The 288358-nt window shown below is 38.2% G+C and overlaps 4 protein-coding genes across 11 annotated transcripts; 1 reads left to right on the top strand and 3 right to left on the bottom strand.

Annotated features, from left to right (window-relative positions):
* Positions 1 to 17316: 17316 nt before the first annotated feature.
* Positions 17317 to 197924, bottom strand: LOC127432445 (PH and SEC7 domain-containing protein 3-like). Of its 8 annotated transcripts, XM_051683530.1 has the most exons (16): positions 197406 to 197924; positions 171813 to 171924; positions 165390 to 166155; positions 161243 to 161683; positions 120867 to 121055; positions 111708 to 111788; positions 111126 to 111238; positions 108513 to 108571; positions 100370 to 100459; positions 70636 to 70679; positions 58113 to 58303; positions 46545 to 46615; positions 31941 to 32098; positions 31031 to 31175; positions 23936 to 24079; positions 17317 to 20037 (listed from the first exon to the last, which is right to left on the bottom strand). In XM_051683530.1, exons 1-16 carry the CDS (start codon positions 197907 to 197909, stop codon positions 19837 to 19839), a joined length of 3309 nt encoding a protein of 1102 aa, XP_051539490.1. In that variant the 5' UTR covers positions 197910 to 197924; the 3' UTR covers positions 17317 to 19836. The 8 variants fall into 8 exon arrangements, with proteins under 8 accessions (XP_051539490.1, XP_051539489.1, XP_051539491.1 ...); XM_051683529.1 differs by lacking the exon at positions 197406 to 197924 and having other exon boundaries at positions 120867 to 121058; XM_051683531.1 differs by lacking the exons at positions 161243 to 161683; positions 165390 to 166155; positions 171813 to 171924; positions 197406 to 197924 and adding an exon at positions 157470 to 157691 and having other exon boundaries at positions 120867 to 121058.
* Positions 197925 to 211662: 13738 nt separating this feature from the next.
* LOC127432460 (SH2 domain-containing protein 4A-like) lies at positions 211663 to 225678 on the top strand. Its single transcript, XM_051683570.1, has 9 exons — positions 211663 to 211852; positions 213575 to 213847; positions 214559 to 214718; positions 217498 to 217630; positions 217771 to 217921; positions 219504 to 219702; positions 221181 to 221311; positions 223890 to 224107; positions 225429 to 225678. The coding sequence occupies exons 2-9, from the start codon at positions 213673 to 213675 to the stop codon at positions 225519 to 225521; spliced, it is 1260 nt and encodes a 419-aa protein (XP_051539530.1). The 5' UTR covers positions 211663 to 211852; positions 213575 to 213672; the 3' UTR covers positions 225522 to 225678.
* Positions 225679 to 228137: 2459 nt separating this feature from the next.
* LOC127432453 (sodium-coupled neutral amino acid transporter 9) lies at positions 228138 to 252461 on the bottom strand. Its single transcript, XM_051683555.1, has 15 exons — positions 252397 to 252461; positions 250956 to 251068; positions 247273 to 247402; positions 245985 to 246103; positions 245050 to 245113; positions 244873 to 244966; positions 243692 to 243862; positions 243526 to 243579; positions 242993 to 243190; positions 241670 to 241777; positions 234527 to 234633; positions 230561 to 230674; positions 230324 to 230472; positions 229472 to 229561; positions 228138 to 229322 (listed from the first exon to the last, which is right to left on the bottom strand). The coding sequence occupies exons 2-15, from the start codon at positions 251036 to 251038 to the stop codon at positions 229157 to 229159; spliced, it is 1647 nt and encodes a 548-aa protein (XP_051539515.1). The 5' UTR covers positions 251039 to 251068; positions 252397 to 252461; the 3' UTR covers positions 228138 to 229156.
* Positions 252462 to 278068: 25607 nt separating this feature from the next.
* Positions 278069 to 284118, bottom strand: LOC127432698 (uncharacterized). The gene is made up of 5 exons (XM_051684048.1): positions 283880 to 284118; positions 283211 to 283352; positions 282913 to 283019; positions 282615 to 282771; positions 278069 to 279400 (listed from the first exon to the last, which is right to left on the bottom strand). Exons 1-5 carry the CDS (start codon positions 284116 to 284118, stop codon positions 279395 to 279397), a joined length of 651 nt encoding a protein of 216 aa, XP_051540008.1. The 3' UTR covers positions 278069 to 279394.
* Between the last annotated feature and the right edge of the window lie 4240 nt (positions 284119 to 288358).

The following is a 288358-nucleotide window of genomic DNA, read 5'->3' on the forward strand; positions in this document are numbered from 1 at the left end:
TCACTGTCTCAGCAGATGTAATCGAAACCCCCTCGCAGCTATAGGGCTTTACTGGTTGTTTAGATCAGAGTTACTATCAGAAATAATTAATAATTATTTCTGTAGTTATTAATTAATATTTAAATTAATCAATTGAATCTAACTCATTAAAACCTCATATGGGGCTCCAGTAAATGTAGTGTGCTACGTTTAGCAGCAAGTTTGGTTATTAGCAATAATTAATAATTATCAAAGATAATTATTAATTATTAAAATCAATAGAACATTGATGAGAATCAATGTTAGCTTTTTAATCCTTTAAAATCAACAATTATCAAAGATAATCATTAATTGTTAACATCGATGAAACATTAATTATAATTAACACTAGCTTATTGATCATTCAAATTCAACAACCATCAAAGATAATTATCAATTATCAAAAATCAATAGAATATTAATAAGGATTAACATTGATGGGGCACCACCCTGGAATCAGGGACTAATAACCAAATAGTAAAACAGTCTCAATATTAGATTGTTTTCTTAGGAAAATCGACAACCGAAGAATATCGATTTTCGGGAAAAAAACAATGAATGAAGGTTTGAATCTGAGCACTGACATCCCGTCAGCATGACACAGGCGTATGCAAAACAAACCAAAACACTTCTCTTTGTAATATAAACAAAGTTTATTTATGCAGTAATATCAATTAATAATTAATACAATGCAGTCAATAAACTTCCGACTTACATCTACAAACTAAACAGTGATATGATTAGATATGGAAATAAAATAATCCTATAACACATAAGGTGTGTGTGTGACAGTGTGTGTGTGTGTGTGTGTGTAAGGAGGGACGCGCACAAAATGGCGGATGTGACTCTCGTGGAGAGTATTTCACGCGAGACTTCCGGCCAGGGAATATGACCGCGAATGGGGGTGGAGAGAAACCAGTCAATGGCGTCTACCAAAGCTGGGCTTTTGCATTTAAGCTATCTACGAGCCAAAAATGTGTGCCAGAATGTTTGTGAGGAGTCACGTGCGTGTGTGTGTGGTTAGTACGAGAGAGAGAGAGAAGTGACAGCCCTAAAGCCGATTTCGCGATCGTGAGAGAGAAAGCAACTTTTAGTTCATCGCTCAGAGACGCGGTGGACGGCTCGTAAACAGTCCCGCGTACTTTGACTCTTTAATGGATGAACTCAATTTACCTGTTTCACCCGCGATGGTGAAATTGCACAACAGTCCAATTTGGTTGGACCACCATACAGCAAAACAAATTCGTGATAATTAATACCCTGAGTATTAATAATGAGCGGACATGGAGGTCCGTAAACTGTACAAGCAAAAACCTTGAAACACAAGAATAACACACTATAATATTCTATCTCTGCCCAGACGTAAACCTCTTACTTGAATCGCATGAGGACACAGGTAGAATGTGTTGTCCTCCGTCCTTTAACTCTGACCCGGTTCCTTGAGGCTCGGGTGATGACGGGAGGCCGTTTCCTCGCTCTGTCGGCGGGTGGTACGGCTGTTGATTCTCGGCGGGCTGGCGGAGAACTCAGAAATGTCGACTTGATTGAAGATGGAAGAGAAATCTTTAATCTCTTCACTTCTGTAGGCCAACGGATGAAGATGCGAATTGCTCGGCGGTCTCCTTCGGATCCGTTAGAGTGTTCGATTGAACACAGAGTAATCTCAACTCGTCCAGCGAGATGGAGATTGTATGGCCACAGTTTCAAGTCGGACATTACTTCCTTGTGCCACGAGGTTGCACCTGAGAGCAGCGAATAAACTACGTCTATACTCGGTGAACAAAGTCGCTGGAAGCAAATCCCGAAAGCATTTCAGCGGTATTTCAACTCCTGATGATGTCATGGTTTGAGGTGCGTTCTGTTGTGTGCCTCATCCAATAGGAGTTGAGAGTTCGATCCTTTAGTGAGCAAGGCTTCATGGGATTTGTAGTCTGTTTTGGACTCCCTTTGTTTGATTTTGGCGCGATTTTTATCAGTATAATTTACGACTTGGAATGTGGGGGCTTGAGTTAGGTTTTTACGACTGTGGTAGGCCTGCCTTTGTCTTCTATCTGAATACATGAGGCCCAACACAGCTGTGGTAATTAGCTAATTCCAGGGTAATATAACAATAACAATAATGTTATAAATTTACAATCAATATTTAAAAAATGTATAATATAAAAAAAAATTGCGAGATTTACGCTGATAAATAAGGTGGAAACACGTCATCACAGTCTGTGAAAAAAGGTCTATTGTGCAGATGTGGTATTTTGGGAATCATTCACCAGTGGAGCTTGGCTGTCTTCTATTGGACATTTCTGGTACTGCGTCAGAAATTTGCCACCGAAAGGTCATTTTTTTTATATATCGACCTAAACTTTGGATCAGATCTGGGTTAGACATGTGGCTTTGATTTTATTAGATTTTTACATTTCAGTTGATTTTTTTGGTATGTTTTATTTATAAAAAAATATAAAAAGTTTGTGCAGTACATTTTCATTACTATAAACTTAAACTTCTATAACTTTTCACTTGCACAATAAACTGCCAAGTGTCTTCTTTAAAAAGAGACAAGCTTACACTACCATTCAAAAGTTTGGGGTCACTTGCCTGAAATGTTTCTCATGATCTTAAAAACCTTTTGATCTGAAGGCGTATGCTTAAATGTTTGAAATTAGTTTTGTAGACAAAAATATAATTGTGCCACCATATTAATTTATTTCATTACAAAACTAAAATTTTATTAAAATTATTTTTTTTTTTAAATGGATGACTTGGATGAATGAATAATTAAGAAAAGCAGCCACTAGGTGCCCAGCATATAGATGGGAACTCCTTCAATACTGTTTAAACATTTGGTACCAGTAACATGAAATCCCTAGGAGGAGTATTTCAAATTTCCGAGCATGCATTTTCCAAACAATCCAAAATGGCAGACTTCCAGCTGGGCGGAGCTTATGACTGTCAGCACGAAAGTTGTCCGGCTTGATGAGATCTATATGTGTACAAAGTTTGGTGATGGTAGCTCAAAAGAGATGTGCTACAGAGCCCCAAACCCCCCCACCCCGCAACTTTGCCCAGCCCTAATGGCCAACGACTCACCCATATTCATGAATTTTCATGAGTTTTCATGCATGTTAAGTACCCCAAAAGTACCGAAAACCTTGAAAAGAAGAAGATTCCTTAGAAGAACAATAGGGTATCTGCACTTTCAGTGCTTGGGCCCTAATAATAATCCTTAGAAGAAAAATAGGGCCTCCATACTTTCAGTGCTTGGGCCCTAACAATAATAATATTAATAATTATGGTAACTATTAAAACAATGGTTAATTTGCAAATTGAACATATTTTTTTTTCTTAATATGCACCAATAAACTAGAAAACACCCTATTTTATATTTACCTGAATCTAAATTTAGTGATAAACGGCAGCAATACACTAAATATTTCACTTCAAAAAAGAAGACAAAGGCCCATTTAAGGCTGTATGGGGCTCAAGTGAATCAGTGAATCATTAATGGGATCTACATGAACCGTAGGACAGAATCAATTCACTTTAATGATTTGGTTTTTCCAGTGTTACAGGAGAGAGAGAGAGGACGGTTTAGATGAGTGTGTTTTGTGACACTACAGCACTACTCACTGGAAAATGTCCACTGTGAAATTATCTGAACTACTGTCACACTACTGAAAAATTTAATTAATTTAGTAATGTTGCTACTTTAAGTTAACTAATACTCCCCAACACTTGTCTACATGCCATTTAGGGGTGGGGTTATGTGAGATATGATTTACCACAATAAAAGACTGGATTGGAATTTTTTTTTTAAATTAAATAATGGTGTGACAGTATTTTTGAATGACTGTACAGAAAACCAAACTCAAAAAACCAAAATGATCACACAGAAAATTGGTGTGTTAGTTTCTAATGTTTTGACAGCCTCATTCAAACCCAATATGCCAAATTCCAGTCAAGCTCTGATTTTCGCACAATGTTCAAAAATTACTTGCGCTGTGCTTTTGACATCACATCCCAGACACTACAAAGTGAAAGAAGGTTTGTGTTGGGGTTAGGAGTACATTAATGTAATTACTACTCAAATGGTTACGCACCACACCTTTCACAACTCATCCATTTAGAGAAGTAAATGAAGGAACACGGTTTTGATTTCAGTATTGTTATGGTTAGGTTTAAGGTTTGTGTCTGGGGTTAGGAGGATATTATTGTGACAGCACATCACAATTGTAGTTCCAGCAGTTTGGACAAAAGCACACTGATTTTAGCACACAAAACATTCGTCCTCTTGTCAACAATTTTTCTTGCGATCAGTATGCAAAAAACATACAGTGCAGAAAATAAGTGCAAACTATTTCAGAGATAAAACTAAGAAAACAAATCAGAATATACATTTTGTTCATAGTTTACTTGCTATTAAAGGAATGTTCCGGATTCAATACAAGTTAACCTCAACAGCATTTGTGGCATAATATTGATTACCAGAAAAATTATTTAAACTCATTCCTCCTTTTCTTAAAAAAAGAAGCAAAATTCGAGGTTCCAGTGAGGCAGTTACAATGGAAGTGAATGGGGTCAATCCGTAAACATTAAAATACTCACTGTTTCAAAAGCATAGAAACAAGACATAAACAATATGCATGATGACATGATTTTAGTGTGATAAAATCACTTACTAACCTTTTCTATGTAAAGTTATAGCCAATTTTACAACTTTGCTGCCATACGCTGTAAACCCAATTGTAAAATCAATGATTTAAACAACTTTACAGCACAAATAATACATGAGTTTTAACAGAAGAATTACTGTAGATGCTTTTATAAAATTATAAGCTTCGCATTACTGCCTTTATGCCCTCCAAAAATTGGCCACATTCACTTCCATTGTAAGTGCCTCACTGTAACCTCAATTTTAGCTTTTCTAAAAGACGAGACAAAATAATTTTTTATGATAATCAACATTAAGTCCTGGAAAAGGCAAACTTTGGTAATTCCAGTTATTATTTCATGCTCAAAAGAGCTTCATGTTTCATGAACTCTGTATTTTGTAAACGAGAACAAACATCCTGGTTACTTGCGTAACCTCCATTCCCTGATGGAGGGAACAAGACATTGTGTCGATGTAGTGACACCAGGTGTCACTCTTGGGAGCCCGAAACACCTCTGGTCTTTGAAAAAAGGCCAATGAAAATTGGTGAGTGGTATTTGCATACCACTCCCCCGAACATACGGGTATAAAAGGAGCTGGTATGCAACCACTCATTCAGGTTTTGTGCTGAGGAGCCAAGACAAGGTCCCGGCCATTTCAGGGGGTGGTGTCCCTCCCAAGGGGAAGACACTGCGGAGACGAGGGGGTGGGGGTATTTTGAGTGGAAATACATCACATGGTCTTGCCGAGCTTTGTCGGAAGTATGTCATGTGGAGAAGTCCCATGGTAGGTCCTACCCTACGGGGGAGGAGATTCTACAAACATGTGTTGCCCAGCCCGCTGCTCTGCAAATGTCTGTGGAGAGGCGCCACTGGTCAAGGCCCAGGAGGCCGCCACACTGCTGGTAGAATGTGCTCATATCCCTGCCGGCGGCGTGATATGCCATTGTTATGGCGTCAATGAGCCAGTGGGTGATCCTCTGCTTGGAGACAGGGCTTCCTTTCCGCTGTCCATCAAAGCAGACAAAGAGCTGCTCAGACTCTAAAGCTCTGCGTGCAATTCAAATAGATGCGTAAAGTACGCACCAGACACAGCAACGTCAGGGCTGGGTCTGCCTCCTCCTGGGGCAGCGCTTGCAGGTTCACCACCTGATCCCTAAAAGGGGTCGTGGGAACCTTGGGCACATAGCCCGGTCGGGGTCTTAGGATCATGTGAGAGTAGCCCGGGTCCAGGTACGTTTTGCTGACAGAGAACGCTTGCAGGTCTCCTACCCTCTTGATGGAAGTGAGCACAGTCAGGAGGGCAGTCTTCAAAGAGAGTGCCTTAAGCTCAGCTGACTGTAGGGGCTCAAAGTGGGCTCCCTGTAGACCCCGAAGAACTACAGAGAGGTCCCATGAGGGAATGAGGCACGGTCTGAAGGGATTCAACCTCCTGGCACCTCTCAGAAACCTGATGATCAGGTCGTGCTTCCCTAAGGACTTACCGTCCACTGTGTCAATGGTGTGCCGCTATAGCGGCTACATACACCTTCAAGGTGGAGGGGGACAGCTGCCCTTTCAACCTCTCCTGCAGGAAGGAAAGCACCGATCCTACTGCACATCTCTGGGTGTCTTCGCATCAGGAAGAACACCACTTAGCGAACAGACGCCACTTCAAGGCATACAGACGCCTCGTAGTGGGGGCCCTAGCCTGAGTGATCGTGTCTATCACCACGGGTGGTAGGCCATGCCAGTCTTCCGCGTCCCGCCCAGGGGCCAGACATGGAGATTCCAGAGGTCTAGTCACGGGTGTCAGATGGTGCCCCATGTCCTTCATGCCATGTCATGGCCGTGCTGACTTCAGGGACATCGAAGCACTTACCTGGCTCCTTGTGACCACCCCCGGAACAGCCTGGGACAGGGGAGGAAGAGGCCTGTCCTCATGACCCGTGGAGACTGTCACATCGGGGGTGGAGTTGTGCCACAGCTGGGCGCGCAGGGTGGGGAGACCACCACTGGAGCGCCAAACCTGACAAGATGGAATAGTGGATGGTGGTCATGATGACGGCGCACCGGGTATTTGACCCAGGGAACAAGGAAACTGCTCTTTTGCTAAACTCTTGGGTACCGCAGCCACTTGGGCATGCGGTGAAATTAAATGAAAAGGTAACAAATGATTCTCCTCCTGGCCCTCCACCGGGGGATGGAGTGGTCTGCTTACCAGCTCCAGAGCAGTGGGTTTCCTCATCTCTGGGTTGCCCATCCAAGGGGCGCTTTGAAGCCTTTCGCGAGTTCTTGGCGGCCGGCCATGTGACGGGTGGCGTCTGCTTCCTGCGATGGGATCCATGCCGGGACCGGGCTGCAGGGGAGCGCTGCGGCAGTGCCGGTGCAGTCACCGCAGGGGGACACCCTTGGTGATGAACAGACGGGGTGTGGGATCTTGAGCCGTGCCGTGGCAGGATGCGCCGGATAGCCTCCGTCTGCTGCTTCACCACGAGAACTAATGGGCAAAGTCCTCTACGGTGTTGCCGAACAGGCCAACCTGGGATATGGGGGCGCCAAGGAACTGTGCCTTGTCGGCCTCTCCCATCTCTACCGGGTTGAGCCAAAGGTGGCACTCCTGGACCACCAAGGTGGACATCGTCCGCCCGAGAGACTGCACCGGGACCTTCGTCACCCGGAGAGCGAGGTTGGTCGCTGAGCGCAGCTCCTGCATCAATCCCGGGGCGGAACTACCCTCGTGCAGTTCCTTTAGCACCTTGGCTTGGTGGACTTGCAGGAGAGCCATGGCGTGCAGGGCGGAGGCGGCTTGTCCAGCAGCACTGTAGGCTTTGGCCGTCAGGGACGACGTAAACCTACAGACCTTGGACGGGAGCTTTGTGCGCCCGTGCCAGGTGGCAGCGCTCTGCGGGCATAGGTGCACCGCGAGTGCCTTATCCACCGGGGGATCGCTGAATAGCCCTTGGCCGCCCCACCATCAAGGGTAGTGAGGGTGGGGGAGCTGAAAGATTGGGACTCCCACAACCTTGTCAGCTCCTCGTGCACTTCCGGGAAGAAAGGAACTGGGGCAGGGCATGGCTGTGAGCGGCGCCGCAAGCCCACAAACCAATCATCGAGCCACGAGGTTTCAGGGGAGAGCAGAGGGTTCCACTCTAGCCCGATGCTCGCGGGAAAGCATGTCCATCATCTCTGCGTCAGCCTGTGACTGGGCAACCGTACCCAAGGGGGGGAGCCCAGCTGAGGCTTCCGCGTCCGACTGGATGAGCCCGCTCTATGATGCTGTGCTCGAGAGCTCATCACCTTCGCGGGCTCTGAACAAGAGGTCAAACTCGCTGTGAGACTCATCCGGAAGCCCGATCGGGGCAGACAAGCGTTCTGGGGAATGGGAGGTCCGTGGGGGGATACCTGGCGGAGATGGTCACATTGGGGTCCCCAAATCGCCCCCAGTGCTAGCCGCGCTGGCCTCATACCCGTAGGTAGAAGGACCGAGCCGGGGAGCCACTGGGGTGGCTTGCTTTCTTACGAAGGCAAGCCGTGACTGCAACGTTGGCATGGTCATGTTCTCGCAATGAGAACATGATCCATCCATGAACGCTGTCTCCGCGTGGGTAGCACCCAGACACGAAAGACAGCGATTGTGACCGTCAGAAGGCGAGAGATAACGACCGCAACCAGGAATAACACACAAACGGAAAGGCATCTTTAAAAAGACGCGTCTTTAAAAAGACGTTCCGTGTGTGCTGCTCTTTTAGAGAAATATACTATTTTTTAGAATATACTCCTTTATTTCTGCCAAAGCACCCAGGGGCATTCTCTGCAGTGCATTCAGCCCCCCCCCCCCCCCCCAAAAACATTTGTACAGTATATTGTCATCTGCTGAATATGATAAACAATTACCTACATTGACAGTGACACTGTAATGTCATTACAAAAACTGTATAAGAGGATTGTGCAGCATGTACAGTTGACTGGCAAACACAAGACTTGCATTGTGATTAACCACAGATAGGCTGAAGCTCTCTCAAGCAGAAAGCAAGCACAGGGTAAAATCTCCTTCTCTGCAAAGAATATCTGTAAGATTATGGCTGCTGCTAATTATAACTATAGCAAATGCATGGTTTGGATTTGGTTGCTAGTGGCAACATGTGTAGGTGGCCACAAATGTGTACACTGAAGAAAGACACAAGAGTGTAATTATTAGAAGCACAATTGGGCACTTGCATGAAGACCAGTGGGCTGCTTGACACTGATAGGATGTCTGCTGTTGATATGGATTAATCACACATTAAAACCATGATAGATATTATTACTTCACGTACAATACTGGTATTATTTATCCATTATTGCACATTTCTGAATGTTATTTGAACAGTCATCTACAGTATGTTCATTCACATACTGCTCTCAGTTGTGCATAATTTGCACTCTTAGCATTACATCAAATATTACAACCATGACATATTTTCATGCACTTAATAGTATTACAGCTGTCCTGTAGAAAGCTGAAATATTGTTCTTTTTTATAGCAATTTGATCTGAGGTAAATTTATGCATAGACTTTCCAATCCATAAATGTCAGTGCTTGTGGAGTGCAGTAAACCCACACACACAGTACTTCCTGTCCATTAGCTCCTTGTCCCTCCTCAACTCAACTCCATCATCTGAAGAACGTCTCAGTAATTTTGTTTCCAAGCAACTGTTTCCATCATCAGAAATTTCCATCAGAGTGAAGCTGTTCTTACCACAGATAGAAAGCTTAATGGACTATTCATTTGAGTCTTTGGTTTACTTAATTCTTGTTTTTAACAAAGTTTATGATGATCCATTCACACATGCTTCTAGGAAATTCATTTGTTTAAGTTGATCTCTTTAACTTCGAAGTGGATGAGATACCATTTGGTCAGCCATTCTTTTCTCTGTTACTGTCTTCTTTGCCTGATGTTTTAAAAATACAGTTAGGAAAAGGGTATTTTCACCCCAAAATAATCTCACTATGTCTAAAAATTAACACATACAGTCAGCGTGCACTCTTAAAGATTTTCCCGTCAAAAAACAGTAAAGAACTGGCAGCAGGGTTGCCAGCATGTTACTGTAAAATTAACGGTGTCTTGCTGTTGCTTAAATGAACAGCTAGATACTGTTTTTACAGCTACAGTATAGAACTGTAATTTAGCAGCATATAGCTGTCAAATTACATACTATCTACTGTTGTTGAAATTTACAGCTATGTTCCCAGCATGCACTGCAGCACGAAGAAATTACTTCAATTTTTTTACCATGTATTGGTTTATTTTGATGTTGTTTTTGTTGTAGTTTAAGTTACTTGGATTTTAATGTTCAGCTCTTATTTACATAAAAGTATGTTTGTTAATTGTCACCACTGTTGCGTTTTGTATGCTGAGAGTTGATATCTGTGTGTCTTGATAACAACTTGAGTTATGCTGTAAGTTCATCAAATTCGAGTTATGCTGTAAGTTCATCAAAAACATCAAACACTCAATTTGCTGATATCATTTTGCTGAAATATCCTTTATTGTTTTTGCTTTTATGTTTTTATGTGTAATGCATCACTATTGCCACATATAGTACCATTTGCAAGGTAGGATCAGATATTCAGGCTGACCTTGGGTTTTGTCTTCCAAGTAGTACAGTGCAACAGCTTGTCTTTAACTTAAACATAAATTGACTGGCTAGAAGAACATAATATAATAATAAAGAAGGTCCAAGGTGCCAACTCAAGAGATCACTAATCACCATAATGGTGAGTTCAATCAAAACACAACTATTGATAACAAAACAACAACACTAATTAAACTAAGACTTCTATTAAGTCTGAATAAATAATTGTGTACGTGCTTTTCTTTTTTCTTTTTTTTTTTTTTTTTACAATTTTTGTAGCTCCAGTGCATTTGCCAAAGCATACATGCTTATTCAAGCACAAAGGCTTATGGGTATTTCACCATTATAACCCACAATGCAGTGCTATACTGTTATTTTACTGTGTACAGATTGTTGTTGTTTTGTTTTTTTCATAAAAAATACACTGTTCAATCCTGGCAAAATTGTACATTTAATATGTACATTGCTTCTAAGGTTGATTTTTTAATTTGACTTCTCATTAGACAGAGAAGTGAAGGCTGATGTGAGATGATAAAGTACAGAGGTGTTGGTCAGAAACATCATAAACACTAACCATGTGCCACAAACTAAAATTTTCATGGGGGGGTTAAAATATACATTTCAAAATGTCACTATAGCTTTCACCAAGATGATATGATTTTAAATGTTAATTTTCCCCTAATGCCTTGCACAGAACAGCTATTTACCGTAAAACTAGTCACTTCACAGTGAGCCTGCTCTTGATCTCCCAGAATGCAACATTTTTAACAGCAAACTACTGTATTTAAGAATCACAGTAGATTGCTGTAGGAATTTGCCCTTTTGCAACTTTTTACAGTGATGGGTTTACAATTAATATTACACTACATACTTCAGTAACAGCTAGGCTGCCACAGTTACTTAACTCTCCATAAAAACGTAATATTTAATGTTCAAAACTAAAACTGTAAAATATACTGGACTATGTTATTGGACTGATTATATTTTTTAATAAGTGTATACACTTACTTAAAGTGATAGATGTTCTTTTGGACCAAGCCTGGAGGACATCATTCCCAACAACTGGTTGTGTTTTACATATTGGCCTAATTGTTTGTTACTGATGGTCAGTCTGACTCTTGCCAGACCAGTGAGAAGTAGAACATCAGATCATCAGATACTTGTTTTATTGGATGGTGAGAGTGACATCATTGACAGAAAATTATTTCCCTGAAGTGGACCTTGCAGATTTTAGTTCTTGTTTTAAGAAAAATGTAATACCTGTCCATTGCTTTTGCCTGGATAGGAGGAAAACCTGGTTTTGACAATATGTGATTTTTTTTGGACAATATACAGGTGCATCTCAATAAATTAGAATGTCATGGAAAAGTTCATTTATTTCAGTAATTCAACTCAAATTGTGAAACTTGTGTATTAAATAAATTCAATGCACACAGACTGAAGTAGTTTAAGTCTTTGGTTCTTTTAATTGTGATGATTTTGGCTCACATTTAACAAAAACCCACCAATTCACTATCTCAAAAAATTAGAATATGGTGACATGCCAATCAGCTAATCAACTCAAAACACCTGCAAAGGTTTCCTGAGCCTTCAAAATGGTCTCTCAGTTTGGTTCACTAGGCTACACAATCATGGGGAAGACTGCTGATCTGACAGTTGTCCAGAAGACAATCACTGACACCCTTCACAAGGAGGGTAACCACAAACATTAATTGCCAAAGAAGCTGGCTGTTCACAGAGTGCTGTATCCAAGCATGTAACAGAAAGTTGAGTGGAAGGAAAAAGTGTGGAAGAAAAAGATGCACAACCAACCGAGAGAACCGCAGCCTTATGAGGATTGTCAAGCAAAATCGATTCAAGAATTTGGGTGAACTTCACAAGGAATGGACTGAGGTTGGGGTCAAGGCATCAAGAGCCACCACACACAGACGTGTCAAGGAATTTGGCTACAGTTGTCATATTCCTCTTGTTAAGCCACTCCTGAACCACAGACAACGTCAGAGGCGTCTTACCTGGGCTAAGGAGAAGAAGAACTGGACTGTTGCCCAGTGGTCCAAAGTCCTCTTTTCAGATGAGAGCAAGTTTTGTATTTCATTTGGAAACCAAGGTCCTAGAGTCTGGAGGAAGGGTGGAGAAGCTCATAGCCCAAGTTGCTTGAAGTCCAGTGTTAAGTTTCCACAGTCTGTGATGATTTGGGGTGCAATGTCATCTGCTGGTGTTGGTCCATTGTGTTTTTTGAAAACCAAAGTCACTGCACCCGTTTACCAAGAAATTTTGGAGCACTTCATGCTTCCTTCTGCAGACCAGCTTTTTAAAGATGCTGATTTCATTATCCAGCAGGATTTGGCACTTGCCCACACTGCCAAAAGCACCAAAAGTTGGTTAAATGACCATGGTGTAGGTGTGCTTGACTGGCCAGCAAACTCACCAGACCTGAACCCCACAGAGAATCTATGGGGTATTGTCAAGAGGAAAATGAGAAACAAGAGACCAAAAAATGCAGATGAGCTGAAGGCCACTGTCAAAGAAACCTGGGCTTCCATACCACCTCAGCAGTGCCACAAACTGATCACCTCCATGCCACGCCGAATTGAGGCAGTAATTAAAGCAAAAGGAGCCCCTACCAAGTATTGAGTACATATACAGTAAATGAACATGCTTTCCAGAAGGCCAACAATTCACTAAAAATGTTTTTTTATTGGTCTTATGATGTATTCTAATTTTTTGAGATAGTGAATTGGAGGGTTTTTGTTAAATGTGAGCCAAAATCATCACAATTAAAAGAACCAAAGACTTGAACTACTTCAGTCTGTGTGCATTGAATTTATTTAATACACGAGTTTCACAATTTGAATTGAATTACTGAAATAAATGAACTTTTCCTCGACATTCTAATTTATTGAGATGCACCTGTATATATATATATATATATATATTTTTTTTTTTTTTGGACTGATTTTAATAAATCTTCACCTCACTGCCACCAATCTGCTCCTGAGTCCTTATCCTAACCCCAACCCTGTTACTATGCACTGGCTATGTTGCATTCAGTCGCTGCAGCATCTCCAGTCTCGGAGCTCTCTGTCACTACTGCTTCCCCAGAAGCGCCCCTCACTGCAGCATGGCCAGAGGCGCCAATTATTGCAGCATCCCCAGAGTTGTCCATCACTGCAGCATTCTTAGAGGCGCCCATCACTACAGAATCCACAGAGGCACTCATCACTGCAGCATCCCCAGAGGAGCCCGTCATTGCAGGTTCCTCAGAAGTGCCAATCATTGCAGCATCCCCAGAGATGCCCATCACTGCAGCATTCTTAGAGGCGCCCATCACTACAGAATCCACAGAGGCACTCATCACTGCAGCATCCACAGAGGAGCCCATCATTGCAGGTTCCTCAGAAGTGCCAATCATTGCAGCATCCCCAGAGATGCCCATCACTGCAGTTTCCTCAGAGGCGCCCATCACTGCAGCATCCCCAAAGGCGCCCATCACTGCAGCATCCCCAGGGGTGCTCATCACTACAACATCACCAGAGTAGTTGAATGAACAGAGTAGGAAAAGGTGAATGGAGAATGGAAAAGAATGGCATCTGCTCCATAATCTTGCTGCCAACATCACCAGCACCATCCTCCTACACAATGAAAGCAAATTATACCCCTCACCTAGCCCATCTTTGATATATTGCCAGTTAACCAGCCAAGGTTCTGAAACCATCATGGCTGCACCAAACAAGTCATGGCACTCATCACTCAGGCACAGTAAAATCAACCTAGCAATCTGTGCTCCCAGTTCTTGCCAACATTGATCCATTTTGATTGAGATGTGAACCTGCCGCCAAATGCTATATGGTCAAAAGTTTTTGGACACCTGAACACAAACATTCATTTGTACTTGTTGAAAATTTAATTTCAGAACCATATGACTTAATCCCACTCTTTGGTGCTATAACATCTTCCACTCTTCTGAAAAGGATTTCCATTTGATGTTGGAATATAGCTGCATGGATTTGCTCCCATTCAGACACAAGAGCATCAGTGAGGTCAGACACTGATGTTGCGTGATGGGGTCTGGCTCACAGTCAAGGTCCAGTTCACCCCAAAGATGTTCAGTGGGGCTTAGGTCCAGGCTTTGTGCAGGCCAGTCAAGATCTTCTATACCAGACTCAGGAAACCATGTCTTATGGACCTCGCTGTGTGCTAGTGGTTGACCGATATGTGTTTTTTAATGGCTGATGCTTATACACAGAGAGCAGGGTGGCTGATAGGCCGATATAATGCCAATATATGACACAATTGAATATAGTAAATAACAAAAACATAACACTGCTAAAAATAATAATAATAATAATAAACTTTTATTTATTACTATATTTACTCAATTTCACACAAAATTTTAACTTTGTAAAAAAGAATCTAAAAAAATAATATTGTATTTTAAATGGTAGATAGCAGTTTCTTCTGATTTGTGTTTAGTCATCAAATTTAGTAATTTATTTGCACATGCAGAAACTGTTAGTATATTAGGAAGAAAGAAATAACAATACACACAGTAGTCCAGCAACCATGGATGGCATGTCCACGTTAGCAGTCGCATTTACTCCAAAAATACCTAATCAAACCAATTGTACATACATTGCATAGTGAATAAGACATTTACTTATAGCACACGTGAAGCACTTTTACTTTGAAGTTGCACTCACATGATTGTGCAGATCCAGCGTGAACAGAAATCTCCTGAGAGTTTAAACGATCTGGATCACCTGCTTGGATTGGCATGGAGTGACCGTCATGATTTGTGAAACAGAGGAACTTTTGATCCTGATCCTGAAGTTTTGATTCTGGCTGATAGAATACACGCTTCAGAGGAAGATATTAGATGAGCGTTTGACAGGAAGAAAACGCTGGATTTTCATGAGGTTCGTGATTTATATCTGTTTAAACGAGGTATCTGCATATTTGTATACTATTACAGTATATAATAGAAGTTTTATTGATATTTGCCTTTTATCATTAGAAAAGTTAAAAGTTACAGGGAACTGCTGAGGAGAGGCTTATAGAATACATGATACATGAGGTAAATAAATGAGTGCTCCACGGGATGCTGATTTGCTCAAGTTTTGTTAGGTTTGTTGTTTGCATATGGTATATGATATTAGTTTTATTGATATTTGCTTTTTTATCATTAGACAAGACAATTAAATGTTACAAGGGACTGTTGAGGAGAGAGAGGGAGAATGAAACAGGTGAGCACTTTATCATTATGAGCTCAAACGCATCTGCCGTGGCTCATATATGCGGACCGTTTAAATGAGACTTTGTTGCACACCGGTCTATTATTGTAGTAACACAATGGCACGTAACCATTAAACGATCCATGACTGGTCGTTTACATGTCTCAGTCGCTTCAAATGCAAGCAGGCGATTTTCAGCGCCCTCAAGAAACAAATCGGCCAAACGGGAAAATTGATCGGCTGATGCTGATAATTGAAAAGGTCAGAAAACCGGCCGATTTATCGGCCTCTGCGATATATCAGTCGAGCACTAGGGTCACCACTGACAGGGTCACTGTCAACCTGGAATAGAAAAGGGATCTCCCCAAACTGTTGACATAAATTTGGAAGCACACAATTCTTTAGAAACCCACTGTATGCTGTAGCATTAAGATCTGTCTTCACTGGAATTAATGGAATAAATGTTAATACATGTTAATTAATAAGGGGTCTCCACAATCTTTTGGCCACATAACCTACATTAACTTCAGAGTTGTCAGTAATACAGGAGCACTCTTTTTCTAGACATTAGCCTCCATTCACTGAGAACTTAGTTCTGGACCCAATCAGTGGTGGAGAAGAAATTTGACTACAACCCTCTGTTGTACAGTAAAGAAGAGAGAACTGTGGCTAGCTGGTTTATGGCCACCTTGTTGTTGACCCTGTCTCCAGATTGCCTAGCTCTAAGCTGAAGAGCAACAAGTGGGTCATGCTGAACAGGTTTTGAATCACACAAATTCTGCAGTATGCGTCTGTTTCAGAGACTTGAAATGTCTCTGAAATGGTCATCAGTAAATCCTGATGCATTGACTGCTCAAGATAGACATGATTGGCCAGTCTTTTTAACCTTTGACAGTTTTCTGTTAAATGCTAGTTGTGTTTATTTATGTTTTATGTCATAACATGGTCAAAAGCTGTAAAATTTGGCACACTGATTGGGTTGGATCTCAATAGTCCTGCCACCAGCTGCTTAATTGTCCTCATTGAACCCTTCATTTTTTTTTATATTTATATATATAACTTTTCACAAAACACATTTTAAAGCAGCTTTCCAGTAAATCATACTGTTTGTCTGTAATACCTTAAAGACATGATTTATAGTCAACAATGAGTTATTTTGATCTGTTCTCACCAATTACTGTATATCACTTCAGAAGACATGAATAAAATCACATGAGTGTTATAATTACCTTATGTCCTTTTGTGATATAACTATTTTGGTATGCAATTTTTAGAACTTGAGTGATTGACAAGTGATTGAACTGTCTTGTAGCAAACCTTTTTGATTTGAACCTTTTCAAACTATATTAGCTGCCATCTCAGATTTTGCAGCAAGTAGGTTTTCCTTTAAAAAAATGATCAATAAATGAAACAAAATGATCATAAAAACCTTTACCTTTGGAAATCCTTGGACTCACTCAAGTCATTACTCTACTCTCTATAGTAGAATGATGTTTTCATCTAAGGTCAGCCATACAGTGCATGCTGTCATTTAGGCTAATTGTATCATGCTTAACGCAATGCTGTTGATGTCTGATAATAGCTGCTTCCAGCATCCTCATAATATGGGTATAATGTTTGTTAAATATGATTGTAGATGAATAGACTGGTGCAATATTATACTGCTGGTAAGTGGACTGACAAATGTAGGCACAACTCTAGGACAAAATCTACTAAGTCTACAAGGAAAAAAGTTTTAAAAGAAGCTTTTTGATCAATTCTTTCTTGCTGATTTTTGAGGTACTTTCCGAAGATGTGTGGCTTGAAAATGAGTGCAGATGCAGTACACGGTTAAATACAGTATTTTATTCACTGAAGCCAACATTATGTCCCTGGTCTTAGTGGGCAGGCGTAAGACACGCTAGTGCCAAGAGATCACCTCACCAGCAAATCCAATTTTCTGAACACAGGGCAACAGGTATATTTAACAACATTTACAGATTTAAAGGAACAGTACAGGATCACAGAAAAAAAAAAACCTAAAAACTAATTCACTATGTTTGAGTTTGGACATCAGATGGCCCAAGTGATGGCTAAGGCGCATTACAAACCAGCTGCTCTCCTTCATTTGAGAGGAGATCAGAAAATACAGGGTTTGATGAGAGTAAACACACAAAAATGACATCGCTGGAGTCAGCATGGATAAGTCGTAACGTGCAAATCATGTTCAGTTCAAGGAAAATAAAATGTTGTATGTCATTGTAAACACGGAGATGTGACAAAATATGGCAAAATGAGTGTGCCATTCAAAATAGTGAGACTATCATAAAATATTACTTTTATGTTAATCTCACTTTTAGATCTATTTTTCTTTTAGGCAGTTTGTTTCAGAAACCCTAAAGTGCACTTGCATGCCACCATCTTTGTTACAACATGCTTTCTCATTTTCTTTTGCTGTTTTCTACATCCTACTTAAAGTAATGAGATGACTTTTGAAAAATACTAAAAGTCTCTGTACGCCATGCACAGTTAAAGGGTTAGTGCTAGAGTTAAGTGTCACAGGAAACTATTTGGTCTGGAGAAGTGATGAACACCAAACAACAGAAAACACATCTGCACATTAAAAGAAGAGTAGATCTCTTCATATCACCTTACATACTGATTACAGTTTTGTAGTATTAATTACTATGGTTGTAATCTGCTTATATAATGCTCGAAATAATGCGATTAGTTCTAAAAGTAGCAAAAAAAAAAAAAAAAAAAAGATTAAGTGCTTTTGTGTTCAGAACTGGACAAGAGAAATAACAGTTATGACGTCTGTTGTGTTTGCAAATTCAAGGCAAGAAAAACAAGATGCAATGTCTGTTATAAGAGCCTGAAATGACTGATATGATTGAATCCTCTCCATTTATCAAATAGCTAAAAGTCCTCAAATTCAGAGTAAAAACAACAAAAAGCTAACAAAAATAAAGTGTCCATAAAAATATTTCAAGTAAACAAATGTCATTTTAGATGGGAGGGATTGCTATAATAATAAACCGATATTTATAAATGTTAGCCGCTTTCAAAAAAGTCAATAGGTTTGGTATGGAAAATATTAGTTGGTGTGCAATAAACAATGTAGAACGTTCATATAGTGTTCACGTCGGTTCTTTCCATAATGCAAATGTATAAATGACATTTTAAATTCAATATCAGCGTCACGAAAAGCAATAGTTCCAAAGTGTAATGTCCTACAACAATGCAGATAGTCTTTTAAAAATCATGTCCTGGAACAAACCAAACACAACAGCAAAAACACAAAACCACAGACAAACTAACACGGCTGTACCTTCGGCTGTGTACCTTCAACTAAATCAACACAATTTGGTTATTTTCGAACAACCTGTGATATAATAAAGTAACTTATCACTACCTTTTATAAAGCTCTCTAAAATACTCAAAAGAACTCATTTATAAAGTGCACTATAAATACTACCGTTATCTTTACAACGTTTGGAACTGAGAATTAAAAAGTCAAATATATAAGATTATAAAATACACAAAAAGAGCATTGGCATTTACACTACTCAAAAAAGCAGAAGTATACTCTTTACTTCAACAGATAAAAAAATAAATGGCACAAACTGCGCAATTGATGATGTTCACGGTAACATCACTTTGCAGTCTGAAATGCCAGAACTCAGCAAGTACCTCTAAAACATCATTATAAAATTATCTATTTAGAGTTTGTCCGTCGCTGCAACATGCTGGTATGATACATTAACTGTGAGAATATATATTGAGAATTTGGTGGTTTGTTAGTAAATTGATAGCGGAATATATCATTAACCTCAATGAAAGGCTTTCATAACAAATTCAGGATCGTATCCATGCACTGAAATCCTGATGGATCCTCAAAATGTATAAAACAAAGACCATTTAAACCTTTGCTGCAGGCTGTAGTCAGTTCGATGTGTGGTTATGTTTGCATTTATATTTCAACATTTACTGAATTTATATATTAAAATCACAGGGAACCTTCAAAGTGAGCCTACTACTCTACTGCCTAGTATATCTACGGTAAAATCAATGTGGAAATTTCCACTAAATTGAAGAAAATACTTCTCTTGAAGGAAAAGCAAATAAGGGGACAGCACACACTAAGAGAAAGAAATCTTTGCACATTCACAAATAAAAAATAAAACACATGTATATCACGTTTCTGCACAATTTGCTCCACAAGCACCCATTGATCAAGGGAGATCAAGAGATTTACATTTCACACAAATGTTTTCTGATACAACTGTCGGCAGATAAATAAATTACATCCAAATACAGTCACACATGATATACAGTGGCTCTCTGACACGAGGCAGAAGGCTGTCTATGTAACCTTGGGTGTATCGGGCCGGTGATCTTTCCGCTCGGATGTGTTACGTTTGACTTTGGCGGCGGCCGGCTGGGACTCTTGGTTCAGGGATGGGCTGGACTGAGATTTCTTCAGCGCTGCGTCTCCATCTCTGGGCATCAGCACCTCTTTCACTCCCTCTTTCAGAAGCTTCACATACATCTCGTAACGGCTCTCCTGCAAAGAGGAATTCACAAAATCCATTACACTTCTTATCTTTTCATTAGCAGCAACTATTTTACTGCCGTATAGCCAAAAAAGGAGAAAGAGTTCTAACAATAGTTCTGCTCCAAACCCTAGTGCGCTGCCTCACTGTCTACTGCCTAAGGTAGCATCCAAACTGAAATGGAATCTTACAAGTTACTGATTTGAAACATTTAACTGTAGCTTATTCTGGCCAAGAACCGCTCACTTAGACAGGAAGAGCCACCTGACGCGTAAAGTGACCAATCACAGTTTGTTTTGTTTTTGCATGTTGTTTAAGGGTGGTTAAATCTGAGATACATTATACCTCAACAGAATACCGGCATGGAAAAAATAAATGTATCTAATGGCACGGCAATCTCCGTAAACAGTTTTACAGAAAACACATAGAGAAACAGCAGAAAAAGCGTAAAGACGCCAAGTACAGAACAGTACAGAAAATAAGTACAAATTTTACACTATTTCACATGTAGAGCCGAGGAGGGCGGGGCCGGGCTGGAATGATGCACGCCCGGTCCCCAATCAGCCTGATGGGGCGTGCGAGAGATAAAGGCAGCAGGGGACGACAGTTCGAGAGAGAGAGAATTACAGGCAGCTGTACTGTGTGTTTATGGTTGTGTGTTTTTGGTTAAGTTGTTTATTAAATTATTATTTAAGTTCTCAAGCCGGTTCTCGCCTCCTCCTTTCCACTGAACCCCCTTACACTGGTGCCGAAACCCGGGAAGGAGGAGGGATTCCCGTCGCAGAGTCCTCGACACTGCCGTCCACCCAGGGGAGCGCCGCTGCCATCCAACGGGGGAACGGAGTAGCCCGACCACCCGGACGCGGGGAACGGCCGCCTACCGCAAGGCGAGTGGGGATGGGACTCCCCGACTGCCTGGAGCGAGGGAGCCGCTGCCAGGGGCGGAGGAGTGCCCTGCCGTCCCCCGGGAACGCGGAGGGGTCGAGAGAAGACCACCGTCCGCGGGGGGAGGAGGGAAGCGACTCCCCGACTGCCTGGAGTGGTAGGGCCGCTGCCTTACATCACATTACTAAGAAAACTCGTTGACATCTAGTTAACTTGCTACTAAGTGTATCAAACAAAACTCTTAATATCTTTCTATTTGGTGTCACTAACCTGACAAACTTAGGCAAATCCACAAATTATTTCATCCTCAAAAGTGCTTTTTGTATCAACCCAGTACCTTGTAAACACAACTTTGTTTACAGGCGGATTGATTAAAACACCTGTGTGTTCTTACATGCGATACTCAGATCAGATGCCAACCAAGGCATAAGCGCAAAAGAAAGGACCCCCTTCCAGCTCACCCCTACTGTTGGTCTTAGATGGTTTCATCTGGTCTAGCTGGTCTACCAGCTTGAACAGCTGAAAAGCACCCAAATTCCCTTTAAAACCACCAAAACAGACCAGCTTATACAACTTGGCCTGGCTGTGAGACCAGCCAACCACCTCAAGCTGGTTTAAGCTGATCTATTTTAGAAGGGATGTGTGATTCCAATATAGTTTGTTGTTAGCATGTTGGTAAGCTAACGGTATTCGAGTAAGCATAAAAATACAAAAGATGGGTCTGGGTGCATTATCACCTTCTCTCTATTCAAGCAGTGCATGTTCTGGGTTGCTTGAACTGTGTGGCTGATGTTGTCATGCCAGGGAATTGTACCCATCGACTGAACTGTACCCAGTGTATGCATCCTCAGGTGGTGATGAGGATTTTAGAAATATTTGGGGATGCGGAAGTGGATCTATTTGCTATGGGACACAAGTGGCCTTCGAGCAACTATTATGCATTCCCTCCCATAAGGTTCCTGTTCTAAGTGCTGTGCAAGATGAGGAAGGACAAGGAGACCATTCTATTGGTGGCACCTCTGTGGCCCAACCAAATGTAATTTCTGGACCTGTTTGCATTGATGCACTTCCTTGGGAGACTTCCACAGGAGGGACCTAGTCCATCAAGTTTAATAGACAATCTGGCACCCGCAGACAGAGAAGTGGAGGCTCCATGTTTGGACCCTGAACAGGTTCTTATAGTAAGCCAAGGATTGACACCTGTTTTTGACACTATTTTGCATTCTCGCACACCCTCGATGAGGTGTCTCTATGCATTTAAATGGTGTTTGTTCATAACAAGGTGCTCTTATAATAAAGACCCGGTTGGCTGCCCAGTGCAGGTTTTCCTGCAATTCCTTCATGGGTCAAGCTGCAGTGGATGGTCTGTCTGGGAAGACATCCCTTGATGAGCAGATATATGAAGGGGGCTCATAGACAGGTGCTGTCTTGCCAGGTGCATGTCCCTGTGTAGGACCTGTCTGTGGTGCCAGAGGCGCTTATGGCCCCTCCGTTTTAACCACTGGAGGCAGCATGTTTGAGCACACTCTCTCATAAGACAGTGTTACTGTTCGCGCTAGCTTGGGTGAAGCACATTGGTGACTTACAGGCCTTGTCTTGTTTGATAAAAAGGATTCATTGGCTCTGCCCTGTTAGAGCATTGAATGTTTAGGTTGATCACACGCATGAATGATGTAAGACCCATCAACTGTTTATTTCTTTTGGTGACCACGCAAAAGCTCTGGCCATCTCCAAACAGAGGCTGCCCACTGCGTCGAGGTGAACACGCAGGCTACTGAGGTACATTGGTTGCCTTACCTGATAAAAGCACAATCTAACAGAATTGTGAATACTTCTTGGGCTTGATCTAAGGGTGTCTCTTTGGAGGACATTAGTGTGGCCGCTGGGTGGGCGTCTTCCCACACCTTTGCCAGATTTTACAGTTTGGATGTTTCTTTCCTAGCTTCCCAGGTGTTAACTGTGAAAGGGTTTGATATTCAGTTTGTTGTGGTGCATTCACTATGCTAATTGGCTAGTTGTCTGTCTATGTAGTGGCAGCAAGCAGTAGTCTGGCATTGTGGCATTATGTTCCCATAGCATCAGCTATTGATGCAGCGTTGAAGTGACCAATATGAAAGGAAATGTCTGGGTTATGTGTATAAACCCAGTTCCCTGAATAAGGGAACAAGACTCTGCAAAGCACTGCCACACTACTATTTGTTTTCCTGCCAGGGATGTATATTCGCCCTTTAGAAGAAAAGAGTAAAATTGCGCTGGGCTCCGGTTATGACCTAATTTATGCGCACTTAGAGATACGTGCCTATGGGGTGGAGCTTAATCACCATCTGGCAATAAATTGTGAAACTTCTATATGGGCTTGAGTAATCTCCACTCCTAGTGGAGTTCAAATAGTGTCAGCTACTGACGCAGTGTTCTGATCCCTTATTTAGGGACAAAGGGTTATATCCATACACTATATTGCTTTTGGTAATGGGACACAAAAGTGTAGCCTAATTGTGGAAAGTGCCAGATGTTTGCTGAGTTTATACATTTATTATGATTTATATATTAAGGCTGCTTACAGAAAAATAATGGCTAGATTAAAATAACTCAAATGCATTCAAAAAATCACTGAGATGAGCACAACATGACGTCTGCATTCATAAACTCGAACATTCAGTAAATCATTCCTACATAAACCAGAAATAATTCTTATAAAAAGAATAAGGTTATTTCAATCTTTTATACAATATATTGTTTTAGGTTGTCAAAGAAATGCAGGACACAGTATGTAATATAGCATACTGTATAATTCTCTTCCTGTGACCTCAACTATCAATCAAGCCGAAAAATGAACCAGGCTTCAGCAAACTCATTTCCATAAATTCTCTAAGTTCATCACTGACAGTGCAGATGAGGAAATGTCAAGTACTATGAATGTGAGTCCCTGTGTGTGTCAGTATACGCTGATGTGAGAGGAAAATAAGACTCTGTTTAAAGCAGCTGTATTGTGTCTCTGGCCTCATAAAAAGCAATAGCTCCTACCTCAAATTCCAGGTAGTGCTCTTTCAAGCGGTACTCATCTATCTCTTTGGCTTTGACCTTCTTATCTGGAGGGTAGGATCTGTGCTCAGCAAGCTCTGTGGAGACATGCTTCAGCTTGGTCTCATGGGATTTCAGCTGCTCTTCCTGCAGTAAAACAAAAACACTGAATTAACACCACAAAACATTCAGCTGCTTTTCCAGTAATACAACAAATACTAGGGCTGGGTATTGATACAGATTTAACAATTCGATTCAATTCTGATTCACAAGCTCTCGATTCAGTTGCTTACAATTTAAAGAAATTCTCTCCCAGCTAATGCTGTTCACTATACAGGGGACCTTCTAACTGTCACTGAGTGATGACTACTAACTGCAGGCTGTGTCAGCCATACATCACTTCAGTCCACAATGATGGACTTCACAGAGGATAAACTGCTGCCAACTCAATCGTAAAACATGGGATACTTCACTGGCCATTGCCTGAATCTTGGACTCAGGCTGGACTTTACTGGAAATGAACTGCTACAAGCTTCCGGCCGCACTGCGATGCCCCTCACTGACCTTTGCCTTCATCATCTTGGTCAAAGGATGGACTACACTGTCTTAAAATGGAATACATATACAATAAATTAACTGCCAACTAAAGCCTTCTTCAGCCAAATAAGAAAGGCCAAAGAATCTACATGCACTTCCTGCAGTCAATTAGGGATGGACTTCCAAGACACTGTCATTAATCTTACAATTCATACAAAATCCTTTTGTTTAAACATTGGCCACAAACATCTCAATTTACTAATTTTAAACCATGACTTGTATTACACAGATAACTAATTATATTCTTGCTTTTTAGCCAGAGGGGATCTCTGGGGGAAGTGTCTGTAAATGAGCACATAGAGTGAAAAATCAATCTCGGCATTTAAGAATCAATATCGAGATTGTTCAAATGAAGATTGCGATGCACTGGAAAAATCACAATTTTTACCCAGTCCTAGCAAATACACAGAATTAACAGCAGAAAAACTTTCAGATGGACACAAAGCATTTAACTACTCCTGTAAAAATCTTAAAATGAATAGTTCCACAAAAACTTTAATGCTGTCATCATTTACTCACCATCATGTTATTTACAAACCCGCATGACTTTCTGCCGTGAAACCCATAATAATTTAACAGAATGTTGTCAATGCTCTTTTCCAGTCAATTATTCAAACTTGGCCCTTTGTAATAAGTTATGACTAAAGTGAGCCACGCAAGAACCAATGGCGCTTGGCAACACTTACATCAAACCTAAAGCCAAAAGTGAAACATCTTGACATGCCATTTAAGCAACATCACACATGCAAGGCTGATATTAAGGCCACGTCCACACTAATCCAAAAGTCTAAAAAAACTAAATTGTCATTTTTTTTAATGCCATCGTTTTACAAAGTATATTGTAATGGAGAGTGTTTTTGAAATGCTCAGTTTTTCGTGGAGGGAAAGGCTTCTCCAGTGTGGATGAGAGGCTTAAACAAAGTGAAATCAGTTGTTTTCAACAGAAAATAGATTAATGTGGAAATATCAGCACTCCTGGAAACAAATTCAAGGACCGGAACAAAACTGTTGTCTAAATTTGACTGAAGACAAACACACATACAACTTGATGATGGAAAAGAAGATTATCAGAGAATAACAACTTAACCTCTTAAACCCGGAGCGACCCGGTAGGATCTCTAGGGGGTGCTGATAAAAAAAAAAAAAAAAAAAAAAATTATGGTATTACTCAAAAACCACTAGCTTGATCTGCACAAAATAGGTGTTATTTTAAAGCTTAGGCTCGTTACAATGAATGTAGCTGTTCTGACCAATTCTAAAATACTGCTTTTAAATTTGCTGATAAAGACTGTTATACTCTGCAGGATTTTAGGGCTGCCACCTGAAAATTTTCACACTTAAATTTAAAAGCTCCCTATTCACACATACAAATTTCATAAAAATAGTCTAATTTTACAGATAACCCCCTATATATTAAGAACTGGTTGCAATAATTAATAAATAACATTGTATATTTTTGCAATTTTATGATAAACATAATTTTTTTTTTTTTAAACTGAATTATTCATCCAAACAAGCTAACAAAGAAGTAAACAGTAAACAAGTAATTTCTTTAACTCATTTTTAACAACCCAAGGTAAGATTTTATATAAAGTTTGAGCCTGTTTGGGGCTTACAGATAAGTGGTCGGCACAGAAAAGAGACTTTTGCATTTTATGCCTTACCGAAATAAAATTTCACTTTGTGATATTTTTGAAAATAATTCAAACTGTGGTATTATGGCAACAAAATAAACTGTACAGTAGCCTTCCTGAGTAAGTGCTATGTGAAGGACTTTTATATTCATTTTAAAATTTCTCAAATGTAACCTCTAGGTGGGGCTAATTTGCGACACAAATGTTTAAGGCCTTATTTTGTTATTTTATGTAATTAAATGCAAAAGTGATGGGGTTCTCTGAAAAGGTCAAATAAGCTTTCAAATGATACCACATATGCCTAACTTAAACATCTAAGGACTTCAGTGTTTTTAGTGTTAAAACGGCTTGCCATATAGCACCTCCTCATGGAGGTTAGAACTGTTCCATTAAATTTGCGATCACAATCATATATATATATATATATATATATATATATATATATATATATATATATAAAAACAAAAAACAGTAAAAAAAAAAAAAAAGATCAAACAGATCACACAGCCATGTATTATATATCTTTGGAAAGGTCTTGATTAGTAGAATATAAGGAGCAAATATGTTTCATTCATAGACCAAACTACAGTGAGTATTAGCGTGTGAAATCCTTATGTATCTTTAAAAAAACAAACAAAAGATAAACACAATTTCTGTCACGTTTTGGTTTATTGCTTCATGACAAATACACAATTGAAAGAAAATGAGATATCGCAACTTACAGCAGGCGATCCTGACTCAAAAAGCCCTCACTCGACGCCATACGATTTGTAAATCCAGAGAAATTCCTCAAAGAGTGTCCTGACAACTACTGTGGTTAGTGCTAACTATAGCAACGCTGTTCTCTGGGATCGACTTACTGAAACACAAACCTTCACGTCATAGATGTGTCAGATCGTTCTCATTGGATCCCTAGAGAGTGTCAGATTCCATATTTGGGCAGTCCACTAGTCACGTGTTCAGTGTGGGGTCAATAATATAACCAGAGCGCACATACAGTGGGTAAGCATCCAGACTGAGCCTTACTACCGCGGGGAGTACTGCCGCGTGAAAACTTTAAATTCTCACACGAGACACATTCGCAAAATCACCGCCAGGAGGTGTAAAGGGACACTTTTGTCACCATAGTTTAGTGTGAAGAAAGTGAGAGTTATTGTGATTAAATTGTTATGATTATTATTTGTACTGTATTTTTTACATTTTGATGCACAGAAGGTGATTTAACAATGCAAAATTAATGGCGGCATTAAAGTTATAACTTAGTTAGCTCATGAACTGATATACAAAAAAATGCTCGAATGTCAGCCTTTTTCAATAAATTAAAACTGTTGCTTCATAGATATTAGCTATTTAATTATCTTCCTGATAATCAAAATGAAAATACATAGTGAACATTCATAATTTCATTTGTTAGCCCTAATGAAAAAAACAACAACAATGCATTTAATTAATGGCGTTAACCCATGTTATAATTGACCCTGCTAGTTGGCAGTGTATTCATATTATATATATATATATATATATATATATATATATATATATATATATATATGTGTATGTGTGTGTGTGTGCTTATTTATTTGTTTTTAAATAATATTATTTAAAGTTACAGCAGTTGGTGTGGAGTAGTTAAAAACTTTGTAGTTCTCTGTAAGTCACTTGTGCGCTCGTGTCATCTGATACTGTCTTTTCCTGCAAATCGCGGGTTTGTAACCAGCTTACTTATCTTATTGTCTGTCTGGATTCATGTAGAAAGTAAACTACATCCAGCAAATTCACAAAAAGCAATTTTGCGCTGTGGCTGCTACTGACACTGTGTCCTGTAAGATCATTGTTGGTAAATTGTTCATATTATACTGTGTATATTTTCACATGGTATTTAACTTATATTTGTCACCACGATTTTGTTTGTTTTGGTTTAGTGTTTCAAAGGTAAAATCATTGGTGATACAGTTGCATAGGGCGGCAGCATTCATGATTACATGATTAAGTTTATTATTCAGCTTAATTACATTATACAGTAGCCTGCAATAGCATGAGTGTAGTTCACTATAGTGTGGAACATTATTGCTTTTTGTCACATTGGACTGCACACGCTGCAGCCAAGCGAACCAAGACAATGAACCCCACGATGCATGTAAATAACAAACATGACATCTGAGCAAGATTTGTTCTACTTGCTCCACTCTATTTCCAAATTCTCTACAGTTGCTGGTGTGTTTTTTGTTTTATTTTCATCACGCCTGCCACCACACTGTGATAGTGGGGGTTCCCTCTACGTCATTCTCCGGTGTTACGGTTTAACTGGGGCTGAGTTCTGAATAAACTTACTACATAATGTTGGCATCCTTGCCTGGCAACATGTGAGTCCCCACTGCACCTTTTTCAGCTCAAAAAAAAGAAAAAAAAAAGAAAGAAAGATTTAAACACCTCCTCCACCGTCTAGTTAAGGTGTGAATCGCTGAAGCTCAGGGTGTTTAAAAACTTCTGTCTGTTAAGAAAGTTTCTAGAAAAAAGTCTAGATAAAAAGTGTTAAAATGGTTCTAAAGTCCTAAATAAAGCACTAAACCGAAACAAGAATCAGTCCTGACGTCCTCTACAGATAAAATAACCATAGACTCATCATAGTATTTTGTAGTTAAATAATTGTAACCACAAAATTAAACATGGTTACTATATTAATACCATATTACTGTAGTAACACCATTGTTAATATCTTGAAATCTGTTTTCCACCAAAAAAATCACGGTTACTACAATATTATACTATAGTAAAACTACCTTTATATTATTTTTTATTATAAATAGTAATAAAGAAAATATTAAGAGTGGAATCAAGAAACAGAATGGGAAAAATAATACGCCACATGCAGATCCGAACCCTGGTGGTCCAGACACCAGCACACCGACGTTACATTCCACACCACTGAAGCGACACTCTCAATGCACTTTGTTGTGTATTTCTATGTTGCCAATAGTCTATTGGGGTTAGGTCTGAAAGCAAATAGTCACTCTGAAAAATAATCAATATTATCAAGCTTTGGGGCAACATTGGTTAATAGTAAATATTAACTACTAATAAAATACTATGGCAGATAATGAATAACAAAGCTTGTAACCTACAGGTTTGAACATGTGTAGCGTAAAACTCTTGATGCATGTATTGACACAAATAATATACAAATAATATGGTCACAGTACTAACTTCAACCCTAATTCATGTCATGGAAAATTGCGATTCTTTTTCATACATTTTATTATATTTCATCTGATCAGTATTCTGCTCCCATAAATAATGATTCTGTTCACTTTTTACTTCATTTTTATTGCCAGGAGAATATAACATAATATGACACAATGGTGTACATATAAGTTAATTAATTCACATTTGATAATTCTGTTTAAAAATAGAAAATTTGGGCAAGCATATTGGCACATTAATAGAAAGCACAGAATTAGTCTTTAACAGTTTTTGGATGTCACAATTGTTTGAATATGCTTCATAATGATGCTCACTCATAACGTCTGTGCATTTGTATAAAAATACTCACAAATGATAATTCTCTCTAATGAAATGTGAATGAATAAATGCAAACAAATAACTCTCCAATGCGTAGACGTCCTCGTGAACGCTGAATGCTGCAGGAAATTCTTTATCATACGTCTCCATTGCAAAGTTTAGCTAGAAAATAAATGTTGTGATGTTTAAGTTCTAACTTAAACTTAACTTGCCCTTATGGCCTCCAACTGAATAGTTGTTACGTTGGGAGAAAGAGCTCTGAGGCATTCAGCTCTGGCCTGTTGAAATTCTTTGAAATTCTTTATAGTGCCCCTTTGCGGGTTAGAGCTGCTAATGACCCATTCACGCGGTGATTGCGGCGGTAGAAAGCCTATTCTGAATGGATACCCACTGTACATAGACACCACTAAAGAGGGTGCTCAACGCACATTTTTGGAGTGATGAAATAAGGTGGCAAAGTCAGTTGAAATGTATCATATGGGAGGTAGTTGATTTAATTTGAAGTCTTTTTAGATTTTTATTTTTTATTTTTGCATTAATAGTTTTCAATTATTCTGTTTTAGTGTTCAATAAAACACATGAATTATGGTTTGGAGAGGTTTTTTGGGCACTTTTACAAATAAAAGTCCACCTTGGGAACCATGTTTCCATATGCCCTCGGAGAGGAAGGGTGGGGGATGTACGTCAGCCAGGGGCTCCCCGGCCTGAGGCAACGCTGGGAGGAGTGTAGAGACGAGGAGGGCGGGGCCGGGCTGGAATGAGACACACCCAGTCCCCAATCAGCCTGATGGGGCGCACGAGGGTTAAAGGCGGCCGGGGACGACAGTTCGAGAGAGAGAGAATTGCAGGCAGCTGTACTGTGTGTTTTTGGTTGTGTGTTTTGTTTAAATTGTTTATTAAATTATTATTTATATTATTAAGCCGGTTCTCGCCTCCTCCTTTCCACTGAACCCCTTTACAGAAAGGTTTTCAAAAATTTGATACCATGCAATTGACATTCTTTGCTAATATTTTTTCATCTGAAATCTGTCAAAATGCCTTTAGGATTTAAGGGGTTAAATATAAATCTGTTCTTCACGCTATCATATGACTCCAGAAGACTTCAAACACTACAGCACACGAGTTGTATGGAGTACTTTTATGATAATGTTATTATGCTTTTTGTAATTATTGGAGCTTGACAGCCACAGCTCCCATTCACTTTTTTATATGGAAAAGTGCAGCACGAACATTCTACCAAACATCTCTTTTTGTGTTCTACAGAAGAAGAAAAAGTAATTGGGTTTAAAACAACATGACGATGAGTAAACGATGACAGAATTTTATGTAAACTATTCTTTAAACCCACCTGAGACATTCGGGTGGTGGTTGCCGGCAGCAGTGGGCGGCTGAATTTTTTCTGTGAGCCAATGGCTGCAGGGAATGATGGTGCGGAAAACATGGCCGCCACTGAGTTGATGATCCTGATCCAGGACTCCATCTCATCAGGACTCCTACAAAGAGACATTTTACATGTTCAGATGAGGAAACTGGAAAACACTTTCTCAATCTAATAGCTGGTTTAAGGAAACCTTCGAGGGTTAAAGCACATGGGTTTGTCATATCAATCCGCCTGTAAACAAGAAACTTGGTTGAAACAAATAACGCTTTTGGGTATGAAATGATCATTGTATCTCTTTAAAAGCTATTCAGTTTTGTTGGAGGTTAACTAGATATCCAAGAGCAGAACGACAGATTTACATCTGTAAAATAATAAATTCTGATCACAAAATCTCTACATTTCCAAAAATCTTCTGCCGTTTTCTGCACAACTACTCGTAGAGACAGTTGCGTTATTATTTATATATACGTGTATATATTTTTTATGCCAGCCTAATATTATGGTATAATCCATTTGAGATAAACCCACCCAAAGGGACACATAAAAAAAAAAGAACTGTGGTTGATCACTTTACATGTCGATGAGACGTTCTCTTCCTGTCTAATAAACTGCGATACGCACCAGACTTTATGCTGTTGAGTCAAAGGTCTGACTGCGTAAGACTACACTCACTACAGGACGGAACCAAACACTCTTAATTACAAGAACATCTCTCAGCATACTGGATGAAGAAGAAATAAAGGTCTGCAGCCAGGCGAATCAGAGAGATAAGAGTGTTTTAATTGAGCTTGAACTCAGGCATGAAATTAGATTTGGAGTTGTGGGCAGGTCTGGTGTGTGTGACATCAAGCATGTGATGACTGCATAGGGCTCTTACTGGGCCTGGAAGAGGAACACTCTCCAGTCAGCAGTCTTGAGCTTCAGAACGTTGGGTTTCTTCTCATAGTCCATGGCTTTGATGGCTAGAGCATGATGCACGCTGATGGCGTTCTTTAGATCGTCCTCTGATAGAGCTTTTTCTGGCTTATACTCATCCTGCAGGGCACACACACACACACACACACACACACGATGAACAACATATGAGCTGTTAGAATCAACTAACAGACAATCACAATACAGCACTGTACAGGGCATTAAACGGTGCTGTGTTCAAAATGAAATACTAGCTAACTACTAACAGTGGTATGCTACATACTGTTTAATGTGGTGTCCAGTTATCTAAATCAGTGTTTCCCAAACTTTTTAAAACTATGGCACCATTTATTTTTATACTAGTTAACTAGTCTACTGGATAATGCAGCAGCAAAATTAACAGTAATTCCAGTCAAAGTCTTCAGTGGAAAAGAAGCCAGTTCTCTTTGCAAATTTTTTTCAACATGTATCTGGACTTTAAAGGATTCAGATCTCTTTTTTGTTAACTTCAGTTGTAAGATATCAGTCCACTTTTCATTCACAATTATTTTTTGGAACCCACTCAACTTAAATATTGTTGTAATTTATAAACAAATAATAATGGTGATAATAAATTATTATTATTATTACTGACTTTTAAAATTAAAAAAATACAACAGTAATATATTTCAGTCAAGCACCTTTAACTTTAAAACCCTCTGGCTTTTATTTAGATGGTCAGAACACTCCAGGAAGTCCTGTAAGTGTGTCTGTATGTAGGCGAGTTCAAAGTAATTTAAATCGCTTCTTATTCAAAATCTGGTGAAATGCACCTCCGCTGCCTTTCTAAATGCATGTTATAAGTGAACCGAACTATTGAGCATCTACAGTACATTACATTATTGTATGTTACTGTACATTACGGTTTTTGAATATTCAGACGTTTTGCTGGACATTTTAGTTGGAGGTGTGGCTGTGTTGTTCACAGCGCTGCCGAGTATTCAATAGGGCTGCACCTAACGATAATTTTTTTTATCAATTAATCTAACGATTCTTTTTCCGATTAGTCGATTAATCTAACGACTAAATTGCAGATTATTCTAAAGATTTTTTATAATTATAACTTGATTAATATAACAATTAATTAACCCAAAATAAATATACAAAACTTGTCTCATTAATATTTCAATATTTTATTAAATCATCTTCTCTTAAACACAAACAAATGTACAAGAAACAAAGTGTGCACTGCAGGGCATTATTCTGCAACAAAAAACAGTGTTACTATGAATGAAAACTTTAATACAGTGAAAAAGACACTGTATTAGCATAACATAAATATATATAAATAAATACAAATTTCCAACATTCTTTTGAATGTCCATGTACTAAAATAAAATATTTGATGCCATGAATGTACCTTCATTAACTATTAGTATTATTTTGAATGGCCATGGAAAATTAAACAATGTGATGATAATTTTACCTGGTCGCAAAAAGTAGTCTGTTAATTTACCTGATGAACTTTCACCTTTTGCTGACCCTTTATGCTTCACAGAGCTAATGTGTGCTTCTAAATCATTTGCACCTTTATTAGCAACTGACACATAAGTTCCAGCTTTACATGTCATACATTCTGCTTCCCACGGATCTCGACCTGGACGAAAGCATGGGAATTTTTTGTGCAAATCTTCTGTAAATTTGCACTTTCGTTTGGGCATTGTTTCCACTCAGCTGTCATTTGCTGCTGCTGTCAAGCAACTGTTTGATGCTGAACACAACAGTGCTTTGCGCATTCGCGGAGAGATTGACAAGCAGGAATTTGGCCAATAGTTGCTGCAAGCCTCTTATAATCGACCAATTGTTGTGCAAGAAGGCGGGACTTACAAAGAGGGGTTAAAGCAATGCAAATATGCGCGAACACACAATGAAGTATTAGACCAGATGCACATCATAATGCAACTAAAGCTGAATCCCGGACATTTTTGCAAATTTAGAAATCCCAGCCAGACACTTTTTTAAGGCCCGAAAAAGAGTAGACGTGTGGTCACCCTACGTTAGCAGCGGTGCAGAAATTACTTTTAACATGGGGGCGATGAGGAAACATTTAGAAAATCAATTTAAAGTGACTACTACTAACAGAAACACATGTTGTAATACTAATATGTCATGCTTGGGTGGGGACAAAAAGTAAACAGGACTTATGGTCAGCTGCCTTGCTGCCGTCTTGACAAAGCGCTCTGGGATGCTTTCGCTTCAAGTGTTCGTTCATGGCGGTTGTACTGCTGTGATAAGCCATTTCCAATTTGCATAGCTTACACAGCACCACATTGTTGGGTCTCTGGCTAAAATACTCCCACACTTTAGATGACCGTAGGAAAGTATTTTTTAGCTGCAGCTTGTTCTTCGGGGGGATCCATACTTAAACTGGGCGCTGTCATTTTAATTACTCCATTGCAACGCGCCGACACGTTATGCAAATCGACGTATTTCTGTAATCGATGACGTCGATTACGTCAATGAATCGTCCCAGCCCTAGTATTCATCTTGCAAATCTCCGCTCTCTTCCTAACAAAACGGACAAACTACATCTCCTCACCCGCACAAACAAGGACTTTTCAACCTCTGCTGCCTTGTGCTTCACAGAAACCTGGCTGAGTGAAGCCATTCTGGACAGTGCATTACATCTGCCGGGCTTTCAGCTGTTCAGAGTGGATCGCACTTGGTGTTAACGGGGAAAACGAGAGGCGGTGGAACATGCTTTTATATCAATGAAAGTTGGTGTACAGATGTAACAACGTTAAAGATGATGTGCTGTCCTAATTTGGAAGCACTCTTTATTAACTGTAATAGTGAGTGTTTACATCGCGCCAGATGCGTGTTTGAATGCCACGCTGCAACAGCTGGCTGATCAAATCACAGACACGGAACAACAATACCCGGACTCAGTTATTTTTATTCTTGGGGATTTTAACAAGCAAACCTCACATGTGAACTGCCCAAATACAGACAGCATATTACATGCCCCACCAGAGACAGAAATATACTGGATCACTGCTACACAACAATAAAGGATGCATATCGCACTGTCCCTAGAGCAGCTTTGGGACTATCTGATCACTGTCTGGTTCATCTTCTTCCAAACTACAGACAGAAAATAAAATCTGCTAAGCCTATAGTAAGGACTGTAAAGAGCTGGAACTACAAGCCGGCTTTGACTGCACTGACTGGATTGTTTTTGAGGCTGCAGACACCAATCTTGATGAGCTCACAGATACTGTTACATCATATATCAGTTTCTGTGAGGATATGTGCATCCCTACTAGGACTTATTTAACAATGACAAACCATGGTTTACAGCAGAACTCAGGCAGCTTCGTTAGGCCAAAGAGGATGCTTACAGAGGTGGGGATAAAGTATTGTACAATCAGGCCAGGAACACACTGAATAAAGAAATCAGAGTAGCTAAAAGAAGTTACTCTGAGAAGCAGAAAAACTAACAAATTACAGGACTTCTACCCCCAACCCTGTGGTGGACCAACAACTGGCTGATGACCTGAATGTGTTCTACTGTAGATTTGAAAGGCCCAATCTCACACCCCACACCCGCTCTGACCTTCACTTCACACAAACACCAACACCTCCTGCAACACCCCCTCCTCTCCCCTCCTGCTACTCAACCTGCACTTAAGATCTGTGAACTGATTTTCAATAGATCACTGGAGCAGTGTGAAGTTCCCTGCTGCTTCAAACGCTCAATCATCATTCCTGTCCCAAAGAAACAAAAAATCACAGGACTTAATGACTACAGACTTGTCAACCTGATGTCTGTGGTCATGAAGTCATTTGAGAGACTGGTGTTGGCCCACCTGAAGGACATCACTGGACCCTTTCTAGATCCCCTTCAATTGGCTTATCAAGCAAACAGGTCTGTGGATGATGCAGTCAACATAGGATTGCATCATATCCTGCAACATCTGGACAGACCCGGGACATATGCAAGGATCCTTTTTGTGGACTTCAGTTTGGCTTTTTGTGGACTTCAGTTCGGCTTTCAACACCATCATCCCAGCTATACTCCAGAATAAATTACACCAACTCTCTGTTCCCACGTCTATCTGTCAGTGGATTACCAGCTTTCTGATGGACAGGCAGCAGCTTGTGAGACAGGGTAAATTCACTTCCAGCACCTGTACAATCAGCACTGGTGCCCCCCAGGGATGTGAGCTCTCCCCACTACTCTTCTCCCTCTACACCAATGACTGCATCACCTCTGTCAAGCTCCTGAAGTTTGCAGACGACACCACTGTCATCGGCCTCATCCGAGATGAAGATGAGTCTGCATACAGAAGGGAGGTTAACCAGCTGGTTGTCTGGTGCAGTCAAAACAACCTTGAGCTGAACACGCTCAAAACGGTGGAGATGATTGTGGACTTTAGGAGGAACACTCCAACACTGTCCCCCCTCACCATTCTAAACAGCACTGTGGCAGCAGTGGAGTCATTCAGGTTCCTGGGCACTACCATCTCACAGGACTTGAAGTGGGAGAGCCACATTGACTCCATTACGAAAAAGGCCCAGCAGAGGTTGTACTTCCTTCGCCAGTTGAGGAAGTTCAACCTGCCACAGGCGCTGCTGATACAGTTCTACTCAGCAGTCATTGAGTCTGTCCTCTGCACTTCTATATCTGTCTGGTTTGGTTCAGCTACGAAATCAGATATCAGAAGACTACAAAGGACAGTTCGGAATGCTGAGAGGATTATTGGTTGCCCCCTGCCCTCCCTTCAAGGTCTATACACTTCCAGAGAGAGGAAAAAGGCTGGAAAAAACTCACCCTGCCCACTACCTTTTTGAACTCTTGCCTTTTGGCCGACGCTTCAGAGCTTTGAGCACCAGAACCGTCAGGCACAGGAACAGTGTTTTCCCCCAGGCTATCCATCTCATGAACAGTTAAAACTGCCCCATTGAGCAATAATTAATGTGCAATACACAGCTTAATCTTTTTATATTATCCAACACATCCAACCTCTTCTGCCATTACATTCCCTTGCACTGCATATAACCGATTTGTATTTAGATTTGCACTTCATATGTGTATGTGTGTATGTATGGATGTATGTGTGTGTATGTATGCATGTATATGTATGTATGTATGTATGTATGTATATATATTATATATATATATATGTATTATGTGTATGTATATATGTGTATGTGTGTATATGTATGTATGTATGTATATGTGTGTGTGTGTGTGTGTGTGTGTGTGTGTGTATATATATATATATATATATATATATATATATATATATATATATATATATATATATATATATATATACTTTTTCCTTTCAATATTTATTTATTTTTTATTCAATTTTCAATTATATTATAAAAGTCTTGTTGCTGTTTTGTATTGTTGTGTACTGGAAGCTCCTGTCACCAAGACAAATTCCTTGTATGTGTAAGCATACTTGGCAATAAAGCTCATTCTAATTCTGATTCTGAGTGCTCAAATAGCAGCAAGTGCCTCACCAGCCTGCGTGTGCTTATGTGTGTGGGTCAACAGAGTCACGTCATTCACTAACGGATCGGTGCATCCCTAGAACAGGCAGTTCTGGTAATGGAAACTGCAGGAATACTGCATCCCAATTACCACACTTGTACTACAGTACTGAAAACTGCAGGAATACTGCTTCTGAATTACCACACTTGTAAAGCAGTACTGAAAACTGCAGGACTAGTCCATTCAAATTACCACACTTGAACTGCAGTACTGGAAACTGCAGGAATACTTCGTCCACATTTCCACACTTGAACTTCAATATTGAAAAATGCAAGAATACTGCATTCAAATTACCACACTTGAACTGCAGTTCTTAAAAACTGCAGGAATACTGCATTCAAATTACCACACTTGAACTGCAGTTCTTAAAAACTGCAGGAATACTGTATCCAAATTACCACACTTGTACTGCAGTACTGGAAACTGCAGGAATACTGTATCCAAATTACCACACTTGTACTGCAGTACTGGAAACTGCAGGAATACTCCGTCCACATTACACACTTGTACTGCAGTACTGAAAACTGCGTCCAAATTACCAAACTTGTACTGCAGTACAGAAAAATGCTGGAATACTGCGTCCAAATTACCACACTTGTACTACAGTACTGAAAACTGCAGGAATAATGTGTCCAAACTACCACACTTGTACTGCAGTACCGGAAACTGCAGGAATACTGTGTCCAAACTACCACATTTGTACTGCAGTACTGAAAACTATAGGAATACTGCATCCAAATTACCACACTTGTACTGCAGGAACTGCAGGAATACTGTGTCCAAACTACCACACTTGTACTGCAGTACCGGAAACTGCAGGAATACTGTGTCCAAACTACCACATTTGTACTGCAGTACTGAAAACTGCAGGAATACTGCATCCACATTACCACATTTGTACTGCAGTCCTGGAAACTGCTGGAATACTGTGCACAAATGATCACACTTGTACTGCAGTACTGAAAACGGCTGGAATTCTGCGTCCAAATTACCACACTTGTACTGCAGTACTGAAAATGGCTGGAATTCTGTGTCCAAATTACCACACTTATACTACAGTACTGAAAACTGCAGGAATACTGCATCTACATTACAACACTTGTACTGCAGTTCTACTGTTGTTCTCTTGAACTGCACTCCTAAACTTAATAAATTTGCTGTACTTCCCTTCCCTGCAAAACTTGACCAATTACTGGAAACACAATATAGGTTATTAGCAATCAGCAATTTATTGACATTCAACTGTTTTAAAAGGTTTAAAAGCTTTTAAAGACGTGTCTGGCCATTAAGACACCTGAGAATCAGCAACTCATTATTTCAAATTAAACATTCACTAGCAAATTTAAAAGTATAAAATAAAAAAATAAAAACTGGCAATGTATAAATATTAGCACTGTCAATATGTCTCTATATATACACATATTTTCCTGTCAAAATGCATTTAGTTCCTACTTAAAAAAAGAAAAGAAAAAACAGTGTGCGACAATGTTTTACTAATATTTTCCAAACAAAGCCATTCACAGAATAAAAATAGAAATGCATTAAAATAGCACCAAGTAACATTAAACGTTTCCCAAAATCTAAGTGGGAGATACACAAATTTAAAGAACTTGTCCCTATAGATTGCGTATTCTTTGCAGTGCACATTAAATCTCTTAAACCCTCATTCTTCACAATACTAATGGTCTAACAGGCTGTGGCTGTTCACTTTTTCTACAGCAAAGTCGCATTCACATGATTTGTGCCACTTTGAATTACACACGAAAATCACTGCGTCTTGAACCCTATTTAGATGCTAATTGTCTTACATGGGGATGTAATGTAATTCCAGCATTTACCGGGTCTAGACAGTGATTTTATTGCCGTCCGAATCCAAAACGTCGGTGTTTTTCTCCCACCACCAGCAAGAAAATTCCCAGCCGAATTACCCACTGTTTTTTGACAAACTCCAAGGTTGTGTGGTGATTTAATTTCCAACCAAATCTATATCTCTGAATTTAAAAGCACAAATCAATCCAAAAGCCGTTTTGGAAAACCTTTTTAACCTCTGCCAAGTGCCGTTCGGTTACGAATTGTCAAGATGTATGGTAATATGCATGTGTAGAAATGTTGGAAATTATTCACATTAATAAAGCTACATCCCCGCTCCACCACACTGAGTGGGAGATCTTATGTAGAGGAAAACTAGAAAAAAAGAGGTTGTGCTAACCTACATTTTCCCGAAATTTTCTATACCATACGTGGTATATATGTGGCTTTTTCCTCTCTCCCTACGCACTTGTGTGTGTGTGTTTGATTGCGTGCATGAGAGTGAGAGAGATCACGCGAGCAACTGTTGATACGCTCTCATCTCAGTTTGTGAGAAACGAAAGCACGAGCAAAGTGCATCGTGTTCACCCTATTTACACTTTAGCATAATTCCAAATATATTTGCATAGCTATGGCGAGCAGGGCGGGGGCCGAGCAGCATCTGGGCACAGCGAGGCCAGGAAGACAAGTGGTGAATGAGGTCCACCTGTGTGCCACACCGGTCCCGCGTTCCAGTGAGGGGCGGCGGAGTATTTGAGGAGAGGAGACAGCAGCAGATGAGAGAGACGCACGGAGCTGACTGTGTGTGTGTGTGTGCTGACGTGTCAGTGTGAAGCGACTGCTGAAAAGCAAGCCTTCTGTGTATATGGTTTCGTATTGCTGAAAAGCAGTGTGTTATGTGTGACACTGAAAAGTGTAGTACCGTTGTGTGTAATTAAAGTCTTACTTGTATTGTCAAGCCGGTCCCAGCTTCCTCCTTTGCCATCATTGAACTGTTACAATAGCCTATATTTGAAAATGTATTTTCACAAAATATATAGAACGCAGTGTGTAGACAGGAATTGTCCTCTTGCTGTCACCATATGGACAAGTGCAACTGCATTCATGTGATCCACGACTAGTAGGCACGAACCCAACACGTTGACAAGTGGCAGAACTAACCAACTAGTCGACTAAACTGTACACACCCAAATACAAATATTACATGTGACTAACCACGTGAGAAGCAAATTTCTGGGTTCGTATGATGACCGAACTCACTATTCCACCATGAATTAATTGTCATCCGATGTGCGTTTGTTTTTACAGACGTCATCCTGAGAAACAATGACTGTCTGAATACGGCTTTGTTTTGCTTTTAGCGCTAATTCTGCCCTCATAATGATAATTTACCCAAATAATCATGTAAGATGGAAGCGCAAAGAGGTGTCAAGGAAATGCTGGCTGCTTCACTCCGACGAGTCGTGTGAATGTGGCTTTAGTTTGCTGCTTTTTTGTTTGTTTTGTACAAAAAACACAGTTAATAGGTCCTTTCTCCATCACTTTGATCACCAACTCAGAATTGCTGCTGTGTGTTTGTTTGTGCTGTGTGCGTCTGTGTAAGATCCCCCTGGTTACATCGCAAAGGTTCCGTCCTATTGCAACCAGCATTTAGATCTCACACAGAGCTGAATACGATGGCAAAACTGAATGTCAATTGGTAATTATGTTAATCGCATAAAAAAAAAATAAATGCAAACATCGTAAACGAATCACATGCTTTAATTTCGACAGCCCTAGTTCAGGCACTTTTGAACTGTAGTTTTGTTTAATGTGAAAACTGCACTTACAGTTGCAGTTCAATTTATACTGCAGTGCAGCTATTTGTGCAGCTATGTGTAGTTCACAGCTATTTGTGAACTACACAAACTACAGCTGTACTGCATTGATTTGAAATTGTACTACACTGAACTGCTATTATTTTGCAATGTACTGCAGTTATACCAGTGTTGAATGCAGATATACTTCACTGAACTGTAGTTATACTACACTGACCTGCAATTGTACTGCAGTGCACTATATCAGTACTGCAGTTAAAATGCATTGTAAGTACAGTACATTTTGTCATTATCGTACTACACAAAACTGCACTTTTTACTACATACACTGTAGTAATTCTGCAATTAGACTGCAGGGAGGTTTTTCAGCAAAAGCAGCAATCAAACATAAAAAAATTGCAATTTAAAAACATTAAAGTAATCTAAAGTAAAATAAAACTACTTAAATTACTGACATAATCTATACTGTGTGATTATTAGATTTACATTAATACCGATTCAATGCAGTCAGAGTTTGTCTGATAAGCAGACCAGTCATTGAAATGTACTGGGCTTACAGTTACTGAAGTTATCTAGCCAAGTACGTTGAGTGCTTTTCTCTTTTTCTTCTTAATATTGTTGTTTGATTAATATTAATGATTGGCCTAAAACAGTTGCAGCCGTTCTATTAGGCTTCATTTCAACATCACACAGATCCAATATTTCGAGATATAAGATTTCTGTTTTGTCTGCTTATTACACCCACGTGAGACATTAACATTAACGGCTGTGCTTTATAATATCGCATCAAGATGTCATAGCTTTTTGTCCTGTCTGTTTACACTCGTAAAACAGCAGTTTACATTAATATCGCATCAAGAGGGGCATTTTTACCAAGATGCATTTGACCTCTCTCATGCGCAGCTGCATTCACTATGAGACACGAGCACTCTATAGAGCACACACTGATGTACACATGTGAACTTTTGTAGTCAAACAGATTGTGTCCCTAATTGAGTCAGATCTTGGTATTGCTGGTACTTTTAACATCGGTGCCTATTAAAATATTGAACTGAGCAGAGACTGATCTAAATGCAGGTATTTTGCATTCTGATTCCAATTTTGTGTAAAATGTCTTGACTTTCATCACTCTGATCAAATAATGAGTCTTAAAAGATAAAATATGATTAAAAAAATGATATGTTAAAATCAAAGTTGACATTACTGTACTTCTAGTTCATTCATCACACTGGAAATGGAAGGTTAAGTTGAGAGCATTGCATTGTGGGATAAAGTATTCCATGCACTGTGCTCTTTTGTATACTGCACATTTTGACACATGGTCATCTGGGTATTCCATACAGAAAATGTGCATATAGTGCACAGTATAAATACTAATATATATTAGTGGCAAAATCTCAGGGCCAGCAAAGCCTTCTCTGCTGATCTAACAAGAAATATTTTTTCATCCTTTCATTCTCATTCACCTTTTTGCCTATGCATTTTTAATCGCTTTCCACTCCTAATTCATCTACAAACGAATAGGGGAAAATGGAGTTTTTTCAATTAAAATGTATTGCTCGATGCTTACAAGTGAAGCGTGATGGCTGTTTCAAATTGCATGCCAAAGCAGCACGTGAGCCTGAGCTCCACCCCGTTTATCAATATTTCTACAGAATCCCTCAACAGTGCAAGTGAATAGGCATATAAAGTAAGATTCATCAGCAAATCAGATTGATTTACTTGTTCTTGGTGGGTGTGGTCTTTAGGATATGTCCCAGTCGAGGCCTTCTAGCTGGCCTTGAGTGACGCAACCATGCTTTAAATGATGTACGTAATTCGAAAATGAAGAGTGCAAGATCTACAGTAGCTGACGAGTTGGCTCACATCACTGCTGCTATTGCCATTGAGAAAGAGATCCTTATGGATTTAAAAACCTGAGATGTAAACAGGAAAGGAGGGCTGATTTTCACTTCAAGTAAATTGTTAAGTTCTTTTTACATTGTTATAGAAACATCAGGAGTTTTCTAAGTGTAAATTAGTCTGATGGAGCATTCAGTGTCGGTTCAGGTTTTGAAAAGTAACCATGTATCCTTACGAAACAAAATTTATTGCAAGCAACATTTAAATCACAAATATTATTAGATAGCTTTTTCCTGGTATTAGACCTCCTTGGTTTTGGCTTTTGAACGTGGACGTGTTTTTAAAATGTCAATTGTTATTATTAGTTGACTGCCACGTAATGTACGATGTCCATAGGCATAGGCTATGTAGTCTTATTAATCATGAAACTGTGTTTTCTTATTGGCATGAATTGCACTGAAGGCATAGGACTTAAAATGCACAGCCCGCCATCTGATTATATATATATATATATATATATATATATACACACACACATATACACAGTGCATCCAGAAAGTATTCACAGTGCTTCACTTTTTCCACATTTTGTAATGTTACATCCTTATTACAAAATGGATTAAATTCATTATTTTCCTCAAAATTCTACAAACAATACCCCATAATGACAACGTGAAAGAAGTTTGTTTGAAATCTTTGCAAATTTATTAAAAAAAAAAAACGACAAAAAAAAAAAAAAAATCACATGTACATAAGTATTCACAGCCTTTGCCATGACACTCAAAATTGAGCTCAGGTGCATCCTGTTTCCACTGATCATCCTTGAGATGTTTCTACAACTTGATTGGAGTCCACCTGTGGTAAATTCAGTTGATTGGACATGATTTGGAAAGGCACACACCTGTCTATATAAGGTCCCACAGTTAACAGTGCATGTTAGAGCACAAACCAAGCCATGAAGTCCAAGGAATTGTCTGTAGACCTCAGAGACAGGATTGTATCGAGGCACAGATCTGGGGAAAGGTACAGAAAAATTTCTGCAGCATTGAAGGTCCCAATGAGCACAATGGCCTCCATCATCCGTAAATGGAATAAGTTTGGAACCACCAGGACTCTTCCTAGAGCTGGCCGCCCGGCAAAACTGAGCGATCGGTGGAGAAGGGCCTTAGTCAGGGAGGTGACCAAGAACCCGATGGTCACTCTGACAGAGCTCCAGCGTTTCTTTGTGGAGAGAGGAGAACCTTCCAGAAGAACAACCATCTCTGCAGCACTCCACCAATCAGGCCTGTATTGTAGAGTGGCCAGACGGAAGCCACTCCTCAGTAAAAGGCACATGACAGCCCGCCTGGAGTTTGCCAAAAGGCACCTGAAGGACTCTCAGACCATGAGAAACAAAGATTGAACTCTTTGGCCTGAATGGCAAGCGTCATGTCTGAAGGAAACCAGGCACCGCTCATCACCTGGCCAATACCATCCCTACAGTGAAGCATGGTGGTGGCAGCATCATGCTGTAGGGATGTTTTTCAGTGGCAGGAACTGGGAAACTAGTCAGGATCGAGGGAACGATGGAATGATGAATGCAGCAATGTACAGAGACATCCTTGATGAAAACCTGCTCCAGAGCGCTCTAGACCTCAGACTGGGGTGAAGGTTCATCTTCCAACAGGACAACGACCCTAAGCACACAGTCAAGATAACAAAGGAGTGGCTCCGGGACAACTCTGTGAATGTCCTTGAGTACCCCAGCCAGAGCCCAGACTTGAACCCAATTGAACATCTCTGGATAGATCTGAAAATGACTGTGCACCGACGCTCCCCATCCAACCTGATGGAGCTTGAGAGGTCCTGCAAAGAAGAATGGGAGAAACTGCCCAAAAATAGGTGTGCCAAGCTTGTAGCATCATACTCAAAAAGACTTGAGGCTGTAATTGGTGCCAAAGGTGCTTCAACATAGTATTGAGCAAAGGCTGTGAATACTTATGTACATGTGATTTTTTTTTTTCCATTTTTTATTTTTAATAAATTTGCAAAGATTTCAAACAAACTTCTTTCATGTTGTCATTATGGGGTATTGTTTGTAGAATTTTGAGGAAAATAATGAATTTAATCCATTTTGGAATAAGGCTGTAACATAACAAAATGCGGAAAAAGTGAAGCGCTGTGAATACTTTCCGGATGCACTGTATATACACATTTATACATACACTGTATATATGTACTGTATATACAGGGTGCCCCCAAAAAACAGGGCCACAATGGTTGATTGCTCATATCTTAAAAATGCATAAAGGCGTTGGCACGATTTTTGGTGTACTTCTACAACATTTTGTAAACAACAAAATAATGTCACAGTGACGTCATTATGAGCAACAACTTGCTACATATAATTTAGCTACGTTTTCAATGGCATAAAAAACATAGGTACTTCCCTTTCACCATATGGCCCTATTTGTTTTTGGGCCCAAACGATTTCCTTATTTATTTATTTGTTATTTGTAGTTGATCTCATCAACTAAATGTAAGAGTTATGTTTTGATTCCGTTAACAAACACAAAAATACAGATCATGAGGATAATTAAACAATTTCAATTAATATGATGAAAATATGACAAGAAATAAATAACATCGCAAGATATTACTAACACACTAAGAATGTTAGAAGAAGCTGAAAGAGCTGAACACCGTAAACTAAAGCCCTTTACAAGCTCATATATTTAAACGTATCTTAAATATATGAGATTAATCAGCTAAATAAACAACATAAATGGAATATTACAATGTACAGAAGCAAATGCACAGCTGAAATTGAACAAGTTACTAAATGAACAACTTGCATTGTGAATGGGCCGTTGCTGTAAAAATGCGCTCTGTACTGCAAAAAGTCTCCAGAATCCACAACACAATAACTAAGAATCTAATACTGTTAATGCTATTATTTCAGACATTTACAGTATTTCAGGTTTTCTCATTTATTTCAGGTCTCATTGACTGCTGCATGACTCATGCAAGCTCAAAAATAAACACATAAATAAACTATATTACTGGACAATGAGCGGGCACTGGGATGCTTTTCTGGACACTTTTGTCAGACCTGAAATAAATGTGTGAATGTGATGCATAAGAGCGCTAATCTCGTCAAGAAAATCAATGCCGAAAACATTCATCAACAAAGGTATATTTTATTTCATCAACTATAACGAATACGAGATGAAAAAGCTGCATCATGACGATAATTAAACGATTTTATTGAAGCGTACTGTTGACAAAAATATGTTGAGAAAAGATTATACTGAAAGATATTAACAGAAGAAGAAACATCTAGAGAAACATATATTTATAGAAGAATATCTTATATATGGATTCATCAAATCCAATAATCCAGTGTGTTCCGCTTGCACTGCGCGAGGGAAATGTGCCGAACACAGACAAAATGAACCGCTTTAAAACGGGTTAATTACCTCACTATGACTAAAACAAAAAAAACTGTTAACTTAATTAACATTGTGCAGAAGAATGTGAATGATTATTGATCATGTTTGAATAATCGTCATACCTTCTGCAAATACAGGATCATGCCTTTGAGAACAGCATCGAAGGTTTTCCATCCTCTCTTTCCTCTGGGCGCTAAAGAATACATAAAAACACATGTAAAACTTATGATAATAATGTCACATCATTCACCCAAAAGTTCTGTTCTCATTTGCATATTCAAACTTGAAGCATCATAATCCATAATAAGACATACGAGAACCAGAGGTGTTAAACCTGACATGACATGTCCTAACGTGGCATACACAGGCGGACCGTTTGTGAGTAGTGGAAACCTTTAAATTTGCGTCTCAAGATAACTGTTTTCAGTTGTTCTTCCTCCTCAGTGAGCGGTTTTCATTCTGTTTCAGCTGCTTGTGAGGTTTATTGAGGCGTGCTGCCACCTATTTACGTGACTCATAAAAACGAAGTGTATCTAAATTAAGTAATAAAAGTACGGAATGTTAAACGGCAGCCCTAATTTTAAGTATTTGAAAATATTTTAATATTGAAAATATACATATTTTTTTATTTTCCTCTATGCCTGTGCAATATTTTTCAAGTTTTTAAAGCCTGAAAGGAAATCATACGTATATCCCTATTTCATTATATGATTTCAGAATCAGAATCAGAATGAGCTTTATAGCCAAGTATGCTTACACATACAAGGAATTTGTCTTGATGACAGAAGCTTCCAGTGCACAAACAATACAACAACAAGACAGAAATAATAATAATAATACAAAATAGAATAAAAATAAAAAGTGAATAGAAAATATACAGTTGAAGTCAGAAGTTTACATACACTTAGGTTGAAGTCATTAAAACTAATTTTTTAACCACTCCACAGATTTCATATTAGCAAACTATAGTTTTGGCAAGTCATTTAGGACATCTACTTTGTGCATGACACAAGTAAATTTTCCAACACTTGTTTACAGACAGATTGTTTCACTTTTGATTGACTATATCACAATTCCAGTGGGTCAGAAGTTTACATACACTTTCAACTGTGCCTTTAAGCAGCTTGGAAAATTCCAGAAAATTATGTCAAGCTTTTAGGCAATTAGCTTCTGATAGGCTAATTGGAGTAAATTGGAGGTGTACCTGTGGATGAATTTTAAGGCCTACCTTCAAACTCAGTGCCTCTTTGATTAACATCATGGGAAAATCAAAAGAAATCAGCCAAGACCTCAGAAAAACAAATGTGGACCTCCACAAGTCTGGTTCATCCTTGGGAGCAATTTTCAAATGCCACGTTCAAATCTGTACAAACAATAGTACGCAGGTATAAACACCATGGTACAACACAACCATCATACTGCTCAGGAAGGAGACGCATTCTGTCTCCTAGAGATGAACATAGTCTGGTGCGAAAAGAGCAAATCAATCCCAAAACAACAGCAAAGGACCTTGTGAAGATGCTGGAAGAAACAGGTAGACAAGTATTTATAACCACAGTAAAACGAGTCCTATATCGACATAACCTGAAAGTCTGCTCAGCAAGGAAGAAACCACTGCTCCAAAACTGCCTTAAAAAATTAAGACTACAGTTTGAAAGTGCACGTGGAGATGAAGATCGTACTTTTTGGAGTAAGTGTCCTCTGGTCCGATGAAAGAAAAATGTAACTGTTTGGCCATAATGACCATCATTATGTTCGGAGGAAAAAGGGTGAGGCTTGCAAGCAGAAGAACACCATCCCAACCGTGAAGCATGGGGGTTGCAGGATCATGTTGTGGGGGTGCTTTGCTGCAGGAGGGATTGGTGCACTTCAAAAAATAGATGGCCTTCCAATTGGACAATGATCCCAAGCATACCTCCAAAGTTGTGGCAAAAAGGTTTAAGGACAACAAAGTCAAGGTATTAGAGTGGCCATCACAAAGCCCTGACCTCAATCCGATAGAAAATTTGTGGACAGAACTGAAAAAGCATGTGCGAGCAAGGAGGCCTACAAACCTCACCCAGTTACATCAGTTCTGTCTGGAGGAATGGGACACAATTCCAGCAACTTATTGTCAGAAGCTTGTGGAAAGCTACCCAAAATGTTTGACTCAAGTTAAACAATTTAAAGGCAATGCTACCAAATACTAACAAAGTGTATGTAAACTTCTGACCCGCTGGGAATGTGATGAAAGAAATAAAAGCTGAAATAAATAACTCTCTCTACTATTATTCTGACAGTTCACATTCTTAAAATAAAGTAGTAATCCTAACTGACCTAAGACAGGGAATGTTTTCTATGGTTAAATGTCAGGAATTGTGAAAAACTGAGTATAAATGTATTTGGCTAAGGTGTGTGTAAACTTCTGACTTCAACTGTAAGTATATATAGAAGTACACGATAAGACAAAAAGAATATATACATATGTACAAATACAAATCTTTTATATACAGATAGGGTATATATGGCAGAAGAGATAGGGTATGCTGGATAAATATATATAGACTAAGCTGTGTATTGCACATAATTATTGCTCAGTGGGGCAGTTTTAACTGTTCATGAGATGGATAGCCTGAGGGAAAAAAACTGTTCCTGTGCCTGATGGTTCTGGTGCTCAGTGCTCTGTAGAGTCGTCCAGAACGCAACAGTTCAAAAAGGTAGTGGGCTGGATGAGTGGGGTCCAGAGTGATTTTTCCAGCCCTTTTCCTCACTCTGGAAGTGTTCAGTTCTTGAAGGGAGGGCAGGGGGCAACCAATAATCCAACCAGCACTCCGAACTGTCCTTTGTAGTCTTCTGATGTCCGATTTTGTAGCTGAACAAAACCAGACAGTTACTGAAGTGAAGAGGACAGACTCAATGACTGCTGAGTAGAACTGTATCAGCAGCGCCTGTGGCAGGTTGAACTTCCTCAGCTGGCGAAGGAAGTACAACCTCTGCTGGGCCTTTTTCGTAATGGAGTCAATGTGGGTCTCCCACTTCAGGTCCTGTGAGATGGTAGAGCCCAGGAACCTGAATGACTCCACTGCTGCCACAGTGCTGTTTAGAATGGTGAGCAGGGCCGATGCTGCGGTGTTCCTCCAAAAGTCCACTATCATCTCCACTGTTCTGAGCGTGTTCAGCTCCAGGTTGTTTTGACTGCACCAGTGTGCCAGCCGTTCAACCTCCCTTCTGTATGCAGACTCATCGTCATCTTGGATGAGGTCGATGACAGTAGTGTCATCTGCAAACTTCAGGAGCTTGACAGAGGGGTCCTTGGCAGTGCAGTCGTTGGTATACAGGGAGAAGAGTAGTGAGGACAGCACACATCCCTGTGGGGCACCAGTGCTGATCGTACAGCTGAATTCCGCCAGTCTCACTAGCTACTGCCTGTCCGTCTGAAAGCTGGTGATCCAATGACAGACAGATGTGGGAACAGAGAGTTGATGTAATTTAGTCCAGAGAATAGCTGGGATGATGGTGTTGAAAGCCAAACTGAAGTCCACAAAAAGGATCCTTGCATATGTCCCTTGTCTGTCCAGATGTTGCAGGATATGATGCAATCCCATATTGACTGCATCATCCACAGACCTGTTTGCTCAATAAGCAAATTGAAGGGGATCTAGAAAGGGTCCAGTGATGTCCTTCAGGTGGGCCAACACCAGTCTCTCAAATGACTTCATAACCACAGACATCAGGGCGACAGGTCTGTAGTCATTAAGTCCTGTGATTTTGGGTTTCTTTGGGACAGGAATGATGGTGGAGTGTTTGAAGCAGCAGGGAACTTCACACTGCTCCAGTGATCTGTTGAAGATCTGTGTGAAAAGGGGGACCAGCTGGTCAGCATAGGATTTTAGACAAGTGGGTGAAACACCATCTGGGTCCTGTGCTTTCCTTGTCTTTTGTTTCCGGAAGACACGGCATACCTCCTCTTCACAGATCTTAAGTGCAGACTGAGTAGCAGGAGGAGGGGGGTTGCAGGAGGTGTTGATGTTTGTGTGAAGTGAAGGTCAGAGCGGGTGTGGGGTGTGAGACTGGGCCTTTCAAATCTACAGTAAAACACATTCAAGTCATCAGCCAGTTGTTGGTTCCCTACAGTGTTGGGGGATGGTGTCTTGTAGTTGGTAATGTCTTTCAGGCCTCTCCACACTGATGCAGGGGCCTCAAAGGCCCCTTGAAATATTTCAAGTTAAATATGAATAAATGACTTCTTAAGGTGTATGAATTACACACACTCCTTGAGAAGTATAACAATTTCTATGACAATTAATCATCAGCCAAATTTCAGAATTGTGACACAACTCTACTGCAACACAAATCAAAGCCTAAATTACAAATGAGAAGGAAAAAGCTGACTTTGTGTTAATACTGTGTAAATAACAACAGCTTAGTAAAAAAAAAATATTCATCTGGAGGGTTTTGCACAGTGTGAACACTGTACAATTGTTAGTATCTGTTATTTAAAGATATTTTGTAAGGAATTTGTGCCTCGAAATTACAGGAAATCCATTTTAATGTGTTCTTTAAAGAAAAAGAAAATACATTCTTAAGGGTGGATGATATACTATTTATATACTTGCAGTTGGTTCAACCAAAAATTCATGACATTTGTAAAAAATGTGTTTGGATTTTTTATTTTTTATTATTAATTAATGATTAAATTCTGAAAAACTCATGTATTCAAGGTGCATGAAAAATATTTTAATATCTTTTACTTAATGGTAACACTGCATGACATTTACCAGTTGCATGACTACCGGTCAAAAGTTTTCAAAAGTTTCAACACTTGACTGAAATGTTTCTCATGATCTTAAAAATCTTTTGATCCAAAGGCGTATGCTTAAATGTTTGAAATTAGTTTTGCAGACAAAAATATAACTGTGCCACCATATTAATTTATTTCATTATAAAACTAAAATTTTATAAAATAAAGAAAAAGTTTTTGAAATTGATGACTTGGAACAAATAATAAAGAAAAGCAGCCAATAAGTGCCCAACATAAATGGGAACTCCTTCAATACTGTTTAAAAATCATCCCAGGGTGATACCTCAAGAAGTTGGTTGAGAAAATGTCAAGAGTACATGTCTGCAAATTCTAGGCAAAGGGTGACTACTTTGAAGATGCTAAAATGTAACACAGTTTCAAAACTTTTGACCGGTAGTGTGTGTATGTGTGTGTAATATATACACACACACACACACACACACACACACACACATTTTATATATATATATATATATATATATATATACACACACACACATACATACACACACACACACACACATATATATATATATATATATATATATATATATATATATATACACTCTATTGCCAAAAGTATTCGCTCATCTACCTTTAGACGCATATGAACTTAAGTGACATCCCATTCTTAATCCATAGGGTTTAATATGATGTCGCCCCACCCTTTGCAGCTATAACAGCTTCAACTCTTCTGGGAAGGCTTTCCACAAGGTTTAGGAGTGTATTTATGGGAATTTTTGACCATTCTTCCAGAAGCGCATTTGTGAGGTCAGACACTGATGTTGGATGAGAAGGCCTGGCTCGCAGTCTTCGCTCTAATTCATCCCAAAGGTGCTCTATCGGGTTGAGGTCAGGACTCTATGCAGGCCAGTCAAGTTCTTCCACACCAAACTCGCTCATCCATGTCTTTATGGATCTTGCTTTGTGCACTGGTGCGCAGTCATGTTGGAACAGAAAGGGGCCATCCCCAAACTGTTCCCACAAAGTTGGGAGCATGGAATTGTCCAAAATCTCTTGGTATGCTGAAGCATTCAGAGTTCCTTTCACTGGAACTAAGGGGCCAAGCCCAGCTCCTGAAAAACAACCCCACACCATAATCCCCCCTCCACCAAACTTCACAGTTGGCACAATGCAGTCAGACAAGTACCATTCTCCTGGCAACCGCCAAACCCAGACTCGTCCATCAGATTGCCAGATGGAGAAGCGTGATTCGTCACTCCAGAGAACGCGTCTCCACTACTCTAGAGTCTAGACTCTAGAGTCCAGTGGCGGCATGCTTTACACCACTGCATCCGACGCTTTGCATTGCACTTGGTGATGTATGGCTTGGATGCAGCTGCTCGGCCATGGAAACCCATTCCATGAAGCTCTCTACACACTGTTCTTGAGCTAATCTGAAGGCCACATGAACTTTGGAGGTCTGTAGCGATTGACTCTGCAGAAAGTTGGCGACCTCTGCGCACTATGCGCCTCAGCATCCGCTGACCCCGCTCTGTCATTTTACATGGCCTACCACTTCGTGGCCGAGTTGCTGTCATTCCCAATCACTTCCACTTTGTTATAATACCACTGACAGTTGACTGTGGAATATTTAGTAGCGAGGAAATTTCACGACTGGACTTGTTGCACAGGTGGCATCCTATCACAGTACCATGCTGGAATTCACTGAGCTCCTGAGAGTGCCCATTCTTTCACAAATGTTTGTAGAAGCAGTCTGCATGCCTAGGTGCTTCATTTTATACACCTGTGGCCATGGAAGTGATTGGAACACCTGAATTCAATTATTTGGATGGGTGAGCGAATACTTTTGGCAATATAGTGTGTATATATATATATATATATATATATATATATATATATATATATATATATAGACACACACTACCGGTCAAAAGTTTTGTGTGTATATATATATATATATATATATATATATATATATATATATATATATATATATATATATATGTGTGTGTGTGCGCGCAAGGAATAATTGACTCCGTCAAGTTGAATTATTGAAAAATAATGCACACCTGAGGTGGTAATTGCACCTCGGGTGTGCATTATTTTTCAATAATTCAACTTGACGGAGTCAATTATTCTGCTAATACCACAGTTACCACACCTTAAGACATCGTTCAGGTTTTTATCTCAAGACATTTTCTGGTTTTCTCCCCTAAAACGCTCTTGTGAGTGGAACTACTTTCTTCTTCCACGGATTCAGCGTCTTGCTCAGATACAGCTCAACACTTCATTGCTAGTTCGAAAACATCACTTTAGAACTTGCAACAGAGGATTGCGAGGCTTGCGCTGCTTTATTGTAAACTTACTGGAGTAACAAGTTAGTGTGTTTGTGCGTGTGTGTGAGAGTTTGTGTGTGAGTTGTTTTTGAGAGATCGAAAGGGAGAAGCTCAGAAACTGAGAGAGTTTCTGTGGGATTACCTGTGGGATTACTTTTATTTGTTGCAGCTCTCGTCAGAAGTAACATCGCTCACATCAAACAGTAACATCAAAAAGTAACATCAAAATCACCAAGATATAAGTTTAAGCACTTCTCAGCAGCAGCGAGTGTCGCCATATTTCTGATGTAAACCTTAACAACTGTTTTCAACCCTATTGAGATGCAGGAGTGTGCTGACATGACGGCTCTGTTTTTTGCTCGTGAGTGTGTGCATAATTCATATAATGTCTGTGTCCACAAGTGTGGGAGTGTGTAAAGAGAGAAGGAGGGAGGGGGGGTGAGAGTGTTTCCCACAGAGTTTTTAGATAATATAGAAACTGTTGTATTGATCAAATGTATCTAGCTCTGATACAGCAGAGCCTTCGTTGCTAGTTCGAAAAAATCACTTTAGAACTAGCAACGGAGGATGCGCTGCTTTTCGGCATGTCTGTGTGTGCGTGAGACAGCGTGAGCAAGAGAGAGGGGGAGGGTTAAAGCGGTGCTTTCCATTATAGCTATGTGAGGCTGATTTTGGCAAAATACATTGAAACATAAAAAGTTTCACATATTAAAAGTTATTTTGGATAATAGAAACTGTTGTATTGATCAAGTCGTGGGGGGTGCGGCTCTATTTGTTGGTTGCAGCATGAGTCTCAGTGTGTGTGTGTGTGTGTGTGTGTGTGTGTGTGTGTGTATGTGTGTGAGCGTGTGTAAGTGCGGGGGAGATGAGGGAGCTTTTCAACTGAAATTGAAATAAATGTAGGATATTATAGACATTGATTGACGTTCTTGACCGATTTTAACCAATGCCTTTGTTTGTATGTTTATTTTGCTGTGGTAGCATGTACGGTGTGTGTGTGTGGGTGAGAGAGAGAGAGAGAGAGAGAGAGAGAGAGAACAAGAGAGGGAGCCCAAGGACGAAATTGAAATTGAAATAAATGTAGGATATTATAGACATTGTTTGTCATTCTTATCCTATGTACTTAACCAATGTCTTTGTTTTAATTTGTTATTTTGCTGTGGTAGCCTGTACGGCTCTTTGAAATAACTGAAATAATTTTGCAAAGTGATATGGAACCGTTATGCAGTCAAGACCTGGAACTACTCGTGTTTACTTGAAAAATAATTGCACACCTTAGAACGTCCGTCAACCAATCAGAATCAAGCATTCAACAGACCCGTGGTACAGATATATATATATTGTAGAAGATGCTATAAATGTTTTTCAAAAATGTGTAAAACCAACATTTCTACAAACTTAATACGTGTGTTTTAAACTACTTTTTTTTTTTTTTTTATCACCTTGAACCACCTTATTTGTCAATGACTCTAAGATTGTTATTAAAGAAAGTCAAATGGGTTTGGAAAGACATGAGGGTGACTAAAACATGACAACATTTTCAATGTAATGTGAAGTAACACTTTAAACTTGTCAAACAATGTACCACTCTGCTTAGACTCTCAAGGCCATTACTAACATTTAAACTAAGAAATGTTTCCCTTGATAGCCATTGCTGAGCAGCAGCTTTATTTACAGCACTGGGAAGCATCCAAATACTTTATCTCACACACACACACACACACACACACACACACACACACACACACACACACACACACATTGGTGTGGCTATCCTTATGAGGATCTCTCCATAGACATAATCATTTTCATACTGTACAAACTATACATTCTATCCCCTAACCCTACCCCTAAACCTAACCCTCACAGAAAACTTTCTGCATTTTTACATTTCCCAAAAAACATAGTTTAGTATGTTTTTTTTAAGCGATTTGAATTATGGGGACACTAGAAATGTCCTCATAAACCACATTTATAGCATAATACCCTTGTAATTACCAGTTTGTAACCGAAAAACCACCCAAACCCACCCCACCCACACACACCCACAGTTTCTGTGGGATCATATTACTAAAGCCCTTTTTTATCTCACTGTAATACAGCCCCACGGACACTCATCAAACCTCACTGGCATGACACGTATTGAACACTCCAGGTGGCATGTCCACTAAACTCGTACTGGCACCTCTTCTGCCACAATGGGACAGTAAATAAAGCACTGGAGGGCAGAGGGTAATTTGCTCCCTTTACCCTCTTACATACAACAACCCCAAAAGCAATTTAGGCTCTTAAAGGAACAGTTCACCCAAAAATGAAAATTCTCTCATCATTTTCTTTACCCTCATGATATCCCAGATGTGTATGTCTTTCTTTCTTCTGCAGAACACAATTGAAGATTTTTAGAATAATATTTCAGGTCCTTATAATGCAAGTGGATGGTGATCCGATTTTTAAAGCTCCAAAAATACAGACAGTCAGCATAAACGTCATCCATACGACACCAGCGGTTACATTAATGTCTTCTAAAGCTTCTGGTGTGAAAAAAGATCAATATTTAAGTGCTTTTAAACTGTAAAGCACCGTTTCCGGTGAGCAGCGGTATGCGTGTGTGACTTAATCGTGTTAGCATGTTCACGCTAGAACTGAGGCACGTGCGTCACACCCGAATGAGCAGCACAGTTTAAAAGTGAGAAGGAGAAATGCCGTACAGAAGCTTCCTTGGTTTTGGTTTAGATCTCACACAAGCGACCACGTGAACTCAGCGCTCTCGTGAAGCTTACCGGAAGTGATGATTTAGAGTTAAAAAGTACTTAAATATTGATCTTTTTCACACCAAAAGCGATCATGTTGCTTTAGAAGACATTAATTTAACCGCTGGAGTTGTATGGATGACATTTATGCTGACTGTCTGTGATTTTTGGAGCTTCAAAAGTCAGATCAACATTCACTTGCATTTTAAGGACCTACTGATCTGAGATATTTTTTTTTTTTCCAAATGTGTTCTGCAGAAGAAAGAAAGTCATTCACACCTGGGTTATCATGAGGGTAAGTAAATAATGAGAGAATTTTCATTTTTGGGTGAACTATCCCTTTAAGCCACACTTAAACTAGGGCTGGGCGGTATGGCGATCTACTGTATATATTGTGGTGACGGTAGATAGTGTCAGCCAGTGGAGATTTTTCTATTCCGTGTATATTGTGGTATGTAAATATCTGTTTAAATGACGCTCCACCTGGCAGCACGTGAGACAGAGAGAGAGGAACATACAAGGAGAAAAATGAACACACAGAACGCAAGACGACTCCGAAACATGTCTAACGCAGGAGGCTAATTTTTTTTGATCATATCAGCTGTGAGGATTTAAGATATTGTCATCCTTAATGAACCCAAATGCAAGAAAACATACTGCAACGCATGCATCTCTTCAGTAGACACGCACAGCTCAGCAGGTTTCTTAGTTCTAGTGACTTCAGAAACTCATTAGACAGGAGAAAGAATTGGACATGACATACAAACGAGTCGACTACGGCCAAAATCCCCATTCCTCACAGCTGCTTTACCTCCATTCACATTACACAGCATTTATTTTAATGACTTCTCCCATCACTTCCTCAATACACATATCTGTGACCGGCAGTTTGCCACTTTATTTAGAAAGGGCCATAAATAAACTCTGATTATGAATAAATTATTCTAAATCATAGATTAATGAATAAAATTCAACAAAATATCTACAGTACATTATAAATAAAACTAAATTATTATAACTATATAAAATGTATTTCAGCAATTGTTAAAAAATGTCCCTGTGCAGCATTTTAGATCTTTTGTAGCAAGAGAAATATTGAAAGTAAAAGCTATTTATCATGATGTTTTCTATTCAGTTGTATAAATAAGAGTGTTGTGTTTTATTAGTTGTCTTCTTTAGTGTAGATCTATGTGCTCAGGATTGATTCTGTCACACACTGCAAAAAAGGACTTTCAAGATAAGTATTTTTGTCTTGTTTTCCAGTAAAATATTTCTAAACATTCTTAAAATGTGATTTATTTACTGACAAGCAAACTGGCATAAGATTTTAAGTCTTGTTTTAAAGAAATCTAACTGAATTTTATGAGATTTATACTTAAAACATGAAAAAACTGTTTGCCAATGGGGTAAGAAAAATAAACTTCATTCACAGGGAATTCAGGTTTATTTAGCTTACCCCACTGACAGATTTGTTTTCTTGTTTTAAGTCTAAAGACTTAATATCTTATGCAATTTTGCTTGAAAAGTAAATAAATCACATTTTAAGAATGTTTAGAAAATTTTACAGGAAAACTGGACAAAAATATTTGTCTTGAAATTCATTTTTTTGCAGTATATTAAGATATTCAATGTTTTTGTGCCTGATATTATATTAGATATACAAGATAATAATAGGTTCAAAGTAGTTATCCCCTCTTTGTTAGTAACTTGTATATCTGAAACTTGTGTAATTTGTGTAGCTAAAAGAAATGAGCACTTAATAATAAATAAAAATACAGAGAGAACTTAGCAGTACCTCTGACACAGAAAAACTGACACTCAATGTCTCTTGAATAATTCTCCAGCAAATGTTCCTCTTACTTTTCTTCCCATCCATGTCGGCGTGGATTTTGCGGGCGAGGAAGCCGGTTTTGTAGACGGCGGCATTTGGGTCGTGTGTGATGTCCAGGAAGGGATTACTGCCACTGCTGATGCGACTGATGCTCTTCATGTGAGCGTGATTGTTCTTATCTGCCAACTCAGACAGAGACTTCTTCAGCTCGTCTCCATCCCTACAACACACACACACACACACACACACACACACACTTTAGATCTTTCAGGGTATATTAGTGAGCACAATGACATTCATGTTAAGACAATCACAGCTATACTCTAAACCTTAACACTAAAAGTGTTAAGTTTTGTTTTTAAACAACAACAAAACAAGAGTAATTTACTTTATGTATGTATCCATTTTCCATTGGAGGATGTCCCAATACATACACACACACAAACCGAAAAAATGTCACTTCTGTTTTGTTTTGTTTTTCAGTTAATTTCTTGATGTATATGATTTAGACTAAATCAAACTAAATCAAACACAAAATTCAGATTTGTACAACTCTTGTTGCTGAAAGTTTCTACACTGTGCAGTCTCCACATATATCAATTAGTGTGATATTGGTGATGAAATACAGCATGTGGACTTGATGAGCACATGACCTCTAAAGAAAATCACAAAAATGAGACAAAACAAAAGAGTCAGCATGAAGTTACATGGCACTTTGCACACTACAATGTGGTGTTCTATGAAATTTTTAAAGCATTACAGGCATAAATAATTTTTTCTTTTTCTTTCTGTCATAAGAACTATTAGATATGATAAACTGTTGTCTAACATAAACTGAACCTAGTAAAAATTTTGATTTTGGCCATGTCGCACATGAACGTCTTCACATTCTTGACTGTATCCAACAATTAGCATCATCCAAGTGCTGTAATTTTAAAATTGTTTTTTAATGAGTTATTCAATTAACTGTACTGAAAATATTTTTATTAACCAAATGTACACAAACATCTTTTTTTTTTTTTCTTTATTTTTTACTGCTTAATTTTGAAGTCATTTTTCACATTTGCCTTTTCATTTTAATTATGGTAGTCTTGCCTTAAGATTGCACTGAATATGCAAAGTCAACTCATCAATTGCATTTTTGTCTTTAATTTGACACTTTAAATATTAAGATACAACTTGAATCCTTTAATTTTTCATTTGAAAAGATACTTTGCAGACACTTTTCTAAAATGAAATGGTTACTGGGGTTTTCTTTTTTGTTTCTATCATTTATTTATTTAAATCTGTCAGAATTAAGCTCCATACAGCATGATGGGAAGAAAAGTAAATGATCTCATTTCATTTTCTCGATTTTTACACCAATTATAGAGTTGATTGCATTTGTCAAGTTCAGAAGTCAACCCTGCTGTTACCAAAGTTATTGCAAGAAAAAAAAAGATCAAACAAATATTTTGAAGTTTATCAATAACTAAAAAACAATATTTACTGTAAAACCAGTTAACCCCTAGTGATAGCTTCATTCAGACTAAAATTGCAAAATTTTTATTATTTGTACATTTTGTCTATTTCATTTCCACGTTTGTTTATGTTGTAAACAATGTTTATGGCTAGAAAATCACAAAATCACAGAAATCAGAGTTTTAAACTGTCCCATTTTTTATTTGTATTTTTTTGTTAACAGGATTGCAAAAGATGCAAACCAAAAATAAAATGAATAAAAAATAATGCAGCTCATTTAATATTTAGTTTGACCTCCTGAGCTTGACGATCGACATTTTGTGAAAGTTAAGCACCTCCAATAATAAAATAATGAGAGTCTTTTTAAGAGTTTCAACCAGAGTCAGAAATGAACCAGGGCTTGGGAAAATGCCCCATCAATGAATTCATCTAACAAACAGCTAAACTAGCTAATTATTTCAAATGCTTGTAGCACTACCTTTATTGTGTTATAATATTTTGAAAAATAAAAATAAAAGCCCTAATTAAAGTAAAACATTTCCTGAAAAATCATAAATGCCATCTGTAGCACACTACTGGTGGAAAATGCCTCACATGCAGAAAAACAGTGAGAACAGTGAGGTCTCAGGTGTGTATCAGGATGGAGGGTTTGATTATCGACTGAACACCTGGCACTAAACAAACTCCACATGAGCAAGATCTCACATTAGCTGCTTTGTGGAGCCTGAAGTGCTGTTGATGCTGCTGCATGCATTTAATGTAAAGACTGCGCTGGACTCTGTCCTGGAGGCTGCAGCTTCTGTCAGTCATGGTGAAGGACGTTGCTAGGAAACTAACAGAGTCCCACCAGTGGCCGTTTACCTCGTCCTGCAGTAATACAGCACTACTGCCTGTGTGACTTCAGTCGAGTGTCGCGAGGTGTTCGCAACACTCACAAATTCACATTACGTGAAAGAGACTTTAGTTCCACAGGAGCCGAGATGAGAAACACTAATAAATGAAGAACTAGACAATGATTCATGAATCTAGTGACCGCTGGCAAACCGGATCACAGCGGCGTGTCCTCTTTTACAATAATAAAGAGTGTTTTAGAAGTTCTCTTCTATTTACAGGACTCAAATGGATCACAGCGGTGTTTCCTGCTGCAATATTCTGAATCTACAATAATGGAAATACAGCCACAGCAATAGAAATTATATTTCACACAAGTCATGAGTTTGCAGTCTAATTTGAATGTCAGGACATGTATGAGCAGATTTATCCATTATCACACGGCTCTCAAGAATCCTGATTGATCAGTTACTATCAGTGGTCAAATATTTCTGAATAATGACTGCTGTCCATAAAAACGGGGTCCTGATCACCCCTTGTGGTAATGACTGGCTGGTTGTACGCTATATCTTATTTGTTGACCACCAGGGGGCGCAATGCCCATATTTCACAGGCACCCTCATGACAAGTTCACCGTCCTACATAATGTTTGAAGTTTTCACAGTCAAATGAATTAGTATATTAAAGGAAAACTCTTTGCAATGTCAAAAATCCAATGCTATCCAAGCTTTGTCAGGCTTCGTCTAAAGATAATCTGACTCACATTTGGTGAAGATTAGACAAAAGTTGTGTCCCAAACCACACACTTCTGTACTATTCTACACCATTTTGTAGTGTAAGTAGTGCAAGTAGTATGTTTACAGTGAAAATGCTACAAAAAAGAACTGTACTATAAGTATCCAGATGATGCACTTTCTCAACCGTCAAAACGGAGTGTGGTATGTTGGACAATTCATGCACTCAGCGCACACGGCTTGCCGTACATAGCAGAAGGGGCGGAGTTACCTGGCCTTGATGCTGCTCTGACAAATCAATTGTAAATAATGGAGAATGTTGCAACTAGCAAAACTTCAGTAAAGACAGCACCTTACAAATGTGAGCTGAATGCTTCACCATCACACCCCGGTGTGTGAATATTGATGTTATTTGAGATACAAGTGTTGAACTGAGGTTGGCTATTGCGCTAAAGCTAGTGGCAACACATCGCATGCATTTGAAACCTAACTTCCGTCAGCTGTTAAACGCGAATGCTTCCTTGTAGTAAAAAAAGTGTTCCATTTGGGACGATACTACGTGGCTGAGGGCATAGTGTATATTGTAAGTGCATAGTGTATAGTGTGTCATATGGTACACAGCTAAACTTTGTAGGAGTCAATTTTCAATTAAATTCAAAATGGTGGATGGAGATGGCTGACAGGTGTCATTGTCCAAATGATTCTAGTATTCTAAAGAAAGCAAAGTCATGTTGATTTTGTGCTGTCCCAAAACTGCGGACCTCTGGGAAAGGTTTTCAATACACCCAGCTAATGCAAAGATTTAAATTAATTTCCTCTTTGACGTTTACATCGTCATTTTTGTGAGGCAGGGCTGTAATGTACTGTCCCGACAGTATTGTTTGCATTTGCAACAAAACATTACAATATGCAATGACAAATTTTAACCCGTTCACAGTGTAATTTTATGTCTACGAGGAGTGTTGCAACAAAAAACATGTACAATGGCCAAATAGTTGTTTTTTTTAAAAGTCAAATTTAGCATGTTGCCGTGGATTTGTTGTGAGAGTCTCAGTAATGTTCCTTCTATGCTGCATGTTTACTGGAAGAAACTGATGAGATCAATAAAAATGCTATAAATAAAGTTACTATTCACAAACAAACACTCGGCTGAGGCATTTCTGGGGTCTTCTGGTACTGCAGAAAATGTGCACTATGTTCAATGTTCAAATTTAAATTGAGCTGAAAAAGTCTAAACAATGCTATTTGTGGGGTAGAAACACCACTTGTTCTTCCAGATTATTGCAGATTTGGGCTTCTTTAAATGTTCATCAGGACAAACTCAGGATTTGACATCATTTATTATATTTCATGGTTTGTCATTATTGTCATTGCGTCTGCTCTAGTAAGACCCTTTTGACCCGCATCTGCTGTTGGTATCATAGATTTAAGCTTTTCACGAAAGAATCACACAAACTCTGATCACAAACAGCTGTTTTCATTTCCAAAGTGCAATCGCTGTGACAGATATAAGGCCAAATATGATCTAACAATGATCTTATACTACCATTTAACAGGAGGAATGGGACTCCGTTTCTACCATCGCAGCCCATACTGTTTGAGAGAGGATATGCGGATAAAAATAATACTTCTAATAATACTTCTAAAATCTTTGCATTTATTTTGACTGCAGTAAGTAACTTGTTCAATCGAAATCAGCTGTTATTAAGTTTTAATATTGAATATGATGATACTGAAGTCAAATATTATTATTTACTGTATTAAGACCAATAATTTGAGCAGTAAAAATGCATACTGCATGCATGCCTCATGGTAGTTTTAATTTTCATATGCCACATTTCTCTGGCTTTAGAAGTGTGTTAAACGTGTGAGGATGTATATTCATCAACCTGTTAAATGACCAACATAAACATTATTGTGTGCATACTGAATTAAGTTCAAACTTGTTTTGTTGATAGTTCAGAAAGAACCTATATATATTATTTCACTGTAGTCCATGGGATCCATTTATAATAACTTTTAATAATTTTAACAAACATTATTACATTATATAAAGTTTAAAAGATTACTGAACGGTTACACTGCTCATATCGACCACTGAAATTTGCTGCTCAAAAGAACCCATTAAATTACGGGTTAAAAATCTAAATATTATTGTTTTTATAGCAGGAAATTAGAAAACACATGTTCTGTAATGGTGAAAAATGGCCAGTCAAGGAAATTACGAAAGTGTCACAGCATGTGTTATCTTGTGATGAATTTATAGCTTTAATAGTAATAAAAGTAATTTATAGTAATACAAATACATAAAATACAATGTTTGCAAAGTTCATGGCACTGAATCTTTAAAAGATATTAAAAAAATATTGTTTGGAGCAGATTATTAAGGGAGTTATTTGAATGAGTTACCACTTTGTTTCAGCTCAAACCACAGTAATAGTAGTAGTAAATTACAGTAACAGTAAATTGTAGTAGTAAATAATGAAAATGTTAATGAATAATTTACCCCCCACCCCAAAAAAAAAAAACATTAATCTGTTCTCTAATAAATTTTAATTTGTGCCAGTTGATTTATTAATTCACAAGCACCAATGGTAACACCTAAAAAGACGAAAAACAATTATGTTTCTAGACCATTTTATTCAAAACTTACAAGCAGAAACATAAGTGCAACATTGGGCTATTGGTGGCACTAGAGGGTTTGAGAGACTAACACCAAAACTGGCACCAGGAATCTCCAGATCGACACTAATCAGTGTGTCAAAACAGAGCTCCACCCATAAATATGAGCAGAGGAAAGTGAGGCATTAAGATATTCCCTCCCACCCTTTGATTCCTCTTATAAGTAATGTGACCACATCCATGATAAGACAATCAATGTTAACTTTTTCAGCGTTTGTTTTTGTTTTAGTCTTTTCAGCAACCACAGGTGGCTTCTGATCGTTTCCGATTGAGTGAACCCTGGGGTGTATTTGCTTATGCTGCTCTCTGGCGTCTCTGTCCTGTAGGCATGTGACGGTATTCAGTTATACGGTAAATCACAATATTGTTATCGTGGGCACTTCAAAATACCGTAAATAATCGCAGATATACTTTTGGCCAAATTGTTCAGATTTTTCTGATCGCACAGTAGTTTTTATCCATGAACGAATCGAGATTTACAACACAGCGTGTACACAGCACAAATGACACATGCACACTCTGATGTAAACAAACCAGGCATGGAAGAGAAACATGGCTAAAGGAAGAACACAGTCGACCCTTTATCCACATTCTAGTAGAGTTAAGTCGCAAGTGTGGAAGTATTATGGGTTCCATAAAAATGCAGAGGGATTGTTGGTTGGAGACCAAGAGTTGGTTTCCCTTTGTGTAAAACGTGGCAGAAAAGTGGCAGTGATCCAACATGTTCGCTCATCTGCGGGACAATCATCCCGTGTAATTCAGCGAGATAAAGGTAAGTTGTGACAGTTCTGCTCGTTTTTCCGAACTGTTTTTGAAAACTGAGAGACAACACTCTAAGAGACAACTAGCGAAGTGACAATTAAGGCGACAAAGTGAACTCTTGCTCCCTGTCTGTCACTCACTCAACATTGTGTCGATGTAGTGACACTAGGGGTTTGATCTTGAGAGCCCCAATCACCTTTGCTTAAAATAGAAAAGGCCTATGAAAATTGCCGAGTGGAATTTGCATGCCACTCTCCGCCCCGGACATACAGGTATAAAAGGAGATGGCATGCATCACTCATTCAGATTTTTTCTTCGGAGCCGAATGCTTGTGTGTTCGACCTCTCACCTCTTGCTACACTGCTGGATTTTTTATGGCGCATAACAGCAGTCACCCTTGCACGGTCGAGTGTGGTGCTTCCCCTGGGCGCTTCGGCAGCCTGAGTCTGCGGGTGCTAAAAGAGTATATTCAAGAGAGTATATTTTCTCTAAAAGAGCTCGCGCAAACGCTTGCCGTCTTTTTAAAGATACCCTTCCGCATTTGCGCTACTGGATGTAGCCGTTATCTCTCCCCTCCGGATACCCATGAAATCTGCCTCGAGTGTCTGGGGCACCAGCACGCCGAGGTCGCGGCTCACTTCCTTCTTCATGAAGCAAGGAGCCACCGTGGCTGCTCCCCAACTCAGTCCATTCTGGGCTGACACTCAGCCGGCCGGGTCGGCAAGCACCACGGGCGATCTGGATGTGGACATGGGAGCGTTTCCACCGGCTCAGCGCCCGCGGACCTCCCATCCCCCATCACGCTCGTTCTGTCCGAACGAGCTGTCGAGCGATGCAGGCGGTCTGCCTCAGGGCGGGTTTCGGTCACGGCATTGGAGGGTGGGCTTATGCTCTCGGAAGCAGATGAATCTTCTGAGCTCCCGCCCACGGGCGTTAGAGCACAGGATGAGGTGGACGCTGAGATGGCAACCGTGCTTGCCCAGGCGGCTATGAACATCGGGCTGAAGTGGAACCCTCCACCCTGCCCTGAGCATTTGTGGCTGGATGGTTGGTTTCTGGGCTCCACCATTGAGGATTTTGCCCATCAGTTCTCGACGGTGAAGAAGCAGACCGAGGTGATTAAACACATCCTGCCACGAAGCGACCCGGCCACATTCACGCCACCGAGGTCCCGCATCCCATCTGCTTCTCACCAGAGCCGTTCCCCTGCGGTGCCGGCCCCGGCTCCTGTACCATCGGAGCCCGCACGCCGGCCTCAGAGAAAAAGATCCTCCTGCGGGAAGTTGGCTCCACCTGCCAGTCAGCCAGCCCCCAAGAACCCCAGACAGGCTTTGAGGCGGTCCTGACATGGGCCGCCCAGGGATGAGGCAACTTCTCCTGACCGGTCTGGCCTGAGGCATCTCTCCAGCCCCACCATCGCCCCGGGGCCAGCGCGTGGTGAGTATTACATCGCCGAGTGCCCTCTGGGTCTTGGCACCCACATGGTCAATAAAAGAGCAGTTTCCTCATTCCCTGGGCCAGCGCACTCACAACAGCCAGGCGCTGGAAGTCTTTCCGGTCAATCAGGCAAACGCGAGTACCCCCCATTCCCTCGTTCTCCATCGAGAGATTTTATAACCTACGCATAGACCCGGTTTCGACCCAAGTGTTACGCGGTAACAGCAGGTAGACCGGGCAGCCGGTTGGGTGTACTGCTTGCATTGCGCCTTTCCCCTTTTTTAAAGGTGATAATGTGTGCTTTTTTGTCCACAACAGTTGCCCGTACCGATGAACTCCGGAGCCCTCTATAATTATTTAGCACTGTTCGGTGACGAACTTGGGAGAGGAGTCCCAGGCTCAGGCCCAGTACTCGTGGTATTCCCCTTTTCAGGTGAACCCGTGTGCTCGGGCTCAGTGCTCCATGCATGGTGATTCCCCCTTGGTAATCCCGTATGATGAGTTTCCACTGTTCGGTTTCCCCCTTAGGTGAAACCCGTGTTTCCCCTCATCAGAGCTTTCTCTGTCTCTGCCACTGTGCTGCGTACCCTCTCTGTAGATAGGGTCCTCCTCTGGTAAGTCCATGTGAGGTATGCTCCACATGTTAACCTCCCTCCGGCAGGATGTGGTCTCCGTACTGCTCTCCTTCTTGGAGAGGGAAGAGCACTTCCCAGCACTATTCTAGAAAGTGCTCAGCAGGTGATTGCTTAACAGCAAATTAAGAAAGGCACTGCCAGTAGCCTACTTGGGTAAGTGCCTCCTCCCCCCTTAACGGGACTAGGGAGACACCTTACCTAACTCGCTGCAAGGTCACAACGTGGTTGAGCGCTCGCTGCGAGGCACGCAGCAGCTTGCCCGTGTCCACTCTTCCGTGCCTCGTGACACGGTTCAGCGCCTGTGGCATTTCCTATAGGAACCCCTAGTGTCACTACATCGACACAACCTCGAGTGAGTGACAGACAAGGAACGTCTTGGTTACTGGTGTAACCTCTGTTCCCTGATGGAGGGAACGAGACGTGTCCCTCCTGCCGTGGTTTTAGAGCATTGCATAGTACCGAGTCTGCTTTGCTGAGAGTCACAAATTACATTCTGCTATCCATTGGTCATGTGCTATCTTGGTCTTGTTAGATCTAAGTGCAGCATTCGACACGATTGTTCGTGATATTCTTTTAAAACATCTTGAGTTTGTGGTTGGCATCCACGGCTTGGCACAACAGTGGTTTGCTTTGTATCTGAAGGGCAGGACTTTTTCTGTCAACACTGGAACCAATTCCTCGTCATCTGCACCCATATCATGTGGTGTCCCCCAGGGATCTGTTTTGGGGCTGCTTTTGTTTTCCATTTATATGCTACCTTTGAGTTCCACTTTTCATAAATTCAACATTTTATATCACTGCTATGCTGACAATATCTCAACTATACCTCCCTATTAGACTGGATGATACTCATTCACTTAATAATCTTTTAGTGTGCCTAGCTGAAATTAAGAGTTGGATGGCTAATAACTTTCCAAAACTGAGATTATTTTTTCTTAGGCCCTCATGCATTTACTTTTTTCAGTAACCAGTTAGGCTCCCTAAGTCATAACTTGCATAATCATCTTAAAACCTTTGGTATCCTTTTTGACCCCCTGATGCATTTTGACAAGCAAATCAGTGCTGTCATTAAGAGTAGTTTTTTCCAACCTAGATCCATTGCAAAATTAAAATCACGTCTGGACTACTGTAACTCTCTGTATATCTGCCTGCCTCAATCCACTTTATCTTGTTTGCAGATGGTCAAAAATGCAGCAGCCAGATTGTTAACGGGAACAAAGAAAAGGGATATTTTTCTCCAGTATTAGCCTCCTTGCATTGTCTCCCAATTAAATTTAGAGTTGATTTCAATATATGCTCTTTGTTTACAAGGCACTGCACAAACTGGCACCTGATAATATTTGTGACCTACTTCAGCCTTACTCTGCCTCCAGGATGCTCAGATCATGTAATAAACTTTGCTTTCTGTCCCCTGCTCAAGGTGCAAGTCTAAAGGCGATCGGACGTTTTCTATTGCTGCTCCTTAGCTCTGGAACAGTTTACCTGATATTGCCCTTTTCTAATTATTTTCATCTATTTAATAATGTACTTTGTTTAACTTTTTATATTCTTATTATCATTTTAATTATTTTATTTATAAAGTTTGACTTGACTTTTGACAAAAATGTCCTTTAAAATAAGTCAATATTTTGTCATGTCATATTCATTAATAACTCTGACTAAAATGGCATAGAATTTTAGTCAACGAAAATAAAACGCAATTTTATTTGATGATAATGTCCAAAAAGACAAAAACATGTCAAAATGTAACAGACAAAATATTCTAATTCTACATCAATGAAGGCCTTTAAACATATATTTACTTTAACATGTATCAAACATATAATGATGCATACAAAATACAAATAAGTCTCCTGAAATAATATAATTATATAAGTATTAGCTACTTTGAGTAACTGTATCCTGAACTCTTCATGCTTTAGAGACTGCTATTATTTTTACGTTTTTAGCCAGTTGAGGATATTGCATTGCGTGCGGCGTTGTTGTTTTTTTTTTTTTTTGCGGAAACGGTGTATTCACAACGCTTACAGTTAGACAATATGACTAGCAAGTAACTTAGTTAAGTTAACCAGTTCTTTTGCTTCTTTGTCTGTGCAGATATAAATTTTAATATTATATAAGTTGTGGATACAGTTATCAATCTCATGAACATATAGGATGCATTTGAGTGAGGTAATTAACTTGTTTGTAAAACAGTTGTAAAGTGACGAGATTAACACTGGAGACAATTTGCATTCTGAAGTTCAATTACTAAAAATGTGTATCTTAAACATCTCAACAACTGTTTCAAATGTTTATTTTTATAATAAACAACAGACCTAAAAAAATCTTTATATACAGTATGTAGTGCAATATTATCGGCCGATATTAGCCTTTCACCGATATATCGGTATCGGCGTATATATTTACCGATATACGCAGATATGAAAACTTTTTTTCAGAACATATAATGCAGAAAACAATGCTTTAGAATTGGTGTTATTACGTAGTTTGTCCAGCAGAGTGCGCTCCGACTGCTGAGCTGACGGTGGCTCTGCAGACAGGGCGGAGTTAAGCGGTGCGGTGTTAAGCGGTGTCTTCACAGTAAGTTGCTAACTAGTTTGTGAAATACATACTGGAAAGTTAATAAACAATGACCCCATCATTTTCCCTTTTCAATATAACTAATATAACGTTAACCCTGTCCCTGACAACCATGTCACACATATCTGTGTGCTGTTAGCCAGTGCAGTAAGTAATGAGGCAGACTGAAAGGTAAACATCAGAGCATCTTTTTGCAGCTCAACAGACAACAGTGCGGTGGTGGAATGTGTCTGTTGAGTGTTGATTTCACGCTACGCTTTTATACGAACTTATAGCTAACCACGTAGCTACTTTCATACCTTGTCAGCTGAGTGGAAGTTAATGTGTAAACATGTATTCACCAAACTGTTTTGTTTAGGATTCACAGTTTGGTACCCCCTTCAACCAAACAATTCCAGTCATTGCATTTATAAAATTTAATATTTAAAAGCCTGGTTTTCCACTGTTGAAAGTTTCCCCTGAACATGTATAGCAGAATGCGGTGTAACACCGCTGCCGCTGTTTATCTCTTGTCTCGGCAGATGTAAATGCTTCTTGTTTTACAACCTGCCAATAACTGGTCAGCATTTGACTGATTCTAAACAGTACTGATGTTTATTTAGCTATTTATTTTATTTTTACTTATTCTTTATTTTAATGGTCAACATTTGACTGATACTAAACAGTACTGATGTTTATTTAGCTATTTATTTTATTTTTATTATTCTTTATTTTAATGGTCAACATTTGACTGATACTAAACAGTACTGATGTTTATTTAGCTATTTATTTTATTTTTATATATACATTACTGGGCTGAAGAAGAGAGAACAAGGTCTGAACATGAAGAAGAATCTTTACAATCCACCTACTGTAAAAGAACATTTCTTTTTGACTAGATTTGGCTGGAAAAATCTTTGTTGAATTTTCCATCTTTTAATCAGTACTATTTATGTAGTCTTTTTTGTCACATTTAATAATGTAATTGTGGACAGAATATATTCAAACATGACATCCGTGTACTACTTAATCTGCAAATAACCACACAACATGTTCCAGTACAAGATTCAGGTTTACAAGTGTTGGAATCAGATGTGGTTAGCGGGTTGGTTCAGAGAGTTGGCGAGGTCTTGCTGTAATTTGGCACACTGTTTCTCTCTCTATAACTGTTATCAATGAGACACACTGTCAGTCTAATGTCCTGTTGTCAGCATCAGAATTACAGCTCATGTCTCAAATGCCACCAATCTAATCACTGGCATTATTTGATTCAAAGTCAAGCTATCACATGCACTGTTTGGACATAAGTTGATCATTTGAAATATGAATGCTGTGTATTTACTGTGTATTTGTGTTGTAGCCAAAGCTAATGATGATGAAACTACTTATTTTTTCACACCTTGTAAAGATGACACAAAATTTAATGTAAATACTATGTAAATACTCACACGGCCCATTCCAGCTTCTCATTCTTGATGGAGTTATACAATGACTGCAAGGTGAAAAAAGTACAAAGACATAAAGAATTAGTACAGTATACATTTTCAATTTGATATGTATTCATATTCACCAGGAGAGAAAAACAACATTAATTTAACTATTCTAAAAACGAGAGATTTGTCTCATGGTAAATGTTATCTGTGTAACTGCAATATTGCATCCTTGTGTAAAACTGATCAGATACTGTATGAGCTTGTCATCTTCCATTTAAAATTTATATTATTAAGTCACAATCAATATCACATCAAGTCATTTATCTTTAAAGCATGTGTTGTAATGAAAAACTGTCTCCTCTAGACACTAACAGATCTTTCTCGTTCAGTGCAATCAGTCAAGATTCATTGTGAAAATGTCACACTATTTATTTGCACGTTTTATGCAAATGCATGCACAGATTTTCCTAATGAGCACTAAGTGTAGAGTAAAAAGGTCACACGGAGAATCAAAATGCTGCAGAAAAACAACAAATCGATTTGTTAGCTTGAATTTCAGAATGCATACTCCATTCAGCTTCAAACTGCAGAACAGATGGCAAACATGCAAACTGCATTTGAATTGCAAAATGCCCTAAATAATTCATCCTGTGCATCCATGCAGGACTCAAATGACAGCAGTAAACGAGTGAATACAGAAAACGTGGGACATTTAAATTTAATCATCTATCAATATTCTTCCATTCCTAAAAACGTCCCCCACGTCCACATGTGTGGACATTGTATTTTTGACAAAACCTCTAAGTTTTTTGATTGAAACCTGTTTGGTTTATAAAAAGTATCGTCTCTAGTTTCGTTTGATATGCTGCTTTAAAAAATCCATTCATTTTTCACGCATCAGCACGCTGATAAACATTTTTCAAAAGTTGAAAAAACATTTTGAATAATTTTCAACTATAACACATCTGTGGGTCATTTCACTTCATTTGAATCTAAATGTTGTTATATTTAATTTATATTTATTTTGTTATCGCTGTACAATACGGTTCTATTCATTAACATTAGTAAATGCATTCCTGTATATTTACTGTGCATTTTCACACTGAGAATAAATAAATTCATGCAGAAGTTGAATAATGTTGCTTTCAGAGGTTTCATATGGAGTTAGGATGAAAATAAGGTGCATTTCTAACTGTTCTGAGACCAGTGCAGACAGACAGCACACTGGAGGTTAAGTCATTCACTAAATAGGGAGCAAGGGTGCATCCTATATCTTTCTGTGCAGCTAAGTGCATTCAGTCTGATCAAAAGTTCAGTTTCAGGCTGCAGATGATGTTTGGACCGCTCCACATGTTTGACAGACATGGGGCGATGATAATAATCAGTACATAGATTCAGAATATATAATACTTTACTACTTTATTTGAACATGGTTGGCAGTGAATAGAAGATGCTGGCTATTATTTTGAATAAAAATTATTAATTCAGCTTTATATGTCTGTAATGTCTCAAAAACATGAATAACCAACACTCCTGGAAACATAATAAACAATTTGATGAATTGTTTTTTTATAGCTTAGTATTATTTAAAATTTCACAACTTAGTCCCACTGTCCACATATGTGCACAAAAAATTTTAGGGAAACTATTTTCTCTAGAAAAGTGTTTATTTATTTTATTTTTACTTGTTTATTAGGTGCTACTAGTTACAAATCAAAAAGGGAAATGGAAAATGCACACAGCAGTCACGCTCAGGTCTCAGGAGGTTCAAACAAGTGCCATGTCAAAACAGAAAGTGTCCCACTTTACCTGTTTTCATACTGAGATATATATTTTATATGATGTAATCTGGCCGTAACACTGACGTGAACCTCAGCAGGCAGTCAGGCAGCTTTTTTCTCTTCACACTATCTCATGGCACTAAAAACACAACAACTGATGTTACATGAAGCTGTTAGATGACACATGATGGGTCACAGCCTGTACATTTGCTTTCTGCAACACAATTATGTGTTTTCTGATTTCTGTCATTGAATCCAGAGGTTGCGTTAACCAAACATTTTAAAAATGAATCTATTGCTTTTCTCTACTTTAGAACCATTCTCACTGAATCTGATGCTAATAGGGTGTGAAAAGTAAAGAAATTTGAGATTTAAAAAAAACTAACCCAGGAGAGACACACGAGTGAGGATTTAAGGAGAAACGTGAGAGATTGTAAGTACAGGCCAGTAGAATAATTCTTTAAATACTGCTCACTAAATTAGTTGATCAGATCTGGTCATTCTTGGATTGTGAGAGCAGAATAAAAAGAAGCCAATAACCCACAACACAGCGTTTGATGAGACTAAAAGAGAAATTCTTGTGATATCTGTGTCATGTTAAAATACCAAGTGTTACCTAATTTTGCTGACAGACAAACATGGAGCATGACTGAAAATGTACAACAAAGTTTATTAAAATGACAGATAATGATTATTTGATATGATTATTCATATGAAAGGTTAAAGGGTCAGGGTACTGTTAGGCACTTTGGACAAGAAAGCATCCAAGTTTCATTTGGTCAAATGTGTAGTGTTTTAGATGTTAAAATAATTTCTCCTATTCCAGTTTAATATTCAGGGACAATTATAGTGGGGGGGGGGGGTTATGTCCCTGTTACTCGGCTTAAATTCTTCAGTATAACAGTGGCCTCTAGAGGTAAAATAAAAACAATCATGTGGAGGTTTGTTGTATCTTAACCTTTTTATTATTGACAAATAATTGATTAGATAATAATTTATTAGATAATCAAGCATTCTAAATCGAAGCAAGGGTATGCAAAGAAACAAAACGGCTATATGGAAATGTGCCCTGTCAGCACATACATTGTGTCTCCAACTTCATATCTTGTTAATAATAATAGGCTAAACCTTTTTTCTCATTTAACTTAATCTTGTGAAATGCACATATACAAAACATTTCATCTGATGAACACGTAAGATATAACAAGCTTAATCTGGTAAATAATTATTTATATGTCATTGTGACTAAGCCAAGATCTGTCATTTCTAAATTAGTCTCTTGTATATATGGACTTGTTTATAGTTAAAAGACCTGTACTATGCACCAATTATAATTTTTTTTTTTCTGGTTATTATTGGGATTTTGGTTCAATAAACTGCACCTGGGATTGTATTCATTTTGCATTCTTGTAGCCTCAATGTCTGTGCCTGTCATAGTAAGAAAAGACTATGAAAATTATTTAACATTCTATAAATCGATTAAAAAACAAAACAATCAGATGATTAATCAGTTATCTGCCTTTTCCACTACCTTAGTTATCAATATCTAAAATCCAGCAAAATCCACTATCGGACGACCTCTAATAGGTTTAAGGCCAATTTACGCTTCTGTGTCGAACTTACGCCGTAGCCTGACATGCACCTCTGTAACTGTAACCATGCACCTTTGTAACCAGAGACGGTCCCCTAGGATGATGAAAAGAGGTTGCATAAAACTTTTTCTAAGATTAAGGTCAATGCATCATATCACATTGTATTTGGGCTAATTTTAATCGGGAGCATGTGCTATTTTTATATTCTGCTTATGTTTCATTAGGTTACATTTGAAATGCGACAAAAAGGCACATCAGTTTACAACTTAGAAACTCTGTGCTTTTCTCTTGGGGCTTTTACTCAATAATAGGGATGTTAATAAATAATCGATAATCGGTAATGCGTCGTTAATAATTTGATCAATTAAATTTATCGAATCAATTTCAGCATAAATATGTTCAGAGATCATGCCAGCGGATAGACAAAACACTGTCATCCGCTGCTAGAGGGCACACTGCCGCTTGCATGTTGCATGTCACATCATGCCAGCAACACAGAATAAAAAACACACTTGCATCTTTCACTTCCTTGCTAATCATGGAGCGTTTCTCTGTAGATCAACATTATATTTACTGCATAAACCACGATATTGATGTGTTAAAGGACAACAAGCAGACCTGTGTCATCCTCAGCGTCAATCACGTCAGTTCTCACCTGAAATCTCACCAGTGTAGAGGCATGTATTTACTGTACTCACATATCCCACAATCTACAACGTGAAGTTTTAACAAACTCAAACCTTTGTCTTTTATACAACTTATTATTAATAGTAATACATTAAAAGTAAATTCTTGTAAATTAATTTAAACAGCCTGAATGTATAAAAAAAATACACTGAACTACAAATATGTTAAGAGGAAAATACTTGCATTTCTGAAGTGTATCTATTTAAATTATATTTTAAACAGAAGGCTGCATCCACATACTTACTTTGGTGGCAGTTTCATGTTTTCACGTTTTCTAAAGGAATTTTTTTCTGATGTTGACGTTTTCAAGTGAATTAGCACGAATAACTCTTTGTATAAATAAAGCTTTGATAGAAGAAAAATATGCGTCTTGTATTTTCTGAGTTTCATGCTGTTAACCACTAATATTTTATTACTGTAACTGTTAATGATTCATCGATTTTCATTTATAATTGTTAACGATTTTCGATTGAGAAAATCTCTTAAAATTTGCAACTCTACTTAATATATTTTTGGTCTGTGAGTGAAACAATGTTTGTTGTACTGCATTTGAGACCTTTCCAATCTATATGATGTTTTGGCTGTATGTTTGACGCTATGGTGTACAGTCAATAATCATATTTCATCCTTTATAAAACTTCTAATCAATCAGCAAAAAAAAACCTGTTAACAGTTGGTAATTTTACCTATATGCATTTTCTCTGTAAAGTCTAAGTAAAACATTTGATTAGCTTAATCAAAAGTGAAGTGCAAACGTTAATAGGTGTAGAAACACATAAAAGGCATGTTCACCACCGGCAGCACCCACACATTACACTGACTCTGTTAACAGCAAACACATGGTGTGAATGTGAGAGAGACTGAGTTACACTGGATAGGACAAAACTGCCATAAACGCTGTCTGTGAATTATAAATCAACCACAGAGACGCTGCTAACTCGGGTCAAGGTGACACATTAATACCATCACAATAACTGATATTAACAACACCATGCATCTCATTCAATTACTGGTACAAATTACAAAAAAGGCGTCTTGAAAGCATCCATCACTTTAAAAGGCAAACGGCTGCCCGTCAGCTTCAGCTCCACACATAAATCCAGTGTAAAGACACAGCAATCCGGTGGGAAATGCAGCATTTGGTGAGTGCCATTATTGCGCCCACTGCTGCAGGCACAAACGCATTATACAAGCTGCACTAGTTATTTACTCTTGTGCTTTAGATAACATGCTGAAATAACAGCCGTATGACATCGTCAATAAACAGTGTTACAGCTTAAAATCCACTAGTCCAGTCCACTAATCCCTGCTGAAAAGACTAGTGTTGGTCACCAGTCTATGTTGTGTTTTGGATGCTGATTTGCTCCCTTTGTAAACCAGCTTTATCAGAAAAATCTGCATTTTTTCAGCTGCTGAATAACATGGCAAAGCTTGTCTAGCAAAACCAACTTGGACCATCACGGAAATTCATGCTGGTCTAAGCTGGTCTTTTCAGCACCGATGCCAGGAATTATTGTAAAGAAGCAAAAAACAAACAAACAATAAAACACAAAAATAATGTCCATTCCTGGCACACAAACACAGATTTTACCTTGTCCTTTTTGGGTGGTCCCGTGTTGAATTCAGCAGAATTGGACACTTTGAGGGACTTGGAGCGATGCTGCGGCTGACGCCTGAGCGACTCCTCGCGGCCGTACTTGACGGAGCCGCTGGCCCGCATGCGGACCTTACCGGTCCCCTGAACGCTGTTTACCCCAATCATAATGACCAATTAAAGCCTGTTCACATGCACACGGCACGAGAGAGGAGAACGAGCGTGGCAGTGAGCCCACGGATTTCTCTGCCCGACAGGAGGGACGCGTAGAGATGAGGCAGCAGGCCAGAAGACAGGAAACGAGTGAAAGTGAATAAGTAAGCGAACAGAGCTCTGCAGAAATATCTGCCTGCCTTCAAGACATGAGTGGTACGGGTCTCTCACACATCCCTCGATGAGTGTTTGGATACAGAGAGAGAGTTTCCCTGGAAGCAACACGTCACTGACTGGAGGAGTCAGAGGGAGAGAGAGAGAGACAGAGAGAGAGAGAGAGAGAGAGAGAAAACAAGCTCCTCCCCTTCTGAAGTGAGCCAATGTTGAGATGGATTCATTTATATTTCAAACAGCTGATGTGAGCTGCCCAGCACCTCAAGGCTGTGGTCTGGTCATTAACATCAGAGGATGTTAACCAGGAGATAACCAGCACTAGCCAAAGCAAGCAACATCCAAAACAAAATATTTTCAAAATCAACTAGTTACCTAAGCGACTAATCGGTTGCTGTATAACCAGCCCTGTAAAATATAAGGCTGGTTTCAGGTTCACCTGACCCCTACTAAAAAGGTTTCTTGGTGAGAGCTTATATAAAACATGTTCTTGTGTTCAAAAACAGTTAGAGCGAGCACAACGGAACGAAACAAAACGCACAAGTCGCATTTAAAAAAAAAAAAGTTGTACTAACTTTGAACTTTTAACACAATGCTCATGCAGGACGCTTAAAGGGGTCATGTCATGCTTTTTTTTCCTCTTCTTCTTAAAGTTCACTTATAATGTTTTTTTGCACAAAAATTGTCATAATATAGTATTAAATGACCTTTTCCACCCTGTCTCTGGCACTCTGTTTCTGTGTACTACCCCTTTAAGACTTCAATATTAGGGATGGGTTTTGATACAGATTTCCCGATTTGATTTAGATTTTTGTTACACATTTATTGTTTAATTACATGATTTGTACTATTTACAAGTATTTACGTTGATTTGTAGAACGTGTGCTAAAACACTGTAAAGTGTAAAGAGCGTCTGTAAATGAGCGAATGTTAACGAGAGAGATTTGAATGGCTATATCTCATCTGTGCTATGCATGATTAGATTTGAATGTTTCTTTTTTGTTGTTTTTGATCAACAACTGATGAAATTAAGGTCGTGATGCATCGAAAAAAACAATCTTTTTACAGTACATGCCCACTGTGCTATGATTGGCTAACATATAAAAATAAACGCCCCCACCATAACAATTGTAGAACAGTTTTTTTTTTCCAAGAATGAAAGAAAATATGCAAGCTATTTACAAAATCCCTTGAAAGCATGCAGTCTAGGCAATCATTGATAGCTATATCAATGTGAAGCTCGCAATCACACTACTAGAATTGTTTGACTGAATAACAATAGACAACTGAAAAAAGTCGGCACACTGTTGCTCCCCAATACTTATATTATTAGGCATACAACTTTTTTTATAAAATAATGCTATTTATAACACAGGTCTCAGGAATACTTCACTCTGATTGGTCAATGGCGCCATCTAGCGGGGATTAAGACGTATCAGACCGCTCATTTGTGTATTGCGAGTTATCTTTCCTGCTTTTTGGATCACTGTGAAATAAAATAAAAATAAAATAAAAAAGCGTTTGAGTCATGATCATGGTTTATTTGCCATAAAAACAGCTGACTACACAATTCCTCACATCGAAAAAATACAGACAGAAACAGCAGCATTAAATTTGTCACTCACCAGCATTACTGTCCTATATAAATTACACGGCTCCAACGCATCCATCCTTTCAATTTAAGTTTCATTGCAAAGCCTGAATCATACTGTTTCTCAATAGAATCCATAGAGAAATGTACAGAGCAAATGTATAGTCCCAGAAACTTTGTTGAAATAAATTTAAGCCACATTCCTAATGCTGGGATCCTTTAAAAGTCTATGCAGAGATGCATTTTGTCCACAACCACAACGTCTGGGTACCTTCCTCAACATCCTAATGTTTTAGTTGGTTAAAAGCAAACTACAGTTACAATATTATCACTTTCAGTGTTGGAGTATCTCAATCACTCTCTCTTTCACCGCAACGATTACATGTGTTGTGAAGGTGGGGATATTCAAATAAACACCACATCCAGACGTTACGATGTTGCTGATTTAAAAAAAAAAAACATTTCGTTGCACAGAGTAAACATTAAATGCTCTTTTTGGACTGGCAAACAAGTTTTGAGTTCTGAAACTTTCACAGTATGTTGAATCATACAGCATGTCATAAGGAATCAGGAAAATCTGAACGTGTTTGGCTGCAGACACGACTTCTCTGAAAGAGTTTTACTGTGCAAACTGTTTAAAGCCATCTTTACATTGCATCTGACAAACGATAGACCAGAAGTCTGTCATTTACAACGTAGAGTCACACGGGGGCTGCGTAGAGTTCAGACCATCTGAGGATGCAGAATTTCCAGATCTGGTTTGAGCTTTAGAATGCATTGAAATATTTCAACTCGTGCGACTAGATAATATGTGACCACCAACCAGATATTACATATTCATTCAAAGCACGAAGTGTGAAATATGAATGGCTCGTGTCCTTAACTTTATTCTGAATGCCTGCTACATTAACAGATCGGATGGTTATGAGTCAGAAATGATCATTTACTGCAACTATATCACAAAAGGCATTTGTAACTGAATGTGAGATTAAATTAAAAGAAGAAGAAATACTGAGTGAATATTGATTATGAATTTAACTGAATTCATCCATCTACTCAAATAGCACATATAATAATGTCATTCTAAGGTTTGGTAGAAAACCACAAAAACAAACTCACAAAGCCAACAACCTTTCTAACTTTCTTCAAAGCTTCATACCTTCTCCCTTGCAATGAATACAATTCATAGCAGGCAAATTGAAAGTTCATCATAACTGCCACTAGGAGGGCGAAATCTGACAATGTGCCAATATTGGAGACAGTAAAAGGCTAACAGCTAAAGCACAGCATGCTGTCAGCACATTAAAGCAAAAAAAAAAAAAAAAAAAAAAAAAGTACACTTGTATATGAATATGCAATGCAGCATTACCAAACAACTTCTGCTTGGATCCACAGATCATTCATGAAGCATGAAGTCAAATACAGAGCAGTTTCACAGAGCCAGACTTTTGACTATTAGAACAAAGTCTGGTTCACAATGCAGTTTATTTTGGCCAAGAACTGCCCACTTAGACAGGAAGAGACTGTCTGACCGACATGTAAAACAACCAACAATAATTTGCTTTAAGGGGAAGATCAATCTGAAATCGATGGCACAACAATAACCAAAACCAAACACCGCCACTGCACAGCACTCGAAGCATGCGTCTGTATGATAATAGTTTGTTGGTGAAACAACTGTATAAGATTCCACTTTTGAATGCAATAAGACTTTTCCCTCATAATCTTGAGGTGGTTTATGATAATAACATCTCTGGAATAATGAGAGAGATTGTAGTTCTTCAAACGTTTCTTGCTTCAGGCAGCAATTCAAAGATCACTGATGAGAAATCCAACACCTCTGTATGATTTCAGCTGAAATCAATAATTCGGAGCGCATACTAATGCTCAACAAACATCAGGACTGGCTGAAATAATGCAAATGATGGCGATTTGGCTCGAGCGGACAGGTTTAATTATTTCAACACACCAGTTGTGGCACTCTAGTGATACAAACAAAAGATTCAATGGGGCATGTTCACAAATCATTTTATCCATACTGCACACAAAAATGCCGGGAACTTTGTCAAAATGGCAAGCTCCAATCTGATTGGCTGGCTTAACACAATTTACAGGAGTCAGTACAAACACTTTTGTATGGAATCAGTTCACTAGGAGTCAAATGCACATTCTGAGGAAGAACTAGTCACACTGGGACATAAAATAATTGATTCCTCATTACTTTTGAATGGACAGAAATTCTGAAAAGTCAAAACTCATTTTCAGTTGTGCAATCTTTCAGAGAGGCAGCTGTGCTATTATTTACATAAATAATTTCCACAAGTCTTTTCCGATGAGATATTTCCATGCCAGTCCATTATTGAGGTATTTACCCGCCGAAGTCATGTAGACAAAAACTGTGGTTCATTCTATTTACATGTCGGTCTGTCAGTCTGGTAAATTGGACCAGACTTTATTCCAATAGTCTAAGGCCTGTCACTGTAAGTCTACTTCACATGTGACTTGTTTCATGTGCTGAGCTGTAAGTACAGTATCATATCAAGGGTGAAGAATATATCTCATGCAACTGAAAAAACTAGGGATGTTTTTCAAAATAAACTTCAGCCGCTTGTTCGTAACATTGGGATTATTCAGAAGGATCTGCAGAGCGGTGGGTGCTTAGTATCTATCCTACTTCCTCATTTACGAGTTTCTGAAAACCCAATAGGCATCAGTGATGTGTACTGTACATGTGGGCGTGTTCATGTACTCGTGGTTGTGCCATCACAAGCATTAAGATTTCTGAATGAGTAATTTTTGCTGTTTCAATAAGTGTTCAAGGGAGGAAGCTTTGAGTTCTGAAAGTTTTAATATTTACATAGTACATTATACATAAATCATGTTTCCTATGATATTGATCCTTATAATGAGCAGGGTTTGACCAGGACTATTTAAACAGCAGCAAAGAACTGATCAATTATCTAATTAATCGCAACTTCATTTGAACATCGATTCTTAAAATTACAAGATGCATCTTTTACTCAGTGCCTGAGGTGCTCATTACATCAATCACAAGACAACCACTGCTTGATCTCGTTAACAGGCCAAAAGGAAAAGACAGGGAGAGACTACACAAACAATGACAATGTTAAAGATCCATTTTTGTTCCATTCTCCCGCACTGTTTGACTGAATGACAGGTGGTATATGTGCGCATGTGATCAGAGGGCGCTAGTGGAGTTACGCACGTAAACTGAAAAATACACTTCTGTGAAAATATGTCTTGAAGTATTAATCACATCACACACTGTCATTTATGTCTAAAATTAACATAAGCAGCAGGACAAAAAAAGCATATTTGTATCAGAATATGGGACTTGAAGTGTAAATGCAGCCTAGGGCGAATTAGTGAATATTAACAATATAATCGAGATCATTTTGCTGATGATGTAAAACTGACGAATATCGTGAATATCGCGATGATTTTAATGTGCTTTTATTTGGCCATTAAGTTTCATAAAGAGCGCATCAGTAAACTAATTTCACGATCCTTCAGGGTTGCACAGTTAGTAAAAATAACATCAAAATGGCATTTGTGATTATTATTCCAAAAAAGGATGTGATTTAAAGACAGATAAACATGGTCTGTGTGTGATTCAGAACAAACCAGTGACACGCTGATCTGTGTGCACATGCAGGGCAGTGCTCTCAGATCAGTTCATGTGCATTGTAAAATCAAAATACTGCAGGTTCAAGCATTCGCGCAGAAATTCAATAACAGAATAACAGAAAAGGAGGAAATTACAGCATTTCAGGAAATGCGGAACATTGTAAGCTGTCTAATAAACATAGTCTTTTCGGTGTAAAAATAAAAGCTTCTTATGAAGTTGAAGTAAATACAACAGCACTTTCGATGTCAAAATAAAAGCCCCAGATGGAGGTGAAGTAAACAGGACAGAAATACATTACTTTTGTATAATGCAAATCTAATAATCAGAACAATAATGATAATTCAGCATTATATAATAATAATAAACCTGACATGCCCCACAGTAATAATTAAGCATTATGCAATTTTCAACTGAGGTTTCAAAAATAAGTCCATAAAGTAGCTTTGCACACCTTGTTCATTCACAAAAAGTATTAGTAAAAACATTTGAAGGTAAATAATGCTTTTTATTAAGCTAATATGTATCATTGTATACATGGGCACCTGCAGGATTTACTCTGAGGGTACACACAGAAATCTGCCTAATAAATCTTATATCTGGGGGATCTGGGGGCATGCTCCACCGGGAGATTTTTTTTGTTGTTGTTGCAAAAAACAACACCAAAGCATTCAATTCTGGTGACTTTGAGATAAGCATTTACAGTTGAAGTCAAAAGTTTACATACACCTTAGCCAAATACATTTAAACTCAGATTTTCACAATTCCTGACATTTAATCATAGAAAACATTCCCTGTCTTAGGTCAGTTAGGATCACTACTTTATTTTAAGAATGTGAAATGTCAGAATAATAGTAGAGAGAATTATTTATTTCAGCTTTTATTTCTTTCATCACATTCATAAGTTTACATATACTTTGTTAGTATTTGGTAACATTACCTTTAAATTGTTTAACTTGGGTCAAACGTTTTGGGTAGTCTTCCACAAATTGGGAATTTTGGCCCAATCCTCCAGACAGAACTGGTATAACTGAGTCAGGTTTGTAAGCCTCCTTGTTCGCACATGCTTTTTCAGTTCTGCCCACAATCAGATTGAGGTCAGGGCTTTGTGATGGCCACTCCGATACCTTGACGTTGTTGTCCTTAATCCACTTTGCCACAACTTTGGAGATATGCTTGGGGTCATTGTCCATTTGGAAGACCCACTTGCGACCAAGCTTTAACTTCCTGGCTGATGTCTTGAGATGTTTCTTTAATATATCCACTTCATTTTCCTTCCTCATGACGCCATCTATTTTGTGAAGTGCACCAGTCCCTCCTGCATCAAAGCACCCCCACAACATGATGCTGCAACCCCCATGCTTCCAGTTGGGATGGTGTTCTTCGGCTTGCAAGCCTCACCCTTTTTCCTCCAAACAAAACAATGGTCATTATGGCCAAACAGTTCAATTTTTGTTTAATTAGACCAGAGGACATTTCTCCAAAAAGTAAGATCTTTGTCCCCATGTGCAAACTGTAGTCTGGCTTTTTTTATGGCGGTTTTGGAGCAGTGGCTTCTTCCTGGCTGAACAGCCTTTCAGGTTTTGTTAATATAGGACTCGTTTTACTGTGGATATAGATACTTGTCTATCCGTTTCCTCCAGCATTTTCACAAGGTCCCTCGCTGTTGTTCTGGGATTGATTTACACTTTTCGTACCAAATTACGTTCATCTCTAGGAGACAGAATGCATTTCCTTCCTGAGCGGTGTGATGGCTGCGTGGTCCATTGGTGTTTATACTTGCGTACTATTGTTTGTACAGATGAACGTGGTATCTTCAGGCATTTGGAAATTGCTCCCATGGATGAACCAGTCTTGTGGAGTTCCAGATTTCTTTTGATTTTCCCAAGATGCCAAGCAAAGAAGCACTGAGTTTGAAGGTAGGCCTTAAAATACATTCACAGGTACACCTCCAATTCAGTACACCTCCTATCAGAAGCTCATTGTCTAAAGGCTTGACATCATTTTCTGGAATTTCCCAAGCTGGCACAGTTAACTTAGTGTATGTAAACTTCTGACCCACTGGAATTGTGATATAGTCAATTAAAAGTGAGACAATCTGTCTGTAACCAATTGTTGGAAAAGTTACTTGTGTCATGCACAAAGTAGATATCCTAAACAACTTGCCAAAACTATAGTTTGCTAATATTATATCTGTGGAGTGGTTAAAAAATTAGTTTTAATTACTTCAACCTAAGTGTATGTAAACTTCTGACTTCAACTGAATTTATTTTCTTGAGTATGAGCAGCATTCATGTAACTACTGGCTAAACCATTTCTTCCAGTAACCGTTCAGACAGATGTATTTTCGTGCTAAAAAAGCAAAACGCACCGAATACAGCTGAACGCTGGGGACTCCAGACACATTTTATCAGTTGAAGAAGTTCTTTTTAACTTGACACAGTGTCTAAAAATGCAGCGCTGCTGTGAGAGATGCTAAAAACACAGTGAGACATGACGCAGCTGTCAAAAGACATCTATCTAGAGAATATTTATACGGAAAACGATTGAAAAACAGCATTTTTGCAAAAACACGTTCAGTTTGAACAGACCCTTGTTCACATGACAGCACTAGCTCAAGTTTCACTAGATTTTTATTGAAAGTCTTTAAAATATTGAATCTACTTGACTACAATGGCTGTTTTTATTAAATGATGGTTCCTCTGATAAAAACACAACACTTTTGAGCCATTTTAGAGCAAATACATAATTATTGAGATATATTTGGAATATCGTCAATACACTGAAAAATATCGAGATATAATTTAAGACAAATTGCCCAGCCCTAAGCCTAATTAGACCTGCCTCTCTTCTAGTAAGCCGTTAATATTAATCAAACTACAATAACTAGAAAACGATAAAACCATTCACTGCTTTTGGCTGGATAACTTTAGTAATTTTAAAAAGTATTAATGTATTATAATCATACAGTGAAGACCAGGGGAAGTATTACAGAAATATCCTAATTTTAGAAACCTATCTTATCTGCTTGGTAACCATGACAATTTCAGTTAGAATCTCATTTAGGACAAAAGCAATTACAGAATGACATTTCCTAAATGCATTATCTTATCTTAACTGTAGTTAGGATTTTCTTTTGTAATATGAATTTGTGAAAAATCCTAACTCAACTGATCAGATCTTAACTTTAGACTTAAGATAAGAAGTTTTCTGTAAAACACCCCCAGTAATTTAAGTAGTTTATAGAACATTTCAAGACTTTCCAATTTTTGAATGTTTACTTTTTATTTTATTTTTATTTATTTATTGGTTTATTTTTTATAGGGACAGTACAAAAACATAAATTCAGCACAAAAACTAAAAAAGATGCATTGTACTTAAGATTATAGCACATGCTAATTTGCATCTCAGGTCCCTAGATAGGCTTTTTTCATTAAAAACGACATAAATCAAGCAATATAACCTAATCATAGAAATATTAATAAATGGCTTAATAAATACTAAGGTTGCTCCCAACCCTGGTGACATACAGTATTAAAAAATGAGACCAAAAATTCATTAAGAATGAGTACAGCTCTAGTTTCTTTTAAACCAGCGCTTAACCAATATTATGAAAGATTTTATGTCTGTAACTGATTTTTTTTCAGATGGTAGCATGTTCCAGAGTTAGGAACCCTTCACAGAAAAGGCCCTTTGCCCCTGAGTTGTTCTGCGATAGTCAACCCTACAGTTACCATTCGGTGTGCTCCTTGTTGTTCTACTACCATCCTGTCCATTTAGCAATTTACATAATACCCGTGGGGCTTTATTGTGGATACATTTATACATCAATTTTATGTAGGACAAATTTATAAAAATGTTAAAACTACGATTTTATTTTTTTAAATTTTTTTTAATATTGCAATGATGCACATGATTTGGTTTATTGTCCATAATTTTTAAAGCCTGATTGTAAAGTGACATTATACGATCCACTGTGGATTCACTTGTTTGAGTCCAAACTGTAATGCAATATGTAATATGAGACAAAATCATTTCATGCATAAAGAGCTGAGCCGCCTGCTTAGAAATGCACTGTCTAAAATATTTAAAACAATTCAAGTTAATCTTTATCTTTTTTTAAAGTTTCTTTACATGTCTATCAAATGTGAGTTTAGAATCTTAAATAATACCTAAGAACTTGAACTCTTTTACCTCTTCAATTTCTTTATTTAGTATCTTAATTTTCAATGTTCCTTTTTGTTTTCAATTAGAGAAACACATAGAAACTGTTTTTTCTGACGTTCAAAGTGAGGTGGTTATTTTGGAGCCACTGTGATACCCCACCAGGTTGGCATTTAAAATCTAAGCTGCTTTTGCTGGTCTCTTAGCTGATGCATAAAAAATGGTGTCATCAGCATAAAGCTGACACTTAATATCTGGGCAGCAAATTGGCAAATCATTTATAAATAAACTAAAAAGCATTGGACCTAAAATTTAACCTTGGTGTATTCCTAGTTTATTGTTAATAAAAGATGATTTTTCCTGCTCAATTATTGCTAGGTAAGAGGCAAACCACTCAAATGTTTGATTACTAAAATTAAAAGCAGTTAATTAGACAAAAGAATAGCATGGTTAACAGTGTCGAATGCCTTTTTTTCAGGTCAATAAAAACTTCTCCCCCAACATGCCCCTGATCTAAAGAACATCTTACATTTTCTAAAAAAATAACAGTTTGCAGTTTCTGTAGAGTGCTGGGGCCTAAAACCAAACTGCTGCGGGTGGAGGAAATGATTACTCTCTAAGTGATTTATTAATTGTTCTGCCACTACCTTCTCTAAGACCTTAGACGTGACAGGTAAAATTGGATGATAATTTGAGACCAAATTGGAATCTCCAGACTTAAAAATTGGAGTAATAATAGCTTTTTACCAATTTAAGTGAGATTATGGAACTGTCAATAAGGAGCTATATTTCTTAAAAACAAATTACTATCAAAGTTGTAAATATATTTTGCTGTAGATTTTGATTTAGTTTCTTAATATAATTCTCAGCAGGTTTGTCATCAGGTTGTTTAAGATTATGGTCACATGCCAGACAATATGCCTTAATGTGTGAGTGAGCCAATGGACTGAAGCATCATCACATCCATCTGTTCCCTGCAGCGCTGCACAGTACATGCCTACCCAAGCAACCTGCAGCCAAACGCATCTATCACACTCACTCTGAGACGTACCTGTCCAACTTGTGTCGTTGGAGCACATCTGAATAATAATAACCTTGTAGAATGGTTTCAGAAACTGTTTGAAATGATCAACAGAATATTCAAAATAATTTGCCATTCAAATCAATAGAAAAGTCTTTTATATATTCTAGTATGTTAAAATAATATAAATAAGCTCAGACAGCTGCTGTTGAAAAACTTAATTAGGGTCTAGAATTAACTTTTAGTTTTTTGCTGTCAGAAACAGGTGTGATATTTCACAACACCTAATTCAGTGCTGGGTAGTTCGGCCCAGAGAGAAATCTCATTGGTCTAAAATTCCACTTCCCATGACTGTATATTAAACGTAAAGCATGTTCAGACTAGGTGTGATTTTTTTCGCTCTTCAGAGAATTCCACATCAGGGAGCAACTTGCTGCTGCACCTAGACATGGTGAATGCTTATAACTGCTTGTCTGTAGGTCCTTTTCAACATGCAGTTAACAGATTGTGATTTATTGAATCAAAGCACTTTAAATGCTACTGGCAGCGACTCTAATTGAATGAAATCCTAACTGGGTCAGACTGCTGAACATTAAACTCACCTCATTTTATACCCTCATTGAAGCAGTGCAGCCCAGTGTAACCTACAGATGAATGCACATGGCCAAAATATAATAATCTCAATGGAAATCTGTGCAATCAGAAATTTCACCTGATGGACTTTGTTGGCAAAGACATTTTTGTACACAAATTTTGAGTTGGGTTTAAATTTTTCTGAACTTTGAATTTGCAGTGTTGACCAATAGCAAGTTGCTTGGTCTGGAAGTGACCAGTTTGGGCAGTCTTTCATACTTTTCGCACATGACATTTCACCATGCAAGGGTGTAAGTGACTGAGTCTTTAGGTGTGCTGTCTGTTTTTTATATTTAGAAATACTGTATGCAATTTAAGATGACAGGTTGAAAATCTCCCACTGTTTTACAGTGCATCCGGAAAGTATTCACAGCACTTCACTTTTTCCACATTTTGTTATGTTACAGCCTTATTCCAAAATGGATTAAATTCATTATTTTCCTCAAAATTCTACAAACAATACCCCATAATGACAACGTGAAAGAAGTTTGTTTGAAATCTTTGAAAATGTATTAAAAAAAAAAATCACATGTACATAAGTATTCACAGCCTTTGCTCAATACTTTGTTGAAGCACCTTTGGCACCAATTACAGCCTCAAGTCTTTTTGAGCATGATACTACAAGCTTGGCACACCTATTTTTGGGCAGTTTCTCCCATTCTTCTTTGCAGGACCTCTCAAGCTCCATCAGGTTGGATGGGGAGCGTCGGTGCACAGTCATTTTCAGATCTCTCCAGAGATGTTCAATTGGGTTCAAGTCTGGGCTCTGGCTGGGCCACTCAAGGACATTCACAGAGTTGTCCTGTAGCCACTCCTTTGTTATCTTGGCTGTGTGCTTAGGGTCGTTGTCCTGTTGGAAGATGAACCTTCACCCCAGTCTGAGGTCTAGAGCGCTCTGGAGCAGGTTTTCATCAAGGATGTCTCTGTACATTGCTGCATTCATCTTTCCCTCGATCCTGACTAGTTTCCCAGTTCCTGCCGCTGAAAAACATCTCCACAGCATGATGCTGCCACCACCATGCTTCACTGTAGGGATGGTATTGGCCAGGTGATGAGCAGTGCCTGGTTTCCTCCAGACATGACGCTTGCCATTCAGGCCAAAGAGTTCAATCTTTGTTTCATCAGACCAGAGAATTTTGTTTCTGTCCTTCAGGTGCCTTTTGGCAAACTCCAGGCGGGCTGTCATGTGCCTTTTACTGAGGAGTGGCTTCTGTCTGGCCACTCTACCATACAGGCCTGATTGGTGGAGTGCTGCAGAGATGGTTGTTCTTCTGGAAGGTTTTCCTCTCTCCACAGAGAAACGCTAGAGCTCTGTCAGAGTGACCATCGGGTTCTTGGTCACCTCCCTGACTAAGGCCCTTCTCCCCCGATCGCTCAGTTTGGCTGGGCGGCCAGCTCTAGGAAGAGTCCTGGCGGTTCCAAACTTCTTCCATTTACGGATGATGGAGGCCACTGTGCTCATTGGGACCTTCAATGCTGCAGAAATTTTTCTGTACCCTTCCCCAGATCTGTGTCTCGATACAATCCTGTCTCGGAGGTCTACAGACAATTCCTTGGACTTCATGGCTTGGTTTGTGCTCTGACATGCACTGTTAACTGTGGGACCTTATATAGACAGGTGTGTGCCTTACCAAATCATGTCCAATCAACTGAATTTATCACAGGTGGACTCCAATCAAGTTGTAGAAACATCTCAAGGATGATCAGTGGAAACAGGATGCACCTGAGCTCAATTTTGAGTGTCATGGCAAAGGCTGTGAATACTTATGTACATGCAATTTTTTTCGTTTTTTATTTTTAATAAATTTGCAAAGATTTCATACAAACTTCTTTCACGTTGTCATTATGGGGGTATTGTTTGTAGAATTTTGAGGAAAATAATGAATTTAATCCATTTTGGAATAAGCTGTAACATAACAAAATGTGGAAAAATTGAAGCGCTGTGAATACTTTCCGGATGCACTGTACATTGATGGAATGTTCACTGTTCAAAATTTAAGAAAGAGATGGCATTGTTGTAATTTTTGCATATTAAATTGTGATTGGTCTTGGCTTGCTGGCAAATATTTAGCCAGTTATGATTAATCAGATGTTACATGCATATGTAAAACACAATGCTTCATATAAATGTAGGGAAGACTGCTTAAGTGTCTGCATAATGTATAAAAATAAAGCATGCCATTTCCATGTGCAACCTTGAAATGGTGCTGTGTAAATGCATGTGTAGGATGAAACGCTGGCAGCAGTGGAGCAGCATACAACGTAAAGAACACACAAACAGGTCAATTCTCTGCTGCTGCTTAAAATAAACCAACATATACAATGTTTATGTGCATTATAGTGCTGTATGCTTTCATATCATATCACACACCGCACCGGACTAACACAATAATCGAGTGCAGTCTGAATGTCACGTCTAAAGCAAGCTGATCCATGGAGTCATATTTATATCCCACCATGAGCAAGAGCATGACAAATGCCAGAAAATCTTTTTAGTGCTAAACATATGAATAAATCAATCATAAAGTGACAGCTGTCTTTTTGACAAGGAATATCATCAAGAAACAACACACTGGACACTATAGCATGATTTTTAACTAAGCTCAACAGTAAAGATTTTTTCAGTTGGTCTGGTCGGGTCACATTTGTACTTACCCCACTTTAAATATACTGTGTGTGTGTGTGTGTATATATATATATATATATATATATATATATATATATATATATATACACACATATATATATATATATATATATATATATATATATATATATATATATATATATATACACACATACACACACACACACACACACACACACACAGTATATATACAGTATAATAAAAAAATAATAATAATTGCTTATGCACATTATGCTGCGAGACGCTGATAACACAATGCCCAAAGTGCTTTACCTCATCATTAGTGCTTGGCTTAAATTTTATCTTAAATTCAACAAATATTTAAATCCTGAATTTTTATTTGACAGTGGCACCAAAAGGACTTGCGGGTTTCCCAGACCCTGCAATCTGCTATTGGTCAGACAAACCTGCCCTAAATTGACATGACTGTATGCTCAGACTAACAGATCAATATTTTGAAAGCACCACATTGTCAGTAATTCACTTTTAAGGAAGTCAACCAACTAATGGCTTAAATATAAACTGGCTCTGCACTTTCAATTGGATTACACAAAAGTATTTCAACTAGGGCTGGGTATTGATACAGATTTCCCAATCCGATAAAATTCTGATTCACATGCTCTTGATTTATTTGGGTATTTTTCAGTTATTATGTCCATTTTGCTGAAATTTTCTCTCAGCTAATACTGTTAATTACACAGAGGACATTTTAACTTAGTAATTCAAGAATACATTTGTGCTCAAAAGTTTGCATACCCTGGCAGAAATTGTGAAATTTTGGCATTGATTTTGAAAATATGACTGATCATGTCTTTTATTTAAGGATAGTGATCATATGAAGCCATTTATTATCACATAGTTGTTTGGCTCCTTTTTAAATCATAATGATAACAGAAATCACCCAAATGGCTCTGATCAAAAGTTTACATACCCTTGAATGTTTGGCCTTGTTACAGACACACAAGATTACACACACAGGTTTAAATGGTAATTAAAGGTTAATTTCCCACACCTGTGGCTTTTTAAATTGCAATTAGTGCCTGTGTATAAATAGTCAATGAGTTTGTTAGCTCTCACGTGGATGCACTGAGCAGGCTAGATACTGAGCCATGGGGAGCAGAAAAAAAACTGTCAGAAGACCTGTGTAACAAGGTAATGGAACTTTATAAAGATGGAAAAGGATATAAAATATCCAAAGCCTTGAAAATGCCAGTCAGTACTGTTCAATCACTTATTAAGAAGTGGAAAATTCGGGGATCTCTTGATACCAAGCCAAGGTCTGGTAGACCAAGAAAGATTTCAGCCACAACTGCCAGAAGAATTGTTCGGGATACAAAGAAAAACCCACAGGTAACCTCAGGAGAAATACAGGCTGCTCTGGAAAAAGACGGTGTGGTTGTTTCAAGGAGCACAATACGACGATACTTACATAAAAATTAGCTGCATGGTCCAGTTGGCAGAAAGAAGCCTTTACTGCGCCAATGCCACAAAAAAGCCTGGTTAAAATATGCCCGACAACACCTTGACATGCCTCACAGTAGTGACGAGACCAAAATAGAGCTTTATGGTCACAACCATAAGCGCTATGTTTGGAGAGGGGTCAACAAGAAGTATAGTGAAAAGAATACCATCCCTACCGTGAAGCATGGTGGTGGCTCACTGATGTTTTGGGGGTGTGTGAGCTCTAAAGGCATGGGGAATCTTGTGAAAATTGATGGCAAGAAGAATGCAGCATGTTATCAGAAAAAACTGGCAGACAATTTGCATTCTTCTGCACGGAAGCTGCGCATGAGACACTCTTGGACATTCCAGCATGACAATGACCCTAAGCACAAGGCCAAGTTGACCCTCCAGTGGTTACAGCAGAAAAAGGTGAATGTTCTAGAGTGGCCATCACAGTCTCCTGACCTTAAGATCATCAAGCCAGTCTGGGGAGATCTCAAACGTGCAGTTCATGCAAGACAACCAAAGACTTTGCATGACCTGGAGGCATTTTGCCAAGACGAATGGGCAACTATACCACCTGCAAGAATTTGGGGCCTCATAGACAACTATTACAAAAGACTGCATGCTGTAATTGATGCTAAAGGGGGCAATACACAGTATTAAGAACTAAGGGTATGCAGACTTTTGAAAAGGGGTCATTACATTTTTTTCATTGTTGCCATGTTTTGTTTTATGATTGTGCCATTCTGTTATAACCTACAGTTGAATATGAATCCCATAAGAAATAAAAGAAATGTATTTTACCTGCTCACTCGTTTTCTTTAAAAATGGTACATATATTACCAATTCTCCAAGGGTATGCAAACTTTTGAGCACAACTGTATATACATTTTACAAATTGTATTTAATCTTTAGTTTTTCATCACTTTTGGTCACATATACTGTGCAGTATATACATTAAAAAAACAATTAGCTTATTCATGCGATTATCTAATCAGCCAATCGTGTGGCAGCAATGTAATACATAAAATCATGCAGATACGGGTCAGGAGCTTCAGTTAATGTTCACATCAACCATCAGAATGGGGAAAAATGTGATCTCAGTGACTGACCGTGGCATGATTGTTGGTGCCAGATGGGCTGGTTTGAGTATTTCTTTAACTGCTGATCTCCTGGGATTTTTGGAAATGATTCTCTGATTGGATCTTTCTCTTCGGGATCATGCATAGTGTAGTTCTTCTTAAATGAAGCTGAAATAACACAGACCGATGGCTTCAACAGAAGCATATACCACTGAATAACAACCTCAAAGTTCACAGTAGTTCATTATTTTTGAGAATGAATTCGCATCTGGAAAAAATTAATGGGAATTTTACTTAAAGAACTGGACTGTTGCACTCTATTGTCGTCTATGTACACGTGTCAGATTAAGGTTTTTGGCCATTGCTTCTTGCTCTCTGACCATGAGTGAGCAGTGTGTTTTAAAATGATGTGTCATGTTTAAAGGAGCTCAATTTGGAAAAGCACATCTCTTTTTTTCTTTTTTCTTTTGATCCATTCTGTTGCTCTTCACCGAGCATCCTGTTTGAACAGCCCCTCTTGCAGCACTGGGATGCAAAACAAATGCAGCTACAAAACAAAGTTCAACAGATTGCCACTACTATCAGGGAATATTTCTACCATACATACTGTACAAGAATAGTGATGGTATTACCAAAAATAAAATACTACCATTTGGAAAACACTGTGGTACTGCAGTAGTACTGTGGAGCCGGTATACCATGCACCACTACATCTGAACACCCGTGGTTGATAGAGAGTGACTAAACAGCACCATGAGATGCTTGTAAACTCTGAAAGACACACTTGAGGAATGTGTACAGCATAAATGCCTGTGAACATTCATGTTGTGTATGACAACAGATATGATAAAACACTTTGTGTGTGACATTGTGTCTGAACTCATATTTTCTGAGGTGTTTGTTGAGGATCGGTCAGAAATGTTCAGTTTTTTAGAATAATCTGAATTATAAATTGTGCACAACAAGTCCAGGAATGTTAAGAAGGTAAAAGGGGGGGCCTGGGTAGCTCAGTGGTAAAAGACGCTGGCTACCACCCCTGGAGTTCGCTAGTTCGAATCTCAGGGTGTGCTGAGTGACTCCAGCCAGGTCTCCTAAGCAGCCAAATTGGCCTGGTTGCAAGGGAGGATAGAGTCACATGGGGTAACTTCCTCGTGGTCGCTATAATGTGGTTCGTTCTCGGTGGGGCACGTGGCGAGTTGAGTGTGGATGCCACGGTGGTTGGCGTGAAGCCTCCACACGCGCTATGTCTCCGTGGCAACGCGCTCAACAAGCCACGTGATAAGATGCGTGGGTTGGCGGTCTCAGACACAGAGGCAGCTGGGATTCGTCCTCCGCCACCGAGATTGAGGCAAATCACTACGCGACCACGAGGACTTAAAAGTGCATTGGGAATTGGGCACTCCAAATTGGGTGAAAAGGGGAAAAAATCCCACAAAAAAAAAAAAACAGTAACATTATTCCAGAATTAGTTTTGTGGAGGAACAATCACAATCCATTTATGACGCATGCACCGTTATGTAATGAATCTTATCGTGATGTTGATAGCATCACCCAGCTCTTACTCTGACACAAGAAAGGACATTTTCAGTTTCCTAACAGTAGCTGCAATGAGTTCAAATTACAGAATTTCTTCAGCTAATAATATAACAATAAAGTTCTGTTTTCACTGGTGCTATATGGATTTGCCAATTTAGCAGAGTTCTTGCAGATGCCAACCACGAAACATGAAAGGACAAAATGATCCATTAATAAATGTTGAGTTTTCTGGACATAAGCAGAGGCAATATTTCCATATTTCATCCTCTCTCTCAAAACTGACAGCTACTCTCACATGTACCAGATGTAGATACACTGAATACTGACTACACCGCAGGGTTGGACAAAATTAAGAATTTAGGAATTGGCTCTCTAAATTCTTGAGTTGGAATTAAATTGGCCACGCCCAACAGGATGTTCAACAAAGCATTAATAATTACAATTTTGACTAATTATACTGCTATATTTCTGTAAAACAAGTTCAATACTGTCAAAACATTTACACTTATTCATTTAGCAGATGCTTTTTTCCAAAGCGGATTACAAATGAGGAATACAGCGAATGTGATTTGTCCGAATGAGGCAATGACATTTTAGGTTGAGGTTTTAGGAGCACCCCCGAGGTTAATAAATCACTTAACACAAACACCAAAATAAATAAAAAAATTTCCATACAGCACCACAAACTGTTTAACACTGTTTTCAGATCCCTTTATTACAATACATACTGACATCAAAATGTTGGGTAAATCAGAGCATTCTGGGAAACAAAGTGTTCTTCCACCATTGTACTGTACATTAAAGGAAAGTCCTTTATTAAATTGAATGAAATGTACAGTATATATACATTAAATACAAACTTCCATTGGCAGCATTCCAAAGACTGACAATATAATCTACTCTTACTACAGTTATAGTAATGTCTTTGAATTTCTTTTCATTTTAATTATATTTCCTTCAATTAAAATTTTAATTCTGTTTGCTATGCCAATTCAAATTCTTGAATTAAACTGGAATGGAAGGCATTCTCATTTCAGTTCTGAATGGCACATAAGCCTGCTCACTGTCTGACCATACGGATCAGATTTTATCCCTATAGCCAAATGATGCAGATTGTATTTAAAAACCAAATCGTATTTCAGCGAGTATATGCTAACTACCACCCCTGGAGTCGCAAGTTCGAATCCAGGGCGTGCTGAGTGACTCCAGCCAAGTCTCCTAAGCAACCAAATTGGCCCGGTTGCTAGGGAGCGTAGAGTCACATGTGGTAACCTCCTCGTGGTCGCCATAATGTGTGGTTCTCACTCTCGGTGAAGCGTGTGGTGAGTTGTGCGTGGTTGTGCGCTACGTCTCCGCAGTAACACGCTCAACAAGCCACGTGATAAGATGCGCGGATTGATGGTCTCAGACACGGAGGCAACTGAGATTCGTCCTCCACCACCCGGACTGAGGTGAGTCACTACGCCACCACGAGGACTTAGAGCGCATTGGGAATTGGGCATTCCAAATTGGGGAGAAAAGAAAAAAAACACACAAAAAAAAGCAGATTTGAATGCAGTGTGACCAAAGAGATTGCAGTGCGCCACTCTCGTCACATTAAGGCAAACAGTGTGTGAGTGTTTCAGTCCTGTGCTACCTGCGATCAGGCCATAAAGAGATGATAAAGCAGCCGCTCATGTTGGTAGCAGACAGATACTACACAAGGGTATTCAGATTGCTGCAGCTTTATATCACGCCATATAAAGTGCTAACTAAACTTACTGCCAAGTTCTTCAGCATACATAACATATCCTGTTAGTGCACGATGTACTCACTTTATTAAAGCAGGAAGAGTACTGTCTGGCAGGGATGGGATGGGCTGGGCTGGGGGTATTTAATTATTTATGTCCGCTGGTCTTGGCAGATTAAACTCTGAGCCATACGGGACTGTTTTGGTCCATCACTGATGAAGTTTTGCTGTAGTGATTATGCCAACACCGGACATATCACAGGCATCATGGGAAGGATTGTCTAGCAGGCGGCCACAGATCTGATGCAGAATCAATGCCAAACCTCAAGTCATTTTTGATCTAGCTTTTTACAAGACTTGCATGAAATAAACCATTTTCACAGAATTTTGCTAATTTAGAGGTCAATTAACAACTGGAAAAAATAATAATTTTGTAGATACAAGACTGCAACTGAGAAAAAGGAAAAAGTAATTGATCTTAAAGTAATATTCCACATTCAGTGCAAGTTCAACTCGATCGACAGCATTGTTTAATGCGGATTACCACAAATACTAATTTCGACTATACTTTTGAAACAGTGCGTATTTACTTTTTTTTAATACAATTATTTTCTGTGGTAATCAACATTATTCCACAAATGCTGTTGATTGAGCCCCTTTAATTCCCTTTAAAAAGGGAATACGGAACATTCCTTTTCGCATGTACGATCAAACTGGTGCAATCTGCATTCGTGCTGCTGTTTACCAGCAGAGAGGGACTGAAGCGGCTGTCATAATGAATTAGCTGCTCAAATAGTCTTTTCAACATCACAATATCTTTATTTTTTTATGATACAAACATTTAAATAATCACAAAATAAAAGTGTAAAGCTGTTACTGTCGGAGCGTGCTGTTTTGATGCAGCATGTGGCGATTGTTTACTGATGTTAAACAAAGAATGTGTAAATTAGTCAGTCCACTTGAGCCTTCTCCCATTCCTTCCGTCACTCATTCGCACCACTTCCAGGGCCAGAAAAGTGGAAGGGCTAGTTTTTTAGAACCTTCTATGCTTCTATGCTACGAAGAACTCAGAATCCCATGCTACATTGCAATGTAAACAATATGGCGGCACACATGTCCGGCAATTGCGTTGGCAGTCACATCTTTTCTATCATAATCAATCATTATAAACATCTAAAAATCACATTATATGTTTGATGATATTTAATCTGACCTGGATCTACTGTAAAGTGTACGGTCACACTTTTTAAAATTACAGCACGCATTAAAGAACTTGCGCTTATAAGTTGAAGTTCCAATTCACAACCACTATATGCCTCATTCTACAAAAAAAGTTGATTTTGCTTTTCAAAAGGCTTGAAAATGTTCTTTTAGACTGGAAATGTGTTTAATTGTTCATAAATGCATTGTGCCATCTCAAGCTAAATTGACAAATATTATTATATATTGGAAAATAATTTTGCATTCAGAAATATAACAAGGTCTAAATTTTTATTTTAAAGATATAAGATCATTATAGTGTTAATGTAGGGTTATTGCATAACATAAGGAAATTTAAAGGAAACTTCAGATTTTAGCTGACTAAAGGTATTATTAAAATCACACACACACTCACATATATATATATATACACACACACACACACACACAAACACACACATATATATATATATATGCACCAAAAAATGCACCAAATGAAGAAAAAATTAAATTTAAAAATAGCATGATTTACATGATTTAGAAAAATCCCTTTAATAACACATAGTAAAATCTGGTGTCAGCTATTCATTCTTAAAATCATTATTTACACATATAATAATGGATGCAAAAATTCAACATTTTGTAGAATGACACATATGATATCACAACATTAGTACTACTTCTTTTGGTACACTTTATATGTGGCACACTATAGTTATCCTGAGCCTCTGCTGAGATTTGCTGTGCTGGATTAGTTCAGGTCCCCCAGAAGTTCCTCTGTGTCTCCAATAACAGCATGTATTAATCATGAATGCAGGAAAAGAGTGCTTTTGTCCTGAGCGTGTATCAGATGTACAAACATGAAATAGCTGAATGATGAAACACGGGTCAGTAGACACCATTATGTTATGTCTTTATTGCTTTGTTTCAAACCCTAGTGAGCTGCAGATATTAAAGCATCATAGGTGTGCTGCTGAATTGAAGGCTGCTCTAAAAGGTAGCAACTTAAAAATGCTACCTACTAAGATACCTTATTTTGGCCAAATTCTACGGTAACATCACATGTACTGGAAAGTACAGATAAAAAATAGCTTGGTGTAATTAAAAACAAATTATTTTACCAAATATTTGTGAGTGCTATGTATTTTTATGTTTGTTTCCAAATCATGTCGTTAGCTTAGCAACATGCTACCAACAAACTCCACTGAAATCAGGTAAGTCGCAGCAACAACATAACCTAATCTCATTCATTTTCAATGAGAGCTGTGACTTCTGTTGGCCAAAGAATGTGGGTGTGTCCAGCAATACAACAAAGTGAGAAAAGTTTTACTTTATGCTAATGAGGAGCGACAGAGTGCTTCATTCAGAGTGTCTGCTCTTTTTCATTTCCGTAACATTGCTAAGCTGTGTCTCATCCTTAACACCAAAGATGCAGAGACTCCTGTCCATGCCTTCATCACTTTCTGATTGGATCACTACAATGCCCTCTTTACTGGTCTCCCCGCCAAAACCAGCTATAAACTACCATGTATCTAGAATTCAGCAACAGTCCTCACATATTCCAGAAAATCATCACTTATTACTCCCACTGTCCATAAAGTTCACAAATAAAAAATGCATTTTTCTTCTGCATATATTTTGAACCATTTGGTCTGGAATCACCCATACTGTTTCTCTGTCATTTTGAACATTAATATGAAGTCATATCGTTTGAACACTTCGAACGCTTTGTTTAAAACAAAACTGGTGTGCGTCTTTAACATCAGCCACTTTTCCATCATCAGGCCAAACGGTTCTGAGCACGGTATGGAGGGGTTACAGTAGCATTTCCAATTAAGCACGGTTCAGCATCACACGATTATAAATCGCTCTCTGCCCGGAATTATTGGCATGGTTGGCTAACCGTACTCAACAGTGCAAGTTTACGATTTAACGAGTCCTCTCCTCCGAGTCAGAATGCAGTCATTAGTGTTCAAGTCCAAGACGAATCACGAGTCTTGAATATCGTGACTCGGGTCAGACTCGAGTACAACAACACTGCTCTGGAGTATGGTTCCAGAGATTGGGTGTTCGAGTATTAGATACCTTGGTTTTAAAAATTGTCCTTGACCTTTGAGTCTACACATTGTGCTTACCACAACGAGGGCCATCCTTTACTGTGTAATTTCTGCTACAATTCAAAACATCTTAACTGTAGCAATATTTTCCCCCACAATTGTTTTGTACTCTAACTTGGAATGTCTCTTTGGCATCATCTAGATGAGTCAATTGAGTGGCACAGTGGTTAAAGCTCTGGACTATGGTTTAAAAGATTGGGTGTTCAAACCCACCTCAACTAGTCTTACCGCTGTGTGTCTATTGTACTGGAGCTCTTTGCATTGTGCTCAGTGAATGCCAGTGGGGCTTGGCCTCCATCACTGCTGATCACTGGTATATTTTTTTATAATTATTGTGATCATTATTCTTATTATAATTACTATTTTGATTATTAGATTTATTTTATACAGTCAATAATTTCCTCTGAAGCACACCATGTTGGACCATGACCATGCTGGTCTGTGTCTTTAGCACTGACTTCAGCCTTTTGCGGTTTAATAATCACATATGACCATATTTAGATTTTTATGTTATTCTGATCAATTTTGCAGCCCTGAAGGAAGTGAAATCAGTCTAATGATGCGCTCTTTGGGAAACGTAGTGGCCAAATAAATTTTAATCACTGTGATATTCCCGATATTGCTTAATTTTATATCACCAGTAAAATCATCGCGATTATATTGTGAATATTCAATATATCGCCCAACTCGTACACTCAGGTCAACTGACTCTTATTTACTGGTTGCTGACATCTTTGGCTGGCATTTAGTGTCACTTCTCCCAAACTATGAAATTCACTCCAACAATCCCTCTGTGACCTCTCCACCCAATCTGAATACAAATCTCAATTGAAAACATATTACTTCACATAGTCTAGTTGTTTGTCTTGTGTTTATTTTCTGTTAAGTGATTTGTGTCTGCAGTGTCTCTTCACATATGATCTCACAGTGGACTGCTGGGAGATTAGTTTGCATCTTACCTTTAGCAGCTCTCGGGGGAAATCTTGTCCTGCATTGAGTCCATCCAGGTTATTAATGAATTCCTGGCACGTCATCTTCTTCCCAATATTCTGCAGGGCATGAGAAACATTTATTAGGCCGTTAATGGGGCGGGACAGCACTGCTTCAATCTGATTTAACCTGCGAGCTAGACAGGGCAGAGGAACAGATTGCTAATGAACTCCAGCATGCACTGCTACAGCAGTTGTATATCACTCATCACATTTACACACTCAATGGAAACTGACACTAAACTTAAGGAAGCATACGCACTGGGCGCTATGACCAATTGTACATCAGTAACTGTATCGGTGTATATCACAATATAGTATTTATACAGTTTTTTTAAAATGACAGTACTCTACACTAAGGGTTGAGTGAAATACCAATTGCAGTGTTGCCAGATCTCACAAGAGAAACAAACAACCTGGTCTGGAAAAACAAGCCCAAAATAAGCCACTTACCTCACCAAAATAAGTGAAAATAAGCAATTAATTTGCGTGTGGTGGATTTATCAGTGAAGAAATCATAAGTTTACAGTTAATTAACAGTTAAGCATAATTTTAATTACAGATCTGCTTCTGAGTCAAAACCCGGCAGCATCAAATCTGTATGAATGCATCATATCGAACAATAATTCAGTGAAGACTTGGAAACAACTGAGAAATGTCATTTTTACCTCTAATAATGTTTTCTTTGTACCTGGATTAGCTGTGCACGTACAGTATATGTAATAATTGTACATCTTTATTCAGAAAATGTGACAACCACAACAGGGAATTAGGCAAAGAAATGTGTGAAGCAGCAGTTTGCGTGAAGTGGTGTAGCTCCAAAAATATACTGTGATTAAACCTTTGGTTTCCTAAAAAAATTATCGGGACAAAATTAACCGGTTATAACCGGTAACCAGCCTTTATAAATAGCGTTTTCACTCCAGAACAATTAAAAATCACTTTGTTCCCGTTTTCAGTTTCCATTTCTTGAACCATTTTTAGTCCCTGTCACAAACATCACAAAATAAAGGAAAACATACATAAAACAGAAGATTTACACACATAAAATAAGTCAAATTCACACTGCCTACTTCTGGTGTCCCCTCATTACATACTACATGAATACATGTTAGAGAGAGAACATAACAATAAACACTTCACTGTGTGGGGAAAAAATGTCAAAATCCAATGATTTATGAGTTTTTTTGACCCAAAAATACCTTCACATTATGTAACACGTGAGTTAAAAACAAAAGACTCAAAACAGTAAATCATAAAACTATTATCTCAAACTCTAAATTCAGATTGGATGAGACACATTCATAGCTGCTGTAAAATAGCTGATTTACGCACCCCTGTGATAGCACATCATGTAAATAACATAAAGCAGTCCTGTCCACTGATAACCGCACAAATGTATCTACCATGGTCTATCTACAAACATACACAGTATACGGTATATAGCCCTGCTCCCTTGGAAGCATCAGACAAACACAGTACTGTGATAATAATGATGCTCATGATGCACTTGATTAAATACTGCTGGAACAAGTTCAGCTCTAAATGTAAAGGATTAAGAATATCTATTACAATCAGGAACTAATCAATTCTAATATGATGAGATTATTTTAATGTAGTGTGTAATCAGTAACTAATTACCCTGATTATCATTACTCATGTCCCTATTAGCAGCCTGAACATTTGCTCTCTGCCAGCAATCTTATCCATACTAGACAGGAACAGACATTCAGAAATTTGGAGAGGTGGGAATGTTGGAATTTTTAATTGTATCCCAGTTTAAAATGCATGGTCAACCTCTTTTAAAACAGTCATTATATTTGCAATTCTGTTTGTTGATGCTAATGCAAGGCTGTGTGCTTACTTGCACTGATGCTAGTGAACTAAAAACTTTATTCGCACAAATTAAAATGTAACAGCATGCAGAAGAGAATGGTTGAAATTGTTTTAAAAATTATTACAACTTTTATTATTTACTACTACAATACACTACTGCAAGAATTTTGACGCAATGTCATATATTTAATGACTAGGGCTGTCAATTTAACACGTTAATTTTGTGCGATTAATTAAATGAAAAATAACACGTTACAAGAAATTAACCCAATCAATCGTGCACGACTTGTAGGTAAATTCTGTATTAAATAATGTTCCTACAGTTCCATCGGAGCAATTCAAGGTCGATGTGCCACCTTGATGTGGCAGTAGAGGGCAGTCAACACTCCAGCTGTACAGACAACACGCCTGGTCAAATGAACCAGCCCACCCCCCCACCTCCCCCCAAATTCTTTATTTGTTAATTTTAAATAAAAATATTTAATTCATTCAGTTCATTTATTTTTATAAAACACCACGTATTACAAGTACAATGAGCATCTTTAACTACATATTCTCACAGTAACAATTCTTAGTTCATTCATGATGAAATTGATGTGCAATTGTAGTGTGCTCCCTTAAAACGCACTTCGCTTTCCAACAAAAGTGAATAACTGGGTTCGTAAACAGTAGTCCATATGACTCATGTGCTGTGTTTCATGTTTTCTAAAGTCACACAACAGATTTATGTGAGGAACTGACCCAAACTGCAAATGGATCATTCTCAATTTTGACTTTCCAACTTACAAAATATTGACATTTTCCATTTAGTTCAGTTTTTGCCTATAAACGCTGAGGGTAAACATTTTAACATGTTGACATTGATTTTTATTCATAAATTGTTTTCTCTTTTATTATTTAATTTTGTTTCATGAATGAAGCAAGTTAACACTAAGTTAACACTAACGAGGCTTAAATGGGCTACAACACCACATTTTAAGGGTTCAATGAGGTACAACACCACATTTTAAGGGTTCAGTGGGCTACAACACCACATATTAAGGGTTCAATGGGCTACATCATCACATTTTGAGGGTTCAATGGGCTACGACACCACATATTAAGGGTTCAGTGGGCTACAACACCACATATTAAGGGTTCAATGGGCTACAACACCACATTTTAAGGGTTCAGTGGGGTACAACACCACATATTAAGGGTTCAGTGGGGTACAACACCACATTTTAAGGGTTCAGTGGGGTACAACACCACATATTAAAGGTTCAATGGGGTACAACACCACATATTAAGGGTTCAATGGGCTACAACACCACATTTTAAGGGTTCAGTGGGGTACAACACCACATTTTAAGGGTTCAATGGGGTACAATACCACATTTTAAGGGTTCAATGGGGTACAATACCACATTTTAAGGGTTCAATGGGGTACAACACCACAATCTAAGGGTTCAATGGGGTACAATACCACATTTTAAGGATTTAATGGGGTACAACACCACATTTTAAGGGTTCAATGGGGTACAACACCACATATTAAAGGTTCAATGGGCTACAACACCACATATTAAAGGTTCAATGGGCTACAACACCACATTTTGAGGGTTCAATGGGGTACAACACCACATTTTGAGGGTTCAATGGGGTACAACACCACATTTTGAGGGTTCAGTGGGCTACAACACCACATTTTAAGGGTTTAATGGGCTACAACACCACATTTTGAGGGTTCAATGGGGTACAACACCACATATTAAAGGTTCAATGGGCTACAACACCACATTTTGAGGGTTCAATGGGGTACAACACCACATTTTGAGGGTTCAGTGGGCTACAACACCACATTTTGAGGGTTCAATGGGCTACAACACCACATTTTGAGGGTTCAATGGGGTACAACACCACATTTTGAGGGTTCAATGGGGTACAACACCACATTTTGAGGGTTCAGTGGGCTACAACACCACATTTTAAGGGTTTAATGGGCTACAACACCACATTTTGAGGGTTCAATGGGGTACAACACCAAATATTTTTGTGTGAAAATACTAAAGTTAAAATGTGAATTAATAACTTTTAACATGCTGGGAAAAATCACTATATGCATATTTAAGCAGCCTCTGAACTTTGACCTTAAAAAACTTTAAACTTAACTTTTAGTATTTAAAAAAAAAAATTTAAAACATAAAAAAAGGTTTTAACATTGATAACAGCAATGCCATGAAATCAAGGGACAAATATTCTTTTTAAATTATTATTAATAAAAAACATTTTTTGCTTTTTTGCACACTTGTTCGGCCTTGCGCTAATGCTTTTATTAAAAATAAGTGCAAAATAAATACACACATAACTTTACATGTCATAGAAGTGGTGTACCAGATGAAGGGAACAAGGATTTTTTTCAGGAAATTAACAATTTCAAATATATTTTCTAAACTATTGGCAAAACAGAATCAAGCCATTTCATATCATTAAAAGTTAGGTTCTAGAATTATATATATATTATTTTTTTCATGACTAAAAAAGTCAAGGGACATGTTTGTCAACATATTTTGATATTGACCCAAATGTTGTCAGAAATAACCTATTTTTGTGAGACAAATCTTTCTTTACACAAGATGGCGCTAGACTGCTCACAAAACTGAATCCTCCATTGAGCTGCATTCAAATCTCAGAACGTTTTACATCATCGAATTTTTTAATTAAAACTGATAGTTGCAAGGATTCATACTTGTTAAATCCACCACAGCAGTATCTATAAATATATATATTTAACACTTGATTGTGATTGGCCCATTCTGAACAGCACTGCCAAAGTAACGCCACGTGACAGCCGTCTATGCGCTGCCTGCTTCAGCAGTGGTCTAGTGGTCTGTCGTCGCGTTTTTCCAAAAATAAATACATTTCATTTATTAAATGATTTAAGCAACATATTTTACGATTTTCTATAATTTAAGAACTTTTTAAGCACCTCTTGGTAAAATTTGCTATTTTCAAGGGTTTTCCAGACTTACATTTAAAAAAGCCAAATTCAAGTACTTCAAGCACCTTGTACGAACCCTGTAGTAAACAGCATTAAAATTGTATATGATATTATCTGTGTATCATTAATTGTATATTACTGTAATATATAATATATATATATATATATATATATATATATATATATATATATATATATATATATATATATATACAGAAGTTTCTCAGCTTTTTTGACAATATTTGATATATATCTTGATATTTATGAATTTGGAGCTGTTTGGTTTGAAACGTCATTAGAGTGAATATGTGACATAACTTTTGGCTGAACTATTCCTTTAAGCACATGCTTTCAGAATGAAGCATTTCATATGTACTCAACAATACAGTAAGCACATAAAGTACATACTGATGGCTATTATTTTACTTTCTCAACAGTTACTCTGTCTAACTCTTGATTTCTGCTTCTGCTTTTCCAGGCTGCTGATAGATAATGTTCTAGACGCAAACTGAAGGCTGAAGCCATGGCTCTGCTGACATCACGAGCAGCCGGTGTTTGTTTCACTCACTGTACTGGTCGTACCATCACCAGCTGAGATTGTAGGTGGACGCCACTGACAAATGTTCAGACTGGCATGAGATATCAAACGCACACACAGGCAGATCTTCCACTGCAGTTTCATCTATGAAATGATGCTATAGCTGCGTGTCATCCATCATTTGAACAGCACAAATCAAGTGATTTTTTATCATTTGACACGGGTTTGCAGTATGAGCAGATCACAGCATCAGCAAAGACTGTGAGAGTCAGACATTACTCTGCAAGCACAGTTCAACGTAATTCAGACATTTTCTGAACAAAATATAAGTGGTGTTGGCCTCTGCAAAACTCACTGCTGCAATGCAAGGGTGCTGTGGTGGGTTGCCATGGCATTGCTATTCCATTCATAAGGAGCTCTGAACTATTTTTAGCATGCTGTAATGCAATTACTAGGTTGGCGAGTATTTTATCTACACTATAAAAAAAATCCTGTAAAATGTATGGTTAAAAACTTCACTGATAAATTTGCCCGTCACATTGTGTCTCGCCACAAGCGCTGCATTTTAATATGGTGTGTGAAGTGCAAAAGAGTCAAGACTCTTTCGTTCTGTTTCATTCCGCTGCGCACCATTTAGTTATTTTTGAACTATGAAACACATCTGATCAGGATCATGTGAAACCAAAACCAGTCTAATTTTACAGAGCTTCCTTAAGACTTATTAGCTGACTAGTCATTCAGGCAACCCACTGATCTAAATCGAAGTAACAAATTTAACTTATGCAAGATTTTGGGCTAATTCAACAATAATTCACGTATTAAGAAGCATTTCTATCCCATGTGTTCAAGAGAACAAAATGGTCACCACTTCCGGGAAAAGTGCCACAAAATGAAAAAGCCACTGTCATTTTTTTTGTTCAATGTAATAAAATACTTGCGGTTAGAGTGCGCAGACATAACGCTTTCATGACCCTCATGTTTGCTTGCAATTGGCAGCAGATGCATTATGTCTATGAATGCGTTTCAGAAGCACTAGAGCAACTTTTGAGATGCTATGCGATGACATCAGTCCACTGGTTAGTCCAGTTAGGAGGGAATTATTTAGTCACATGACTTGTTGAGTCCTGACTTTTTTGATGCACATCTAGGAATTTATTCTGTAAATACATTTCCATCGTAGTGTATGTGCAAATCATCGTATCTAATAAAACTTTTATCTGCCTCCAATGAAGCTATGTTTTTTAATGCACATATTCAAGATTTTATTTGTGTTTCCATCCAGCATTTTTTTATACGATGTCCTAAAAATGTGAAAAAAAATATGTGGATGGAAACCCAGCTACTGACTAGTCGATAAGGAAAATAAGTATTTTTCTTTAGTAACTAAATATTAAACCCATAAATAAAATATAAACACAAGTGTTCACGCATAGTCTTTAGATAGCTACACCTGCTCTGCGTGTCTATAACCAGTGCATAATGTTCCCTCTCAAACGCAGTCATTTATTTGCGTGTGGGCGTCTGGCATATATTTGTGCAACTTTGAGCTGCATTCACCCACATCACGGCGAGAGCTGCTGAACACTGTTTGAAATGAAAGTACTGTGGCGTGGGCATGAAATATCCACGTCTCCATTGAACATGTCCAACTCAAAACACGCCACGCTGTGAGATCCAAGACACATGATCAAACTCCATGGAGACCAAACAAGATGAGCTATTCTTAGAGGACCCTCAAGGGTGCAAAACTTTTTCTCTTTCTTCACTTGTGACAACAGGAATCCGAGCAATCAAGATGCATGAAGTATATAAGTGGTAAAATCATAGGTCATATTTAGGTGCATACTAATGTGTGCTACAGTGATTTTATTATGAGTGATGGGTGTTAGCCATGATGTAAATCACCTAAAACACCCTTACCCATGGTAAAATCACTGTAATGCAAGGACTTGAGTAGTTTATTGCTTTTATAAAATGGCAGCAACTGCATTATGATACAAGACACCAGTGTTCATCAAAAACAATAAATTTATAATTATTAATTATTGGAATAATCAATTATTTCACCAAATAATATAGTTCATTAGTCCAACTGTATGTTGTTTGCGGTCACCAAGCAATGCATTATGGACTTAAAAAAGAAATGGAAATTAAATCAATTATCATTTTTTTTATTTTTTTTTTTAAACATGAACATGTAAATAAATAAAGCACTTTTCAAATGGACAAAATGTTTTAAAATGTTGTAAAATATTACAATAAACCAAATCATTTATGTCACATTTAAATGCAAAATTTTAATTGCATTTCAAAAAATCATTTGCCAATTGCTTTTCCAAAATGTGCAATCACAGGTGTGCATTTAAAGTCATTTTACAATGGCTTTGAACAAAGCTCATCAAATCTGTTTTATATGAAAATATGTTTGGTAGATTTACAGGTGAACATTTGTTTATACTATCAACAAACATTTATTAAATAAAGAACTGTAAGATTAAGTTAATTTATACAAATATGGAATTATGTTTCAATTGTATTAATTTAAGACTAAATCAAGTCCATACTGTTGTGTACTATAGTATATTGAATCCTCCTGAACTGGGATCTTTAAATCAGTCAATAACTCACTCTGATAAGGTCAAACGTTGACTGGGTTTGTGTGCTCGAGGCAATTATATAAGAAACTGTCATGTTTCACTGAGAATGTTCTTTTAACATTTACAATGTGCATTTCTAGTTTGAGGTCAGAGGTCACTTACAGGGCCATGAAGGTCAGTGTTGAGCAGCATTAGTGCACAGGTGAGGCAATGAACTCCATCTGCAAACATCAGACAAAATGAACAATATTCTCCTCATATCAAACATTCATCTTTGCATCGGACCAAACGTTTAACATCACTTCCATGGCAACAGTATTAGCAACAGATTTATACCCATATACTAGTCATTGCTGTTACCAAGATGGTTGCTATGGAGGAAACATGACACTCTGATTCTAGACACAATCATGTTTCATGCAGAATTACTAAAGGCAGGTAAACTCTCCAAAATGGTTTGATTTGTCTTATGGGTGAATCTAAGAGAAATAAAACCAGCTCAACAGAAAACAATAAATAAAAAAATATTTTTGCATGAAGAAAATAAAGCTTATTTTTAGGACCATTCAGATTTTTTCCTTTGTGACATTATTTTCATGATAATTATGTTTATTAAAGGAATATTCCAGGTTCAATACAAGAGCAGCTTAATCGACAGCATTTATGGCATAATATTGATAACCACAAAAAATACAGTCACAAAACAAACAATATACAACTTAACATGATTTTAGTGTGATCAAATCTATTACTAAACTTTGCTGTGTAAAGTTATATCCAATTTTACAACTTCGTTGCCATAACGCCAAAATGCTGTAAACCCTAAAATGACTAAAAATGATGATTTATACAGCTTTACAGCTGAAATAATACACAAGTTTTAACAGAAGAATTAATGTAAGTGCTTTTATCAAATTAACATTTCTGCTTTTAAACCCTCCAAAAACTGACCACATTCACAATTATTATTATTATAAATATTTTGATATCACCTATGTATATAGTATACTGTATATATAATCTAATTTAGGCTACATTTATTTAAAATCTAATATTATTTTTACATTTTAATGCAACTTGTTTCGCACACGTGCTCTCACTCACAGACACCCGCAAACAGACAAGTTAGGAGCTATTTACGTTGATCATGCTTTTGTGCGGGTAAATTGTTTTCTATGTAAATGTGCTGGACGGACGTTTTTGACTGTTGTGCTGTCTTGCTGTTTTTTCAAAAAGAAAAAAATGGGACAGTTGAGTATTTCCCACTGTGAAACATCACCATTTCTTTTAGTAACACTTATTAAGTGTTTGAGCACTGAAGACACAAGTTTAAGTTTAGCAAGCTGAATTTTCTCCCATTCATCCATTATGCAGGTCTTCAGCTGCGCAACTGTACGGGGTTTTTGTTGCCGTATGGTGTGCTTCATAATGTGCCACATATTCTCAATTGGAGATGGTCAGGACTGCAGGCAGGCCAATCTAGCACCCACACTCTGTTTACACAGACTTACACTCGTAATAATGGCAGCATGTGGTTTGGTGTTGTCCTGCTGGAAAACCACTTCTGAATGCGCGTGATCTTCGATCCCTCAGATGTCACCATCTTAAAAACCATCATTCACCTATGATGAATATCATGACATGGGCTCGGGAATACTTTGTTAAACTTTTGTCAGTCAACACCATTCGCTGCTGCATCCAAAGATGTAAGTTAAAGCTTTACTATGCAAAGGAGAAGCCATACATCAACACTGTCCAGAAGCGGCACCGACTTCTCTGGGCTCGGTCTCATCTGGGATGGAAAGTAGAACAGTGAAAACATGTTTTGTGGTCCCACGAGTCTTAAATATTGTTTTGTTTTTTTGTTGTTGGAAAAAACAGCTGTCGTGTTCTCTGGGCCAAAGTTGAAAAAGGACCATCCAAGCTGTTATCAGCATCAGGTCCAAAAGCCAGTGTCTGTCATGTATGGGGCTGTCAGTGCCCATGACATGGGCAACTTGCACATCTGTGAGGGCACTATTAATGCAGAAATATATGTAAAATTTTTGGAGCAACATATGCTGCCATCCAATGCCAAACCACAGACTGCCCGGATTACAAGTGCATGTGTGCGTAAACAGAGAGTGCGGGTGCTAGATTGGCCTTTTTTATAATTTTTTTTTGCTCAGGTGTCACAACAATTTGATGTTCTGAAGAAGTTTTAGTTGCAAAGTGAACTTCATGTGACTTACAGTGTTGCACATGATTCCAGATTGTTCTTCACAGAAAAAAGTTTCAGTGCTTGATAAACGGTAGGCCAGTGTTTATTTCCCTTCTGCTCTGGGGCTGCAGTGCAGTTCAGGTCACAGGGTCTCAGGTACTGGCCAGGATCGGGCTTCAACTTAATGCCCATGCAGACCTCTAGCCCTTACTGATGTTATTATTAATGATAACACAGTTCAATTCACAGCATGCACTTCATAATTTACTTACAGATTTAGAATAGTGGAAAAAACAAGTTTCCTCTTCACCTTGTGTCACTATTATAAGTGCCATGGCAACATATACTGTATGTATATATATATATATATATATATATAGTATATACATTTTTTTCAAACTATCCAAACCCACAGGACTTTCATAGATATTATGAGTAAAAGCTTGTCTGATAATATGACCGATGGCAACAGCTGCTAACGTTGGGATTGTCAGTACAGTTTTAAAGGTGGTGCTTAGCAAAGGGTTTATTGGTCTAAAAAACATTTTGTGGTTACTAAAGTTGACGTGCAGTACCTTGTGCAGTGATGATGGTGGGGTTACACTGATAGTACCGGTTCGAAAAATGAATTAACACTCGCTCTCTCTCCTGAGTCTCACCCATCAGTGAGAATGCTTTCAGAAACGATCTGCAGGAGAGACACCAAAACATATCAACCATGAACAAGACAAATGCATATAAAGATGATATTATTTGTCTGAAGATCGGGGGTCTTTACAGATATCCAGACACAAGACGAAAGACAAAAAGAATCAACACAACACAGGAAGAAAGAACCACAAAGAGATGAATGAAAAAGTTTGTGAACTTTGGCCAATTATCTGAGCTGCAACTGCATGAATGACCCCATAAATATGATCAGACATTAAAATAACAATATAATGACAATACTTTAATTAACATACTAATAAATCATTATTTTGTCGCATCAATTAAACATTAATTAATTTAGCATATGGTAATATACCATTTGGGCATGAATAATTAACATAAACGTAGATGGTCATGTGTTGATGTATTCATCAGAGAGCACTCAGAGCTCCACCCACATGATAAGAACAAACACTCAATGAAATGCCATCAGACTGAATCTGTACCTGAGTGATTGGTCCAATGTCAAGTCTGTAAACTCAAAGAATGTGAGGTATTCTTCTGCTACCATCTTACTGAAGTCATTACTGTCAACACAAACACAAGATTCATATCAGAACATAGATAAAACATGATTTCACACAGTTTACAGGTTTAATAATAATAATCTAATAATAATATTTGACGAAAGCCTTAACATACTGTATTTCACAGTGACACATGACACCATTATATGTTCAGTATGACTGCGATATCTTTAAACATTAGGGCTGCGTATTGATACAGATTTGACCATCGGTTCGATTCCAATTACAATTCATCTGCGTTTATTTCAGTAGTAATATCCATTTTGTTTACATATATTGGTCCCAAATTTAGGTCATAACACTTGGTACATTATGAAAATATTAATTTTACAATTTTACTTTAATCATTAGTTCCATCATTTTGGTAACATTTGAGCTTAAGTCTGCTTAAGTCCATGTATTCCATCAATAAATATAATGTCTCGAAATTGTATGTATTATATTGCATATTTATATACATTTATATTATATATACTGTATATATATATATATATATATATACATATACATACACTACCGGTCAAAAGTTTTGAAACACTTACTCATTCTTTATTATAATTTTTTTTTTTTTTTTTCACATTTTAGAATAATAGTAAAGTCATTAAAACTATGGAATAACATAAATGGAACTATGGGAATTATGTTGTAACTAAACAAAATCTAAAATAAATCAAAACTGTTTTATATTTTAGCATCTTCAAAGTAGTCACCCTTTGCCTAGAATTTGCAGACATGTACTCTTGACATTTTCTCAACCAACTTCTTGAGGTATCACCCTGGGATGATTTTTAAACAGTATTAAACTAACCATCTATGTTGGGCACTTATTGGCTGCTTTTCTTTATTATTTGGTCCAAGTCATCAATTTCAAAAACTTTTTTTATTTATTTATTTATTTTTAAATAAAATTTTAGTTTTATAATGAAATAAATTAATATGGTGGCACAATTATATTTTTGTCTTCAAAACTAATTTCAAACATTTAAGCAAACGCCTTCAGATCAAAAGATTTTTAAGATCATAAGAAACATTTCAGTCAAGTGTTTCAAAACTTTTGACCAGTAGTGTGTATGTATTTATATATATATATATATATATATATATATATATAAATACCTACTGTATGTTTACTAGTGTTGTCACAATACCAACATTTCAGAAGTCGGTACGAATACTAGTGAAATTTCACAGTTCTCGATACCAATTTCGATACCACAGCAAAAATGTGCTAATATGTGCTATTGAACACACCCGTTTAGTCTATTTAAATAGTTCAATTTCAATGTAAATAATGAATAAAAAGAAATGCATGTTTCATTCAAGTGTTTCTCAATTAAGTATGCATTGCATTTGAGCAAATGTTTTTAAGCAGGGCCCTGCCGAAATCTGTTTTCTTTTTTCCCCAAATCCTTTTTTGCTTTTTTTTTTTTATTATTATTCCAGAATTCCATGTTTTAAAGTTGGAATTTAATTTCATCATTAAAATGGTGCCTAATCAAATTAACTCTAAAAACTTCTAAAAACTTTTAACAAGTAAAAAATAGAACAATTACTTCTCAACATACCATTGCATTTTTAACAAACTTTCATTCAGTACAACAGCACTCTTGCTTGTGCCATATTGCTTAATTTTTATAATTATTTATTAATCATTATTTAATATTTATTAATATCACTACAGTTAATATAAAATTTGACTATGCAGTTGTATTATATTTCTATTGCAGTTTCTTTTTTTTCTCGCCTTTTCTCCCCAATTTGGAATGCCCAATTCCCAATGCGCTCTAATTCCTCATGGTGGCGTAGTGACTCGCCTCAATCCGGGTGTCGGAGGATGAATCTCAGTTGCCTGTGCGTCTGAGACGTCAATCCACGTATCTTAGCACGTGGCTTGTAGAGCGCATTACCGAGGAGACGTAGCGGTTTTGGAGGCCCACGCTATTCTCCGTGGCATCCACGCAAAACTCACCACGCGCCCCACCGTGAGCGAGAACCACACATTATAGCGACCACAAGGAGGTTACCCCATGTGACTCTACCCTCCCTAGCAACCGGGACAATTTGGTTGCTTAGGAGACCTGGCTGGAGTCACTCAGCATGCCCTGGATTCAAACTCGCGACTCCAGGGGTGGTAGTCAGCGTCAATACTCGCTGAGCTACCCAGGCCCCCCTCTATTGCAGTTTCTTAAATTTCAGGTGTCTAGCTTTTATTTTGACGTGAGCTTTTATTTTGACGCGTGTTTTTTTACGGAAGCTTCACTCCTTGTGATGGATAAACAGTTCACAACATGTCCCAGTGCGATCGTTAAAGCGCAAATATAGTATAGTCTACATGTAATACACACTTTACAGTGAATCATAGCTCTGCTCTTTCATCTTATACAACACAAATGATTTTCAATGTTTTACACTGATTTGTAGAACAAGTGCTAAAACGGTTCTGTCTCTTTAAGAATAGCATCAGTTCAGCGAGTGTCTCACAGAAGTGTTTTTGCTGAGTGCACATTAACAAGGAGTCAAATGGCTTCTTTATGTAGCAAATTAGCTTAAAAAGGGAATTATTTATAATTAATTATAACTGGTTATAATTAATAATAAATATTTAGATTAGATCTTAGAATTAACTGTAGCAGAATCGACATTACAATTATTTGATCTGTCCATCCACCGAGCAGACAATATAATTATTTATCAATTCTAGGAAGATTACTTTCCTGGCCAAGGAACAATAGCCTTCCTACTTATACAGTGCTAGCAGTAGTTTAGCATGTAGCAAGGAGCAACATTCAGTGACTTTGAATTGTGAGCGGAACACAGAGACAATCAATTGTGAATATAAGGGATTTAATAAATGAAACTATAACTAACATACAGACAAACTAAGCAAAACATACATATATAGAATGAAGGAAAGTAAGGAAAGGAGAGAGAAGAGCAAAGAATGGCAGTATTTCACATCAATTACCCACAACCTAAATGAGAATCATCAGAGGCACAACTCACCTTAAAAGGGGTTCAAACTTAAACGCGCATCTAATCAGTTGTAAATGGTTACTTGCATTGGTTTGTTGCTGAATAAGAGTCTTGATGCGGTAGACGAGGTTCTCGACGATTTCTTTAGGAGTGAGTTGAAGAAGTCCACAGCAAATCCACAAAGTTACTTGAAGGTAAACACTGCCAGAAGGTTAAACTCAAGAGAGAGTTTTGGAGTGTGTTGGTCTCAAGAAGAAGAGTTTTGAGCCATGATTAGTCTGCGTTCTGGAGTTTTAATAGTTCATTGCCGCACCCATTTTGTGGGTGGAGTGGCCAATCAGAGGCATGCATTTTGAGTGGGAGAGACATCCTTTGTCTCCGTTTATGGCCCATTCGCATTTTATTGCTGATCTGGACCGCTAGTGCAGCTTTTAATTCAAAACATAGTAAGAATTGTTCGATGCATTTCACGATCACATGGTGTACATTATTGTGTGAGAAATAAAGAGAAGATCATTTTGATACCAAGAAGGTAACCTCCAGACGATATTAAAGCAGAGATACACTCATACACTTGAATATAGGCATTTAACATCTAACTAATACAAGTAAAGGGTTTTAACTAAGTTAATATAATAGGGGAATATACATACAACACATGCATATAGCAGATACATTCATAACTGCTTACTATGGCCTAAATAGAGAAGATGTCTTTAGGTGTGTGTGTGACGTGTATTGGAATTGGTGGAGACAGACAACTGCTCTGGTGCCTGGCACGGGGGGGGTCACCCCCCTTTCTGTGGAATGTGTTTGAAGCTTGATGGAGACACTCCAGAGGCGACCTGTTTTAGCATCCTTTTGATAGTGATAAAGACCATCTGCAATTTAGCACCCATATAAATGTAAACGCAGAGGCCAGGTCAGTAATTTATATGCAAATGTCAAAAGGCTAAAAGGGTTTTTTTTTTTTTTTTTAAACAAAGTGTAATTAGCCATCACTGATCTTACACAGACGTTACATTTACCACATCCGTGCTTTATGTGATTAGAATCAAATGTTTATTTTTGGTTGTTTTTGATCAACAACTGACTGTAAAGAACAGAAAGGATATTAAAAGAGACATTATTTAATGGCAAATGGATTGTGTGGATCTCGTCTTTGGACAAACATTACACAGAACGAGTCAAACCAAACTCTTCCTCTCAACAGGCAATGAAAGGATCTCACTGGTAAACTTCTTCACCACTATACTACTCAATCGCTGCTGAGAGAAATATGAACATTTACCAGCCAGTGGTGAAACACAGATACTGTTAGTCGCCTTGCGCCAAATTTGGTCTCATTCGTGATTTACTCACATTGTTGAGGGTTGTGCTTGGAGTAAAGATTGATCTTGTGATTTAAGAATCGATACTGGGATTGTTCAAACTAAGATTATGATTAATCAAAGAATCAATATTTTTACCCATCCATAGTCAACATCCTCTTATGGACTTTAGTCATGGTAGACAACTTATTTAATTTGATGTGAATGAAGACAAGGCCGTGAGGGACAGCATACACTCTGTTCAATATGTTGTTCTTTCTTAAAGCTGAGGTTTGTCATTTCTGCACCACTAGCATTATCAAATGGAACTGCAAAAAGAAAGGCAAAAACTCCCCCTGTCTGCCAGATACTGTAGTCCATCAGACAGTGCTGGTGTTCAGACTGCAGTAGAGTGAGACAGGCGAGCACTGGGCTGTGGAGGTGGGACAGTATGAGTACTGATGCAGTGATGATGCTCTCCTCTGGAGTACTCTGTCTGCTACTGAGAGTGCTTATCAATATGGATGAGCATCTGTATCTTCATACCTTTATTATAAAACTGATAGTTCTGCTCCTGGATGTTGATTGGTCAAATACAGTGTTCTGCTGAGCTAAAATACACTATACTGTACAGTACCAGCTGTGAAACTCCTGTTCACCAGCTACTGTGTATATCACTTCACAGCACCCATAGAGACCAATTTTAACCGCAGTTTAGTGTCAGGAAACATTCTTCACCAATACTTGATGAATATTTGCTTACTAAACTGTTAATGGAAATGTTTTCGCCTTATTTAACAGCATAAATCCAGCAAAATGTTATATTTGCAATTCTTTATTTTAAAAAGATTTTATATTTTAAATTTATAACATTATACTTTGTATTATATTACCCTGGATTTAGTTTTAAAAAACAAGTTACCGCAGATGCATTAAGGTTTCTACTACATCTGCTGAGAGACTGACAGTAAATTTGGCTTATTTTTCAGATTGTTGAAATCCATCACTACTTTTTTTTTTTTCTTCATTTGTAAATTTGTGAAAATGTAATTTTCATTTTTTTTTTTTTTTTTGTGGAACACATAAGGTATTTTTTTGAAGAACATTCTATCTACTCTTTAATTTAGGTGAATGAGGACTGGGGCTCTCAAGCACCAAAAGTGACAAAAATTCATCATGAAAGCATCATAAAGTGGTCCAAATGACTGGTGCGCTAAACCTTCCAGAGACATCCGATAGCTTAGTGTGATGAATAGTCAGGAATTTAATTCCTATGGACCCGCCGGTGAAAAATATGTATCACAAATTAGCGCCCCCTAGAGGTAATGGGGTAGAAATATTAATATGAATTTAAAAGTCATAGAAGTAACTAGATCATTGCTGAGTAAGCCCAAAATAGCTAAAAACAAATATCTGCTTTTACCTTCTAAAAAACAAAAATAGCCATTTTTACTTGTCTGTGAGCTTGCTTGTGTGAAAAATCCAGTGTTATATCATAGATGTCCAGAACAAAATATGCCATCCAGTCTACTCAGAGGCTGAGATATTCAATGAAACAATGAGTGTGGTGCATAAACTGAAAATTAGACTGAATGTCTATGGACGAGCACAAAGCTAAAATGCCACCTACATTTCAGATCTGTATATTGTGATGAATGTGATAGAGTATAAATAATTTTTTCTAGTACTTGCTGTCATCTAGTGGAACAAAATAAGGCTTTTCAAAGTGAGACAGAGTGAACAGAATCAGAATTACATGCTTACAAAGTTGGGACAACAACAAAAAAATGTGCAATTAGTCCACAGTGTGTGTGAATGGTGAGCTTTTAATTTTAAGTGTGAAAAATTGCAGGCGGCAGCGCAAAAATGCATCAGAGTTTAACGAGTTAAGAGTAAGTCACTATTCACAAAAAATCTTGACATCCGTCAAGATTTGATGCGTTCATGAGAGTTCACAAGAGAAGTAGTGATGTTCGATTCAAAAACAAATCTTTTTGAGATGGATATGATCCATGAATCGTTTCATCCAGTTCACAAAACTGGTCTGAGTGATTTGTACATGACTGATCCAATTCTCAAGTTCAACTCACTGAATCAATGATCCGGTCCCATTCGTTAACAGCTCACTGGAGGGAAAGATCATCAGTGAACAATGACTTAAAATTGGGTCTGTTCCTTACTCAAAGCTATCGGATGACTTCAGAAGTCTTGGTATGTAGCGCACGTGTCATATGGACCAATTTTATGTTCATTTTATGATGTGTTTTTGTCATTGTGGACCTTGACAGACCCAGTCCTCATTCACTTTCATTATTTGAAAAAGAGTAGAAAGGTAATACATGGGGTAACGTGAATTACATTTGGAAGAACAATTCCTCCAAAATTTATATTATGAATTAACCATTCTATAAAAGCAATCAAGCACTTCAGGCCATGACAACGCACTTTAGCAGTGACTATATTCACAATATAACACAGCCTCTTGCATCATATTGCTGAACTGTGATTGTGAGGGATGAATGTGAAGAGGGCCGAGGCACCAGAGCTTCGATCTATAACAGCAATAAAAAAAAACACAAAATTATCAGACATCAAAAGCACTCAGGTAACATGATGAAACAAGTGCTCTACTTGCAATATGGTATTTACGAAGATCCGAGATAAACTAGAGAGATCGCAAAGGGAAAAAAATACTCTACGAGAATGAAGATACAGCATGAATTGATGCACGCCACCTTCAATCGGACAACTGACCAAATCATTAACAAACTGAAAAACACTTAAGGGAGTACAGGGACCATAAGAAGGACATAAGCAAAAGCAACAGTGGAAGAAGCAACAATGTTTTGGACTCGGACACCGACCAGCCTGCTAACTAAAGGGGCATTGAATTCAGCCAGTAATGCTCGTGATAAACAGTGAATCTCCGGTGTCCTCTGCAGATGATCTCAGTAAGGTGTTATATTTGCCAACTTTGTTAGCTTTTCTTACACTGTTGTCATCTTATTTTGTGCATTTTGTTCTGTAAGGGGATTTCTGACCAGCTACTCACTAAGTTTGGAAGTAAAACTGTGGGATTCTCAATCAATGACATTATATGCTATGGCAAAAATCAAAATACAACCATCTGCTACACCAATGTTAATACTGATTCCACTGTAACAGTTTATAGAACTTAGCAAGTTAAGCCATAGTTCACACAATATATTGTAATTACATTACCTGTCGTCTTTAGCGTAGATGTCGTCTCTGACACTCTTGTTGAGTAATGTAATAACGATGGATTGCATTAAACCGTATGTTTAAATATGTCCTCAAAAACAAGAGTAAAAGCTGTATACAAACACAACTGTGATGTGCCAAGTTTTTTTTTATGTTTAAGGTAGTCACGTGAAACTTACCACGTAGATAGTAACCCATTACGTCTCCATTCGGCTCTCAGGTCAGTGGAAAAGTTTGGCCGGTTTACGATAGGCTCTAGATTGCCCTGGCCATGAACCAGCGGAGCACAGGCTCGGCACATGAACCATCGCAATTTCGGTGGAAAAGGGCAGAGTATCAAAGTACCACAGTTTACCACAGTAAAGCACAACATGCCTTGAAGTGATCTGTTGATTTAGATGCTCATATTAAGGTTGTACAATGTCTGCAGCTACTCAATTTAATAATTAAATAATAAATAATTTTCATACCAGTCTATTATTGTGGTTTCCACAATTGTAGATTTGCCTGCCCCTAAACAGCACATGAAAACATATGAAGAGGGGCTAAGAACAAACAAATCCTCTCTTGAATAGGGGTGCATGGTAATAAGGAGCCATCTATGGCCTTACCTGCGTGTGCTATTATAGCATTGCACTATAAATAAACAGGTACATAAAGGGGTTTTAAGTCTGGACCTCTTTTGACAAATTATGGACAAAGTTTTCCTCTTGTTCAATAAATGTTCTGTTTGAATGATGTTTGATATTGGGAAATAACTGGCCTTGTCTGCCTTCAGATATTCCTAAAGATTACTTAAATTATTAGGAGCCTGATGAAAGGAAAACAATGTCTGTTCTGGAGTAGAAAGCAACATTTTGTCACAAGCACAGTCCCAACTCAGTACAGTGGTCTACTCATGGGTACAGTCAGAATATTATAACTAGCCTATAGAGATAAGGTGTTAATTAAACTAAGTTTAGTTCATTTTCACATAGTCCCGAACTGTCGAATTCATGCATGATGTAAAATAACTCACATCCAATGTAAACATGAAATGAAATTAAGTAAATATGTCATATGTTAATTAATTGCAATTATGTACTGTAATAAACCAACTTCGAGCATGTGGATGACCGTATACTTCAGTCACCACCAAAGGCCATTTTGATTGGCTTGCGACAGAGAATCTCTGACAGCGTGCACACAAACGGCATGTGTGACCAGAAAATATAGTGTTTAAAGCCTAGTTAGCATGTCACGTTGCTTCGTGAGGATTAATTCTACATCTATGCACAATGTTGTGCTGTTTTAAGGCTTGCTTAAATCTGGATCATCTGCTGCAAGTAACAATGTGCTGTTTTCCATATTTTGTTTATGTTTATTGAGGCCGGTATCGTACAGAAGGCAAAATTTTAGTACCAAGCTGACCCCGTTCTTTAGATATCAGTGACCGAGTAAATCTGGTTTAATCTCTCTTGAAGTTCAGACACAAAGTTAAAGGCAAGAGTCTTCAGATTCCTCTCTTGTTGGTGTGTGTAACAGGTATCAAACAGAGCCTCACAGAAGTGAATTTATGGCTGAATGAACTCACTTCTTGCCCAGATGTTTGGCGACGTCCGAGCGCCGGAAGCCCTCCAGGTGGTAGAGGCGTCTGGCCAGGCGCCGTGCGGCTTCCTGGTCGCTGCGACTGCCATTGTGAAGAACATCTATGTCTTTAAGACATTCCACAGAGTCCATGTCTGAGTCCCAGTCTGACAGCATGTCCTTCAACCCCGCATCGCTGCTGCACAACAAGAGAAAACACACAACTCAACTCAACATTGACACTATTTAATTTCTTAAAGCATGTGCCTACTCTTATTGGGAACAATCCATCGGTGCATTTTATTCCAAAGAAAAAATATTCTGTCTTTGTAATCTTTCATCAAAATATTATGACTTGATGAAATGACTTTTCTTTTCATCTGAAATCACAAACCACTCGCCCATAGATAAAATCAAGTCATGCCCAATATTTGTTTTTCCTCATTGGGGCGCATGTTCAGGAAACCTGTTTGAAAACAGTCATTATTTCTGGTGGACTTGTCAACTAGTTGGCCAACAAGTTTATCTACATTTTCATGTTTTTAGAGCTTGTCTTTTAATTGGTGTGCCGACAGCGTGCTGTGCTGAATCCATTAGTGAGTTTGCACAGTAAAACCCTCTCAGAAAAGATGCATTTAAATTCATCCTCATTAAAACACTGCTGCTTCAGCCATGTACACATTCACATTCACACAGACGGCTTTGACCACTGCGTTCCTTTTTAAGAGATGCCTACTGTAGATTAATACCCAAAACTACACAAAAAACAGCTCCGAAAAATCAAAAGATCTCCTGTTGTTACAGCAATGACATCATCTGAGAACTGTGAGTCAAATCTGTTTAATTTCAGAGCCAACAGTCACTGCAGTATAATACAGACAAACCCTCACCATTGCATCAAGGACACAGTGTGCGGAAGAGAATGATCTTTCAAACATTAAAATCATCAAGAGACTGATGGAGTGAGTCTGATCAAAGAACTCTTCTCTATACATCAAGAGCATTTATTCAGAGTGTTGTAGACCGGTGCAGATGTATGACCATGAAAACTTGATTTATTACTGAGGCTCAAAGAGGCAGTTTTCTAAAGGTGAAGAGTCTGTCCTTATCACTTACTGTATATTCCCCATATTCAGAGCATTAATCAAAGTATTAACTTTCATGAAATCATGACATGTATGGCAGCACAGCGTAACACTGCCATCTGTTGAGTGTCAGGGCAAGCAAAAGCAACAACAAAAAAACCTTTTTAAAAAATTCATGATTTCCTAGAAAAAAAAAACAGGGTTGATCATGAGCAGGTGCAGATGGAATCTGGAGACTCTCCACTGATTTTAATGGGAATCAGTGAAATTCTTTACAAGAGCTACAAACAGGCTATGAAACTCTTACTGACAGATAAAAGCAAATTAACTAAAATATTTAATAAATATGCAAAGGATAGTATAATCATAGAGACTTTTTGATTTGCGGGTTCCAAAATTAGTTTTTTGGGCGCAGATCAGCCACTTTTCCACTATCGGGCCGAACAGTTCTCGTCACAAAACCATGCCATTACGGTTTCTTTTTCCACTGTGGTGCCGTGAAATCAGTAGGGTGTATGTAACAGATCTGACTTGGTGACAGCGTGTGAGATAAACATTGGAGCGAGTGCACATATACCAGTTTTTAGGACTGCTTTTTTCCCTGGTTTTACTCTGCTAATACACAGAAAAGACACGGACCATGTCGCAAATAGGAAAGCTAAGAGAAAAAGGCAAGAGGTTTACAATCATTTGCTGAGGGCTTGTGTATGCCACTGGACAAGAACACACAAAGTTAAAAGTTCCCACACTAACTGAAAAATATATTTAATGACAAAAAATATTATGTAAGTATTATATGAAAATAGTTTAAGCGAATATATTGATATAATTTAAGTTTTTATGAGGTACTGTAGTAATCTGCTTCCCTGTGGAAAAAGGTGCGTAGAAAAATAAATGTAGGCTACAATACAAGTTAAACCATCATCATAAAATCGTGAAGATTCACTAAGCATACACTATTTTTATTAACTTTTATTAACTTTCGCCAAATATTAGTAAATTTGACTAGAAACATCTAAAGAGCTTAAGTTGCCTTGGCATTTGAAAATTGACAATTGTGAGTCACCACATACTAAAGCCTTCCCACCAGCACGGTTGAGTACGGTTAGCTAACCGTGCCGAGAATTCCAGGTCGAGAACGGTTTATAGTTGTGCTGAACTGTGCTCAAGTGGAAATGCTACTGTAACCATTCTGCACCGTGCTCAGAACCGTTCAGCCCAATGGTGGAAAAGCAGCTATTGTGTGGACCTGGGCATAATAGTAGGGGTGGACGATATACTGTAAGCAAAACTTTCAATCAAAATGTTGGTGGATAACAATATATACCATGATATAGAAATGTTTATGAAAAGTGATTCAAATACTACTAAAAATCTAATGAAAAATCTTTCATAAATAAAATACTGGGGTAGAAGGGAAAAGATTTCATGATGCAGTATGATAAATAACCTGCCACTTGTTGCATTATATACCAATGGCGCAAGTCCAAAAATGGTAAAAAAAAGTTTTTCCTAAGATGGAGTGCCAATAACTGCAGCAGGGCTCATCAATACGGACTGCCCAATGGCCCGGGGCCAGTGGGAGAAAGATTCGGGCCAGTTGCTTGAACTGTCACTTGCCTGATCGGGCCAGTGCTGCACTAATTACATTGTTGCTTGTGCAGACAAGTGAAAGAGCACCAAAATTACAAGGAGCGAATAGTCTTTCAACCGAGCACACGGAGACAAGCGAGCACGCAGATATGAGCACAGTCGCGTGAGTGCACAAGAATGTGCAGACACCGAGCACGCTCTCCTAGAACTGTCCTTGCTCTGTTCTATGTGTCTTTGCTGCATTTATTACCAACTGTGTTGAAAATTGCAGGAAAAAACCCTTCATCCCCTTGGAGCGGGATTACACGTCTTGCGCGACATTTTAATTATCCCAGCACATTCCATCTTCACAGTGCGAACATTCTTCATTTAGTAATCCACACATAGGAACACAAGAAATCAATATTTACTTTCTATTGGACTGTAAATCCATGTCTCTCCATGCATCATCATACATTTAACGTGCATGCCCTCTTGTAAAGGGACAGAGCGCTAGTACTGTTCACACAGTAAAAAAACAAACATAATTCCCTATATATGGGAATTTCACAGTACCATCTGTCCCGCCTGCAACTGGTACAGAATGCAGCTGCAAGGCTTCTGACAGGTACTAAAAAGAGGGAACATATTACACCTGTGCTGGCGACTCTTCACTGGTTACCAGTTCAATACAGAATTGAGTTTAAGGTGTTGTTATTTGTTTTCAAAGCTTTGCATGGTTCAGCTCCACAATACATTGTGGATCTTATCTGGCCCCATCAGACTTCAAGACTTCTGAGGTCTTCCAGTCAAATGGTACTGTCTGTCCCCCTGTCATGATTGAAATCAAAGGTGATCATGCCTTCTTTGCTGTTGCTCAGATCCTGACCAACTGTAGTGACTCTCATCTTAAAACCTTTTTTTGTTAACATTTTATTTGAATGTGTCCTTGTTACACATATTACATGTATTTTACTATAGTCATAACAGTCAATTATGCATAATTACAAGCAACTAACCCTAAACCAAACCCTTACCCTAAACCTACAGTAAGTACATGTTGTTAATTAGTAATAATCAGTAATTACTTGTGTAATTACACTGTAACAAGGACACATTAAATTAAAGTGTAACCCCTTTTTGTTATTATTTGAAGCAGAGCAATGACATTGTGTTGATGAGTCTTTTGAATGTATTATGTTTTTGACTTCATGTTATTATATGTCTTATTATATGTTATATGCTTTATTTTAATTTGTATTATTCTGGGAAGCACTTTGGTCAATGGAAGTTGTTTTAAAATGTGCTATACAAATACAATTGTATTGTGTTATTGTATTGTAAAAAAAAATATATATATATATATACTGTATATATATAAATAATTTTTTTGATAAGAAACTTTGTTAAGCCCCGGTTATACACATGGCTGGTATGCACTGGTATGTAAGTATACACATTTAACTAGGTAATGTTTCAAAACATTGAACATTAATTCAACACAACAATGGTATCTAATATGAAAAAAAGCAAAATCACAATGGCTATTATTATTATCAAAGCTTTTCAGCTCGAAGATAACATTTAAAACAGTCTACCCGTATCATTTTCATAACACACCTGTTACATGTTTCTTTTCTGGACTGTACAGGTATTTACGTTTTTGTGCTTTGTGTGTCAGTCAATTTTGGTCTTGTTTGGGTTGTCTAATTTTATACTCATATCCACATTCTCAAGTCATAAATTAGGCCTAATATCTACCTAATGTGTGTTACATGATTTAGTAGCAAAGTGCATTCAGCCAATAATCAAATCTTTAACTCGGTGACTAGATCTTTGATCCAGTGTGTGAAAACATTACACATGCCCAAAAGTTGTGAACAGCAGACTTGCCACAGTATCATAATTTTCACACCAGTGCCGTGTTCACGTTCAAACCGACTAACACCGGTATTACCACTGGTTGTATTACTGGGTAATTTTCGTTAAGCATTAGCCAACGCAATAATGCAAGGCAGCTTGATTTCAAACTTTGAACTTTATTTTAACTAAAATTTCAAATGAAACTGAAAAAACTGAAGTGCAATTCAAATGTGTGTTGTTCAATGTAACCGTTCAAAGATGGGCAAGGAGGAGGCGGGAACCGGCTGAATAGTCAATGTAAAATTGAATAATAAAATGAACTTAAAACAATATAAAACATAAACGAACACAGATACACAAGCAGCGCGGCCACGCGCATCTCTCTCTCTCTCGAACTGGCGTCTCCGGCTCCCCTTTATCTCGCTCTCCCGCTGATCAGCAGATTCAGCGCCGGCCATGCAGCTTCACGGCCTGGCCACGCCCTCCACCTCGTCACATTCTACTTTTTGAAAGATGGCTTTTCAACAGTTGTGAAGGGCAACATCTCTTTGGCAACGAACCAAATTCATCTGGGCATTCTCTCCATCATGGGCGACCAGTCGGGTATTTCGTTGTCCGGGCAAATACATCACTTATTGTGGGTTGTTGCGGGTTTTATGTTGGTGTTTTATTACCTTTCATCCCAGGACCCAGTTTAGCTGCTTAGGAAGGGTAATGACTTTGAATGTGTGTGAATATATTTGTTTTGTTCCCTCCTAGGGCTGGGCGATATGCAAGAAATGTGTTCATGATATTTTTATTAAAGGTGCAGTATGTAAGATGCAGAATCCCTTGTTATTAATGACACTTGTGGCCATTAAGTGAACTGCAGCCTGTTGCTCTTGATCGCACGCACACACTCCATAGGGACGCGAGCAAGCATGACCAAAACAAAGAGACTGAACGTGATTCACCGACATCATGATGACAAATGAGGTAGCATAATTAAAATTACACCATTATGATTGTTTTACTACAAACTTTGAGACTGTATATTATATTTGATTCTCCAGTGCTGGAACTGGGCTTAAACAAAGTGTGGATATAGGTCTGACTATGTGAGACTGTAGTTGAAGTAATCACTTTTCTTTGCATGATACATTGACTGCATTTATACGATAGCCTATGTCGGCATTAGCTAGCTAGCCAGCTTTATCAGTAGCTGTTAGCTAAATTTGGTGGATGATGACAGTAGCTGTTTATAAAATAGACTGTTCATTATAAATATGTTGACACAATTCAGTATTGATGTGATTCCATCACAACTGTCATTTTGATATATCGATGCGCTATTGTTTTATAATAACAGAATGTATATATTTCCTGTATAACCAAGTTACGTTACACTAATGAATGGAGCTTTCTGCATTATCTTGAAAATTATCTAGCATTCATTTCATGTGTTATTGAAGTTTACCTTGCTGAATACTGACAGATGAACATTATGTCTGTGAATCAGCATACCTGAGTTTTAGTATAGAGAGAAGATCGTTGAAATTATTTGAAAGTTACGAAGCAAGGTAGCCTGCAATTCGTCAGCGTTAGCAGGCAAGATCAAGTTAGCTACAATTACACAGATCAATCCTTATGGCACTATATATCACATGCTTTGCAGTTATGTAAGCTTACCTGTCCAATAAGAAGAACGCCAATTCAGGGTCGGTTCTGATCCCCAAAACCAAACGAAGGTCCCTCCAGGAATCAAATGTCCTGCCGATGTTCACTCTAGTTTTCGCTCGACCACGATCACATTCCCGCTTACCCAGATGGGATTCAGTATATGTTTATTTTATTTGTTTATCTCTGAAGTCGGTTTTGTGTTTGGAGCCGGCCGTTTGCTGGATTCCATCTCTAAGATAACATTACCTAGTGTTGCAGACTGTCTGTTGACACTGTTAAATAGCGGAAGCGCTGAGGCAAGGCTCTCTGGAGCGCTCAAAACGTCACATCCTTTGGATTCCCCCAACAAAAGCGACCCGCTCCCTTTTCATGAAAATCAGTCTACAGGCTTTAATAGGCAACCTAGGAAGTCCGGGAAGGGCTCATGTTTTAAGTTGTGTTATAAGCCGTTCACACATTGGCAAAAAAAAAGGCGAATATTACATGAAAATGTTACATATTGCACCTTTAAAAAAAATGTATATATATATAATCACAATTTCCGATTACATCGTCAACCCCCCGGCTGAGGGATCGGTGAATATTCTTGTTTTAGTGATTTTGCATTGAAAATTAAATTAAATTCAAATTGCACTTCAAACGAAATGAAAAAGCAATTAAAATAAAGTGGTAAATAAATAAATAAATAAACACATATATATACTGTCAGGCAACTATCCATCTATGACAATGGTGGAAAATTACTAATACAAATTAAGATCTAAAAACAATTATAAATGTAAACATAATTATAATGATGATAATAATCACTGAAATATAAATCATGGTTCGAGGTGAACATGTTTTTGTATTATTTTATGATTTAATCACAGATATATAGGCTATATATAGAGTGACCTTACAGAGTTACGCTCGCAACGATCTGCTCTGTGGAAATAAAGTGAACTGTACTTGAAGCACCTCCTGAGCTGAGATGGTCTGAGGTCATTTACAGAATTCTTATAGCCGATACTATTCTTGCAAAAAAATTTCAGAGACTGAAAAAAAGAAAGAGTGAGACCCTTTTACATACGTATCAGGCCCGGTTCTACGGGGATGCTTGAGGGTGCTAAGCCTCAAATCAACATTAGAGCACCCTCAATTGCAGACCTGAATGTTTTTTCTATTAGATCTCTGGGAACTAACACGCCTCCACAAGCATTTAATATGCTCAGGGTTGCCAGATAATAGGTTAAATTGAATAATAAAGTACCACTGCATTGAAGTCCTATCGATAGTAAAATAAACAATTATTAATTATACCCCACCTTTATTCAGTGTTTCTAACACCTGATAAAAAAGTATTATTTGTAGTGAAAAACTTCAGGCAATTGCAGAATAGTCCCATAAGTTACGTACTATATACACTTTATCCATTGAATACACAAACTGTGCATCATGCATTAGAATGAGTGCACTGCAATGGGCTTCAAAGATGCAAGAACTGTGCAGAGCTTTTTATCTTATCTTCCATGTTCTACTTAAAGACTGATGTGGCCCCTATACCAAAATAAATGCACACCCCTGCTCAGCTGAATAGAGTATGTAAGCCTGTTTATTGGCGAAGCATATTTCCCTGAATCTCAGAGAACAGCATCAAAACTAATAAACGTGTAAATCCGTATGTACTAATTTGCAGGCGCAGCATTTTGCTGTCATTTTCAGCGACAGATCGTGCACAGAAAAAACGAAGCAATAAATGTTTGTACATTTAAAAATCTTTTCTTTAAGTTGATTTAGTAGCATTTAAACGACTTCATCTACGATATAATACGATACATCTCCACTTTATACAGAGCACCCCCACTATTTTCAGAATCACCCTCAGTGATTTTGATCTGGAACCGGGCCTGACACATGTTCCACGAGACTGCACGCCTCTGAACAAACAGTGCATCAGACATGCACATAGACGGCTTTTCTGTCATCTGTTCTTAAAAATAAAATAAAGTATTTCTTCAAGCGCTTCTGTGTATCTAACAGCATATCTTGTGTCATTCTGAATCCGAGATGTCTTACAGTTACCCACCATGCACATTAAATGTCTTCTGTCAGTGCACATAGTTTGCTCCCTGTGTAATTTGATACGTTGATAAAGAACATCTGGCTTTCAGTGAATTATTTAGGTTCATTTATCATGGGTTGCAAACTCTTCATTAGGCAACTATTCTTTATTTAAGGCTATTGTTTTGATATTGGAAGTTCCATTCATAATGTTTCCACCGGTATAATATTTCACACCAGTGTTGTCTCTTGTATTGAGTAAAACCGGTAACACAGTACACCATGGCAACCCTAGTGAATAGGTGACCGAAAACCTATAATTTGCTCCACTGAACTCTTCCCTGAAAAGGTTATATAATGTATTTATAAATTAATATAAAGTTTATATATGGGGTGACATAAGGCATGAAGCAGTCATTTACAGCTATCTTGCAAACTATAAATGCGATATAATTTTTGGGGAAACGATCTTAAAAACTTTTTTTTTTTTTTTTTTTAAATACACATTTAGAGTCATGATGGTAAAAACAGCTATTTTTCACTTTTGTGTTGGGCCCAGTGAAAAGTTTGGCAGGGCAAGTAAAAATCTGAACCTAGAAAAAATCCTTAGCGTTAAAATATCTTAATATCCTTCTAGATTCTGGTTCAGAACTTATTTTCCTTTTATGACTTTTGACTGGCTCTCAATGTGGCTTCATGCATTAATTGCTAAATTTCTCTGACACCTAGAAACTTTTATGGCAGAAAAAGCAGAAGAATATCAGTCCAAACACAATAGAGTGTTTGACCCCTAATGATGCTTTCCAGAGCCTTGTAGATGTGCATTTTTTAAAATCCACACCCTTGAACTCCCTTGACCTAAAGAACTACATGTGTCACTTATTCATTTATATGAAGTCACACTGAGAGCCCCATATCGCTGCGATTTAACCATTTAAGGCCTTAAAAATTAAGAAAGTTTGTTCTGAACCAGAATCTAAAAGGATATTAAGATATACAGTATTTAATTCTTCTGGAGTTATAGGCACTTCAGCGTTGAGAAAAAAGAAGGAAAACAAAAAGTGGGGGTTTTTTTTCTCACATTTTATGGTGCTGAAGTCACTTGATTTTAGTAGTAGTGTATAATCTCTGTGTAAAAATAAAATAATGATGCAGCCACCTTTCTACGGCTGTTTTTTCACCTGCAGTTTTTCTCCAAAATCAAAGGCGAAAATTTTAATTTTGACCCCCTCTCTACAAAATAATGGATTATTCAGTAATCTGGTCCACTTGTGTAAATGATTCTCATTGTATTTTTATTTTTTTACTTTCAAATGTAATAAGGTTTTTTTATTATTATTATTACAGATTATATTATTAGCCTAAAAAGCTTTAAAAAAAAAATGAAGTTTAAGTGAAAAATAATAATTAAAAAACTATATTCCGATTCAGCTGTTATTTTTTTAATCAATATATTAAAGGTATAGTTGCTCTTTTGTTTTCGGATTTGCCGCTGTGTTTTATGATTTGTTGTTTTGTTTTGCACTTCATGGCCACCATAGTTTTAACACATCTATAATGAGAGAATATGCCAAATATAACTCATAAAAACACTGTCAGGTTTGAAAAGAGAAATAATGTCTTTTTATAAGAAATAATGTATGGACTTTACATGATAGTTCAATCTCTAGCTAGATTAATCATAGGCTACATACTGTACAGCGAGATGCAAAAGTCTGAGTACACTAGTGAAAATGCTTCTATTTTACACTCTTTTATAATGTAATACAAATATTTTCATTACAAATGATCTTATATCACTCTAATCTACTCAAGGCTATAGGTTCAGTAAACTGGCTGTAAAATGAGAAACTGTTTTTAAATACTAAACTGGTTCTGAAGAGAAGATTGTCTGAAAAAACCTAAAAGACCCCCGTACAATTGTGACAAAAAGAGTACTATGGTAAAAGCATGTTTTGGACACAACAATGATGGTACCATTTTAATCTTTGCAGCATGTTAGAGCATCATTTATCATATCATCTGATCATACCACCACTTTACCATGGTACCAACATTTTGTGAGGGAATCTGATAGTAATTCCAGAGAACAGCATAGGATTTATAGACAATTGGAAGAGTTTTTGGGGGTAGACCAGACCTGCTAAAGAGAGAAGGACTCCATCCCTCCAGGGAAGGTGCCACTCTCCTCTCTAGTAATTTGGCTCATAGTCTTAATAGTGATAGTATCTGACTAACTGGGGCCCAGGTCAGGAAGCAGACAAACTGGCTAATCCGAAGGTCTGCAAGGTGCCTTGAGATGTCACACAGGTAACATAAACTACAACACATAGAGACTGTATCACCTAGATATCATATAGAGATATTATCGGCCAACATTAGCCTTTCTCCGATATATCGGTATCGGTGTATATTTTACCGATATGCGCCGATATGAAAACTTTTTTTCAGAATGTATAATGCAGAAAACAATGCTTTAGAATTGGTGTCATAGCGTAGTTTGTCCAGCAGAGCGCACTCCGACTCCATTATTTACAGTGCTGACTCTGAGCTGATGGTGGCTCTGCAGACAGGGCGGAGTTAAACGGTGTGGATTTGAGGAAATCTCTTTTTGTCAAATTGCTGACTAGTTTGTGAAATACATACTGGAAAGTTAATAAAAAATGACCCCATCATTTTATATAACTAATATAACATTAACCATGTCCCTGACAACCATGTCACTCATGTTTATCACATCTGTTTGCTGTTAGCCAGCTATAGTTTGTCAGTGCAGTCAGTAATGTAGTAGATTGAAAGGTAAACATCAGAGCATCATCTTTTTGTAGCTCAACAGACTACGGTGCGGTGGTGGATTGTGTCTGTTGAGTGTTAATTTCACGCTACGCTGTTACCTAGTTGGTGAGACACAATGCTGGAAAGTAAATAAAGTCCATCTTTTACTCTCTGTGGCAACGAGCTTACAGCTAACTAGCTAATCACATAGCTACTTTTAAGTTTAATGGTGCAACAATCAAATATTTAGTAGAGCATAAATTGTGACTTAGTGCCCATTTACGCCACAACTAGGCTAAGTTGTAACGTACGTTTTATTTAGCTATTTATTTTATTTTTATTTATTCTTAGTCAGCCGTTGACTGATATTAAACAGTACTGATGTTAATTAAGCTATTTATTTTATTTTTATTTATTCTTTATTTTAATGGTCAGCAATTGACATACTAAACATACAGTACTTATGTTAATTAAGCTATTTATTTTATTCTTTATTTATTCTTTATTTTAATGGTGAGCAATTGACTTATACTAAACATACAGTACTGATTTTTATTTTATTTTATTTATTCTTTATTTAAGTGGTCAGCAATTGACATACTAATAGTACTGATGTTTATTAAGCTATTTATTGTATTTTTATTTATTCTTTGTTTTCTCAGTGTTCATTTCTAGAATTTGTTGACAATGTATAATAATAATGTCAAATATTCTTTGATAAAAATATTTAAGAAAGCAGCCTTCTGAGTACCTTTGCATAGTCATATCAGTGCAAAATCAGTGCACAATCCACATAGAAAAGGTCTGTTTTCATTCAAGCTCCAAACATTAGCTATATCGGTCACCATATCGTAATCGGGTGAATTTTCCCTCTCTAAAATCGGTATCGGTCTCAAAAATCCCATATCGGTCAGGCTCTAATAGAGACTGTAGCTGTGTCTCATTTCGAAGGCTGTGTGCTAGGTAGGATGCGTCCTTTGAAGGCTGCAGTATACTGAGCATCCTCCTTTAAACAAGCCTCCTTTAAACGAGACGGCCTTCGTAGGACAAATGGAAACGGAACGTAACATGGTTGCTATGACAACACGCCACTCTTTAACAAGCGCAAGCGCATTGAGTGAGAAGAGAACAAAGTCCCTTTAGAAGGGAATGTATGAGGTACATTTTAGGAGAGTTATGATGTAAAGAGAAAAGAAAATAGATTTTACAGTTGTACTTTTAGTCTAATAATTTATTTTAATTATATATTAATATAATTATACATATTATATACTCTGCACCCATCTACTGAGGTACTTCAACTTGGGAATTAATATTCCTTGCGTTTGAACATCATATTTACGGGCATTTAGACATTTCCGTTGAAGTAAAGAATTTTGGGTTGTGAGTGCCCACGAAGGATACACCTCATGCATCCTCCAAATTCCCGTGAAAGAAGGTCGCATTCAGAGGCTGCATTCGAAGTGTCCTACTCACTTTTCTGAAACGAGACAGCCTCGATGACGTATGCGGCCAACAAATGTGACCTCCGGAGGACACAGCCTTCCAAACGAGACACAGCCTGTGTCTGTTCCCCAAACTACCAAACACAAAACTCTCACTAAATCATTTAGAAAAAATTTAATTAAGGTAAAACTTGAAAATAACAAAGAAAAAATAAGATAAACTTCATGAAAATGTAGGGCTACTAAACATTAGATCTCTTTCTACCAAAGCACTAATTGAAATGAAATTATTACAGATCATAGTTTGGATGTGCTCTGTTTGACTGAAACCTGGCTTAACCCAGATGAATATATTAGTTTAAATGAATCTACTCCCCCAGGTTATTGTTATAAACATGAGCCTCGTCTGAAGGGTCGAGGAGGAGGTGTTGCTACAATTTACAGTGAAGTTTTTGGTGTTACTTAGAGGACAGGATATAAGTTTAAGTCTTTTGAATTAATAATGCTTAATGTGATACCGTCAGATACAAATAAAAAATCTCTGTCTTCTTTTGCCCTTGCTACAGTATATAGATCACCTGGGCCTTATTCTGATTTCCTTGGTGAATTTGTACATTTTCTATCAGATCTAGTAGTTACTATGGATAGAGCTTTAATTGTTGGTGACTTCAACATTCACATAGATAATGAAAATGGCACATTGGGATTACCATTTATCAATATTCTCAACTCTCTTGGAGTCAGACAAAATGTGACAGGACCAACTCATCGCCATAATCATACGCTAGATTTAATTCTTGTCATATGGAGTTGATGTTGATACTATAGAAATTCTACCGCAGAGCGATGACATCTCAGATCATTACCTCGTCTCTTGTTTGCTGCGATTAGCTAATATCACTCAATCTACATCACGCTATCATTCAGGTAGAACTATTCTTTCAACCACTAAAGACAGCTTCACTAATAATCTTTCAGATTAATCTCACATACTCAGTAAGCCAAAAAGTCTAGAAGAACTTGATGTAATAACAGAAAGTATAAATACAGTCTTCTCTAGCACTCTTGACAGCGTCGCCCCCCTTCGATTAAAGAAAATTAAAGAAAAAGCCCCGCACCATGGTACAATGATCACACTCATGCTCTCAAGACAGCAGCTTGGAAAACAGAACACAAGTGGAAGAATACAAAATTAGAAGGATAGTGTCTGTAGCTACAGACAGGCACTAAAAGCTGCCAGGTCAGCATATTTTAGCAAACTCATAGAAAATAACCACAACAATCCTAGGTGTTTATTCAGTGCTGTGGCTAAATTAGTTAGGAATAAAGCCTCAACAGAACCAGATATTCCATCTCAGCACAATAGTAATGACTTCATGAATTAAGCAATCATCTGTCACAGTACCTCAGAAAACAGTGTCTCATAATTTTCCTCACAAGCAACTTCAATCCTTCGCTGTCATAGGTCATGAAGAGCTAACAAATCTTATCAAAATATCAAAAGCCACAACATGAATGTTAGAGCCAATACCAACCAAGCTCTTAAAAGAAGTATTCCCTGTAATCTCAGAACCTCTTCTTAATATTAACTCCTCACTATCCTTAGGACATGTCCCAAGAAACTTTAAAATGGCAGTTATCAAACCGCTTATTAAGAAGCCACAGCTTGATCCTAGAGAATTGGCTAGTTACAGACCGATTTCAAATCTACCATTTATGTCGAAAATACAAAAAAATTTAGTGTCCTCCGAACTATGTTCATTTCTACAGAGAAATGAAATATATGAACAATTTCAGTCAGGATTTCGGCCCCATCACAGTACAGAGACTGCACTTATCAGAGTTACAAATTACTTGCTCTTATCATCTGATCGCAGCTGCATTTCTCTTCTACTGCTTTTAGATCTTAGTGCTGCCTTCGAAACAATACATCACAACATTCTCTTGAATAGTCTAGAGAATTATGTTGGCATTTGTGGAGTTGCATTAGCATGATTTAGGTCCTATTTATCAGACTGCTACCACTTTGTATGTGTAAACAAGTAATTGTCAAATCAAACAAAAGTTAAGTATGGAGTGCCACAGGGATCAGTTTTAGGTCCTCTGCTTTTCTCCTTGAGAGATATTATCAGGAATCATGGAATAAGTTTCCACTGTTATGCTGACGATACCCAACTTTATATTTCTTCTAAACCCAACGAAAATTCACAATTCTCCAAATTAGCAGAGTGTATCAATGAAATAAAAGATTGGATGGCCAGAAATTTCCTTCTACTCAATTCCAACAAAACAGAGGTACTAATTATTGGACCAAAAACCTATAAAAATAACCCATTAAAATATAAGTTGCCTCTCAATGGATGTACTGTTACATCGTCTTCTACAGCGAAGAACTTAGGTGTTATATTTGATACCAATCTGTCCTTTGAAAATCAAATTTACATTTAAACTTATTCATTTGGCAGATGCTTTTATCCAAAGCGACTTCCAATTTCCAGTGTTTGTAGAACAGCATTCTTCCACCTCAGAAATATTGCTAAATTACGACGCATGCTCTCTGTTGCTGATGCCAAAAAACTAATTCATGCGGTCATGACCTCAAGACTAGATTATTGTAATGCATTACTGGGAGGATGTCCAGCAAGTTCAATAAATAAACATCAATTGGTTCAAAATGCAGCTGCCAGAGTGCTGACTACAACCAAGAAATATGATCATATTAGCCCAATTTTATCGTCCTTACATTGGCTACCTGTTAAATTTTGTATTCATTTAAGAATTATGTTAATTACTTACAAAGCTTTGAATGGTCTAGTTCCACAGTACTTAATTGACCTTCTGACACGCTATATTCTGTCACGTTCATTACGATCACAAAATTCTGGCTTGTTAATAATTCCAAGAATATCAAAATCCACAAAAGGAGGTAAATCCTTTTTCCTATTTGTATCCTAAACTATGGAATAGTCTCCCTAACACTGTTCGGGATGCAGACACACTCACTCAGTTTAAGTCTAGACTAAAGACTCATCTATTTAGCCAGGCATACACATAATTTATCCATCAACTCACAATTAGGCTGCTTTAGTTAGGTCAGCCTGAACCAGAAACATCTATCATGATCTATAAATCTGCATAAAATTGAATGGCATCTATGCTAATATTATTCTATTTGTTTCCATGTCTCAACCTCAGGATTCATAACCCGAGGTTACCAGAGCTGGCCAGATCCAGCTCCATTCCTGCTTGGTGTCAGACTCCACTGCCACGTGTTGCTGAGTGATGATGACAAACTACAGCTGGTGCTAGCCAGACATCACTTCAGAGGACGAACTGATGCCAACTCCAACTGTAAGACATCGGATACTTCATATGCCACTGCCTGAACCTTGGACTTAGGATGGACTCCACCGAACCTCGCCGAAATGACCTGTCGGTTGAACTGCGATGCACCTCACTGATCTCTGCCTGCATCACCTCTGTCTATTGATGGACTACACTCTTATAATGGAATACATAGACTATCAATTAATTGCCAACAAAAGCCTTCATCAGCCAACTAACAAAGGACAATGCATCTATGTGAACTTCTGCAGTTAATCCAGGATGAACTTCAAAGACATTAGTCATTAATCTTACAGTTCATAATTATTTTTTTTATTTATTTTTTTAAACACTGGACCTTAACACTTACTTAGTTTACTCATTTTATACTATGATTTGCGCTGCACATAAATGACTAATATTGGCATTATATTCATGATGTTAGTCAGAGGGGAACTGGCTCCTACAGTGAGTCTGGTTTCTCCAATGTTATTTTTCTCCATTAACCATCATCTTATGGAGTTTTGTGTTCCTTGCCACAGTCGCTTTCAGCTTGTTCACTGGGGTTATAAATACAATTATTATTTAATTTTTATACACAATTTACAATCATATTTAATCAAACTACACAATGATGACTCTAAACCATTATAGATATTACAGTTTCATTTTCTGTTAACTTGTACAGCTGCTTTGAAACGATGTGTGTTGTGAAAAGCGCTATACAAATAAAAATGACTTGACTTCACTAGTTGACTGTCGGGTCTGAATGACTTCCCTATGTATAAAGACAACTGAACCTCCGATAAACGGGAACAATAAACGTACTTCATCATACTTGGTGTAGAGAGTGAAATGAAAACAATATGGTGCATTCCTCACCTCACCTGAGCCATAAATACTGCAGTAATTTGACGTGCAGTTGTCCAACTATTGAAAAGATACACGGCGATTTACTTAAGTACTAAAGTCACTAAACATTTTCACTCTTTCCTCATCATCTCCACAGCGAACGACGCGACACACGCGAACGCAACGCATTCAGCAACACTGATCCAGTCATAAGTGTTTCGCGCGAGTACAATTTTCATAATAACCGGAGCGTTGCGTTCTAATGTCGCGTCGCGTCAAACGCGAGCAGTGAGCCGTTATCCAACTTTCAAAAGTGTCATTGTTTACCTGCACATTTCACGTTCACGTCCAGAGTTCAAACCTCCAACTCTCACACAGCGCTTTCACAAACATCCCGACGGTTTGTCCCGTTCAAACGCACAGTTTAATTTAAAACACAAGAAACTGACACGCTGTTTAAAGTTCTTAAGTAAGTCCAGCTAAATGTCCGCTCATGCTTTGGCCGAAAAACTCACGCATTCCACACAATGCCCTGCTGCTCTCAGTGCAGAGGAGGGACAAGAAGAGCGGGAACATCCTCTTTAAACTCTGTTCTCTCACAAAACAACTAGAAAGAAAACTCCGGCTCCGACGAGCACAGTGAAAACTGTGGGTGTGCTCACAGTCAGTGCAGTCATACTACACACTAGAATGCAGTGCGTAGTATGCGTGGAATACACGGGTGACACAAAAGGAGATGTTTGGCAGAATGTTAGCCTCAGTCACCATTCACTTTCATTGTATGAAATCTAATACTGGGCACACGTGTTGGTATAAGTCAAAGAGGACAACCACATACTGTAAACCAGCACAATTTAAAGGAATATTCCAGGTTCGATACAAGTTAAAGGTGCTGTAAGTAGGGCTGTCAATCGATTACGTTTTTTAATCTAATTAATTACATGGTGTGCCGATTAATTAATCGAATTAATCGCAATTGATTGCCAAAGCCCCTCATATAACAATAATTCAATAAATAATGATTAAATACTTTTAAATAGTTATATTTAAATCATTATAAATAAAATATATATTATAAAAAATAATAACATAGATAATTAAAATGCATTACATAATTGTGGCACACGAGTAAAGCATTAAAAAAAGAGGGTAACACTTTACAATAAGGTTCCATTTGTTAACATTAATAAAAACATTAGTTTACATGAAATAGCAATAAACAATACTTTTACAGCTTTTATTAATCTTAGTTAATGTTAATTTCAACATATACTAATACAATTTCTCAAATCAAAAGTTGTGTTTGTTAACATTAGTAAATGCATTATGAACTAACATGAACTTATAATCAACAACTGTATTTTTATTAACTGATATTAACAAAGATTAATAAATTCTGTAAACAATATATTAACTGTTTGTTCATGATACCTAATGCATTAACTAATATTAACGAATAGAACCTTATTGTAAAGTGTTACCAAAGACAATTCAAAAAGTGGCTTTAGAATCCAATATATTGTTTATTTCCATATTATTGAACTTATGTCATCTACCTATCATTGGCCTACAGTTCACAAAATCCATTTTGCAATTGAATTAGTCAATCAGTCTGAGATATATTTATTATGAGGGCTTTTCTAAGGATGCATCAATGCACACCTGCTTCAGATGCTTTTGGAGCGTCTCGTTTGCGTCGTGTCATAAACATACCTGTTTAGGTCGCTGTGTCAAGTTAAACATAGTTTGAAGCTTAGAAAAACATGTCTTGAGATTCTGCTGTGGGAGAGTGTGGTTTGTTCTCTGTATAACCGCATTGCCCAAACAGCTGAAGTTTCACTTACTGCCCCCTGGAGAAAACAGGTGATACTTCAAGCTTGAATTGCTCAGATGGAAGGAAAATTCCTTATCACGGTCCGGGGACATGATTACTTGTGTTTTTTGTTTTTTTACGCATTATTTTTTATATAATTAATCGCACTGAATTAACGCGTTAAATAGACAGCCCTAGCCTTAAGCGATTTTTTTCATGGAAAAGTATGCAAAAAAATTTCCTACTCCCTTAAAGGAACAGTTCACCCAAAAATGAAAATTCTCTCATCATTCACTTACCCTAATGTCATCCCAGATGTGTATGACTTTCTTTCTTCAGCAAACACAAATTAAGATTTTTTAGAAGAAGATAGAGCTCTGTCAGGTCCTTATAATGCAAGTAAATGGGTGCCAGCACTTTGTCGGTCCAAAAGTCAAATTCAGGCAGCATAAAAGTAATCCACACGACTCCAGCCAATTAATTAATGTCTTCTGAAGCGAATCGATAGGTTTATGTAAGAAACAAGTAGATAATTAAAACATTTTTTACTTTAAATCAGCGCTTCTGTCCATGGATCTGATGCTGTTTAAAATGGCCGAACTCTCGAGTGACGTTCATTCTTCTGTTGTTAATAAGCGCCACTTCCGAATTTTCACGTGAACTCGCCGATGTGCTTACGTCACGTGAGAGCTACGCGACGCGTCAACTGCTGGCAGGAAGCACTTTTTAAAAGTTAAAAACGTTTTAATGATCGATTTATTTTTTACATATATGTATCAATTCACTTCAGAAGACATTCATTGATCAACTGGAGTTGTGTGGATTACTTTTATTACAAAGTGCTGGTACACATTTACTTGCATTATAAGGACCTGACAGAGCTCTATCTTCTTCTAAAAATCTTCATTTGTGTTCTGCTGAAGAAAGAAAGTCATACACATCTGGGATGACATCAGGGTAAGTGAATGATGAGAGAATTTTCATTTTTGAGTGAACTACCCCTTTAAGATATTAATGAAATAAGTGTCCTGAGATACCTCACTGGTCTCTGTGACAGCTGTAGACTTTGTAAACAACAAACAAAAATGTGTCTGCGAAACGCGAACATTGACACTTTTCACCTGTCAATCATTCTGCTCGTTCTCATAGTGTTGTATTTGAAGCGGATCATTGAGGCTATGATTTATAATGTTTGTCAGTTGAGGGTGCTATTGTGCCACTGTTGAATTTGACAGCCACAGGAACAAACAATGCTGCTCTTTTGCTCGGTTTTGGTCTCAAAATTATCTTTGGTGGGCGGGTTTTTGGCATGAGGGGGCGTGGCTAATTAATCTATCAAACTATATAGTATACCCTTTTCCGACCGCACATCGTTCGATAATTCATAGTGTATGTTTTCTCGTGGATGCGTGCTCACTGCAGAGAAAAAAAGGCGCCATTCACAGCCATCTATCTATCTATCTATTTATTATAGTCTATTTGTTATATATATCCCACTATCTGTCTATGAAGAATTTGCTGATAAGTAGCGCTTCCCTGTCCACCAATCACTTTGGGAGATTTAAAAGAGCGTGCTCATAAAATGTGACATCATCCATAGCAATGAGGTCAACTCCGTCTTACTCTTATCTTAAGATTTCCTTAGTAAAACTTGCTCTTAGCAGTTTTGTGAATATGTTTCACACAAAAACTCTTAGCAAGGAACTCTTTGGCGAACTCCTAGTGGTAAGGTAAAAATCTTTGTGAATACGGGCCCTGAATGCTAAAATAGCTTACAGCACCTTTAAGCTCAATCGACAGCATTTGTGGCATAATGTTGATTGAGTATTTTCAACATGTCTCTCCTTTTCTTTGAAAAAACTAAATTTGAGGTTACAGTGAGTCACTTAGAATGGAAGTGAATGGGGCTGATTTTTGAAGGGTTTAAACTAGAGGCGGTTCTAGGGTCTGTGAATATTCTGGAATTAGCCCAGACCTTTGTGAATATGTATGGGGCCGTCCTTTGATGAAATATCAGATTATAATTCACTTTATAAACCAAGTTTGAATGATACATTTATGAGGTGTCAATTATATAGTAAATCTTTAAATGTTACTGAAACCAAAACTAAAAAGGTCCTACTAACTTATGACTCAGCCATTTGCTGAAAGATCAGAAACTGCGTGCTTTGTTCAGTATTGCATTCTGAATTTGTAATGCTCCCGTTCGGAAGGCAATATATGGTTCCAACATTTTTGAAAGGTTTATAAAAATGTGTTTGTACCCATGGCCATCAGATTTTTTAATGGAGGAGTGTAATGGTAGTTTTGTTCCTTTTTATGTGGTTATGTAACTGTGATAATTTGAGATCACTGAATGAGATTCTGGGACCATAATGATATGCAATGTGTTTTCTTATTGGATTTTATGTAGTTCTTGTGGGTGATTACTGTGTGTTTTTATTCCTGTGCATTCTTGTGAGAAGCCAAACACATCAGTGGACAATGCATTATAAAGTCAAGTACTTTAAAGCGTAATTTAGAAAAAAAACAAAGTATTGTCCCTTTTGCCTTTCCATAGTTCAACGCACATTGTGTATAATATATAATATATTTCTTGATATTAAAAAACGTATTTAGTATCAACTTGTTACGAAGCACTGGTACTTTTGACATCACTATTATGATAAAAAACATTCAGGGCTTTACTGAAAACATTCGTGGCTTAAGCCCCGGTAGCCCACCCCTACCATCACCCATGATTTAAAGGCAGAAATGTGAAGCTTATAATTTTATTATTTAATTCTTCTGTTAAAACTTGTGAATAATTTGAGCTGTTTAAAGTTGCTTATACTGTAGTTTACCCGGATTACAGGGTTTACTGCATTATGTCGTCATGGCAACAAAGTTGTAAAATAAGATATAACTTTAAAGGTAAGTACGTTTTTTTTAATCACACTAAAACATGTTAACACACATATTGTTTACATCTTTTGTCTATACTTTTGAAACAGCATTTTAACCTTTACAGATTGGCCCCATTGTCTTCCATTGTAAGTGCCTCACTGGAACACAGATTTTTTGTAAAAATGTTTTAAAGAAGTGGAGGGACGAGTTGAAATACATTTTTGTGATTATGCCACAAATGCTGTCAATTAAACCCAGAATATTCATTTAAACAAAACATTACTGAAATATACTGCATTGCATACCAATAACATGTATTTTCATATATATATATTCCAATTTTCAAGATATATCTAAAACAAATTGGATCACTTGCTTGTTCACCAGCTTTTACATTTTTTTTAATTCCAATCAGGGTTTGCTTGGACAGAGAGTCAAATACTGAGAAAGACGTCTGTTTGCTTTAATTTAAAACACAATCTTTCACACCTCTTAGTCATGCTTTAGCATAAAAGAAATGACTTTATCCTGGAATGTGGGAACCGCAACTAGAACATTTCATTCATATTAGAGCACGACTATATAAACTGAAAGAGTGACCACACCTCTCCCTCTAAATGAAAACACAAGGGAAAAAACACAAAAGCTGCTGCTTAACTCCAGCACTGATTTGGCTTCTTGTGATACAGATATTTCTTTCAAACGATGGAGGATTATTATATGCTCAAGAGAGAGTGATAGAAAGTGATGACACTGCTAACTGCAGTCGTCCCAGGCCAAGAGACACTCATCGCAGGTCCTGTGCCTCTGAACACTGCAGCAGTTGCATGGAGAGTGACCACAGAGCGGCCACACTAGTGATGTTTGGTTTTTCTGGGGCCCTGAAGGGAGTGTCCAGGCAGCTGGATTTACTCTCCCTCCTAACAGTGGCCTCAGGAAGCTTTAACCAGTCAACACAGCACTAAACAATGTCAAGACCAATCAAGAACTACAACAAGCTTTACATTCACAATATGTAAAATTGACACATCAGGGCTTGACATTAAGCTTTCCAGCTACTTGTCAATTGGAACAAGTAAAACTACTTTCTTTCTTTTTTAAAACTACTTCACAGCTGCAAAGTTAATTAACAGCTTGAAAATTAATCAACACACCTTGAAATTTAAGTCAACCAATCAGAATCAAGAATTTAACATTGCCATGGTAACCACCGTTTTCCTGAACAACCATTGGGCGGTGCCTTGATGACTCTGATTACCGCTGGCCTGTTTTCTGGTTGCGATCACCATAAGATACCATGTGAAAACTACTGAAACAAGCGATCGTGACGGACAACAACCATTTTAAGTGTTAGTTGGATTAAAAATGAATTTCGGGCTCAACTTGTGCAGTTGTTGGCTGTTATAAACAGGAACTAAAAACGGTTCAAGGAACAAAAAAAAAACAATCTTTTTTTTTTTTTTTTTTTTTTTTGCGGAACATAACCAAAATCGCGAACGAAATCCCTTTCAATTGTTCCGGAGCGAAAACAATATTTTTAAATGCTGCTGACTGGTTAAGAACCATTTTTTCTTGGATCCAAAGACCAACGTTTTTATCACAGCAAATTTTCTGAATTACTCAACTTCCTGTTGCTCGAAAAAAAAAAAAAAATTCTCTTTTTAGTAGAATATAAGCACTTTTAGTAGAATATTAGCTTTGATCCTGAAGGAAACTGCTAGTTTAAAAACCAATGCTAAAAAAAAATCCTTAAATTCATTTGGGCTGCAAAAGGTGACGTTTAGTCTAAATGCACCCCACAGTGTGTGCATGCATGCAGAGAAAGATTTAGGTTATTAATTGATTTTAGGTGGCCAAATGAATATCTGAAATATTTTGGGGGATATATTTAATATTAAGAATACATTTATTGGGGGGCCTGTGTAGCTCAGTGGTAAAAGACGCTGGCTACCACCCCTGGAGCTTGCTAGTTCGAATCCCAGGGCGTGCTGAGTGACTCCAGCCAGGTCTCCTAAGCAACCAAATTGGCCCGGTTGCTAGGGAGGGTACAGTCACATGGGGCAACCTCCTCTTGGTCGCAATAATGTGGTTCGTTCTCGGTGGGGCGTGTGGTGAGTTGAGCGCAGATGCCTCGGTGGATGGTGTGAAGCCTCCACACGCGCTATGTCTCCATGGCAACGCGCTCAGCAAGCCACGTGATAAGATGCGCGGGTTGGCAGTCTCAGACGCGGAGGCAGCTGGGATTCGTTCGATTGTTTATTTTGGGTAGGGCATGTCGCTTATTTTGAGCTTGTTTTTCCAAAACAGGTGCCTTGTTTTTTTATTGAGAAATCTGGAAAAATTGCAGCTGGTATTTCATCCTTGGCACGGATACTGTCATACTGTCAATTTAAAAAGAACGTTATTAACCATTCTTTAATTTCATTGTAACCGGTTACCATTGGGAAAGGAGGTTGTGGAATCTCAGAACAGGAACGAAAAAAGACGAATGATGAATTCAGAACGAATGAAAAACAAAGTCACTGGTCATAACAATTCAAAGCAGTTGACGATATCAACATAACTAACCTTGGACCAACACTTCATGTCATCTACACACTCAGGTGAGGCACTATCAAAAACACTCGAATGTAAGTATCAGCACTATGGAACTACAGTCCTTTTTGTTTTGTTTTTTTACAAATTTAATATACACAAAAAAACATCACATTATCCAGTAAGAACATAAGCCAATATGAGTGAAAAAACTGGAGAACGGAAAACAAAAACAGCCATCCGTTATGAAACGTGGAACACGTCTGCGATCAGAAAAAAAAAAGGTGGTTAAACTAAAATAATTTCTGGTTCTTATTTCTGGTTTTCAGAACCAGTTCCACCAACTTGAAATCTTGAAATATGAGGATAATTTCCTGCTGCAGGATCTATATCATGGGAATATGAAGTGATTTCCTCTCCCATGATACTAAAGCAGGAAGTCGCTCTTCCATAATGACAGCATAATGAAATAAAAGGCCAAGGAGTTAATGAAATTAAACAGAAGACTCAAAAACAATTACTGCACAAAAGAATGAGACAGATCCACTTCACCACTGATCCTTTAAAACAGAATATAGACCAAATAAAGTAAAATTTTTAAAGATCACTAGTGTAAACGCACTGAAATTAGTATTTGCCCCTTATTAATTTCAGATACAGTTCTTGAAGAATTATTTACATATTTACTTTAGTATTAGTATTTAAATGTAAATGCAATTTATTACTGCTGACAGTTAAGAAAAGGTTTGAACATCAACCGAAACAAGATAAAACGTCTTTTCAACATGTCCGTTTACAAATTTGAAGGCTGCTAATTGGATGACTAAAGGTAAACATCATATTATGCCACAATGCATTACATTACAGAGTGCTTACGAACTATAAGCGAAGTCTTGCCTTTAAAACTGGTGGTGCTACTTTATTGAGTCACTTAATTAATTAAGTCACAACTTGAGTGAGACCTTACTCACAGCTGGTGCAACTCTACCCAGAAGAACTCCAGATAAAGGTCTCATGTTCTTCATCAACACTACAGAATGGTGACAAAAGTGAACATCACAAACCAAGTTATTTTCTCCATTCCTGAAGTGAAAGCCTGCACACTCCCACCCTTCCCAAACATCCTGGGATGTCTCTATTCCTGCTCCCACAGCTCCACATCTCAACAGCCCTGTGATTGACCTCAGATCCTCTGCAGGCATCTGAAGAACGCTGGCATGACAGCAGAAGACTGGATCTTTAACTGATAGCAGCTGTTCTCCCGCTACATCAGCACAAGCACACTTCTCAGTGTTTGTGAGGCTGTATTCCTGTAAATCACACAGTGAGGCGTCCTCCACACAGGGTTGTTAGAGTTCTGAATTTAGTATTTATTTATATTTTACTTTCAATTAGTCCATTTAATTTAGTTTTGCTTCATTACTTTTCACTCTACTACTTAGTTAAAATTTTTTCAGTGTCATCTAGTTTCAGTTTTTCAGTATATTTAGTTTTTATTTTAGTTTTAGAATTTGCATTAACTTGTTAATTAAATACATTGTCGGTAACATACAATTAGGACGTATTCATTAAAATTAGTTAACTATATTTGTTTACATGAACTAACAATGAACAATACTTGAACAGCATTTATTAATCTTGTTAGTTAAAGGGATAGTTCACCCAAAAATGATAATTCTCTCATCATTTACTCACCCTCATGCCGTCTCAAACTCGTATGACTTTCTTTCTTCTGCGGAATACAAACAAAGATATTTTGATGGATGAATGAGGTGTTTTTGTCCATGCAAAGTGAGTCATAGGGACCAAAATTTTTAGCTCCATATAAAAACAGCATGCGTTCAGCATGTGGATGCATGACAGAGCCGCTCACATGAACATGCATAGAAAACATGGGCAGAGGAAGGGGGCCTGGGTAGCTCAGTGGTAAGAAGCTGGCTACCACCCCTGGAGTTCGCTAGTTCAAATCCCAGGGCATGCTGAGTGACTCCATCCAGGTCTCCTAAGCAACCAAATTGGCCCAGTTGCTAGGGAGGTGTAAGGCTGGCACCGGGATGTCTACACTCAAAAGGCACCATTTCCAGTAAAAGTCAAAGAAGTCTGTGAGAATCAAAGTCATAGAACTCTCTCACAAAAGCTGAAATCTACACCTGAATATCACCACGTGTGATAAATTGCAAATCACTTTTGCATTGTTTTACAAAGCTGAAATCTTCACCTGAATATCACCACAGTGTGATAAATAGCAAATCACCTTGCTGCCCCCTCTTCTCTCTCCCCCTTCTCCCCTTCAACAGCTCTGGACCAACCCAAAGACACAAGATTTATATGTAAAATATAACAAATACCATGAAAACAAAGAATGCAACTGTATGTGTTTGATATCATTTAAGAGGTCTCTGTGCGACTGGTATAATGGTCTCTTTCCCATGTTGATAAAACTAATGGTGACAAAGTTATAAGGTCTTTGCCAAATACTGCATAATTCTGGAGGTCTATCCCCTCCTTGACCTACAATTGAAATGATCTCCTGTATGTTAACAAGGTTAAACCCCAGGAAGTCAAGAACCCATTCACCCCCAAATTCTCATTGTTCAAAGGATAATACCATTTGGTACACAATGTTTATTCTGTCTGGGTATTTAAGGAAAGTTGGCAAGAAGCTCGGGGAATCTGTAGACAGATCTCCCGCACGATCGCTGTGCGTAGTTTTCATTGCCAGGTAAATATTCTTAAATTCCTTGATCTCTGAATTGTTGATATTGAATGTGATTGGCTAATGATTTTATTCTTTGAATTGGATTTTGAATTATTGTTTTGTTACCTGGTTAATAAATTGTTATGTTTAAAATTATTCTAATTGACCTTGTGTTATTAACTCTAGTAGATTACGTTAAGTCCATAACACCACAAATCGTCGGCACACCGACTGATGTTTTAGAGCTCCGACTAACACATTAGCATTAGTCATGTATATTTAGACTGTAGAGGCTAATAATGGGTTTTTCCATTTGAACAACAAGGTGTTGTCAGACCAATCTAAATGGGAGTGAGCCTCAACCTCTGATTATTGTAATATTATTTGAACTAAGTGAACGTGGGAAACCATGGCATGATTATACAACGTTACCATTAGAAGAAGTTAAGTTGGTCAGCTTAGTTCTATGGTAATGGTCATGACCTCTGGTTAGATATAGTCTTACCTTAATTAAGTGTGTTCAGATCTATGGGAACTAGATAATATATTCTAGAATGAGCAAAGTGGAGTACGGCCATCTAGGATATTAGTCACTCGCCTCTGTCTAATGACCAAGACTGACGAATTTGTGATTATGAGATCGTATACCCGGCCAGTGCGAGACTCAAAGTGTTGTAGGAATCCGGATGAACGAGTGTAGAATGTAAAGTAAAGTGTTAAATAGAATAATCAAACATTCACCTACATTTAATGATTAACAAATATCATTTAAACCTTTTTTCATTATTGGAGTCAGATGAAATAAAGTAATACATATAAGCAAATGTATTTAATTTAATCTTGTAGTGTTGCGTAAAAGGAAAAACAGTAACACGCAGATCACCCTTCTACCGCGCCATTGGCTGCCGTCCTTGGACCAGTGGGTGGACCTTACAGAGGGTAGTCACATGGGGTGACCTCCTCGTGGTCGCTATAATGTGGTTCTCGCTCTTGGTGGGTCGCGTGGTGAGTTGAGTGTGGACGCTGCGGAGAATAGCGTGAAGCCTCCACACACGCTATGTCTCTGTGGCATTGCGCTCAACAAGCCACATGATAAGATGTGCGGGTTGATGGTCTCAGACGCGGAGGCAACTGGGATTTGTCCTCCGCCACCCGGATTGAGGCGAATCACTATGCCACCACGAGGACTTAAAAAGCACACTGGGAATTGGGCATTCCAAACTGGGTGATTAAAAAAAAAAACAAATTTTTAATGAATTTTTACTGTTTAGTATATGTTCATTTATGAACTTACAATGAACAATTGTATTTTTAAAAATGTACATTCATGATAGTTAATGCATTTAGCAATGTTAAAAAATATAACCTTATTTTTAAGTGTTATAAATATCTTTAATTGTCTTCAGTTTCTCAGGTTACATTTTCTCAGATCTAATTTTCATTAGATTAATTCATTTTCATGCCAGGGTCCCAAATTTTAGTTTATTAATGTATCAAAAAATAATAATAATAATAATTTTTATTATTATTTAAAGAATGAACATGCATTTTAGTTTAGTTTCTGTTTCTCCAATTATGTTAGTTTATAGTTTTCAGTTAATGAATGTGTTTTCCTTTCGTCTTCGTTTGAGCTTTTATTACTGATAATAACACAGCTTTCAGAAGAATGTGTGCAGATATCTGAGGCCGTTGTGTCTGTGCTGGTGTTTCATCATCTGATGTAAAGTGCTCGTCCTTGAGCAGAAGGGCATACCAGTGAAATGTGCACACATACACACACACACACACACACACACACACACACACTGGTCACATGATCATGGTGTGTTCTGATCAATTCAGTCTCATGAATATAAACACTCTTATCACAGCATTTTTCAGCACACGTTCAGTTCTCTCTCTATCTAGAATATCACAAACTCCTTTATGTGTTAATATTTAGGTACAAGCTGGTTGTATTTGTATTTAGTAATACAGTTTGTTGAAGAGAATGTGGGTTCAATACAAGCACAACTGACAGCATTTGTTGCATAACATTGATTAAAACAAAACAAAAAACTCTACTCTTGTCCATAATTTTTTTCTTACAATAGGAGTAAACGATGCCAGAGTTAAGAGGGTTTAAAGGCCGACATATTTTATTTTTAATGAAAGAATACTGGTAGTTTACCCAAAAATGAAATTTTGTCAGAATTCGCTCACTCTCATGTAGTTCTAAATTCTTTTTTAGGCAAAGCGATCATTTTCATTTGGATATCCCAGTCCGCCTTTTCAATACAATGGCAGTCAGTTTTCCAAGTCTTCTGAAGACATATGACAGGTTTTGGTGAGAAACAACCCAAAATGAAGGCAATGTTGCAGCCCAATGTGCATTTATAAGAGCTATGAGAGAAGCCTGTTCCCAGTGGCACAGTGGTTTTCAACGCTAAACAATGCAAGTTCTCAATTGAAGATGTTAGGCACTGTGAACAAGCTTCTTTCAAAGTGCTCTTGGACACCGATAACAGAATTTTCACAAAACAAAATAAAAATAATAAACTACTGTATGCCTTCAGAAGATTTGGAAAATGACATACGAGCCCCATGGGCTACTATTATGCTCCTTTCGGGTTCTTTTTCAGCTTTAAAGTGAGTCCAGTGCCTGTGTATTGAGAAGCTGGACTGGGATATTCATTAACAGTCAAATAAATCCTTTAGTGTTCCACATACTGCAAGAAAGAAAGTAATACAGGTTTGAGGTAGAGTAAATAATGGCAGAATTGGGGGCCTGGGTAGCTCAGTGGTAAAATACGCTGGAGTTACCCCTGGAGTTCACTAGCTCGCTAGTTCAAATCCCAGGGCATGCTGAGTGACTCCAGCCAGGTCTCCTAAGCAACCAAATTGGCCCGGTTGCTAGGGAGGGTAGAGTCACATGGGGTAACCTCCTCGTGGTTGCTATAATGTGGCTCAATCTCAGTGGGACGCGTGGTGAGTTGAGCGTGGTTGCCACGGTGGATGGCGTGAAGCCTCCACAAACGCTATGGCAACGCACTCAACAAGCCACGTGATAAGATGTGCAGGTTGACGTTCTCAGACGCGGAGGCAACTGGGATTCGTCCTCCGCCACCCGGACTGAGGCGAATCACTACGCCACCACGAGGACTTAAAAGCACGTTGGGAATTGGGCATTCCAAATTGGGAGAAAAAAAAATAATTTTTTTTTTAAAATGGCAGAATTGTCATTAATGTGTGAACTATTTCTTTAAGTAATGCACTATTTACAGTCAGTCATGATTAGCGGCTAGTCATGTGATCTCAACATGGCGGCTTCCACAAGGCGCCCCGCTCCATGTAAAATAAAACAACGTACATCAGAAGACTGTTATGACTGGAGTGTCAGTATGCATCATTTCAAACATATTTTTTAAACAATGCAATATAATTCAGTTCTAATTTAACTACATTTTTTAATGAGAAAAAATATTGCTGAGTGTATCTTTAAATGTGACAGGGAGTGTGCGGGACAGCTGGCAGACAGACGCCTGGCATCGGCCGCCGGTGCTGACTCACTCCTCCAGCACTGGCACAAACACACTTCCTCTCGACCAGCAGAGAGACGCCCGTCACGTGACACCTGCACCTGCCACACACACTGTTTACCTCCAAGTGTGTGATTGTGTGGAAGTAAACAGCACACGGATCACTGCTTTCATCAGCAGTACTGACAATCACGCTTAGCTATCACGAACATCCATAATAATCCAGTGCAGGACGGGCTGATGGCCCAGGGTCAGTGTGAGAGAGATTCAGGCCAGCTGACAAAATCACAACTCACCTTACTGGGCCAGTGCTGTGTTAGTAATTTCATTTTTAGTAATGTCATTTACTGGGCCAGTGCTGTGTTAGTAATGTCAACGGTTTGCACTGTTTATATGAGACAAGGAGTTACATAAAATGTAAGAAAACAGAGCATAAATACTCACTGACACTGAATTTTACTTCAGTGCATTTAGTGATGGCACTGAAATACTGTATGAAATACTGCAGAGTGTAAAGACTATGAATAACTGCATATGATGGAGGGGGCACTGAGCTTGACAATATAACATTAATGATGGATGAAGTTCCTTATAATAATGATAACATCATTAGAAAACTAGATAAAGAAAGTTTGTGAAGCCAAACAAAATGTTGACCTGACAAAGCATTGCCTAGAAGTTTTAAAACAGCTTTAAAAAGTCTTAATATATATTGATTATGTAGTTTAAATACTTAAAGCTGAAGTATGTAACTTTTTCTTTGTTAAAAAACTTTCCTCTATCTCAGCTTAATATGCAGAGACAACTATAAGTAAGCCATTCAAAGGTTCAGTCTTTCTGTGGCACTTTCTCTGTTTGTTTTGAGCGACCCATTTATACCCTTTGTTTGACCAACAGCAGACGGGCGTATTCAGAAAGCTGTTTTGAAAACAAAGTTCCGTTTGGTGGTGCAGAACTAACATACTTCAGCTTTAAATCCAACTAAAGATAGATTAGAGGCTTGTTATTAGTTATAGTTTTTTTTTTTTTCTGGTTCTCGAATCTGATTGGACGAGAGGCATTCCATAAATGTTGAAAAAGGACACGTTACTGTATCACTTCACTTGTGTTCGTGGTGTTCCAAACCATAGCAATGAGAGCAGTGCAGAGATCTAGTGATGGAGATTTTCATTCATTCCTATGACATTACATATTTACACCAGTAGGTGGCGACAAGTGAGTGTCTTGCGTAGTCTGCGAGACAAGCGCTTAGCCTTTCAATGTTTACTCTGTTGACTGCGACCTCCTACAGATGCATTTGATGCATGCGCAAGTACTGATACTCTTCAGGACAGTCAATGGCAGGCACATGCGCACACGATGCATATAGATGTGGACATAATGGGCCGCATGCGGACAGGACGCGTGAACTGAAATTTACACCATGAGCACTGTGCATGGGAGCTAGTACTTGTGTTACTGAGCATTTTGGTCTTGGGTTAAGGGTTTCGATAAAAACCCAAGTTCGATCAATATCAGTATATTGACTTTGTCAAGTCAACATAATAAAACTATAATATGTGGTAGTCAGGGTATAAAATTAGCACCTGCCAAATACATGTTTTTCATGCGCAATAGCGGGTCATTTTGCTCATCTACCCGCCACTGTGGCGGGCGACCTGTAAGATGTCTCGGAGTGACAAATAAGAAGAAATGATGTTAGACACAAAGATGTACATTTGAAGAAGCACACTTGATTATATTTTGATGAACAGACGAAAGAATAGCTATCAATGCAAGTGTCTGATTCGCCATGTGTTCAGAGGTTTATTGGCGCTCACGCACGTCTTGTGGAACAAGCACATATGACGAGTTCTCAGTATTTCTTCTCTGTCAGTCATCTGGGAATGATTTGCAAGGATAGTGTCCTCTTGAACAAGAAGTATCTCTTCTGTGCTTGTCTACTCTTTAGCCTCCATTTGAATGTTGCAAAATTATTTTTATGATAATAATAATAGCCTGGTATTATTTTATAAAATCACTTTGTTAAAATGTTGTCAACATATGTATATATATATATATATATATATATATATATATATAAAAACCGTCATGGGAAAAAGAAAGTACACCCTCCTTGAATTCTATGGTTTTACGTATCAGGACATAGTAAACATCATCTGGTCCTTAGCAGGTCTTAAAATTAAGAACAACAACACATGACATATTACACCGTGTCATGATTTATTTAACAAAAATAAAGCCAAAATGGAGAAGCCATGTGTGAAAAAGGAAGTACACCTTATGATTCAATAGCTTGTAGAACCACCTTTAGCAGCATAACTTCAAGTAATCATTTTCTGTATGACTTTATCAGTCTCTCACATTGTTGTGGAGGAATTTTGGCCCACTCTTCTTTACAACGTTGCTTCAGTTCATTGAGGTTTGCAGGCATTTGTTTATGCACAGCTCTCTTAACGTCCTGCCACAGCATTTCAATCGGGTTGAGGTCTGGACTTTGACTGGGCCATTGCAACACCTTGATTCTTTTCTTTTTCAGTCATTCTGTTGTAGATTTGCTGGTGTGCTTGGGATCATTGTCCTGTTGCATGACCAAATTTCGGCCAAGCTTTAGCTGTCAGACAGATGGCCTCACATTTGACTCTAGAATACTTTGGTATACAGAAGAGTTCATAGTCGACTCGATAACTGCAAGGTGCCCAGGTCTTGTGGCTGCAAAACGAGCCCAAATCATCACCCCTCCACCACCGTGCTTGACAGTTGGTATGAGGTGTTTGTGCTGATATGCTGTGTTTGGTTTTTGCCAAACGTGGCGCTGTGCATTATGGCCAAACATCTCCACTTTGGTGTCATCTGTCCAAAGGACATTGTTCCAGAAGTCTTGTGGTTTGTTCAGATGCAACTTTGCAAACCTAAGCCGTGCTGCCATGTTCTTTTTAGAGAGGCTTTCTCCTGGCAACCCTTCCAAACAAACCATACTTGTTCAGTCTTTTTCTAATTGTACTGTCATGAACTTTAACATTTAACATGCTAACTGAGACCTGCAGAGTCTGAGATGTAACTCCTGGGTTTTTTGCAATTTCTCTGAGCATTGCACGGTCTGACCTTGGGGTGAATTTGCTGGGACGTCCACTCTTGGGAAGACTGGCAACTGTCTTGAATGTTTTCCACCTGTAAATAATCTTTCTCACTGTAGAATGATGGACTTTAAATTGTTTGGAAATGGCCTTATAACCCTTCCCAGATTGATGGGCAGCAACAATTGCTTCTCTAAGATCATTGCTGATGTCTTTCCTCTTTGGCATTGTGTTAACACACACCTGAATGCTCCAGACCAGCAAACTGCTAAAACTTCAGCTTTCATAGAGGTGGTCACACTTTCTGATGATCAATTAATCAAGGGCATTTGATTAGCAGCACCTGGCTACTACTTAGCCTCTTAATTCCTATGGAAGCAGTAAGGGTGTACTTAGTTTTTCACACATGGATTCTCCATTTTGGCTTTATTTTTGTGAAATAAATCATGACACGGTGTAATATGTCATGTGTTGTTGTTTAACTGAGGTTACATTTACCTAATTATAAGACCTGCTAAGGACCAGATGATTTTTATTATGTCCTGATACGTAAAACCATAGAATTCAAGGAGGGTGTACTTTCTTTTTCCCATGATTGTATATATATATATGATGTTATATTTACACTGGCGGCCAAAAGTTTGGAATAATGTTCAGATTTTGCTCTTATGGAAAGAAATTGGTACTTTTATTCACCAAAGTGGCATTCAACTGATCACAATGTATATTCAGGACATTAATAATGTGAAAAATTACTATTACAATATGAAAAAAAAATTCAGAACTTCTTAAACTACTTCAAAGAGTTCTCATCAAAAAATCCTCCACGTGCAGCAATGACAGCTTTGCAGATCCTTGACATTCCAGCTGTCAATTTGTCCAGATACTCAGGTGACATTTCACCCCACGCTTCCTGTAGCACTTGACATAAATGTGTCTTGTCGGGCACTTCTCACACACCTTACAGTCTAGCTGATCCCACAAAAGCTCAATGGAGTTAAGATCCATAACACTCTTTTCCAATTATCTGTTGTCCAATGTCTGTGTTTCTTTGCCCACTCTAACCTTTTCTTTTAGTTTTTCTGTTTCAAAAGTGGCTTTTTCTTTGCAATTCTTCCCATAAGGCCTGTACCCCTGAGTCTTCTCTTTACTGTTGTACATGAAACTGGTGTTGAGCGGGTAGAATTCAATGAAGCTGTCAGCTGAGGACATGTGAGGCGTCTATTTCTCAAACTAGAGACTCTGATGTACTTATCCTCTTGTTTAGTTGTACATCTGGCCTTCCACATCTCTTTCTGTCCTTGTTAGAGCCAGTTGTCCTTTGTCTTTGAAGACTGTAGTTGTACACCTTTGTATGAAATCTTCAATTTCAAGCATTGTATAGCCTTCATTCCTCAAAACAACGATTAACTGATGAGTTTCTAGAGAAAGCTGTTTCTTTTTTGCCATTTGTGACCTAATATTGTCCTTAAGACATGCAAGTCTATTGCATACTGTGGCAACTCTAAAACAAACACAAAGACAATGTTAAGCTTCATTTAAGGAACCAAATATCTTTCAACTGTGTCTGATATAATGGCAAGTGATTTTCTAGTACCAAATTAGCAATTTAGCATGTTTACTCAAGGATAAGTTGTTAGAGTGATGGCTGCTGGAAATGGGGCCTGTCTAGACTTTAAAAAAAAAAAAAAAAAGAGAGACATTTTTCAAACAGTGATGGTGCTGTTTTTTACATCAGTAATGTGCTGACTATACTTTGTGATCAGTTGAATACCACTTTGGTGAATTAAAGTACCAATTTCCTTCCGAAACAGCAAAATCTGTACATTATTCCAAACTTTTGGCCGCCAGAGTGTGTGTGTGTGTGTGTGTGTGTGTGTGTGTGTGTATATATATATATATATATATATATATATATATATATATATATATATATATATATATATATATATATATATACACACGTGTATATGCTGTATATTAATTAAAGTTATTTTCATTCCCTGGTGATAGTGTTGCAGGGTACTTTGGTGCTATGGTACCCTAACGGACTCAAGCTTAAGAAAACGCCGGTGCCACATTAATTTTCAAACGGTGGTACTGTAATAACCGTTGTATTTTCAGTAATTACTATTCCCAGAAAACATACACAGACTTAACTCTGAGTGGCGCATGCTGCTCAGACTCGGCATCGGCATGTATCTCACAACATGAGTAGAATCGTGTTACTTTAGCTGGTATCGTACTGAAAACATTGAGTGCATCTACACACACTTTCTTACAACAATTATGCTTAATAATTCGACAAAGTGTGTGGTCAGGGTGAGATCATAAATGGTTTAAGCGTAACGCAGTCAGCACATGTATATTTCTGCCCATTATCTTGATTTCATGTTGCATGCAAACACTTTTACCGACATTCATATTGGCTTAGCCAATGTGTGCAACTCTTGTGAGCATGTCCGTTTACATTCTGACGTTAAAATTAGAGAATAACCTAATGATTTCAAATCTTATGTAAACATGGATTTCCTTTGTTCTTTGATTTTTTAAATAAGATGATTTTTTTTAGTTGTCAGCATATTGGTGTGCATATAGATGCCATTAGTATTAAGGTATCATGAAAACCCAATAAAATAACATTTAAAATTTTCTGTTTTTATTCATTCCTTAAAACAGTGATTCCTGTACATATACCCCAGGTTGTACTTCAGCAGATTGCATGGAAATTTCAATTTTGCTTTGTTAAACTGAGTACAGAAATTATGACTTAAAAATTCAGGACTTTAATTCAAATTAAAAATCACAAATAATCTCTCTTTGTAAGTTTGAGTAAACATATTCAGGTCCTTTTTAAGGAAAGAAATCAAAATAACATGGGCTCAGCTATTTGTTTTGATTACACTGTAAGTACCGTAATATACCTATCTAGATCTCCAGTATAAACTGTGTTAATAGAAACACATTTCTGGCCACATTTGGTGCTGATGAAGAGCTAACAAAAACACTGTCCTCTAATATCATTGAATGACTTGCAGTTGCGTTCAAGAAAGAATTGTTCAATAGTTTCTCGTATTCATGATACAATACATTATAAATCAACAGTAAGTTAATTGCTATCACAGTAAAATGATCTGGAGTCAGCCATAGATATTGAGACCTCAGGGCAGCATCTATATATTTCATTATGTTATTATTATAAGAGCATATATCACTGCTGTTTACATTTATCATCATTTGTAACGTGTTTGAGGGGCAGTCCACTGGAGTGAAGAGGGAGGGGAGGATTATACAACATCAACCTTTCAGCTTTAGAGGACCTTTAGAGCAAACCGACTCAAGTGAGAGCTACTGCCTCTGCTGTTCTGAGACGTCACTGCAGTCCACACACACACACACACACACACACACACACACACACACACACACGAGAAGCCTGTCATGCAAGCTGAAGGTCAGACTTACTGTATGGATGCGTGGTCGGCATCGGACGGGCCGGGATGGGAGAAGCATCTGGACACTGTGGAGCCCATGAGAGTCAGCGGATGAACTCCTGATGGGTCGTACTGTACGGCCGGACACTCCGCTCTGACCTACATTGAGACAGTTGCGCGTGTACTGGGACACTGTTTGCGCTCATTCATTAGTCTCATCCCTTTGGTCGCCACCATCAGCTCCTGCCTCTCGCTCCATCTGCAGACCGTCCGGGCAAGAGGAGGGGCTGGAGCAGCACAAACCATGCTTTATTTACCTCCTTTAGGAGGCTGCAATGATGCTCTACTGCAGCTATAAATAACAGCAGCGGGGCCGATGGGTCTGAGGATGAAGTAATGTAGTGTGATCAGACTACAGCGATCACTGACGCACATGGGGGACATGCATGTTTACTCGCACATTATTATTATTCGGCTGTAGAGTGTGTTGCTGCATGTCAGACTCAAATGTTTCATGAGTAAAAATTCTCCACATACACAGAACTACTGTTAAAACAGAGATCCTCTGACAATAAGCGTGAGAGTCCAGTGAGAACGGTGAACAGCAAGTCATGAACTCTTTCAGTTCAGTGCAGATTGAACTCACACAGAAAGAGAACCGGATAAAAAGTAAAAAGTAAAATCCTGTTAAAGGAATATTCTGGGTTTAAAACAAGTTAAGCTGAATCGACAGCATTTGTGGCATAATGTTGATTACCACAAAAATTTATTTTGACTCATCCCTCCTTTTCTTAAAAAAAATAACAAATATTGAGGTTCCAGTGAGACACTTACAATGGAAGTGAATGGGGGTCAATCTGTAAACGTTAAAATACTCACTGTTTCAAAAGTATATACACACGACATAAACAATATGTGTGTTAACATGATTTAAGTGTGATAAAATCACTTACAAACTGCAACTGTGTAAAGTTATATCCAATGACAATGTAATGTCAACAAACCCTAAAAGGACTGTAAAATAACGATTTAAACAACTTTACAGCTCAAATAATACACAAGTTTTAACAGAAGAATGAATGTAAGTGCTTTTATAAAATTATAAGCTTCACATTTCTGCCTTTAAACCCTCCAAATATTGACCCCATTCACTTCCATTGTAAGTGTCTCACAGTAACCTCGATTTTTGCTGTCGATTGAGCTTAACTTGTATTGAACCCGGAATATTCCTTGAACACACTTTTCACACTCTCACTAGTTTATTTAATTTGTCTACAGTTTTTGAACATTCATAACAGGAGATTTATGTCATTCGAGACATGAAAATTAATTTCCAGCACATCTCAAATTCTGTATTGTGAAAATTAACGGTTTCCAAAAACAAAAAAATGAAGACTCCTTTGTCTTGCTAAGGCTAATTTCATAGCTAACATTTGATGTATCCTAAATACACAAGATTAAATCATATTTTCACACTTTTTATATAATTTGGCAAAATTACAGCTTGATTGATAAAAATAATCTGCTGAAAAGTGATATTTCCATCAGTTTTTCTTTGTTTTGTCTCATATTTCATCTCAAGCATACTCTCCACTCACACTTTTGTCCACTTGGTTAACAAGTACACTAACTTTTGAACAAAAAAATGTGTGGGACAGTTGTAATTTTTGACAAATTGTTAGAAATCATTTTCACACAATAAATATTGAAATGTTTTGTGTTTATTTCACTCATTAGATGATCATAGTTTTAAACATGTAATAATAATAATTTTATAATGGATTTTTCATAGTTTAATATTGAATGTCTGGGTCTGGGACAAGACTAAAATAGTCAAATCTAGATGTAAAAGACATTTGAAAAGTACCAAAAACAAATGATGAAGACCGGGAAAAAGTTTCTGAGCCAGTTTTGATTGTGACCTTTATTTAACAAAAGACAAAATCTGAAGTTGAAATAAAAACCCCTGGGGACTTGAAAGTGCTCAAAGTTGAAGAAAACCCCATAAACGTAATGACAGATCTTCATGACCTGAGTATCCAACTTTTTCCTGGGGGTCTAACTGGTGAAACGAATGTGGGTGGGACTTCTGCCAGAAGTCATTCCACAGCATTCCCTAGCTCTGGCTGCAGTCATTTTTGACCCTGTTTACAGCTAGTTTCGGTCAACGCTAAATATAGTTGTAAATGGGGTGCAAAATGTTTTGTGATTGGATCACAAAAAACACATACGGAGGTAATCAAAAACCACACCGCATTTGAGGTTCCCGGACAGCAGCGACGCACCACCTCTCACCTGTCAATCATCCGCCGAACAAAAGTTTAAATCTGATTTGAACATGCAGGGTGACAAGATGACAAACACACACATCTGAAGCTGAACTAACACAGGTACTCCACTAAAACAACCGATAATTTTGAACGAGATGTTGCGTTTGTGCTTAGATTAAATCTCAGATGCATCTGGGAGAAACAGTGCCGGTTTTGTTTGCACTTTCTTAATCTTCATGACTTTTTTGCAGTTTATTATCGTTCAGTAACATGCTGATATTGTGACTGATGTATGTCCTCACAAAATCATATACGCTCTCCTCAAAATCCCAACACCACAACGAAAGAATGAATGGACATACGCCGAAGCAGAGACTATTCATTTAGTAGAGATTGGCCACTTCTATTAAAATGAATGGGAGAAATTGAAACGCTCAACCAAGGAGCTCTGAGAGCCCAACGGTCAACGGATGTAGAAAGGAAGTCCCACCTTACAGTTAAAAGAGTCAATCACCTTTTAGATACAGACATCGCCTGTCAATCAACTCGAGAACACGCATTCGCATTAGCCATACAAGTCAGGAAAATTATGTTTTTTAGTGTAATAAGTAGCACAATTTATGATTCCAGTTTAGTCAGATTTTACTGCTGATTTAAAATATGTTCTTTGATCGTAATCTTGACCAACTATCTTTCTCCATTCATCGATGGGAGCTGCACTGGCATGACTGGAAATAGCCTCCCGAGAGCATAACAAAGATGGCCGACAGTGAACTGGCTTGCTAGAGAGACTTTGACCGCAAAAACAACTGTTTACTTGACAAAGGAAGTACCGCCCATATTTCTCGCTAAGCATCACAGCACATAGGAAAAAGGTGGATAAGCCAAATAAAACATTACAAAACCAATTCCAAATTCTGATTGCATGAGCCGTGTTTGAAGCCGCTGTAAAATGCAGATAAACACACCTGTGATGCGGAAAGCTGAAGCATTGCTTAGCAACCCTTAACAGCCTACAGTTAGACTTATGAACTAAATGACTTGCCAAAAGTATGTTTATTCGTATTACTACTATTTATTAAATTAGCTATTTATTAAGCATTGGTGATTTTGTGTCATCTTGCTGTTGCTGCTGTTGCTGTTGTTTTATAGTAAGCAAGCAGTAAGCCACAAGAGGATGGATAAAGGGTATTTAATGTGGCTTATAATAAAACTGTCAATAAATAACAGTTTGACCTCAGCTGGTATCTTTAGAAACAACATAAACTCCATGTCTCAACATTAACATGCTGTTATTAACGAATAATAGTCATTTTACCTCTCAGTATCTCTCAATTGCATTGAATATCTGAATGTATAAGTGCAGCTCATCAGATTATTCAGCAGAGGGCGCCATATAATCAAAATAAAACTCAAGTGTCTGTGTTTTATGCCTCATATAATGCTAAAACTGCTAAATACTCACAATCAGCAGTCACAACCATGACAAAACCATTCTTCTGAATAGCAGAAGAAGTCAGCTGTATATTTTTACCTCAAACAGCCGTGCAGCCAGTCTTTCGGGTCCTTCTCATCCAAACTGTTCACCAGAGCTGCACCCGCTGTGCCCGTGTCCTCAACGGTCGATGACAGAAAGGAAGAGGTGACCTCCAGAATCGTCCGTCTGCTCTTCTGCGTGGCGGTGACGCTCAACAGCTCAACGTCTGCACTCGGGTCAGCTCCGGTCGAGTCCAGGAACAGAGTTCTGTCTTTGAGTCGCTGTTGAATCATGGGCGTGAGGGGGATGTCAAAGGTAAACAAGGGTTCTAGAGCAGTTAGAGGAGCAGGATCAGGCGCAGGGTTGGACAGCATGTCCAATGAGTTCGTACTGCTGTAGAGAGTCCCTTGCAGACGCTCAGACTCCAGGATGTTCTCAAACTGACAGCTGAAGACATCTGTGGCCTCCTCACCAGCGCTGGATTTACCTTCAAAACACCTGAAACAAACACAAACACATCTACATGACAGAAGCACAAAGCGTGAGACTGCACAGGAAGTTAATAATGACATTCTCTCTGTGGTCACTTACCTGTTAGAGAAGTGAATATTTCAACTACACCACAACACACTGAACAGACCAATTTATGACCCTCTTTTCCTCTATGATATGAAACAGTGATGGTCAATCTCACGGAGAAATGTCCAGGTCACGTTTCACTCCAAAATCCAAATAAATAAATTAAGAAATTATACTTTGCTTGAAGAAAATAAAGCCTATTTTGGGACCATTATGATATGTTGCATTTTAACATTAATTTGATGACATTTAAGCACATTTCCCTCTAAAATTCTCATTTCATCATGCACGAAAATTTGTTACTGTAATTTGTTCTGATGTTTTGAGTTTCTTTATAATTCTCATTATTCTCAAAGGTGATTCTCATTAATACATCATTAATATAATACAACAATACAATACTTTAAAAATCATGGAATTGTAGTCTTCGTATTATAGTCATTATTACAGTTAAAATAAATAAATATTGTAAAACAATGATACTGTAAAAAAAAAGAAATTTAAATCAGTATAAATTAAAGACAGTAAAACTAATTATAAAAATCATAAGAATGATTTATATATATATATATATATAAGAATTCAATGTATAATGAAATTGTTAAAAAAAAAAAAAAAAGGAAAGAAATTTAAATAAAAATAATTCTCAAATCACTAAAATCAACAAATGTCCCTTGCATTTCATTTTAGCACTAGTTTGCATCCATTTTCATTTTAGCATTACCTTTGGGTTGATTTTTCATTTCACTAAATTAGTTTCATTTTTTTATTATTTATTGTTTCTATAGTTTTTTTAATTTATTATTTCATTGTGTATTTAATGATTTAAATACAAATAAAAAAAATGATTTAATTTGGAGTAATTTGGAGTATATTCCTGGAAAAAGTGGTAAACAAATGATTTAATATGTTTATACATTTAGTTCATTACTAAGTTCATACTCCTTAATTATTTTAATTACTGGTAAATAGATACCATTTATTCTCAATTAATAATATGTAATCATTGTTAGTTAGTAATGCATTGACTGATGTTTACATATGCAACTTTTACTTTTAATATATATATATAAATTATATTATACATTGAATTTAACATTAAAAAGTACTGTTCATTGTTAGTCAAGAGTGGTGGTGGCGTAGTGGGCTAAAGCACATAACTGGTAATCAGAAGGTTGCCGGTTCTATCCCCACAGCCACCACCATTGTGTCCTTGAGCAAGGCACTTAACTTCAGGTTGTTCCGAGGGGATTGTCCCTGTAATAAGTGCACTGTAAGTCGCTTTGAATAAAAGCGTCTGCTAAATGCATAAATGTAAATGTAATGCATAAATGTTAGCTCATGTTAACTCGCTAACTAGGACTGGGTAAAAATGTTGATTTCACAATGCATTGCGATCTTCATTTGAACAATCTCGATTCTTAAATCCCAAGATCAATCTTTTACTCTACGCACAATCCTCTATCACAATCAGAGGAAATCACTCGCATTTGCGACAATATATTTAGATATTTGGCAACTGTGATTCTTTTTTGTTGTTTTTGTGACAGTGGCTTACAGTGAACACACTGTAACGCTTCCTCTATTGCATTTGATCATTTCATATTAAGAGCAATGACAGATAGTTCATAAAGGAAGTGAAACAGTGTTTTAATAGAGAACTGAATGTACAGTAACATTAACTGATAAACGGCACCCTTCAACTCTTAAAGTATGCAAAATACTGCATCAGTCATCCGTAACATTTATTACTGTAACACACACATACTAGTGAACTGCCTACCTAGACAGCATTTTAGGCATCAAAGCTGTTACAAAAGGTAGACAGCTAAATTCTACTTCCTTCTCGCTAATAATACCTCACTTTAGCCACAGGAAACATCACATGTATCCTTGCAAGGCAGCTCACTAGGTTTTGGAACAGAGCTCATGTTACTAGAGCAGAAAATGTTTTATTGTGTTCCCGAAAAGTTCCCAAACCTTCACTAATTTAAAGACTTCCAAATTTAGCATTCCAGCAGACATATATAAATAGTCATTTAAAGAGGCGCAATTACAATACTGACTACTGACCAATACTGTTTTTTCATAGATACTACAGCAGTTATATTCATGTTTCAGTGTCCAATATGCAGAGCTAAATTTTAATGTTTTATGTTTTTGATTGATTCTGCTTTTTGACACAATGATAACTAAATAAATATTATACTAAACATATAATAATAATAACTATTTAACAGAGATGCTATTACAATACTATACTAACAAATACTGTTTTTTACTAGACCCAATATTGATTTTTATAATGTTTAAGTGTTCCAAAAACAATATGCAGAACTAAATTAGATTGTTTTATTTCTGCTTTTTGACACAATTATAACTAAACAAACATATACAGTAATAATAATAATTAGGGCTGTCAATAGATCAACATTTTTAATTAAATAAATTACATGACATGCCGATAAATTAATTAAATTAATCACAAACATTATTTGCTGTGAAAGGGACCCAAATAAATATAATTCATATAAATAATGCATAATAATTCAAATATTTATAATTATAATATGTAGGCCTTTTAATAAATATATAATACAGATTGAAATTGAGTTTGAAATAAATTGTATTATTGTGGCAGATGAATAAAGCATTGATTAGGCAATAAAAACTGTGGCTTAAGAACACAATATATTGTCTGTTTTATTCTGATATCATATAGTTGACAGCAATCTGTTTTGCACTGAGTTCGTCCAGTTTTCTCAGGATGCGCTGTTGCGTTCTGTCCTTGCTGTTTTTAATTGTCGCTCTGTTTACATGTGCCTCAGACGGACGCGTTTGGAGCGTCTCACTGGTATTCAGTGTCATAAACGCTGCATTTTTAGGATGCTGTGTCAAGCACGCATCAAGATTCCTGTATTCTGTTGTGCTTCCTCCTCAGTGAGCAGTTCTCATTCTGTTTCTGCTACTTGTGAGGTGTGTTGAGGCGCGCTGCCTCCTATTGACACAGCTCGTAAAAACAGATGTACTTCAAGCTTGAATTGCTCGTATGGTATGAAAATCTGCACTTTTACTACAGATTTTAAGTATGCATCAGGGGGCAGGATTAATTGCTTATGTATTATTTTGTTATATACTGTTATTGTTATATTGTTCTTTTTTATATACTTAATCGCACAAAATGAATGCGTTAAAGCTGAAGTATGTAATTTCTGAGCCACTATCAGCACCAAACTTAACTGCAAAAATAAACTGTTTTCAAAACAGTTTTCTGAATATACCCCCCCCCCCCCCCATCTGCCATTGGTCAAACAAAGAGATCGTCCCACCCCCAACTCACGCCACTGGTTGAGTAACGCTGTTGGGGCGGGTCTAAGATCGCACTAAACAAACAGAGACATTTTCAAAGCGCCACAGAAACACAGTGCTTACCGTTTCAAAGAAAATGTACCTGTCAATGGCTTACTTACAGTTGACTCTGCTTTTAGAGCTGAGAGTTGTTGGTTTTTTTTAGGCTTCAAACAATGATAACCAGAAAAGTGTGGATTGTGATTGAGATTGATAACTACCTCCAGTTTTCAATGTGTTTTTGCAGATGAAGGACTGAAGTGAAGAGCTACTGTACCTGTGTGTTTTGTGATCAGGTCTCACTCCTGTGACATCTGCGTGCTCCATGTCCTGACTCACATCCTCTTTCAAGCTACCGCTCTGCTCTGCTCCATTCTGCATCTTTCCGTTCAGCACACTCTCCGTCATGCTCTCTACAAAGCGTAGCTTCTTCTGTGGTTTCTCTTGCAGTTTGCTCCCTTCCAGAAAGGTGCTGCAGATGCCCGGGACCTCTGCCAGAATCTTACAGGTTTCCTCTAGGGACTCATCCAGAAGTCCCACAGATGGGTCATCAGAGTGGCTGGGCAAGGTTGACCCCATGACCTCATGTCCTTCGGTTTCTATCGTTGGGCTGGCGTCAGGTTTATTTTGGCAGTCCAGTGCATTCTCAGGGTCTCGAGCGGCAATTTCAGTGCTGAAGCAGCTAGCAACCATTGAGCTGGGATCCTTTATGAGCGTGTCGCACCACGAGTCAAACAGCAGTCCAGACGTCAGGAGCGAGTCCCCGGCTAACTCGGACTGGCCGTTCTGAAGATCTAAGCCTCGATTGGCCATATCCAGCGGCGTCTCGTTCGGTCCGGTGCAGGGGATCATGGGTGAGGTGGTGGTTGTGCCCCTCTGGGCCGCAGCATTCTGACTGTGAGCCGTCAGGCCACTTAACAGATTAGACAGCTCCCTGTCGATCTCCTGGAACAGTGATGTCTCATCGACATCATCATCATCAGTTTCAAGAGCACTGTCGACACTTGTGCTGGCTTCCTCTTTGACTTGGACTTGAGCAGTCACTGTTTGAGAAACCAGAAATTAAAGGATTAGTTCAACCAGAAACCTGAATTACTTTCTTTCTACCATAGAACACAACAGGAGACATTTTAAAGAACATTTTGGTCTTTCATTTCAATGCAATTACAAAAACTAGGTGACTGGAGCTTTCAAGCTTCAAAAATGACACAAAAGCACCACTGAAGTATAATAAAAGTTGTCTTTACGACTTCAGTGCTATATTCCAAATCTTCTGAAGTACAACAGCCTTGTGTCATTATTCGCCTAGGGGTAGGCGATATACCGGTTAAATGGATATATATTGCTAGAAATGTGTCAACTGCTTGAAATTTTTGTGCATTGTTTTTATCACGGTTATGCAAAATACCGCTGCATAGTACACAGAGTGCATTGCAAACGAATATTCATTATGTGAAGAGAGAGAGAGAGAGAGAGAGAGAGAAAAGACACGTATAGGTCGGTTAAAATGAAAACTGATGCACTAGGTCTATTTCATACCTCACAAATGGTTCTTTCTTGCTTTTTTTTTTTTTTTTTTTTTTAATCTGTTAAAATGATGGACAACATTTTGGAATCATCAGGATATGTTTTAAAATTAGGTAAATAACAAAAAAATACCAGTAAACAAATCTTTGTCAGTCGTGCATTTATATACAGTATATTGTCACCAAAAAGGTTTCCAGTATGAAAAGGGTAAATCCACAACAAATGCATGATGGAGGGGTTTGCTTCAGAATCAAAACAAACTAATTATTAAAAATAACATTTTATTTATTAATACATTAAAAACTAACTTTAACATTATGCATTTCAATTTCATAACAGATTTCCATCAAATTTAATTGTATCATCTTTAATAATAATAAAACTTTACTCAATATGATGGAAATTTGTAATGAAATTGAAAATCATAAATCTTGCGTGTTAAGTTGTTCCATTGCAATGGACATGACAGGTCTACCATTACTTTGGACATCATTTTGAATCAAAAAGGAATTTTAAAAAGGAATTACCTCCCAAAAAAATGTGGATTTGATTTGATCAGTTTAGGTGGTTTTACCAAACAATCCCCACATTCCACCATTCTACTGCAATAGGAAATGAATGGATGAGACTATACAGAGCATTTTGTATTATTTGTCAAACTAAAAATCAATAATTCAGACATAATGCAGAACAGACACACACATATTTATTCATTATTTTTTCAGAGGTTTTTGAATCACTTACCATAATAATTTGCACAGTGTTATAGATAAAACAATATATCGTCATCGACGATAAGAATATTGCATTCCGTTTTTGCTTAATATTGAACACCCCTACATCCGCCCTAGTGCCCATGAGAGTTCATGAGAGAAGTAGTGATGTCCGATTCATAAATGAATCATTCTTTTGTGTCAGATCTTTTCAATAAATCTGCTGATCTAGTTCACAAATCAGACTGATTCGGTTCTCGAGTTCAACGCAAAGCGGTTAACAGCTCACTGTGGGGCAAGATTATCAATGAATAATGACTTACATTTGTATATATTTTATCTACAGGTCATATTAATTATATTTATGATACTATTATGGTGCTTTTTCATCCTCTTTCAATTCATTGTAATTGCATGTTAACAAGCGACAAGTACAACATTTCTCCTTCAGGAAAGAAAGTCTTAAAAAGCTTAAAAAAGAAGCGGTCAGAGCTATGGTGCAGTGGGCTGCACAGATGCACAGTACACATAAGAGCTTTTCGTTCATGGGGACCCAGGTTTGAGTCTGATCTGGGCGAGGTCCCACTCAAGCTCCCCCTCTTTGAATCCTCCTTTCCTGTCTACACTCTATAAATAAAGGCAAAAAGCCCAAAAATAAAATACAAAAAAACACACAAAAAAGATGAGGATGGTTAAATAATGACTTTTAATAGCTGAATTTTCATTACTGGGAGAACTGCCACTTTAAGAACAGAGATCATCAGGTTGTGCTCAACAGACAGTGTATTAAAGTCAGTTTGTTTTCTGAACACCAGTGACATGATCATACTTGTATCAGAACAACTGTGTTAGTGATCCTATCTTCTGATCAATGAGTGAAGCATCATTGCAGTGTGCTGGTCTTCATGTCCATTAAAGCAGTGTTAACAGAGGATCTGTGTATGTTAGTAGAAATCATGATGAATAGCACTAGTGTATGTGAACAGAGCAAGACTGTCTGTGTCCAACACAACCAGCGCTAGGACAAAGACAGGAAGAAAGACAGAGAGACTTCTAAAGCAAACCAAATGCTGACAGTGGCACAAAAGATAAATCATAAACATTTAATCATGTTGATTTTGTACATCCTACAAACAAAACAACACACTCTATCAAACTTCATATGTGTACCAAGTAAAAGCAGCTTTCTGAAAATCCATGGGCATTTTGCACACAGATAAACAGCCTCAGCTGCTCAGTAACTTTCACATGACAATGAAAGCAGCAGTCCAATCATGATGTGTAAGAGTAACTGTGGATCTGCTGACGCATTGGTAAGCAGTATTTCTGACTTCATTTCTTCACCAGGTGGCACTGTTTGACTACTGCAGATGATGAAACAGACTCGATGCATATAAACACAACTGACTTCTGTCAGACTATAAATTACATGAACAACAAACCACCTTTACCTGATTGATTATATTAACAGATAGAAATTTAGACTGCATTCAGATTCACACACTATCTGCACTACACTGAAAAAAGTGGTAACCCGCAACAGTCTGTCATTCAGTCAATCTGGTTCTGGAAGTAAAAATCCCATGCAGTTTTTCACTTGAATGAATAAACCTTTAAAGACAGACTGACCGTGAGCTCTGAGGTTGTTAATCGATGGTTTATGCTTCTGTTGAAGACAGCAGTCTGTGTTATTTCATCATCTTTAATAGCTGAATTTCTGGTTACATAATCGTAAAGAGAATAATCCACCAATCGGAGAAATGTGGCAAACAAAGTGTGGTAAAAGAGCTCTGCAGCGACCGCCCACTACCAATATTTTTGCATTAAAATACATATATTTCTATACTTAAAATCAACAACTTTAAATCAATAGTTTTATATTTTCTATCACTTTTAATTTGATTAGCTCTTTGGCAATGCTTTATGTGATTGTAGTTCATTCCCTCATTAAAGACATTAGGAACAGTCTTTATATTTGGACTTTTTGTCCGATTATCAGACACGTATTTGCTTCCAATCAAAGTCTGTAATGTTGTGATTCACCTCAGAGCTGACTGGTTTGTTTCATTGCTAACAACTCTTTAATGAAGTATTTGATGAAATCCCTATGGAAGAAATGAATGGGCGGGCACTGCTGCACTCCATTAGTGTTCATTTCAGCTCATATGCTGCTGGCATTCAATAGTTTTATGTTAATATCACTATCATTTACACATAAAAAACATTTCAGTCGACCACTTGTTTCAACTTTCAAGCTGTGTAAAAATGGTGAAGAATGCGGGACTTTAGCTGCCACTGAAGTTTATACATTTTTAGGTATGAGATTAGCTTGATTCTAACCCAAACAGTGATAAAGGGGTCTGTGGTGTCAAGGTACAATTTAATGATGTGCTGGAATGTCCCAATACTGCTGTACTCTCTCACTACACACTTAAAAGTATGAGTCCGCCCTCCAGCAGTGGGACATTAAGTGTGTAGAAGAGCTGCAGGGTTACGGTCGGTTGTGAATGTGTGTAAATGACATCAATGCAGGAAGAGGAAAATGACTCATGTAGACACTGAAACAGATTTCATTATAACCGTTGCTTCAGTTTAAGTGAAACACACTAGACATACAGAAACTCTCTCATCTTTAAAACATGCAAACAAACATACTGCACAAGATGATGTGTGTGATATGCATAATGGGAAAGACAGAAGGAAACAAATGAAATAATAATTATGGTCACTGTTTAGAAACCTTCATCTATTGTGTGTGCTTGTCCGTTATTTGTTTAAGAGTGAAACAGATTATGTCATGGTTTAATAGTCTACACATCAACACACAATAGAGGTAGACTGGTATATATTGATTTTGCCGATAAATCGGTGCCAATAGTTGCATTTTGGAACTATCGTTATTTGCAAACATCTATGCCGATAGTTGCAATATTATTATTATTTTTTTTTTTTTCATGTCTCCAACTGCATATCTTGTGAATATTATAATATTAAACCTTCTTCCTCATTAAACTTCTTCTGGTGAAATATTTGGCTATAAAAAGCTTAACTTTGTAAATGCTTTAATATAGAGCACTGTAACAAAGCCAAGTTTCCAACATTTCATAATAAGAGTCCCTTGTGTGTTTTGGGCTTGTTAATAGTCAAAAGTCCTACAATATGCACCAAATCTTTATTTTTTCTGCTTATAATTGGGGTTTTGGTTGCACAATAAACTGCATCTGGGATTTTATTCATTTTGGACTCTTGTAGCATCTACAGTATGACCATGCCCGTCATATTAAATAAAGACAAAGAAATTTGTATACATTCTATAAATTAATTTTTAAAACTATCAGCTGATTAATCGGTCATCTGCCTTAGTTATCGTATTGGCAAAATCCACTATCAGTCCACCTCTAATACACAAGTACAAACATGTTCATTTAGAGATAGGGAGAGGGTTCAAATATGCAGGTCAAAAGCATAATGATATTTTTATTCTGCCTTTTTGTCATCTTTTAGCCCATAAACCCTCTGAAATAAAAAGATTAATAACTAAAAAGTAAACAATGAGTGTTCAGAATCAATGATAAATTATAATTTATTCTAATTAATTATTAATGGGATCTATGGAATAATTTTATCTGTTTACTTTGATTTCTTGTTTGTGTGTACACTGATTACATACATATTTTAAAATACCAGCTTTTAGTTCATACCAATATACTGTAGATAGATCACAACAGTGCCCACAACTTCTTGAGCTGTCTTGGTTCTGGAAGTATTTTTCCCATTCATTTCTTCCATAGGGGTTTCATAAAATCCTTCATCAAAGAGCTGTGCGCCATGAAACAAACCAACCAGCTCTGAGGTGAATCACAACATTACAAATTTTGATTTAAAGCAACAAAGTATTTGAAAATTAGACAAAATACAAAAGTACAAGACTGTGTACTGTGAACTATAATCACACAAAGCATTGCAAATGATGCAATCAAACTAAAAACGAAGGTTTATTATCCACAGTTTTCATGACCAACCACTGGACGGTGTCTTGATGACTCTGATTGCCGCTGGACTGTTTTCTGGTTCCGGTCTCCATAAGAAGCAATTAAAAACTACTAAAACAAGCGATCGAGAACAACAACCATTTTAAGTGTTAGTTGGAGTAAAAATGAGTTTAGGCTCAATTTGCAATTGTTGCCTGGTCCATCTTTAAGATTTATAAGTTATTGTTAGTAATCAATTCCCAGATGGAAAAATTTAATTTTACTTTCAGAACCCAAATGTTGTGCTCAATAGTGTATACAGTGAATGTTTTATCATCATTATGTTATGAAGGTCTTTATATGCACGTCACATGGAAGAGCAGGACAGTGATTTGAACTCAGTGTCTCCTGCAGAGGATACAGTCTCACTATACTATCACATTTCATTACATCATTACTTGTAAATAAAAGCAGAGAAGAGCATAATACCAGTTTCTGATGAGCTTGTGTCTTCAGTCTTTCCAAAGAGAAACTGGTACTTGGCTTTGGCGACACTCTGAGCATGTGCAGACGAGCTGTTGATCCAATCAAACGCCTCTCCCTACAAGAACAAACCAACATTCAACTTACATACATTAATATTAACATCATATAAACATGGCTGATTAACACAAGTGTACCAGTTCTAAAGTGTACAAACAGGCTTATCATAGGATCTTCTGTTTTCAGAAGTTTTCAATAAACATTGTAAAACAGAGCGCAAATCTACTATTTAGAGAATCAGGGCAAAAGAGCACCCTACACTCTCAAACTACTTACATATTTGTATAAACGTATCTGGAAAATTGTCAATATACTTTCAATATACTGTTTTAATCCGTAGTTCATTCCCTCATTAAAGAAGTTAAGTACACAGTCTTGTACTTTTGTCTTTTGTCTGATTTTCAAATCAAAGTCTGTAATGTTGTGATTCACCTCAGAGCTGACTGGTTTGTTTCATTGCTAACAACTCTTTAATGAAGTATTTGATGAAATCCCTATGGAAGAAATGAATGGGCGGGCACTGCTGCACTCCATTAGTGTTCATTTCAGCTCTCTTATTTGCTGCTGGCATTCAATAGTTTTATGTTAATATCATTTACATATAAAAATATCTCAGTCAACCACTTCTCACACGGCATAATAAATATTATGACTTTAACAGTTAATGTCTCTGTTGCCTGAATCCTACAGTTGCAATCAAAATGATTCAACCCCCCTGACCAGCAATATTGTGAATTAAAACACATCAACTAAAACCTCAGTAAACAGTCTAAGTAAGTTTTTAATACACATTTGAGTGATTTTGAGAACAAAGAGTTCAGTTTACCCAAATTTTAAAATAAAAAATAACTAATTCTGTCCACAAATGTCATGTCAAAAATATTCAGCCCCCAAAGTCAATCATTTGTGGAGCATCCTTTATTCTTAATAACAGCAAATATATGTTTCAGGTAAGTGTTCTCAGGCTTCGGACGCCTCTCTATTAGAATTTTTACACATTTTTCATGAGCACTGACATTCTCTGGTTTCTGTGCTGCCACTGCTTCCTTGAAATCCCAACAAAGGTTTGCAATGGGATTTTAATGATGGACTGAAAGGGCCTTTTAAGGACATTCCACGACCTATCCCTGAACCAGATTTTGGACAACTTGGATGTATCCTTGGTGTTATTGTCTTGTTGGAAAGTCCAGTGATCACCGAGCTTCAATTTACACACTGAAGGCATCACATTTATCATGCCAAAATGGCCTGATACCTGAAAGAATCCATGGTGTCAGTCAGGATAGCCGTTTCCTGCAGCCACAAAACACCCCCATAACAGGACTGATACACCTCCATGCTTGACTGTGGGGATGGTGTCGTTCTTGTCATCACCCTGTCATCTTACTCCAGACGTACCGCTCACCCATGGGTCTAAAACTCATTTTCAGTTTAGTGTCATACGTCTATAAAACCTTCTTCCAGGACTCCACAGGTCTTTCCTAATTACTTCTTGAATATTCAAGTCAACATTTCCCTTGGTGAAGTTTTGCTTTCTTCCACACCCCAAGAAGGTTGTTGTTGTACCATATTTAAAAAAATGTATGAATGGTGCTGCCAACTTTGTCTATTGGAAATTGAAGTGCCTTGGAAATGTACTTTTAGCCATGACCTTTCTTGTGTAATGAAATAATCTCCTCTATTAGCTTTTTGAGACAGTTTATTTTTAATTGCATTTTTTTGCATAGAATTTTTTTTTTTGCTTACAGCGCTAAACTTACATTTTAAAACTTAAATAAGTGCCATTGCAGACTGATGACTTAATTTTGTTTTAAAACAATTACTTGTGTAGCCTTACATATTTAAGAAACAGCTACATGCAATAGGGGTTGAATAATTATGACATGGCTGTATTTAAAAAAAAAAATCCTTTTAAATATTAGGTTATATATTCACACTATGACTTTGAATGTGTCACTCAACTGATATAAAAATTCTGGGTCATCAGAAAAGCTTACCTTTGTAAATTCTTACTGTCTTGGGGGGGGGGTTGTATAATTTCAATTGCAACTGTATATCATAAATAACAAGGTGGTGTGCTGTTACATGTGTTTTCAAGTTCACTTAAACACCAGTTTCTGCTTCTAGCTGCTTCAAACAGGCTATAGGCTAGTGAATATCATCCATTTAATCATCAGTTGAAGAAAGAAGAAATGACATCAGAACCAAATTTACACAGTCTCCCGTCAGATGACCTGACCTAGAAACATGTATTTGCTAATGTTTTTTTTATGTCTGCATGTGCCAGTATCATGACTGAAAGAAACCATCCAAATTCAACAGTGCTCGACACTGCATAAGAAATGCAAACACAAAGCAAATGACTTTCACAAGTAAACGCCGGTGGCCATGACTCGCTCTGTGCGGCTCAGGAATGTTTCCATTTCCAGAAACAGGCTCATTTTTTAAAATCAATGTCTTTTGTAGCTGACAAGTAATTGACCGCACTCTACCCACATGCTCCATTATTACTGGAAGTGAAGTGAAGCTGGAATGAACCGGTGTCCGCTTTCAATTTCACAAGAGAAGTCGCTCTGAGTAAAAAATCTGGCCTTAGTGTTGAGGTTTGCCTGCTTTCTCTTGTTTGTTAGGATCAGAGTTCAACAATCAATAGATTGTTCAAAGAGCAGTTCCCTGAATCAGACATCGTTATCAGACTTTATCAGTCCAAAGTGCAACACTAACCTCAGAGCCCATGAATGACAGCTTTATTGGGCCAACCGGTCAGAAAAGTACAATCTTTTGACTAGTGCAAGATCTCCAATGGAGCTGTTGAGTTGATCAGTGTAAAGGTCACTGTGCAACGTCCCTGTTCCCATGAGATATAGAAAGACCAAGCGAGATCCTTGATGTTTTTTAGGATTATAGAATTTGAGCTACTTTTGTTGACAAAAAAAGATTACGAAATAAATATTAATTCATTCATTATTAATTCTGTGATCCTAATGATTGTAATAGTGATGTTATATCAGCCGTTACTCTTTGATCTTTGATTAATGCATCATGGACTGTCTAATTAGACAGTATTTTTGGGGCAAAAACACATGTTGACTTCTTGCTCCTAATGCCCTCAGGTCCTTTTAAATCCACATCAAACATCCTTAAACCCGAGACCGAGAGTAGGCACATAAAAACACAAGATGTGCATTTCCTGCAGGAAATAGCAGTGATTGTACAGCAGCAGTAGGATAGTGTTAAAGTTTGAGGTATGTTTAGGATTTAGTCTTTGATTCTGTGTAAATTAGTGTCATTGTCACTGTCAGACATCGGCTGTGCATGAGGATCCACACATAATGGATGTTTACAATGTAAAAGGTCCTTTAAATGGTGAAAAAGATGCAAGAATAAGGCTGCATGATAATGACAAAAAAATGAATTGATTTTGATTTCCCTTGATATTGTAACTGAGATCAATTTCAATTAATACAATTTACTTTAAAATACTTATTTTGGGTGGATCAACTGCATGTCATCTTTCTTATATAGCCAACACATCTAAAACAACTTGTGAATGGTTTCCAAATTACTTTATAGCAGGTTCTTTTTTTTTCTTTTTCTTTTTTTACTACTATGCAACTTTGCATTGGCCTTCTTAGCAGCCTGAAATACAAAACTGTTATTCAGATTTTGAATAAATTATATACAGAAGCCAGCAACAGATTTGTCATTGATTACTAAATTGCTCAATCACTGCAAAAACACTAAATAAATAGAAAATTTGAACCATCGTGAGTAGACGTACATTGACTCTGTAATTGTAATCTTGATTATTTATTTGATTAATTGTGCAACCCTATGCGAGAAAGAAAAGAACAATCAGAATTCAGCATGCAAACATTTTGATGATGCCATTCCTGACTGCAACAACACGACTAAATGAACTACAAAACAAAGTTTGAGTGCAGTCTGTTTGTTAAGCCCAGCACACACTACATGACTCAAATTCGTCGTTTTTGATGGTTCGTCTCAGATCGCAGTGCTTGCCCATCTCTATTGGTTGTGAAGTGTGCGCAATCCCGCGACTCACTTCAACAATTCACAGACACTATGACAGATTTCAAACCTCTTTATGTAAGTGTGCGGTTCTGTCTGAATCAGCACTAAGATAATTATTTGTATTAATACAATTATTAAATAATTGTTATGTGTAATTCTATTTTCATTATTAGGCTCCAGCCTTGAGAATATTTTTTTAAAAATGTGTATGAAATTTCTATCATTATTAAAAATGCAATTTGTTGACATCATATAAATTAATAGAATGTGAAATACACCAGCTGAAATGTGATTAAAATGATTAAAAGCGAAATATAAAATAAAATGTACAATCTTGCATACTATATTGCGTGAAGTCATATATACGATAACTATATATCTATATGTGAAGATGCCGCCTTCTAGGTTTGCTTAATATCTTTTTCAGTTCTCAGTTGCATTACACTTATATGTCGCCAAAAGTCTGGTGTGTAAAAACAAACATTTACTACACTGTAAACTCTAATGCTCAAAATAATTAAATCATACAAATTAGTTCAAATAAATTAACCTTGATGAGTACTTAGAACTTTCTCTTTCTTTTGAGTTCACAAAACTGACACCTTTTAAGTATCCTGAATTGTTTAATGTTTTGAGTTTAATGAACTTGTCTCTGTAAATTTACAGCAACTTAAATTTAACTGAAACTGGAAAGGGGATTTTTATTTCCCAGCATGCTCTGCATGGCACTCGACAGGGAGAGTAAGGGTACGTTTACATGACAACAATGTAATAAAAACGGAAAAGTCCTTCCTTTGCATTTTTGAAAAGGTTCGCGTACAGACAACAACGTTGTCAAAACGATCCCCGTTCACACGGATCCGCGAAAACGACTAAAAACGCTGTATTATGCATGCCAGGCCAGTAGTTGGCGATGTCACTTTGTAAAGAAACACTACGTGCCTACGCACATATGCATTCTTCCACAGAGCGGTGAATACAAACAATGAAGATGGCGAAAGCATCGAGCAATTTTGTCTGGACAGACGATGAGGTTGCTTTATTACTACAATTACTTTGCTGGAGAAGCGTCAATAAACTCAAAATCTTGAGCAGCACAAACTGAAGAGTTTGTATATATAGACTGAACTCTCAAGATTATTCAATAAACTCTGCTCATTTTTACCATCACTTCATCTCCTGCCTTCTTCTTTATTCCCCCTGCTGACTCTTGGGCTGGTAGGAGAGTAAGTTAACATAACTTAATATAGCTGTTGATGTTGACTGGTTTTGGATATCAGACAGAACTCTGATATATGGAAATCTTCTGATGGAGAGAGAGGTCTTGTGTACACTGGATCTAACATTATTTTCATATTCTAAGCATATAACTGAATACTGTACATGGCATCACATCTCTGTCTATAGGCTATATACATAAGCGGTGGGCGAATGAATTGCAGGGTAAAGGTACATCAAATAAAATTAAGTAAATAAATACAAATACATTTTTCCCATCTGAATCCATACATTAATTTCAAGATTTTCAAATTGCAGGTTCTGCCTACTGTACAATGTTCACACTCCATACAAAACACTCCAAATGAATAAATTATTGATTATTGTTATTTGCACAGACACCAGTATTCATATTGATAATTATACATCTCAAATTGATGCCTATCAATCCATCATTCTTTATATAACACGTAATACGCATGCGCATGACGTCATCATTTTCACACATTCGCGTTTTTGTATGTTTACACGGAGACGATAACGGCATCGTTTTCAAAAACTTTCACTTTGAAACCCGTTTTCAAAAGTTTGTGTTTTCAGGCCCCAAAACGCTGTTGTCATGTAAACAAACAGCCAAAACGCATAAAAAGTTTTCAGTTTTTAGTTGAAAACGTTGTCGTGTAAACGGCCCCTAAATGTTCAAATTAAGTGTTATATAGTGTGTCTTTGTGCAGGATGAATTTAAAGGGAGATACTTGTTAGTGTTTAATGTTTTGTTTTGTTGTGTGGTTTAGAAGAGTTTCTGTCATGTCAGAGTTTTTGGGGGGTTACCATTATAGTGAATGATGGAACTTCAGATTAGCTTGAGGGCAGGTACCATATTAGATCGTTCTACAGTATATTGATACTTGTTGAGGAATGGCTATGCTAATCAAAGCATGGTTTATCCAATTAGCATGCATTCAGCATGCTAACATTCACTGAACTAGCTTGTTTTAGCTAGCGCTAGCTAGGTTTCTTCTACTTGACATAATCAAGTTGAGCCTACATGGTGATTTTAAGTTCAGCCAAAGAGTTACATTTAAAGTTAAGTACCATTAAAATGCTTGAGTTAGGGGTCCTGGGTAGCTCAGTGGTAAAATACGCTGGCTACCACCCCTGGAGTTCGCTAGTTCGCTAGCTCGAATCCCAGGGCGTGCTGAGTGACTCCAGCCAGGCTTCCTAAGCAACCAAATTGGCCCAGTTGCTAGGGAGGGTAGAGTCACATGGGATAACCTCCTCATGGTCGCTATAATATGGTTCGTTCTCGGTGGGGTGCATGGTGAGTTGAGCGTGGATGCCGCAGTGGATGGCGTGAAGCCTCAACACGCGCTATGTCTCCGTGGCAACGCGCTCAAAAAGCCACGTGATAAGATGCGCGGGTTGGCGGTCTCAGACGTGGAGGCAACTGGGATTCGTCCTCTGCCACTCGGATTGAGGCGAATCACTACGTGACCACGAGGACTTAAAAAACAAAAAAAAGCACATTGGGAATTGGGCATTCCAAATTAGGGAGAAAAGGGGGAAAAATACAAATAAAAAAAAATGCTTGAGTTAGCTTACTCAATCTTTCAAGTTAAGAAAAAAATCAACAAGCATGAGTAGTACAAAATCAAAATCTTCAAAACTTAAGATTTTTAACTGAATACCTAAAATGTTTTGAGTTCTGCTGACTTATTCGGGTTTACAGTGTAGACAATGGACAATTCTTTCGCCCGTAGAGGGTTGAAAATGCGCTTCAAAAAATAAGGCCAAGATGACAGCGGAATGCTCACTAATACTCACAAAAAAAGCACTATCTGATTGGGCAGTGTTCACCTGCCATCCTACGTTAATGCAGAGAGTAAAAATGTTGAAATTTAAATTGTATGCATTTTTGAGCAAGATGAGGAAAGGGGGAGATAAAATAGTGTTTAATGTTGTTATTTTGACATTCAGAATCGATTCTGTTACACTAGGTTACCACTGTAGTGAAGAGAGCAGCTTTTGCTTAGGTTGAGGACGGGTACACAAACAACTTGCTGTATGTTGCGTTACTAAAGGAGCAATTACTACTTAACATTTAGCAAGCTAATATATGCTATTCTTAGCTTTAAATTGGCTTACTAGCATATCCTTATAACATAAATCAATAATGTGACACAAAAATAGTATGTAAAACTGAAGCAATTAATCATATTGGGGCACATATAAAGTCACTTTTAGTCTGCTTAACTGGGTCATTTAAAATGAACTTTACTCCATTATGTTGGAATTACGTTAACAAATTTTGTTTTCTGACAAAGAATATATAAGCTAAATCAAGAGGAAAAAAATATGTTCATGTAACTTAATGGATTCATGCGGAACCAATGTACATGGTTAAATCATGTTAATTCAAAGCATTTTTTTCCAGTGTACATTTCACCAGGAAACTGCCGCGATACGTTCAACGAGCCATGTAAAAATGATTTTGCAAAAATATATGTATAGTAACGTGATTCTATGAGACCAGGATGCATCAGGAAGATTCTGTCACACCACCTCTATAAAACATGGAAACATGAGCATATTTGAGTACGAAGACAGCAAAATAAAATGAAAACAAAAGCATTTCAAACAACAAAATATTGAGGTTACAATTTCTATCTGCCCAGCTTCATTTCTGGCCTTTGGTAAAGACAGGAAATAGTACAGATACTGTACACTCTTCAGCTGAGCAACCAGGGCAGTTTTACAACAAAATATGCTCTGATTACTTTAAGACAGGACATTCTGAAAATGGATCTGTACAGACCGGGAACAACCACACAAATGAACCCATCCTGATCCCTCACAGCAGAGAGCAGTCTGAGGTTTTGCCCTCAGGGTCAAACATGCTATTTAAGACACGCAGACAGCATGTCAGTCTCCTAACACAATAATTATTCTCACAGAACGTGTTATTTCTGACCATGTTTACGAGCTACAGCAGATAACAGCTCATGTTTTACACTTCATTTAAAATGTTACAACATCCTACAGGAATTTAAAATCATTAAAAGGGTTAGTTCACTCAAAAATGAAAATTCTTCATCATTTACTCACCCTCATGCCATCCCAGATGTGTATGACTTTCTTTCTTCAGCAGAACACAATTGAAGATTTTTAGAAGAATATTTCAGCTCTGTAGGTCCATACAATGCACGTGAATGGTGACCAGAACTCTGAAGGTCCAAATATCATATAAAGGCATCATAAAAGTAATCCACACGACTCCAGAGGTTTAATCCATATCTTCAGAAGAGATCCAATCGGTTTTGGGTGAGAACAGACCATTGTAGTTGCTAAGCAAGATCATGATTTCAAGCTAGATTACACTTCCTAGTGCTTGATGTATGTGATATTTGGACCTTCGGAGCTCTGGACAAATTAAACCGGCACATTTCCCTACAAATACTCAAACCAGCCCGTCTGGCACCAACAATCACCCATGCGATTATCTAATCAGCCAATCGTGTGGCAGCAGTGCAGTGCATAAAATCATGCAGATACGGGTCAGGAGTTTCAGTTAATGTTCACATCAACCATCAGAATGGGGAAAAAAATGAATCTCAGTAATTTGGAGCATGGCATGATTGTTTGCGGCAGATGGGCTGGTTTGAGTATTTCTGTAACTGCTGATCTCCTGGGATTTTCACAAACAACAGTCTCTAGAATTTACTCAGAATGGTGCCAAAAACAAAAAAACATCCAGTGAGCAGCAGTTATGTGGACGAAAACACCTTGTTGATGAGAGAGGTCAACATAAAATGGCCAGACAGGTTCAAACTGACAAAGTCTATGGTAACTCAGATAACCACTCTGTACAATTGTGGTGAAAAGAATATCATCTCTGAATGCTATTCTGAGATGTAGGTTGGCGCTGTTTTGGCAACATGAGGGGGACCTACACAATATTAAGCAGGTGGTTTAAATGTTGTGGCTGATCGGTGTGTGTGTATATATATATATATATATATATATATATATATATATATATATATATATATATACACAGTTGTGCTCAAAAGTTTGCATACCCTGGCAGAAATTGTGACATTTTGGCATTGATTTTGAAAATATGACTGATCATGCAAAAAAAACTGTCTTTTATTTAAGGATAGTGATCATATGAAGCCATTTATTATCACATAGTTGTTTGGCTCCTTTTTTAATCATAATCACCCAAATGGCCCTGATCAAAAGTTTACATACCCTTGAATGTTTGGCCTTGTTACAGACACACAAGATTACACACACAGGTTTAAATGGCAATTAAAGGTTAATTTCCCACACCTGTGGCTTTTTAAATTGCAATTAGTGTCTGTGTATAAATAGTCAATGAGTTTGTTAGCTCTCACGTGGATGCACTGAGCAGGCTAGATACTGAGCCATGGGGAGCAGAAAAAAAAACTATCAAAAGACCTGCATAACAAGGTAATGGAACTTTATAAAGATGGAAAAGGATATAAAAAGATATACAAAGCCTTGAAAATGCCAGTCAGTACAGTTCAATCACTTATTAAGAAGTGGAAAATTCGGGGATCTCTTACCAAGCCAAGGTCAGGTAGACCAAGAAAGATTTCAGCCACAACTGCCAGAAGAATTGTTCGGGATCACAATACGACAATACTTGAACAAAAATTAGCTGCATGGTCGAGTTGCCAGAAAGAAGCCTTTACTGTGCCAATGCCACAAAAAAGCCCGGTTACAATATGCCTGACAACACCTTGACAAGCCTCACAGCTTCTGGCACACTGTAATTTGTAATATGGTCACAACCATAAGGACTATGTTTGGAGAGGGGTCAACAAGGCCTATAGTGAAAAGAATACCATCCCCGCTGTGAAGCATGGTGGTGGCTCACTGATGTTTTGGGGGTGTGTGAGCTCTAAAGGCATGGGGAATCTTGTGACAATTGATGGCAAGATGAATGCAGCATGTTATCAGAAAATACTGACAGACAATTTGCATTCTTCTGCACGAAAGCTGCGCATGGGACGCTCTTGGACTTTCCAGCACGACAATGACCCTAAGCACAAGGCCAAGTTGACCCTCCAGTGGTTACAGCAGAAAAAGGTGAAGGTTCTGGAGTGGCCATCACAGTCTCCTGACCTTAAGATCATTGAGCCAGTCTGGGGAGATCTCAAACGTGCAGTTCATGCAAGATGACCAATGATTTTGCATGACCTGGAGGCATTTTGCCAAGACGAATGGGCAGCTATACCACCTGCAAGAATTTGGGGCCTGAACATTTACCAGCCAATAGAGAATCACAGACATTTTTAGTCGCATATTGCAAAATTTGGCTTTATATGTGAATGATTTACATGCATTGTAGAAGGTTATGGTCAGACAGCATTCATTTTGTACAAACAACGTAAAACATTGTACTGAATTAAACCAAACAACACTGAAATAAGATGTATTGAATTTACATGATTGTCATGTTCATTGGTTCCACATGAACCAATAAAGTTACATCAACATAATTTTTTCTCCTTGGTTTAGTTTATCAATTCTTTGTCATAAAACTTCATTTGTTCATATAATTTCAATGTAACAGGTTAGAGTTATGAAATTACCAAATTAAGTAGTCTCAAATAAATTTCTGTATTTCTTAAAAATTTAATTATTTCTTTCATTTTACAAAACATTTTAGTCACATTACTGATTTATACAATAACGTTATTAGCTAGTTAGCTAACTTTTAGCTAGCAATTGTATAAAATAGCATGCTAAATGTTAAGAAATAATTACTCTGTTACCAGGGTAAGAGAATCAGTTCTAAATCTCAAAATAAAAACATTAAACACTATCAAGTGTTGAGTTTCTTTTCTCATCTTGCTCAGAAATACATAACATAACACTTAATTTCAACATTTTTACTCCCCATTAAGTCCCATGCAAAGCATGCTGGGAACTACAAATCTCCTGCCCAGTTTCAGTTATGTTAACAAAAATTATCCATGTAGTCCCAAAACAAATGGATTGAGTAAAATTTAAAAAATAAAGTAGACTGAATACAATGAAAAATTGTATTGTGACAAAATGTTAAAAAATAACGATGTGCTGTTGTTGAACATACTTGATTGGTTCATGTTCACCCAACATAATTGGATCTAGAAGAATGCACATTTTAAAGAATTACATTAATCGAAAGCAAAGAAAACAAGTTTAGAGGAGAAATTCAATTTGTTGCATAGATCAAAAATAATATGATTTAGTAAATCAGACAATCTGCGTTTTCCCATTTTGACAGTGAACAATCTATTTTTACTATAATCACCTGCACTCCTCCCTTTGAAACTGCCTTGTGAACATGAGAACATAAGAATATGATTCCAGCCACATACTTCAGCATGACTAGAACATGTTGAAGTATGTGAAGATGCAGACTTTATATGAATGAATGTATGACATTAAAGACTCAATGTGATTCTTTTGCCTGGCTGTAAGATTGCACAGTTAAAATCATGCCACATTTCAAAAGAAAAAGCACAAAGCTGCAGTGATCAGTCAATGAATGTTGTCAGAGTCCAATACAAATCTTGAGTTAAAATACTCATACAATACCGATGTGGAAACATTTGCGGAGAGAATCGACACAGTGCCAAAGATTGAGTCCCATACAGCCACAGCTCTGATACACATGTCTGCCAACTTATATAACTGCAGGAACATCAAACGTCCACACATGACTAAATACTGCACAAAATAGCTGAGTCTGATTTAAAACACAATTCTTACAGCTGTTCTAACAAACACATAACTGATTAGCTGCAGCTTTGTGGTTAAAGATGAAGTATGTAATTTCTGCAACTCCAGCACCAAATGGAATTGCAACAAATAATGTATGTTTTTCAACTATTTTGCCTCATCACACCTGTGCCAAAGGAATCGGGTCCTGTGACAACGGCAGATTGAATGGCAGCTAGATATGTGGCTCAGGCTGAAACTATAACGTCACTGCACTGCAGTTCACTGCAGTTCACGCCTGACTGAGGAGAGGAAGAATTACACCACTCACAGTCCAGATGCACTCTAAACTTTCCACACAGCTTCAGGTGATGTAGATCGCAAAGTATGAGGGAATTATAATGCAAAAATACAAAATAAGTAAATACAGAAGCACTCTCGTTGTGGAATAAGTGGAGCTGGAATTGCTGCTCTGCTGAAGAAAACCCCGGCGTTGCATCTTTAATGCAATTATATTTAATGCGTTAAAGCTTTATTAAAGTTCAAATAATACAGAAGCAGATCATGTAAATAACTACAAACTCCGAAACTGGCATTTCTCTGTGCAGTCAGCGCCTCTTCTATGAGTTGTGTGAATGTCAAGATCTCAGAGGGAGAGATCGAAACTTCATCCAGCTGATGAACACTCTGTCGTGGGGACGCTCATCCCTCGAGCGCGTCTGCTTGCTGCAGCTACATTATAACGTGATGGCTCATGACTTATTGAATCATAATATATGTGTCATTGTGTGTTTATTATCGTGAAGAAAATTTGCAATATGCAGCTTTATTAATAAGAGAGAGAGAGTTTTTTTGTGAGTTAAAGATGGATTGAAGTGAACAAAAAGGTGAGAGAGGGTAGTCTTCGCCCCATTACACACTGAAACAACATAAGTTTTTGATTTGTTTTTGTTTTGACTTGTTTTCCAATATAAATATCTAAAACTCATTTAAGACATACATTTACTTTAGCAGCTATACTGCAGAAGAAAACATTGTTATCTGAGAATGTTGAATATAATATTAAAAATACAAATATTTTAAAATATCTAAAAATCCTTTAAAAAAAGATGCATTCACCTGAGAAGTAGCATATAAGATATTCAGACTTTTAGAGAATAGATCTTGAATATAAGTATATCTGATCTTTACTGCACTCGCAGAAGTATAACCAAATGAAAAATACACTTATATACAAAATACACTTATATTTAAGATACAAACTCTTAAAGCAAGTCTAAATATCTTATATGTTACTTCTCAAGTAAATGTAACTTGTTTTAAGGATTTTTAGACAATTTAAAATGGAAAACAATTTTCAAAAATGACAAAAACACTTGATAACTATACGATTTTTTGCAGTGAATTTCTTTACTGAATTAATTCAGTGAATGTCATTTAGAGGTATTTTTAAAAGATGATTTTGTCCTCTTTATTGTTAGTAAGCATGTTTAATACAACCATTTAAGTGGGGGCACAAGCTGAATAATCAGTTAAGAGCTAATGATTAATCGTTGCAATAATCACTGAATAGTTGAATAGTCATTCTAATAATTGTTAGATTAGTCGATTATTAAAATAATCATTAGTTGCGGCCCTATATGCGGCTAGCGAATTTCCAAAATATAAGAAGGCAGGTGAAGTATTTCAAATCAAAGTCCCTTTTTTGGAACGCTCCCAAGCAGTCTGAGCAGCTAATTTTCTATGTTAACATGCAGCATAAAAATAAAACTCCTAACTATTTGGATGGGGAAAGACTGAAATCTCCTAAATGGTTGGTCAAGATTACCATAAAAAAAATAATTTTAAATAAGCAGTAAAATCTGATAACAACAGTATCATCAACTGTGCTTCTTTCGCTCTGATCGCGCTAAAAAGCGTAATGTTTCAGGCTGGTTCCGCTAATGTGCATGTGCGTTCTCAAGATGATTGACAGGCAATCTCTCTATCTAAAAACTGACTGGCTCTTTTACCTGTGAGGTGGGACTTCCTTTTCATTAACCACTGGCCGTTCCAATTTCTCCCATTCATTTAAATAGGCACTTTTCTGAAGTCCCAAAAAACTGCAGTTGTTAAGCCCCTTCTAAAAAAGAACAATCTCATTTTAAACAACTACAGACCAATTTCAAATCTTCCTTTCTTTCATAGGCAAGCTCCTTGAGAAATTTGTTTTCAATCAGCTGAATACATTCTTTAAACTCAAAAGGCTACTTGAACAATTTCCAATCTGGTTTCCGAAAGCATCATAGCACAGAGATGGCACTCATAAAGATCCTTAATGATATTCGATTAAACACTGGTTCAGGCAAAAATGTCAGTGCAGGTATTACTGGATCTTAGTGCTGCTTTTGACACTGTTGACCACAACATTCTAATAGACAGACTGGAAAACTGTGTAAGGCTCTCTGGGACAGTCCTCAGCTGGCTCAGGTCATATCTAGAAGGGAGGGGTTACTATGTGAACATAGGCAACTATGAATCTGAGTGGACATCCATGATGTGTGGAGTCTCAAAAGGCTCAATTCTTGCACCGCTCCTGTACAACCTGTATATGCTCCCACTAGGCCAAATTATGAAAAAGAACCAAACTGCATACCACAGCTATGCAGACAACACCCAGATCTATCTAGTCCTATTGCTGAGTGACTACTGCCCCACAGACTCTCTGTGCCAGTGCATTGATGAAAATAACAGTTGGCTGTACCAAAACTTACTTAAACAATGACAAGATAGAGGTCACTGTATTTAGCAACAAAGGTGAAATTCCCAAGATGAACACATACCTTGACTCCAAGGGTCTATAGACAAAAAAAACTAAGCAATAACCACATCAGCCTACTATCAACTAAAAAATATAGTGAGAATTAGATGTTTTTTATCCACTCAAGACTTAGAGAAACTTGTTCATGCATTTATCCCCAGTTGGGTGGACTACTGCAATGGACTCCTCACCGGCCTTCCCAAAAATACCATTAGACACCTGCAGCTCATTCAGAATACTGCTGCCAGGATTCTCACCCAAACCAAAAAATCTGAGCATATTACTCCAGTCCTCAGGTCTTTACATTGGCTTCCAGTTACATTTAGAATTTATTTTAAGGTACTATTACTCGTTTATAAATCACTCAATGGCCTAGGACCTAAATACACTGCAGATATACTTGTTGAATATAAACCTAATAGACCTCTTAGATCATTAGGATCAAAGCAGTTAGACATACAGAGGGTTCGCTCAAAACAAGGTGAGACAGCATTTAGCTATTATGCCACCCGCAGCTGGAACCAGCTTCCAGAAATAGTTATACACATTCAAGTCCAGACTGAAAACACATCTGTTTAGCTGTGCATTTATTCTTTTTTATTCATTTTTATAAATTTTTACTTTTTTTAATGTATTTTAGTTCTTTTTATTCGTATTTCTTGTTCTTAACTGGTTTTAAAATGTATTTTTTATATATCTTGTATTTTCTTTATCATTTTTATGTAAAACATGTTGAATTGCCATTGTGTATGAAATGTGCTATATAAATAAACTTGCCTTGCCTTAACAGAAGTGCTCCGTCTCTGCTAAATAGTCTCTGTTCATTTTTATGAGGGCTACCTGGTTGGTTAGTCTTAGGTTTAGGGATTGGGTTATTATAGTTTCTCCGACCAACCAAGTAGCACTTTAATGATAAATATTAATGAATAAGGTATTGCTTCCCTATGAATATAAACTACTCTTCCCCTGCCAGCCTACGTTTTGGAAATTCATGTGTAGGGAATCCAGGATTACCACTGTGATTCTACTGGTAACTAGCAGTAGCATAGCAACCATTGTAACCATTACCACATCCTAGGGCTGGGAGATGGACAAAAATATTATCACACATTTTTATTTTTTTAATTGATATTAATCACAATACACATTTCATACCATTAATGGGGTAGGAAAGGCTTTCCACATGTTTGATCAACCTCAAGAATGAATGTGAAAAAGAACTTGTTTGTTTACAAAAATTCCAGAGGGAAAGCTACAGTATCTTTAAAGAAGGGATGGGTAAAAATATTGATTTTCCGATGCATCGTGACCTTCAATTGAACAATCTCGATATCAATTCTTATATCCTAAGATCGATCTTTAACTCTATGTACAAGCCTATAATACAATGAGAGGAAATTACTCGCATTTGCAACCAAATGTCATGCTATGCGGCTAACATTTATTTGGTAACTGTCTGGTAAATGTAGAGATTTCTCTCAGCAGTGATTGAGTAGTATAGTGGTAAAGAAGTTCAGCAGCGAGATCCTTTCACTGCATGTTGAGATGTACATTTTTAGTTTTACTCGTTTTGTGTATTGTGTGTCCAAACACGAGATCCACGCGACACATTTGTCATTTAATAATGTCTCTTTTAATTCCCTCTTTTAATTCGTCAGCGCAGATTTCGAACAGCGCTGCCGAGTATTCACTTACCGAATCTCCGCTCTCTTCCTAACAAAACGGATGAACTACATCTCCTCACCCGCACAAACAAGGACTTTTCAACCTCTGCTGCCTTGTGCTTCACAGAAACCTGGCTGAGTGAAGCCATTCCGGACAGCGCGTTTCATCTGCCGGGCTTTCAGCTGTTCAGAGTGGATCGCATCGCGGAGTTAACGGGGAAGACGAGAGGCGGTGGAACATGCTTTTATATCAATGAAAGTTGGTGTACAGATGTAACAACGTTAAAGAGGATGTGCTGTCCTAATTTGGAAGCGCTCTTTATTAACTGTAAGCCTTTCTACTTACCACGGGAGTTTTCCTCATTTATTCTGGTGAGTATGTATATCGCACCAAACGCGTGTTTGAACACAACGCTGCAACAGCTGGCTGATCAAATCACAGACACGGAACAACAATACCCGGACTCGGTTATTATTATTCTTGGGGATTTTAACAAAGCAAATCTCACACATGAAATGCCCAAATACAAACAGCACATTACATGCCCCACCAGAGACAGAAATATACTGGATCATTGCTACACAACAATAAAGGATGCATATCGCTCTGTCCCTAGAGCAGCTTTGGGACTCTCTGATCACTGTCTGTCTCATCTTCTTCCAAACTACAGGCAGAAATTAAAATCAACCAAGCCAGTAGTAAGGACTGTAAAGAGTTGGACCAATGAAGCAGAACGGGAACTACAAGCCGGCTTTGACTGCACTGATTAAAGTGTTTTTGAGGCTGCAGCCACAGACCTGGATGAGCTCACAGATACTGTTACATCATATATCAGTTTCTGTGAAGATATGTGCATTCTTACTAGGACTTATTTAAAGTTCAACAATGACAAACTGTGGTTTACAGCGGAACACAGGCAGCTTTGTCAGGCCAAAGAGGATGCTTACAGGGGTGGGGATAAAGTCTTGTACAATCAGGCCAGGAACACACTGAACAAGGAAATCAGAGTGGCTAAAAGAAGATACTCTGCAAAGCTGAAAAACAAGTTTTCAGCTAACGACCCTGCATCAGTGTGGAGTGGCATGAAACAACTCACAAATTACAGGACTCCTACCCCCAACCCTGTAGGGAACCAACAATTGGCTGATGACCTAAATGTGTTCTACTGCATATTTGAAAGGCCCAATCTCACACCCCACACCCACTCTGACCTTCACTTCACACAAACACCAACACCTCTTGCAACCCCCCTCCTCCCCCTCCTGCTACTCAAACTGCACTTAAGATCTGTGAAAATGTTGTGAGACGCGTCTTTCGGAAACAAAAGTCGAGGAAGGCTTCAGGCCCAGATGGCGTCTCACCAGCGTGTCTTCGATCCTGTGCTAACCTGCTGGCCCCCATCTTCACACAGATCTTCAATAGATCACTGGAGCAGTGTGAAGTCCCATGCTGCTTCAAATGCTCAATCATTATTCCTGTTCCAAAGAAACCAAAAATCACAGGACTTAATGACTACAGACCTGTCGCCCTGATGTCTGTGGTCATGAAATCATTTGAGACACTGGTGTTGGTCCACCTGAAGAACATCACTGGACCCTTTCTAGATCCCCTTCAATTTGCTTATTGAGCAAACAGGTCTGTGGATGATGCAGTCAACATAGGATTGCATCATATTCTGCAACATCTGGACAGACCAGGGACATATGCAAGGATCCTTTTTGTGGACTTCAGTTCGGCTTTCAACACCATCATCCCAGCTATAAATTACACCAACTTTCTGTTCCCATGTCTATCTATCAGTGGGTTACCAGCTTTCTGACGGACAGGCAGCAGCTTGTGAGACAGGGGAAACTCACTTCTAGCACCTGTACAATCAGCACTGGTGCCCCCCAGGGATGTGTGCTCTCCCCACTACTCTTCTCCCTCTACACCAATGACTGCATGGCCAAGGACCCCTCTGTCAAGCTCCTGAAGTTTGCAGATGACACCACTGTCAGTGGCCTCATCCGAGATGACGATGAGTCTGCATACAGAAGGGAGGTTGAACAGCTGGCTGTCTGGTGCAGTCAAAACAACCTTGAGCTGAACTTGCTCAAAATGGTAGAGATGATTGTGGACTTTAGGAGGAACACCCCAACACTGTCCCCCTCACCATTCTAAACAGCACTGTGGCAGCAGTGGAGTCATTCAGGTTCCTGGGCACTACCATCTCACAGGACCTGAAGTGGGAGACACTCATTGACTCCATTGTGAAAAAGGCCCAGCAGAGGTTGTACCTCCTTCGCCAGCTGAGGAAATTCAACCCGCCACAGGCGCTGCTGATACAGTTCTACTCAGCAGTCATTGAGTCTGTCCTCTTCACTTCAGTAACTGTCTGGTTTTGTTCAGCTACAAAATCAGACATCAGAAGACTACAAAGGACAGTTCGGACTGCTGAGAGGATTATTGGTTGCCCGCTGCCCCCCCTTCAAGAACTATACACTTCCAGAGTGAGGAAAAAGGCTGGAAAAATCACTCTGGACCCCACTCACCCTGCCCACTACCTTTCTGAACTGTTGCCTTCTGGACGACGCTTCAGAGCTCTGAGCACCAGAACCGTCAAGCACAGGAACAGTTTTTTCCCTCAGGCTATCCATCTCATGAACAGTTAAATTGCCCCATTGAGCAATAACTATGTGCAATACACAGTTTAGTCTTTTTTATATTTATTATATTTATTATATCCAACCTCTTCTGCCATTTCTTTCCTCTGAAAAAAAAAAAAACATTTGCGCTGTACATAACAGATTTGTATTTACACTGTACATAACAGATTGTATTAGATTTGCACAACCCTGTACGTGTCTGTACGTATGTGTATAATTATTTTTAATTTTTTTATTATTATCTATGTCTTGCTGCTGTTTTTGTATTGTTTTTGTATTGTTTGTACACTGGAAGCTTCTGTCACCAAGACAAATTCCTTGTATGTGTAAGCATACTTGGCAATAAAGCTCATTCTGATTCTGATTTTTTGGAGTCAATCAAACCAACGGATGAGGATCTACTTTTATGGTGGAAAAAATGCAAAGTAAACTCGGAAGCTGATCGACTACTCAACTACTCTAAAAATGCCCATCCCTACTTGTAAATAGTATGAATTAAGCAATTAAACAATAAACATGTAACAAAAAATAATATATGTAATATGTTAGCATTGATTGAATACATGGATTTGTTCGTTTTTAAAAAGCCAAAATGTGACCAAAATGATGAAAAATTAATAAAATATCATAATGTTGTACCTAGTTAGTCCCCTGTATAATTAACAGCATTAGTTGGAAAATAAATTCTTTCATATGTGAGCAAAAGGGACATTATAGGCCTAACTGAAATGTATCTATATGAATTGATATCAAATTGAAAACATAATCTAATCAAAACAAGAGCTTGTGAATCGGAATCGAATCAAATCAGGAAATCTGTATCAATAACCTGCCCTGCTTTAAAGTATACTCTATTTAGGATGTAATCCTACACAGGGACTAAAAAAGAAATGTTTTTAATTTCGGTTCGTTCTGAGCAAAAACTGTATATGTTGTTCCAGTTCAGAAGTTCCACAGCCTCCTTTCCAAAAGGTTACCGGTTAGAACAAAATAAAAGAACGGTTAATAATGTTATTTTTAAAATGACAGTACTCTACACTAAGGGTTGAGTGAAATACCAATTGCAGTGTTGCCAGATCTCACAAGAGAAACAAATAACCTGGTCTGGAAAAACAAGCCCAAAATAAGCCACTTACCTCACCAAAATAAGTGAAAATAAGCAATTAATTTGCGTGTGGTGGATTTATCAGTGAAGAAATCATAACAAGTTTACAGTTAATTAACAGTTACGGCAGCTTTAAAACCCAATAGATGTTATGAACGATTAACAACAACTGACTGTAAAGAACAAAAAGGATAAAAAGAGACATTTTTAGTTGCATTGCAGGGGTGTAATGATGCATCGATCCAGTGACCAACGATACAATGTTATAACGTGTAAATACCGATACAGACATTTTTTAAGATGTACCTTTCTTATAAGACTCTCGTGTCAGCCACGTACGGACGCATTTCCGACCTTATTACATTCATTTGACTTTATGAGCCCTAAATATGCTTTTCATGTGGGACACAGTCTTTGAAGACAAATTGTGCTTTGCTATCCGTGCGACATGCGCACGCGTCAACAGGGCTTCCCACAAAATGCCAGCTCCATTGACAGGATCCGTGCGAGCGCATCAACCGGGCGCTCCTTAAAATGTGAGCTCTCGTGACAAACGCAGAGCAGCGCACATGCGTGATTAATTCGGGCTTCCATCGATATCGTTGTGCATGTGACCCATTTAAATTTTACATGAGAATTTGCTATTTTAAAATATCAAGGAGAAGTTCAACCATCATGCGAAACGTCTTGACAACGCTGTCATTCTGAACAGCACTAATGAAGGAAAGAGAAATCACCTGCTCAGCTCCAGCATCAGTTATAAGACTTGACACATCAACACCCTTACTAACATTCATCCCAGTTAACTGTAACAGAATTTTTCATTACAACTGTGGAAGTTGTAACCAAGAAAACCACGGATAGCACGGATAGTTGGAAACAAGTCAAAGTAAGTACTTTGAATTGAATTAAACTGAAAAATAAGCTGTCATCAAACGAGTGATGATCACTTGTGTGTGACTTTATTTTTTATATTATTCATCTGTATAATTTTTTTCAACATCTGAAGTACCTTATTTTATTGTGGATGTCCCAATGTGGATACAGAGAGCTGAATAAAATAATCAAGTTATATTTGGGTTGCATTTGAGGGCAAAGAAATTTTTTATTGATTGTGTAAAATAGGCACATAATATCAGAATATCGATCGCAGGCCCCCGAATCGAATTGTATCGCGGCAGACTTTGAAGTATCAGCAAATATCGGATCAGGCCAAGAGAATCGATTCAAGACTGTATCGTGATGAAACGTCCGATTTACACCCATACTGCATAGTGCGATTTTTGGTCGCATATGTGAGTGATTTACTTGCAATGTGGGGGGGTGCCACCTAAACTTTTGGGGGGAGGTAAACCCATGAATGTCATACTTATAGTCGTTGCTGCACATTAAACTGTGATGCACAGTTGATGATGCAAATGATGCGCCTTTAAAGATCAGGGCTAGTAACCCAAAGGTTGTAAGTTCAAACCCTGGAAATATTGATAAATTGGAGAGTTACTGCATTCCTCTATCACCATTGTGTCCTTGAGCAAGACATTAACCTCAGGCTTCTCCACAAAGACTGCTGTCTTATAAGTGTACTTTCAGTTGCTTGTGGCCAAGCAAGCATCTGCTAATTGAAAAATAACTGTGTCAATAAATGCAGGACATGTGAGACCGTACTGCAAGCAATTGGCAAGGAAATTATCCAACAAACCAACAATTTCTCTGACACAGCAAAACTTCCCCAATATCTTAGTTACAGACCCTGACAAAAAGTGATGGTGGTACCTTATCAGATGCTAATACCATGGTGCATTGGTATAAGCATGAATCTAATCTCAGAACATTTTCAAGAAATGTCTGTGTCAAACAATCAATGCAAAAAAACAAAAAAACTAAATCTTAATAGGGTGATTCTCACGAAACATGTCAAGAAAATGTCCTGGTCATATTTAACCCCAAATCAATTATATATATAAGGCGGTACACCAAGGAAGTACTACTATGATGTATAAGTCCTTTACCATTTAAATATGATTTCAGGATTATGAGAATATCATACTGAACAGCTTTTTTCACATTGTGGTAGTGAAAATTGGGGGCTAAAATATGTGTAACTGCCATATAAACAATGTCACAGTGAAAAATATCTTAATCGCCCTAAAATATGCTTCATTTTCTATATTCAAAATATCAATTCTTATTTGTTTCTTGAATTTGGAGTAAGATACGACCAAGACCTTTTTTGACAGGTTTTGAAAAAAATAAAAAATAAAATAAAAAATAGGCTAAAAAGACAATAGTGTTATAACTACATGATTAAAACTCAATGAATCAAACAGCTGATTGGTTGGTTTGATCAAACCAAACCACAATGAACACAAAGGATGAATGGTGATGTTAGTCTATGGTAACTCTCACTTAGCACTGTTACTATAGCTCTACTGAGTTTAATACATCATTATAACACTCTTATAACCCTATTATAACATACATTACGGCCAAACACAAGTCATCATGCATCATCACAGATTAATATTAATATCAAATCATCCTTCATATAGCTAGCTGGCAAACAGCAGCGTTTCCACAAAGCTCAAGCTCCAACCTCTATGAAGATATGAGCAGAAAACAGTGAAAGTCTTTGAACCCTGTCCTACATCATCATCATCATCATCATCATCATCATCATCGGTCTTTTATTCTCATTTATATCTCTGTTTTCACTGTTATCTCCGCGTGTGCTAAAGTCTGTTAGCTTCACTTCTATTCACGTGAACCAGCATTGCATCTCCACACACATGAACACAGTGAATATGTTTAAAGAGTTGAATGTTGTGTGTCAGACACAGATATAACCGCGTATAAAGTGTGTTTGATTGAAAGTGAATGTGAGACGCATAAACAGTGAATAGAGCAGAAGTGAAAGCGCGTGCATCGAGTTACAGGAAAATCCCTCAAAATACTGAATAAAACAACAAAACAAATAGTAAACTCACCGATATAGTAATGTAAAATCACAAACAATCAATTAAATGTGGATGTGAAGCATCGCTGTGAATTACTTCAGCTCATAGGAGCGCAGCGGCGGTCTGTGTTGTGTTTTCATATCCCTCAGTCTCGTGTCAGTTGGTACAGTCCTGTGTGTGTGGGGGGGGGGCGGGGGAATAGTAAAACCAGTGATCACCTACATTGTGGGAAATGGCTTATTAAACATACTAAACGATGTTCTTTGGAAAATGTAAAAATGCTAAAAGTTTTCTGTGAGGGTTAAGTTTAGGGGTAGGGTTAGGGTTAGGGAATAGAAATGATCGTTAGATCTGTATAAAATCCATAAAATGCATGGAAGTCTATGGAGAGTCGCCACAATAACAGAAAAACAAGTGTGTGTGCGTGTGTGTGTGTGTGTGTGTTAACCGTCATATTTCTTGACATATGCAGGACACTGTTTTAAGTCCAGATATAAAATCCACAAGACCACATCCAGAGATTTTCTGTGATAACAGTAAGATAATATTATTATATGATATAATGATTATTTAGTAATGAAATAGAAAATGCACACACACACACACACACACACACACACACACACACACACACACACACACACACACACATATATATAGAGAGAGAGAGATTATATGAATATTATTATATTTAGAATGTATTTATTTAATATATATTTGTTTAAATAATTATATTTAGAATTTTATATTGTTATGTAATTCTATTGTGAATAATAATATAATTATAATATATTTACATGTATATACATATTATTTTGTATTAATATACAATAATATTTATTATTGATATATTTATTTATAATATTATACATTTAAAATAATGTTATACTGTTACACAGTGTTACTCATTGAGTGTTGAAGAAACATATTGAAAATTACTGATTTATTTATTATTTATTTGAAAAGAAATCTTTATTGAAATGTACTTCTTATGCACCAAACACTATAATGATGTTAAAAAAGAAATACTTTGCTTGTTCACAGGTCAGACGTAGCTGTCTACAACTTATAACATTTATCAATGTACTGTGTGCACTCTCATGGATGCTTGTGCAACCCAGCAGTCCACTTGACTTGACACACCATCTACCTTGTAATCAAAACTTATTTCTGACAGACATTACATAGAAGTCAGCAAATCAGATTGGAGCTTGCAGAAGGTTTTGGAAAGATTTGTGGGCAATATGCATCAAGTTTTCGCCTGTGTTTTCCCCTTCTCGTGTTTTTTTAATTTAATGTTTTGATTAAATTATTTATCTTTTATGTTACCGTTACCACACACAACAAATTCAGTTCATTTGTTAGAGTTAGGATTCTCCTGAGGAGTTCCATAATGGGTTTTTTCTGTGATGTTTGCTGATTTAGTAAGAAATATCTTTCAGGAGCATAAATGTGAATGTTACAACAACTAACAGTATCAATAATAATGGTAGTTGTAGTTATTAATTCTATTATTCATTTCTAATTGATTACTAACAAGAGTATACAGCAGACATCTATATTATACATCTAAAAATTAACACTAGGGCTGACATGTTTTCATCCATCTCCAACTATGTCTCTAGCATCATTCATATTATCTGTCCAGAATACTAACTAAATAATAATAATAGTAACTCAAATGTTTTGTGTACACAAACACGTTCAATCACGCCACACACTTGTTTTTAAACATTGCAAGTTATGTGCTTGAGATTCAAAAAGAATATATTTCTTCCAAATGTATTCTTCAAGTAAGACATAGAAGAGGAAGAGGAAAATTGGTTCTAGTCTATTTAGCATGAGGTATGGCAGAGATTTCGATATCAGCTCTAATCAGCCCATCTGGGTGGAGAGACAAACATAACCCAGCATGCCCAAATCCCACCAGAGTCACTGTTCACATTCAGCATATAACCAGGGCTGGGTGCTGGAGGGTCTCGTCTAGGGTGCCAAATGGGGTAGAACTGGCAATGCATATAACAGACCATACCAGAACATCACTCAGCCTTTTACAGATCCTATGTATTCATACAATGTGCATTTGCATACATCAGATATTGTATCTTCGTTTATGCATTTATCAGATGCACTTATATCCAACAATACATTTAAGTGCATTCAAGGTATACATTTAATCAGTTTGTGTGTTCAGTGGAAATCAAATCCATGAGCTTGGTGTTGTTAACACCATGATTTACCAGTTCAGCTACAGGAACATTGTTTCTTCAGGAAACATGTTAAGAAAATAAAAAATTTCAGCATGGGAAGTTACTGAAATTTGGTTGATTTGACACGGAATAACCCAATAGTCAGTGTAAAAGTGAAATGCAAATATACCTTTACAGGAACTGAAGGTGTAAGCTGGGCTGATGGCAGCATGGCGCACTGTGTTTCTGCAGTCAATGATGAAGTTTTGCCACCTTCCTCATCAGGATGTGTTGTTACAGCAGCAGCCTCAATGGCAGGTGTGGTCCTGTGAAGCAGTACAGGTGTATATATGTCTCCATACAGCTTTGAAGTCCTCTCAATGACAGCAAACAGAAAGGATTTCCTGTCGGGTTTCGCTCTGCTCTGAGCTCCAGCTTCCTCTTTCTGCTTGGTACTATGAACCCAGCTGCTGTGCGTCTGCCACAGTTTGCCAGCGGTTACGGTGGAAACGGCAGGAGCTTGTGGAAGGATGCAAGGCTTCGGACTCAGTGTAGGTTTGTTCCCTGGAATCCTGATATTTGTGACTGACCCCGTTCTGGGATGGAGGAAGCTGACTCTAGCAGATGAAGTGAGTTTGGAATACAGTGATGGAGAACAGCTTCCCTCTGAAGCAGAAACACTCACCTGACTCATGACTTCACAATTCCCTTGATATCAAATCAAATCAGAGAATTCTACATCCGTAACAGCTGCCCTACTTTCAAGCTCAGCTCATCTGCTGAAAAAGTAAGACCTCCAATTTGTGGTTCTTCTTCTTGAAAGGCAAAGTAATCCAAAATTACACCAATGAATCATCAATACTTTATAAATAATTTGTTAAAAACAATTATTCCAAGTACTGTAATATTCTACTGTGCCCCCTTGAACAGATGTGTCAGTTTCAGGTTGTCAGGGTCTCCAGGCGGTGAATGAGAGGTTCTCTCTGAGGGCTGGTGGGGGTCTGGAGGGTGACCGCAATTAGACGCAGAGGAAGGAAGTCTACCAGTGATGATGATCTCCTCTTTCCTGTTCAAGAGGTAATCTCTGTGTGGGAGGAACTCTGAAACTCATATTTCAGAAAGGACAAGTACCAAGATCATCAGGGCCACAGTGGTATGGGTCAACCCAGATTAATGACTAGTCCATTCTATCTCAGCTGTCGGAAAATAATGCTTGGAAATAATGAACAAAAAGGCAAATAAACTGCATTTCGTCACACGCTTAAAAATTATACCCAAAAACATGTGTTTTAATCGTATTTCTGGGTTATATTTAGATTGAGAAATGGATTTTATTTCAAACTAAATAATTTTGACATGATTAGTTAGCAGTGTCGGAGAGTAGCTAACTACAAGTAGCAACGATACTAACTTAACAAAATCTTTCAGTAGTGCGACCAAACGCTACATCATGTTTTGGTCAGATTATAACTAATAGCCTTTATTGTATAGAAGCCAAATTTCTACCAGCAAAAAGTCTAACGAACTTGAAGCACATATTTACCTACACTTTTTAAATAAAATAATTCAAAAATGTATTATTGTCTTTTGAGTTTTTTTTTTCTGTTCTAAATATGTTTATTTCGCTTCACATTTCATCCACTCTTATTAAGGACATAGCGCTATCTGATAATTTTTTTATTTTCATTGAAATATTGATTTCTCATGACACTGAAATTAGATCCGTCTCTTTCAAAAAGAGGTACATAAATGAGAATACTAGCGTGCAATTTATGAAGGTTATATCTATGACTAAGTATATCCGCAGACTGTGTTGATGTTCTCCTTGATAACTTCAACTCAAAAGTTAAAAATGCTATTGATGGCATTGCTCCTGTAAAGGTCAGGACGATTACTGGCAAGCATAAAGCACCATGGCTAAATGCAACAGCAGTACAAAACATGAATAGACAATGCAGGAAAGCAGAACAAATATGGCGGAAAACAAAACTTGAAGTCCATTATAACATCTACAAAGACAGCCTTCATGCTTTCAATATGGAACTAGGCACAGCTAGACAGACTTTATTCTCCAACATTATAAACAGCAACATAACACACGCACCTTTTTTGCTACTGTAGAGAGACTGACTAACCCCCTGACACAGGTTCCCTGTGAAATGCTCTCTGACAGCTAATGCAACGAGTTTGCATCTTTTTTCATGAAGAAAATCAATAATATTAGAATGACGATCAGCTCGTCCACATGTTGCACTGAGGTTAGACAGCACCCACCACAAAAACTTCAGAAATTAGTCACTATGTCTGATTTTGAGGCAAAACCCTGAAAGAAACAATACAGCATCTTAAAATATCGACCTGCTGTCTTGACACTCATTTTTTCAAAGATGTGTTTAACTGTCTAGTAAATGCATCATTCCTCAAGCACATTTTTGAAGTCACTGGAAACTGCAGATGTCAAACCCCTTATAAAAAAAAAAAAAAACAATCTAAATAACTCCATTTTAAACAACTACAGACCAATTTCAAGTCTTCCTTTCATAGATAAGCTCATTCAAAATGTTGTTTTCAATCAGCTGAATACATTCTTAAACTCAAATGGCTACATGGACAATTTCCAGTCTGGTTTCCGACAGCATCATAGCACAGATATGGCGCTCATAAAGATACTTAATGATATTCGGCTAAATACTGATTCAAGCAAAATATCAGTGCTGGTAATACTGGATCTCAGTTCTGGCTATGACACTGTTGACCACAAAGTACTCATAGACAGACTAGAAAACTGGGAAGGGCTCTCTGGGACAGTCCTCATCTGGTTCAGGTCATATCTAAAAGGGAGGGGTTACTATGTGAACATAGGCAACTATGAATCTGAGTGGACATCCATGAAGTGTGGAGTCCCACAAGGCTCAATCCTTGCACTGCTCCTGTTCATCCTGTATATGCTCCCACTAGGCCAAATTATGAAAAAGAACCAAATTGCATGACACTCAGATCTATCTAGCCCTATCGCCAAGTGACTACAGCCCCACAGACTCTCTGTGCCTGTGCACTGATGAAATTAACAGTCGGATGTGCCAAAACTTCCTTCAGTTAAACAAAGACAAGACAGAGGTCATTGTATTTGGCAACAAAGGCAAAATTCCCAAGGTGAACACATACCTTGACTCCAAGGGTCTAAAAACTAAAAATCAAGTAAGGAATCCTGCTGTCATTTTGGAGTCAGGCCTTAGTTATAACCAAATCAGCCAACTATCAACTAAAAAGTATAGTGAGAATTAGATGTTTTTTATCCACTGAAGACTTGTTCATGCATTCATCACCAGAAGGGTGGACTTCTGCAATGGTCTCCTTACCGGCCTTCCCAAAAAGACCATTAGACACCTGCAGCTCATTCAGAATACTGCTGCCAGGATTCTCACCCAAACCAAAAAATCTGAGCATATTACTCCTGTCCTCAGGTCTTTACATTGGCTTCCAGTTACATTTAGAATTTATTTTAAGGTACTATTACTCGTTTATAAATCACTCAATGGCCTAGGACCTAAATACACTGCAGATATACTTGTTGAATATAAACCTAATAGACCTCTTGGATCATTAGGATCAAAGCAGTTAGACATACAGAGGGTTCGCTCAAAACAAGGTGAGACAGCATTTAGCTATTATTCCACCCACAGCTGGAACCAGCTTCCAGAAATAGTTATACACATTCAAGTCCAGACTGAAAACACATCTGTTTAGCTGTGCATTTATTCACCGAGCACTGTGCTGCACTCACTGATTGCACTGCATCATTTTATTTCTGTATTCTTTTTCTGTTTTTTTTCCCCCCACTTTTAATCATTTTTTACTTTTTCTATTTATTTTATGACTTTTTAATTCTTATTTCTTGTTCTTAATCAGTTTTAAATATTTATTTTTTATACATCTTTGTAACAAGGTTAAAAATTGGCAAGGAGTGGGAGGGAACCGGCTGAACAGTCAAAGTAATATTTAATGAAACAAAAGACACAAAACACAAACACACACACACACACACACACACACACACACACACACACACACACACACACAGCAGCTGTGTGTGGCTCTCTCTCTGTCAAACTGCCTTATCCCTCTCCTCGGCTGATTAGCCCAATTGGGGGCCGACCGTGCGGACTCACGGCCCGGCCCCACCCTCACACTCCTCCCTCCTTTGCCTCAGGCTGGGGAAACCCCGGCATGACATACATCCCCCCCTTTCCGAGGGGGGGACGTTGCCCTTCTGGTCACACCTGCCGGCAGGCTTTCCCCACCTTTCGAGACCTGGTAGGGAGACAAGGGGGAAAGGGCAAGGCGGAGCGACAGTGAGAGAGAGGAGAGAAAGAGAAAAAAATTCCTCGCCGGTTCCCCGACATGCCGTCGCCTGGTCCTCGACCACTCCTCCACCCTCTGGCAGTCAACAGCCGCACCTCCACGGGCAGGCCGGGGCGAGTCCTCTGACCCCTGGCGGATGGAACGCCCCTCCGCGTTCTGGCGGCCGGAAGTGAGCCCCTCCACCCCTGGCAGTGGCTCCACCGCTCCAGTCGGCCGGCAGTGAGCCCCTCCTGCCCTCGAGGACGGTGGCCATTCCTCCGTGTCCAGGTGGCCGGCAGCGACTCCTCCATCCCCCAGTGGCTGCTTCTTTAGGTGGATGGCAGTGGCGAGGACTCCATGGCAGCACATCCCTCCTCCTTCCCGGGCTTCAGCACCAATGTAACAGGGTTAAAATGGGAAAGGAGGAGGCATGAACCAGACGAACCATCAAAATAATGTTTACTGAAAACTTAAAAAGACACAAACATAAACACACACACAGCAGCTGTGTGTGGCTCTCTCTCTGTCAAACTGCCGCATCCGGCTCAGCCTTATCCCTCTCCTCGGCTGATTAGCCCGATTGGGGGCCCGCCGTGCAGACTCAAAGCCTGGCTCCGCCCCCCTCCTCGTCACAATCTTGTATTTTTTTATCCTTTTTATGCAAAGCACTTTGAACTGCTATTGTGTTTGAAATGTGCTATATAAATAAACTTGCCTTGCCTTCTCTGTGCGTTACTGGGAGCAGCGAGAGAAATAATTACTATCATGCATAACTATTTGATTTCTCTAAGCATTTAATTAACTATTCATGTAAAATAAATACAATTATTGTTAAAAGAAATCATTTATTATGGCATGTATTATTATGTGACAGTCTACCTGCATCCCGCGGCAATACGATAATTTTGACGGTGGTCGACAGGTTCTCGAAGGGAGCCCATTTCATTCCTAACTCCCCTCAGCTCATGAGATGGTGACCACTGTTGTGGGTCACGTCTTTCGGTTCCATAGGATTCCACTGGACGTGGTCTCCGACAAAGGCGTTCACTTTGAGTGCTATAACACTATAACACTATATGACTTTCTTTCTTTTTCTTAACACAAAGGGAGAAATTGTGAAAAAATGTTGTGCTCAGTGATGTCATACAGTGGCAGTTTATGGTGACCACCTCTTCAAGATTCAAAAGAATGCAAAAGTATAATTCAGAAGTATAATAAATTATTCCATGAGACTCATGTCTTGTTCTGAATCAATACAATAAGGTTTGGTGAAAAACAAACCGAAATCTGATGTGTTATTAAGAGAAACTCTTGACTGACCATTGATCTCCTGTGCACATTCATGAGACTGACTGCATGTGAGCTTTAGAGCTCCTGGCATGAGAGCAAACCTTTAATATGGTGTGTTGCTTTCTCTATGATCAATTGATCAATATGAAAGTTTGTGTAATAATTGTTCATGAGTCCCTGCTTGTCCTGAGCTGTGAAGCTGCCCTCTTTTCATAAGAACTACTGTACATTCTTTGGTTTCCCAGCATCTTCTGCACATTTGAGTTCTTCCTAACAGTGGCTATATGATACTGACATCCAGCTTTTGACACTTAGGACAATTGATGGACTCATACACAACTCTTACAAAATGTACAAACATTCATTGATGCTCAAGAAGGCAACACAAGAACCAAGAAAGAAAGGGATGCAAACCTTTGAACAGGATGATTTGTGTAAATTACAGTAATTTTGTGCAATGTAGCTTTTGAAGGGTAGTACTATATAAAATATAAAATCTTTTATTTCTTAAAAAAAATAAGAAAATAAATTTTACAGGTACACTTTTACTTTATTTTAATTATATATTTGCGGTGATGCACTCTTCATAATAATCTCCCGAGTGGGGATTCCGAAAGAATTCCTCACTGATCATGGCACTACGTTTATGTCACGTACACTACGCAAACTGTACAAATTATTGGGGATTAAATAGATTCGGACCAGCATTTACCACCCCCAAATGGACGGCTTGGTCGAACGATTTAATCAGACCCTAAAGAATATAATTCCAAAGTTTGTACAAGAAGAAGCTCGAAATTAGGACAAGTGGCTCGAGCCCCTATTATTTGCAGTACGAGAGGTACTGCAAGGCTCCACGGGGTTCTCCCCATTTGAATTATTGTATGGGTGTCGACCGCGCGGTGTGCTCAACGTCCTACGCAAGAATTGGGAGGAGGGACCCTCAAACAGCAAAAGTGAAATTCAATACGTTCTTGATCTGAGAGCAAAACTCCACACACTGTGGCAATTAACACAAGAGAATTTTCACTAAGCTCAAGAACGTCAAAGCCGGCTGTATAATAGGGGTACTCAGCTATGGGAATTTACACCGGAGATAATGTCCTTGTATTGCTCCCCACATCTAGCTCTAAATTACTCTAAATCGATTATGAGGTGAAATGAACAGATAGAGGCGGAGCACATCAGATTTAACACCTCAACTTCCTAAAACTATGGAGAGAGGCAGTTCCCGTGACTTTTGTGACGATGGTTCCGGAGAGGGAGGAGCTCGGGCTGGAGATGAACTTAAAATCCACCAATCATGTCACTCCAGTCACTTGTGGAGACCACCTCTAACCATCCCAATTCACGGAGGTTGCCAGGTTGCAAGGAGAATTCTCTGTCGTGTTCTCGCCTCTCCCCGTTTGTACGAATCTCATAGAGCACCATATCGAAATGACCCCAGGGGTAGTGGTACGCAGTCATCCTTAACGGTTACCAGAGCCCAAAAAAGAAGTGGTATGGGAAGAATTAAAGGCCATTCTGGATAAGGGGGTAATAGAAGAATCCCACACTGACTGGGCCAACCTGGTGGTGCTGATTCCGAAGAGCGACGGCTCGGTCCGGTTCTGTGTGGAGTATAGAAAAGTCAATGCAGTGTCTAAGTTTGAAGCATACGTCGGATTGATGAACACCGTTCGGATTACACCAATTCGTGATGCTTCCATTCAGTTTGTTTGGGGCCCCGGCTACGTTTCAGCGGCTCATGGACAGAATCCTCAGACCATATGCATCTGCGGACTGTCCTGAGGTCATTGAGATGGGTGGGACTCAAAGCAAACCCAAAGAAGTGCGCAAATGGGCAGGTGGAATTACGGTATCTGAGCTTCCACTTGGGTCATGGGCAGGTGCGGCCCCAAATTGATAAGACTGCAGCAATTGCAGCTTGCCCGAGACCTAAGACCAAAAAGGAGGTGAGACAGTTCCTGGGGCTGGCTGGCAATTATCGTAGGTTTGTGCCTAACTATTCAACCGTCACCAGCCCGCTGACTGATCTGACTAAAAAGGGGGTACCAGATCTGGTCCAGTGGACAGAGCCATGTCAGCAGGCATTCGCACGGCTAAAGGCTGCACTTTGCGGTAGGCCGTTATTGCACTCTCCTGACTTCACTCTTCCTTTTATCTTGCAGACGGATGCATCAGACAGGGGGATGGGTGCGGTATTGTCCCAGATGTTGGAGGGGGAGGAGCGCCCCATGCTGTACATTAGTCGAAAGCTCTCGCTGAGGGAGACTAGGCACGATTGAGAAGGATTGTTCGGCCATCAAGTGGGCTGTCCTCAACATCCGGTGCTATCTGTTGGGGCGTGCTTTCACCCTCTATTCGGATCATGCCCCAGAAGGATGCGATGGAGTTATGTGGTGACGTGGGTGTGGTCGAGCAACATTTGTGGAGAGCGAGGCCGGGAGAGGAAGAGCAGTAAGAATTGACACCTGTGGGAAATTATCTCTAACAGCTGTTTGTGTTTGCAGTGAGAGCTGGAGAGAGATAAAAGGCAGTCCAGAATGCCAGAGGAGAGAAAGATGCACAAAGCTGTTTGTGTGTGTGATTGTTATGTTGAAAAGCAAACATTTGCTGAAAAGCATTGTAAATAAAAGATATACGTTGACTGTTTACCTGGCCCCTGCTTCTTCCTTCACGACAAATAAGAGACCTTTCACAATATTACTATAATTATATATATTATATACTCTACACTTGTCTACTGAGGTACTTCAACTTGGGAATTAACATTACTTGCATTTGAACATCATATTTTCAGGCAAATTGGCATCATTTTTTTAGACAAATGATGTTCATTTCCATTGAAGCAAAGAATTATGGGTTGTGAGTGCCCATGAAGGATACACCTCATGCATCCTCCGAATTCCTGTGAAAGAAGGCTGCATTCTGAGTGTCCTACTTGCTTTTCTGAAATGAGATAGCCTCGATGACGTATGCGGCCGACAAATGCGACCTCCGGAGGATGCAGCCTTCAAAACAAGACACAGTTTTCCTGAGCAACCACTGGGCAGCACCATGGTGATTCTAATTGCCTGTTTTCTATTTCTGGTCTTGAGACTCCAAGTAAAACTGCCAAAACAAGCGATCCAAAGGAGAACAACAACCATTTAAGTGTTACTTGGAGTAAAAATTAATTTCAAGCTCAACTTGTGCAGCTGTTGGCAGTCATAACAACTCAGAATAATTAATGATATCAACATAACTAACCTCGGATCATCACTTCATGTCATCTACAAACTAACGAGAGGCGCTATCTATATTAAAAAAAATGATTATCTTGACTGTGAAGTATCGACATGTTTTTTGACAATGTTTACAAATGTAAAACCTTAAACATTACATAACCTGCTAAGAATATACGCCGATGCGAGTGAAAACACTGGAGACTGGAAACTGAAAACAGTCAAATTGTGGAACACTTCCGTGAAAAAGGTGGATAGAACGCGAGCGCTAAATGCACGACATAATTGCCATGGTAACCAGATCCATTTCAGCTGATTTGCTGAAGACTAGAATGAAAGTATCGTCAAATCAATGTGCAACACAACGAAATTGCTTCTCTTCTCAGCAAACAATACCAGAGACAATATCGAAAAGGACAATGATAAGATTTAATTTAAGAAGAAAAAAATCAGTGACCCTACCACATGAAACCAGGACATAATAAAATTTTTAAGAGCACTGTCGGGACACACCTCTTATAACCAGGACTGTACCGGGTAAACCGGGACGTCTGGTCACCCAATCTATAATTAAATTATAAACAAAACATTTAGCTGCACAAAATATCTTAATATTTTATTGTGCATTTCATTGTGAAAAAACTGTAAAAGAACATATTTTAAGCAGCTCGTCAATGCTTTTCAAACAGAAAATCAATAATAAATAGTGCTGTTTATCTGTTCAGAGTTGCTGTCTGCTTTAGCAATAAAGACTTTTTTACCGACTATTTAAAAAGTTAGTTAATTAATCAAGGACCAGTTCAAGTTGACAACACTGCATGGACCACAAGAGACTACAGAAGCCTACATGTGTGGATAGCCCACATTACGCCTCAAAAGACTTAATTGCCCAATATTAATAATATTTTTCTGAATTTTTATTTTAATATGCTGTTTTAGTAAACTGTGAGAGACATGATGTGGGTGACTTGAAGTTCTTAACCATGATGAAGCCGCGATGCAAGCACCGTCTTGGCTGCACAAACGCCGTGTATGATTATACCAGTTGTCAAGTCCTGTGCCATGTGAAACTGCCTTGTTTAGTTTCTAGTACATTTGATACATACCTGTCTTTATGTGTTCGTCATGCCAGCCACCTTGGTAATCGATGTTATACAGTTGTCCGTAGAAACATTCAAGCGTATTGGTTGACTGATGAGTGTGCTGCTTTGCACGTGTGTATGTACAGTTGTGCTCAAAAGTTTGCATACCCTGGCAGAAATTGTGAAATTTTGGCATTGATTTTGAAAATATGACTGATCATGCAAAAAAACTGTCTTTTATTTAAGGATAGTGATCATATCAAGCCATTTATCATCACATAGTTGTTTGGCTCCTTTTTAAATCATAATGATAACAGAAATCACCCAAATGGCCCTGATCAAAAGACCTGTGTAACAAGGTAATGGAACTTTATAAAGATGGAAAAGGATATAAAAAGATATCCAAAGTCTTGATACTCTCAGGGATCTCTTGATACCAAGCCAAGGTCAGGTAGACCAAGAAAGATTTCAGCCACAACTGCCAGAAGAATTGTTTGGGATACAAAGAAAAACCCACAGGTAACCTCAGGAGAAATACAGGCTGCTCTGGAAAAAGACGGTGTGGTTGTTTCAAGGAGCACAATATGACGATACTTGAACAAAAATGAGCTGCATTGTCGAGTTGCCAGAAAGAAGCCTTTACTGTGCCAATGCCACAAAAAAGCCCGGTTACAATATGCCCGACAACACCTTGACACGCCTCACAGCTTCTGGCACACTGTAATTTGTAATATGGTCACAACCATAAGGACTATGTTTGGAGAGGGGTCAACAAGGCCTATAGTGAAAAGAATACCATCCCCGCTGTGAAGCATGGTGGTGGCTCACTGATGTTTTGGGGGTGTGTGAGCTCTAAAGGCATGGGGAATCTTGTGACAATTGATGGCAAGATGAATGCAGCATGTTATCAGAAAATACTGGCAGACAATTTGCATTCTTCTGCACGAAATCTGCGTATGGGACGTTCTTGGACTTTCCAGCATGACAATGACCCTAAGCACAAGGCCAAGTTGACCTTCCAGTGGTTACAGCAGAAAAAGGTGAATGTTCTGGAGTGGCCATCACAGTCTCCTGACCTTAATATCATCGAGCCACTCTGGGGAGATCTCAAACGTGCGGTTCATGCAAGATGACCAAAGACTTTGCATGACCTGGAGGCATTTTGCCAAGACGAATGGGCAGCTATACCACCTGCAAGAATTTGGGGCCTCATAGACAACTATTACAAAAGACTGCACGCTGTCATTGATGCTAAAGGGGGCAATACACAGTATTAAGAACTAAGGGTATGCAGACTTTTGAACAGGGGTCATTTCATTTCATTTTTTTCTTTTCTTTTCTTTTTTCATTGCATCACAAATGCCATGGACTCGGCTGGACTCTGAAAAAAATCCCAGGTCCCAAAGGCTCGAGTCTGAGTCAAGTCCGAGTAAAAATGCATCCGAGTCCGTGACAAGTCCAAGTCCATTAAAATTGGACTTGTGACTTGGACTCGAGTCTGAACTCGAATACCCCAACTGCACAATTTTTATAATCGCCTGCCAGCAGGAGGTCTTTAATCACTCGACTGTCGGGACTCCCTGCTTCAAAAACGGATCCCTCCAGCAATCAGCATGAGCTGTACAGATCCTCCAGTGATCAGTGCATGAGCTCCTCCCAACACTGCTCACATCAAACAGGTCCTGCGTGTAAACCATCATGCGTCAGTACTAATTACACCCTTGACAGAGCCAACATCCAAGACCACATGAAGCCCGGCGAGATAGCATCACAAATCATATAAACATGATGAATTACAAAGTGCCAGTCCAGCATGAAGCAGGAAATGTTTTGCCTTTAAACTTGTGCTATTACAAACTCTTTTACTGACAGTTCTGAACAAATGCTGCCAGCAGGGCCAGCTTGAAAATGAAAAATTAAAATTCTCTCATTATTTACTTACCCTCATGATATCCCAGATGTGTGACTTTCTTTCTTCAGCTGAACACATTTGAAGAAAAATGGAAAAATATCTCAGCTCAGTAGGTCCTTAAAATGCAGGTAGATGATGATCCGATTTTTGAAGCTCCAAAAATCACAGACAGTCAACATAAACATCATCCATATGACTCCAGCTGTTAAATTAACATCTTATAAAGCAACACGATCGCATTTTGTGTGAAAAATTACTATAATCCAATGCTTCAGGAGAGGGTGGAGATCACGTGGTCTCTCATGTGACGTATTTGCGTTGCCATGGATACAGACGTAATCTCACGTTCTCCACTTGGTTGAGACATCCAGGATAAGCACACAAACACACCATTATGAATAAAGAAACAAATAATTACAGATCTAAACCAACAAATTCAACCGACGTCAACTAAATTATAGCACAACAGAAAGAGGATTTTGCCCTTTTACTTCAAAGTATACATTCATTTAATCCAGCATACAACCCATTCATGTTTTTACAGATCACAACCCCCTCGTGTTTCTACAGAGAATGTGTAACTCAAACCACAGACTCTGATTTTTTTTTTTTTTTTTTTTTAAGGGGTGGGGGGTGTTACGACCTCAGTCACAAGTTTACCAGAGACACCAATTCAGGAATGTGACATGGCTTTGTGTGATTGGTGCAGCTGGCCTTTAAAAGATGTGCCAATCTACTGTGCTTCAGACTACTGTCTCAATATGTGTGTGTTAAATATTGTTATTGTGATCCCTTGTGAAATTTGCCATTTGTCTGTTTTAACGCTTCTGCTAACTCTGTTTATTTGGGATTTTGAATTAGATTTGTCTGCTTGGAACTTTGATGTGTTGACGTTATGGTTGGGAAGTAGGGAGTTTGACGCCATTTTATTTGCGTACACGTTAGTATTTGGGTGTGGCAAGAGAAAACTGGGTGTGCAAGAACTAAAGCACAATTGAAATATGATCAAATGTAAACAACCACTGCTTCAGTTTCTTTTTGGCTAATATATATATATATATATATATATATATATTAAGCTCTGTGTAGTTTAAATGACTGAAAAAATAATAATAATAATTTAAATGGAGTAAGTTGCCCTGTTAATATATAAAAAGATGAGGCTTAATCATTTGTCAAAAAATAAATTAATTAATTAATTAATAAATTATATAATAATAATAATAATAATAATAATTTTGGAATGATTCATCATTATTTTTCAAAATATGCTAAATACACAAATATAAATGATGGTACAATTTGCACAATACAGAAAAAAATGATAAAACTACACCAGATTTTATTTTCATGAATTAGTTTAAAAACATATAAGATAAGAATATAAGAGGATAAGAAATAAATCAGTAATGCATTGTGTTGAACAGAAGAATGCACAACCGTAAGACGATTCAAACACTTTTTGAACATTCTTTGCGTTTATGGAGTACAGGGAGGTTTGGTTCATAATAAAAATAAAAATAAAACAGTTGTTACGTTAATTATTAAGCCAATATAAATAAAGTATAACATCATGTCTGACATGATGCAAACAGTAAAGCATAAAAAAACAACAACTGCCATTTCAGGTGTGCAAGCTTATATTTTGGGTGGCAGTTGCACACCCTGGCAATGCCACTGCTCTGGTCTCACTATTCTTCTGCAACCTGACCCTAGATGGGTCATAACAAATATTAAAGTCATCAAAACTTTGAAATAAAACAAATGAAAGTTTGGGAATTATGTCATGAACAAATAAATGTTAAAAAGAAATCAAAACTTGTACAGAGATTCTCAAGCAACTTTAGGTTGAGGTGCTTCTTGCTGACATGCTTCTGAAACAGTTTTGAAATAGATTTAGTTTTGTAAATAAATTCATACTCACAGAAGATATTTATATATAGAACTAATTTTAAGCATATGCCCTTTTAAGATCGTGAGAAACATAAATTAATTTAAGTGTGTCCAAACTGAGAGCATATAATTAAATCAATAACAAATTAACTATATTATGAATATTAATATTCACTAAATGTTTATGAGATTTGCCACGCAGCATGTATTCAAGTCGTTAAGTGGTAAATTGCGCCACCTAGTGCAAAACTGAAGACAACTTGTATGTATTTATCGTTGCTATCATTTAGAGTTTATGAAGTAGTTTTTATTCTTCCCTGTTTGTTCATGTAAGTCACTGATGCCGCACTTTAGAATATATTATGCTGTAAATAGGCCACCATGCAACCTGCGCACTTTATTTACATTTTCTGTGGCGAATTGTTGGTTGGCGGGAAATTTGCGGAAAGCCAGATGAGTGTAATACTGCTAATAGTCAATACACAAGGCAGCTGAAACCGTCGTTAAATACGTCAAAATACTTAATAAACGAACACAAGAGGTGATAACGAGTAGAAATGTGTGAATGATCCTGTGCTGGTCTACTAACAAGTAAAACAACACACCGCTTGAGTACTTGACGCACGTGAATGTGTTTGACGAGTGAGAGGAGGAACTGAGTTTGAGCTGGAGGGTGTGTATCATATTACCACACACACACAAACTTTACTCTACATTTACCTCCCTACAGCTCTCCATGTTCCTCCACAGGTCTGATGCTCGAGCAGATATCTGAAGGTTTAGAATCAATGCGAGTTTAACCGGATCCTCAGAGAGGGGTTTCGATACACTTCAGCAGCTACAACAAACACTCCACTGATGTGTGTGTGAGACAGAGAAACTTCCAGCTGTGGTAAGTGTGTTTGTTTGTTTGTGTGAGGGTGTACAGGTTTAACCTCCGTTGTGGGGACCAAATGACCAGCCAGCGGTCCTCACAAGGGAAATAACATATTAAATGATGTTTTTTGAAAATGTAAAAATGCAGAAAGTTTTTTTGTGAGGGTTAAGTTTAGGGTTAGGGGATAGAATCTATAGTTTGTACAGTATAAAAATCGTTATGTCTATGGAGAGTCCTCATAAGGATAGCCGCACCAACATGTGCGAGTGTGTGTGTGTGTGGTGAGAGAGAGAGTGTGTGTGGTGTTTGTGTGAGAGTGTTGTGTGAGTGTTTGTGAGAGTGGTGTGTGTGTGTTATGTACAGGGTTGGGAGGGTTACTTTTGAAATGTATTCCACTACAGATTACAGAATACATGCTGTAATTTGTAACGTATTCCGTTAGATTACTCAAGGTCAGTAACATATTTTAAATACTTTGGATTACTTCAGCACTGGTAGATTTTTCCACTTATTTTGACTATAAAAACTCTGCCAGTACAGTAAGACAAAATACACGTTAAAAATACATTCTCTGAAAAACCGAAATATCTTATGCAGTGTTGTTTCTAAAACAAGATACATCAAATTGATCTTGTTTTAAGGATTTTTAGATATTTTTACAGGAAAACAATAAAAAAAAATTATCAAGAATATGATTTTTGCCCTAATATCAAAGGTCTTACTAGAAAAAAAGACATTTTTATTCAACATGAATTTTCTTGATAAAAAAATATGATCGTGTCTGGTAACATGTGCATGTAAAATGGCTAGAAATATCATTTTAGCTTAGTGTAAAGCTGACAGTTTACCCAAGGTTTATTTCTATTTCTTCTGCTCCAAACTTACTTCAAACGTACTTCTCTGTCTGCTCGTATGAATGTAACACATCATAAAAAAGTGTTTCACCGCTGTTCAAATGCTCTTTGGATCGCATCATTTATATGTATAAATGTTTTCCATCTGAAAGGACTAAATATTAAATGAAACAAATGACAATAAAATGCAAAGTAATCTCTTCAGTAATTAAAATACTTTTTGAATGTAACTATTCTAATTACCAATGATTTAAATTGTAACTGCAGTGGAATACAGTTACTTATATTTTGTATTTTAAATATGTATTCCCGTTACTTGTATTCCGTTACTCCCCAACACTGGTTGTCTGTGTGTGCGCGCATGTGTGTGTGTGTGTGTTCGCGTGCGTGTGTGGTTTTGATGTGCCATTCATTCATTGATTGATAGCTCTTTGTTCTCCTTTGTGTTCCTTGTTTACGTTCATGTATTGACCATCAAGTTTCTGTGATTTGTTCCTATACATTACACTCCCATATTTTTCGACCCAGTTGCAATTTTTATTATAGAAATTGACTTATTTCCTCTTATAGCTAGACTATCAATTGATACAGTCACCTTATTCTCATTATATAAATCAGTTAGTCTCATTGTAATTTTTTTGCTTGTTTTTGTTGGTAATATTCTACTTAGGAAAGACCTAGTGCTTTTATTTTATTAAACATTATATCAGTTATATACATTTTTAGCAATGATGGTTCAGCTACCATGGTACTGTCCTGTTTTTTTTGGACATGTCAGCACCTTGGAGTGCTGTATAAATACCAGAGTACATGAATATAGTGATCTTAACTTTACCGTGGTACAGTGTGTCTTTGTGCATTAAACATGTTTCTGTTCACCCAGTCTGCATGGACACAATAATGGACTAAAGCCCTCACAGATGAACATCCATCCAGTTTCTTTGAGCTCTGTAAAGTGAATAGTGTTATTGAAGTGTGAAGATGCTGCAGCAGATCTTAACTGACATGTACATTGAACCGGAGCTGCTGGCTGAGCTGAATGAAGAGCAGAAACAGGTTTTGTTTTTCAAGATGAGAGAAGAACAGATCAGGAGATGGAGAGAGAGAGAGATGCGGCTGGAGAAAGAGGAGACTGCACACATGAAACACAAAAAAGGTTTTTATCTCCACGTTCACTGTCATAAAGATCTGAATAAATGGATACTAGAAATATATTCATAGAATGTGATCTGGTAAAGACAGTAATGATGTCTAAATCCACACCAAGAGAATAAAAACAATTTGCTCAGGAGATATTGTGGAGTTCTCAGTTATGATTATGATTTATTTACTGTAAGCATCAACTTATCAACTTGTCTCCTGAAGCTCTGTTGGAGAAATAAAGACACACATGAGTCAATGGTTGACATAAAGTATAAAATGAATGAGTATAGCATAATTCAGATAATTTGCTCTTGGTAAAGAGTTCACATTAAGATCTCTGACTTTTGATTGCAGACTCCTTGCAAATCTGAGCACAGTTTGAGACATTGTTAAGATCTCTTCTGAAACATTTGAGGAGACACGTTACTCTTTTTTTTTTTTTTTTTTGTCAGGAGAAACATCTGAGAATCAAGGGCTTTATCCATTTAATCTGCCTAGAAAAAAACAATTAGGAGAGTAAAGATATATGATTTGTGATTTCTTTCTTGAGGGCAAATGTCTCCTTTAAGTTTCACAGAGACAAAGTAAATACAATACAGCTTCATGCTACATAAATCTCAGCCAGTGTTTTGCCCTTAAAGTCACTTTAGACATTTATTACACCAAGACTGTATTCAGTGCTGTGAAGTTATTGTGTTGAATGTTGTGTGTGTGCTGAATGCAGTTTCAGGGAAGTGTGTATCATGGATGAAGGGTCTGGATGATGACGTGTGGGTTTGGGTGATGGGTGAACATGCTGATGATAAACCATACGATGAGATCTGTGATGAGATCATGACTGAGAGAGCAGCGCTGCAGGCCAAGAGAGAAGCCGAGCAGCTCAGGTACTGTATAATACACATGACCGAACATACTAGAACCTGTCATGCGGTCATATTTACCACATATTCAGAAGGAGGAAATGAATGGATTTTTGCACTGTGACATTATTTTGATAACAATTAAACACATTTTGTTCTTCTGCTCTAGCTTGTGTATTACTCTAGCATGCTCTTGGGAACTTGCCAGAGTTATACTGCAGAAATTGGCTTGTTCCTCATTTGTAAGGCGCTTTGAATACAAGCATCTGCTAGATGATTACATGTCAATCTAAAATGAAACACTATCTTGTTTTTAGAATTTTCGTATATACAAATTTTCTTTAAAATTCTTAGTTGTATTGCCTTTCATTTATGCTGATGTATAAACGAGAATCACCGTTGAGAATTAAATAACAAACTCTTTAAGTAAAATGTCCAGACACATCACAGTAATGTGAATTTTGGGGTGTTTAATTATCATGAAAATAATGTCACAATGCTAAAAAATCTTAATGGTCCCACAATAGACAAAGTATAATTTCTTAATTTGTTTCATTTGAGTTTGGGGTGAATTTTGATCTGGACATGTTTTTGTGTGTGGGTGTGGGTGTGTATGTGAGAGATTCAGCCAGTTATTCTTTGACATTCTCGTATCATTGTTCTTTGACTGAAAACACATTGCTTAAATAACTTACAAAGGAATGGACACAGTCAGGAACAGTTAAATATTTCACCAGCTCAATGGCATGCTGTCAACACAGTGTGCTAATACTGTTCCTGCCATGTCACTTCCTCCTTGTGTAAGGCTGGTTGGTTTTTGCAGCTGGACTGTTCAACCCAAATCTATCAGACAGAAGCTCTAATGATTATTTGCCCATCTGTGGCTGCTTTTAGAGACATTTTGGATGTTAAGAGATAATTACACTCAGTGCGTGGGTGTATTGGTGTAAATCATTACAAACAGCATCTATATGGATGTTATATAACACAAAGTAAAACTCGAGGCTTTCTAATAATGTAAGAAATACTGTTAGACAGCCTCATCCCTTTACATTCCCCAATATTAAATTACTGCAGTATGAAATAAGAGCTTAAAGCTAAAATAAATCTAAACTTGACTGAAAATATCTTGACAACCATTTGATGTAAAAGCTTATGCTTAAATGCTTAATGTATTTCATTATTTATTTTTTTGAAGCAGATGCAGTGGAGCTGCACGATAATGACAAAAATAAAATTGTTGATTAAATCCTTTATTTTAAATGCGATTTTCAATTTCTATTAATAGAACTTGCATTATAAATGAATTTTATTTCGAGAAACTGTATGCCATATTCTTTGTTTAGGCTACACATCCAAAACAAGCTGAGAACATAAAACGTGAGACATAAAACATGCATCAGACTGACAGCCCTAAACTCACTCTTTGCAAATGCCATACATAATCTGCATGCGCAGAATTCTGCAGAAAACTGTAGATTTCCACACAATTGGGACAAAAATCTTTCACAAATTTCCAGAAATTCCCTGCCCCTTGTATGCTTATTTATTAAAGGTATAGTTCACCCAAAAAATGTAAATTCTTCTCATCATTTACTCACCCTCATGCCATCCCTGATGTGTATGACTTTCTTTCTTCTGCTGAACACAAATTATGATTTTTAGAAGAATATTTCAGCTCTGTAGGTCCGCACAATGCAAGTGAATGGTGACCAAAACTCTGAAGCTCTAAAAGCACATAAGGGCAGCATAAAAGTAATCCATACAACTCCAGTGGTTTAATCCATGTCTTTTGAAGCAGTTTGATGGGTGAGAAACAGATCAATATTAAGTCCTTTTTTTTAATAATAAATCTCCAACTTTGACCAGCCCCAACCAGTAGGTTGCAATATGCACGAAGAATGCAAATTGCCAAAAAACAGAAGAAGGTGGAAGTGAAAGTGGAGATTTAAAGTAAAAAAAGGACTTAAATATTGATCTGTTTTTCACCCACATCTATCAAATCACATGTTGTATGGATTACTTTTATGATGCCTTTCTCTGATTTTTTAAGATTCAAAGTTCTGGTCACCATTCACTTGCATTGTATGGGACCTACTGTACAGAGCTGGAATATTCTTCTAAAAATCTTCATTTGTGTTCTGCAGAAGAAAGTCATACACATCTGGGATGGCATGAGAATGTGAGTAAATGATGAGATTATTTTCATTATTGGGTGAACTATCCTTTTAAGAGTCTAAATATGTTTATAGAAAATATAGTCACAACTAGAGTATACCTTAAAGAATTCAGTAATTAACACTTTTCACAATTGTAATTGTAATGTCGATACATTTTTTGATGGATCGTGCAGCCCTAGTGGATGGTGAAGGAAAAGCAGTGATCAAGTGTCCAGCATACATGTAAACTTCTTCAATACTGTTAAAAAAGCATCCCAGGATGAACTTCAGGATGTTGCTTGAGAGAATGATTTGTGTGCAGTGCTGCAATCTACACGAACAAGCTCAAAAAATAGTTTCATTTGTTTAACATTTGTGGTCACTGCATAATTCCCATACTTCCAATTGTCTTAGGTAAAGTCATCAAAGAATTAAACTATCTAAAATTTGGAAAATAATAATCATTAAGAATGAGTAGGAGTGTCCAAACAAGAAGGTAACATTACCATATCATGGAAAAGACATGATGACAGCATGAGAAAAATGTCCTGTTCATGCTTGTAAATGATTACTGACTTTGTATATCTAATAACTTATGCAAATGTCCTGCATATTTTGATAGCTTTTCTGGTGCATTTGTGCAGGGCAAAGAAAGAGGCAGAGCTGGAGAAGCGTTTTTCAGGTGTCTATCTAGAACAGAGGGAACAGGAAGTGGAGCAAGAGAAGATCAGACAGGCTGCTGCCATAGAACAGAGAAGAGCTGAGGAGGAACTCATGGTATGACAAGCGCGGAAACACAAACACTGAGAACTCTGTCAAAGAGTGTTCATTGCAGCCCCTCACATCTCAGTGTTTTGTTTTAAACAAATGAAGAAGCAAATGTTTTTGCACTGACCCGGAGGCTTGTTCTTTCTCAGAAACGGGAGGCGCTGGAGAGGAGTAAAGCAGAGGAGGAGCTGCGGAGGCTGGAGCAGGAGAGAAAACAGCAGATTTACATGCGTCTGAAGGAGGTGCAGACCAATAAACAGACTCAAGAGGAGGAGGAGGAGAAACAGTGGCAGGAGACATGTAAAAAAGCTCAGTCACTCCTTTTAAAGTCACCATACAATCTGCATTGCTTTAACTACACTGTTTCCTCAATAACTAACAGTTATTAAAGCTCTAGTGTGGAACTTATGCATCACTAGCGTAACCAAATAGAATTGCAAAAATAATGACTAATTCCAAACAGGTTTCTCAAACACTCCCCCCATCTGCCATTAGTCGAATAAAGGGGTATTTCAGCGCAAAATCGCAGCATTAATTGAGTCAATGTTCAGGATTCCCACGGTCATGGAAAACCTGGAATATCCAGAATGATCACACTGTGAATTCAGCAACAATGGGTCGAAAGTTTTGCTGCTGAAATCGGCAGCCCGATCTCATGAAAATCATATGACTGTGGTGGCATTTTTGTGAAATGATACCCATGAGTTCATTACACGTATTGCGGCAGTTCCGAGGTGAAGTGTCCAAACCTACCTCCCTACCTTAAACCTAAACCTAACCGAAAGCATCATAAAAACCAAATGTGCAAATGTGACGTCACATTACTTGTGATTTGTGTGAAGGTGAATAAAAGTAATTGTTGTTGTAGCACCTCTAGTGTTCATTTCACTAAAAAACTGCTGTGATACATACAACAAGCCATGTAAAATAATTTTGCCAAAATGTAGGTATAGTATCGTGATTCTCTGAGACCAGGATGGAAATCTGTCTGTGCTTACTGAAATTCAAAGCACTGCCCCCAGTGTCCAAAGATTTGAAGTGTTGTTTAATTTAAGGGCATGTGTAATCTCCAGTTTCCAGGTAAAATGTCCATAGAGTGGCACCAAAGGAGTTGTAATTTTAGTTTTTTAATGATGTAATACAGTTAACAGGGATGGATATTTTATTACCCATAACCCTAACCATCAGTGGAGTAAAAGTATGATTTTAGAGTGATTAATGCAACTTTTTAATCACGCTTTCTCGCTCTGTTTATCTGAACGTGATAACTTCCTGGTTCCCACGGGACCAGAACCCGTGTCTCTCTTGTTCATGCAACACACTTTCAGTAGTGCTAGAGGGAAATATGTTCACACTTGAATGGATGCATGTGTAATGGGAGATTGTGTTTGCCAGTAATTCAGCTGAACGAGGTCCATGTCAGGGTCGATTTTCCATGTGATCATATTGAAATGTCACAGAATATTAAATTTCTTATTTCTAGGCCTGAAAAACATATGGAAATTTCTGTAGCGAATATACATTTTTCTAGTTATGTTCTACACTTAAATATTTAATCAGACACTTTTCGTGTACATTAAAACTTGCTTGTAAACTGCAATGTTAGATTTGTGAAGGAAAAAAAACTTTTACTGTTTCTACAACCTAACAATTGATAATCTATTAGGCTGGGATAAGACAAAGTATTAAAACATCATCTTTAACAATAACTATTATGATGGTAATCTATTAATGCACTCTGTAAGAGCAGCGAGATACATGGTGGATGTTGCCTGAAAAGGGCAGGTTTGTTCTCTTAGTCTTTGTGCTATTCTTATAGTAATTTGTTTAAAGATCAGTGATGCATCAATAACAGGAATAACGTGTGTGTTTGTGGTTTCAGTGCGGAAGTCAAAAGCCGCAGACATGCGCAGACGCTCCCTGGTCAAACAGACCATCGAGGACCAACGCAGACGCTCTGTCAAAGCTCTAGAGAGAGGTCGTGTGGCAGCCATTACAAAGACCTTCTGTGGAGGAAATCCAACCTCTCCACCCAAACCCAAACCCAGAAACACCACGACCAGCAGCGGTGCCATCACTCAGTGAGTCACGTCACATGCTTTACAGCTGCAGTATGTCTGTAGTTGTTCATTAGTATGACACATTTAGTGCCGTTTGCTAAGGCAAGCATCACTATTATACGGAGCCCCGGTTATACGGAACTTATTTTCTGACATAATTTTGCATTCCCTTTCAAAAAAATGTGCACTCTGTTGCAATATGTTTTGCTTTCTCTCACAGTAAGTTTTACATTTCCTCGCAATAAGTTTGTCATGGAATGCAATATTTTGCGTTCCCTCATTAAGTTTTGCGTTACCTCGCAATATGTTTTGCTTTCCCTCGCATTAAGTTTTCCATGCCCTCGTGTTAAGTTTTGTTTTCCCTCGCATTAAAAGTTTGAATTCCCTCACAATAAGTTTTGCTTTCCCTCGGATTAAGTTTTCTGCGTCCTCACATTAAGGTATGCGTTTCATTACAATAGCTTTATCCATCCCTTACTAACTATAGTTCCAACTATATTATAGTAAAACCATATACACAGAATTTACCATGGTTTTACTACATTAACCTTTATTACTAATTAAAGCCATAGCAATGATACAGGAAACCAAAACTATCATAATAAAAATCATAATTTGTATGTTTCTATGGTTTTACTACAAATACTATAGTTCAATTATATGGCTACCGTAGAAATTTTATGATGTAGATTAATTTTCATAAGTGATGGGTAAAGCTATTGCGAGGGAATGCAAAAAAAAAATTCCCTCCCTGTTCTGTAAGGGGCTTCGTACTTTGACTATTTCTTATAGATTTTCAGTAAGTGGTTCTGCAGAGTTTGTGCTATAGACATGAATGATACCTCAGATCATGTGTCTCGTTGAGGAAAATGTGCTTTAACAAGAGATCAGACAAAAAAATTTCACCTGAATGTCTATAAAATGGCAAAAAATCCTTCAGACTTCCATTGAAAGCCATATATAGAGACACAGAGATAAACTCTGTGAACTTTGGCCAGTTAACAACCACATAGCCTCGCCCTAGCATCCACTCTCAGTTGCTGGTGGTTTAAAAGATCATAACGCTTCTTCAGTTCAGATCACGCTTTTACCTCTTAAATTTATTAAACCAGGAAGGATGCAACTGATAAAATTAAAAACATGATAATTAATAATCTGAGCCCTCGTTCCAAGACTTTCACTGTGGCAAAACTGGATTCAGCAAATGCGACCGGACCTGTCTTAAGAGAGCTATTAGTTGTCACAGATTCATTCAGCTGTACGTCAAGTCTTTTCATGTCTGTCATCTCAGGAATGTTGGACAGCAGACTGCTTGTGTAGTCACATGTATTCACAAGGATTTCCCCTTAACAGGTCATCTGTTAAGTACAAAAGCACTGAAGACTTTAAAAATGCCGCTGTCAGTTCCTGTCTAGTGTCGTGATGTATGGTGGCTGATGATTTCATGTTAAATAAAGACACATGCAAGTAATCAAATATCTCTTTGTTCTGACTGACAGGAAGCCAGAATTGCAGCGCTCATTGTCAACGTCTAGTCGAGCACATATCATTCGCTGGTTTAAGGAGGAACAGCTGCCTCTCAGAGCGGGTTTCCAGCGTGACCAGAGCGGGATTGCCCCCTGGTTCCACGGTGAGAAAAAACTTGAACTATACAGTCTACTATTAAACTTCTAAGGGTGTTTACACTTGAATACAGACCAAAAGTGATAAAGAACCCAGTTCTCTTTGCATTCACGCTGTCCCTGGCCTTGACAGATCTCAAACACATTTAGAATTATGTGAATATGATGATAAAGTGAATCTGGAGAGTTTTTTGTTCACAGTGCATGTTATATGCAAAACCATACTCGCAGCACCTCCCAAGATGATCTCCGTTCACCTTAAGGGGTCTGAGTTTGTTTACAAGTATTCACATTTTAGCCAAAATTCAAGATCTTTAAAACCAGCCAAGTGTGAAAACACCTCAAATGTCAGGATCCTTTAAAGGATTTTACCTTGAGTTGTGTGAGCACTCTTGAAATAAACACACCTGTAGTCTTTTCAAAGGAACAGGATTTGAGCTGAATACAATGATTTGCTGAAGGTTATGATGTTCATTGTTCATTGATACTTAAGTCAACGTACTTTTTACAGTAGAAGGAAATCTAGTCATAATGAACACAGCGGCTGCTACAGTGTTTGTGTTGTTCTGCTGCCCACTGCTGTTAAACAGCTCAACACACCGCCTGTCAGACTGCTCTTGCATTTCCTATAGGTACACTAAATGACCAAAAAAATATAGACACCACCTTCTAATTAACAGGTTTGAATGTTCCAGTCATTTCTGTGAGGACAAACCTGAATCCTACACCATACAGTGACATTATAGAGAACTGTATGCTTCCAAATCCACACCAGAAAAATGGCCCAGATACTTAAAATATCAGGACAAAATAATGTCTCTGTATTGAATTAATTTAACACAGGAAGCAGACAATTATAAAGAATGGATTGTTGCAAAGAGTTTGTCTTATATCTTGTGCATTATTTACAACTCATTGTGTTAGATGATGATTGACTTTTATAGGTAAAAGCCATAACTGTTCAGATTAAGAATTCAATTGACCTGGGGACCTGGGGTCCTGGGTAACTCAGCGAGTATTGACACTGACTACAACCCCTGGAGTCATGAGTTCGAATCCAGGGTGTGCTGAGTGACTCCAGCCAGGTCTCCTAGGCATCCAGATTGGCCCGGTTGCTAGGGAGGGTAGAGTCACATGGGGTAACCACCTCGTGGTTGCGATTAGTGGTTCTCGCTCTCAGTGGGGGCGCGTGGTAAGTTCTGCATGGATGCGGAGAGTAGCATGAGCCTACACATGCTGTGAGTCTCCGCGGTGTCATGTACAATGAGCCATGTGATAAGATGCATGGATTGACGGTCTCAGAAGCGGAGGCAGTCCTCCGCCACCCGGATTGAGGTGAGTAACCACGCCACCACGAGGACCTACTAAGTAGTGGGAATTGGGCATTCCAAATTGGGAGAAAAGGGGATAAAAAACAAAAAAAAAACAAATTCAATTGACCGCTTCAGCTCTTCATCATTCTACGGCATAAGGTAATAAGGTAACAAGATAAGACCTGAAAACCTCTATAAGTGGCACCTTGTGGTGATAATGTTTTCATTTTTAAATAGCACTAAAATGAACAAGTCAAATATAAAAAAAAAAGCTCTCATTCTCAGGAATGTGACTATGCGTAACACCACAGTTCAAATTATTATTTATTTTGCTGCCATAACAGCACAGTTTTAATTATTATCAAAGAATCACAAAGTGGAATGTGATCTTTGTAAAACAACAATTTTCTACTCGTCTGTGAGCTTGTTTAGGTTAATGATCCATTGTTATGTCTCACATATCCAGAACAAAATATGCAGTTCAGCAGAAAAATCATGATAAATAAATCTTCAGAAAAGTGTGTCTATATATTATACAGAATGCAAACTGAGGATCTCAGCGTTCCGACGACACGTAGATTAAGCTTCTAGTCCACTCCGCGGCTGAGATATTCAATAAAACATTGGGGAAGGTGCGTGGAATTCCAAAATAGACTGAATGTCTATGCTCCGTAGCAACAGTGCCACCTGCATTTCACATATGTATATTGTGATAGAAGGTGATAAAGGTTTTTTTTTTTTTCTAGTAATTGCTGTCATCTAGTGGAATGAACTGACACTTTGCAGGAACATTAAGCAAACAGAGCCTGAATCACAGGCTTTCAAAGACAGGATAACATTTAAAAAAAATGTATGTTGTTCTTAACATTGTAATAATTTACATTAATATTTATGAACTATTGGAATCTTTTTTGAAATTTCAAGAGTTTTCTGTAAAATTAGGCCAATATTATGTAGTTAGTCCACTGTATGTGTGTGTAAGGTGAGCTTTTAAATTTGGGTGTGAAAAATTGTAGGCGGCAGCCAAAATATGTAGCAGAGCTGAAGAGGTGAAATTATTAAACTGAAGTATTTACTACAACATAAATGAAGGTACGCTCTGTTTATATGGTTAGAAAAAGAATATGTCCTCAAAGGTTAACAGTGCCTCTAAAAATCACTTCCAGGGGACATACTGTATATTAACTTATATAAAATGTATATGAACTTAATATAAAAGTTTATCTCTGACACTGCTGCAGGTATAATATCTAATGCTCCCTAATACTATCAGGTATTATAACTCGTGAGAAGGCAGAGGAGATGTTGAATGAGGGGGAGGCCGGTCACTTCCTGGTGCGTGTGAGCGAGAGAATCTTTGGATATGTGCTTTCTTACCGATCTAAAGAGGGAATCAAGCACCTGCTCATCGATGCTTCAGAGAGCTGCTACATGCTGTTAGGAGACCACATCAAATTCACTTCACTTACAGAACTGGTGGAATATCATCAGGTAAAGCACTATTCCTGTGTGTGTGTATGACCAGGGGTTTGAGTCGGTTTTAAATTTTACATGGCATGCACAATTATTAGGTAAATTGTATTCCTCAGGATAGATTTTATTGTTGAACACAATGCTCTGTCAATCCAAAATGTTATTGAACCTCAAATCTGAATGTTTAACAAAGAAAAAGTGAGTTTTGTCTTTCTCAGGGGAATATATATGTGTGCACAATTATTAGGCAACTAAATTACAAAAATAATTTCTCCCAACTCAATTGTTTATTCTCAATTTTAGAGTAAGTGCAACAAATAAGTAACACAATGGCAATTAAATAATATTTTTGGCCTTTCAAAAATATTCAGTGACTAATATAGCCAGCCTTCTTTTCAGTAACTGTCATGAGCCTTCCATCCATGGAGTCTGTCAGTTTCTTGATCTGTTCATGATCAACTTTCACTGAAGCAGCAACCACATCCTCCCAAATGCTGTTCAAAGAGGTGTATTGTCTACCCTCACTGTAAATCTCATGTTTGAGAAGGGCCCACAAGTTCTCAGTAGGATTTAAGTCAGGTGAGGAAGGGGGCCAAGTCATTGTTTGGGCATCTTTGAGGCCCTTGCTGGCTAGCCATCATGGCCTTCATGAATGCTGAGGACTTCTTCCTGTACCACTGCTTGAAGAAAGTACTTTCCAGAAACTGGCAGTAGGTTTGAGAGCTGAGTTTCAGTCCATCTTCAACTCAAAGGTCCAACTACCTCATCCTTAATAATAGCAGCCCATACCATACCCCTCCTCCACCTTGCTGGCCCCTGACTCGAAGTGGTGCCCTGTGTCCATTAGTAATCCAGCCACGGGCCCATCCATCTGGTCCATCAAGAGTCACTCTCATTCCATCTGTTCCTCTGTCATCTGTTCATCTGTTCATCTTTGAAAAATCTGTCTTCGTGTATTTCTTTGCCCTATCTTGACGCTTCAACTTGTGAATATATTCAGTGGTGGTCGTGTTTCAGCCTTCTTGACCTTGGCCATGTCACTGAGCACTTGGCACCTTGTACTTCTGCCACACCCTCCCTCATTACACAAATATATATCACCTGAAAATGATTGAATCCAATAAGCATTCAAGTTTATATGGTTTGGAGTTGGAAAATGTGCATGGAAATAATGATAAGATCAGAATACTCACTTGCCTAATAATTGGGCATGCAGTGTATACATGGTCATGTTTTGAAGCCAGGACCATTCACTCAAGTATTTTTTATGATTGAATTGTTGCTTTATTGCAAGTATACAGTAGTAATTTTCAATAGTAAAGGCTGTTTTTGTCACTAGGTGGAGCCGCTAAGCCCGTCTGGAGGGGAGTATCTACTGCACGCCTGTGGACAGAGAGCAGGTGCTGCTGACTACACAGACCTCTTCAGCTGAACTATAAACACTGACATAAACCACCTGAGTGAAGAATATTTGAGCCTTCACACTGTAAACAAGTGTACTGCACTGTGATACTTAACAGGAATCATTGGACAAAATTGTCAGCACTGAATGAATGATTTAATAATAATAAATACAATAATAAATTGAACTAGAATTCTGTTTTCATGGATTATCACATTTCCAGAGGCATCCCAGTTAATTGTATTGCATTTATTTGAATCCAATAATTGATGTATCAAATCAAATCAAATCAAATCACTTTATTGTCACACAGCCATATACACAAGTGCAATGGTGTGTGAAATTCTTGGGTGCAGTTCCGATCAACATAGCAGTTGTGACAGTGATGAGACATACGCCAATCTACAATAAACATCAAATTAACACAACACAATTTAAACATCTGTTATACATAATTAAACTCGACTTAAAACATCAAATTAACACAGCACAATTTAAACATCTGTTATACATAATTAAACTCGACTTAAAACATCAAATTAACACAGCACATTTTAAACATCTGTTATACACAATTACACTCAACAATATACAATAAAAATTTCGCTTGATATCTAGACATGAGTTAACTATACTATAAAAACATAGTGTACATTTCAGAACTCAAAACTTCCTCCCCAATCTAAAAAGAGCATTTATAGTTCCCACCCTGCTGAAATGTCTTGTTTTGAAAACTGTGTGTTTGTGACATGACGAGGCATTGCTCAGTTCTATTTACATGCCCAATAGCATGTCATTGCACCCATGGCCCTGCCCACTGGCGTTCAGTTCGTATGGTAAACAGAGAAGGAGAGAGGCCTAGTGTGACCAACTATTCCGAAGTTTTTTGTGCATATGACACAGCATTACACAGATGTCTTTGACCACTGTCATGTTTATCGCACCTCTTTTTAAAGATGTGTTGTCAAGTTACGACTCAAAACGAGACTCTGTTAGCCCTTTTCCACCAAAATGGTTCGGGTGGGTGTTCCTGGGCTGGTGCAAATTCTCTAACTATTCCGCGCATTTCCACCGCAGAAAAGGCCGTTCCAGGGTCAAAAAATCTGGTTCCGCACTGACCCCAAAAGCTTGCTGCTCTCTACGCAGGAACCGATTATGTCAGGGGACGGAGAGCAGGATAATGTTTCATCACCATGATAAAGTTTTCCCAAACAACAACAGTAGCTACCATCTGCATCAAGGAGTACTTCTTCGCTCTATAACAACAATAAAAAACCCACAAAATTATCAGACCTCAAAAGCGTTCAGGTAACACGACTAAACGAGTGCTCTACTTGCAATATGGTATTTACGAAGATCCGAGATAAACTAGAGAGATCGCAAAGGGAAAAAAATACTCTACGAGAATGAAGATACAGCATGAATTGATGCACGCCACCTTCAATCGGACAACTGACCAAATCATTAACAAACTGAAAAACACTTAAGGGAGTACAGGGACCATAAGAAGGACATAAGCAAAAGCAACAGTGGAAGAAGCAACAATGTTTTGGACTCGGACACCGACCAGCCTGCTAACTAAAGGGGCATTGAATTCAGCCAGTAATGCTCGTGATAAACAGTGAATCTCCGGTGTCCTCTGCAGATGATCTCAGTAAGGTGTTATATTTGCCAACTTTGTTAGCTTTTCTTACACTGTTGTCATCTTATTTTGTGCATTTTGTTCTGTAAGGGGATTTCTGACCAGCTACTCACTAAGTTTGGAAGTAAAACTGTGGGATTCTCAATCAATGACATTATATGCTATGGCAAAAATCAAAATACAACCATCTGCTACACCAATGTTAATACTGATTCCACTGTAACAGTTTATAGAACTTAGCAAGTTAAGCCATAGTTCACACAATATATTGTAATTACATTACCTGTCGTCTTTAGTGTAGATGTCGTCTCTGACACTCTTGTTGAGTAATGTAATAACGATGGATTGCATTAAACCGTATGTTTAAATATGTCCTCGAAAACAAGAGTAAAAGCTGTATACAAACACAACTGTGACGCGCCATGTTTGTTTATGTTTGAGGTAGTCATGTAACCAGTTACGTCACCGTTCGGCTCTCAGGTAAGTGGAAAAGCGCAGCCAGTTTACGATTGCCCTGGCCGTGAACCAGTGGAGCACAGGCTCGGCACGAGAACCATTGCAATTTCGGTGGAAAAGGGCTAAGTTTGGAGTGAACAGTTTAAAATATTCGGATGCAATGTGTTGGGTGTGCGTTGTGTGTAAATCCTGAAGTTTAGTTTTATAATAGTGTGGAGAGTTTGTTCATTCTCTTCCGATTGAGTTTCAAATATGGCTGAATTTGAGGGGCAGCACAATGTTAGCCAATCAGAACAGTGGGCGCTTACATTGAAGTTTAAAGGAGATGCTGAGGCCAAAACCGAGCGTTTGAAACAGAGGGCCAGAAACAGGGTGGAAAATTATCGTTTATTATTAAACTATGACAGTTTTGATTCAAAAAACGTTACTGACAATATCAGTGGACCTCAGGGAAGATAATAAAATTATTTTAAAAAAAATTGCATTTCATGACCTCTTTAAAGTATCCTGTAGTAAATTATTTTTTTTACAAATCCTTTTACAATAGAGAAGTTGCAACAATTTCCCTTTTATTTTTTATAAAAGCACACACAAGAACATAGGACTTTTAGACAGAAAATGATATTTACAAATGCTTAAAAATTGACAAGCTTTGGAATCCCACAGATGTGTGCAAATCGAAGCCTCCCACATTCATGTGCATATAGTTAATAAAGTGGCACGAATTCATTTAGAATGCATCAGTACATTCTGATTCTGCAGAAGAGTAACAAACACAATATCAAACAATCAAAGGCAACAAGAAATGGTTATCATGAACATTTAACCTGTAACTGAATCTAGACACTTTTGCTTCCCTTTATGCATCCATTAACTGTACAAGCATAATCTCAATACATGAACACAACACCACTCACAACACTGTCACAGTTAAACCTGGGTCCTGGAAGACCTTTGAGGTATGTTTATATTGCACACTAACTGTGGTGTCATTCCAGCTGAAATGGCTTGATCTGTGTAATTTTGCTACACGAGGACATTTATGATGATACTGACTAAAGTTTAAAAGGATAAAAATATGAGGGTGCAATTAAATACAGTACATTATTGCATCTAGTAGGGGTACATGAATAGCACGGGTAAAGTTTGTCACCACATTCACTAAATTAATGAAGCATTTAAAAATCAGGGAGAAAACAAATCATAAAGATGATGCATTATGATTTGATTATGAAGAAATGTACAGGTAAATGAAAAACAAGAACAAGGATAGAACGATTAGATCTCTGATGAAAGCATCCAATAGCTTATGTGAAGCTAATGAGAACAGATAATATTATAAATCTATCCCTTTAATTAAATCCATTCAAATGTATAAACAAGGACATTTTGGTGCCTTGTTTTCCTTGTAATAAAACCCATTGCTACTTTGATTAGTCAGTTAGTCATCCAAGTGTCATGATGACTTCAGTCCTGTAAGAAGCACCAGAGGAACGATTCCCAACCGCATTGAGAACTCAACTCTATACAGTAAACCCGCGTGTGACAAATTCAAGGCACAGGGGTGTCACATGAAGAACTGTCCCAACAGATTGGCCACTCCGAGCAGGACGAGGAGCCAGTGGAAGACAGCGGATGGCCAGCGTAACTCACCTCGCCGCTTCAGTGCGATCACGTGTATCAGAGAGGGAAGAACAAACACTAGAGCCAAACCACACATCGCCCCCGAGTATCTGAGAGGAAAGCAAAGATTAGCAACTACCAAAGAAGCCCTTCACAGTATTGTGTGCGCACACCCAGTAGATGCAATATCAACAAAGTACCCATTTTAAAAAGGAAGCAAGAATTCAAAGCAACAGCCCTGAAATATGACAACTCTTACCTGATAATAGAGCCAATATTGGGGTAAAATCTGGCCATGAGAACTCCAGCTCCAACAACAAGGATGTTCAGAGCAAACACATGGAGGAAACTACGAATGGAAAAACAAGGGCTTTATGATGAAGCGTTCATTTCAATGCATTCTACATGGCCAAACCTTTAAAGAGCTCATATCGTACAATCTATTTTTTGCTGCTGTGCCTTTAAGAAACAACCTCTTCACATGTGAAATGAGTAAAGGTGTTTTGCTGCATTCTCACAAGAGCTGCAAGTTTGCTTTCAGGTTCAATATAGTTTGTAACTGCCACATCTTTCAATTACAGCCTCTTTGTGCAGCTGTATGACACTGTGACGGAAACAATCTGTGCGGAAGTGTGTCGTTCAAACTGCTCAGATCAGACTGAAATGATCATTACAGCCACTCGTTTGCAATGTTGGGATTCTACAGAAGACTCTGCAGAGCTGTAGGTGCTACACGGTTTTTCATGTTTTTCACAGTGTTCGTGTTTTGGGTTTCTGACATCAGAAACGGAAGAATTTCAGAGCGAGTCATTTTTGCAGCTTAGTTTTTACAAATGCTCTTTCTGTTTTGATAGTACATGAAAAGCTCTCATCTCAAAAGTTTGTGGACAATTTGATTCCACATGATACAACCTCTTCTAGAACACTCATGCAAATATTTATTGTAAATCTCATGAAATCTGCCATCTTATTTTTATAAAACTACAGCAAAGATACAGATCCAAGGATCAACTTCCACAAAGTCACAATTTTCAATGAGAAGTCACTACTGGCAGTACAGTTGAGCAACTCTGATGTATGTGTGTGTGTGTGTGTGATGCATTGCACTCACCCCGGGTAATGATCACCAAAGATCTGCCCCATCAGCTGCACCCGCACCAGATACCCCAGCAGAGGGTAAACGGTGGTCATCTGGAACAGAAGAAACATTCTTGCTACAAACACCAGGATGTCACTGCTGGGGAAGTTATCCAGAAAGTTCTATAACAGAGCAGAAATCTGCATTAATCACCACACACACACACACTGAATGTCATTTGTGATATTGTGAAGCTTACAGTAGTCTTACTGGTTCTATGCATTCTTTAGACAGAGGAGGTGATGGAAAGACAGCAAAGATCAGCACGCCCACATACAGGTATGTTAACCCCACAAGCAGGTAAGCCAACGACAGGTCCCGCACCTGTGACCACAACATCAATTGACATACAACACTGTACGTCACTTACAACTAGAAGTTATAATATACATAAGTATATAAGATACATATTTTATAGTAGTTTAGTCCAGAATAAATTTTATGCTGCTGTAATTACCAATATTGTGTCAAAATAAAAGAGAGCACATGGAATTTACTAATTTCATTTACCAGAAACTTTAGATGTCATATAGCCTACACTTTAAAAGGGATATTTTTTACATTGAGGATCTATTTCTAACTGATCTAACATTTAAAAAAAGGTATAACATCAAGTAATTAGGTTAATTTAATCATATTAAATGATATATTTCTTTTTAAAAGAGCAGTTAATTTAGATGTAACCATGAAACACATTTTAACCTAACACAAGCTACCTGACTAAATATTTTTACATATGCAGTAAATATGAAATTAGTAAAAAGAAAAAAATATATATATAATATATTGACTTCAATATTTTGACCTTCGGTTCTGTTAAAGGTTCACCTATGTGAATTTTTTCCGCCAATGCAAATGGAAGACTGTATGTAAATATTCTGACACTCTGACATCGGTGGCACCAGCTTGGGTGAGTGACATGGCCATCATGTATACGACGCTCATGTAGTACGTGTTTGGTTGAGCAGCTATTTAACATATACACATATACATTTGCTACATGAAAAGCACAATATCAATACATTTGCCCAGTGAAAAAGTGCAGGGATGATTATTGAAAGTGCAGGGGACACATCCCCTGTGTCATTACTCGCATGCTAGGAAGTTCTGGGTAGTTGCTCAAAACAGAGATCCCCCCTAAGTTCCACAAGTATGATATTCTGGTCTTTAGATATGACTCAGCCCCTTTCTCAATTCAAGTCCATTAGATATTTTTGCTTATCTGATCGTCCTGCACCAAGTGAAAGTCTGATCATTTAGAAAAAGTAGCTTTACTGCTCAACAAGCCACATTATTTCAGATACCATTCATGTCTGTAGCAGAAGGAATTACACACTAAAGGTTAGTGTATAAAACCCTAAGTATGAGAAATGACATTGGAAACACCACTACATGACAATATTAAGTTAACCACTAAATAAAAATGATTGCATGTATAAAACATGGATGATTCTCACAAAACCTGTCAAGAAATTGACTAGCAACTACAAGATCAAGCACCGAAATCGCAACTACTGCACCACAGTAAGCACAACACAAAGAACACACAGAATCCCACATCACTTCACAAATTTCCCCAGGACAGGAACGAACCTGTACTTTTTTGTTCCACATTTATCCACACTATACACTGCAATGACACAAGGTTGACAGCTGTCAAAGAGACATAACCAGGTGTGAGTCAGCACAGTCAAGCGCTAGTCAACTTTGTATTGCTGTAATTTTTAAATTAAGATTAATATCAAAATTCTGTTCAGTCATTTCTGTGCGGCTCAGACAGAGGATCATCTGAGACATTTTTGGTAGGAGAAGCAAAAATAATAAAACATCACAATCCACCATGGTAGCCACCATGATAGGCAGAGTTTTAATGTGTTGATTAATGTGGAACAATAAAAATCACCATGAGGAGAGTAATCAAAGGAAGTAAAATAGTTTCTAGACCAAACTGTTCAAAAGTCAACAATAAAAGAAAAGTTCATTTTTGAGCTGGTGGTGGTGCTGTAGTTTGTCCTAGAGAGTCCAAACTTGGTCATACCCACCCCTATCAGTGTGCCAAACATCATCATTTTTCTATGTACAGCTCATAGTACTGCCTTAAACTGCCATTAGGGAGAAAGAGAAAGAAGAATACTAATAATACTTGCATGGGACAAGCCCTGCAACCATTCAGCACAATACAAACAATGGAAATTCAACTAAGACCTGCTGAGGTGGGGATCGAACACCTCCCCTTTGGAACTGTAGTCTACAGCTTTACACACTATGCCAGTCAGTTGACATGTCTCACTGACAGCAAAGAGACATGCCAAGCTGTGAGTCAGCACACAAAAGTGTTGGTTAGTCATCTTTTGAACCATAGGTGATCCAATAAATCATTCAAAAGATACATCACTGTAACGGGCAAGGGATGGGCAAGGAGGAGGTGGGAACTGGTGGAACAATCAACGTAAACTTTAATGACAAATTCAACTTAAAACAACATAAAACAAAGACGCACACACATACAGTGGCCATGAGTCTCTCTCTCTCTCTCTCTCTCTAACTGGTGTCTCTGGCTCCCCTTTATCTCGCTCTCCCGCTAATCAGCTGACTCAGCGCCGGCCATGCACCCTCACGACCTGGCCACGCCCTCCTCCTCGTCACAGTCACTTATGGCTCAATATGGTGGAGAGGCAATATGGACGATGATGGAAAAAAATAATATCTGCGAAATCCTCATGACCCACAGAATCCACAGACACCAACCTCATTATTAGGACATACGGTTCAAAAGTTACGGGCCAAAATAGCCATTTTTCACATATTATGACCTATAGGTGCTGCTGCCACCAAACTTTGTATGTACCCTCAGACCATTGTTCTAATGAAGCATGACAAGTTTCATTTTGGTAGGACAAAGCATTGCCGAGATACAGCCTCACTTCCTGTTTCATGTTAACATTGTTAAATTTGTGTTACTGTTACTTTTTAACAATTGTGAAAATCAAAATGCTGTGAACTTCTATCTGTGCGGCTCGATCTAAAAAACATCTGTTACAATGTTTGGGTGAATCAGACCAAGTTTGGAGGATGTGAAAAGAAAAAAAAGGTAAGTGTCCTTTTCCAAGTCCAAGATGGCGGTCACTATAATGGGCGTAGATTTAATTGAAGGGGTCCATAACAATTAGCATAAAAAGAGAAAAAAAACAAAAAACATTTGTTTCTAGGCCAAACGGTTCTAAAGATGTGCGCAAAAGAAAAGTTAATTTTTTGAACCTGTGGTGGCGCTGTATAGTTTGTCCTAGAGACCTCCAATTTTGTCTGGGGATGCCCACCTCTATCAGTCTGCCATATTTCATCATTTTCCTAGTTACAGTTCATCGGGCTGCTATAGATTCCCATTGGGGAAGAAAAAAGAAGAAAATTAACAAATACAACAGGTGTCACAGCACCTTTGGTACAGCCTTTAATTTTTTGCTGATTTTAATAACAATAATACAAAATTGTACAACAGCTTTTTTTTTTTATTTACTGTAATTTATTTAAAAAAAAAAAAATGTTTTGGTCATGAGAATCATCACTGAAAACAATTGGAATAGTAAAAGTAAAATGTCTGGAAGTGTTACCGTGATAAACTGGGGTTAAAATGTGTACTGAAAATATAGCTCAATGCAAAAAAAATCGTAATGGTCCTGAAATAAGCAAAAATGTATTTATGCAATATTTATTTATTATTTTATTTATTTTTTATTTGGGGTTAAATATGACCAGAACATAGAGAGGTTTTGTGAGAATCACCAACATGCATTCAGGCACAGTTTTCATGTTGCTGTAATACACATTTCCCAGGTTTGTACAATGACTGGAGGTTGTGTAATAAAGGCTGAGGTGGAAGCACATGTGATGACCAAACTATAAATACAACTACAATTCTAAAAATCATTACATTAGACAGAAATAGTAATGTTTTGGCTGACAGTGAGGGTTTTTTATTCTCCACTGAAGTGCTTATGTTCCTGGTGAGTCAGTGTTGACCAGAATTACTCATCACCAGTATATGTTGTGGTTTCTGTGCAATGACAGCTGATCCACTTACTCTATGGATCAACAAACCAGGAATGGACCCTGTAAGGGCAGAGCTGATGTGGTGTACTTCTGGTAAAGTTTAGATGTGAAGAGGCTGAGAATACTGACATTGTTTTCTTGATGTCTGTTGTTCTTCATAAGCGTGATGATGCAGTTGTGAATGAAGAACGCGAGTGTCAGAACTCCACTCAGCTGAGGAAACAGTGATCTGAACTCTATATCAAGTCAGAGAGAAACAAGACAAACACACATTAGACATAAAAGCTTATTCACACAACCACATAGTCCCTGACATGACTTCAAAACACTTCTCAACAGAAGTATCATGCACTGCTTTGACCTCCACCTAAGAAGTGTTGCAGATAGTAATGATGAAAACTGCTAGTTCCTGTAGCTCGGCTGGTAGATCGAGACACTAGTAACACCAAGGTCATGAGTTTGACTCCCAAGGAACACACAAACTGATCAAATATATGTCTTGAATGCACTTTAAAAAAGCACCGGCCATATGGATCTATGTAATAATGTCACAGAAGAGCGATCTTATGAGGTTGCTAGTTAGCAAATTTCCACACGTTCCCTGTCCCTTGTGCATTTATTAATATTTTAACTAATTTGATAATTCATTCAACAGTAAGACTGTTGTACTCTCAACACATTTTACCATGTTTAAATACATTCTACAAAATGTTATAGATTTTCCAACAAAATCAGCACAGAAAGTGCAGAGAGTCAGATTGTTTCTGGGCCACGACCAGTATTCATTTTTACACAGTCATAGTTTTAGTCTTTTGATGAAAATGTCCTTTAAATTTAGTCAATATTTTGTCACATTTAATAACGTTAGTCTGGCATATGACTATTTATAATTTTAAATGGCATATAATTGTAGTCAACAAAAATAAAATTTTTGTTGATTTTTTGCAAAATGTCAAAAATATTGTCAAACTGAAATAAACCAAACTTTAAATTACATATTCAAACATTTACAAAAATGTATTCATTTAAACATGTACCAAACATGCGAGAAGCAGACATGTGAGACACGAGCTCTGCGAACTTTGCTCGTTTTTTCATTATTTTCATGTTATAATCCGGTGAGATTCGATACACCCAGTTACATACTTTGTAACTTTGAGGTAAACATGGCAAAGAAGTCAAAATCCTCAGACTCTGGAGACATTAAAAGACATTTACGTGTTCAAGCTGAGGCCTCAAACGTCGATCGATTTTTGGCGATGGAAACAAAATTCTCTGAGTTGGTCACAAGAGTGACAGAAGTTGAAAGACGGATCGATTATCTTGAGTCATCGGAAAGGGAATTATCCGCTAATCCGCCCGTGTCCAAAATAGATTTGGAATTAATTTCGGAAAAACTGGAATATTTCGAAATTATGAGCCGTAGGAATAACATACGAATTGTTGGAATTCCTGAGCATGAAGAGGGCAGAGATATGGTGAAATTCCTGAACGAGCTCTTCCCGAGTCTGCTCGACATAACAGGTCATAAACTGGAAATCGAGCGAGCTCACAGAGTCCCAGCTCACAGAACTGCTGAGGGAGACAGGCCCCGATCGATTCTGGCCAAATTTCTGAGATCATCCGATAAAGATCTCGTGTTGCGCCAGGCGAGGAGCAAAGGAAAGCTTTCTTGGAGGAATCACAATGTTTTCTTGTTCCCGGACTATGCGAATTCGACAAGAAAGAAACGCGATCGGTTCAAGGAATGTAAGAAACTCTTCCACCAACAGAAGATCACTTTTGCACTGATGTTCCCGGCCAAACTGAGAATAGAAACAAAGAATGGTCGCAAAGTATTTACATGTCCAAAACAGTCACTCTCCTTCATAAATACATTGGAGTAAGCCATTTGATGTTTCTTATATTAGTGGACTGACTCACGGTTCAGGGACTCTATTATCTGAGGAAGCTGGGTGCCATTTTTGTTTATTTTTGCGTTGGCTCCGCCTAGCGGCTGGAGTTTGTTTTGTGGCATGACTCCAAGAAACTTTTGCATTGACAGAAGATCGTTTTTTACACTGAAGTTCCCGGCCAGATCGAGAATGGACACTATGGATGACCGCAAAATACAGTGCATCTGGAAAGTATTCACAGCGCTTCACTTCTTACACATTTTGTTATGTTACAGCCTTATTCCAAAATGGATTAAATTCATTATTTGCCTCAAAATTCTACAAACAATACCCCATAATGACAACGTGAAAGAAGTTTGTTTGAAATCTTTGCAAACTTATTAAAAATAAAAAAATCACATGTACATAAGTATTCACAGCCTTTGCTCAATACTTTGTTGAAGCACCTTTGGCACCAATTACAGCCTCAAGTCTTTTTGAATATGATGCTACAAGCTTGGCACACCTATTTTTGGGCAGTTTCTCCCATTCTTCTTTGCAGGACCTCTCAAGCTCCATCAGGTTGGATGGGGAGCATTGGTGCACAGCCATTTTCAGATCTCTCCAGAGATGTTCAATCGGGTTCGAGTCTGGGCTCTGGCTGGGCCACTCAAGGACATTCACAGAGTTGTCCCGGAGCCACTCCTTTGTTATCTTGGCTGTGTGCTTAGGGTCGTTGTCCTCTTGGAAGATGAACCTTCGCCCCAGTCTGAGGTCTAGAGCGCTCTGGAGCAGGTTTTCATCAAGGATGTCTCTGTACATTGCTGCATTCATCTTCCCCTTGATCCTGACTAGTCTCCCAGTTCCTGCCGCTGAAAAACATCCCCACAGCATGATGCTGCTACCACCATACTTCACTGTAGGGATGGTATTGGCCAGGTGATGAGCGGTTCCTGGTTTCCTCCAGACATGATGCTTGCCATTCAGGCCAAAGTGTTCAATCTTTGTTTCTCATGGACTGAGAGTCCTTCAGGTGCCTTTTGGCAAACTCCAGGCAGGCTGTCATGTGCCTTTTACTGAGGAGTGGCTTCCGTCTGGCCATTCTACCATACAGGCCTGATTGGTGGAGTGCTGCAGAGATGGTCGTTCTTCTGGAAGGTTCTCCTCTCTCCACAGAGAAATGCTGGAGCTCTGTTAGAGTGACCATCGGGTTCTTGGTCACCTCCCTGACTAAGGCCCTTCTCCCCGATCGCTCAGTTTGGCCAGGCGGCCAGCTCTAGGAAGAGTCCTGGTGGTTCCAAACTTCTTCCATTTACGGATGATGGAGGCCACTGTGCTCATTGGGACCTTCAATCCTGCAGAAATTTTTCTGTACCCTTCCCCAGATCTGTGCCTCGATACAATCCTGTCTCGGAGGTCTACAGACAATTCCTTGGACTTCATGGCTTGGTTTGTGCTCTGACATGCACTGTTAACTGTGGGACCTTATATAGACAGGTGTGTGCCTTACCAAATCATGTCCAATCAACTGAATTTACCACAGGTGGACTCCAATCAAGTTGTAGAAACATCAAGGATGATCAGTGGAAACAGGATGCACCTGAGCTCAATTTTGAGTGTCATGGCAAAGGCTGTGAATAATTATGTACATGTGAATTTTGTCGTTTTTTATTTTTAATAAATTTGTAAAGATTTCAAACAAACTTCTTTCAAGTTGTCATTATGGGGTATTGTTTGTAGAATTTTGAGGAAAATAATGAATTTAATCCATTTTGGAATAAGGCTGTAACATAACAAAATGTGGAAAAAGTGAAGCGCTGTGAATACTTTCCGGATGCACTGTATCTACATGCTCACATAAAGGACGTCTTTTATAAAGTTGACGGGCTGAGTAAGTTATGGTGTATTTTTTTATTTATTTTTTTGCGGCCTTAGAGTTAGTTTGGCTCTTGATCATCCGAGGAACCGGGATGCCGGTTTTGTTTTTCGTGCTGGCTCCGCCTAGCGGCTGGAGCTTGTTCTGTTGAATAACACTCCTTTGGAACAGCTGTGGATAAATCTGTTCGTTCTTTGTGCTTATGCCTCCTGTTGGCTGGAGTTTGTTTTTGTGGAGTATTTTTAAGGGACAGTAGAATGATTATGTCATCTGCTGAACTCATAACAGCCGACTCACTGAACACTTGGTTGTCTGTCTGAGGAAACTGAATGGCTTTATATCAGCTGGAGTTTGTTTTACGGAGGATCACACCTTCGAGATGGTTCTGTGAATGAGTCTACATGTTTTTTCTGTTATTCTGTCTGTTGGCTGGGGTCTGTTTTACAAAGTATTTTCTATTATGTAATTTTGCCTCACAAATTTTGTATAGAAGCACCGGACTTGAGCAATCCGATGGCAGAGTTGTCGCGGGGGCTCTCGTAGGCGTACATGGACTGTTTGAGTTTAGAGGGATTGACACCGGTTGGCGCTGTTGTGCGCAGGGTTAATGCGCACGTTTTTCTTTTTTCTGTTTGTTTTGTTTGGGGGGGAAATTCAGGGTTTGATTGTTGCATTAATGGGGAATGTGGTTTGTGTAATCTTTTTTTGACACACAATTTTTTTTATTATTATATCAATATGTCAAATGTTAATATGATATTGTGTTTCTTCAAGAAGCACATCTTTCCCCGCAGAAAGCTGAAAAATTTGGTAAGATATGGGGTGGACATGTTTTCTTCAGTGCTGGCTCAAGTAAGAGCAGGGGAGTCATTTAATTATTAAGTAAACATCTACAATTCAAATGTCTCAAACAGATTAAAGATAAATTAGGAAGAGTCGTAACTGTTTTAGCAGAAATTCAGGGGCAAACGTTGATTTTGGCTAATATTTATGTGCCTAACGTTGATGGTCAGGGCTTTTTTATAGATTTTGAAGGGATGCTGCAAGCCGCTGGAACCCCTCATGATATAATATTGGGGGGAGACTTTAATCTTTTGATGGACTCAGTCCTTGATCATAGTGAAGCAAAAGTGTGTAAGCCCACTAGAGCAACAGTGACGCTTCACAGTATGTGTAAAAATCTTGGTCTTGCAGATATTTGGAGACTTTTGAACCCATCTGGTAGGGACTATACATTTTTTTTCATCAGTCCATAAGATTTATTCTAGAATAGATTTTTTTTTTATATCCAAGTCCCTCATTTCATCTGTTGTTGACTGCTCAATTGGAAATATCTTAGTCTCGGATCACGCACTGGTGAGTTTGGAGATGTTGCCACTTACGGAAAAAAAGAAATCATATAGTTGGCGCTTTGACATTTGTTGGAAATCAGTATTTTGTAAAAGGGATACATTAAAGGCTGAAATCAATGTTTATATGGAGACCAACTGGTCCTCAGTATCCTCTGTGGGCATGGCTTGGGAGGCACTTAAGGCGGTTCTTAGGGGTCGGATTATACAGTATGCCTCATTCATCAAAAAATCCAAAGCACGAGAACTTGTGGAGTTGGAAGAGAATATTAAAAGTGCAGAGACAGAGCTGAAGCGCAGAATGTCGTCTGATGGCCTCAGAGAATTGACTCGATTGAAATACAGATATAATGCTATTTTGTCGCAGAAAGTGGAGTTTTGGTTATTTAGGGTAAGACAGTCATATTTTGAGTCGGGGGACAAAGCAGGGAAGCTTTTGGCTAGATATATAAAGCAGAGAGAGTCTTTTTCTACCATTCCCTCAGTGAAATCTGCTGGTGGTGAAATTTTTACCTCAGCCAATGATATTAATAATGCTTTTAAAGAGTTCTATCTTGATCTTTATAGTTCCACATCTTCGTCTACTGATGAAGATATTAGAAACTTTGTGGAACCATTAGAACTTCCTAAACTGACAACTGAGCAAAAAAATTATCTTGATTCTGAGATAAGCTTGGAGGAACTTGACAAGATAATTGAGGCCTTACCTACAGGAAAAGCTCCGGGGCCAGATGGTTTTGCTGCTGAATTTTTAGATCTTATGCTACAGAACTGGCTCCACTTTTGTTAGAAGTTTATACGGAATCATTAAAGAACGGAAAGCTTCCTCCAATCATGACACAAGCCCAGATCAGTCTGATTCTTAAAAAGGACAAAGATCCAAGTGTGTGTTAAAGTTACCGTCCAATTTCCCTGATCCAGCTAGATGTAAAAATGTTGTCCAAAATTTTGGCTAATCGTTTGAGTAAGGTTATGACATCTCTTATGCATATAGATCAGGTGGGGTTTATTCGGGGCCGCAGCTCTTCTGATAACATTAGGCGTTTCATCAATATCATGTGGTCAGTGGCGAATGATCAGACTCCGGTCGCTGCCATCTCACTTGACACCAAAAAGGTGTTTGATATGGTAGAATAGGATTATCTTTTTAAGATTTTGGAAATGTATGGGTTCGGGAGTACATTCATTGGTTGAATTAAGTTACTTTATAGACACCCTGTAGCAGCGGTACAAACAAATTGATTAATTTCAGATTATTTTACTCTGGATAGGAGCACCCGGCAGGGTTGTCCTCTTTCCCCATTATTGTTCTGTCCCTGGAACCATTAGCAGCCGCGATAAGAAAGGAGGATGATTTTCCAGGGTTGATGGCTGGAGGTGTGGCGCATAAGCTTCTGCTTTACGCAGATTATATTTTATTATTCGTCTCCGACCCCACTAGATCTATGCCTTGCCTCCACAGAATTATTAATTCCTTTTCCAAGGTCTCTGGATACAAAGTCAACTGGTCTAAATCCGAAGCTTTAGCTCTGACTGCGTACTGCCCAGTAACGGCCTTTCAACCGGGCGCCTTTCAGTGGCCCAAACAGGGCATTAAGTATTTGGGCATTTTATTCCCAGCAAATTTGTCTGATTTAGTTAGAGTTAATTTTGACCCTTTAATTAAAAAGTTTTGAAAGGTCAGCGGCAAATTGGATCAAAGGTGAAATTGTAAACTAGTGTACTCTCTCTAACTTTTAAATTGCCACAGTTATTTGCAGATAGCCGATCTCACAACAGTGTGCCATGAGAGTTGTTTTTTCTGAAACTATCTTCCTCCACAGCACTATCTGTTGAGATCTGTTGAAACTGTAATGTCCTACACACTCGATGCAGCATGTTTATGTATGTCTAGCAGAATGTTTTACATGCTCAACACAGCATGTCTGCATGTGTTCTAGCAGTAGCGAGTCTTCTTCATTTCTCTGCAACATCATAGCAGATCTAGTCTGCCAAGATCAAATCAGGCAACTTGTCAAATCCATATAAACACTGTTAATCATTCCGAGAGTTGTCATGAATGAAATATCTTTAAAATGCATTTACAGGTGATTTCATAATTAAATGTACAAGACAATTTTGCTTCAGTCAGTTCTATACTAGTAAAAAAATATGATTCATTGAATTTCTTTACCTGGAACATAAAATGTAGATGGTTCAAACCAGTGGAACTCTAGGTGAAATCCCAGTCGAGCAGCTTTAAAGGTGACCAAAATGATGAGATACATCACAGATATTGTGCCTGTGAAAATCATAGTATTACCTTTGCATAAGTGATAGGATAATACAAAACTTAGTGATAGTATTAGCTCTTATCATAATTTACTGCAATAATAGCCAAATACTTGTTCACACAATACACAAGGAGCCACACATACAAACAACCTAACAACCCACTGGTGTTCCACAAGGCTCGGTACACTGACTTTTTTTTACTCTCCCTTTACCCTACATCACTCAGACCAGTTATTACCTTTCATGACTTTTCTTAACATTCTAATGTTTTCATAAATTGAGCTCTATCACCTGCATGAGTTGCTGTTCATGCCAGTCAAAAAACACCACTGCAAGATTGCACATTTCAATAGACAACACAATTATCTCATCTAAACAGAAAGCCAAGAGCCTCACCATTACATTGGATCATAATCTGCCAAGTACAAGCACTTGTCCTGGCATGCAAATCAATTGATGAATAAGTACAGCCTGCATTTGGCCCATGCTAACACCTTTTTTGGTCTTTGAGTACCAAAGCATACTACCTTAACCCAGTTTACACCTGGTATAAAGATCTCAGGTGATCCTGTCACAAGTGCTCAATAAAATATCTAAGTATTCTGCTCAAAACATCACATTTTATAAAAAATAAAAATAAAAAAAATAATTATAATAACTGGGAGAAACAATGTGGAGACTCTAATCACACTCTTTTTCCATTTTTTATTTTTTGCTTTTAATCATGAAGTAATGCTTCACGATACAAAGTTGTAAATGTTGTACTGATGTACCTTTGAAATCACAAGTGGTTACAGGAGGTCCTTTTGAGACACTTTACTATTACCAGGTGTAAACGGCAATGTGTCGCAACTGATTAGTGAACAGATCACGTGAGATGGATCGTAATATCAGGTAAAAACTGGGGGGCCCTTGACACTACACCATAACCTCATAAACACAGATCCACTTGGTGGAATCAACTTCCCCAACATGCAAGAACAGCTAAATCCCTACCAGTCTTTTTCAGTTTGTAATAAGAGGTACTTATTTGCATTTTTATAGCATTTGTCCTGGTAGATAATGGCATGCTTGCCTGTTGTTGTCTGTTTTACTTTTTTTAAGGTGCTCTTGATTTAAAAAATACCTTGTATGGCACATTTAGCCATTTATTTTAAAACTAATATTACATTTAAAATTCAAACAGTATCACCCACAGTATCTAGGCCAGTAAAGGTCTTACCTAGAAAGGTGAACCTGGCGAAGAACGATGCAGAGTGGAAATTGAGCAGTGGCAGCAGCAGAATGATGAGATAAAACGGGATGGTGTTGGTTTTACTCCACCAGCGGTCAAACACGTCATGTCCTGTGCTGTTGTCAGTCACATAAAACACAACACTGCGGTTCTTGTCGGGATCCAAATCTGGATACGGACACACCACTAGTGCAGGAGACCAGAGACATGTGTGTTGTGTTAAGACTCAGGTTAACATATTGTTTTAACTAGGAGTTGCACCGACTAGTTCTGCCACTAGTTTTTCAAGTTGTAATGACCCAGGAACTGTAGGGTCACCGATAACACACTGTTTTACCATAACAAGGCTCATAATAAAGGTACTTCTATTCTTTTTACATAAACGAATATCACTACATTTAGTGACAAGAATGGTAAGCATCTTTGACATCAGACACTGCTCTAATAGCTCACTAATGGTGAAAGATAAGCATTGGGAAATTCTTGACTACATTTTGGTGCAATGTCCAGAGACTGCTCACCTCTGTCTGTTCCATTCGTGCCAAAATCAGATGCACTGACATTGTGAACATAGTCTGTGGATGCAAAATAGATAAGCATTTATAAAGATTTGGCAAGAAAACATCTGAGGTTAATTGACTGCAGAATAAATGAGAAATAGAAAACATTTTCTAAAAAGAGACTTACTGTAAATAAATTTCCCTGTGTTGAACAAAAAGTTGGACATGAGAACCCAGTAAACCACCATAGCACCAATCAGTGACACCAATGAGAAGATGAGACTCGACCATTTTCCAAAAGCTCCAAAGTAATATTTACACACATCAGGAAACTCCCAGTCTGAGGTATCTACATAGGCTGCAAAGAAAGAGCTTCATATTCAAGTAATCTATGCTAAACACTTAAAAGATTGCTACTTCATTCATGGATATATTGTGTACAGAGTGCAGTGCAACAGAAGTAAAAAATGTAATTCATTTTCTGCATAGTGAAACTGATTTTTAGAGATAATATATTAACCATTAAAGACAGAACTATCATGAGCTCTGGAGCTGTTAAGTCATGATATATGCTTCTTGTAAAGCCAGTAAAGGGATAGTTCACCCCAAAATGAAAATTCTCTTATGCCATCCCAGATGTGTATGACTTTCATTCTTCTGCAGAAGCCAAATTATGGTTTTTAGAAGAATATCTCAGCTCTGTAGGTTTATACAATGCAAGTGATATGTGTGACAATGCAAGTGTATTCATATGATTCCAGTGGTTTAATCCATGTCTTCAGAAGTGATATGATAGGTGTGGGTGAGAAACAGGTCAATATTTATGTCATTTTTTATCATAAATTCTCCTCCCTGCCCAGTAGGTGGCAATATGCATGAAGAATGTGAATCACCAAAAACAGAAGAAGAACGTGAAAGTGAAGATTGACTGAGCAGGGAGGAGAATTTATAGTAAAAAAAAGGACTTAAACATTAATCTGTTTCTCACCCACACCTATCGTATCATTTCTGAAAATATGGATTAAACCACTGGAGTCGTCTGGATTACTTTTATGCTCCCTTTATGTGAATTTTGGAGCTTCAAAGGTCTGGTCACCATTCACTTGCATTGTATGGACCAACAGAGCTGAAATATTCTTCTAAAAATCTTCAATTGTGTTCAGCAGAAGAAAGAAACCATATATATCTGGGATGGCATGAGAGTGAGTAAATGATGACAGAATTTTCATTTTTGGGTGAACTATACCTTTAAAGTTTTAATGGATGTTTCTGTATAAGCGTTACACTGACTCTACTATCCTTCATAACATGAGCCTTGTGTTTTGTGGCTGTAGTAAATCTGAATTAGGTGGTTGTGTATTGACTTACGTATTGACTTTGTGGACTTTAATACTCTGTAGCAGCAGTAGAGTGTCAGCAGACCCATGAGCACAATAATAATAATGCCCAGAGTGAAGCCAGACTTAGAAGAAAACAGAGTGATCAGCTTTATTTTAGCCTACTGTAAAGAAAATACACACACATAAAATAACCCCTTAAACTCACCTGTTTTATTCCCCAGGGTATACTTAATATAGACGTTCCCATCATGGTGTTCCATATGGCAAAACTGCACAAACACACAACATCAGTACAACCAAAAGGTGAGGTGATGCCATTGTGTATTTTCACTCTTGTGTCTAAACCCTGGGTTAATGTTATCCTGGGTTATCTTGCTCTATGTACAGTATCATTACTTTACTATTTACTCCTGGGTGTTCAGGTTTCGAGACTTCACACTGTTCAATTGTAAACCCAGGTTAACATTCTCATTTCGGGGTTCCCACTCTTTTTGACCAACCCTCAAAAGAATGATTTACTCAATAAACAGTCATCACTCATCTTGCAAGCAGGTTTAAAGCAATATCTAGCTCATGAAATATTTTTCATGGGACCATGGGAACCATGGTTTGCATACAAGGTTAATAATAACATTGACTGGACAAGTACAGCACATAACCTGTTCTAATAACGGCCTGACCAACAGTGGAAATTTCGCCATGTAAAAATCCTACAGGTTTTCTGAAATCTCCAGAATCACACTACAAAAATAATAGTCTCTTTGTCATGCCATTTAACATGTTTGTCAATACTGTTCAGCTCAATATTAACAGTTTCCCACAAACATTGAAACTGAACAGCATGTTGAACGTTCCTGTAAATATACAGTATAAAGCACATGAATATGCACTAAGGCAAGGAATGTTTAGTATGCTATTGGTTTTCTGTTGCTAACAAACTCTCAATTATATTCTAACACCACAGTATAATTTGAAAGCACAATACATGGTTAGCAATGCAAAAATGCAGGGCTTCTTGACCCAGGGTTAAAAGTAGTGCTAATTCCCATTTAAAACAACAAGTGGCCTTAACCCAGTTTTAAAAACATATAAAACCGGTGTTAAACACAGTGTGAATAGTCCTTCTGAAGAAGGTCTTACATTGTAACAATGCTGGGGTTTTTGGCAGCACTTTCTCCTCCCTGCACTTTGAATGCTGTTCCCAGAGGACTGTAGATATAGATGTCTTCAGGAGCCGGGATCACATGATCTGGAGGTACCTAAGGAAGAGAAGACTTATAAACAAAAGTATTACATCAAAGCTCCTCTACCGAAAGTTCAATCCCCATTCTAGATCTGCATCCCAATGCTCAAAGTGTTAATTACACAGTGTTAAGATTCTGGTGGACAGTGGCATTAGTGTTTAAAGAGCATGTATAATCTGTGTGATTTTTTTGAATGACCTTTCACAAACAAAACCAAGCAAAACATGCATAGAGATCAAACAAAGGGTCTTTATAAAGTGTGCCAATTCACTTACACACTTGCTAATTATAAGAAGCAAAAATAAACAAATAATAGCGTGCTCATTACTCTCTGTGAAATAAGGCAGAATAAAGAGATGTTATCGCTTGACTTCACCCACATCAAGCCTTCAACAGGGCTCAACTATAAGGATTTTTTCCACTTAACCTAACAAAATATTAAAATAGCTACTTTTAGCAAAAAAATAAATAAAAAAATAATTATAATAAAAAGTATTTTTAATTCATGATTTTTAATAATTTATATATATGTTTATATAAAACAACTAATGTTACTGGAAAACAATAGCATATGGCACGAAATATTCTTGCTCTTTTTGCAATTTTAACTAATAATTCGAATCATTCATGCAATTTTGCTAAATCCAAATCCATGTCTATATCAGCTAGTTAATGTTACCATAGTGACAAATTTAAATCAGCACATTATGACAAAAATTTTCTATTTTCACTAATGTTTTTAGTTTGCAGAGTACAAAAACACCAAGAACACCCAGATATGATGACCACCTTGCAAGGGACCCCCTTTCTTAAACATAAAAGAGATTCATATTTAAAGAGGTATTATAAAGACAACATGTTTGCAAAATGAAATAACTGACTTTAACATTGTTATTGTATGAAAGCCAAAAGACATTATTAAAAGATTTACATTGTATTAAGTTGACCACATACTGTAGTTTGATCTACATCAAGAGGACTAAAAGGTCAATTCCTGCAATTCTGTCATCTTGCCCTAAACTCTCTCACACTGATCCTTATTGTTGAGTTCTGCTCAATGACCGGAACATGAGCGTTACAAGACTTATTCTGATATTTTTATCTCCCCACACAACACAGATCTTTGTTAACATGCATTGGTACTGTACAGTTTGTGTAATACAGTGTGGAGTGTGATGTCACACCAGCAGTCTGTCAGAAGAGCCGGTCAGACGGCCGTAGTAATGAACTCGACTGCTCAACACCGACGCTGCAGCAGACACCCGCTCCTGAACATCATCATCCACAATATTCCTGGGCTCCACATGGAACGGCCTGAAACACAGATCAGACAACATCTTGAGCTCAGATTCATGAATATCTCAGATAATAATGTTGATCCAGGAGCTGTTCTTCACACCACGTTCACTAAAAATAAAGGTGAAAACCGGTTTCAGGCCTGCACAAGCAAAGAAAACATATATATATATATATATATATATATATATACACACAGTTGTGCTCAAAAGTTTGCATACCCTTGGAGAATTGGTAATATATGTACCATTTTTAAAGAAAACATGAGTGAGCAGGCAAAACACATTTATTTTATTTCTTATGGGTATTCGTGCTGGAAAGTCCAAGAGTGTCCCATGCGCAGCTTTTGTGCAGAAGAATGCAAATTGTCTGCCAGTATTTTGTGATAACATGCTGCATTCATCTTGCCATCAATTTTCACAAGATTCCCTATGCCTTTAGAGCTCACAAACCCCCCAAAAAAAAGTGAGCCGCCACCATGCTTCACAGTATGGATGGTATTCTTTTCACTATAGGCCTTGTTGACCCCTCTCTAAACATAGCGCTTATGGTTGTGAACATAAAGCTCTATTTTGGTCTCGTCACTCCAAATTACAGTGTGCCAGAAGCTGTGAGACGTGTCAAGGTGTTGTCAGGCATATTGTAACCATTTTTTTTTTTTTTTTGTGGCCTTGGCACAGTAAAGGCTTCTTTCTGGCAACTCGACCATGCAGCTAATTTTTGTGTAAGTATCGTCGTATTGTGCTCCTTGAAACAACCACACCGTCTTTTTCCAGAGCAGCCTGTATTTCTCCTGAGGTTGCCTGTGGGTTTTTCTTTGTATCCTGAACAGTTCTTCTGGCAGTTGTGGCTGAAATCTTTCTTGGTCTACCTGACCTTGGCTTGGTAAGAGATCCCCGAATTTTCCACTTCTTAATAAGTGATTGAACAGTACTGACTGGCATTTTCAAGGCTTTGGTTATCTTTTTATATCCTTTTCCATCTTTATAAAGTTCCTTTACCTTGTTACACAGGTCTTTTGACAGTTCTTTTCTGCTCCCCATGGCTCAGTATCTAGGCCTGCTCAGTGCATCCACGTGAGAGCTAACAAACTCATTGACTATTTATACACAGACACTAATTGCAATTTAAAAAGCCACAGGTGTGGGAAATGAACCTTTAATTGCCATTTAAACCTGTGTGTGTCACCTTGTGTGTCTGTAACAAGGCCAAACATTCAAGGGTATGTAAACTTTTGATCAGAGCCATTTGGGTGATTTCTGTTATCATTATGATTTAAAAAGGAGCCAAACAACTATGTTATAATAAATGGCTTCATGTGATCACTATCCTTAAATAAAAGACATGATCAGTCATATTTTCAAAATCAATGCCAAAATTTCACAATTTCTGACAGGGTATGCAAACTTTTGAGCACAACTGTATGCTATTAATACAGTCAAGCTCTTAAACAGCACGAGGAGGGTTTTTGTTTTTGACAACCGCTGCACATGGTGCAAATCTTAGACAGTATTTGTGAAATACCAGACTGGGTTCATTCCCGTCAGTGATGGTAATTACTCCTGGAAGGCAAACAGTGACTAAGTTGTCAAAAACAAACCTACAGAGCAAAATATATATATAAAAAAAGCCTCAAATCTCATCCAACTTTGAGGGGCTCAATTTCATCTAAGGTATTCATGCTATAAGCAGCAGTCTTTTTTGTCTTAATGAGATTAATACAGGGTTCCTACACATTTTCCAATTCAAAATTCCATACTTTTCCAGACTCAAATTTCCAGACTTCTAGGTAGATTTTTCAGACCATATTTAACATCTGATAAATGGTTTTAAAATCCAACTGTTAACACGTATGTTAAATTCTGACTATGTATGCTATTATGTTGCCAAATAATTGCCGGAAGATTGTAGCTAGGTACTTTAGCTCATACAAATCAATTAACACCAAACCCAGACAAGTTCAATGCACAGCATTTTATTAAAACTGCAATGCTAAAACAGTGCAATGTTATTAAGTTCTTGTCATGTAAATTTAAATAACTGTAAACCTTCAATCCCTACAGCAACAGAAGGGATGTTCATGTACAATTCACCAGGGAACTAGAAAAGAGAACTAAAGTCCATGGACTTTGCTTCATTGGCTGTTAGATAAAGCATCAAATAAAACATACTCATAAACACTGTTTAAAAAATAACTAAAAATAAAATAAAAATTAGTAATCCTACATTAAAAGAATGCCTTTTGAGACCTTAACATACATAAGAACAAAATGCAAAATCATCAGTCACAAAACATTTAAGAACTCTCCCATTGATTTGTTTTTAGACTCAAACCCCACTTGCTCTCTTAAACTACAAAGTGCTGTGTGAACCACAGTGGGACTGTGAAGAGGAACGAGCACACACACAGATCTGACCTGTACTGCCATGGCTAGGCTACACCCTCAAAAAAAAAAATGTCTTTGTCATATTTCATTAGCTCTTGTTCTTTATATTTTGCAGCTCATGCTGTACTGTGATGGCAACTGCTGCCTAACTACGTAACAACCAATCACAGCAGACCGTCCCTCCTGCATATCCAGTCTAGCACCGACCTTTTGGCTGCACTGGCTGCCTGCTCCAAATGCCATGAAAAACACTCTTGCTTGTATGAAAAATTTATTTTTTTAGAAATTCTCAATTTTATATTTTAGAAAACAAAACAGGGGCAATAGTCTGGAAACACAAACATTTTTTCCATACTCTGTTTTCTTTTTCCCATACTTATCCAGACCTGGAAATGACTAAAATCAAATTCCATACTTTTCCATACTGTGTAGGAACCCTGTTAATATTAGAGAATATCAGACAGAAAATCAAGAACAATAACAAGATTATAAAGTGGGTGAAGCTTTGCTTACTTTTAAAACAACTTGCACTGAAGGGAATAGTTCATTATATACATCCTCATGTTGTTTCAAACATGTATGACTTTCTTCTGAGCAGAATAGAAGTCATTATTCATTGAAAATCTTCCCCTCTGCCGTAGCTCTCAAATCTCATTCGCACACAAGTGCATAATCAAACTTGCCATGAGAAAACGCATTGTGCAAATTCTGATGTTGATGATGCCAAACACCATCTGTGCCTGTATGCGTCATGATCATGTCGTGCCCCGTTCAAACTGTAACTACACATAAGATTTGAGAGTTGCGGCAGAAGGAAAGATTTTCATTGAATAACAACTTACATTTGGGTCTGTTCCTCACAAAAAGATATTGTTTGACTACAGAACACTTGTAATATAGTCATATGAACTACTTTTATGATGTTTTTATGGTGCTCTGTCCTTTTTAGAGCCTGACAGCCCTTGATCACATATGCTTTCATTGTATGTAAAAGCACAGCGTGTACATTCTTCAAAATATATTATAAATATTAAATATATATATATATATATATATATATATATATATATATATATATATATATATATATTGTGTTTCATGAAAGACAAAAAGTCATAAGGTTTTGGAACGAAACAAGAGAGAGTAATTGCACATCACAACATCTTTCATGATATATATTGTACCTCCTTAGTTTGGAGTCCAGTGAATCGGTGTAATACTCTCCAGTGTGTGCTAAACCCAGTAACGGTTTACTGTCCTCATCCATGATGCTCCGCTTTTCTTAAAGAGTCATTACCTGCACAGACAAACACACCAAAGAGACAGATCAATATGAGAGATGACAAACTTTCTTCCTGTATTCAGACCAACAACACAAAAACAACATCCTCCTCAAAAACACCACAACAAACATTCAAACCCTTTGGAAAAGTAGGACTAAACTTAGAGATGAAGTATGTCATTTTTTCCATGTTGTTAAAATACTTTCTCCTATCCTATCTTAATATGTTATAATGAGTTTGAGCATCCTAACCAGTGCACAAAAGCGTGAGTTTGGGCGACTATGTGTGTTCAGGGAACCTGTTTGAAAAAAATGTTAATTTTTGCAATTACGTTTAGTGGCACAAAAACACTTCAGATTTATAAATCACTTTTGTCTGGTCTTCTGTAGAATAGACAGACGCTTTTATTTGGAATGACACTTAAAACCCTGAATGGACAAAGGAATAAAAGCATAAGAGGTTAAGAGATATGTCACACACTCTCTCTAAAGTGTCACTTCACATTAGAGGATGCAAAAACAACAACACTGAAATTCCTGACCTGTGAGTAATGTGAATGTGAAAACATCAGAGAAGACACTTGCAGACACTTTCAGGTAAAAACAACTCACAGGTCTCACCATCAAACAGAAAACTCATAAGTTAAACTGAATCCTCTAGTCAACATGCAGAAGACATGGCTATTCAACCCAACAGCCCTTAAATCTACTTAATCTGGTTTACAAGAAGTCCTGATTAGGAGAAAAATGCAATTACCCAATGTAATGCAAGTAGATTATGTTTCCTGTTGTTTTGAATTATGAGAAAAGTTAACTCAGAACAAAGACATGAGTTGTCAATAAAGCATTAATACTCGTTTGCCACTAGACTTTTACTTCTGTATATGGTCTGCTCACAGACAATGTGAAAATGACCAGATAAACATTTCTGCTGCTTACAGACACTTGTGAAAGTCATATGACATCAGGTGTGTCAGTATATGAGCTTTGCAGTTATGAAATACACACCTTCATATTTAATATCTCCATAATGAAATGTGTCAATTCTCATTTTCAAATAGATCAAATACCCACAGTTTATCTACAGTATAAATGAGACAGATTAATGACAGTTTGAATATGAATGTGTCTTTGATCATTAAGCCATGACATAATGACAAATGACATAAACTAGGGGACTTATGCGACAATAACAGCATACACAGTTCAACAGTTGAAGACGACTCGTTAAATGTGTAGTTAGCATGTTAATATACAAGCGTCACATAAACATCCCGTGTTGCGTTCATATGATGTTATCAGTTTATTTAAACAAGATATGAAGTTTAAGTTTAGAAACTTACCTAAACCTACACACGACCCGACTATCTGCTGAGCAAAACAAATGTTTTGAAAAAGGAAACAGTATTTAAACGGCACACGCCTTTCACATGTTATATGGGATATGTAGTGTATTTTTCAGCTCAAATTCAATACACATTAACTGTGAGAGAGCGATTAGAAAACTACATTACCCACAAGTCGTATGCATAATGCTGCATGCGCAGTATTTTCCAGCTGTTCTGGGATCAGATGCTCTTAACCAAACACGTACGTCAGTACAATGAATTAAACACAAAAACTGCTGTCAGATTAACACGCAGGGTCAATTCCTGAAGTTTTTCCGACTCAACTGACCGTATCAATGTATAGCTCTGAAATGTGATTTCATTATTCTAAATAATAATTATTGTTATGGCAAAACCTTTAAAGTTTAAAATAGTTTTAAATGCTTGAATTTAGAAATTTTTACAGGTCTTACAATAAGAAAGAAGGAAAGAGAGGAGGATCTTAAAGCAGATTTAAGGGCTTGTGTGTAAGTTTTGACCACTGAAGTTTTGAAATCATGAACATTCAAAAACAGACTCTAAACTCATTTAAACATTCTGTTAGTATAATCTACTTTAAGGGATTTTGGCTTACATGGGAGAATAATAATGGTAGCCAAGCTGTAGGGTCATTACGAGCAGACCTTTCAATAAAATGCCCAAATGACCAGTATTTTTGAGCACCACCTTTCAGCCCTTCAAAGCTCTCACAATGGAGGGTAAAGTCTTTGAAGGAAATAGTGTGTAGGGATGATCACTTCTGAATGGAACGCACCCCATAATTCAGATGAGTTAGAAAAGATATAGCAGCGTGAGCCAGAACTGCTTGAACTCTTTGCCAAGTTTCACCAAACCCTTGCGGAGATACTGTAGGTGTATCGATGTTGCTGGCACTGGCAATGACAAAGACGATGACCAGGAAGTAAAGAACCCAAGTGCAAATTTATTCCAACATTGTAATCCATAAACCCTAACAACAAACGTAAATAAAACATAAACTTGATTTTACATAAACTTGAACTAACAACCAAAGTTACAACAATACCTTACAATGGACAATGGAAAACATGAGGGTTAAATACATGAACATGGGAGAACACATGACAAAGAAAACCAATAAACACTAAGACCTCTAAACAAGATAACAAGACAATCAACCAATGAAAACAAGACACATGAACATGGAGGGAAACATGAAATCACATGATAAGGGAACCACATGACATGAAACAGGAACTAGATTTTCAAAATAAAAGACATGAAAACATGAACCAACAAAATACACATGACAGTAGGAGCCTACTGTATTTGTTAAATTCATAAATATTTAAAGTGTTTGATGAAGTTAAAATATTTTAGAATTTATTATGGCCCCTTTAAATATATGCATGTTTACACAATTTGTATGTATTTTGTAAGTTGAAGCTCCGTCCCCCGGACTCTGAATTAGCAGGGAGTAATACACTGATGCCTCATGACCTTTTCCAAAGGTCCCACAACAAAAAAAAAACAATTCCGTTCAGTTTCCTCGGGCAGTCAAACGAATGTTCAGTGAGCCGGCTGTTCACGAGTGAAGAAGATGACTTAATCCTCCCAATGTCCTACAATAAATACTCCACTGAGTCCAGTCCATCGATTTTATGAAAGACATTGCTTGTTGTGGGCATGTAAATATTTTGCAGCCATCCTTAGTATTTATTCTCAATTTGGCTGGAAACATCAGTGCAAAAGCGATCCTCCGTCAATGCAAGAGTTTCTTGAAGGAGTGTTACTACACAAAACATACTCCAGCCGCTAGGTGGAACCAACTCAAAAAGAAACAAAATGGTGCCCAGCTTCCTCAGACAGTCAAGTGTATGTACAGTGAGACAGCTCACATGGGGTCACATGAGAAACACCAAATGGCTTACTCCAATGTTTTATAAAAGACAATGCTTGCTGCAGGTATGTAAATACTTTGTGGCCATCCTTAGTATCTATTCTCAGTTTTGTCAGAAACATCAGTGCAAAAACGATCTTCTGTTGATGTAAGAGTTTCTTGCATTCCTTGAATCGATCATGTTTCTCTCTTGTCGAATTAGCAAAGTCTAAGAACAAGAAAATGCTGTAATTTTTCAAAGAAAGCTTTCCTTTGCTCCTTGCCTCGTGCAACACACGATCTTTATTGGATGATCTCAGGAATTTGGCCAGAATTGATCGGGGCCTGTCTCCCTCAGCCGATCTCCGAGCCTGGACTCTGTGAGCTCGCTCGATTTCCAGCTTATGGCCTGTTATGTTGAGCAGACTCGGGAAGAGCTCATCCAGGAATTTCACCATGTCTCGGCCTTCCGCATGCTCAGGAATTCCAACAACACCTTGTTTCGCCAGCTACGATTCTCCAAATCCTCCAGTTTTTCCAAAACGTGTTGCAAATCTGTCTTTGTCACAAGCGGGTTAGCAGCTAATTCCCACTCCGATGACTCCAGATAATCGATCAGTCTCTTGACTTCCCCGATTCTTGTAACCAACTCAGAGAATTTTATTTCCATCTCCGTAATCGATCGACGTATTACAGCAAGATCCTCTAAGTTAGCAATAACTTTCATCAGCATCACAGACATGCTTGCCAGTTGACGTTGAATTTCTCCCGCCACACCATCCAAATTGAGTCCCTGGTCTGCAGGCCTGTCAGAAGTTTCAGCTTGAGTACGTAAGTGTCTTTTAATATCTTCAGAGCCTGAGGATTTTGAAATCTTTGCCATGTTAATTTCAAAGAACAGATAAATAGCAGGGTGTATCGAATCTCACAAAATATTGTGACACAAACATAACCAAAAATGAGCAAAGTGCGCAGAGCTTGCCATTGCATGGCGTCCCGTGGAACTCCTTTTGTGGGGCTTATTGTTGTGACATTCATTTTCCATTATTCTTTAAGCCACCTGTAGTTGTTATAACATCCCTATAACAGCGCATAGTTATCCAGACCCTTAGCTGCTCGGCATCACCAGTAACGTTAGTCTAGCCAATAACAACAACTAAGCGGAAGTGTGGAGCATCCGAGACGACGTTTCTCGCCGTAATGGCGCCTCCCATGGAGAAGTCAGGAAAAAGGTGTGTATAATATATATATATATATCAGCCGCAGCCCGTGCATTTTAAGTCTAGCCCTTAAGAGCGATTCAAACACAGTTTCACAATGAATAAGACACCGTACTCATACATGACGTGGCAGTCAACTGATAATTTTAATTGACATTTTAAAAGCACATCCACGCACGAAAGCCAGAACCAAGGAGGTTTAACACCAAGAAAAAGCTATCTAAAAATATTTGTGATTTAAATGTTGCTTGCAATAAATTTTGTTTCGTAAGGTTACACGGTTACTTTTCAAAATTTGATCCGACACTGAATGCTCAAGCAGCCTAATTTACACTTAGAAAACTCCTGATGTTGCTTTAACAATGCAAAACGCACTACCAATTTTCTTGAAGTGAAAGAAAAGGAATTTTCCTTTTCTGTTTAATTAATCAATCGATCATGCAGAACATCTCAGGTTTTTAAATCCATAAGGATCTCTTTCTCAACGGCAATAACAGCAGTGACAGCTGACTCGTCAGCAAGATCTCGCTCTTCGCTTTCAAGTTACATACATCACTTAAAGCGTGACTGCATCACTCAAGGCCAGCTAGAAGGCCTGGACTGGGACATATCCAAAAGACCACACCCACCAAGAACAAATAAGTCAATCTGATTGGCTGATGAATCTACCAATCTGACTTTAGATGCCTATTCACTGCAGTGTTGAGGGATTCTGTAGAAATTCTGAAGGCCTGACAGGGTGGGTAAAAAGCTTGATTTCGAGCATGCGATCTGTGAAACAGTTGTCACACTTTGCTTGTAAGCATCAAGGAATAAATTCTGGTTGGATAAATTATTTTTTTTTGCTTTTCGTTTGTAGATTAATTAGGAGTGGAAAGCGATTGAAAATACATAGGCAAAAAGGTCAATGAGAATGAAAGGATGAAAAAATATTTATTTATTAGGCATGTTATGCCAGCAGAGAAGGCTTTGCTGGCCTTGAGAAATCACCACTGATATATATATATATCAGTGGCAATACAGTGAGGGAAATAATTATTGAACGCGTCAGCATTTTCTTTCAGTAAATATATTTTTAATGAGGCTATTCACTTGACATTTTCACCAGACATCAGTTTTAACTCAAGAAATCCGCAAATGTAAAGAATTCACAACATTGAAGTCCATAAATAAAGTTGTGTAATAAAGTGGAATGACACAGGAAAAAGTATTGAACACGCTAAGAAAAAGCAGTTCTCCAAGGCAAGGAACCAGCTGAAATCTGTTAGTAGTTAGAAAGTAATTATACCTCCTATCTGTGCAAATTAATATCAGCTGGGTTAGTAAATTGATGGTCTATAAAAAGGAATTTCGTTACCAAGGTGTCACACAAGAAACATCTCATGATGGGTAAAAGCAAAGAGCTCTCCCAAGACCTTCGCAACCTTATTGTTGCGAAACATATTGATGGAATTGGATACAGACGTATTTCAAAACTTCTGAATCTTCCAGTAGGCACCATTGGGGCCATTATCCGCAAGTGGAAGCAACATCACTCCGTCATCAACCAGCCATGCACAGGAGCTCCTCACAAGATTTCTGACCAGGGAGTCAGAAGAATAGTCAGAAGTGTAGCCCAAGAGCCCAGGACCACTCGGAAAGAGCTCCGGAAACACTTGGAGGCAGCAGGTACCATCGTCACAGAGAAAACAATAGGCAGTGCACTCCACCGCCATGGCCTCTATGCACGCTCACCCCGCAAGACTCCATTACAAAAGAAAAGGCGTGTCGAAGCTCATGTAGTCTGTGTAGTCTGGTCAGACGAGAGCAAAATTGAACTTTTTGGCTGTCATACTACACACCATGTTTGGAGAAGAAATGGCACTGCACATCACCCTAAAAACACTATACCAACAGTGAAGTTTGGAGGTGGAAGCATCATGGTGTGGGGCTGTTTTTCATCGCATGGTACTGGCAGATTTCATATAATTGAAGGAACGATGAATGGAGCCCTTTGTTTAGAAGAATGGGCCAAAATCACACCTGAATACTGTGGCCAATTAATTTCTTCATACAGGAAGCGTCTTGAAGCTGTCATTACAAACAAGGGCTTCTCCGCTAAGTATTAAATAAATTTCTCGCAGTGTCAGACCACATGCAAAAACACCTGCACAGGATCGGTACATCCGAATATCACACCTGCGTGACAGGTACAGGATGGCAACAACAACTGTCCGAGTTACACCAGGAATGCACAATCCCTCCATCAGTGCTCAGACTGTCCGCAATAGGCTGTGAGAGGCTGGATTGAGGGCTTGTATGCCTGTTGTAAGGCAGGTCCTTACCAGACATCACCGGCAACAACGTCGCCTATGGGCACAAACCCACCTTCGCTGGACCAGACAGGACTGGCAAAAAGTGCTCTTCACTGACGAGTCGCGGTTTCATCTCACCTGGGGTGATGGTCGAACTCGCATTTATCGTCGAAGGAATGAGCGTTACACCAAGGCCTGTACACTGGAGCGGGAACGATTTGGAGGTGGAGGGTCTGTCATGGTCTGGGGCGGAGTGTCACATCATCATCGGACTGAACTTGTTGTCATTGCAGGCAATTTCAACACTGTGCATTACAGGGAAGACATCCTCCTCCCTTATGTGGTACCCTTCCTGCAGGCTCATCCTGACATGACCCTCCAGCATGACAATGCCACCAGTCATACTGCTCGTTCTGTGCGTGATTTCCTGCAAGACAGGAATGTCAGTGTTCTGCTATGGCCAGCGAAGAGCCCGGATCTCAATTCCATTGAACATGTCTGGGACCTGCTGGATCGGAGGGTGAGGGCTAGGGCCATTCCCCCCAGAAATGTCCGGGAACTTGCAAGTGCCTTGGTGGAAGAATGGGGTAACATCTTACAGCAAGAACTAGCAAATCTGGTGCAGTTCATGAGGAGGAGATGCACTGCAGTACTTAATGCAGCTGGTGGCCACACCAGATACTGACTGTTACTTTTTTTTTAATTAACATTTTATTGATTCATAGAAAACAACACAACAGAGAAAACACAACATATACACACCGAATCAACATTTAACTTTTAACCTTCATTAATATCCCTCCCCAAACACCAACCCCACCCCAAATAACACTCCTGTGGTCACATAAAATAATCCACACACAAAAAATAAAATAAAAAAATAAAATAAACAAATAAATAATAAAATATATAATAAACATGCATAATTAAACTAAACATCTCTCTCCTCATCCCTTCCCCTAGAGTCCCCCAAAACTGCCAAATACCTACCCCACTTCTTAAAAAACAAGTCCACCAGCCCCAGCCTTCCATCTATCAACTTCTCAAATGCCGCTACCCTCCCCATCTCCGCACACTACTTTGGAAATGGTGGCGCTCTGTCTGACTTCCAACCCATTAAAATAATTTGTCTGCCAATCATCATGCCAGTCAGAACCCAATTTTTTTATATATTTGTCCCCCGAATTTATAACTTCCCCATCGCCCAAAATACAAAGTCTGGGGCAAAGTAAAATTTGAGTGCCCAGAATGTCACACAAATAATTCTGAACCTTTAACCAAAAATATTGGATCTTCACACATCCCCAGAAAACATGGGCTATGTCTCCAACTTCTGACTGGCATCGCCAGCAGGTGGATGTGCCTTTAAGACCAAGCCTATGTAATCTAGAGGGGGTCCAATAAAATATTTGTAAAATCTTAAATTGCATAAGGCGAACCCTTGCATCTCTAGATGCAGACTTGACATTTTTCAGAATCTTAGTCCACACTCAATACTTCAATACCAAGTTCAAGTCTTTCTCCCATAATCTCTTAATAGAAGTTAAAGCTCCATCCCCCAGACTCTGAATCAGCAGGGAGTAATACACTGATGCCTCATGACCTTTCCCAAAAGCAGTAATCACCTCTCCCAAAGTATCTGTCATTTTTGGGGGGTGTGTGCTACTCCCAAAAACAGTACAGAGCATGTGGCGCAGCTGTAAATACCTATAAACTGAGAGCTATGAATCCCAAAATGATGACCCAAATTCTCAAAAGATCTCAACACTCCACTCTCATACAGGTCGCCGAGTGTAGCAACCCCCCTCACAATCCACTCTGACCAACAGAAAGGGGACTTGTTGATACATAATTTTGGGTTAACCCATATGCTCGAGGCAACATTTAAATAAATGTCCGAATTGAATACTCAATTCGTGAATACTCAAATTTGAGATAATGGGGTGTGACTTAACTTCTCCAGTTAGTTTGATAGAAAGGCTTTGCAATGGCGAAACTGGGGCAAGGACTTCCTGTTCAATAGAAAACCAGGGAGCGGCTCTTTCAGGTGGAAGCGACCAATGAGCCAGATGCCTGAGACCGAACACATAATAATAAAACAACATTTTGAGTAGGCCTAGCCCACCTTTGTCAATCGGCCTATGTAATTTGTTGAAATGTAGTCTGGTATGTTAACCATTCCAAATGAAGGACTTCGCTATGTTATCAAATTGCTTGAAATAAGAGAGGGGGATATCTTTAGGGAGTGACTGTAGCAGGTAGTTGAATTTTGGAATACAGTTCATTTTAATAACATTAGCCTTCCCAATCATTGATAAATGTAATGAAGCCCATCTGTCAACATCACACGAAAATATTTAATTAAAGGGTCAAAATTAACTCTGACTAAATCAGACAAATTTGCTGGGAATAAAATACCCAAATACTTAAGCGCCCAGCTGGAAGGCCGTTACTGGGCAGTACGTTGTCAGAGCCAGATCTTCGGATTTAGACCAACTGACTTTATATCCTGAGAGCTTGGAAAAGGAATTAATAATTCTGTGGAGGCAAGGCATATACTGTATCTAGTTGGGTCAGAGTCAAATAATAAAATATCATCTGTGTAAAGCAAAAGCTTATGCGCCATATCTCCCACCACTACCCCTGGAAAATCATCCTCCTTTCTTATCGCAGCTGCTAATGGTTCCAGGGCAAGACAGAACAATAATGGGGGAAAAGGGCAACCCTGCCGAGTGCCCCTATCCAGAGTAAAATAATCTGAAATTAATCCATTTGTTTTTACTGCTGCTACAGGGTGTCTATAAAGTAACTTAAACCATCCAATAAAAGTACTGCTGAACCCATTAATTTCCAAAATCTTAAAAAGATAATCCCATTCTACCATATCAAACGTCTTTTCGGCATCAAGTGAGATGGCAGCGACTGGAGACTGATCATTTGCCACTGACCACATGATATTGATGAAACGCCTAATGTTATCAGAAGAGCTACGGCCCCGAATAAACCCCACCTGATCTATATGTATAAGTGATGTCATAACTTTACTTAATTTTTGACAACATTTTTACATCTAACTGGATCAGGGAAATTGGACGGTAACTTTTACACTCGCTTGGATCTTTGTCCTTTTTAAGAATCAGACTGTCATGGTTGGGGGAAGCTTTCCTTTAATGATTCTGTATAAACTTCTAACAAAAGTGGAGCCAATTCTGTAGCATAAGATCTGAAAAATTCAGCGGCAATACCATCTGGCCCCGGAACCTTGCCTGTAGGTAAGGACTTAATTACCTCGTCAATCTCCTCCAAGGTTATCTCAGAATCAAGAGAGTTTTTTGCTCAGTCGTCACAAATTTTGTGAGGCAAAATTACATAACAGAAAATACTTTGTAAAACAGACCCCAGCCAACAGGCAGAATAACCGAAAAAACATGTAGACTCATTCACAGAACTGTCTCAAAGGTGTGTTCCTCCACAAAACAAATTTCAGCTGATATAACGCCATTCAGTTTCCTCAGACAGACAACCAAGTGTTCAGTGAGCCGGCTGTTTATGAGTACGGCAGATGACTTAATCATTGTAATGTCCTTTAAAAATACTCCACAAAAACAAACTCCAGCCAACAGGAGGCACAAGCACAAAGAACGAACAGATTCATCCACAACTGTCCCGAAGCAGTGTAATTCCACAAAACGAGCTCCAGCCACTAGTTGGAACCAGCACAAAAATAAATAAAACAGGCATCCCGGTTCCTTGGATGATCAAGTGTGTATTGAGTGAGACAAATTCACTCGGAGGCCGCATAAAAAAAAATACACCATGACTTACTCAGTCCATCAACTTTATAAAAGACGTCCTTTATGTGAGCATGTAGATATTTTGTGGTCATCCATAGTGTCTATTCTAAATCTGGTTAGGAATTTCAGTGTAAAAATGATCTTCCATCAGTATAAAAGTTTCTTGAAGGAAGTGTTACTTCATGAAATACACTCCAGCCACAAGGCGGAGCCAACGCAAAAAGAAACAAAAAATGGCGCCCAGCTTCCTCAGATAATACAGTCGCTCAACCGCGAGTCAGTCCACTAATATAAGAAACATCAAATGGCGCCCAGCTTCCTCAGACAATCAAGTGTATGTTCAGCGAGTCAAACCAATAATATAAGAAACATCAAACAGCTTACTCACTCCAGTGTGTTTATGAAGGACAGTGCTTGTTTTGGACATGTAAATACAGTACTTTGTGACCATCCTTCGTTTCTATTCTCAGTTTGGCCAGAAACATCAATGCAAAAGCAATCTTCCTTTGATGTAAAAGTTTTTACATTACTTGAACCGATCGCGTTTCTCTCTTGTCGAATTCGCAAAATCCGGGAACAAGACAATATTGTGATTCTTTCAAGAAAGCTTTCCTTTGCTCCTCGCATGTTGCAACACGAGATCTTTATCGGATGATCTCCCTCAGCAGATCCGCAAGCCGGGACTCTGTGAGCTCACTTGATTTCCAGTTGATGGCCTGTTATGTTGAGCAGACTCGGGAAGAGCTCATCCAGGAATTTCACCATATCTCTGCCCTCTTCATGCTCAGGAATTCCAATTACCCGTATATTGTTCCTTCGGCTCATATTTTCAAGATATTCCAGTTTTTCCAAAATGTATTCCAAGTCTGTTCTGGATGTGGGCGGATTAGCGGATAATTCCCTTTCTGATGACTCAAGATAATCGATTAGTTTCTCAACATCCGACACTCTTGTGACCAACTCAAAGAATTTTGTTTCCATCGCCGTAATCGATTGACGTATTACAGCGAGATCCTCCAAATCAGCAACAACCATCGTCAGTATCACCGAGATGTTGGACAGTTGACGCTGAATTTCTTCTCCCGACATGCTCCCCAAATCGAGACCCTGCCCGGGGGTAGATGTAGCCTGCCCGGGGGTGTCAGCTTGAGCACGTAAGTGTCTTTTAATGTCTCCAGAGTGAGGATTTTGACTTCTTTGCCATGTTTACCTCAAAGAGCAAATATGTAATTGGGTGTATCGAATCTAACCAGATTATAACATAAAATAATTTAAAAACTAGCAAAGTGCGCAGAGCTCGTGATTCACACGTCTGCTTCTCGCATGGCGTCCCTCTGTCTCCTGACTGTTACTTTTGATTTTGACCCCCCCTTTGTTCAGGGACACATTATTCCATTTCTGTTAGTCACATGTCTGTGAAACTTGTTCAGTTTATGTCTTAGTTGTTGAATTTTTTTATGTTCATACAAATATTTACATGTTCATTTTGCTGAAAATAAAAGCAGTTGAAAGTGGGAGGACGTTTCTTTTTATATATACTGTATACACAGTACTGTGCAAAATTTTAGGGACTTGTGAAAAATGTTGCATAGTGAGATGTCTTCAAAAATAATGACATAAATAGTTGCTGAAGATATAATTAACCATCTTAAGACAAATGCATTTGTGAAACATCTTATTTGCCTAAGACCTCCGCTATCAAACACAATTTGTAAACAATAAAGTTGAGATAATGCAGACAGATGGCTTCAACAGAAGCATATACCATTGACAGGGTTGGGAGGGTTACTTTTGAAATGTATTCCACTACATATTTCAGAATACATGCTGTAAAATGTAATTTGTAACGTATTCCGTTAGATTACTCAAGGTCAGTAACATATTTTAAATACTTTGGATTACTTCTTCAGCACTGGTAGATTTTTCCACTTGTTTTGACTATAAAAACTCTGCCAGTACAGTAAGACAAAATACACGTTAAAAATACATTCTCTGAAAAACCTCAATATCTTATGCAGTGTTGTTTCTAAAACAAGATACATCAGATTGATCTTGTTTTAAGGATTTTTAGATATTTTTACAGGAAAATACAAAAATTATCATCAAGAATACGATTTTTGCCCTAATATCAAAGGTCTTACTAGAAAAAAAGACATTTTTATTCAACATGAATTTTCTTGATAAAAAATATGATCGTGTCTGGTAACATGTGCATGTAAAATGGCTAGAAATATCATTTTAGCTTAGTGTAAAGCTGACAGTTTACCCAAGGTTTATTTCTATTTCTTCTGCTCCAAACTTACTTCAAACGTACTTCTCTGTCTGCTCGTATGAATGTAACACATCATAAAAAAGTGTTTCACCGCTGTTCAAATGCTCTTTGGATCGCATTATTTATATGTATAAATGTTTTCCATCTGAAAGGACTAAATATTAAATGAAACAAATGACAATAAAATGCAAAGTAATCTCTTCAGTAATTAAAATACTTTTTGAATGTAACTATTCTAATTACCAATGATTTAAATTGTAACTGTAGTGGAATACAGTTACTTATATTTTGTATTTTAAATAAGTAATCCCGTTACTTGTATTCCGTTACTCCCCAACACTGACCATTGATGAACAACCTCGTAGCTCACGATAGGTCTGTCTTTAAAGTTTTATAAGTTATCTTTGAAAATCAGTTTGTCTGGGATAAATGCATGGGATTTTTACTTCCGGAACCAGATTGTTGCCTTATTATTCAGCCCCGCTGAATTTCCTCCTATTTGTATTAGAGTGCACTGAGAAGAGTCGTTCAAAATGGACTAAGTGTGGAGCACAGAAAGTATTTTTCATCACAGAGTTGATGTGTGAGCCTACAGCACTATGTGAAAATTCTCATGAGGTGTTTTTTCTTTCACTGTAAATGTTCATTTTTTAATTGGATCTGCAGATCACATTCAGACAGCTATGACACACTTCACTTTTCATAATACAAGTGCTTAATTGTTATACATGTAATTCTCTTTAATTGTTTGGTTTCAACTTGTTAATAATTTGTGTTAAAATATCAAATCAATCAAATCACTTTATTGTCACACAGCCATATACACAAGTGCAATGGTGTGTGAAATTCTTGGGTGCAGTTCCGATCAACATAGCAGTCGTGACAGTGATGAGACATATACCAATTTACAATAACATCAAATTAACACAACACAATTTAAGCATCTGTTATACACATAATTACACTCAACTTAAAACATCAAATTAACACAACACAATTTAAACATCTGTTATACATAATTACACAACTTAAAACATCAAATTAACACAACACAATTTAAACATCTGTTATACACATAATTACACTCAACAATATACAAATAATAACATACACTGTACAGTATACAATATGCTGTTTTTGTTTTTTTGTTTTTTACTATATAGATACTATATAGATACACATTATTAAATTAAAATTAAATTAAAAATTAAAATATATAAAAAAAAGTATATATATATATATATATATACAGAATGTACAGTATTGTACTGTATTGACATTCAGGCTGTCGGTTGATAGTCAGTTGTTAAGAGAGACATAATATAATAATAATATAATTTATGACAGTCCGGTGTGAGATAAAAGAGTAATAAAGTGCAGGGCTGATGTATTTTGATCGTGGGAGATCAAGAGTTCAGAAGTCTGATTGCTTGGGGGAAGAAGCTATCATGGAGTCGGCTGGTGCGGGTCCTGATGCTGCGATACCGCCTACCTGATGGTAGCAGTGAGAACAGCCCATGGCTCAGGTGGCTGGAGTCTCTGATGATCCTCTGAGCTTTTTTCACACACCGCCTGGTATATATGTCCTGGAGGGAGGGAAGCTCACCTCCGATGATGTGTCTGGCAGTTCGCACCACCCTTTGCAGTGCTTTGCGGTTGTGGGCGGTGCTATTGCCGTACCAGGCGGAGATACAGCCAGTCAGGATGCTCTCCACAGTGCAGGTGTAGAACCGTGTGAGGATGTGGCGGTTCATTCCAAACTTCCTCAGCCGTCTCAGGAAGAAGAGGCGCTGATGAGCCTTCTTCACAACGACTTCAGTGTGGACGGACCATGTGAGTTCCTCAGTGATGTGGACACCCAGGAACTTGAAGCTGCTGACTCTCTCCACTGGTGCTCCATTGATGGTGATTGGACTGTGTTCTCTGTCTTTTCTTCTGAAGTCCACCACAAGCTCCTTTGTCTTACTGACGTTGAGGGAGAGGTTGTGCTCCTGACACCAGTGTGTCAGAGTGTGCACCTCCTCTCTGTAGGCTGTTTCATCATTGTCAGTGATCAGACCTACCACCGTCATGTCATCAGCAAACTTAATGATGGCATTGGAGTTATGTGTTGCCACACAGTCATGTGTGTACAGGGAATACAGTAGTGGGCTGAGAACACAGCCCTGCGGGGCTCCAGTGTTGAGGGTCAGTGATGAGGAGATGTTGCTGCCTATTCTAACCACCTGGCGTCTGCTTGACAGGAAGTCCAGGATCCAGCTGCACAGCGAGCTGTTTAAGCCCAGAGCCCGGAGTTTCTCATCTAGCTTGGAGGGCACTATGGTGTTGAATGCTGAGCTGTAGTCTACAAACAGCATTCTCACATAAGTGTTCTTTTTTTCCAGGTGGGAGAGAGCAGTGTGTATTGTAGATGCAATGGCATCATCAGTGGAGCGGTTGTTGCGGTATGCAAACTGCAGCGGGTCAAGATTGAGTGGTAATACAGAGCAGATGTAATCTCTGATTAGTCTCTCAAAACATTTGCTGATGATGGGGGTCAGAGCAACAGGATGCCAGTCATTTAAGCAAGTTATTTTTGATTGTTTTGGAACAGGCACAATGGTGGATGTTTTAAAGCATGTGGGGACTACAGACAAAGAGAGGGAAAGGTTGAAAATGTCCGTAAAAACACCAGCCAGCTGGTTCGCGCACGCTCTGATGACGCGGCCCGGAATGCCGTCTGGACCCGCGGCTTTGCGGATATTCACCCGTCGGAAGGATCGGGTTACATCCCCTACAGAGACGGAGAGTGAACTAACCTCTGTAGCTTCGGCCGTGAGAGCTCTCTCCGCGAGGGCGGTGTTATTTCCCTCGAAACGAGCATAAAAAGTATTTAGCTCATCCGGTAGAGAGGCAGTGGTGTTCATGGCGGAGTTTTTATTCCCTTTAAAGTCCGTGATGATGTTAATTCCCTGCCACATGCTTCTAGAGTTGGTGGTGTTAAACTGTCCTTCAATCTTGTTCCTGTACTGGCGTTTTGCTGTTTTGCAGAGGGCATAACTGGCTTGTTTATGCTCCTCCGCGTTCCCGGAATTAAAAGCAGAGGTCCGCACATTAAGTGCCGCGCGAACATCGCTATTGATCCACGGCTTCTGATTCGGATAGATTCGCACAGTTCTGGTCAGAATCACTTCCTCTACGCACGTTCTGATGAAACACATTACGCTATCAGCGTAAAGCTCGATGTCGTCATCAGAGGCGGACCGGAACATCTCCCAGTCCGTGCGATCAAAACAGTCTTGTAGCGTAGAGTCTGATTGGTCCGACCAGCACTGGATCGTTCTGAGGGTGGGTGCTTCCTGTTTCAATTTCTGCCTGTAAGCGGGCAGAAGCAGAATGGAAGAATGGTCCGATTTGCCAAATGGTGGGCGGGGGAGGGATTTGTAGCCATCCCGGAACGGAGAGTAGCAATGGTCCAAAACCCGGTCCCCTCGTGTGTTGAAACTAATGTGCTGGTGATATTTTGGTGCGACTGATTTTAAACTGGCTTTATTAAAGTCCCCGGTCACAATGAACGCGGCCTCAGGGTGCGCGGTTTCCTGCTCACTTATAATCCCATACAGTTCCTTGAGTGCCCGGTCTGTGTCGGCTTGTGGCGGGATGTACACAGCAGTGATAATGACCGCTGTGAATTCCCTCGGTAGCCAGAATGGTCGACACAGAAGCATAAGAAATTCCAGATCAGGAGAACAGAAAGACTTGATGGAATGTACGTTCCTCTGATCATGCCAGGATTTGTTGATCATAAAACATACACCACCTCCTCTAGTTTTACCTGAGAGGTCTTTCGCTCTGTCCGCTCGGTGCATGGAGAACCCCGCGGGTTCAATGGCTGAGTCTGGAATCTCCGCAGACATCCAAGTTTCCGTAAGGCAGATAATGCAGCAGTCCCTCGTCTCTCGTTGGAAAGAGATCCGCGCTTTCAGCTCGCAGAGCTTGTTATCCAGAGACTGAACATTTGCCAGTAGAATAGTGGGTAGCGGGGGTCGATTTGCGCGGCGTCTTACTCTGATGAGAACGCCGGCTCTGTTTCCCCTTTTCCTCCTGCGTTTCCGCGGCCGTGCTGCCCAGACAAAGGGCTCCGCTTGCGTGTTTGTAAACAGCGGGTTGGCATTGAGGAATGTGAAGTCCGGTTTTCGGTGTGAGATCGCTGAACCAATGTCCAAAAGTGTTTGTCTGTCGTAGACAATAAGGCAGACAACATCCAAGACAAAACACATAAGAATTGTAAACAAAACAAACAAACCATTGCTATGTTGTGTTGGAGCTCGCAACGCAGCAGCCATACTCGGCGCCATCTTGAGTCCTTGAGTATGTAGTCGATATGAAATTTATAAGTGACAGCTCGTATTATTTCACATGCAAGTTCATGACATTAAAGGAAATAATTAGATGTACCTTTTAAAATACATTTTTTACCCCACATTTTTAAGAGGCTTAAATGTGATTAAAATAAAACTTTTATGTGTGTGTGTGTGTGTGTGTGTGTGTGTATAAAAATATAGTATCACCCCGTACCGGATTAACACAAAAAAATCTGCTCACCTGAACTATGACACGATGGGTGAATGACATGAGAAGATGGTCAGAGGTGTTGTACAGATATATTTTTAATGACTTTGTGTTGTCTCTTGGAGTTTCATGAGCGCAGAGGCACATTAGTACGTCCACAGCTTGAAGGTAGGATCTTGTGTATTTATGAATTAAGTACTCTTGATTTAAAATCTCCCCACTCTGCTTTCCATTGTTATGACATCCCCTGAATACTTTAAAATACTCATGATAACTTTTGATAACTATATAACCTGTAAATCCACTTCAATGGCTAATTACAACTTTGACATCAACACCATAGATATCTATATAGAACTGCTAGAACGGAATATCAAAGACAACATTTTCAAGATGGCTGCACACTAGTTTCTGATGCATTTTTTTTATTATTTATTTTTTACATTTTTTTATTTTATTTTTTTATTAGAAACAAGCGAAACAAGCCAGGGGTATACATAGTACACAATAATTCCAATATACTTTACAAGAGTGCAAAGACATATATTCACTACACAGTGCATTGGTTTTCAAAGCTTTGGAGTTGCTGGAGGTACAAAAGGTATTTAAATAATATTTAAAGTCTTTACAAAAAAGTGTAAGTAGGGGCTTTACAGACAGAAATGTACACTTATGTATAACATTTCTATCAGAAAATACTCTCTTTTTAAGTCTTTATAAAGCAAAGAAAAACTAGCTAAAATAGAGGTGCATACAAACAAACAGAATTTTCTCCAAAATAATACAACGTGGACACATTCCTCAAAAAGGTGTGGGGCAGATTCATCCACAGCTCCACACAAGGAGCAAATTAAGTGGATCTTTATCAGGGAACATGTTTCTTAAATAAAGATTGACTGGGAAAAATTGGTGTAGCAATTTAAAGGACACCTCCTTAACCTTGTTGGTAATTCAATATTTGTGAGGCAAAGACCATACTTTCTTCCAGGGAATGTCTTCATGATACCTACTCTAGTGATGGGAAGATCAGATAATTTTACAGACTTGGATCTTTGAGTCTCGTTCAGCAAAATGAAAAAATTTGTTCAATTTTATTAACTGATTAGTTCGGTGACCCCTTCTGAAAATGTCACTAGGTGGTGACAAATGAGCATCTTATGTGGTATGAGTGAGTCAGTGAATCATTTTGAGTCATTCTTGACCGAAATCTACCAAGAGACTTTATAGTGTTTAAGCATTAAAAGAACAAAGGAGATCTATAGTCTTCCTTCAGTCTGAGCATTCTTTTTCATCCAAAAAGACAACAATAATAGTCTAATAATAGTGAGTTTCAATAACGTCCTTACCTTCTCCTTTATTAAAACTTGCATGGCTACAAATCTACTGACTTCAGTATAAGAATTATAAACACAAAGCAGATCTACGGTATCATTTTCCTACAGTAGCCTATTTAAACTGCTGAGCATAGCTTTTATCAGAAAAGACCACAATAATAGACAAATAATAATAATTTTGAGTTTCAATAATGTTCTTTTGTCATTGTAAAGCCCATTTCACATGAGTTGAGTCAAGGCGTCAATGCTCCGTTTAACGCCAGCATCAAGCACCGCATTGCCCTCCACATGACAAGAGTTGCAGAAAGCGTCATAGAGGGGCGATTTTACCACGTAAAAAAGTGGGAGGTGTTGCACAATTGAAAACATGTATTTGGAAGAGAGGAAAAAAGCTTGCAGTTGCTTTGATAGCAGAAAGTAATAAAAGGACTCATTTATGTTTAGGTCTAAGCGTTTTCTTGGTGAATTTAAATTAGTTCAATAACTGGGGTCTCTGATATTCGTAAACGATAAGGTAATATTTAATTAAAAGAAATTCTGAGACTTCAATGTCTCTTCACAAATGCCGCCCCCTGCAAGATGCCGCCGCCCTCCCACAAGATGCCGCCCTGGGCAACTGCACATGTCGCTCATGCCTAAATCCGCTTCTGCACTAATGTGCCGCGGCACAGTGGTTGGGAAACACTGCTTTAGAGAGAATTACTTCATCTTACATTTCTTGTCTAGAATATGAATACCATTAATTGAAAATATAGGAATGTGATTAGACAAGCTAGCATAATTTAGGTGCGCTCTAATTAAAGATTTTAAGCTAAGTGGGATACTTTTAATCACATTATTGAAGTCTCTTATAGAAAACGAAGCACCCTTCAGAGTAATAAGTTCATTAAATGAGAGAAGTTCCCCTTGATTATTGAAGAGATCAGAAATAAAAGGAAATTTTGTGCCACCCACTCCTTAAAAAAAAGTGATTTGTTGCCAGACAGAACATTTTCATTATTCCAGATAATACAAGTGTGGGGGGAGAAATTATGTTTAAATGCAATCTTCCAGGATTCAAGAGCTTGTTTATGAAAATTTGAAAGTTTGATTGGTAATTTGCAGCATTTAAAATGACAAGATAATAAGAATTTAAAGTCACCACATTTTTCAAAAATCATATTAGGGATCCAAAACCAGGGTAAGTCACTATTAGAGATATATTTCTTTATCCAATTAATCTTAAATGTCTGGTTGATAGTCTGAAAATCCAGTGCATTAAGACCGCCCTCCTTATAGGTTTTTACCAGAGTTTCTTTGAACATGTTCTGCTTTATTTTTCCAAACAAAACGAAACAGCAGAGAGTTTATAGATTTTATAATTTTATTATCAACATATAACGAAAGAGCAGGGTATACTAAACATGATATGCCCTCAGCTTAAGTCAATAAGACTCTCCCGTAAATTGTTAAGTCTCTCTGCAGCCAGCAGTTAAGTATATTTTTTGTTTTGTCTAATTTTGGCTGAAAATTTTGGTGAAGACGTTTGGAACCTGATTTACATAGGTCAGTCCCAAGATACTTGACACAAAGTTTCACCTTAATTCCACAAACAGATGTTTTGTCTGAATCATGCACATACATGATTTCACTCTTCCTGGGATTCTCTACCAGCCCAGAAGCCTTAGAAAAAAGATCAAAAATACTTAAGGCAACTGAAACCTGTGATTCATCTCCAAGAAAGAGGCACGTATCATAAGCTAATTGACTTTAAAGTGTTTTCTCCAATATTTATACCTTCATTGGACACATTTTTTTATGTATAAGCTAAGAAGATCTGCAGCCAGAAGAAAAAGAAAGGGAGAAATGGGACATCCCTGACGGATACCTTGACCAACAGCAAAATGGAGAGAAATGCCAGAAGCTAAAGAAACAGAACTATAAATACCATTATAAACAAAATCTTGGGTAAGCCTAACCCACCTTTGTCAATCGGCCAATGGGACGTTTACCATTCCAAATGAAGGACTTCGCTATGCTATCAAATTGCTTAAAATAAGAGAGGGGGACATCAACAGGGAGAGACTGTATCAAGTAGTTGAATTTTGGAATACAATTCATTTTAATAACATTAATCTTCCCAATCATCGAAAAATGTAATGAAGCCCATCTGTCCACATCGCTCGAAAACCTTTTTTATTAAAGGGTCAAAATGAACTCTAACTAAATCAGACAAATTTGCTGGGAATAAAATGCCCAAATACTTAATGCCCTGTTTGGGCCACTGAAAGGCGCCCGGCTGGAAAGCCGTTACTGGGCAGTATGCTGTCAGAGCCAAAGCTTCAGATTTAGACTTTTAACTTGACTTTTTAACTTGGAAAAGGAATTAATAATTCTGTGGAGGGCAGGCATAGATCTAGCGGGGTCGGAGACGAATAATAAAATATCATCTGCGTAAAGCAGAAGCTTATGCGCCATACCTCCCGCCTCCACCCCTGGAAAATCATCCTCCTTTCTTATCGCAGCTGCTAATGGTTCCAGGGCAAGACAGAAAAATAATGGGGAAAAGAGGGCAACCCTGCCGAGTGCCCCCATCCAGAGTAAAATAATCTGAAATTAGTCCATTTGTTTGTACTGCTGCAACAGGGTGTCTATAAAGTAACTTAATCCAACCAATGAATGTACTCCCGAACCCATACATTTCTAAAATCTTAAAAAGATAATCCCATTCTATCATATCAAATGCCTTTTCGGCGTCAAGTGAAATGGCAGCGACCGGAGACTGATCATTCGCTACTGACCACATGATTTTAATGAAATGCCTGATGTTATCAGAAGAGCTGCGGCCCCGAATAAATCCCACCTGATCTATATGTATAAGAGATGTCATACAATTCTGGACAAAATTTTTACATCTAGCTGGATCAGGGAAATTGGTTGGTAACTTTTACACACACACACGGATCTTTGTCCTTTTTAAGAATCAGACTGATCCGGGCTTGTGTCATGGTTGGAGGAAGCTTTCCGTTCTTTAATGATTCTGTATAAACTTCTAACAAAAGTGGAACCAGTTCTGTAGCATAAGATCTGAAAAAATTCAGCAGCAAAACCATCTGGCGCCAGAGCTTTGCCTGTAAGTAAGACCTTAATTTCCTCATCAAGTTCCTCAAAGGTTATCTCAGAATCAAGACAATTTCTTTGCTCAGTCGTCAGTTTAGGAAGTTTTAATGGTTCCACAAAGTTTCTAATATCTTCATCAGTAGACGAAGACGTAGAACTATAAAGATCAATATAGAATTCTTTAAAAGCATTATTAATATCAGTGGCCGAGGTAAATATTTCACCACCATCAGATTTCACTGAGGGAATAGTAGAAAAAGACTCTCTCTGCTTTATATATCTACCCAAAAGCTTTCCTGCTTTGTCCCCTGACTCAAAGTATGACTGTCTTGCCCTAAATAACCAAAACTCCACTTTCCGTGACAAAATAGCATTATATCTGTATTTCAATCTAGTCAATTCTCTGAGGCCATCAGATGACATTCTGCGCTTCAGCTCTGTCTCTGCACTTTTAATATTCTCTTCCAACTCCACAAGTTTTCGTGCTTTGGATTTTTTGGTGAATGAGGCATACTGTATGAACCGACCCCTAAGAACTTCCTTAAGTGCCTCCCAAGCCATGCCCACAGAGGATACTGAGGACCAGTTGGTCTCCATATAAACATTGATTTTGGTCTTTAACATTTGTTGGAAATCAGGATTTTGCATAAGGGATACATTAAAGCGGCAACTATATGATTTCTTTTTCTCCGTATGTGGCAACATCTCCAAACTCACCAGGGTGTGATCCAAGACTAAAATGTTTCCAATTGAACAATCCGCAACAGATGAAATGAGGGACTTAGATATCAAAAATAAATCTATTCTAGAATAAATCTTATGGACTGATCAAAAAAATTTACAGTCCCTACCAGATGGGTTCAAAAGTCGCCAAATATCTGCAAGACCAAGATTTTTACACATCCTGTGAAGTGTCACCGTTGCTCTAGTGGGCTTACACACTTTTGCTTCACTATGATCAAGGACTGAGTCCATCAAAAGATTAAAGTCTCCTCCCAATATTATATCATGAGAGGTGCCAGCGGCTTGCAACTTCCCTTCAAGATCTATAAAAAAGCCCTGATTATCAGCGTTAGGCGCATAAATATTAGCCAAAATCAACCTTTGCCCTTGAATTTCAGCTAAAACAATAATGACTCTTCCTAATTTATCTTTAATCTGTTTGAGAAATTTGAATTGTAGATGTTTATTAATCAATATAATGACTCCCCTGCTCTTACTTGAGCCAACGCTAAAGAAAACATGTCCACCCCATATCTTCCCAAGTTTTTCAGCTACCTGCGGGGAAAGATGTGTTTCTTGAAGAAACACTATATCATATTTCTTACGTTTAAGAAAAGAAATAACCTTCCTTATTTTTATGGGGTGCCCCAACCCATTTACATTCCACATGGAGAGAGACAACTTATTCATATTAACATTTGACATATTGATATAATAAAAATAAATAAATTGTGTGTCAAAAACAAGATTATACAGACCACATTCCCCATTAATGCAACAGTCAAACCCTGAACTTCCCCCCGAACAAAACAAACAGAAAAAAGAAGAACATGCGCATTAACGCCGCGCACGACAGCGCCAACCAATCCCTTAAAACTCAAAGAGTCCATGTACGCCTACGAGAGCCCCCGCGACAACTTTGCCATCGGATTGCTCAAGTCCGGTGCTTCTATACAAATTTTGTAAGGCAAAATTACATAACAGAAAATACTTTGTAAAACAGACCCCAGCCAACAGGCAGAATAACTCCACAAAATAAACTCCAGCTGTTATAAAGCCATTCAGTTTCCTCAGAAAGACAAGCAATTGTTCAGTGAGCCAGCTGTTATGAGTTCAGCGGATGACATAATCATTCCAATGTCCTGTAAAAATACTCAACAAAACAGACTCCAGCCAGCAGGAGGAATAAGCACAAAGAACAAACAGATTTATCCACAGCTGTTCCAAAGGAGTGATATTCAACAGAACAAGCTCCAGCCGCTAGGCGGAGCCAGCACGAAAAACAAAACCGGCATCCCGGTTCCTCGGATGATCAAGAGCCAAACTAACTCGGAGGCCGCAAAAAAAAAAAAAAAAAGAAAAGAAAGAAAAGAAAAATACACCATAACTTACTCAGCCAGTCAACTTGTAGATATTTAGATATTTTGCGGTCATCCAAAGTGTCCATTCTCGATCTGGCCGGAAACTTCAGTGTAAAAAAGATTTTCTGTCAATGCAAAAGTTTCTTGGAGTCATGCCACAAAACAAACTCCAGCCGCTAGGTGGAACCCGCGAGTCAGTCCACTAATATAAGAAACATCAATGGCTTACTCCAATGTATTTATGAAGGAGAGTGCCTGTTTTGGACATGTAAATACTTTGCGACCATTCTTCGTTTCTATTCTCAGTTTGGCCAGAAACATCAGGGCAAATGAGATCTTTTTCTGATGTAAGAGTTTCTTACATTCCTTGAACCGATCACGTTTCTCTCTTGTCGAATTCGCAAAGTCTGGGAACAAGAAAATATTATGATTCTTCCAAGAAAGCTTCCATTTGCTTCTCGCCTGGCGCAACACGAGATCTTTATCGGTAAGATCTCAGAAATTTGGCCAAAATCGATCGGGGCCTTTCTCCCTCAGCAGATCTCCAAGCAGGGACTCTGTGAGCTTGCTCGATTTCCAGCTTATGGCCTGTTATGTCGAGCAGACTCGGGAAGAGCTCGTCCAGGAATTTCACCATATCTCTGCCCTCTTCATGCTCAGGAATTCCAACAATTCGTATGTTATTCCTTCGGCTCATATTTTCAAAATATTCCAGTTTTTCCAAAATTAATTCCAAATCTGTTTTGGACGCGGGCAGATTAGCGGATAATTCCCTTTCCGATGACTCAAGATAATCGATCCGTCTTTCAACTTCTGTCACTCTTGTAACCAACTCAGAGAATTTTGTTTCCATCGCCGTAATCGATCGACGTATTACAGCAAGATCCTCCAAGTCAGCAGCAACCTTCGTTAGCATCACCGACATGTTGGACAGTTGTCGCTGAATTTCATCTACCGACGTGCCATCCAAATCGAGTCCCCGTCTCGCAGTTCCGTCAGAGGCCTCAGCTTGAACACGTAAGTGTCTTTTAATGTCTCCAGAGTCTGAGGATTTTGACTTCTTTGCCATGTTTACCTCAAAGAGCATGTAACTGGGTATATCAAATCTCACCAGATTATAACATGAAAATAATAAAAAAAAACTAGCAAAGTTCGCAGAGCTCGTGTCTCACACGTCTGCTTCTCGCATGGCATCAACGATGATCATCTTAACATTTTCCCCTTCACGCTCAGGAATCCCGGCTACAAGGAGGTTCCATCTGCGTTTGTATCCAACAAAGTTACTGCATTTCTCTTTGAGAACTTTGTTCTCACTTTCTAACATCGCAACTTTTGTCTGTAGAGTGATAACCTTCTCTGTCACGTCTTCCACCTGCTTACTTATAGCTTCAAGCGAGCAAGTAAGTTTACAGATTGAGGCTGTGTTTTCTTTCACAGATATCTCAACTGATTGCAGCTTAATCAATGATTCTTCTTGCATCCTGCTCACTTTTTCAATGGCTGTCAGCAGTACAGCATTAGATACAGCGTCGGGAGTGTTGATTCGATTTTTCTTCTGAGCAGGGGACTTACAAGGAGTGTCAGGGAGAGCCCCAAATTGTGGTTCAAGACGTCTTGCGTAGTTGTGCACCTTCAAAATGTCGCTGTTGGCAAAAGCCTCAACAGAGGCTGTCTCCATTTCATCATCCATGTCTTCAGCAAGCAAGCTTCCTGACTCCAAATTCACCAAAACTTAAAAGAAATGGGTCCGGCTATCGTAATAACTTGGTCCAAAGAGGGTATATTAAACTTTAATACTACAGACAAGCTTGAGCATAGAAGTTCAAAAAACAACCCGACCCTAGTTGAAAGGTGAACTAATCATTTCTGTTTCCTGTACAGCGCCAATGCAGTTTTCATGTAACAAACGAATGGAGGTTGCGCAATGCACATGTGCGGCCAACACAAAATTAATGAATCACTCTCTGAGACTACTCGTTCTTCTGAGTCACATAAAAGATCCATTCAAAATGAACGAATCGTTCATGAACGACCCATCAATAACCTACTCCAATAAGAAACTTATGAGGGGACAGTACATATGTCTTTCTGAAAAAGTTGTCTAATCTTTCTATTTTTGAGTGCCGGTGTGGTGTTGAAGTCTGTTTCCCCATCGGATTCTATTTCCCCCTAGCCCGGCCCCCAACCAAACGATGAAGGAAGTACGCGTTCCCAAAAAGCTCGCCCCCGAGATGCTGAGCTCGTACCACTGAAGTCTACGGAGAGCGCTAAGGCTTAAAAACTCTGTAGAGTGTTGTATTCTACAAGTGAAATGCAAATTACATGACTGTCTATTTATATTTTGGAAATGGGGTAACAGAACCTATGTTTGTTGCATTTTTATGTCTTTATGAACACAACCACCCACAGGTATTTCTATCAGTAAATAATATTAGATTTGTGAGAGTTTTCATTTTGAATATTGTAGACTTTTGGAATAAATGTGTGCTCACATATTTCTCTTTTTTTCCCCTTAGCCAAGCTTTTTTTAAATTTTTTTTAATTTATTTTTTAGAAATGCAACTGCGTGTTTTGGCCACAAGAGAGCTCCGTTGTCCACTTTAGTTCAGCTGTTTACATTAAATCTGATGGATTTCAGTCCCAACAAGTACACTTTCACCACAATTTACTGAAAAAAGGTCAAAAGAAATTGTAGATAAAAAAAAAAAAAAAAACATCACACAAGTTTTTAAGTTTTATCTTTGCCTTAAAACCACCCCAAGTCCTGTGATTTTTAGCCTGCTATCCCTAAATTTGTCCATTATAGCAGGGGGAATGCATCCTGGCAGCTGAGAACATTACTGTCAGATATGTTCCCCCTGTGTTCAATAAGAAAGAAAGCTCATACATGTGTCAAATTCATACTGCTGACTTGTTTCCCCACAACAGATAAGTCCTGTGATTTCTAGGCAGTTATCAATTATTTGTCCATTATAGCAGGGGGAACGCATCCTGACAGCTGGGAATGTTACTGTCAGATACTGTTCCTCCTGTGTTCAATAAGAAAGAAAGCTCACACAAGTATTACATGGAATACTTTAATAACAAAAAAAATAATAATAATAAATTAATAATAATAATTCCATGTGGGATTAAAGAAATATAAAAAATAATATATACAGTATATTTATGGAAAAATCAAAGTAATTCAAAACAAACATTCAAAATCAATGAAAAACAAACAATATCAATCTCATAATTACAAGTATGTAAAAAATATTAAACTTTATACATTTTTGGTCTGTTAGTTCCTTCCTTATGTCTTAGTGAGATTTAGCATGCTGCTCATAGAAATTTCTCCTCTATCTTTGGCCTTCCGCAGGCATCACAGGATATCTGTAGTGCAATATCATTTTAACAATTGCGTTATAATGTAAACATCAATGTTAATTCCTTCACCAATATTAGCTTGAGGAATAATAGAGTTTTTAAGCCAGTGCTTCAGCGCTTGCCACTTGGGGGGATTATTTAGGGTACAAGAGTGATATCCCCAAGTTTACTGAAGGTCATTACTGTAAAATACCCAAGAGTGAATTAAGCTGCCGGTACAGAAACTGTTGTGTCAATAGCAGATACAATGTACATACAGTAATTAAATGTAACACTCTTGTTATTTGTGACTGGTATTTTAAGCCTCGCACAGAGTCAGTTCCTGACCGATAATATTTTTGATTCAAATGCACAATTAGTAGCTTCATCTGAGCTCTTCAACTCACAAGCACTTACCAAAAACAATTCACTACCTTACAATATCTGCTGGTGTTAATACTGAACAAAATATTTAACGAAAACTTGGAAAGAAAACTTAATATTGACAAAAACATTTTTGCTCCCCATGATGGGAAGGTTTTGCAAATTTCCTAAAGTATAAACAGTAAAGTATCTCCACATATATAAACATATGTCTCTGAAGAAATTGTTCTATGAAATGATCCCAACATAGGGACTATGGCATGTAATTCTTGGAGAAATCTTAATGGAAATTGAAATACTGGTACTTACATGAGTAAATGGATAAAACAGACATTATTAAATAATTTAAAATGACATTGGAAATGGAACCACCAATGGATGCTCCCAGAGGGCCGCATAAAATAAAATACCCATGTCAACTCCTCCTTTCACTCTCATCTGAATTAGCCTCCCCACAGTGGAAAGAAAGTTTTGTCAAATCATCTGTCAGAAGAATGTATTTAAAATGAACAGTTAACAATTATTTTTTCCAAACATAATCCACCTATAAATTAGTAGTAATAGTAATTACATTTCCAACGTAATTTGGTAATTATATTTCACCAAAAATGTATACATTTAACCTCACTCTCAAGCTCCATTCCAGGCCCTGATCAGCCAATGTCCCAGTAAAAGACCTTGTATGGCCCAATTTGTGACAGCAGGACATTGGCCTTTAGACCATCTCAGGCATCCTTCACATCTAAATGAAATAAGCACAAAGTGCAGGGATTACTACATAAAAACCTGGTATTTTAGGAACTGCATTCTTTTTCGCAATTTTATCCCTTTTTCTCCCAATTTGGAATGCCCAATTCCCACTACTACTTAGTAGGTCCTCGTGGTGGTGCGGTTACTCACCTCAATCCGGGTGGCGGAGGACAAGTCCCAGTTACCTCCGCTTCTGAGATCGTCAGCCTTATCACATGGCTCGCTGTCCATGACACTGTGGAGGCTCCCAGCATGTGGAGGCTCAACTTACCATGCACAACTTACCACGCACCCCACTGAGAGCGAGAACCCCTAATCGCAACCACGAGGAGGTTACCCCATGTGGCTCCCTAGCAACGGGCCAATTTGGTTGCTTAGAAGACTTGGCTGGAGTCACGCAGCACACCCTGGATTCAAACACGTGACTCCAGGAGTGGTAGTCAGCATTTATACTCACTGAACTACCCAGGTCTCTAGGAACTGCATTCTTTAGAGAATTATTACATCTAAAAGATGCTTCTCCTACATTCAACTTCTGTGAATGTAGCCTTGGCCAGGAGGAGTTGATATCGTCAGACGATGTCCAATGATAATTGGGTGTTTCGACCCTGAACCGCAACTCCCTCCCATTGGTGGGTCGGCAGTGGTGGCCAAATCACTGCCCATCTCCTCCTCCTGGCTTCCAGCCTGTCTCCTCTCTCCTGTTCCATAGCTAACAAGAGGCTCTTTCTGCTGCCTCCCCCATCCTGCAAACTGCTATCTTTCTCTCCTTTCCTATCATTCCAATGGCTGTGAACATTCTCCATACTGACTGGGCAGGGAATCCTCTACAGCCAACCTCGACTGGGAACAGCCACGCCTGCCATCCTTTCTCCCGACAGTCTTGCAAAATATCCTGGTAGTTGGCGCTCTTTCTTTCAAAGGCTTGGTCACACCCTTCTTCCCACGGGACTGTAAGTTTGATCAGGATGATCTTCTCCTCCTCGGACCACATCTGGCCTTCCTCCCAGGTCTACCTTCATATCCCATGGTTGGGCCTTTTGTAGTAGGTTGTTTGTTGTTCTTACTGTGGTTGATGGCTTTTCTCCATCTCTCACAAACTTGATAGATGGTGTTGGTTTCCTGTGTGTTTGGCGTTTCTTGCGTCTCTCCTGCTCCAGGATGTAAGCAAGCATCATGAGCACCTTATCATGGCGCCATCTGTATCTTCCCTGGGTGAGTGCTGTTTTACACCCTGACAAGATGTGCACCAAGGTGCCCCTCTCCCCACAAAGCTTGCATAGTGGGTCCTCTCTCATACCCCACTTGTGCAAATTTGTTGAAGTTGGGAGCGTGTCATACACCGATCGCAGCAGGAAGGAGATGCGGAAAGGCTCCAGTTTTCATAGATCCACCCATGTGATTTTCCTCTTGGGAAGGTCCCATTTGGTCCAGGCTCCCTCGGATACTAGCTCCACAGCCCTTGATCTTCGTCCTCTCTCCTCCAGGTACCGTACATCCTCCTAGATCATGGCTCTTCTCTCCTTGGTATCCGTCTTCCCCCATTGTTGGAAATGGGAAGTTCCAAGGCCCTGTCTCCCTGTGCATGGCATTCCAATGATGTCACGTAGCTTTAGCATATTTTCAGACTGAATGTTACATTGTTACATTAAAAGATAAATAAATATTGTGAAACATACATTTTTCAATATTGCCTGAGGCTGAAGCTATGGCTGCAGCACAGCCTGACGCTGGAGCTGCTGCTTGGCCTGTTGGTGGTGCTGGTGCTGCTGGTGCTGTTAGTGGAGCTGGGGCAGGGGCTGTTGGTGGAGCTAAGGCTGGGGCTGTTGGTGGTGCCGGGGTTGTTGCTAGGGCTATTGGTGGTGCCGGGTTAAGGGCTGTTGGTGGTGCCCTGGCTGGGGCTACCACTGTTGGTGATGCTGTTAGTGGTGCTGGGGTTGGGCCATTGGTGGTGCCGGGGCTGTTGGTGGTGCCTGGGCTGTTAGTGTTGCTGGGGCTTGGGCTGCCATTGTTGGTGGTGCTGGTGCTGTTAATGGTGCTGGGGCTGCCACTATTGGTGGTGCTGTTAATGGCGCTGGGGCTTTTGGTGGAGCTGAGGCTGGGGCTGTTGGTGGTGCCGAGGTCTGGCTGTTGGTGGTGCTGTGGATGTTAGTGGTGTTGATGCAACCAGGGCTGTTGGTGTTACTGTTAATTGTCCTTTTTGGGATTTAATTCTATGAGGTATTCTAGGCTGTTGCTGGTGATCAATATTCACTTTAGGGATAAATTGCATGTCAGACTGTAGGTCTGTGCTCATCTTATCTATAGCAACTATTGTAAAGGGACCAGTCCAGTTTCCCTCTAGCTTCCCACCCTTTCTTTGTTGGTTTCGTATATTTTTCCTAAGCACCTGGTCACCTCCATGAAAACATGGCTGTTTTGCAGATTTGGGGATCTTGTATTTGCTTTGAGCTGCAGTTATATTTTCACGCATTTTCAAGAGTGAAAATGGAGTCCTGCCTTTTAATGGCCTCCAACACCACCTCCTGGTCAAGAGCATTCTCTACGCTGCTGTCAATCTGCAAAATAGACCTTTTCATTTTTTTTCATTGTTATTGGTCTTGATCCATCGCTTACAGTCATAAGAATGTATGTGTGAATGAGGCAAACTTATCTATTTGTTGACTAACTGTACAATCTCAAAGCACTTCTGATCACTTTAACAGTATGTGAGAGGTTCGTTGGGTGGGAAAGGAGGAAATGGGAAACTTGGGATTTCAACTCAAAGGTAGGACTTAATTAAACAAACTAAAAATGGCTTTTCAGTACAACACTCAGAAGATCACAGTCACAATTCAACACAGTCTTTTTCTGCCTGGTAGCTCTCTCTCTTTTCATCTCTGGCATGGTCTGTCCTTTATTGCTTGTGACCTCTGCACCTAGGGGCCTCTTTGCAGAGATGTTCTCAAGTCATGCGCTATCTGGACAAGTCTCTTTTTGTTAGTTTTATTGGCCAGATGTGAGCTTCTTCTAGGCTTCTTGACGTCAGCTCGAGCAGAGTCTTTTCATTTATGATGTTGAGGAATTCCAGGGTTAGAAGTTTGGGTTTTAAGTCATATGACTGCAATTCTTCTGCATCTAATATCCTACATTCTCAATGAGCTATATTTTTTTTAATTTGTTATTCAAACTATGGATTAACTGAAGATGTTCTACATTAAACCAACCTTGTAATCCTCCGGAACCTCACTCTGGAGGTGGGCCTCTGTCCCAAACAGGGGGAACTTTGTAGTGATGTGTTTTTTGGTCCTCAGCCCAAACATCATGGCGTCCAGATACATATCCCAACTCTCTGGATGTTGGTTTACAAGTTTGCACTGTGCCCTGAAAAGTATTATCACATAAATAGGTAGGCCACCTTGCTTCAAATACATTTTCAGTTCACGATATCATAAATATATTAAACATTACATATATCAAATAAAAATATACACAGTAAAAGTAATATAGTTACAGGGCTGTTACCTCTGTATTGTTCCATTTAGTTTTTCTAAAAGCTCATTTGTCTGTGGATGATATGGTGCACAAAGGCTGCGCTCAATCCCCAGAATTTTGCACACCTCCTTGTTTAGCTGTTGGCAAACAATAATAAGCACATTATCCTTTGTTAACTTTTAATTATTTGTTGCTAAAAAGATTTAAAAATATTACTGCATATGCAAATAAATGTGAGATATGTGAGATCATCTCATTATATACATTTAAACACTGTCCAAAAATAAATTTACATTTATGTTATGACATGCTGTAGCATTCAACAAACCTCATTAATGAAGTCTCTTCCCTGGTCAGTGAGGATTCTTTTTGGGGCACCAAAAAGATAAAAATCCTCACTATAACATCTGCCACATTTTCCGCTGTTTTGGAGGGTAGGGCAAATGCTTCTGACCACTTGGTAAAGTAGTCTACAATCACACACACACACACACACACACATATATATATATATATATCAGTGGCGATACAGTGGGGGAAATAAGTATTGAACGCGTCAACATTTTTTTCAGTAAATATATGTTTAATGAGGCTATTCACATGACATTTTCACCAGACATCAGTATTAACTCAAGAAATCCGAAAATGTAAAGAATTCACAACATTAAAGTCCATAAATAAAGGTATGTGTAATAAAGTGGAATGACACAGGAAAAAAGTATTGAACACGCTAAGAAAAAGCAGTTCTCCAAGGCAAGGTAAGGCAAGGAACCAGCTGAAATCTGTAAGTAGTTAGAAAGTAATTATACCTCCTATCTGTGCAAATTAATATCAGCTGGGTTAGTAAACTGATGGTCTATAAAAAGACTTTTCGTTACCAAGGTGTCACACAAGAAACATCTCATGGTGGGTAAAAGCAAAGAGCTCTCCCAAGACCTTTGCAACCTTATTGTTGCGAAACATATTGATGGAATTGGATACAGACGTATTTTAAAACTTCTGAATCTTCCAGTAGGCACCATTGGGGCCATTATCCGCAAGTGGAAGCAACATCACTCCGTCATCAACCAGCCATGCACAGGAGCTCCTCACAAGATTTCTGACCAGGGAGTCAGAAGAATCGTCAGAAGTGTAGCCCAAGAGCCCAGGACCACTCGGAAAAAGCTCCAGAAACACTTGGAGGCAGCAGGTACCATCGTCACAGAGAAAACAATAGGCAGTGCACTCCACCGCCATGGCCTCTATGCCCGCTCACCCCGCAAGACTCCATTACAAAAGAAAAGGCATGTCGAAGCTCGTGTAGTCTGTGTAGTCTGGTCAGACGAGAGCAAAATTGAACTTTTTGGCTGTCATACTACACACCATGTTTGGAGAAGAAATGGCACTGCACATCACCCTAAAAACACTATACCAACAGTGAAGTTTGGAGGTGGAAGCATCATGGTGTGGGGCTGTTTTTCATCGCATGGTACTGGCAGACTTCATATAATTGAAGGAACGATGAATGGAGCCTTTTACCGGGAGATTCTTGAGAAGAATCTGCTGCCATCCACAAGGATGATGAAGATGAGATGTGGGTGGACCTTCCAGCAGGACAACGATCCAAAGCATACAGCAAAGGAAACTCTCAATTGGTTTCAGAGAAAAAAAACAAGGTGTTAGAATGGCCCAGTCAATCACCTGATTTGAATCCAATTGAACATTTGTGGAAAGAGCTAAAGATCAAGGTTCACAAGAGGGCCCCCCCGAATCTTCAAGATTTAAAGACAATGTTTAGAAGAATGGGCCAAAATCACACCTGAATACTGTGGCCAATTAATTTCTTCATACAGGAAGCGTCTTGAAGCTGCCATTACAAACAAGGGCTTCTCCACTAAGTATTAAGTAAATTTCAGTTAGCGTGTTCAATACTTTTTTCCTGTGTCATTCCACTTTATTACACATAACTTTATTTATGGACTTTAATGTTGTGAATTCTTTACATTTGCGGATTTCTTGAGTTTATTACTGATGTCTGGTGAAAATTTCATGTGAATAGCCTCATTAAAAATATATTTATAGAACAAAATGTTGACGTGTTCAATACTTATTTCCCCCACTGTGTGTATATATATATATATATATATATATGCTACCTGCCTCTGTCTTGGCCACTTTGTCAATGATGTCCATCCCCACAAGTTCAAATGTTTGGCTCACCTTAACAAAAGAGAGCAAAATAACAAATACAGTATTAACTTTGAATGACTATTAAGCATTCTTGATCACAAAATATAAGCTTCAAGAGTTAAGCAAAATATTATAAATTACTTGTGTGGGGATGCACTCTGTCTCCTGCTTTATTGTTGAAGCACTGGTCTGGCATTCCATACATTCTCCAACCTGAAGACAATATGTTAACAGTGAACTTCAGTATTCCAAGGAGGGAATATTTATTCTGTTGTCATTAATTTTATGTGGTATGACTGGTCTTTGGACAAACAAATACACATACGACTGCACCACATCAAACAAAAATGTTTGATACCGAGTCTAGTATCAAACAGTATATTGGCCTCCAGTACTGAGTTCAGTACTCATGTAGCTGAAGAATTATGGAAGTGATACAGTGTGTTCCGTCACTTTTGTGTGTTTTTGTTTAAAATTAAGTGATAATAAATATAATTAATTTTCTCTTTAGATAAATAAAAAAATATACTCACCCACTTATCAATATCAGGTGTCATGCCAAGCCAGTAAAACCTTTTGCACACTCTGTCCCTCATTTTCACAATACTGCAGTGGGCTCCAAAGTCACTTGTGTGGCATTCTTTGAAAATTTGGTTGTCTTCTTCTTTGTCATAGACAACTTTTCTCTTTTCTTGATTCTTCCCTCTCTTATAATACAGTGTTCCTTCTGATAGAATGTAGAAAAAAGTACTTTACTTGCGGGTTATAAATATGTTTTGGATAGATGTTAAATTAAAACGAGCTATGAGCAAGAGGTAGAGTTAATGAAGAGTTCTGCTTTTCCAGTTTTTCAACTTGACCGATGTCTTGTTTAGGGTTCTCCTCTGCAAATACTGAAACTGGGTCTTAATTGGGGTGTTTGGTTGATCCAATCAATGAGCTCCTCGTAAGATATGATTAGGTGATGAAGGTATATGTTGTTCGTGACCTATCTAGCTTACATATTCTTAGATATCACAAATTAGGCTACAGTCCTCTCTTTTTCTTTTTCTTTTTAAAAAATGTTCTTCAATGGCTGAAAGTAAATAGTCCCCCCAAGTGGCAAGCGCTGAATCACTGGCTTAAAAAACACTACTATTCCTCAAGCTAATATTGGTGAAGGAATGAACATTGATGTTTGCATTATAACTGTTAGGAATTTTCAGGATTGACCCCTAAGTATCAAGTCAGGTCTGCAGTCGCTGTCTCGATCCGGATCCTCGCAAGGGGAGAAATGAATGACACAGACACTTAAGTATGCATCAGAGATTTCTCGTACTTTAGTGTTCAACACATCATTATATATCTTTGTAAGAACAGGAAAAGCAGTACATTAACTTCATTATCCAATGAGATCAATCATTACCTTAAGATCAATCATAAGATTCTGCATTAATTATGTAAATGAAACAAAATATTCTAGAATAGAGGAGTGATATTTGACCTTTAACTTGAGACACTCAGAGATGAAAAACAGGAAACCCTTTCCACATGATTTCCGTTACTTACACACACTATGAAAATAGGAACTGAGTACTAGCTGTGAAATGTCAGCTTGCTTAAATATATATCAACTAAAAGGTCAACTTTTCTCACAGTAACGCAATTGTTAAAATGATATTGCACTACAGATATCCTGTGATGCCTGCGGAAGGCCAAAGATAGAGGAGAAAGTTCTATGGGCAGCATGCTGAATCTCACTGAGACATAAGGAAGGAACTAACAGACCAAAAAAAAAAAAAAATAATGTTTTTTACATACACAATTATGAGATTGATATTGTTTGTTGATTGTGAATGTTTGTTTTGAATTACTTTGATATATATAATGTGTAATATTTCTTTAATTTAATTATTATTTTTTTTAATGTTATTAAAGTATTCCATGTAATACTTGTGTGATCTTTCTTTCTTATTGAACACAGGGGGAACAGTATCTGACAGTAACATTCCCAGCTGTCAGGATGTGTACCCCCTGCTATGATGGGCTTGGTTTTAAGACAAAGATAAAACCTAAAAACTTGTGTGATGTTATTTTTTTTATCTACAATTTCTTTTGACCTTTTCGCTGTAAATTGCGGTGAAAGTGTACTTGTTGGTACAGAAAACCATCAGATTTAGTTTACTGTAAACAGCTGAACTAAAGTGGACAACGGAAATCTAATATTATTTACTGATAGAAATACCTGTGGGTGGTTGTGTTCATAAAGACATAAAAACGCAACAAACATAGGTTCTGTTACCCCATTTCCAAAATATAAATAGACAGTCATGTAATTTGCATTTCACTTCTAGAATACAACATTTTACAGAATAAGCTCGTTTTTTTTTTTAGCCTTAGCGTTCTCTGTAGAACCTCAGTGGTATGAGCACAGCATCTCGGGGGCGAGCTTTTTGGGAATGCGGGCTTCCTTCATCGTTTGGAGGGGTGCACAGAAAAGTGAAACGGAATCGCAAATTAAAAAGAGCGTTGCAAAATAATTAGTAGGTATTGCAAAGGAAAAGATGTGTGGCAAAATCATTGCTGCTAAAAATCTGTTGCAGAGATAAAAAAGGATCAAAGTTCTTAAGTTTCTTTTACAACAGTCATTGATGTTAGCAATAAATTATTTCTTTATTTTTACTATATTTTATTTATATTTTCCAGCTATTTATTTTTGTTTGCAAAACTTTTTTTTCTCTATACTTTATTTTTCTTTTGTAATACTTTATTTGTTTTAAAAAAAAATAAAAAATCTATCTATTTATCTATCTATCTATCTATCTATATATCTATATATATATATATATATATATATATATATATATATATATATTATTATTTATTTATTTATTTTTTTGCTCAATACTTTCTATTTCTTTTGCAATACTTTATATTGTTGCAACGAAAAAGCTAGAGCTTGTATTTGCCTACCTGTTATGAGTGCAAGGCTTAACGCCGCATTCAGCGCTCACAAAAAGAGCACAGGAATAGAACTTAAACCCCACGAAAGGAGCTTGAAATTTCCCCCTGCCAGGACAAAGAAATCTCCTCGCAGTGCGGTAAGAAAAAGAACTGAGGGACGTTCCTACATTTCTTCCTAATCGGCCTCATTTTATAGTTAGATTGACGACATTGCGATGTCCCAGTGCATTCAACTAGTCTCTTAACTGGCTGTGGTTTAATCATTGTAGAGATGTTCGCAGTTTTGTGTCTGCTCACTGAGCGAATTTGAAAATAACTTGCGTTATAATGTGCAGCATTGTCCGAGTGTAATTTTGAATGGGAT

This window comes from Myxocyprinus asiaticus, chromosome 42 (assembly GCF_019703515.2).
Source record: "Myxocyprinus asiaticus isolate MX2 ecotype Aquarium Trade chromosome 42, UBuf_Myxa_2, whole genome shotgun sequence".
NCBI lineage: Eukaryota > Metazoa > Chordata > Actinopteri > Cypriniformes > Catostomidae > Myxocyprinus > Myxocyprinus asiaticus.

Excerpts from the sequence above, each read along its gene's own strand:
- LOC127432445 (XM_051683530.1), bottom strand. The coding sequence starts at position 197,909 with ATGAGTCAGGTGAGTGTTTCTGCTTCAGAGGGAAGCTGTTCTCCATCA. Across the intron at positions 111,789-120,866 it reads GCCAAACATCTGGGCAAGAA|TAATGACTTCAGTAAGATGG; the intron begins GTGAGTTCATTC and ends TTGTGTTGACAG. Across the intron at positions 24,080-31,030 it reads CCACCACCCGAATGTCTCAG|GAAGAGCAGCTGAAATCCCA; the intron begins GTGGGTTTAAAG and ends GTTTTACTGCAG.
- LOC127432460 (XM_051683570.1), top strand. The coding sequence starts at position 213,673 with ATGCTGCAGCAGATCTTAACTGACATGTACATTGAACCGGAGCTGCTG. Across the intron at positions 217,631-217,770 it reads GAGCTGAGGAGGAACTCATG|AAACGGGAGGCGCTGGAGAG; the intron begins GTATGACAAGCG and ends GTTCTTTCTCAG. Across the intron at positions 221,312-223,889 it reads GATTGCCCCCTGGTTCCACG|GTATTATAACTCGTGAGAAG; the intron begins GTGAGAAAAAAC and ends TAATACTATCAG.
- LOC127432453 (XM_051683555.1), bottom strand. The coding sequence starts at position 251,038 with ATGGATGAGGACAGTAAACCGTTACTGGGTTTAGCACACACTGGAGAG. Across the intron at positions 245,114-245,984 it reads AACCCCAGCATTGTTACAAT|TTTTGCCATATGGAACACCA; the intron begins GTAAGACCTTCT and ends GTGTTTGTGCAG. Across the intron at positions 230,473-230,560 it reads CTAAAGAATGCATAGAACCA|AACTTTCTGGATAACTTCCC; the intron begins GTAAGACTACTG and ends GCTCTGTTATAG.
- LOC127432698 (XM_051684048.1), bottom strand. The coding sequence starts at position 284,118 with ATGGCGGTGGAGTGCACTGCCTATTGTTTTCTCTGTGACGATGGTACC. Across the intron at positions 283,353-283,879 it reads GCCTACTGGAAGATTCAGAA|ACTACTTTACCAAGTGGTCA; the intron begins GTTTTAAAATAC and ends GTGTGATTGTAG. Across the intron at positions 283,020-283,210 it reads GAAGAGACTTCATTAATGAG|CTAAACAAGGAGGTGTGCAA; the intron begins GTTTGTTGAATG and ends GTTTGCCAACAG.